The 288358-nt window shown below is 42.9% G+C and overlaps 1 protein-coding gene across 1 annotated transcript; it reads right to left on the bottom strand.

Moving 5' to 3' along the window:
* Positions 1-71239: 71239 nt before the first annotated feature.
* On the bottom strand, positions 71240-172969 carry LOC144493941 (ATP-binding cassette sub-family C member 10-like). Its single transcript, XM_078213517.1, has 13 exons — positions 172777-172969; positions 169517-170897; positions 163367-163594; positions 157047-157203; positions 153305-153459; positions 131378-131457; positions 120948-121119; positions 117019-117117; positions 104229-104418; positions 97660-97737; positions 87802-87990; positions 74427-74550; positions 71240-71312 (listed from the first exon to the last, which is right to left on the bottom strand). The coding sequence occupies exons 1-13, from the start codon at positions 172935-172937 to the stop codon at positions 71240-71242; spliced, it is 3087 nt and encodes a 1028-aa protein (XP_078069643.1). The 5' UTR covers positions 172938-172969.
* Between the last annotated feature and the right edge of the window lie 115389 nt (positions 172970-288358).

Below are 288358 nucleotides of genomic sequence, written 5' to 3'. Positions count from 1 at the left end.
ATTCCCCACTCTGTATTAATCCCCACACTGAGAATACATTCCCCACTCTGTATTAATCCACACACTGAGGATACATTCCCCACTCTGTATTAATTCCACACACTGAGAATACATTCCCCACTCTGTATTAATCCCCACACTGAGAATACATTCCCCACTCTGTATTAATCCACACACTGAGAATACATTCCCCACTCTGTATTAATCCCCACACTGAGAATACATTCCCCACTCTGTATTAATCCCACGCTGAGGATACATTCCCCACTCTGTATTAATTCCACACACTGAGGATACATTCCCCACTCTGTATTAATCCCCACACTGAGAATACATTCCCCACTCTGTATTAATCCACTCAGAGGATACATTCCCCACTCTGTATTAATCCCCACACTGAGAATACATTCCCCACTCTGTATTAATCCACACACTGAGGATACATTCCCCACTCTGTATTAATCCCCACACTGAGAATACATTCCCCACTCTGTATTAATCCACACACTGAGAATACATTCCCCACTCTGTATTAATCCCCACACTGAGAATACATTCCCCACTCTGTATTAATCCAACACTGAGGATACATTCCCCACTCTGTATTAATCCCCACACTGAGAATACATTCCCCACTCTGTATTAATCCCACACTGAGAATACATTCCCCACTCTGTATTAATCCCCACACTGAGAATACATTCCCCACTCTGTATTAATCCGCACACTGAGAATACATTCCCCACTCTGTATTAATCCCCACACTGAGGATACATTCCCCACTCTGTATTAATCCCCACACAGAGGATACATTCCCCACTCTGTATTAATCCACACACTGAGAATACATTCCCCACTCTGTATTAATCCCCACACTGAGAATACATTCCCCACTCTGTATTAATCCACACACTGAGAATACATTCCCCACTCTGTATAAATCCCCACACTGAGAATACATTCCCCACTCTGTATTAATCCCCACACTGAGGATACATTCCCCACTCTGTATTAATCCACACACTGAGAATACATTAACCACTCTGTATTAATCCCACACTGAGAATACATTCCCCACTCTGTATTAATCCCCACACTGAGGATACATTCCCCACTCTGTATTAATCCACACACTGAGAATACATTAACCACTCTGTATTAATCCCACACTGAGAATACATTCCCCACTCTGTAACTGAGAATACATTCCCCACTCTGTATTAATCCCCACACTGAGAATACATTCCCCACTCTGTATTAATCCCCACACAGAGGATACATTCCCCACGCTGTATTAATCCCCACACTGAGGATACATTCCCCACTCTGTATTAATCCCCACACCGAGGATACATTCCCCACTCTGTATTAATCCCCACACTGAGAATACATTCCCCACTCTGTATTAATCCACACACAGAGGATACATTCCCCACTCTGTATTAATCCCCACACTGAGAATACATTCCCCACTCTGTATTAATCCCACACTGAGAATACATTCCCCACTCTGTATTAATCCACACACTGAGGATACATTCCCCACTCTGGATTAATCCCCACACTGAGAATACATTCCCCACTCTGTATTAATCCCACACACTGAGAATACATTCCCCACTCTGTATTAATCCCACACTGAGAATACATTCCCCACTCTGTATTAATCCCCACACTGAGAATACATTCCCCACTCTGTATTAATCCAACACTGAGGATACATTCCCCACTCTGTATTAATCCCCACACTGAGAATACATTCCCCACTCTGTATTAATCCCACACTGAGAATACATTCCCCACTCTGTATTAATCCACACACTGAGAAAACATTCCCCACTCTGTATTAATCCCACACTGAGAATACATTCCCCACTCTGTATTAATCCCCACACTGAGAATACATTCCCCCACTCTGTATTAATCCACACACTGAGGATACATTCCCCACTCTGTATTAATCCCACGCTCAGGATACATTCCCCACTCTGTATTAATTCCACACACTGAGAATACATTCCCCACTCTGTATTAATCCCCACACTGAGAATACATTCCCCACTCTGTATTAATCCACACACTGAGGATACATTCCCCACTCTGTATTAATCCCACGCTGAGGATACATTCCCCACTCTGTATTAATTCCACACACTGAGAATACATTCCCCACTCTGTATTAATCCCCACACTGAGGATACATTCCCCACTCTGTATTAATCCCCACACTGAGGATACATTCCCCACTCTGTATTAATCCCCACACTGAGAATACATTCCCCACTCTGTATTAATCCCCACACTGAGAATACATTCCCCACTCTGTATTAATCCCCACACTGAGAATACATTCCCCACTCTGTATTAATCCCACACTGAGAATACATTCCCCACTCTGTATTAATCCCACGCTGAGGATACATTCCCCACTCTGTATTAATTCCACACACTGAGAATACATTCCCCACTCTGTATTAATCCCCACACTGAGGATACATTCCCCACTCTGTATTAATCCCACACACTGAGAATACATTCCCCACTCTGTATTAATCCCCACACTGAGGATACATTCCCCACTCTGTATTAATCCCCACACTGAGAATACATTCCCCACTCTGGATTAATCCACACACAGAGGATACATTCCCCACTCTGTATTAATCCCCACACTGAGAATACATTCCCCACTCTGTATTAATCCACACACTGAGGATACATTCCCGACTCTGTATTAATCCCCACACTGAGAATACATTCCCCACTCTGTATTAATCCACACACTGAGAATACATTCCCCACTCTGTATTAATCCCCACACTGAGAATACATTCCCCACTCTGAATTAATCCCCACACAGAGAATACATTCCCCACTCTGTATTAATCCACACACTGAGGATACATTCCCCACTCTGTATTAATCCACACACAGAGGATACATTCCCCACTCTGTATTAATCCCCACACTGAGGATACATTCCCCACTCTGTATTAATCCCCACACTTCCCACACTGAGAATACATTCCCCACTCTGTATTAATCCACACACTGAGAATACATTCCCCACTCTGTATTAATCCCCACACTGAGAATACATTCCCCACTCTGTATTAATCCCCACACTGAGAATACATTCCCCACTCTGTATTAATCCCCACACTGAGGATACATTCCCCACTCTGTATTAATTCCCACACTGAGGATACATTCCCCACTCTGTATTAATCCCCACACTGAGGATACATTCCCCACTCTGTATTAATCCCCACACTGAGAATACATTCCCCGCTCTGTATTAATCCCCACACTGAGGATACATTCCCCACTCTGTATTAATCCCCACACTGAGGATACATTCCCCACTCTGTATTAATCCCCACACAGAGGATACATTCCCCACTCTGTATTAATCCCCACACTGAGGATACATTCCCCACTCTGTATTAATCCCCACACTGAGAATACATTCCCCACTCTGTATTAATCCCCACACTGAGAATACATTCCCCACTCTGTATTAATCCCACACACTGAGAATACATTCCCCACTCTGTATTAATCCCACACACTGAGAATACATTCCCCACTCTGTATTAATCCCACACACTGAGAATACATTCCCCACTCTGTATTAATCCCCACACTGAGGATACATTCCCCACTCTGTATTAATCCCCACACTGAGAATACATTCCCCACTCTGTATTAATCCCCACACTGAGGATACATTCCCCACTCTGTATTAATCCCACACACGGAGGATACATTCCCCACTCTGTATTAATCCCACACTGAGAATACATTCCCCATTCTGTATTAATCCACACACTGAGAATACATTCCCCACTCTGTATTAATCCCCACACTGAGGATACATTCCCCACTCTGTATTAATCCCCACACTGAGAATACATTCCCCACTCTGTATTAATCCCCACACTGAGAATACATTCCCCACTCTGTATTAATCCACACACTGAGAATACATTCCCCACTCTGTATTAATCCACACACTGAGAATACATTCCCCACTCTGTATTAATCCACACACTGAGAATACATTCCCCACTCTGAATTAATCCACACACTGAGAATACATTCCCCACTCTGTATTAATCCCCACACTGAGAATACATTCCCCACTCTGTATTAATCCACACACTGAGAATACATTCCCCACTCTGTATTAATCCACACACTGAGGATACATTCCCCACTCTGTATTAATCCCCACACTGAGAATACATTCCCCACTCTGTATTAATCCCCACACTGAGGATACATTCCCCACTCTGTATTAATCCACACACAGAGGATACATTCCCCACTCTGTATTAATCCCCACACTGAGAATACATTCCCCACTCTGTATTAATCCCCACACTGAGAATACATTCCCCACTCTGTATTAATCCACACACTGAGGATACATTCCCCACTCTGTATTAATCCCCACACTGAGAATACATTCCCCACTCTGTATTAATCCCCACACTGAGGATACATTCCCCACTCTGTATTAATCCACACACTGAGAATACATTCCCCACTCTGTATTAATCCCCACACTGAGAATACATTCCCCACTCCGTATTAATCCACACACTGAGGATACATTCCCCACTCTGTATTAATCCCCACACTGAGAATACATTCCCCACTCTGTATTAATCTCCACACTGAGGATACATTCCCCACTCTGTATTAATCCCCACACTGAGAATACATTCCCCACTCTGTATTAATCCACACACTGAGGATACATTCCCCACTCTGTATTAATCCACACACTGAGAATACATTCCCCACTCTGTATTAATCCCCACACTGAGGATACATTCCCCACTCTGTATTAATCCCCACACTGAGAATACATTCCCCACTCTGTATTAATCCACACACTGAGGATACATTCCCCACTCTGTATTAATCCACACACTGAGGATACATTCCCCACTCTGTATTAATCCCCACACTGAGAATACATTCCCCACTCTGTATTAATCCCAACACTGAGAATACATTCCCCACTCTGTATTAATCCCCACACTGAGGATACATTCCCCACTCTGTATTAATCCCCACACTGAGGATATATTCCCCACTCTGTATTAATCCCCACACTGAGGATACATTCCCCACTCTGTATTAATTCCACGCTGAGGATACATTCCCCACTCTGTATTAATCCCCACACTGAGGATACATTCCCCACTCTGTATTAATCCCCACACTGAGGAAACATTCCCCACTCTGTATTAATCCCCACACTGAGGATACATTCCCCACTCTGTATTAATTCCACGCTGAGGATACATTCCCCACTCTGTATTAATCCCCACACTGAGAATACATTCCCCACTCTGTATTAATCCACACACTGAGAATACATTCCCCACTCTGTATTAATCCCCACACTGAGGATACATTCGCCACTCTGTATTAATCCCCACACTGAGAATACATTCCCCACTCTGTATTAATCCCCACACTGAGAATACATTCCCCACTCTGTATTAATCCCCACACTGAGAATACATTCCCCACTCTGTATTAATCCCCACACTGAGAATACATTCCCCACTCTGTATTAATCCCACACTGAGAATACATTCCCCACTCTGTATTAATCCCCACACTGAGAATACATTCCCCACTCTGTATTAATCCAACACTGAGGATACATTCCCCACTCTGTATTAATCCCCACACTGAGAATACATTCCCCACTCTGTATTAATCCCACACTGAGAATACATTCCCCACTCTGTATTAATCCACACACTGAGAAAACATTCCCCACTCTGTATTAATCCCACACTGAGAATACATTCCCCACTCTGTATTAATCCCCACACTGAGAATACATTCCCCACTCTGTATTAATCCACACACTGAGGATACATTCCCCACTCTGTATTAATCCCACGCTCAGGATACATTCCCCACTCTGTATTAATTCCACACACTGAGAATACATTCCCCACTCTGTATTAATCCCCACACTGAGAATACATTCCCCACTCTGTATTAATCCACACACTGAGGATACATTCCCCACTCTGTATTAATCCCACGCTGAGGATACATTCCCCACTCTGTATTAATTCCACACACTGAGAATACATTCCCCACTCTGTATTAATCCCCACACTGAGGATACATTCCCCACTCTGTATTAATCCCCACACTGAGGATACATTCCCCACTCTGTATTAATCCCCACACTGAGAATACATTCCCCACTCTGTATTAATCCCCACACTGAGAATACATTCCCCACTCTGTATTAATCCCCACACTGAGAATACATTCCCCACTCTGTATTAATCCCACACTGAGAATACATTCCCCACTCTGTATTAATCCCACGCTGAGGATACATTCCCCACTCTGTATTAATTCCACACACTGAGAATACATTCCCCACTCTGTATTAATCCCCACACTGAGGATACATTCCCCACTCTGTATTAATCCCACACACTGAGAATACATTCCCCACTCTGTATTAATCCCCACACTGAGGATACATTCCCCACTCTGTATTAATCCCCACACTGAGGATACATTCCCCACTCTGTATTAATTCCCACACTGAGGATACATTCCCCACTCTGTATTAATCCCCACACTGAGGATACATTCCCCACTCTGTATTAATCCCCACACTGAGAATACATTCCCCACTCTGTATTAATCCCCACACTGAGGATACATTCCCCACTCTGTATTAATCCCCACACTGAGGATACATTCCCCACTCTGTATTAATCCCCACACAGAGGATACATTCCCCACTCTGTATTAATCCCCACACTGAGGATACATTCCCCACTCTGTATTAATCCCCACACTGAGAATACATTCCCCACTCTGTATTAATCCCCACACTGAGAATACATTCCCCACTCTGTATTAATCCCACACACTGAGAATACATTCCCCACTCTGTATTAATCCCACACACTGAGAATACATTCCCCACTCTGTATTAATCCCACACACTGAGAATACATTCCCCACTCTGTATTAATCCCCACACTGAGGATACATTCCCCACTCTGTATTAATCCCCACACTGAGAATACATTCCCCACTCTGTATTAATCCCCACACTGAGGATACATTCCCCACTCTGTATTAATCCCACACACGGAGGATACATTCCCCACTCTGTATTAATCCCACACTGAGAATACATTCCCCACTCTGTATTAATCCACACACTGAGAATACATTCCCCACTCTGTATTAATCCCCACACTGAGGATACATTCCCCACTCTGTATTAATCCCCACACTGAGAATACATTCCCCACTCTGTATTAATCCCCACACTGAGAATACATTCCCCACTCTGTATTAATCCACACACTGAGAATACATTCCCCACTCTGTATTAATCCACACACTGAGAATACATTCCCCACTCTGTATTAATCCACACACTGAGAATACATTCCCCACTCTGTATTAATCCACACACTGAGAATACATTCCCCACTCTGTATTAATCCCCACACTGAGAATACATTCCCCACTCTGTATTAATCCACACACTGAGAATACATTCCCCACTCTGTATTAATCCACACACTGAGGATACATTCCCCACTCTGTATTAATCCCCACACTGAGAATACATTCCCCACTCTGTATTAATCCCCACACTGAGGATACATTCCCCACTCTGTATTAATCCACACACAGAGGATACATTCCCCACTCTGTATTAATCCCCACACTGAGAATACATTCCCCACTCTGTATTAATCCCCACACTGAGAATACATTCCCCACTCTGTATTAATCCACACACTGAGGATACATTCCCCACTCTGTATTAATCCCCACACTGAGAATACATTCCCCACTCTGTATTAATCCCCACACTGAGGATGCATTCCCCACTTTGTATTAATCCACACACTGAGAATACATTCCCCACTCTGTATTAATCCCCACACTGAGAATACATTCCCCACTCCGTATTAATCCACACACTGAGGATACATTCCCCACTCTGTATTAATCCCCACACTGAGAATACATTCCCCACTCTGTATTAATCTCCACACTGAGGATACATTCCCCACTCTGTATTAATCCCCACACTGAGAATACATTCCCCACTCTGTATTAATCCACACACTGAGGATACATTCCCCACTCTGTATTAATCCACACACTGAGAATACATTCCCCACTCTGTATTAATCCCCACACTGAGGATACATTCCCCACTCTGTATTAATCCCCACACTGAGAATACATTCCCCACTCTGTATTAATCCACACACTGAGGATACATTCCCCACTCTGTATTAATCCACACACTGAGGATACATTCCCCACTCTGTATTAATCCCCACACTGAGAATACATTCCCCACTCTGTATTAATCCCAACACTGAGAATACATTCCCCACTCTGTATTAATCCCCACACTGAGGATACATTCCCCACTCTGTATTAATCCCCACACTGAGGATATATTCCCCACTCTGTATTAATCCCCACACTGAGGATACATTCCCCACTCTGTATTAATTCCACGCTGAGGATACATTCCCCACTCTGTATTAATCCCCACACTGAGGATACATTCCCCACTCTGTATTAATCCCCACACTGAGGAAACATTCCCCACTCTGTATTAATCCCCACACTGAGGATACATTCCCCACTCTGTATTAATTCCACGCTGAGGATACATTCCCCACTCTGTATTAATCCCCACACTGAGAATACATTCCCCACTCTGTATTAATCCACACACTGAGAATACATTCCCCACTCTGTATTAATCCCCACACTGAGGATACATTCCCCACTCTGTATTAATCCCCACACTGAGAATACATTCCCCACTCTGTATTAATCCCCACACTGAGAATACATTCCCCACTCTGTATTAATCCCCACACTGAGAATACATTCCCCACTCTGTATTAATCCCACACTGAGGATACATTCCCCACTCTGTATTAATCCCCACACTGAGAATACATTCCCCACTCTGTATTAATCCCCACACTGAGGATACATTCCCCACTCTGTATTAATCCCCACACAGAGGATACATTCCCCACTCTGTATTAATCCACACACTGAGGATACATTCCCCACTCTGTATTAATCCCCACACTGAGGATACATTCCCCACTCTGTATTAATCCCCACACAGAGGATACATTCCCCACTCTGTATTAATCCCCACACTGAGAATACATTCCCCACTCTGTATTAATCCCCACACTGAGGATACATTCCCCACTCTGTATTAATCCCACACACGGAGGATACATTCCCCACTCTGTATTAATCCCACACTGAGAATACATTCCCCACTCTGTATTAATCCACACACTGAGAATACATTCCCCACTCTGTATTAATCCCCACACTGAGGATACATTCCCCACTCTGTATTAATCCCCACACTGAGGATACATTCCCCACTCTGTATTAATCCCCACACTGAGAATACATTCCCCACTCTGTATTAATCCACACACTGAGAATACATTCCCCACTCTGTGTTAATCCACACACTGAGAATACATTCCCCACTCTGTATTAATCCACACACTGAGAATACATTCCCCACTCTGTATTAATCCACACACTGAGAATACATTCCCCACTCTGTATTAATCCCCACACTGAGAATACATTCCCCACTCTGTATTAATCCACACACTGAGAATACATTCCCCACTCTGTATTAATCCACACACTGAGGATACATTCCCCACTCTGAATTAATCCCCACACTGAGAATACATTCCCCACTCTGTATTAATCCCCACACTGAGAATACATTCCCCACTCTGTATTAATCCCCACACTGAGGATACATTCCCCACTCTGTGTTAATCCACACACAGAGGATACATTCCCCACTCTGTATTAATCCCCACACTGAGAATACATTCCCCACTCTGTATTAATCCCCACACTGAGGATACATTCCCCACTCTGTATTAATCCCCACACTGAGGATACATTCCCCACTCTGTATTAATCCCCACACTGAGGATACATTCCCCACTCTGTATTAATTCCACGCTGAGGATACATTCCCCATTCTGTATTAATCCCCACACTGAGGAAACATTCCCCACTCTGTATTAATCCCCACACTGAGGAAACATTCCCCACTCTGTATTAATCCACACACTGAGGATACATTCCCAACTCTGTATTAATCCCCACACTGAGAATACATTCCCCACTCTGTATTAATCCCCACACTGAGAATACATTCCCCACTCTGTGTTAATCCACACACAGAGGATACATTCCCCACTCTGTATTAATCCCCACACTGAGAATACATTCCCCACTCTGTATTAATCCCCACACTGAGGATACATTCCCCACTCTGTATTAATCCCCACACTGAGGATACATTCCCCACTCTGTATTAATCCACACACTGAGGATACATTCCCCACTCTGTATTAATCCACACACTGAGGATACATTCCCCACTCTGTATTAATTCCACGCTGAGGATACATTCCCCACTCTGTATTAATCCCCACACTGAGGATACATTCCCCACTCTGTATTAATCCCCACACTGAGAATACATTCCCCACTCTGTATTAATCCCCACACTGAGGATACATTCCCCACTCTGTATTAATCCCCACACAGAGGATACATTCCCCACTCTGTATTAATCCCCACACTGAGGATACATTCCCCACTCTGTATTAATCCCCACACTGAGAATACATTCCCCACTCTGTATTAATCCCCACACTGAGAATACATTCCCCACTCTGTATTAATCCCACACACTGAGAATACATTCCCCACTCTGTATTAATCCCACACACTGAGAATACATTCCCCACTCTGTATTAATCCCACACACTGAGAATACATTCCCCACTCTGTATTAATCCCCACACTGAGGATACATTCCCCACTCTGTATTAATCCCCACACTGAGAATACATTCCCCACTCTGTATTAATCCCCACACTGAGGATACATTCCCCACTCTGTATTAATCCCACACACGGAGGATACATTCCCCACTCTGTATTAATCCCACACTGAGAATACATTCCCCACTCTGTATTAATCCACACACTGAGAATACATTCCCCACTCTGTATTAATCCCCACACTGAGGATACATTCCCCACTCTGTATTAATCCCCACACTGAGAATACATTCCCCACTCTGTATTAATCCCCACACTGAGAATACATTCCCCACTCTGTATTAATCCACACACTGAGAATACATTCCCCACTCTGTATTAATCCACACACTGAGAATACATTCCCCACTCTGTATTAATCCACACACTGAGAATACATTCCCCACTCTGTATTAATCCACACACTGAGAATACATTCCCCACTCTGTATTAATCCCCACACTGAGAATACATTCCCCACTCTGTATTAATCCACACACTGAGAATACATTCCCCACTCTGTATTAATCCACACACTGAGGATACATTCCCCACTCTGTATTAATCCCCACACTGAGAATACATTCCCCACTCTGTATTAATCCCCACACTGAGGATACATTCCCCACTCTGTATTAATCCACACACAGAGGATACATTCCCCACTCTGTATTAATCCCCACACTGAGAATACATTCCCCACTCTGTATTAATCCCCACACTGAGAATACATTCCCCACTCTGTATTAATCCACACACTGAGGATACATTCCCCACTCTGTATTAATCCCCACACTGAGAATACATTCCCCACTCTGTATTAATCCCCACACTGAGGATACATTCCCCACTCTGTATTAATCCACACACTGAGAATACATTCCCCACTCTGTATTAATCCCCACACTGAGAATACATTCCCCACTCCGTATTAATCCACACACTGAGGATACATTCCCCACTCTGTATTAATCCCCACACTGAGAATACATTCCCCACTCTGTATTAATCTCCACACTGAGGATACATTCCCCACTCTGTATTAATCCCCACACTGAGAATACATTCCCCACTCTGTATTAATCCACACACTGAGGATACATTCCCCACTCTGTATTAATCCACACACTGAGAATACATTCCCCACTCTGTATTAATCCCCACACTGAGGATACATTCCCCACTCTGTATTAATCCCCACACTGAGAATATATTCCCCACTCTGTATTAATCCACACACTGAGGATACATTCCCCACTCTGTATTAATCCACACACTGAGGATACATTCCCCACTCTGTATTAATCCCCACACTGAGAATACATTCCCCACTCTGTATTAATCCCAACACTGAGAATACATTCCCCACTCTGTATTAATCCCCACACTGAGGATACATTCCCCACTCTGTATTAATCCCCACACTGAGGATACATTCCCCACTCTGTATTAATCCCCACACTGAGGATACATTCCCCACTCTGTATTAATTCCACGCTGAGGATACATTCCCCACTCTGTATTAATCCCCACACTGAGGATACATTCCCCACTCTGTATTAATCCCCACACTGAGGAAACATTCCCCACTCTGTATTAATCCCCACACTGAGGATACATTCCCCACTCTGTATTAATTCCACGCTGAGGATACATTCCCCACTCTGTATTAATCCCCACACTGAGAATACATTCCCCACTCTGTATTAATCCACACACTGAGAATACATTCCCCACTCTGTATTAATCCCCACACTGAGGATACATTCCCCACTCTGTATTAATCCCCACACTGAGAATACATTCCCCACTCTGTATTAATCCCCACACTGAGAATACATTCCCCACTCTGAATTAATCCCCACACTGAGAATACATTCCCCACTCTGTATTAATCCCCACACTGAGAATACATTCCCCACTCTGTATTAATCCCACACTGAGGATACATTCCCCACTCTGTATTAATCCCCACACTGAGAATACATTCCCCACTCTGTATTAATCCCCACACTGAGGATACATTCCCCACTCTGTATTAATCCCCACACAGAGGATACATTCCCCACTCTGTATTAATCCCCACACTGAGGATACATTCCCCACTCTGTATTAATCCCCACACTGAGGATACATTCCCCACTCTGTATTAATCCCCACACTGAGGATACATTCCCCACTCTGTATTAATTCCACGCTGAGGATACATTCCCCACTCTGTATTAATCCCCACACTGAGGAAACATTCCCCACTCTGTATTAATCCACACACTGAGGATACATTCCCCACTCTGTATTAATCCCCACACTGAGAATACATTCCCCACTCTGTATTAATCCCAACACTGAGAATACATTCCCCACTCTGTATTAATCCCCACACTGAGGATACATTCCCCACTCTGTATTAATCCCCACACTGAGGATACATTCCCCACTCTGTATTAATCCCCACACTGAGGATACATTCCCCACTCTGTATTAATTCCACGCTGAGGATACATTCCCCACTCTGTATTAATCCCCACACTGAGGATACATTCCCCACTCTGTATTAATCCCCACACTGAGGAAACATTCCCCACTCTGTATTAATCCCCACACTGAGGATACATTCCCCACTCTGTATTAATTCCACGCTGAGGATACATTCCCCACTCTGTATTAATCCCCACACTGAGAATACATTCCCCACTCTGTATTAATCCACACACTGAGAATACATTCCCCACTCTGTATTAATCCCCACACTGAGGATACATTCCCCACTCTGTATTAATCCCCACACTGAGAATACATTCCCCACTCTGTATTAATCCCCACACTGAGAATACATTCCCCACTCTGTATTAATCCCCACACTGAGAATACATTCCCCACTCTGTATTAATCCCCACACTGAGAATACATTCCCCACTCTGTATTAATCCCACACTGAGGATACATTCCCCACTATGTATTAATCCCCACACTGAGAATACATTCCCCACTCTGTATTAATCCCCACACTGAGGATACATTCCCCACTCTGTATTAATCCCCACACAGAGGATACATTCCCCACTCTGTATTAATCCACACACTGAGGATACATTCCCCACTCTGTATTAATCCCCACACTGAGGATACATTCCCCACTCTGTATTAATCCCCACACAGAGGATACATTCCCCACTCTGTATTAATCCCCACACTGAGAATACATTCCCCACTCTGTATTAATCCCCACACTGAGGATACATTCCCCACTCTGTATTAATCCCACACATTGAGGATACATTCCCCACTCTGTATTAATCCCCACACTGAGAATACATTCCCCACTCTGTATTAATCCCCACACTGAGGATACATTCCCCACTCTGTATTAATCCCCACACTGAGGATACATTCCCCACTCTGTATTAATCCCCACACTGAGAATACATTCCCCACTCTGTATTAATCCACACACTGAGAATACATTCCCCACTCTGTATTAATCCACACACTGAGAATACATTCCCCACTCTGTATTAATCCACACACTGAGAATACATTCCCCACTCTGTATTAATCCACACACTGAGAATACATTCCCCACTCTGTATTAATCCCCACACTGAGAATACATTCCCCACTCTGTATTAATCCACACACTGAGAATACATTCCCCACTCTGTATTAATCCACACACTGAGGATACATTCCCCACTCTGTATTAATCCCCACACTGAGAATACATTCCCCACTCTGTATTAATCCCCACACTGAGAATACATTCCCCACTCTGTATTAATCCCCACACTGAGGATACATTCCCCACTCTGTGTTAATCCACACACAGAGGATACATTCCCCACTCTGTATTAATCCCCACACTGAGAATACATTCCCCACTCTGTATTAATCCCCACACTGAGGATACATTCCCCACTCTGTATTAATCCCCACACTGAGGATACATTCCCCACTCTGTATTAATCCCCACACTGAGGATACATTCCCCACTCTGTATTAATTCCACGCTGAGGATACATTCCCCACTCTGTATTAATCCCCACACTGAGGAAACATTCCCCACTCTGTATTAATCCCCACACTGAGGAAACATTCCCCACTCTGTATTAATCCACACACTGAGGATACATTCCCAACTCTGTATTAATCCCCACACTGAGAATACATTCCCCACTCTGTATTAATCCCCACACTGAGAATACATTCCCCACTCTGTATTAATCCCCACACTGAGGATACATTCCCCACTCTGTATTAATCCCCACACTGAGGATACATTCCCCACTCTGTATTAATCCACACACTGAGGATACATTCCCCACTCCGTATTAATCCACACACTGAGGATACATTCCCCACTCTGTATTAATTCCACGCTGAGGATACATTCCCCACTCTGTATTAATCCCCACACTGAGGAAACATTCCCCACTCTGTATTAATCCCCACACTGAGGATACATTCCCCACTCTGTATTAATTCCACGCTGAGGATACATTCCCCACTCTGTATTAATCCCCACACTGAGAATACATTCCCCACTCTGTATTAATCCCCACACTGAGAATACATTCCCCACTCTGTATGAATCCCACACTGAGGATACATTCCCCACTCTGTATTAATCCCACACTGAGAATACATTCCCCACTCTGTATTAATCCCCACACTGAGAATACATTCCCCACTCTGTATTAATCCCACACTGAGAATACATTCCCCACTCTGTATTAATCCCCACACTGAGAATACATTCCCACTCTGTATTAATCCCCACACTGAGAATACATTCCCCACTCTGTATTAATCCCCACACTGAGGATACATTCCCCACTCTGTATTAATCCACACACTGAGAATACATTCCCCACTCTGTATTAATCCACACACTGAGAATACATTCCCCACTCTGTATTAATTCCCACACTGAGGATACATTCCCCACTCTGTATTAATCCCCACACTGAGGATACATTCCCCACTCTGTATTAATCCCCACACTGAGAATACATTCCCCACTCTGTATTAATCCACACACTGAGAATACATTCCCCACTCTGAATTAATCCCCACACTGAGGATACATTCCCCACTCTGTATTAATCCCACACACTGAGAATACATTCCCCACTCTGTATTAATCCCCACACTGAGGATACATTCCCCACTCTGTATTAATCCCCACACTGAGAATACATTCCCCACTCTGTATGAATCCACACACAGAGGATACATTCCCCACTCTGTATTAATCCCCACACTGAGAATACATTCCTCACTCTGTATTAATCCACACACTGAGAATACATTCCCCACTCTGTATTAATCCCCACACTGAGAATACATTCCCCACTCTGTATTAATCCACACACAGAGGATACATTCCCCACTCTGTATTCATCCCCACACACAGAATACATTCCCCACTCTGTATTAATCCCCACACTGAGAATACATTCCCCACTCTGTATTAATCCACACACTGAGGATACATTCCCCACTCTGTATTAATCCCCACACTGAGAATACATTCCCCACTCTGTATTAATCCCCACACTGAGGATACATTCCCCACTCTGTATTAATCCACACACTGAGAATACATTCCCCACTCTGTATTAATCCCCACACTGAGAATACATTCCCCACTCCGTATTAATCCACACACTGAGGATACATTCCCCACTCTGTATTAATCCCCACACTGAGAATACATTCCCCACTCTGTATTAATCCCCACACTGAGGATACATTCCCCACTCTGTATTAATCCCCACACTGAGAATACATTCCCCACTCTGTATTAATCCCCACACTGAGAATACATTCCCCACTCTGTATTAATCCCACACACTGAGAATACATTCCCCACTCTGTATTAATCCCACACACTGAGAATACATTCCCCACTCTGTATTAATCCACACACTGAGAATACATTCCCCACTCTGTATTAATCCCCACACTGAGAATACATTCCCCACTCTGTATTAATCCCCACACTGAGGATACATTCCCCACTCTGTATTAATCCCACACACGGAGGATACATTCCCCACTCTGTATTAATCCCACACTGAGAAAACATTCCCCACTCTGTATTAATCCACACACTGAGAATACATTCCCCACTCTGTATTAATCCCCACACTGAGGATACATTCCCCACTCTGTATTAATCCCCACACTGAGGATACATTCCCCACTCTGTATTAATCCCCACACTGAGAATACATTCCCCACTCTGTATTAATCCACACACTGAGAATACATTCCCCACTCTGTATTAATCCACACACTGAGAATACATTCCCCACTCTGTATTAATCCACACACTGAGAATACATTCCCCACTCTGTATTAATCCACACACTGAGAATACATTCCCCACTCTGTATTAATCCCCACACTGAGAATACATTCCCCACTCTGTATTAATCCACACACTGAGAATACATTCCCCACTCTGTATTAATCCACACACTGAGGATACATTCCCCACTCTGTATTAATCCCCACACTGAGAATACATTCCCCACTCTGTATTAATCCCCACACTGAGAATACATTCCCCACTCTGTATTAATCCCCACACTGAGGATACATTCCCCACTCTGTGTTAATCCACACACAGAGGATACATTCCCCACTCTGTATTAATCCCCACACTGAGAATACATTCCCCACTCTGTATTAATCCCCACACTGAGGATACATTCCCCACTCTGTATTAATCCCCACACTGAGGATACATTCCCCACTCTGTATTAATCCCCACACTGAGGATACATTCCCCACTCTGTATTAATCCCCACACTGAGAATACATTCCCTACTCTGTATTAATCCACACACTGAGAATACATTCCCCACTCTGTATTAATCCACACACTGAGGATACATTCCCCACTCTGTATTAATCCACACACTGAGGATACATTCCCCACTCTGTATTAATTCCACGCTGAGGATACATTCCCCACTCTGTATTAATACCCACACTGAGGAAACATTCCCCACTCTGTATTAATCCCCACACTGAGGATACATTCCCCACTCTGTATTAATTCCACGCTGAGGATACATTCCCCACTCTGTATTAATCCCCACACTGAGAATACATTCCCCACTCTGTATTAATCCCCACACTGAGAATACATTCCCCACTCTGTATGAATCCCACACTGAGGATACATTCCCCACTCTGTATTAATCCCGCACAGAGAATACATTCCCCACTCTGTATTAATCCCCACACTGAGAATACATTCCCCACTCTGTATTAATCCCACACTGAGAATACATTCCCCACTCTGTATTAATCCCCACACTGAGAATACATTCCCACTCTGTATTAATCCCCACACTGAGAATACATTCCCCACTCTGTATTAATCCCCACACTGAGGATACATTCCCCACTCTGTATTAATCCACACACTGAGAATACATTCCCCACTCTGTATTAATCCACACACTGAGAATACATTCCCCACTCTGTATTAATTCCCACACTGAGAATACATTCCCCACTCTGTATTAATTCCCACACTGAGAATACATTCCTCACTCTGTATTAATCCACACACTGAGAATACATTCCCCACTCTGTATTAATCCCCACACTGAGAATACATTCCCCACTCTGTATTAATCCCACACTGAGAATACATTCCCCACTCTGTATTAATCCACACACTGAGGATACATTCCCCAATCTGTATTAATCCACACACAGAGGATACATTCCCCACTCTGTATTAATCCCCACACTGAGGATACATTCCCCACTCTGTATTAATCCCCACACTGAAGATACATTCCCCACTCTGTATTAATCCCACACTGAGAATACATTCCCCACTCTGTATTAATCCCCACACTGAGAATACATTCCCCACTCTGTATTAATCCCCACACTGAGGATACATTCCCCACTCTGTATTAATCCCCACACAGAGGATACATTCCCCACTCTGTATTAATCCCCACACTGAGGATACATTCCCCACTCTGTATTAATCCCCACACTGAGGATACATTCCCCACTCTGTATTAATCCCCACACTGAGAATACATTCCCCACTCTGTATTAATCCCCACACTGAGGATACATTCCCCACTCTGTATTAATCCCCACACTGAGGATACATTCGCCGCTCTGTATTAATCCCCACACAGAGGATACATTCCCCACTCTGTATTAGTCCCCACACTGAGGATACATTCCCCACTCTGTATTAATCCCCACACTGAGAATACATTCCCCACTCTGTATTAATCCCCACACTGAGAATACATTCCCCACTCTGTATTAATCCCACACACTGAGAATACATTCCCCACTCTGTATTAATCCAACACACTGAGAATACATTCCACACTCTGTATTAATCCCACACACTGAGAATACATTCCCCACTCTGTATTAATCCACACACTGAGAATACATTCCCCACTCTGTATTAATCCCCACACTGAGAATATATTCCCCACTCTGTATTAATCCCCACACTGAGGATACATTCCCCACTCTGTATTAATCCCACACACGGAGGATACATTCCCCACGCTGTATTAATCCCACACTGAGAATACATTCCCCACTCTGTATTAATCCACACACTGAGAATACATTCCCCACTCTGTATTAATCCCCACACTGAGGATACATTCCCCACTCTGTATTAATCCCCACACTGAGGATACATTCCCCACTCTGTATTAATCCCCACACTGAGAATACATTCCCCACTCTGTATTAATCCACACACTGAGAATACATTCCCCACTCTGTATTAATCCACACACTGAGAATACATTCCCCACTCTGTATTAATCCACACACTGAGAATACATTCCCCACTCTGTATTAATCCACACACTGAGAATACATTCCCCACTCTGTATTAATCCCCACACTGAGAATACATTCCCCACTCTGTATTAATCCACACACTGAGAATACATTCCCCACTCTGTATTAATCCACACACTGAGGCGACATTCCCCACTCTGTATTAATCCCCACACTGAGAATACATTCCCCACTCTGTATTAATCCCCACACTGAGGATACATTCCCCACTCTGTGTTAATCCACACACAGAGGATACATTCCCCACTCTGTATTAATCCCCACACTGAGAATACATTCCCCACTCTGTATTAATCCCCACACTGAGAATACATTCCCCACTCTGTATTAATCCACACACTGAGGATACATTCCCCACTCTGTATTAATCCCCACACTGAGAATACATTCCCCACTCTGTATTAATCCCCACACTGAGGATACATTCCCCACTCTGTATTAATCCACACACTGAGAATACATTCCCCACTCTGTATTAATCCCCACACTGAGAATACATTCCCCACTCTGTATTAATCCACACACTGAGGATACATTCCCCACTCTGTATTAATCCACACACTGAGAATACATTCCCCACTCTGTATTAATCCCCACACTGAGAATACATTCCCCACTCTGTATTAATCCACACACTGAGAATACATTCCCCACTCTGTATTAATCCACACACTGAGGCGACATTCCCCACTCTGTATTAATCCCCACACTGAGAATACATTCCCCACTCTGTATTAATCCCCACACTGAGGATACATTCCCCACTCTGTGTTAATCCACACACAGAGGATACATTCCCCACTCTGTATTAATCCCCACACTGAGAATACATTCCCCACTCTGTATTAATCCCCACACTGAGAATACATTCCCCACTCTGTATTAATCCACACACTGAGGATACATTCCCCACTCTGTATTAATCCCCACACTGAGAATACATTCCCCACTCTGTATTAATCCCCACACTGAGGATACATTCCCCACTCTGTATTAATCCACACACTGAGAATACATTCCCCACTCTGTATTAATCCCCACACTGAGAATACATTCCCCACTCTGTATTAATCCACACACTGAGGATACATTCCCCACTCTGTATTAATCCCCACACTGAGAATACATTCCCCACTCTGTATTAATCCCCACACTGAGGATACATTCCCCACTCTGTATTAATCCCCACACTGAGAATACATTCCCCACTCTGTATTAATCCACACACTGAGGATACATTCCCCACTCTGTATTAATCCACACACTGAGAATACATTCCCCACTCTGTATTAATCCCCACACTGAGGATACATTCCCCACTCTGTATTAATCCCCACACTGAGAATACATTCCCCACTCTGTATTAATCCACACACTGAGGATACATTCCCCACTCTGTATTAATCCCCACACTGAGGATACATTCCCCACTCTGTATTAATCCCCACACTGAGGATACATTCCCCACTCTGTATTAATCCCCACACTGAGAATACATTCCCCACTCTGTATTAATCCCCACACTGAGAATACATTCCCCACTCTGTATTAATCCCCACACTGAGGATACATTCCCCACTCTGTATTAATGCACACACTGAGAATACATTCCCCACTCTGTATTAATCCCCACACTGAGGATACATTCCCCACTCTGTATTAATCCCCACACTGAGAATACATTCCCCACTCTGTATTAATCCACACACTGAGGATACATTCCCCACTCTGTATTAATCCCCACACTGAGAATACATTCCCCACTCTGTATTAATTCCCACACTGAGAATACATTCCCCACTCTGTATTAATCCCCACACTGAGGATACATTTCCCACTCTGTATTAATCCACACACTGAGAATACATTCCCCACTCTGTATTAATTCCCACACTGAGAATACATTCCCCACTCTGTATTAATCCCCACACTGAGGATTCATTCCCCACTCTGTATTAATCCACACACTGAGAATACATTCCCCACTCTGTATTAATCCCCACACTGAGGATACATTCCCCACTCTGTATTAATCCCCACACTGAGGATACATTCCCCACTCTGTATTATCCACACACTGAGAATACATTCCCCACTCTGTATTAATCCCACACTGAGAATACATTCCCCACTCTGTATTAATCCACACACTGAGAATACATTCCCCACTCTGTATTAATCCCCACACTGAGGATACATTCCCCACTCTGAATTAATTCCACGCTGAGGATACATTCCCCACTCTGTATTAATCCCCACACTGAGAATACATTCCCCACTCTGTATTAATCCCCACACTGAGAATACATTCCCCAGTCTGAATTAATTCCATGCTGAGGATGCATTCCCCACTCTGTATTAATCCACACACTGAGGATACATTCCCCACTCTGTATTAATCCCACACTGAAGATACATTCCCCACTCTGTATGAATCCACACACTGAGAATACATTCCCCACTCTGTATTAATCCACACACTGAGAATACATTCCCCACTCTGTATTAATCCACACACTGAGAATACATTCCCCACTCTGTATTAATCCCCACACTGAGAATACATTCCCCACTCTGTATTAATCCCCACACTGAGGATACATTCCCCACTCTGTATTAATCCCCACACTGAGAATACATTCCCCACTCTGTATTAATCCACACACTGAGGATACATTCCCCACTCTGTATTAATCCACACACTGAGAATACATTCCCCACTCTGTATTAATCCCCACACTGAGGATACATTCCCCACTCTGTATTAATCCCCACGCTGAGAATACATTCCCCACTCTGTATTAATCCACACACTGAGGATACATTCCCCACTCTGTATTAATCCACACACTGAGGATACATTCCCCACTCTGTATTAATCCACACACTGAGAATACATGCCCCACTCTGTATTAATCCCCACACTGAGAATACATTCCCCACTCTGTATTAATCCCCACACTGAGGATACATTCCCCACTCTGTATTAATCCCCACACTGAGGATACATTCCCCACTCTGTATTAATCCCCACACTGAGGATACATTCCCCACTCTGTATTAATTCCACGCTGAGGATACATTCCCCACTCTGTATTAATCCCCACACTGAGGATACATTCCCCACTCTGTATTAATCCCCACACTGAGGATACATTCCCCACTCTGTATTAATCCCCACACTGAGGATACATTCCCCACTCTGTATTAATTCCACGCTGAGGATACATTCCCCACTCTGTATTAATCCCCACACTGAGAATACATTCCCCACTCTGTATTAATCCCCACACTGAGAATACATTCCCCACTCTGTATTAATCCCACACTGAGGATACATTCCCCACTCTGTATTAATCCCACACTGAGAATACATTCCCCACTCTGTATTAATCCCCACACTGAGAATACATTCCCCACTCTGTATTAATCCCCACACTGAGAATACATTCCCCACTCTGTATTAATCACCACACTGAGGATACATTCCCCACTCTGTATTAATCCACACACTGAGAATACATTCCCCACTCTGTATTAATCCCCACACTGAGAATACATTCCCCACTGTGTATTAATCCACACACTGAGAATACATTCCCCACTCTGTATTAATCCACACACTGAGAATACATTCCTCACTCTGTATTAATCCACACACTGAGAATACATTCCCCACTCTGTATTAATACCCACACTGAGAATACATTCCCCACTCTGTATTAATCCCCACACTGAGGATACATTCCCCACTCTGTATTAATACCACACTGAGAATACATTCCCCACTTTGTATTAATCCCACACTGGGAATACATTCCCCACTCTGTATTAATCCCACACTGAGAATACATTCCCCACTCTGTATTAATCCCCACACTGAGAATACATTCCCCACTCTGTATTAATCCCCACACTGAGAATACATTCCCCACTCTGTATTAATCCCCACACTGAGAATACATTCCCCACTCTGTATTAATCCCCACACTGAGAATACATTCCCCACTCTATTAATCCCCACACTGAGGATACATTGCCCACTCTGTATTAATCCCCACACTGAGAATACATTCCCCACTCTGTATTAATCCCCACACTGAGAATACATTCCCCACTCTGTATTAATCCCCACACTGAGGATACATTCCCCACTCTGTATTAATCCCCACACTGAGAATACATTCCCCACTCTGTATTAATCCACACACTGAGAATACATTCCCCACTCTGTATTAATCCCCACACTGAGAATACATTCCCCACTCTGTATTAATCCCCACACTGAGGATACATTCCCCACTCTGTATTAAGCCCCACACTGAGGATACATTCCACACTCTGTATTAATCCCCACACTGAGGATACATTCCCCACTCTGTATTAATCCCCACACTGAGGATACATTCCCCACTCTGTATTAATCCACACACTGAGAATACATTCCCCACTCTGTATGAATCCCCACACTGGGGATACATTCCTCACTCTGTATTAATCCACACACTGAGAATACATTCCCCACTCTGTATTAATCCCCACACAGAGGATACATTCCCCACTCTGTATTAATCCACACACTGAGAATACATTCCCCACTCTGTACTAATCCCCACACAGAGGATACATTCCCCACTCTGTATTAATCCACACACTGAGAATACATTCCCCACTCTGTATTAATCCCCACACTGAGAATACATTCCCCACTCTGTATTAATCCACACACTGAGAATACATTCCCCACTCTGTATTTATCCCCACACTGAGAATACATTCCCCACTCTGTATTAATCCACACACTGAGGATACATTCCCCACTCTGTATTAATCCCCACACTGAGAATACATTCCCCACTCTGTATTAATCCCCACACTGAGAATATATTCCCCACTCTGTATTAATCCCCACACAGAGAATACATTCCCCACTCTGTATTAATCCACACACTGAGGATACATTCCCCACTCTGTATTAATCCACACACAGAGGATACATTCCCCACTCTGTATTAATCCCCACACTGAGGATACATTCCCCACTCTGTATTAATCCCCACACTGAGAATACATTCCCCACTCTGTATTAATCCACACACTGAGAATACATTCCCCACTCTGTATTAATCCCCACACTGAGAATATATTCCCCACTCTGTATTAATCCCCACACAGAGAATACATTCCCCACTCTGTATTAATCCACACACTGAGGATACATTCCCCACTCTGTATTAATCCACACACAGAGGATACATTCCCCACTCTGTATTAATCCCCACACTGAGGATACATTCCCCACTCTGTATTAATCCCCACACTGAGGATACATTCCCCACTCTGTATTAATCCCACACTGAGAATACATTCCCCACTCTGTATTAATCCACACACTGAGAATACATTCCCCACTCTGTATTAATCCCCACACTGAGGATACATTCCCCACTCTGTATTAATCCCCACACTGAGAATACATTCCCCACTCTGTATTAATCCCCACACTGAGGATACATTCCCCACTCTGTATTAATCCACACACTGAGGATACATTCCGCACTCTGTATTAATCCCCACACTGAGGATACATTCCCCACTCTGTATTAATCCCCACACTGAGGATACATTCCCCACTCTGTATTAATCCCCACACTGAGAATACATTCCCCACTCTGTATTAATCCCCACACTGAGGATACATTCCCCACTCTGTATTAATCCCCACACTGAGGATACATTCCCCACTCTGTATTAATCCCCACACAGAGGATACATTCCCCACTCTGTATTAATCCCCACACTGAGGATACATTCCCCACTCTGTATTAATCCCCACACTGAGAATACATTCCCCACTCTGTATTAATCCCCACACTGAGGATACATTCCCCACTCTGTATTAATCCCACACACTGAGAATACATTCCCAACTCTGTATTAATCCCACACACTGAGAATACATTCCCCACTCTGTATTAATCCCACACACTGAGAATACATTCCCCACTCTGTATTAATCCCCACACTGAGGATACATTCCCCACTCTGTATTAATCCCCACACTGAGGATACATTCCCCACTCTGTATTAATCCCCACACTGAGGAAACATTCCCCACTCTGTATTAATCCCCACACTGAGGATACATTCCCCACTCTGTATTAATTCCACGCTGAGGATACATTCCCCACTCTGTATTAATCCCCACACTGAGAATACATTCCCCACTCTGTATTAATCCCCACACTGAGAATACATTCCCCACTCTGTATTAATCCCACATTGAGGATGCATTCCCCACTCTGTATTAATCCACACTGAGAATACATTCCCCACTCTGTATTAATCCCCACACTGAGAATACATTCCCCACTCTGTATTAATCCCACACTGAGAATACATTCCCCACTCTGTATTAATCCCCACACTGAGAATACATTCCCCACTCTGTATTAATCCCCACACTGAGAATACATTCCCCACTCTGTATTAATCCCCACACTGAGGTTACATTCCCCACTCTGTATTTATCCACACACTGAGAATACATTCCCCACTCTGTATTAATCCACACACTGAGAATACATTCCCCACTCTGTATTAATTCCCACACTGAGAATACATTCCCCACTCTGTATTAATTCCCACACTGAGGATACATTCCCCACTCTGTATTAATCCCCACACTGAGGATACATTCCCCACTCTGTATTAATCCCCACACTGAGAATACATTCCCCACTCTGTATTAATCCACTCAGAGGATACATTCCCCACTCTGTATTAATCCCCACACTGAGAATACATTCCCCACTCTGTATTAATCCACACACTGAGGATACATTCCCCACTCTGTATTAATCCCCACACTGAGAATACATTCCCCACTCTGTATTAATCCACACACTGAGAATACATTCCCCACTCTGTATTAATCCCCACACTGAGAATACATTCCCCACTCTGTATTAATCCACACACTGAGAATACATTCCCCACTCTGTATTAATCCCCACACTGAGAATACATTCCCCACTCTGTATTAATCCGCACACTGAGAATACATTCCCCACTCTGTATTAATCCCCACACTGAGGATACATTCCCCACTCTGTATTAATCCCCACACTGAGGATACATTCCCCACTCTGTATTAATCCACACACTGAGGATACATTCCCCACTCTGTATTAATCCCACACTGAAGATACATTCCTCACTCTGTATTAATCCCCACACTGAGAATACATTCCCCACTCTGTATTAATCCCCACACTGAGGATACATTCCCCACTCTGTATTAATCCACACACTGAGGATACATTCCCCACTCTGTATTAATCCCACACTGAAGATACATTCCCCACTCTGTATTAATCCCCACACTGAGGATACATTCCCCACTCTGTATGAATTCCACGCTGAGGATCCATTCCCCACTCTGTATTAATCCCCACACTGAGAATACATTCCCCACTCTGTATTAATCCACACACTGAGAATACATTCCCCACTCTGTATTAATCCCCACACTGAGAATACATTCCCCACTCTGTATTAATCCACACACTGAGAATACATTCCCCACTCTGTATTAATCCACACACTGAGGCTACATTCCCCACTCTGTATTAATCCCCACACTGAGAATACATTCCCCACTCTGTATTAATCCCCACACTGAGGATACATTCCCCACTCTGTGTTAATCCACACACAGAGGATACATTCCCCACTCTGTATTAATCCCCACACTGAGAATACATTCCCCACTCTGTATTAATCCCCACACTGAGAATACATTCCCCACTCTGTATTAATCCACACACTGAAGATACATTCCCCACTCTGTATTAATCCCCACACTGAGAATACATTCCCCACTCTGTATTAATCCCCACACTGAGGATACATTCCCCACTCTGTATTAATCCACACACTGAGAATACATTCCCCACTCTGTATTAATCCCCACACTGAGAATACATTCCCCACTCTGTATTAATCCACACACTGAGGATACATTCCCCACTCTGTATTAATCCCCACACTGAGAATACATTCCCCACTCTGTATTAATCCCCACACTGAGGATACATTCCCCACTCTGTATTAATCCCCACACTGAGAATACATTCCCCACTCTGTATTAATCCACACACTGAGGATACATTCCCCACTCAGTATTAATCCCCACACTGAGGATACATTCCCCAATCTGTATTAATCCACACACAGAGGATACATTCCCCACTCGGTATTAATCCCCACACTGAGGATACATTCCCCACTCTGTATTAATCCCCACACTGAGAATACATTCCCCACTCTGTATTAATCCACACACTGAGGATACATTCCCCACTCTGTATTAATCCCCACACTGAGGATACATTCCCCAATCTGTATTAATCCACACACAGAGGATACATTCCCCACTCTGTATTAATCCACACACTGAGGATACATTCCCCACTCTGTATTAATCCACACACTGAGGATACATTCCCCAATCTGTATTAATCCACACACAGAGGATACATTCCCCACTCTGTATTAATCCCCACACTGAGGATACATTCCCCACTCTGTATTAATCCCCACACTGAAGATACATTCCCCACTCTGTATTAATCCCACACTGAGAATACATTCCCCACTCTGTATTAATCCACACACTGAGGATACATTCCCCACTCTGTATAAATCCCCACACTGAGGATACATTCCCCACTCTGTATTAATCCCCACACTGAAAATACATTCCCCACTCTGTATTAATCCCCACACTGAGGATACATTCCCCACTCTGTATTAATCCCCACACAGAGGATACATTCCCCACTCTGTATTAATCCCCACACTGAGGATACATTCCCCACTCTGTATTAATCCCCACACTGAGGATACATTCCCCACTCTGTATTAATCCCCACACTGAGAATACATTCCCCACTCTGTATTAATCCCCACACTGAGGATACATTCCCCACTCTGTATTAATCCCCACACTGAGGATACATTCCCCACTCTGTATTAATCCCCACACAGAGGATACATTCCCCACTCTGTATTAATCCCCACACTGAGGATACATTCCCCACTCTGTATTAATCCCCACACTGAGAATACATTCCCCACTCTGTATTAATCCCCACACTGAGAATACATTCCCCACTCTGTATTAATCCCACACACTGAGAATACATTCCCCACTCTGTATTAATCCAACACACTGAGAATACATTCCACACTCTGTATTAATCCCACACACTGAGAATACATTCCCCACTCTGTGTTAATCCACACACTGAGAATACATTCCCCACTCTGTATTAATCCCCACACTGAGGATACATTCCCCACTCTGTATTAATCCCACACACGGAGGATACATTCCCCACTCTGTATTAATCCCACACTGAGAATACATTCCCCACTCTGTATTAATCCACACACTGAGGATACATTCCCCACTCTGTATTAATCCCCACACTGAGGATACATTCCCCACTCTGTATTAATCCCCACACTGAGGATACATTCCCCACTCTGTATTAATCCCCACACTGAGAATACATTCCCCACTCTGTATTAATCCACACACTGAGAATACATTCCCCACTCTGTATGAATCCACACACTGAGAATACATTCCCCACTCTGTATTAATCCACACACTGAGAATACATTCCCCACTCTGTATTAATCCACACACTGAGAATACATTCCCCACTCTGTATTCATCCACACACTGAGGCTACATTCCCCACTCTGTATTAATCCCCACACTGAGAATACATTCCCCACTCTGTATTAATCCCCACACTGAGGATACATTCCCCACTCTGTGTTAATCCACACACAGAGGATACATTCCCCACTCTGTATTAATCCCCACACTGAGAATACATTCCCCACTCTGTATTAATCCCCACACTGAGAATACATTCCCCACTCTGTATTAATCCACACACTGAGGATACATTCCCCACTCTGTATTAATCCCCACACTGAGAATACATTCCCCACTCTGTATTAATCCCCACACTGAGGATACATTCCCCACTCTGTATTAATCCACACACTGAGAATACATTCCCCACTCTGTATTAATCCCCACACTGAGAATACATTCCCCACTCTGTATTAATCCACACACTGAGAATACATTCCCCACTCTGTATTAATTCCCACACTGAGAATACATTCCTCACTCTGTATTAATCCACACACTGAGAATACATTCCCCACTCTGTATTAATCCCCACACTGAGAATACATTCCCCACTCTGTATTAATCCCACACTGAGAATACATTCCCCACTCTGTATTAATCCACACACTGAGGATACATTCCCCAATCTGTATTAATCCACACACAGAGGATACATTCCCCACTCTGTATTAATCCCCACACTGAGGATACATTCCCCACTCTGTATTAATCCCCACACTGAAGATACATTCCCCACTCTGTATTAATCCCACACTGAGAATACATTCCCCACTCTGTATTAATCCCCACACTGAGAATACATTCCCCACTCTGTATTAATCCCCACACTGAGGATACATTCCCCACTCTGTATTAATCCCCACACAGAGGATACATTCCCCACTCTGTATTAATCCCCACACTGAGGATACATTCCCCACTCTGTATTAATCCCCACACTGAGGATACATTCCCCACTCTGTATTAATCCCCACACTGAGAATACATTCCCCACTCTGTATTAATCCCCACACTGAGGATACATTCCCCACTCTGTATTAATCCCCACACTGAGGATACATTCGCCGCTCTGTATTAATCCCCACACAGAGGATACATTCCCCACTCTGTATTAATCCCCACACTGAGGATACATTCCCCACTCTGTATTAATCCCCACACTGAGAATACATTCCCCACTCTGTATTAATCCCCACACTGAGAATACATTCCCCACTCTGTATTAATCCCACACACTGAGAATACATTCCCCACTCTGTATTAATCCAACACACTGAGAATACATTCCACACTCTGTATTAATCCCACACACTGAGAATACATTCCCCACTCTGTATTAATCCACACACTGAGAATACATTCCCCACTCTGTATTAATCCCCACACTGAGAATACATTCCCCACTCTGTATTAATCCCCACACTGAGGATACATTCCCCACTCTGTATTAATCCCACACACGGAGGATACATTCCCCACGCTGTATTAATCCCACACTGAGAATACATTCCCCACTCTGTATTAATCCACACACTGAGAATACATTCCCCACTCTGTATTAATCCCCACACTGAGGATACATTCCCCACTCTGTATTAATCCCCACACTGAGGATACATTCCCCACTCTGTATTAATCCCCACACTGAGAATACATTCCCCACTCTGTATTAATCCACACACTGAGAATACATTCCCCACTCTGTATTAATCCACACACTGAGAATACATTCCCCACTCTGTATTAATCCACACACTGAGAATACATTCCCCACTCTGTATTAATCCACACACTGAGAATACATTCCCCACTCTGTATTAATCCCCACACTGAGAATACATTCCCCACTCTGTATTAATCCACACACTGAGAATACATTCCCCACTCTGTATTAATCCACACACTGAGGCGACATTCCCCACTCTGTATTAATCCCCACACTGAGAATACATTCCCCACTCTGTATTAATCGCCACACTGAGGATACATTCCCCACTCTGTGTTAATCCACACACAGGGGATACATTCCCCACTCTGTATTAATCCCCACACTGAGAATACATTCCCCACTCTGTATTAATCCCCACACTGCGAATACATTCCCCACTCTGTATTAATCCACACACTGAGGATACATTCCCCACTCTGTATTAATCCCCACACTGAGAATACATTCCCCACTCTGTATTAATCCCCACACTGAGGATACATTCCCCACTCTGTATTAATCCACACACTGAGAATACATTCCCCACTCTGTATTAATCCCCACACTGAGAATACATTCCCCACTCTGTATTAATCCACACACTGAGGATACATTCCCCACTCTGTATTAATCCCCACACTGAGAATACATTCCCCACTCTGTATTAATCCCCACACTGAGGATACATTCCCCACTCTGTATTAATCCCCACACTGAGAATACATTCCCCACTCTGTATTAATCCACACACTGAGGATACATTCCCCACTCTGTATTAATCCACACACTGAGAATACATTCCCCACTCTGTATTAATCCCCACACTGAGGATACATTCCCCACTCTGTATTAATCCCCACACTGAGAATACATTCCCCACTCTGTATTAATCCACACACTGAGGATACATTCCCCACTCTGGATTAATCCACACACTGAGGATACATTCCCCACTCTGTATTAATCCACACACTGAGAATACATTCCCCACTCTGTATTAATCCCCACACTGAGAATACATTCCCCACTCTGTATTAATCCCCACACTGAGGATACATTCCCCACTCTGTATTAATCCCCACACTGAGGATACATTCCCCACTCTGTATTAATCCCCACACTGAGGATACATTCCCCACTCTGTATTAATTCCACGCTGAGGATACATTCCCCACTCTGTATTAATCCCCACACTGAGGATACATTCCCCACTCTGTATTAATCCCCACACTGAGGATACATTCCCCACTCTGTATTAATCCCCACACTGAGGATACATTCCCCACTCTGTATTAATTCCACGCTGAGGATACATTCCCCACTCTGTATTAATCCCCACACTGAGAATACATTCCCCACTCTGTATTAATCCCCACACTGAGAATACATTCCCCACTCTGTATTAATCCCACACTGAGGATACATTCCCCACTCTGTATTAATCCCACACTGAGAATACATTCCCCACTCTGTATTAATCCCCACACTGAGAATACATTCCCCACTCTGTATTAATCCCCACACTGAGAATACATTCCCCACTCTGTATTAATCCCCACACTGAGGATACATTCCCCACTCTGTATTAATGCACACACTGAGAATACATTCCCCACTCTGTATTAATCCCCACACTGAGGATACATTCCCCACTCTGTATTAATCCCCACACTGAGAATACATTCCCCACTCTGTATTAATCCACACACTGAGGATACATTCCCCACTCTGTATTAATCCCCACACTGAGAATACATTCCCCACTCTGAATTAATTCCACGCTGAGGATACATTCCCCACTCTGTATTAATCCCCACACTGAGAATACATTCCCCAGTCTGAATTAATTCCATGCTGAGGATGCATTCCCCACTCTGTATTAATCCACACACTGAGGATACATTCCCCACTCTGTATTAATCCCACACTGAAGATACATTCCCCACTCTGTATGAATCCACACACTGAGAATACATTCCCCACTCTGTATTAATCCACACACTGAGAATACATTCCCCACTCTGTATTAATCCACACACTGAGAATACATTCCCCACTCTGTATTAATCCACACACTGAGAATACATTCCCCACTCTGTATTAATCCCCACACTGAGAATACATTCCCCACTCTGTATTAATCCACACACTGAGAATACATTCCCCACTCTGTATTAATCCACACACTGAGGCTACATTCCCCACTCTGTATTAATCCCCACACTGAGAATACATTCCCCACTCTGTATTAATCCCCACACTGAGGATACATTCCCCACTCTGTGTTAATCCACAGACAGAGGATACATTCCCCACTCTGTATTAATCCCCACACTGAGAATACATTCCCCACTCTGTATTAATCCCCACACTGAGAATACATTCCCCACTCTGTATTAATCCACACACTGAGGATACATTCCCCACTCTGTATTAATCCCCACACTGAGAATACATTCCCCACTCTGTATTAATCCCCACACTGAGGATACATTCCCCACTCTGTATTAATCCACACACTGAGAATACATTCCCCACTCTGTATTAATCCCCACACTGAGAATACATTCCCCACTCTGTATTAATCCACACACTGAGGATACATTCCCCACTCTGTATTAATCCCCACACTGAGAATACATTCCCCACTCTGTATTAATCCCCACACTGAGGATACATTCCCCACTCTGTATTAATCCCCACACTGAGAATACATTCCCCACTCTGTATTAATCCACACACTGAGGATACATTCCCCACTCTGTATTAATCCACACACTGAGAATACATTCCCCACTCTGTATTAATCCCCACACTGAGGATACATTCCCCACTCTGTATTAATCCCCACGCTGAGAATACATTCCCCACTCTGTATTAATCCACACACTGAGGATACATTCCCCACTCTGTATTAATCCACACACTGAGGATACATTCCCCACTCTGTATTAATCCACACACTGAGAATACATGCCCCACTCTGTATTAATCCCCACACTGAGAATACATTCCCCACTCTGTATTAATCCCCACACTGAGGATACATTCCCCACTCTGTATTAATCCACACACTGAGGATACATTCCCCACTCTGTATTAATCCCCACACTGAGGATACATTCCCCACTCTGTATTAATTCCACGCTGAGGATACATTCCCCACTCTGTATTAATCCCCACACTGAGGATACATTCCCCACTCTGTATTAATCCCCACACTGAGGATACATTCCCCACTCTGTATTAATCCCCACACTGAGGATACATTCCCCACTCTGTATTAATTCCACGCTGAGGATACATTCCCCACTCTGTATTAATCCCCACACTGAGAATACATTCCCCACTCTGTATTAATCCCCACACTGAGAATACATTCCCCACTCTGTATTAATCCCACACTGAGGATACATTCCCCACTCTGTATTAATCCCACACTGAGAATACATTCCCCACTCTGTATTAATCCCCACACTGAGAATACATTCCCCACTCTGTATTAATCCCCACACTGAGAATACATTCCCCACTCTGTATTAATCACCACACTGAGGATACATTCCCCACTCTGTATTAATGCACACACTGAGAATACATTCCCCACTCTGTATTAATCCCCACACTGAGGATACATTCCCCACTCTGTATTAATCCCCACACTGAGAATACATTCCCCACTCTGTATGAATCCACACACTGAGGATACATTCCCCACTCTGTATTAATCCCCACACTGAGAATACATTCCCCACTCTGTATTAATTCCCACACTGAGAATACATTCCCCACTCTGTATTAATCCCCACACTGAGGATACATTCCCCACTCTGTATTAATCCCCACGCTGAGAATACATTCCCCAGTCTGTATTAATTCCCACACTGAGAATACATTCCCCACTCTGTATTAACCCCACACTGAGGATACATTCCCCACTCTGTATTAATCCACACACTGAGAATACATTCCCAACTCTGTATTAATCCCCACACTGAGGATACATTCCCCACTCTGTATTAATCCCCACACTGAGGATACATTCCCCACTCTGTATTAATCCACACACTGAGAATACATTCCCCACTCTGTATTAATCCCACACTGAGAATACATTCCCCACTCTGTATTAATCCACACACTGAGAATACATTCCCCACTCTGTATTAATCCCCACACTGAGGATACATTCCCCACTCTGAATTAATTCCACGCTGAGGATACATTCCCCACTCTGTATTAATCCCCACACTGAGAATACATTCCCCACTCTGTATTAATCCCCACACTGAGGATACATTCCCCACTCTGTATTAATCCACACACTGAGGATACATTCCCCACTCTGTATTAATCCCACACTGAAGATACATTCCCCACTCTGTATTAATCCCCACACTGAGGATACATTCCCCACTCTGTATTAATCCCCACACTGAGAATACATTCCCCACTCTGTATTAATCCCCACACTGAGGATACATTCCCCACTCTGTATTAATCCCACACTGAAGATACATTCCTCACTCTGTATTAATCCCCACACTGAGAATACATTCCCCACTCTGTATTAATCCCCACACTGAGGATACATTCCCCACTCTGTATTAATCCACACACTGAGGATACATTCCCCACTCTGTATTAATCCCACACTGAAGATACATTCCCCACTCTGTATTAATCCCCACACTGAGGATACATTCCCCACTCTGTATGAATTCCACGCTGAGGATCCATTCCCCACTCTGTATTAATCCCCACACTGAGAATACATTCCCCACTCTGTATTAATCCACACACTGAGAATACATTCCCCACTCTGTATTAATCCCCACACTGAGAATACATTCCCCACTCTGTATTAATCCACACACTGAGAATACATTCCCCACTCTGTATTAATCCACACACTGAGGCTACATTCCCCACTCTGTATTAATCCCCACACTGAGAATACATTCCCCACTCTGTATTAATCCCCACACTGAGGATACATTCCCCACTCTGTGTTAATCCACACACAGAGGATACATTCCCCACTCTGTATTAATCCCCACACTGAGAATACATTCCCCACTCTGTATTAATCCCCACACTGAGAATACATTCCCCACTCTGTATTAATCCACACACTGAAGATACATTCCCCACTCTGTATTAATCCCCACACTGAGAATACATTCCCCACTCTGTATTAATCCCCACACTGAGGATACATTCCCCACTCTGAATTAATTCCACGCTGAGGATACATTCCCCACTCTGTATTAATCCCCACACTGAGAATACATTCCCCAGTCTGAATTAATTCCATGCTGAGGATGCATTCCCCACTCTGTATTAATCCACACACTGAGGATACATTCCCCACTCTGTATTAATCCCACACTGAAGATACATTCCCCACTCTGTATGAATCCACACACTGAGAATACATTCCCCACTCTGTATTAATCCACACACTGAGAATACATTCCCCACTCTGTATTAATCCACACACTGAGAATACATTCCCCACTCTGTATTAATCCACACACTGAGAATACATTCCCCACTCTGTATTAATCCCCACACTGAGAATACATTCCCCACTCTGTATTAATCCACACACTGAGAATACATTCCCCACTCTGTATTAATCCACACACTGAGGCTACATTCCCCACTCTGTATTAATCCCCACACTGAGAATACATTCCCCACTCTGTATTTATCCCCACACTGAGGATACATTCCCCACTCTGTGTTAATCCACACACAGAGGATACATTCCCCACTCTGTATTAATCCCCACACTGAGAATACATTCCCCACTCTGTATTAATCCCCACACTGAGAATACATTCCCCACTCTGTATTAATCCACACACTGAGGATACATTCCCCACTCTGTATTAATCCCCACACTGAGAATACATTCCCCACTCTGTATTAATCCCCACACTGAGGATACATTCCCCACTCTGTATTAATCCACACACTGAGAATACATTCCCCACTCTGTATTAATCCCCACACTGAGAATACATTCCCCACTCTGTATTAATCCACACACTGAGGATACATTCCCCACTCTGTATTAATCCCCACACTGAGAATACATTCCCCACTCTGTATTAATCCCCACACTGAGGATACATTCCCCACTCTGTATTAATCCCCACACTGAGAATACATTCCCCACTCTGTATTAATCCACACACTGAGGATACATTCCCCACTCTGTATTAATCCACACACTGAGAATACATTCCCCACTCTGTATTAATCCCCACACTGAGGATACATTCCCCACTCTGTATTAATCCCCACGCTGAGAATACATTCCCCACTCTGTATTAATCCACACACTGAGGATACATTCCCCACTCTGTATTAATCCACACACTGAGGATACATTCCCCACTCTGTATTAATCCACACACTGAGAATACATGCCCCACTCTGTATTAATCCCCACACTGAGAATACATTCCCCACTCTGTATTAATCCCCACACTGAGGATACATTCCCCACTCTGTATTAATCCACACACTGAGGATACATTCCCCACTCTGTATTAATCCCCACACTGAGGATACATTCCCCACTCTGTATTAATTCCACGCTGAGGATACATTCCCCACTCTGTATTAATCCCCACACTGAGGATACATTCCCCACTCTGTATTAATCCCCACACTGAGGATACATTCCCCACTCTGTATTAATCCCCACACTGAGGATACATTCCCCACTCTGTATTAATTCCACGCTGAGGATACATTCCCCACTCTGTATTAATCCCCACACTGAGAATACATTCCCCACTCTGTATTAATCCCCACACTGAAAATACATTCCCCACTCTGTATTAATCCCACACTGAGGATACATTCCCCACTCTGTATTAATCCCACACTGAGAATACATTCCCCACTCTGTATTAATCCCCACACTGAGAATACATTCCCCACTCTGTATTAATCCCCACACTGAGAATACATTCCCCACTCTGTATTAATCACCACACTGAGGATACATTCCCCACTCTGTATTAATGCACACACTGAGAATACATTCCCCACTCTGTATTAATCCCCACACTGAGGATACATTCCCCACTCTGTATTAATCCCCACACTGAGAATACATTCCCCACTCTGTATGAATCCACACACTGAGGGTACATTCCCCACTCTGTATTAATCCCCACACTGAGAATACATTCCCCACTCTGTATTAATTCCCACACTGAGAATACATTCCCCACTCTGTATTAATCCCCACACTGAGGATACATTCCCCACTCTGTATTAATCCCCACGCTGAGAATACATTCCCCAGTCTGTATTAATTCCCACACTGAGAATACATTCCCCACTCTGTATTAACCCCACACTGAGGATACATTCCCCACTCTGTATTAATCCACACACTGAGAATACATTCCCAACTCTGTATTAATCCCCACACTGAGGATACATTCCCCACTCTGTATTAATCCCCACACTGAGGATACATTCCCCACTCTGTATTAATCCACACACTGAGAATACATTCCCCACTCTGTATTAATCCCACACTGAGAATACATTCCCCACTCTGTATTAATCCACACACTGAGAATACATTCCCCACTCTGTATTAATCCCCACACTGAGGATACATTCCCCACTCTGAATTAATTCCACGCTGAGGATACATTCCCCACTCTGTATTAATCCCCACACTGAGAATACATTCCCCACTCTGTATTAATCCCCACACTGAGGATACATTCCCCACTCTGTATTAATCCACACACTGAGGATACATTCCCCACTCTGTATTAATCCCACACTGAAGATACATTCCCCACTCTGTATTAATCCCCACACTGAGGATACATTCCCCACTCTGTATTAATCCCCACACTGAGAATACATTCCCCACTCTGTATTAATCCCCACACTGAGGATACATTCCCCACTCTGTATTAATCCACACACTGAGGATACATTCCCCACTCTGTATTAATCCCACACTGAAGATACATTCCTCACTCTGTATTAATCCCCACACTGAGAATACATTCCCCACTCTGTATTAATCCCCACACTGAGGATACATTCCCCACTCTGTATTAATCCACACACTGAGGATACATTCCCCACTCTGTATTAATCCCACACTGAAGATACATTCCCCACTCTGTATTAATCCCCACACTGAGGATACATTCCCCACTCTGTATGAATTCCACGCTGAGGATCCATTCCCCACTCTGTATTAATCCCCACACTGAGAATACATTCCCCACTCTGTATTAATCCACACACTGAGAATACATTCCCCACTCTGTATTAATCCCCACACTGAGAATACATTCCCCACTCTGTATTAATCCACACACTGAGAATACATTCCCCACTCTGTATTAATCCACACACTGAGGCTACATTCCCCACTCTGTATTAATCCCCACACTGAGAATACATTCCCCACTCTGTATTAATCCCCACACTGAGGATACATTCCCCACTCTGTGTTAATCCACACACAGAGGATACATTCCCCACTCTGTATTAATCCCCACACTGAGAATACATTCCCCACTCTGTATTAATCCCCACACTGAGAATACATTCCCCACTCTGTATTAATCCACACACTGAAGATACATTCCCCACTCTGTATTAATCCCCACACTGAGAATACATTCCCCACTCTGTATTAATCCCCACACTGAGGATACATTCCCCACTCTGTATTAATCCACACACTGAGAATACATTCCCCACTCTGTATTAATCCCCACACTGAGAATACATTCCCCACTCTGTATTAATCCACACACTGAGGATACATTCCCCACTCTGTATTAATCCCCACACTGAGAATACATTCCCCACTCTGTATTAATCCCCACACTGAGGATACATTCCCCACTCTGTATTAATCCCCACACTGAGAATCCATTCCCCACTCTGTATTAATCCACACACTGAGGATACATTCCCCACTCTGTATTAATCCCCACACTGAGGATACATTCCCCAATCTGTATTAATCCACACACAGAGGATACATTCCCCACTCTGTATTAATCCCCACACTGAGGATACATTCCCCACTCTGTATTAATCCCCACACTGAGAATACATTCCCCACTCTGTATTAATCCCCACACTGAGGATACATTCCCCACTCTGTATTAATCCCCACACTGAGGATACATTCCCCAATCTGTATTAATCCACACACAGAGGATACATTCCCCACTCTGTATTAATCCACACACTGAGGATACATTCCCCACTCTGTATTAATCCACACACTGAGGATACATTCCCCACTCTGTATTAATCCCCACACTGAGGATACATTCCCCACTCTGTATTAATCCACACACTGAGAATACATTCCCCACTCTGTATTAATCCCACACTGAGAATACATTCCCCACTCTGTATTAATCCACACACTGAGAATACATTCCCCACTCTGTATTAATCCCCACACTGAGGATACATTCCCCACTCTGAATTAATTCCACGCTGAGGATACATTCCCCACTCTGTATTAATCCCCACACTGAGAATACATTCCCCACTCTGTATTAATCCCCACACTGAGGATACATTCCCCACTCTGTATTAATCCCCACACTGAGGATACATTCCCCACTCTGTATTAATCCCCACACTGAGGATACATTCCCCACTCTGTATTAATCCCCACACTGAGAATACATTCCCCACTCTGTATTAATCCCCACACTGAGGATACATTCCCCAGTCTGAATTAATTCCATGCTGAGGATACATTCCCCACTCTGTATTAATCCACACACTGAGGATACATTCCCCACTCTGTATTAATCCCACACTGAAGATACATTCCCCACTCTGTATTAATCCCCACACTGAGAATACATTCCCCACTCTGTATTAATCCCCACACTGAGGATACATTCCCCACTCTGTATTAATCCACACACTGAGGATACATTCCCCACTCTGTATTAATCCCACACTGAAGATACATTCCCCACTCTGTATTAATCCCCACACTGAGGATACATTCCCCACTCTGTATGAATTCCACACACTGAGGATACATTCCCCAATCTGTATTAATCCACACACAGAGGATACATTCCCCACTCTGTATTAATCCCCACACTGAGGATACATTCCCCACTCTGTATTAATCCCCACACTGAAGATACATTCCCCACTCTGTATTAATCCCACACTGAGAATACATTCCCCACTCTGTATTAATCCACACACTGAGGATACATTCCCCACTCTGTATAAATCCCCACACTGAGGATACATTCCCCACTCTGTATTAATCCCCACACTGAAAATACATTCCCCACTCTGTATTAATCCCCACACTGAGGATACATTCCCCACTCTGTATTAATCCCCACACAGAGGATACATTCCCCACTCTGTATTAATCCCCACACTGAGGATACATTCCCCACTCTGTATTAATCCCCACACTGAGGATACATTCCCCACTCTGTATTAATCCCCACACTGAGAATACATTCCCCACTCTGTATTAATCCCCACACTGAGGATACATTCCCCACTCTGTATTAATCCCCACACTGAGGATACATTCCCCACTCTGTATTAATCCCCACACAGAGGATACATTCCCCACTCTGTATTAATCCCCACACTGAGGATACATTCCCCACTCTGTATTAATCCCCACACTGAGAATACATTCCCCACTCTGTATTAATCCCCACACTGAGAATGCATTCCCCACTCTGTATTAATCCCACACACTGAGAATACATTCCCCACTCTGTATTAATCCAACACACTGAGAATACATTCCACACTCTGTATTAATCCCACACACTGAGAATACATTCCCCACTCTGTGTTAATCCACACACTGAGAATACATTCCCCACTCTGTATTAATCCCCACACTGAGAATACATTCCCCACTCTGTATTAATCCCCACACTGAGGATACATTCCCCACTCTGTATTAATCCCACACACGGAGGATACATTCCCCACTCTGTATTAATCCCACACTGAGAATACATTCCCCACTCTGTATTAATCCACACACTGAGGATACATTCCCCACTCTGTATTAATCCCCACACTGAGGATACATTCCCCACTCTGTATTAATCCCCACACTGAGGATACATTCCCCACTCTGTATTAATCCCCACACTGAGAATACATTCCCCACTCTGTATGAATCCACACACTGAGAATACATTCCCCACTCTGTATTAATCCACACACTGAGAATACATTCCCCACTCTGTATTAATCCACACACTGAGAATACATTCCCCACTCTGTATTCATCCACACACTGAGGCTACATTCTCCACTCTGTATTAATCCCCACACTGAGAATACATTCCCCACTCTGTATTAATCCCCACACTGAGGATACATTCCCCACTCTGTGTTAATCCACACACAGAGGATACATTCCCCACTCTGTATTAATCCCCACACTGAGAATACATTCCCCACTCTGTATTAATCCCCACACTGAGAATACATTCCCCACTCTGTATTAATCCACACACTGAGGATACATTCCCCACTCTGTATTAATCCCCACACTGAGAATACATTCCCCACTCTGTATTAATCCCCACACTGAGGATACATTCCCCACTCTGTATTAATCCACACACTGAGAATACATTCCCCACTCTGTATTAATCCCCACACTGAGAATACATACCCCACTCTGTATTAATCCCCACACTGAGGACACATTCCCCACTCTGTATTAATCCCCACACTGAGAATACATTCCCCACTCTGTATTAATCCACACACTGAGGATACATTCCCCACTCTGTATTAATTCCCACACTGAGAATACATTCCCCACTCTGTATTAATCCCCACACTGAGGATACATTCCCCACTCTGTATTAATCCACACACTGAGAATACATTCCCCACTCTGTATTAATCCCCACACTGAGGATACATTCCCCACTCTGTATTATTCCCTACACTGAGGATACATTCCCCACTCTGTATTAATCCACACACTGAGAATACATTCCCCACTCTGTATTAATCCCACACTGAGAATACATTCCCCACTCTGTATTAATCCACACACTGAGAATACATTCCCCACTCTGTATTAATCCCCACACTGAGGATACATTCCCCACTCTGAATTAATCCACACACTGAGGATACATTCCCCACTCTGTATTAATCCCCACACTGAGAATACATTCCCCACTCTGTATTAATCCCCACACTGAGGATACATTCCCCACTCTGTATTAATCCCCACACTGAGAATACATTCCCCACTCTGTATTAATCCACACACTGAGGATACATTCCCCACTCTGTATTAATCCCCACACTGAGAATACATTCCCCACTCTGTATTAATCCCCACACTGAGGATACATTCCCCACTCTGTATTAATCCCCACGCTGAGAATACATTCCCCACTCTGTATTAATCCACACACTGAGGATACATTCCCCACTCTGTATTAATCCACACACTGAGGATACATTCCCCACTCTGTATTAATCCACACACTGAGAATACATTCCCCACTCTGTATTAATCCCCACACTGAGAATACATTCCCCACTCTGTATTAATCCCCACACTGAGGATACATTCCCCACTCTGTATTAATCCCCACACTGAGGATACATTCCCCACTCTGTATTAATCCCCACACTGAGGATACATTCCCCACTCTGTATTAATTCCACGCTGAGGATACATTCCCCACTCTGTATTAATCCCCACACTGAGAATACATTCCCCACTCTGTATTAATCCCCACACTGAGAATACATTCCCCACTCTGTATTAATCCCACACTGAGGATACATTCCCCACTCTGTATTAATCCCACACTGAGAATACATTCCCCACTCTGTATTAATCCCCACACTGAGAATACATTCCCCACTCTGTATTAATCCCCACACTGAGAATACATTCCCCACTCTGTATTAATCCCCACACTGAGGATACATTCCCCACTCTGAATTAATTCCACGCTGAGGATACATTCCCCACTCTGTATTAATCCCCACACTGAGAATACATTCCCCACTCTGTATTAATCCCCACACTGAGGATACATTCCCCAGTCTGAATTAATTCCATGCTGAGGATACATTCCCCACTCTGTATTAATCCACACACTGAGGATACATTCCCCACTCTGTATTAATCCCACACTGAAGATACATTCCCCACTCTGTATTAATCCCCACACTGAGAATACATTCCCCACTCTGTATTAATCCCCACACTGAGGATACATTCCCCACTCTGTATTAATCCACACACTGAGGATACATTCCCCACTCTGTATTAATCCCACACTGAAGATACATTCCCCACTCTGTATTAATCCCCACACTGAGGATACATTCCCCACTCTGTATGAATTCCACGCTGAGGATCCATTCCCCACTCTGTATTAATCCCCACACTGAGAATACATTCCCCACTCTGTATTAATCCCCACACTGAGGATACATTCCCCACTCTGTATTAATCCACACACTGAGAATACATTCCCCACTCTGTATTAATCCCCACACTGAGAATACATTCCCCACTCTGTATTAATCCACACACTGAGAATACATTCCCCACTCTGTATTAATCCACACACTGAGGCTACATTCCCCACTCTGTATTAATCCCCACACTGAGAATACATTCCCCACTCTGTATTAATCCCCACACTGAGGAAACATTCCCCACTCTGTGTTAATCCACACACAGAGGATACATTCCCCACTCTGTATTAATCCCCACACTGAGAATACATTCCCCACTCTGTATTAATCCCCACACTGAGAATACATTCCCCACTCTGTATTAATCCACACACTGAGGATACATTCCCCACTCTGTATTAATCCCCACACTGAGAATACATTCCCCACTCTGTATTAATCCCCACACTGAGAATACATTCCCCACTCTGTATTAATCCCCACACTGAGGATACATTCCCCACTCTGTATTAATCCCCACACTGAGGATACATTCCCCACTCTGTATTAATCCCCACACTGAGAATACATTCCCCACTCTGTATTAATCCCCACACTGAGAATACATTCCCCACTCTGTATTAATCCCACACACTGAGAATACATTCCCCACTCTGTGTTAATCCACACACTGAGAATACATTCCCCACTCTGTATTAATCCCCACACTGAGAATACATTCCCCACTCTGTATTAATCCCCACACTGAGGATACATTCCCCACTCTGTATTAATCCCACACACGGAGGATACATTCCCCACTCTGTATTAATCCCACACTGAGAATACATTCCCCACTCTGTATTAATCCACACACTGAGGATACATTCCCCACTCTGTATTAATCCCCACACTGAGGATACATTCCCCACTCTGTATTAATCCCCACACTGAGGATACATTCCCCACTCTGTATTAATCCCCACACTGAGAATACATTCCCCACTCTGTATGAATCCACACACTGAGAATACATTCCCCACTCTGTATTAATCCACACACTGAGAATACATTCCCCACTCTGTATTAATCCACACACTGAGAATACATTCCCCACTCTGTATTCATCCACACACTGAGGCTACATTCTCCACTCTGTATTAATCCCCACACTGAGAATACATTCCCCACTCTGTATTAATCCCCACACTGAGGATACATTCCCCACTCTGTGTTAATCCACACACAGAGGATACATTCCCCACTCTGTATTAATCCCCACACTGAGAATACATTCCCCACTCTGTATTAATCCCCACACTGAGAATACATTCCCCACTCTGTATTAATCCACACACTGAGGATACATTCCCCACTCTGTATTAATCCCCACACTGAGAATACATTCCCCACTCTGTATTAATCCCCACACTGAGGATACATTCCCCACTCTGTATTAATCCACACACTGAGAATACATTCCCCACTCTGTATTAATCCCCACACTGAGAATACATACCCCACTCTGTATTAATCCCCACACTGAGGACACATTCCCCACTCTGTATTAATCCCCACACTGAGAATACATTCCCCACTCTGTATTAATCCACACACTGAGGATACATTCCCCACTCTGTATTAATTCCCACACTGAGAATACATTCCCCACTCTGTATTAATCCCCACACTGAGGATACATTCCCCACTCTGTATTAATCCACACACTGAGAATACATTCCCCACTCTGTATTAATCCCCACACTGAGGATACATTCCCCACTCTGTATTATTCCCTACACTGAGGATACATTCCCCACTCTGTATTAATCCACACACTGAGAATACATTCCCCACTCTGTATTAATCCCACACTGAGAATACATTCCCCACTCTGTATTAATCCACACACTGAGAATACATTCCCCACTCTGTATTAATCCCCACACTGAGGATACATTCCCCACTCTGAATTAATCCACACACTGAGGATACATTCCCCACTCTGTATTAATCCCCACACTGAGAATACATTCCCCACTCTGTATTAATCCCCACACTGAGGATACATTCCCCACTCTGTATTAATCCCCACACTGAGAATACATTCCCCACTCTGTATTAATCCACACACTGAGGATACATTCCCCACTCTGTATTAATCCACACACTGAGAATACATTCCCCACTCTGTATTAATCCCCACACTGAGGATACATTCCCCACTCTGTATTAATCCCCACGCTGAGAATACATTCCCCACTCTGTATTAATCCACACACTGAGGATACATTCCCCACTCTGTATTAATCCACACACTGAGGATACATTCCCCACTCTGTATTAATCCACACACTGAGAATACATTCCCCACTCTGTATTAATCCCCACACTGAGAATACATTCCCCACTCTGTATTAATCCCCACACTGAGGATACATTCCCCACTCTGTATTAATCCCCACACTGAGGATACATTCCCCACTCTGTATTAATCCCCACACTGAGGATACATTCCCCACTCTGTATTAATTCCACGCTGAGGATACATTCCCCACTCTGTATTAATCCCCACACTGAGAATACATTCCCCACTCTGTATTAATCCCCACACTGAGAATACATTCCCCACTCTGTATTAATCCCACACTGAGGATACATTCCCCACTCTGTATTAATCCCACACTGAGAATACATTCCCCACTCTGTATTAATCCCCACACTGAGAATACATTCCCCACTCTGTATTAATCCCCACACTGAGAATACATTCCCCACTCTGTATTAATCCCCACACTGAGGATACATTCCCCACTCTGAATTAATTCCACGCTGAGGATACATTCCCCACTCTGTATTAATCCCCACACTGAGAATACATTCCCCACTCTGTATTAATCCCCACACTGAGGATACATTCCCCAGTCTGAATTAATTCCATGCTGAGGATACATTCCCCACTCTGTATTAATCCACACACTGAGGATACATTCCCCACTCTGTATTAATCCCACACTGAAGATACATTCCCCACTCTGTATTAATCCCCACACTGAGAATACATTCCCCACTCTGTATTAATCCCCACACTGAGGATACATTCCCCACTCTGTATTAATCCACACACTGAGGATACATTCCCCACTCTGTATTAATCCCACACTGAAGATACATTCCCCACTCTGTATTAATCCCCACACTGAGGATACATTCCCCACTCTGTATGAATTCCACGCTGAGGATCCATTCCCCACTCTGTATTAATCCCCACACTGAGAATACATTCCCCACTCTGTATTAATCCCCACACTGAGGATACATTCCCCACTCTGTATTAATCCACACACTGAGAATACATTCCCCACTCTGTATTAATCCCCACACTGAGAATACATTCCCCACTCTGTATTAATCCACACACTGAGAATACATTCCCCACTCTGTATTAATCCACACACTGAGGCTACATTCCCCACTCTGTATTAATCCCCACACTGAGAATACATTCCCCACTCTGTATTAATCCCCACACTGAGGAAACATTCCCCACTCTGTGTTAATCCACACACAGAGGATACATTCCCCACTCTGTATTAATCCCCACACTGAGAATACATTCCCCACTCTGTATTAATCCCCACACTGAGAATACATTCCCCACTCTGTATTAATCCACACACTGAGGATACATTCCCCACTCTGTATTAATCCCCACACTGAGAATACATTCCCCACTCTGTATTAATCCCCACACTGAGAATACATTCCCCACTCTGTATTAATCCCCACACTGAGGATACATTCCCCACTCTGTATTAATTCCCACACTGAGAATACATTCCCCACTCTGTATTAATCCCCACACTGAGGATACATTCCCCACTCTGTATTAATCCACACACTGAGAATACATTCCCCACTCTGTATTAATCCCCACACTGAGAATACATTCCCCACTCTGTATTAATCCCCACACTGAGGATACATTCCCCACTCTGTATTAATCCACACACTGAGAATACATTCCCCACTCTGTATTAATCCCCACACTGAGAATACATTCCCCACTCTGTATTAATCCCCACACTGAGGATACATTCCCCACTCTGTATTAATCCACACACTGAGAATACATTCCCCACTCTGTATTAATCCCCACACTGAGAATACATTCCCCACTCTGTATTAATCCACACACTGAGGATACATTCCCCACTCTGTATTAATCCCCACACTGAGAATACATTCCCCACTCTGTATTAATCCCCACACTGAGGATACATTCCCCACTCTGTATTAATCCCCACACTGAGAATACATTCCCCACTCTGTATTAATCCACACACTGAGGATACATTCCCCACTCTGTATTAATCCACACACTGAGAATACATTCCCCACTCTGTATTAATCCCCACACTGAGGATACATTCCCCACTCTGTATTAATCCCCACGCTGAGAATACATTCCCCACTCTGTATTAATCCACACACTGAGGATACATTCCCCACTCTGTATTAATCCACACACTGAGGATACATTCCCCACTCTGTATTAATCCCCACACTGAGAATACATTCCCCACTCTGTATTAATCCCCACACTGAGAATACATTCCCCACTCTGTATTAATCCCCACACTGAGGATACATTCCCCACTCTGTATTAATCCCCACACTGAGGATACATTCCCCACTCTGTATTAATCCCCACACTGAGGATACATTCCCCACTCTGTATTAATTCCACGCTGAGGATACATTCCCCACTCTGTATTAATCCCCACACTGAGGATACATTCCCCACTCTGTATTAATCCCCACACTGAGGATACATTCCCCACTCTGTATTAATCCCCACACTGAGGATACATTCCCCACTCTGTATTAATTCCACGCTGAGGATACATTCCCCACTCTGTATTAATCCCCACACTGAGAATACATTCTCCACTCTATATTAATCCCCACACTGAGAATACATTCCCCACTCTGTATTAATCCACACACTGAGGATACATTCCCCACTCTGTATTAATCCCCACACTGAGAATACATTCCCCACTCTGTATTAATTCCCACACTGAGAATACATTCCCCACTCTGTATTAATCCCCACACTGAGGATACATTCCCCACTCTGTATTAATCCCCACGCTGAGAATACATTCCCCACTCTGTATTAATTCCCACACTGAGAATACATTCCCCACTCTGTATTAACCCCACACTGAGGTTACATTCCCCACTCTGTATTAATCCACACACTGAGAATACATTCCCCACTCTGTATTAATCCCCACACTGAGGATACATTCCCCACTCTGTATTAATCCCCACACTGAGGATACATTCCCCACTCTGTATTAATCCACACACTGAGAATACATTCCCCACTCTGTATTAATCCCACACTGAGGATACATTCCCCACTCTGTATTATTCCCCACACTGAGGATACATTCCCCAAACTGTATTAATCCACACACTGAGAATACATTCCCCACTCTGTATTAATCCCACACTGAGAATACATTCCCCACTCTGTATTAATCCACACACTGAGAATACATTCCCCACTCTGTATTAATCCCCACACTGAGGATACATTCCCCACTCTGAATTAATTCCACGCTGAGGATACATTCCCCTCTCTGTATTAATCCCACACTGAAGATACATTCCCCACTCTGTATTAATCCACACACTGAGAATACATTCCCCACTCTGTATTAATCCACACACTGAGAATACATTCCCCACTCTGTATTAATCCACACACTGAGAATACATTCCCCACTCTGTATTAATCCACACACTGAGAATACATTCCCCACTCTGTATTAATCCCCACACTGAGAATACATTCCCCACTCTGTATTAATCCACACACTGAGAATACATTCCCCACTCTGTGTTAATCCACACACTGAGGCTACATTCCCCACTCTGTATTAATCCCCACACTGAGAATACATTCCCCACTCTGTATTAATCCCCACACTGAGGATACATTCCCCACTCTGTGTTAATCCACACACAGAGGATACATTCCCCACTCTGTATTAATCCCCACACTGAGAATACATTCCCCACTCTGTATTAATCCCCACACTGAGAATACATTCCCCACTCTGTATTAATCCACACACTGAGGATACATTCCCCACACTGTATTAATCCCCACACTGAGAATACATTCCCCACTCTGTATTAATCCCCACACTGAGGATACATTCCCCACTCTGTATTAATCCACACACTGAGAATACATTCCCCACTCTGTATTAATCCCCACACTGAGAATACATTCCCCACTCTGTATTAATCCACACACTGAGGATACATTCCCCACTCTGTATTAATCCCCACACTGAGAATACATTCCCCACTCTGTATTAATCCCCACACTGAGGATACATTCCCCACTCTGTATTAATCCCCACACTGAGAATACATTCCCCACTCTGTATTAATCCACACACTGAGGATACATTCCCCACTCTGTATTAATCCACACACTGAGAATACATTCCCCACTCTGTATTAATCCCCACACTGAGGATACATTCCCCACTCTGTATTAATCCCCACGCTGAGAATCCATTCCCCACTCTGTATTAATGCACACACTGAGGATACATTCCCCACTCTGTATTAATCCACACACTGAGGATACATTCCCCACTCTGTATTAATCCACACACTGAGAATACATTCCCCACTCTGTATTAATCCCCACACTGAGAATACATTCCCCACTCTGTATTAATCCCCACACTGAGGATACATTCCCCACTCTGTATTAATCCCCACACTGAGGATACATTCCCCACTCTGTATTAATCCCCACACTGAGGATACATTCCCCACTCTTTATTAATTCCACGCTGAGGATACATTCCCCACTCTGTATTAATCCCCACACTGAGGATACATTCCCCACTCTGTATTAATCCCCACACTGAGGATACATTCCCCACTCTGTATTAATCCCCACACTGAGGATACATTCCCCACTCTGTATTAATTCCACGCTGAGGATACATTCCCCACTCTGTATTAATCCCCACACTGAGAATACATTCCCCACTCTGTATTAATCCCCACACTGAGAATACATTCCCCACTCTGTATTAATCCCACACTGAGGATACATTCCCCACTCTGTATTAATCCCACACTGAGAATACATTCCCCACTCTGTATTAATCCCCACACTGAGAATACATTCCCCACTCTGTATTAATCCCCACACTGAGAATACATTCCCCACTCTGTATTAATCCCCACACTGAGGATACATTCCCCACTCTGTATTCATGCACACACTGAGAATACATTCCCCACTCTGTATTAATCCCCACACTGAGGATACATTCCCCACTCTGTATTAATCCCCACACTGAGAATACATTCCCCACTCTGTATTAATCCACACACTGAGGATACATTCCCCACTCTGTATTAATCCCCACACTGAGAATACATTCCCCACTCTGTATTAATTCCCACACTGAGAATACATTCCCCACTCTGTATTAATCCCCACACTGAGGATACATTCCCCACTCTGTATTAATCCCCACGCTGAGAATACATTCCCCACTCTGTATTAATTCCCACACTGAGAATACATTCCCCACTCTGTATTAACCCCACACTGAGGATACATTCCCCACGCTGTATTAATCCACACACTGAGAATACATTCCCCACTCTGTATTAATCCCCACACTGAGGATACATTCCCCACTCTGTATTAATCCCCACACTGAGGATACATTCCCCACTCTGTATTAATCCACACACTGAGAATACATTCCCCACTCTGTATTAATCCCACACTGAGAATACATTCCCCACTCTGTATTAATCCACACACTGAGAATACATTCCCCACTCTGTATTAATCCCCACACTGAGGATACATTCCCCACTCTGAATTAATTCCACGCTGAGGATACATTCCCCACTCTGTATTAATCCCCACACTGAGAATACATTCCCCACTCTAGTATTAATCCCCACACTGAGGATACATTCCCCAGTCTGAATTAATTCCATGCTGAGGATACATTCCCCACTCTGTATTAATCCACACACTGAGGATACATTCCCCACTCTGTATTAATCCCACACTGAAGATACATTCCCCACTCTGTATTAATCCCCACACTGAGAATACATTCCCCACTCTGTATTAATCCCCACACTGAGGATACATTCCCCACTCTGTATTAATCCACACACTGAGGATACATTCCCCACTCTGTATTAATCCCACACTGAAGATACATTCCCCACTCTGTATTAATCCCCACACTGAGGATACATTCCCCACTCTGTATGAATTCCACGCTGAGGATCCATTCCCCACTCTGTATTAATCCCCACACTGAGAATACATTCCCCACTCTGTATTAATCCCCACACTGAGGATACATTCCCCACTCTGTATTAATCCACACACTGAGAATACATTCCCCACTCTGTATTAATCCCCACACTGAGGATACATTCCCCACTCTGTATTAATCCCCACACTGAGAATACATTCCCCACTCTGTATTAATCCACACACTGAGGCTACATTCCCCACTCTGTATTAATCCCCACACTGAGAATACATTCCCACTCTGTATTAATCCCCACACTGAGGAAACATTCCCCACTCTGTGTTAATCCACACACAGAGGATACATTCCCCACTCTGTATTAATCCCCACACTGAGAATACATTCCCCACTCTGTATTAATCCCCACACTGAGAATACATTCCCCACTCTGTATTAATCCACACACTGAGGATACATTCCCCACTCTGTATTAATCCCCACACTGAGAATACATTCCCCACTCTGTATTAATCCCCACACTGAGAATACATTCCCCACTCTGTATTAATCCCCACACTGAGGATACATTCCCCACTCTGTATTAATTCCCACACTGAGAATACATTCCCCACTCTGTATTAATCCCCACACTGAGGATACATTCCCCACTCTGTATTAATCCACACACTGAGAATACATTCCCCACTCTGTATTAATCCCCACACTGAGAATACATTCCCCACTCTGTATTAATCCCCACACTGAGGATACATTCCCCACTCTGTATTAATCCACACACTGAGAATACATTCCCCACTCTGTATTAATCCCCACACTGAGAATACATTCCCCACTCTGTATTAATCCCCACACTGAGGATACATTCCCCACTCTGTATTAATCCACACACTGAGAATACATTCCCCACTCTGTATTAATCCCCACACTGAGGATACATTCCCCACTCTGTATTAATCCACACACTGAGGATACATTCCCCACTCTGTATTAATCCCCACACTGAGAATACATTCCCCACTCTGTATTAATCCCCACACTGAGGATACATTCCCCACTCTGTATTAATTCCCACACTGAGAATACATTCCCCACTCTGTATTAATCCCCACACTGAGGATACATTCCCCACTCTGTATTAATCCCCACGCTGAGAATACATTCCCCACTCTGTATTAATTCCCACACTGAGAATACATTCCCCACTCTGTATTAACCCCACACTGAGGATACATTCCCCACTCTGTATTAATCCACACACTGAGAATACATTCCCCACTCTGTATTAATCCCCACACTGAGGATACATTCCCCACTCTGTATTAATCCACACACTGAGGATACATTCCCCACTCTGTATTAATCCACACACTGAGGATACATTCCCCACTCTGTATTAATCCCACACTGAGAATACATTCCCCACTCTGTATTAATCCCACACTGAGAATACATTCCCCACTCTGTATTAATCCACACACTGAGAATACATTCCCCACTCTGTATTAATCCCCACACTGAGGATACATTCCCCACTCTGAATTAATTCCACGCTGAGGATACATTCCCCACTCTGTATTAATCCCCACACTGAGAATACATTCCCCACTCTGTATTAATCCCCACACTGAGGATACATTCCCCAGTCTGAATTAATTCCATGCTGAGGATACATTCCCCACTCTGTATTAATCCACACACTGAGGATACATTCCCCACTCTGTATTAATCCCACACTGAAGATACATTCCCCACTCTGTATTAATCCCCACACTGAGAATACATTCCCCACTCTGTATTAATCCCCACACTGAGGATACATTCCCCACTCTGTATTAATCCACACACTGAGGATACATTCCCCACTCTGTATTAATCCCACACTGAAGATACATTCCCCACTCTGTATTAATCCCCACACTGAGGATACATTCCCCACTCTGTATGAATTCCACGCTGAGGATCCATTCCCCACTCTGTATTAATCCCCAGACTGAGAATACATTCCCCACTCTGTATTAATCCCCACACTGAGGATACATTCCCCACTCTGTATTAATTCCACGCTGAGGATACATTCCCCACTCTGTATTAATCCCCACACTGAGAATACATTCCCCACTCTGTATTAATCCCCACACTGAGAATACATTCCCCACTCTGTATTAATCCCCACACTGAGAATACATTCCCCACTCTGTATTAATCCCACACTGAGAATACATTCCCCACTCTGTATTAATCCACACACTGAGAATACATTCCCCACTCTGTATTAATCCCACACACTGAGAATACATTCCCCACTCTGTATTAATCCACACACTGAGAATACATTCCCCACTCTGTATTAATCCACACACTGAGGATACATTCCCCACTCTGTATTAATCCCACACTGAGGATACATTCCCCACTCTGTATTAATCCCCACACTGAGAATACATTCCCCACTCTGTATTAATCCCACACTGAGAATACATTCCCCACTCTGTATTAATCCCCACACTGAGAATACACAACCCACTCTGTATTAATCCCACACTGAGAATACATTCCCCACTCTGTATTAATCCCCACACTGAGAATACATTCCCCACTCTGTATTAATCCCACACAGAGGATACATTCCCCACTCTGTATTAATCCACACACTGAGGATACATTCCCCACTCTGTATTAATCCCCACACTGAGGATACATTCCCCACTCTGTATTAATCCCCACACTGAGAATACATTCCCCACTCTGTATTAATCCCCACACTGAGAATACATTCCCCACTCTGTATTAATCCCACACTGAGAATACATTCCCCACTCTGTATTAATCCCCACACTGAGGATACATTCCCCACTCTGTATTAATCCCCACACTGAGGATATATTCCCCACTCTGTATTAATCCACACACTGAGAATACATTCCCCACTCTGTATTAATCCACACACTGAGAATACATTCCCCACTCTGTATTAATCCCCACACTGAGAATACATTCCCCACTCTGTATTAATCCACACACTGAGGATACATTCCCCACTCTGTATTAATCCACACACTGAGGATACATTCCTCACTCTGTATTAATCCACACACTGAGAATACATTCCCCACTCTGTATTAATCCCCACACTGAGAATACATTCCCCACTCTGTATTAATCCCCACACAGAGGATACATTCCCCACTCTGTATTAATCCCCACACAGAGGATACATTCCCCACTCTGTATTAATCCAACACAGAGAATACATTCCCCACTCTGTATTAATCCCCACAGAGAATACATTCCCCACTCTGTATTAACCAACACACTGAGGATACATTCCCCACTCTGTATTAATCCCCACACTGAGAATACATTCCCCACTCTGTATTAATCCCAACACTGAGAATACATTCCCCACTCTGTATTAATCCCCAAACAGAGGATACATTCCCCACTCTGTATTAATCCTCACACTGAGAATTCATTCCCCACTCTGTATTAATCCCCACACTGAGAATACATTCCCCACTCTGTATTAATCCCCACACTGAGGATACATTCCCCACTCTGTATTAATCCCCACACAGAGGATACATTCCCCACTCTGTATTAATCCACACACTGAGAAGACATTCCCCACTCTGTATTAATCCCCACACTGAGAATACATTCCCCACTCTGTATTAATCCACACACTGAGAATACATTCCCCACTCTGTATTAATCCCCACACTGAGAATACATTCCCCACTCTGTATTAATCCCCACACTGAGGATACATTCCCCAATCTGTATTAATCCACACACTGAGAATACATTCCCCACTCTGTATTAATCCCACACCGAGAATACATTCCCCACTCTGTATTAATCCACACACTGAGAATACATTCCCCACTCTGTATTAATCCCCACACAGAGGATACATTCCCCACGCTGTATTAATCTCCACACTGAGAATACATTCCCCACTCTGTATTAATTCCCACACTGAGAATACATTCCCCACTCTGTATTAATCCCCACACTGAGAATACATTCCCCACTCTGTATTAATCCACACACAGAGGATACATTCCCCACTCTGTATTAATCCCCACACTGAGAATACATTCCCCACTCTGTATTAATCCCACACTGAGAATACATTCCCCACTCTGTATTAATCCCACACAGAGGATACATTCCCCACTCTGTATTAATCCCCACACTGAGAATACATTCCCCACTCTGTATTAATCCCCACACTGAGAATACATTCCTCACTCTGTATTAATCCACACACTGAGAATACATTCCCCACTCTGTATTAATCCCACACTGAGGATACATTCCCCACTCTGTATTAATCCCCACACTGAGAATACATTCCCCACTCTGTATTAATCCCCACACTGAGAATACATTCCCCACTCTGTATTAATCCACACACAGAGGATACATTCCCCACTCTGTATTAATCCCCACACTGAGGATACATTCCCCACTCTGTATTAATCCCCACACTGAGAATACATTCCTCACTCTGTATTAATCCACACACTGAGAATACATTCCCCACTCTGTATTAATCCCCACACTGAGGATACATTCCCCACTCTGTATTAATCCACACACTGAGGATACATTCCCCACTCTGTATTAATCCACACACTGAGGATACATTCCCCACTCTGTATTAATCCACACACTGAGGATACATTCCCCACTCTGTATTAATCCCACACTGGGAATACATTCCCCACTCTGTATTAATCCACACACTGAGAATACATTCCCCACTCTGTATTAATCCCCACACTGAGGATACATTCCCCACTCTGTATTAATCCCACACTGAGAATACATTCCCCACTCTGTATTAATCCCCACACTGAGAATACATTCCTCACTCTGTATTAATCCCCACACTGAGAATACATTCCTCACTCTGTATTAATCCCACACTGAGAATACATTCCCCACTCTGTATTAATCCCACACTGAGAATACATTCCCCACTCTGTATTAATCCACACACTGAGAATACATTCCCCACTCTGTATTAATCCCACACTGAGAATACATTCCCCACTCTGTATTCATCCACACACTGAGAATACATTCCCCACTCGGTATTAATCCACACACTGAGGATACATTCCCCACTCTGTATTAATCCCCACACTGAGGATACATTCCCCACTCTGTATTAATCCCCACACTGAGAATACATTCCCCACTCTGTATTAATCCCCACACTGAGAATACATTCCCCACTCTGTATTAATCCCCACACTGAGAATACATTCCCCACTCTGTATTAATCCACACACTGAGAATACATTCCCCACTCTGTATTAATCCACACACTGAGAATACATTCCCCACTCTGTATTAATCCCCACACTGAGAATACATTCCCCACTCTGTATTAATCCACACACTGAGAATACATTCCCCACTCTGTATTAATCCCCACACTGAGGATACAATCCCCACTCTGTATTAATCCCCACACTGAGAATACATTCCCCACTCTGTATTAATCCCCACACTGAGAATACATTCCCCACTCTGTATTAATCCCACACTGAGAATACATTCCCCACTCTGTATTAATCCCCACACTGAGAATACATTCCCCACTCTGTATTAATCCCCACACTGAGAATACATTCCCCACTCTGTATTAATCCACACACTGAGAATACATTCCCCACTCTGTATTAATCCCCACACTGAGAATACATTCCCCACTCTGTATTAATCCCCACACTGAGGATACATTCCCCACTCTGTATTAATCCACACACTGAGAATACATTCCCCACTCTGTATGAATCCCCACACTGAGAATACATTCCCCACTCTGTATTAATCCCCACACTGAGAATACATTCCCCACTCTGTATTAATCCACACACTGAGAATACATTCCCCACTCTGTATTAATCCCCACGCTGAGGATACATTCCCCACTCTGTATTAATTCCCACACTGAGAATACATTCCCCACTCTGTATTAATCCCCACACTGAGGATACATTCCCCACTCTGTGTTCTATAAGTAGTGAATTCGACAGATGAACAGATTAAGGCTTGCTTGGAAGAATATCAGACGCCGTGGAGTAACTGATGCAGCTAATCAACTTGTTGCTGCTGTAGTCTTGCTCAGTCCTGCACTCCATCGCATTAGCCATGAGTATGCTTTCGCACTGTCTACATGACATGTTGGCAGTTGATCTCAGCATGCCTCCAAGTGCTCTTTCTCCTCGAGCAATCAATGCGGGGCCCTCGGATGCCAGGTTGGAGGCGATGAATAAGGCGGATCACCCCGTGGCATCCATGCAGGAATCTCCTACAATATGAAGGTCTTCCCAACATCCCCTGCCTGTGACCACATCAGCTCCAGCCATTGAGACGAAGGAAGATGCACCTGTCCCTTAGCCGTACAACCAAAGCAGGCCAGGTCACACCAGAAGATACCTGCTGCAGTCATCACAGAGAACAGGCCATGATAGTCTGCACCTTATCTCTAGCTCTGCTGCACGTGTCAGAAAAACACCTGGACATAGCAGTAGAGGAGGAATTTCCTTTTTAATTCATTCTTCTGATGTGAACATCACTGGCTAGGCCAGTATTTATTGCCAATTATAGAATCCAACAGTGCAGAAGGAGGCCATTCGGCCCATCGAGTCTGCACCGACCACAATCCCACCCTGGCCTTGCCTCATAACCCCATGCATTTACCCTAGCTAGGCCCCCTGACACTAAGCGGCAATTTAGCATGGCCAATCCACCTAAACTGCACATCCTTGGAGCATGGGAGGAAACCGGAGCACCTGGAGGAAACCCATGCAGACATTGGAGAATGTGCAAACTCCAAACAGACAGTTTGGAGTTTGTCAACAAAATGAAGGGTATAGTCATCGACTTCAGAAAGCATAATGGAGAACATGCCCCTGTCTACAACAACGGGGACGAAGTGGAGAGGGTTGAGAGCTTCAAGTTTTTAGGTATCCAGATCACCAACAACCTGTCCTGGTCCCCCCATGCTGACACTATAGTTAAGAAAGCCCATCAACGCCTCTACTTTCTCAGAAGACTAAGGAAATTTGGCATGTCAGCTACGACTCTCACCAACTTTTACAGATGCACCATAGAAAGCATTCTTTCTGGTTGTATCACAGCTTGGTATGGCTCCTGATCTGCCCAAGACCGCAAGGAACTACAAAAGGTCGTGAATGTAGCCCAATCCATCACACAAACCAGCCTCCCATCCATTGACTCTGCCTACACTTCCCGCTGCCTTGGCAAAGCAACCGGCATAATTATAAATATAACAAGAGAGTGCAGAATATAGTGTTGCAGTCATAGCTAGGGTGTAGAGAAAGATCAACTTAATATGAGGTAGATCCATTCAAAAGTCTGACAGCAGCAGGGAAGAAGCTGTTCTTGAGTCGGTTGGTACGTGACCTCAGACTATTGTATCTTTTTCCCGAAGGAAGAAGGTGGAAGAAAGAATGTCTGGGGTGTGTGGGGTCTTTAATTATGCTGGCTGCTTTGCCGAGGCAGCAGGAAGTGTAGACAGAGTCAGTGAATGGGAGGCTGGTTTACGTGATGGATTGGGCTACATTCACGACCTATTGTAGTTTCTTGGGATCTTGGGCAGAGCAGGAGCCATACCAAGCTGTGATACAACCAGAAAGAATGCTTTCTTTGGTGCATCTGTAAAAGTTGGTGAGAGTCATAGCAGACATGCCAAATTTCCTTAGTCTTCTGAGAAAGTAGAGATGTTGGTGGGCTCTCTTAAATGTGTCTGCATGGGGGGACAGGACAGGTTGTTGATTCCCTGTTTTCTCTCTCGCTCCCGTTTCGAATATTGGAGTGACATTAGCTATCCAGAGTCTATAGAATCCTGGAAGATGACCACCAATCATCCGCTATTTCTGGAGCCATTTCCTTAAGTACTTTGGGATGTAGATTATCAGGCCCTGGAGATTTATCCACCTTCAATCCCATCAATTTTCCCAGCGCCATTTCTCTACTAATATTGGTCTCCTCAGTTCTTCCCTCTCACTAAATCTTGCATTCTCCAACATTTCTGGTATCTGATTTGTGTCCTCTTTTGTGGAGACAGAACCAAAGTATGTATTCAGTTGCGCAGCCATTTCTTTGTCCCCGATTAGACATTCCCCCATTTCTGTCTGTAGGGGACCTACATTTGTCTTTACCAACCTCTTTCTCTTCACGTATCAATAGAAACTCTTAGTGTCAGTCTTTATGTTCCCTGCAAGCTGACTTTCGTACTGTACTTTCCCCTTCTTAATCAATCCCTTGGTCCTTCTTTGCTGAATTCTAAACTACTCCCAATCCTCCAAACTATTTTTTTCTTGGCCAATCTGTATGCTTCTTCCTTGGATCGGATACTCTATTTTCCTTTGTAAGCTATGGATTGGCTCTCTTACCCATTTTGCTTTTGTGCCAGACAGGAATAAACAGTTGTTGCAGTTTCCACTGCGTTCCTTGAATGTTTCCCATTGTCTATCCACTGTCATCCCTTTAAGTAACTCTCCCCAATCTATCAAGGCCAACTGATGCCTCAGATCTTCATAGTTTCCTTTATTAAGAATCAGGACTCTCGTCTCCAAATCAACTACTTCACCCTCCACCTTGATAAAAAATTCTATCATGTTATGGTTGTTCATTCTCAAGGGGTCAAACAGCTAGATTGGCAATGATTCCTTCTCATTACACAATACCCAGTGTAAGATTGCCTGCTCTCTAGTTGGTTCCTCCACATATTGGTCTAGAAAACCATCCCGTAAACACTCCAAGAATTCCCTCTACGGCATTGTGGCTAATTTGATTTGCCTAATCTATGTGCAGATTAAAATCACCCATGATCACCGATATTCCCTGATCACGTGCATCTCTAATTTTGTGTTTAATGCCATTCCCAACATCATCACTGCAGTTTGGGGGTCTATATAAGACACCCACACACCCACCTGTATGAATAATATCACACTGTAATCACAAGCTGATCTTCTGCTGTTAATGTTTATACCAAGTCTCATGTACAATTGTTTGTGCCACATTGGAAAAGGGCAGTTTCCATTCAATAAGTTGGATTTCACCTAGCGCCAGTATCACTAATGGTGCCAGGAACTTTCAAGCTCCAGACCAGCCGTTGGCAGTCTCCAACAGGCAGAAGGGCATGAGACTCATTGCTTATATTTATCTTGTACTGTTACTCTTCTGCAATCAAGTGTATAATGTTTAGGGATTGTAATTTCAGGCTCTGATAGAATGTTTAAGAGAAAGGATAAGCCTGAAGCATCTGAGACATTCCAAATACCAGATGGACCAGCAATGTCGAAGGCTTTGTGTAGGCAGCAAATTTGTTCACCACCCTGGGATCTCCTCAGAATTGGGATACTCCCTGGAAAGAGAAACAGTAAGCTCTCCCTTGCACTGTGAAGGAGTGTTTGGTGAAAGCAAGCTTCCCCAAACAGAAGTTTCATTTACCACAGGTGGGTTGGATCTCATTAGCTGCTCTGAAGGATGCACGTATAGCATTAGAAAAATGCGAACAAGAAAAACAGAGGGTTACGGCTGCTCTGGCCCTCTCTGAACAACACAATTTAACAGTAACTGAAGCTGCTGAAGGGAGGGCTGATAAAGCCAAACAAGAACAAACACAAATTGCATGCAGGTTAGCGACAGTACAATATAAGATAATTAGGTCTGATTAGAATCCTCACAACTCTCCTGAAAAACAGAGGGAGTGGTGGAAAAAGGATGATAAAGCCTGGGTTCTAATTCTCTGAGCCCATGTAGAATTAACAAAACAGTGAACCATTCCTAACAAAAAATTGATAAAATGAAAATAATTAGGTTGAGAAACTTCCCTAGAACAGAAAGTCCCACCCGGGGTCAATGTCTGCATGGTCCGTGTCCTGCCTGCTATGATTCCCATGGCTGGCAGGATGGGAAAATTGCACCCCAAGAGTCTACGCTTAAAATCAAGTTTGTTTTATGTGGTTGGATGAGTTTAAAGTGACCCAATTGTGTGCAAAGTTTCTCTGTTCACTCCCCACCCCTTTAGGTTGTGTAGAGAAGCTAGCCTTTTCAGCAGACAGCTGATGCATGTTTAACAAGCTCAGAAACTTACCTGTCTGTGATTTCAATTCATTGTTTGGAATTTACAAGCTATGAAAACATGCGTGTTTCATTTGTTTTATGTGGATGTTCACAGATGGGTTATCATTGTTTGGGCTACATTTGTTACAGTTTATCTTTCTGGGGAATTAACCTTGAGTTTTAATTACAGGAATTTGAAAATTTTAAAACAGGACCACAAGGAAAGCTTACGGAATTCTTGTTTTGTTTGAAGTTTTCATGTTTTCGCGCTAACATTGTGATTTTGTGATCATAGTTCAAGTGATTTAAGTCAGATTAAATAAAGCTTTGTTTTGATAGGTTATGGGCCTGGATTCATGTTGTGTTGGATTTATGTTGGGTTCAACATCTTGTCAGGTTGAAAGATTTATCCCTGACACAATTGGCACAACTAAAAGGAAGATTTGGGATTTGGATTCTGGGGGAGAGTTTAAGAGGAGAGATTGTAAAATAGAAATGATTCCTGGACCGTGAGTGATGACATAATGGTGTCCATTTAAAAACTCTCCTCCACACTTTTTCACATTAACAGAGAATTAACTGTTAGAACATAGAACATAGAACAGTACAGCACAGAACAGGCCCTTTGGCCCACGATGTTGTGCCGAGCTTTATCTGAAACCAAGATCAAGCTATCTCACTCCCTATCATCCTGGTGTGCTCCATGTGCCTATCCAATAACCGCTTAAATGTTCCTAAAGTGTCTGACTCCACTATCACTGCAGGCAGTCCATTCCACACCCCAACCACTCTCTGAGTAAAGAACCTACCTCGGACATCCTTCCTATATCTCCCACCATGAACCCTATAGTTATGCCCCCTTGTAATAGCTCCATCCACCCGAGGAAATAGTCTTTGAATGTTCACTCTATCTATCCCCTTCATCATTTTATAAACCTCTATTAAGTCTCCCCTCAACCTCCTCCGCTCCAGAGAGAACAGCCCTAGCTCCCTCAACCTTTCCTCATAAGACCTACCCTCCAAACCAGGCAGCATCCTGGTAAATCTCCTTTGCACTCTTTCCAGCGCTTCCACATCCTTCTTATAGTGAGGTGACCAGAACTGCACACAATATTCCAAATGTGGTCTCACCAAGGTCCTGTACAGTTGCAGCATAACCCCACAGCTCTTAAACTCCAACCCCCTGTTAATAAAAGCTAACACACTATAGGCCTTCTTCACAGCTCTATCCACTTGAGTGGCAACCTTCAGAGATCTGTGGATATGGACCCCAAGATCTCTCTGTTCCTCCACAGTCTTCAGAGCCCTACCTTTGACCCTGTAATCCACATTTAAATTTGTCCTACCAAAATGAATCACCTCACATTTATCAGGGTTAAACTCCATCTGCCATTTTTCAGCCCAGCTTTGCATCCTATCTATGTCTCTTTGCAGCCTACAACAGCCCTCCACCTCATCCACTACTCCACTAATCTTGGTGTCATCAGCAAATTTACTGATCCACCCTTCAGCCCCCTCCTCTAAGTCATTAATAAAAATCACAAAGAGCAGAGGACCAAGCACTGATCCCTGCGGCACTCCGCTAGCAACCTGCCTCCAATCCGAAAATTTTCCATCCACCACCACCCTCTGTCTTCGATCAGATAGCCAGTTACCTATCCAATCGGCCAACTTTCCCTCTATCCCACACCTCCTCACTTTCATCATAAGCCGACCATGGGGGACCTTATCAAATGCCTTACTAAAATCCATGTATATGACATCAACTGCCCTACCTTCATCAACACACTTAGTTACCTTCTCAAAAAATTCTATCAAATTTGTGAGGCACGACTTGCCCTTCACGAATCCGAGCTGACTATCCCGGATTAATCCGCATCTTTCTAAATGGTCGTAAATCCCATCTCTAAGGACCTTTTCCATCAACTTACCAACCACCGAAGTAAGACTAACCGGCCTATAATTACCAGGGTCATTTCTATTCCCTTTCTTAAACAGAGGAACAACATTCGCCACTCTCCAGTCCTCTGGCACCAACCCCGTGGACAGTGAGGACCCAAAGATCAAAGCCAAAGGCTCTGCAATCTCATCCCTTGCCTCCCAAAGAATCCTAGGATATATTTCATCAGGCCCAGGGGACTTATCGACCTTCAGTTTATTCAAAACTGCCAGTACATCCTCCCTCCAAACATCTACCTCCTCCAGCCTATTTGCCTGTAACACCTTCTCTTCCTCAAAAACATGGCCCCTCTCCTTGGTGAACACTGAAGAAAAGTATTCATTCATCACCTCTCCTATCTCTACTGACTCCATACACAAGTTCCCACTACTGTCCTTGACCGGCCCTAACCTCACCCTGGTCATTCTTTTATTCCTCACATAAGAGTAAAAAGCCTTGGGGTTTTCCTTGATCCGACCCGCCAAGGACTTCTCATGCCCCGTTAGAGAAAATCTCCATTACAAGAGAGGAAGTGTTAGGTTTTTTAGGGAACATTAAAACTGACAAAGCCCCAGGGCCTGATGGCATCTATCCTCGACTGCTCAGGGAGACGAGAGATTAAATTGCTGGGCCTCTGACGGAAATCTTTGTCGCTTCTTTGGACACGGGTGAGGTCCCTGAGGATTGGAGGATAGCGAATGTGGTCCCGTTGTTTAAGAAGGGTAGCAGGGATAACCCAGGAAATTATAGGCCGGTGAGCTTGACGTCCGTGGTAGGGAAGTTGTTGGAGAGGACTCTTAGAGACAGGATGTATGTGCATTTAGAACGGAACAATCTCATTAGTGACAGACAGCATGGTTTTGTAAGAGGGAGGTCGTGCTTTACAAATTTGGTGGAGTTTTTTGAGGAAGTGACAAAAACGGTTGATGAAGGAAGGGCCGTGGATGTCGTCTATATGGATTTCAGTAAGGCATTTGACAAAGTCCCACATGGCAGGTTGGTTAAGAAGGTTAAGGCTCATGGGATACAAGGAGAAGTGGCTAGATGGGTGGAGAACTGGCTTGGCCATAGGAGACAGAGGGTAGTGGTCGAAGGGTCTTTTTCCGGCTGGAGGTCTGTGACCAGTGGTGTTCCACAGGGCTCTGTACTGGGACCTCTGCTATTTGTGATATATATAAATGATTTGGAAGAAGGTGTAACTGGTGTAATCAGCAAGTTTGCGGATGACACGAAGATGGCTGGACTTGCGGATAGCGAAGAGCATTGTCGGGCAGTACAGCAGGATATAGATAGGCTGGAAAATTGGGCGGAGAGGTAGCAGATGGAGTTTAATCCAGATAAATGCGAAGTGATGCATTTTGGAAGAAATAAAGTAGGGAGGAGTTATACAATAAATGGCAGAGTCATCAGGAGTATAGAAACACAGAGGGACCTAGGTGTGCAAGTCCACAAATCCTTGAAGGTGGCAACACAGGTGGAGAAGGTGGTGAAGAAGGCATATGGTATGCTTGCCTTTATAGGACGGGGTATAGAGTATAAAAGCTGGAGTCTGATGATGCAGCTGTATAGAACGCTGGTTAGGCCACATTTGGAGTACTGCGCCCAGTTCTGGTCGCCGCACTACCAGAAGGACGTGGAGGCGTTAGAGAGAGTGCAGAGAAGGTTTACCAGGATGTTGCCTGGTATGGAGGGTCTTAGCTATGAGGAGAGATTGGGTAGACTGGGGTTGTTCTCCTTGGAAAGACGGAGAATGAGAGGAGATCTAATAGAGGTGTACAAGATTATGAAGGGTATAGATAGGGTGAACAGTGGGAAGCTTTTTCCCATGTCGGAGGTGACGATCACGAGGGGTCACGTGCTCAAGCTGAGAGGGGCGAAGTATAACTCGGATATCAGAGGGACGTTTTTTTACACAGAGGGTGGTGGGGGCCTGGAATGCGCTGCCAAGTAGGGTGGTGGAGGCAGGCACGCTGACATCGTTTAAGACTTACCTGGATAGTCACATGAGCAGCCTGGGAATGGAGGGATACAAACGATTGGTCTAGTTGGACCAAGGAGCGGCACAGGCTTGGAGGGCCGAAGGGCCTGTTTCCTGTGCTGTACTGTTCTTTGTCCCCTCCTAGCTCTCCTAAGCCCCTTTTTCAGCTCATTCCTTGCTAACTTATAACCCTCAATCGAGCCGTCTGAACCTTGTTTCCTCATCCCTACATAAGCTTCCCTCTTCCTTTTTACAAGACATTCCACCTCTTTTGTGAACCATGGTTCCCTCACTCGGCCATTTCCTCCCTGCCTGACAGGAACATACCGTATTTGTTCCTTGAAAAAGTTCCACTTTTCATGAGTGCCTTTCCCTGACAGTTTCTGTTCCCATCTTATGCCCCCTAATTCTTGCCTAATCGCATCATAATTACCTCTCCATTGCAATAACAAAAGACACTGAACTGTGGTAACTATCTCCAAAGTGCTCTCCCACAACCAAATCTAACACTAGGCCCGGTTCATTTCCCAGTACCAAATCCAATGTGGCCCCACCTCTTGTCGGCCTATCCACATATTGTGTCAGGAAACCCTCCTGCACACACTGCACAAAAACTGCCCCATCCGAACTATTCGACCTACAAAGGTTCCAATCAATATTTGGAAAGTTAAAGTCCCCCATGACAACTACCCTGTGACCCCCACACCTATCCATAATCTGCTTAGCAATTTCTTCCTCCACATCTCTATTACTATTTGGGGGCCTATAGTAAACTCCTAACAACGTGACCGCTCCTTTCCTATTTCTAACGTCAGCCCATATTACCTCAGTGTGCAGATCCCCCTCGAAGTGCCTTTCCGCAGCCGTTAAACTATCCTTGATTAACAATGCTACTCCTCCACCTCTTTTACCAGCTTCCCTACACTTACTGAAACATCTATACCCCGGAACGTCCAACAACCATTCCTGTCCCTGTTCTACCCATGTCTCCGTAATGACCATTACATCGTAGTCCCAAGTTCCAAATCACGCCCCAAGTTCATCTACCTTGTTCCGGATGCTCCTTGCATTGAAGTAGACACACTTCAACCCACCTTCCTGTCTACCGGTACCCACCCTTGACACCTTCCCCAATACCTCACCACCCTCAACACTGACTTCCGGACTACTGTTGTCTGTTAACAGCTGAAGCTCATCATGGCTAAAGTTTTGTTTGCAGGAACAATTACAAAATTTTAAAATTTTGAATTGTCAGACATGTTTGGATTAATTAACCCATTCTGCCCCAAGCAGGGTGGATCTTTTATGTTTTTTTTGTTTTACGGGTAACTGGAAAGGCAGCAGGATTTGCAGTAGCTTCAACACATTCAAGAACTTATTTATCGACTTTCAATATAGCAGCAATCGTCAGCCTGAATCAAAATCTGGCAAAAGCGGGGAGAGCATCCAGTGAGGAGTTACAAAAGACAGAATGGGCGGGGGAATTTTTGGGCAGCACGGTGGCACAGTGGTTAGCACTGCTGCCTCACAGCACCAGAGATCCAGTTCAATTCCGGCCTCAGGTCACTGTCTGTGTGGACTTTGCACATTCTCCCCGTGTCTGCGTGGGTTTCCTCCGGGTGCTCCGGTTTCCTCCCACAGTTCAAAAATGTGCAGGTTAGGTGGATTGGCCATGCTAAATTGAGCCTATTGTCAGGAGGATTAACAGGGTAAATATGTGGGGTTATGGGGATAGAGCCTGGGTGGGATTGTGGTCGGTGCAGATTCGATGGGCCGGATGGCCTCCTTCTGCATTGTAGGGATTCTATGATTCTATGAATGCAAGGTTATATTCACCACTATTGAACAATTATAGCAACAGCACCAGCTTTACGGCTATCAGATAATAATGGGAATTATTACACTGCTGGATTGTGAGGTGTGGGTGGTCAAAGTTAGTAAACTGATCACAATGCTGGGAGAAGTGATTGTACACACAGAGCACACCTAGAACAAACTTAAATATGGGAAGGTTGAAGACAGTGTCTGATGCCAGAAGGGTTCAGTGGCAGAGTTTACTGCTCCCCCAATAGCAAGGACAAAAGTCAAGGTGGAATCTATTCAATGAAGAACGAGAACAATGATGATGAAAAAAATGACATTAAGAGGGATTCTAAGAGGAAAAAAGATATGCACACAGTTTCTGTCTGTGGATATAAGAACAATGTTTCTTTTGAAGCAGGAATGAAGCAGACATTCATGGACATTTGGAAGCCAACAACACGATTGTTTGAATTTGGGATAATTCTGAGATGTGCAATGTGCTCTGTGATTTAGCAAGCTGCTTTTAAAACTGATGTCATCGAAGATAAAGCAATCAAAACATGTTAATGTCTGGAATCAAATAGAAATTGGACTGCAGAATTTCTCCAGGGCTCATAACTGGGATAGGATAATAACTAGTGGGGTGCATCAAACTAGATAGAATTAATTGAGGGTGCAAAATAGAGACTGGAAATCAAAAACAGTAAATCGGATATCGGGTCAATTCAATATTCAATCTGGCATTGATATACATTCGAGCAATTTGAAACTATAAAGGAGGCTAGTAAATAGATAGCTTTCTCTTGGTGATATTTGTGTCATTTTCTATGTTTTTTTTAAGAGAACAAAATTTGATAATCTGGCCACCACCCGAGGCATCTCGACCATACATGGATAGATGAGCAAAGACTTCAAGTATGTTTGATAAGATCACCAGAGTCAAGAAAGTATTGGCATGATATTGAGATACTACATATATGAGTTACACGTGAAGTAACTAACATGCAGGAAGCCAGTTCAAAATGGACGCATTCAAGGGTTTAGAATTGCAATGATACACTGAAGAGCAGGTCTCAGACATGCTCACTACTTGACAAACAAGCTGGTGTGAAATGGTTAATGGGGCAATAGAGTCAAACAGCACCATGAAACAATCAAGATATTCACGTAGACTCCGGAGAGAAACTGATTTTAAAACAATTAGGATAGAATTAAACATCACAGTACTTGTCAGAAAAAGTAAAATTAAAGTGAAAAGATAAATAATATGGATTGAAACAATTTAACGGTCTGGTAGCAAGTAAACCTAAGGAGGAATATCCATTAGATGGATACAGATAAATGGAAAGCTGGAGAAGATTTTAAGTCTACGCATGATGTTCCTTTGATTGATAGATATCGAGTGAGGGGAGTATCAGGGAGAAAAGAGCATCAATCTAATTATTCAGACATTAATGGAATTTATCACAAATTATGGAAAGAGGGAATCGGAATCTCAAGAGAATGAGATTTACTTGTTGCACAGATCACCCTATTCAACGGCTAAAGAAAGAAGGTGATCAAGGTCATTATACCTGTGCTGGAAGCCAAAAATGTGTCTTTTACAATATAACTGTTAATTGTTCATTCTTTTACTTGTATTATGGTATAGAGTGCATGCACTGTTAACACGGATCACTGCGAAGGAAGTTATATGGGTACAGATCGGCTGTGTTGCCGAATCAAAGGATGGAATGGATAGAGAGTAAAGAGTTAACATGTTCACCAGCCACCTCAGCAATACTCATGCAGTGGGAACCTAAGGATGCAGCTGTGTTTGTTACACATTTGGCACCAAATGAAGAATATCACACTGTAATCACAAGCTGACCATCTACTGGTAATGTTTACACCAACACTGCTACTCTGTAAAAAGGCAGTTTCCATCCAAGTAAGTTCAACTTTACTTAGGACCGGGATTGCAAATGGTGCTAGGACCTTGCGAGCTCCAGACCAGCCATCATTGCCAGAGTCCCCGACGGGCAGAAGGGCATGAGGCTCGTTGCTGATATTTATCTTGTATGGTTTACTCTTTTGTAATAAAGTGTATAATATTTCAAGATTGTAATTCCAGCCTGTCTCTTTAACATTCTCCCAGATCATTAAAAGAACAAAACAGTGAAGCAGTTGGGTTTTTAACGACAATGCTTTCATGTTCATCATTAGACTTTTAATTCCAGAATTTTATTGAATTGACGTGGTGGGATTCGAACCCAAGTCCCAGAACACCACCCTGGGTCTCTGGATTACTCATCCAAGGCCACTACCTTCCTCTTATTGTTGTGAGAATCCTCTTGGCCAGACCTGCTGCCATGTGGCCTTCAACATATAGTGAGGAATATCAAATGAGAAAACTCTCATATGTTCTCCACATTGTTGTTAGGGTTTGCCTTTAGTTGTCCAGTTGTGCTAACCTTCACCTCCATGAACGGACTGGGTTTGGATTTGGCTCTGCTTCAAGATAGTGCATGTTTCATTTCAAACTGTCCCCACCACCATTTACCCCCCGAGTCACGAACTAACGTACCCCCATCACCAATGATATCCCGATAAAAACTTCACTCTCCCTTCAGTTCACCCTGGACCCTATCACCCCAGCTTTGGTATCCCCGCTGAGCCCACTTCCGTCACCATTCCTATGCCAACCCACTCCTGTAATCCGTACCACCATCCATGTCCCCCTCAATGAGTCCCTGGGTCAGAACTCTGTAATGTGGAAATGCCGGCGTTGGACTGGGGTAAGCACAGTAAGTAGTCTCACAACACCAGGTTAAAGTCCAACAGGTTTATTTGGCAGCATGAGCTTTCGGAGTCTCAAGCTCCTTCATCAGGTGAGTGAGGATTTGTGTCAGAACTCTACCCAGCACATGTGGACTCTAATGCGAAGGTATCCCACATACCCTTCTCACGGTTACCATTTCCTCACATCACCAGCACCTCCAGTTCTGCCCCAGTATCCCAACGCTGGCTCAACAAACACCTCCCTCTGAAGCCCTCTGACCACATCCCACCTCGCGTCCCTCCCTCTGTCTTCATCCTGCTGCCCACCATCCTCTTGTTTTACTCTGGACCCAGTCTTCTACGCATCCGGGTGAACTCCCCTCCTCTCCCCTAGCCCCAGCCCTTCTCCTCTGCCCCCCTTCTACTCTTCTCCACCCCTTTCTACTCTTCTCCCCCCTTCAACTCTCTCCCCCCCTACTCTTCTCCCCCCTTCTACTCTTCTCCCCCCTTCTACTCTTCTCCCCCTTCTACTCTTCTCCCCCCTTCTACTCTTCTCCCCCTTCTACTCTTCCCCCCCTTCTACTCTTCTCCCCCCTTCTACTCTTCACCCCCATTCTACTCTCTTCCCCCCAATTCTACTCTTCTCCCCCCTTCTACTCTTCTCCCCCCTTCTACTCTTCTCCCCCTTCTACTATTCTCCCCCCTTCTACTATTCTCCCCCCTTCTACTATTCTCCCCCCTTCTACTATTCTCCCCCCTTCTACTATTCTCCCCCCTTCTACTATTCTCCCCCCTTCTACTATTCTCCCCCCTTCTACTATTCTCCCCCCTTCTACTATTCTCCCCCCTTCTACTATTCTCCCCCCTTCTACTATTCTCCCCCCTTCTACTATTCTCCCCCCTTCTACTATTCTCCCCCCTTCTACTATTCTCCCCCCTTCTACTATTCTCCCCCCTTCTACTATTCTCCCCCCTTCTACTATTCTCCCCCCTTCTACTATTCTCCCCCCTTCTACTATTCTCCCCCCTTCTACTATTCTCCCCCCTTCTACTATTCTCCCCCCTTCTACTATTCTCCCCCCTTCTACTATTCTCCCCCCTTCTACTATTCTCCCCCCTTCTACTATTCTCCCCCCTTCTACTATTCTCCCCCCTTCTACTATTCTCCCCCCTTCTACTATTCTCCCCCCTTCTACTATTCTCCCCCCTTCTACTCTTCTCCCCCCTTCTACTCTTCTCCCCCCTTCTACTCTTCTCCCCCCTTCTACTCTTCTCCCCCCTTCTACTCTTCTCCCCCCTTCTACTCTTCTCCCCCCTTCTACTATTCTCCCCCCTTCTACTATTCTCCCCCCTTCTACTATTCTCCCCCCTTCTACTATTCTCCCCCCTTCTACTATTCTCCCCCCTTCTACTATTCTCCCCCCTTCTACTATTCTCCCCCCTTCTACTATTCTCCCCCCTTCTACTATTCTCCCCCCTTCTACTATTCTCCCCCCTTCTACTATTCTCCCCCCTTCTACTCTTCTCCCCCATTCTACTCTTCTCCCCCATTCTACTATTCTCCCCCCTTCTACTATTCTCCCCCCTTCTACTCTTCTCCCCCCTTCTACTCTTCTCCCCCCTTCTACTCTTCTCCCCCCTTCTACTCTTCTCCCCCCTTCTACTCTTCTCCCCCCTTCTACTCTTCTCCCCCCTTCTACTCTTCTCCCCCCTTCTACTCTTCTCCCCCCTTCTACTCTTCTCCCCCCTTCTACTCTTCTCCCCCATTCTACACTTCTGCCCCATTCTACTCTTCTGCCCCATTCTACTCTTCTCCCCCATTCTACTCTTCTCCCCCATTCTACTCTTCTCCCCCATTCTACTCTTCTCCCCCTTTCTACTCTTCTGCCCCCTTCTACTCTTCTGCCCCCTTCTACTCTTCTCCCCCTCTTCTACTCTTCTCCCCCATTCTACTCTTCTGCCCCTCCTTCTACTTTTCTGCCCCCCTTTTTCTCCTCTGGCCCCTTCTTCCCCTTTGCACCCTTCTTCCACTCTGTTCCCTTTTCCCCTCTACCGTTCTTCTTCCCCTTTGCTCTCCTTTCTTCCCCTCTGCCCCCTTCTCTGTTTCCTGCATCTTCCCATCTGTCCTCTTCCTCTTCTGCTCCCATCTTCTCCTTTGCTACCCCTTCTTCTCCTTTTCCCCTCTTCTTCTCCTCTGTTTCTCTTCTGCCTCCGTTGTTCTACTCTGCCCTTCCCCTTCCTCTCTTCTGCGTCTTAGTCTCCTCTGCCCACTACACCTCCTTCCCCACCTTCTTCCCTTCTCCCACTTACTTCTCTTCTGCCCCACTTTTGTTCCACTGGTGCGCCTCTTTCGTCTCCAGGTAAATTCTCCCCTTGGGTCATGCCAAGCTCCAGTATGGCGTACATTCCCGCTGATGGGCGGAAGATTTGATGGGTGATTCCTGTATGAGGACTTTGATGAGCATGCATGAGATGCAAAGTGGATTCCCTCCAAGCCTCAGTGGGACACCTGACTCGCTATGACAGGCCATGAATCTCAGGTAGGGACAATGCTGATCTGGCTTCCTGTACCGAGGGTAAATTCCCCACTCTGTAATAATCCACATACAGGGTATTTTCCTGCTCCTCCAAACTGGAAAATGTAGATACTATGTTTTAGAAAAACATTAAAGGTTGCCCATATACACATCCTATTGTCACAAAGGTACTTACCGAATGAAGCGCATTAATTGACGTGTATAGAATGCTGTATAATGTGTGCTTTGTCCAGTCCCATTCTTATGTTCCACTTGAGATATCCAGTATGAGAGCCACCAGTCAGACAAATTACGGGATACTGTGAAAGGAGGAAATCTGAGACATTACATCTTTAAGTACCTCGGACAAATCAGATTTTTGTGCGTCATACCTTGGCTATAGCATAGTACCCCTATGTAGGAACAGAAGAAAACTTTGTGTTCATTATAAAGACTTGGCAATCCATCCAATTCCATGCAGGGAATTTATGGTATGCTTTTTGAAAATCCAGATACATTACAGTCATCGTACTAGATATATCCTGAAAAAGCTTAGATTTGTTAAACATGTTTCCCTTTTCATAAATCCATGCTGACTCTGATTAATCATTTTACAAGGGGAAGTGGTGCCGTAGTGATAATGTCAAGAGGCCCAGGCTATTATTCTGGGGAAACAGGTTCAAATCCCATAATGCCTTGTGGAATTTAAATTCAATTAAACAATTAATCACAAATTAAAAGCTCCTCTCAGTAATTGTGACTGTGAAACTATTGCTGATTGTTGTATAAACACATCTGATTCACCATTGTATTTCAAGGAGGGAAATCTGACAACTTTACCAGGTCCGGCCTACATGTGACTCCAGATCCACAGCATTGTGGCTGACTCTTAAATGCCATGAAATGACCTAGCAAGTCAAACCACTACTAAGTCAAAAAGGAATGAAATTAGACAGGCCACTCATCATTAACCTAGGCACCAGAGACAACAGCTACCCATGCAAATCAGTTTCCAATGCAAAGTCTCCTTATTAACCTCTAGGGGCTTGTTCCAAAATTGAGAGAGCTGTCTCACATCCGAGCCAAACAACAACATGACGCAGTCATGATCATAAAATCATACCTTAATGACAAAGTTCCAGACACCACCATCACCACCCTTGGATATACCCTGTCCCACCAACAGAGATGATGGCACAATGTTGTACAGGCAGAAGGTAGTGGCCCTGGGAATCCTCACCATTGATTCCAGACCCTATGAAGTCTCATGGCATCAGGTCAAACATGGACAAGGAAGTCTCCTATCGCTCCCACTCAACTGCTGAATCAATCCTCCTCAATGTTGAACATCAAGTGGAAGAAGTATTGGGGGTGGCAAGGGCACAGAATATACTCAGAGTGGGAAACTGCAATGTCCATCTCCAAGAGTGGCTTGGCAGCGCCACTACTGACCAAGCTGGCCAAGTCCTGAAGGCCGTAGCTCCTGGACTGGATCTGCGACAGGTGGTGAAAGAACCAACAAGAGGGAAGAATCTGCATAAAGTTGGCCTCACCAAACCACCTGTCACATGGCAATATTGGTGGAAGAGTTCAATGCACAGTCCGTGTGGGGATGAAATCTCATCTTCTCACTGAAGATATCCGCCATCATGTTGGATTGTAGCATGCTGAATAGGATAGATTTAGCACAGATCTTGCAACTCAAAACTGGCATCCATGAGGCACTATGGCCATCAGCAGTAGCAGAATGGTACTCAACCACAATCTCATCTCATGGCCTAGCATATCCCCCCCCCTCTACCATTACCATCAAGCCAGGGAATCAAATCTGCTTCAATGAGAAGTGAAAGACGGTGTGCTAGGACCAATACCGAGCATACTTGTACACCCAGGTCCCTCTGTGTGTCTATACTCCTGATGGTTCTGCCATTTATTGTATAGCTCCCCCTTACATTACATCTACCGAAATGCATCACTTCGCATTTATCTGGATTAAATTCCATCTGCCATTTCTCCGCCCAATGTTCCAGCCTATCTATATCCTGCTGTATTCTCTGACAATGTTCATCACTATCCGCAACTCCAGCAATATTTGTGTCGTCCGCAAACTTACTGATCACACCAGCTGCATCTTCCTCCAAATCATTTATATATATCACAAACAGCAGAGGTCCCAGTACAGAGCCCTGTGGAACACCACTAATCACAGACCTCCAACCGGAAAAAGACCCCTCCACTGTTACCCTCTGTCTTCTATGGCTAAGCCAGTTCTCCAGCCATCCAGCTAGCTCACCTTTTATCCCATGAGATTTAACCTTTTGCACCAGCCTGCCATGAGGGACCTTGTCAAATGCTTTCCTAAAATCCATATAGAAACCATCCATACAGACGCCATCCATGGCCTTTCCCTCGTCAATCGTTTTTGTCACCTCCTCAAAAAACTCAACCAAATTTGTGAGGCATGACCTCCCTCGTACAAAACCATGCTGTCTATCGCGAATGAGATTATTCAGTTCTAAATGCGCATATATCCTATCTCTAAGAATCTTCTCCAACAATTTCCACAGACGTCAAGCTCACCGGCCTATAATTACCCGGATTATCCTTGCTACCCTTCTTAAATAACGGGACCACATTTGCTATCCTCCAATCCTTTGGAACCTCACCTGTGTCCAGTGAAGAGACAAAGATTTCTGTTAGAGGCCCAGCAATTTCATCTCTCGCCTCCCTGAGGAGTCTAGGATAGATGCCATCTGGCCCTGGGGATTTGTCTGTCTTAATGTTTTCTAAAAAACCTAACACTTCCTCCCTTGTAATTGAGATTTTTTCTATCGGGTCAACACATCTCTCTGAGACAATACCAGTCAACATGTCCATCTCCTTTGTGAATACTGATGCAAAGTATTCGTTTAAGATCTCTCCTACTCCCTTTGGTTCTAAGCATAATTCCCCTCCTTTGTCCCTGAGAGGTCCAATTCTTTCCCCAACAACCCTCTTGTTCCTAACGTATGTATAAAATGCCTTAGGATTCTCCTTAATCCTGTCTGCCAAGGACATTTCGTGACCCCTTTTTGCCCTTCCAACTCCCTGTTTGAGTTCTTTTCTACTTTCTCTGTATTCCTCCAGTGCTCCATCTGTTTTTAGCTGCCTGGACCTCATGTATGCCTCTTTTTTCTTTTTGATTAGACCCACAATTTCACTGGTTATCCACGGCTCCCGAATCCTACCTTTCCTATCCTTCCTCTTTACAGGCACATGCCTGTCCTGCAGTCCTATCAACTGCTCCTTAAAAGACTCCCACATGCCAGATGTGGATTTACCCTCGAACAGCCTCTCCCAATCAACAGCCACCAAATCCTGCCTAATCCGGCTGTAGTTATCCTTCCCCCAATTCAGCACCTTACCCATAGGACAACTCTCATCTTTTTCCATTACTATCCTAAAGTTTACAGAATTGTGGTCACTATTTGCTACATGTTCCCCTACTGAAACTTTGATGACCTGACCGGGCTCATTCCCCAGTACTAGGTCCAGTATAGCCCCCTCTCTAGTTGGACTGTCAACATATTGTTCCAAAGAACCTTCCTGTACGCATTTTATAAATTCTTCCGAGTCCAGGCCCCCAGCCCTAAGCGATTTCCAGTCTACACAAGGGAAATTAAAGTCTCCCACGACAACAACTCTATTTTTTCTGTACCTGTCCAGAATCTCCTTACATATCCGTTCCTCAACTTCCCGTGGGCTGTTGGGAGGCCTGTAGTATACCCCCAGCATACTGACTGCGCCCTTCCTGTTTCTGAGCAGGTGACTCGTTACCTGACCCTTCCAAATTGTCCACCCTCTGTACCGCTGTAATATGCTCCCTAACCAGCATTGCTACTCCCCCACCTCTCCTAGCCCTTCTCTGTCTCGCCTAAAACACTTATACCCCAGAATATTCAGCTGCCAGTCCTGTCCTTCTTTTAACCAAGTCTCCGTCACTGCAACCACATCCAAGTTCCGCGCAAGCATTAAGGCTCTAAGCTCGTCTGTCTTGCCCGTGACACTCCTTGCATTGAAGCAGATGCACTCCAGACCTTCAGGCCCACTGAGGTCATCCTCCCCCAGAATGCTCTTCCTCTTAAGAACAAATAACAAAGAACAATACAGCACATGAACAGGCCCTTCGGCCCTCCAAGCCCATGCCGCTCCCTGGTCCAAACTAGACCATTCTATTGTATCCCTCCATTCCCACTCCATTCATGCGGCTATCTAGATAAGTCTTAAACGTTCCCAGTGTGTCCGCCTCCACCACCTTGCCCGGCAGCGCATTCCAGGCCCCCACCACCCTCTGTGTAAAATACGTCCTTCTGATATCCGTGTTAAACCTCCCCCCCTCTCCTTGAACCTATGACCCCTCGTGAACGTCACCACCGATCTGGGGAAAAGCTTCCCACCATTCACCCTACCTATGCCTTTCATAATTTTATACACCTCTATTAGGTCACCCCTCATCCTCCGTCTTTCCAGTGAGAACAACCCCAGTTTACCCAATCTCTCCTCATAACTAAGCCCTTCCATATCAGGCAACATCCTGGTAAACCTCCTCTGCACTCCCTCTAAAGCCTCCACATCCTTCTGGTAGTGTGGCGACCAGAACTGGGCGCAGTATTCCAAATGCGGCCGAACCAACGTTCTATACAACTGCAACATCAGACCCCAACTTTTATACTCTATGCCCCGTCCTATAAAGGCTAGCATGCCATATGCCTTATTCACTACCTTCTCCACCTGTGACGTCACCTTCAAGGATCTGTGGACTTGCACACCCAGGTCCCTCTGCTTATCTACACCTTTTATGGTTCTGCCATTTATCGTATAGCTCCCCCGACATTAGTTCTACCAAAATGCATCACTTCGCATTTATCAGCATTGAACTCCGTCTGCCATTTCTTTGCCCAAATTTCCAGCCTATCTATATCCTTCTGTAGTCTCTGACAATGTTCCTCACTATCTGCAAGTCCAGCCATTTTCGTGTCGTCCGCAAACTTACTGATCACCCCAGTTACACCTTCTTCCAGATCGTTTATATAAATCACAAACAGCAAAGGTCCCAATACAGAGCCCTGCGGAACACCACTGGTCACAGGCATCCAGCCGGAAAAAGACCCTTCCACTACCACCCTCTGTCTTCTGTGACCAAGTTCTCCACCCATCTAGCCACCTCCCCCTTTATCCCATGAGATCCAACCTTTTGCACCAACCTACCATGAGGTACTTTGTCAAACGCTTTACTAAAGTCCATATAGACGACATCCTTCCCTCGTCAACCATTCTAGTCACTTCTTCAAAAAACTCCACCAAGTTAGGCATGACCTCCCTCTCACAAAACCATGCTGACTATCGTTAATGAGTTTATTCCTTTCCAAATGCGCATACATCCTATCTCTAAGAATCCTCTCCAACAACTTCCCTACCACGGACGTCAAGCTCACCGACCTATAATTGCCCGGGTTATCCTTCCTACCCTTCTTAAATAACAGGACCACATTAGCTATCCTCCAATCCTCTGGGACCTCACCTGTGTCCAGTGATGAGACAAAGATTTGCGTCAGAGGCCCAGCGATTTCATCTCTCGTCTCCCTGAGCAGCCTTGGATAGATTCCATCAGGCCCTGGGGATTTGTCAGTCTTTATATTCCCTAAAAAACCTAACACTTCCTCCCTTGTAATGGAGATTTTCTCTAACGGGTCAACACTCCCCTCCGAGACACTCCCAGTCAACACATCCCTCTCCTTTGTGAATATCGACGCAAAGTATTCATTTCGGATCTCCCCTACTACTTTGGGCTCTAAGTATAATTCCCCACTTTTGTCCCTGAGAGGTCCAATTTTTTCCCTGACAACCCTTTTGTTCCTAACGTATGAATAAAATGCCTTGGGATTCTCCTTAATCCTGTCTGCCAAGGACATTTCGTGACCCCTTAGATAGCCTTGTCTTAGCCCCAACCACGTCCCCAGACTCTGTGCTTATTGGCCTATTGTTCTGATCCCCACCCCCCTGCCACATTAGTTTAAACCCATCCAAACCACAAGCAAAACTCCCAACTAGGATATTCGTGCCCCTCCAGTTTAGGTGTAACCGTCCTTCTTGTACAGGTGCCATCCTCTCTTGAAGACTTCCCAGTGATCCACGAATTTGAAACCCTCCGTCCTGCACCAGTCCTTTAGCCACGCGTTCAGCTGTGCAGTCTCCCTGTTCCTAGCCTCACTAGCTTGTGGCACTGGGAGTAGTCCTGAGATCGCTACCCTAGAGGCCCTGCTTTTTAGCCTACTACCCAACTCCCTGAATTGCTCTTGCAGGACCTCCCTGCTCTTTCTGCCTACGTCATTTGCACCAATGTGGACAATGACGTCTGTCTGGTTACCCGCCCCTTTTAGGATGCTTCCTACCCGCTCAGAGACATCCAGGACCCCGGCACCAGGGAGGCAGACTACCATCCTGGAGTCTCGTTCACGCCCACAGAACTGCCTGTCTGTGCCTCTAACTGTTGCATCCCCCACTACTATTGCTCTCATATTCCCCCTCTTTCCCTTCTGAGCCACAGAGCCCGATTCCGTGCCAGTGACCTGGTCATCGTGGCTTACCCCTGGAGGGTCATCCCCCCACCACAGTATCCAAAACGGTATACTTATTTTGGAGGGGGACAACCACAGGGGATCCCATCACTGACTGCTCTCTCCCCTCTCTCCTGTCTGACACCCATCCCTTATTGTTAAAGGGGACAACCACCGGGGTACTCCCTGGTACGTGACCTTTACCCTTCCTAACCGTGACCCACGTGTCTTCCTCTCGTGGCCCTGGTGTGACGACCTGCCTGTAACTTCTCTTTATTAACCTCTCATTTTCCCTGACTAGACTAAGGTCATCGAGCCGCAGCTCCAGTTCCCTAACGCGGTCTCTCAGGAGCTGCAGTTCGACACACCTGGCGCAGATATGGACTTCCGGGAGGCTAGGCGACTCCATGAACTCCCACATCCGACACCGACAGCAACAAACTGGCCTCCCACTCATCATTACCCCTTTCTTTAAATTACTGGGAGAACGAAGAACAGAACCTACCCTGCCTCTGCCTGTTTACGCCGAAGCCCGTTGAACCAAAGCCCTTTAGCTCTCACTCTGCTCCCTGCTCACTCCGCTGCCCGCTACAACGCTGCCTGTTGAACAGTGCGGTCTGCTTTTAAACCTCCCGCGCGCTCTCAGAGACAGCTCTCAGATGGAGAGAGACAGACAGCAGCTGCTCTCTGACACAGCTAATAGCTTTTGCTCAAAGCCTCATCTGAATAGAAAAGGTACCACAATAAAACAGAGATTCCAGACAGAAGAAAGAAGACAGAAGATTCCAGAAGCTAAAACCTGGTGGTATTTTGAGAGTGACGAAAACATTCTATTTTTTGTTAATAAGTGGGAATTGTATTTATCTAAACAGCATTCTATTAGAATGGTGTTTGATTGGGTTTGTTAATAGTTTAGTTAACCTGTTCACTGTTAGTTAGATAAATAAAGTGTTACTTTAAATTGAAATGTGGATTACAGGGTCAAAGGTAGGGTTCTGAAGACTGTGGAGGAACAGAGAGATCTTGGGGTCCATATCCACAGATCTCTGAAGGTTGCCACTCAAGTGGATAGAGCTGTGAAGAAGGCCTATAGTGTGTTAGCTTTTATTAAGAGGGGGTTGGAGTTTAAGAGCCGTGGGGTTATGCTGCAACTGTACAGGACCTTGGTGAGACCACATTTGGAATATTGTGTGCAGTTCTGGTCACCTCACTATAAGAAGGATGTGGAAGCGCTGGAAAGAGTGCAGAGGAGATTTACCAGGATGCTGCCTGGTTTGGAGGGTAGGTCTTATGAGGAAAGGTTGAGGGAGCTAGGGCTGTTCTCTCTGGAGCGGAGGAGGCTGAGGGGAGACTTAATAGAGGTTTATAAAATGATGAAGGGGATAGATAGAGTGAACGTTCAAAGACTATTTCCACGGGTGGATGGAGCTATTACAAGGGGGCATAACTATAGGGTTCATGGTGGGAGATATAGGAAGGATATCAGAGGTAGATTCTTTACGCAGAGAGTGGTTGGGGTGTGGAATGGACTGCCTGCAGTATAGTGGAGTCAGACACTTTAGGAACATTTAAGCGGTTATTGGATAGGCACATGGAGCACACCAGGATGATAGGGAGTGGGATAGCTTGATCTTGGTTTCGGATAAAGCTCAGCACAACATCGTGGGCCGAAGGGCCTGTTCTGTGCTGTACTGTTCTATGTTCTATGTTACTTGCTGATTTTAGAGAGAGTTTCAGGGAGTTATTTTGATTTAACCACTAAAAGTTGCTGAAGAGCAGATCGTACTATTTCTCACAGACTTTGAACAGATTGTAGGGTGAGGTATTCCTCTTTGAGTGGTTAAGTGTTAGCTCTCAGAGAGGGGATCAAGCTCCTCTTTATAACACTGGCAAATAGGAAGATGGTTGTGGAGAATCAGTCATTTCAGCTCCAGGACATCTCTGCAGGAGTCCCTCAGGGTTGTGTTTCAGGCCCAACAATCTTCAGCTGCCTCATGAATGACCTTCCCTCTGACATATTTGTGGAAGGATATATTGGCCTTGGAGGGAGTGCAGAGAAGGTTCACCAGGTTGATACCAGAGATGAGGGGTGTTGATTATGAGGAGAGACTGAGCAGACTGGGTTTGTACATGTTGGAATTTAGAAGGCTGAGGGGGGATCTTATAGAGACCTATAAGATAATGAAGGGGCTGGATAGGGTAGAGGTGGAGTGATTCTTTCCACTTAGAAAGGAAGCTAGAACTAGAGGGCACAGCCTCAAAATAAAGGGGGGTCAGTTTAGGACAGAGTTGAGGAGGAACTTCTTCTCTCAGAGGGTGGTGAATCTCTGGAATTCTCTGCCCACTGAAGTGGTGGAGGCTACCTCGTTGAATATGTTTAAATCACGGATAGATGGATTCCTGATCGGTAAGGGAATTAGGGGCTATAGGGATCAGGCAGGTAAGTGGAACTGATCCACTTCAGATCAGCCATGATCTTCTTGAATGGCGGGGCAGGCTCGAGGGGCTAGGTGGCCTACTCCTGCTCCTATTTCTTATGTTCTTATCAGTTCAGAAGTGGGGATGTTTGCCAATTATTGCATAATGTTCAGCACTATTCACAATTCCTCAGACGCTGAAGCAGTCCATGTTCAAATGCAACAAGATCTGGACAATATCCAGGCTTGGGCTGACAAGTGGCAAATAACATTCGCGCCACACAAATGCCAGGCAATGACCATCACCAATAAGAGACACTCTAACCATCGCCCCTTGACATTCAATGGTGGCAATGAATCCCCCACTGTCAACATCCTTGGGGTTGCCATTGACCAGAAACTCAACTGCACTCGCCACATAAACACAGTGGCTACAACAGCTGGTCCGAGGCTAGGAATACTGTGGCGAGTAACTCATCAACTGACTCCCCAAATCCTATCCACCTACAAGGCACAAGTCAGGAGTGTGATGGAATATTCCCCACTTGCCTGGATGGGTGCAGCTCCAACAACACTCAAGAAGGTTGACACCATTCTGGACAAAGCAGCATGCTTGATTGGCACCACATCTACAAACACCCACTCCCTCCACTACCAACGCTCATGAGCAGCAGTGTGTGCTATCTCCAAGATGCACTGCAACAATTCACTAAAGATCCTTAGACCGCACCTTCCAAACAATAACAACCTCCATCTCGAAGGACAAGGGCAGCAGATACATGGGAACAATACTACCGGCAAGTTCCCCTTCCAAAGAAGTAGGGGAGATCCTAAATGAATACTTTGCGTCGGTATTCACAAAGGAGAGGGATGTGTTGACTGGGAGTGTCTCGGAGGGGAGTGTTGAGCCCGTTAGAGAAAATCTCCATTACAAAAGAGGAAGTGTTAGGTTTGTTAGAGAATATAAAGACTGACAAATCCCCCGGGCCTGATGGAATCTAGTAAGAAGTTTAACAACACCAGGTTAAAGTCCAACAGGTTTATTTGGTAGCAAAAGCCACACAAGCTTTCGAGGCTCTGAGCCCCTTCTTCAGGTGAGTGGGAATTCTGTTCACAAACAGAACTTATAAGACACAGACTCAATTTACATGAATAATGGTTGGAATGCGAAGTATTCGCATTCCAACCATTATTCATGTAAATTGAGTCTGTGTCTTATAAGTTCTGTTTGTGAACAGAATTCCCACTCACCTGAAGAAGGGGCTCAGAGCCTCGAAAGCTTGTGTGGCTTTTGCTACCAAATAAACCTGTTGGACTTTAACCTGGTGTTGTTAAACTTCTTACTGTGTTTACCCCAGTCCAACGCCGGCATCTCCACATCATGACTACTGATGGAATCTATCCAAGGCTGCTCAGGGAGACGAGAGATGAAATCGCTGGGCCTCTGATGCAAATCTTTGTCTCGTCACTGGACACAGGTGAGGTCCCAGAGGATTGGAGGATAGCTAATGTGGTCCTGTTATTTAAGAAGGGTAGGAAGGATAACCCGGGCAATTATAGGCCGGTGAGCTTGACGTCCATGGTAGGGAAGTTGTTGGAGAGGATTCTTAGAGATAGGATGTATGCGCATTTAGAAAGGAATAAACTCATTAATGATAGTCAGCATGGTTTTGTGAGAGGGAGGTCATGCCTCACTAACCTGGTGGAGTTTTTTGAAGAAGTGACTAGAATGGTTGACGAGGGAAGGGCCGTGGATGTCGTCTATATGGACTTTAGTAAAGCGTTTGACAAAGTCCCTCATGGTAGGTTGGTGCAAAAGGTTGGATCTCATGGGATAAAGGGGGAGGTGGCTAGATAGGTGGAGAACTTGGTCACAGAAGACAGAGGGTGGTAGTGGAAGGGTCCTTTTCCGGCTGGATGCCTGTGACTAGTGGTGTTCCGCAGGGCTCTGTATTGGGACCTCTGCTGTTTGTGATTTATATAAACGATCTGGAAGAAGGTGTAACTGGGGTGATCAGTAAGTTTGCGGACGACACGAAAATGGCTGGACTTGCAGATAGTGAGGAACATTGTCAGAGGCTACAGAAGGATATAGATAGACTGGACATTTGGGCGAAGAAATGGCAGATGGAGTTCAATCCAGATAAATGCGAAGTGATGCATTTTGGTAGAACTAACGTAGGGGGGAGCTATACGATAAATGGCAGTACCATAAAGGGTGTAGATACGCAGAGGGACCTGGGTGTGCAAGTCCACAGATCCTTGAAGGTGACGTCACAGGTGGAGAAGGTAGTGAATAAGGCATATGGCATGCTTGCCTTTATAGGACGGGGCATAGAGTATAAAAGTTGGGGTCTGATGTTGCGGTTGTATAGAACGTTGGTTCGGCCGCATTTGGAATACTGCGCCCAGTTCTGGTCACCACACTACCAGAAGGACGTGGAGGCTTCAGAGAGAGTGCAGAGGAGGTTTACCAGGATGTTGCCTGATATGGAAGGACTTAGTTATGAGGAGAGATTGGGTAAACTGGGGTTGTTCTCACTGGAAAGACGGAGGATGAGGGGTGTTCTAATAGAGGTGTATAAAATTATGGAAGGCATAGATAGGGTGAACGGTGGGAAGCTTTTTCCCAGGTCGGTGGTGACGTTCACGAGGGGTCATAGGTTCAAGGTGAGGGGGGGAAGGTTTAACACGGATATCAGAAGGACGTATTTTACACAGAGGGTGGTGGGGGCCTGGAATGCGCTGCCGGGCAAGGTGGTGGAGGCGGACGCACTGGGAACGTTTAAGACTTATCTAGATAGCCACATGAACGGAGTGGGAACGGAGGGATACAAAAGAATGGTCTAGTTTGGACCAGGAAGCGGCGCGGGCTTGGAGGGCCGAAGGGCCTGTTCCTGTGCTGTATTGTTCTTTGTTCTTGTTCTTTGTTCAAGCCACTTACTTGGAAATATATCGCTGTTTCTTCACAGTCCCTGGGTTCAAATTCTGGAATTCCCTCCCTAATGGCATTGCGGGTCAACCCATAGCAAAATGACTGCAGCGATTCAACATTGGCTGGGTGGTTAACAGTGAGGTTGAGTGTCTTGGGTTACAGGAAGATATAGACGGAATGGTCAAATGGGCGGATAAGTGGCAGATGGAATTTAACCCTGAAAAGTGTGAGGTGATGCACTTTGGAAGAGTAATTTGACAGGGATGTTACTATGAAAGGTCTGACACTGGGAAGTTCCGTAGAACAAAGGGACCTTGGCGGGTTTGTCCACAGATCTCTGAAGGTGGAAAGGCAGGTAAATAGGGGGATGAAAAAGGCAGGTGGCACACTCACCTTTATCAATCGGGGTATAGATTACAAAAGCAGAGAGGTCATGATGGAGTTGTACAAAACTTTGGTAAGATCACAGCTAGAGTACTGAGTGCAGTTCTGGTCGCCACATTATAGGAAGGACGTGAATGCACAGGAGCGGGTGCAGAGGAGATTCACCAGGGTGCTGCCTGGGATGGAACATTTCAGTTATGAAGAGAGGTTGGATAGGTTTGGGTTGTTTTCTCTGGAGCAGAGAAGACTGAGGAACGACTTGATTGAGATGTTCAAGATTATGAGGGGCGTGTACAGGGTGGATAGGGAGCAGCTGTTCCTCTTAGTTGAAGGGTCAGTTACGAGGGGACACAAGTTAAAAGTGAGGGGTGGGAGGTTTGGGGGGGATTTGAGGAAAAACCTTTTTACTCAGATGGTGATGATGGTCTGGAATGAACTGCCTGGGAGGGTGGTGGCGGCGGGATGCCTCACATCCTTTAAAAAGTACCTAAGGGGAACAGCTGCTCCCTAAAGTACCCGGAGGAGTACTTGGCACGCCATAACATTCAAGGCTATGGGTCAAGTGCTGGCAAGTGAGATTACATGGGCAGGTCAGAGCCATCCATATGTTGGTGCAGACTCGATGGGTCGAAGGGCCTCTTCTGCACTGTAGTATTCTGTGATTCTGTGAAGTGGGTCATCACCACCTTCTCAATGGCAACTAGGGATGGGCAATAAATGCTGTGATGTGGAGATGCCAGCTGGGGTAAACACAGTAAGAAGTCTCACAACACCAGGTTAAAGTCCAACAGGTTTATTTGGTAGCAAAAGCCACACTAGCTTTCGAAGCGTTGCCCCTTCATCAGGTGAGTGGGATCCCACTCACCTGACGAAGGAGCAGCGAGCGCTCCGAAAGCTAGTGGCTTTTGCTACCAAATAAACCTGTTGGACTTTAACCTGGTGTTGTGAGACTTCTTACAATAAATGCTGGCCAGCCAGTGACACCCATGTCCCACGAATGAATGAATAAAAAAAGCAGCTTACAATCATAAATTTTTGAACTTGGTGTTGAGTCTGTAAAGTGGAACACTGAAATATGTTTAGGTTCTCAATGCTGAGGCCATATCATGAGTAGTGAATACAGCATAGTAAGCTGAAAGTACAAGTAAACTGATATTTCATATAGAAAATGCTGTAAATATGCCGGAATGAACATGACCGTTTTACACTTTCGACAGCACAACTCCATAAGGTCCTTACCTTGCATTAAGAATAGACATACAAGCACGGAAAATGCCAGCCATTTGCCAACTGACAGCCAGTACGACCAGTACACTTGCAGCGACACTGCTCCCACCTTCTTCACCTCCTCAGACCCAATGTTGACCTGCATTTGGTCTTGTTCCACTGGCATCGCTTCCACCTTCTCCTCAGGGCTCTTTACTTCCGCTGGGTTTAAAGAGAACAGACATTGTGAGTGCAAGCAGTTAAAATATAGATAGCATATCTTGACTGCTAATTAAAGATCGAAATCCAAGCAAGTCACAAGCTCCACCCATTGCCACCTCCAAAAACGTCCCTTCACTGTCATGTAAGTTTTTAGTTGCACATTGTTCTTGGAGATTAAATTTATTTGCTCAGTTTTCAGACCAACCTAACCTGTGTCTGGGAGAGAGTTAGGGGAAGGAGAGAGCAACAAGCAAAATCCTGCAGAAATAAAAACAGAAAACATTGCAAACATTTTGCAGATTTAGCAAAATCTGTCGGGAGGGGAAGAGTTCATGGGTGGAATTTTCCATTCTGGAGATTAAGCGCAGAGACAGGCAGCAAGGTTGGGGCCGTTTGTGGCAAGCAGGTTGTACTTGTCCATCCACAGTACTTCATTGAGTCACATTTCCTGTTGGCTTATTTAAACAAAATCTTTTCACATATTCATTCACTGCAGCTGGGGACTTGGCATGGCAAACCCCAGAGAGGTCCCGAGAAGAGATAAACCCCATGTGCGCCAAAGTTCAGTAACAAAAGACTGGCGACATTCCTCCAGGCACTCAAGGACCAGCGAGAGGTCTTTCACCCCACTGATGGGAGGTTGAGGTCTAACAACCTCACCACCAAGATTTGGAAGGAGGTCTCCAAGGTGGTCAGTGTCTGCTCTTCAGTGCAGAAAAATAATGAATGATCTCATCACTAAAAGGTACAGCAAATAATCAGGAGAGGAAATAGGATGTTAATATTTATTGCAAGTGGAATTGAATACAAAAGTAGGGAGGTTATACTTCAGTTATGTAGGACATGAGTGAGACCACATCTGGAGTACTGTGTTCAGTACTAGTCTCCTTATTTAAGGAAGGTTGCAAGGTTGGAATTAATTCAGAGAAAGTTCACTAGACTAATACCTGGAATGGGTCGGTTGTCTTATGCGGAAAGGTTGGATACGAAGAGGTGACTTATTGAAACATAAAATCCTGAGATGGTCTTGACAGGGTGAATGTGGAGAGGATGTTTTCTCTTATCGGAGAATGTAGAACCAGATGTGTCACTGTTTAAAATCTCTTCAAACATCTTATACATGTGGTGTCTTCAGCCCTAACATAGGCACACTCAGCACACACAGCAGGCAGCTATGCTTATCATGTGCTTTGACATCCAACCTGCTTCCAGTCTGCCCATCTGTCTTTATGATGTGGAGATGCCAGCGTTGGACTGGGGTAAGCACAGTAAGAAGTCTCACAACACCAGGTTAAAGTCCAACAGCTTTATTTGGTAGCAAATACCATAAGCTTTCGGAGCACAGCTCCTTCGTCAGATGGAGTGGATATCTGTTCTCAAACAGTGCAAACAGACACAGAAATCAAATTACAGAATACTGATTAGAATGCAAATCTCTACAGCCAGACAGGTCTTAAATGTACAGACAATGTACATTTAAGACCTGGCTGGCTGTAGAGATTTGCATTCTAATCAGTATTCTGTAATTTGATTTCTGTGTCTGTTTGCACTGTTTGAGAACAGATATCCACTCCATCTGACGAAGGAGCTGTGCTCCGAAAGCTTATGGTATTTGCTACCAAATAAAGCTGTTGGACTTTAACCTGGTGTTGTGAGACTTCTTACATCTGTCTTTACGCAAGACAAGATCGGCCACAAAAACAGGGAGAGATCCCAGACAGGAGGTCTGGGTAGCTAAAAGGAGATTATGCAGCGCTGTGTGAGATACCCTCGCATGACTCTTACATTTTGAGTTACTCACAGGTGCCACAGATCTTTGAGAAGCCTCAGCACTGTCAGGATTGGCTTATCAGTGATAAAGGCGACCTACAAAAGACATGGCTAATATCACCCGTTCAGCTGACCAGTACGCTTAATTGGAGAGGTATAACATGGCTCATTCTGCAGCTCGCTCCATGATTGAGAAGACTACTGGCTTGTTGAAGATGCATTTCGGATGTCTGGACTAGGTAGGTGGCGTTCTCCAGTAATGTCCCCAGACAGTATCCCACATAATCATGGTTTTCTGCGCTCGACACATCTTGGCACTCCAAAAGGGAAATCAATTGCCAGATGGAGGATGCCGTAAGAGGAATGAGCTCAATGAAGGTGAGGATATGAGGGTGAAGGGTAGTATTGGGGAATGAGCCCAGCCAGGTGGTCGATGTTTCAGTAGAGGAGCAGTTTGGGAACAGTGACCACAATTCAGTAAGCTTTGCGGTACTGATGGATAAAGATAAGTGTAGTCCTCAAGTTAAGGTGCTAAATTGGGGGAAGGCTAATTACAACAACATTAGGCAGGAACTGAAGAATGTAAATTGGGGCAGATGTTTGAGGGCAAATCAACATCTGGCATGTGGAAGGCTTTCAAGTGTAAGTTGACAGGGATTCAGGACTGACACATTCCTGTAAGGATGAAGGATAAGTATGACAAGTTTTGGGAATCTTGGATAACGAGAGATATTGTGAGCCTCGTCAAAGAGAAAAAGGAAACATCTAGGAGGCTGGGAACACATGAAGCAAGTGTGGAATACAAGAAACGTAGAAAGAAACTTAAGCAAGGAGTAAGGAGGGCTAAAGGGGGTCACAAAAAAGCAATGGCCAGCAGGATTAAGAAAAATCCCAAGGCTTTTTATAAAGAGCAAGAGGGTAGCCAGGGAGAGGGTTGGCCCACTCATGGACAAGGGAGGGAATCTATGCGTGGAGCCAGAGGAAATGGGCGAGATTGAGTACTTTGCGTCAGTATTCACCAAAGAGAAGGAGTTGGTGGATGATGAGTCTGGGAAAGGGTGTGTAGATAGTTTGAGCCATGTTGAGATCAAAAAGGAGGCGGCATTGGGGTTCTTGAGAAACATCAAGGTAGACAAGTCCCCAGGGCCTGATGGGATATACCCCAGATTACTGAGAGAGGCAAGGGAGGAAATTGCTGGGGCCTTGAGAGAAATCTTTGTATCCTCACTGGCTACAGGGGAGGTCCCAGAGGATTGGAGAATAGCCAATGTTGTTCCTTTGTTTAAGAAGGGTAGCAAGAATAATCCAGGTGATTACAGGCTGGTGAGCCTTACATCAGTGATAGGGAAATTATTGGAGAGGATTCTTCGAGGCAGGATTTATTCCCACTTGGAAATAAGTGGACGTATTAGTGAGAGGCAACATGGTTTTGTGAAGGGGAGGTCGTGTCTCACAAACTTGATCGAGTTTTTCAAGGAAGTGACGAAGATGATTGATGAGGGTAGGGCAGTGGATGCTGTCTATATGGACTTCAGTAAGGCCTTTGACAAGGTCCCTCATGGCAGACTGGTGCAGAAGGTGAAGTCGCATGGGATCAGAGGTGAGCTGGCAAGGTGGATACAAAACTGGCTCGGTCAAAGAAGACAGAGGGTAGCAGTGGAAGGGTGCGTTTCTGAATGGAGGGCTGTGACAAGTGGCGTTCCTCAGGGATCAGTGCTGGGACCGTTGCTGTTTGTAATATATATAAATGATGTAACTGGTTTGATTAATAAGTTTGCGGACGACACAAAGATTGGTGGATTTGCGGATAGCGATGAGGAACAAGAGAGGATACAGCAGGATATAGATCGGTTGGAGACTTGGACGGAGAGATGGGAGATGGAGTTTAATCCGGACAAATGTGAGGTAATGCATTTTGGAAGGTCTAATACAGATAGGAAATATATAGTCAATGGCAGAACCCTTAAGAGTATTGATAGGCAAAGGGATCTGGGTGTACAGGTACACAGGTCACTGAAGGTGGCAATGCAGGTGGAGAAGATAGTCAAGAAGGCATACGGCATGCTTGCCTTCATTGGCCGGGGCATTGAGTTTAAAAATTAGCAAGTCATGTTGCAGCTTTATAGAACCTTAGTTAGGCTGCACTTGGAATATAGTGTTCAATTCTGGCCGCCACACTACCAGAAGGATGTGGAGGCTTTGGAGAGGGTACAGAAAAGATTTACCAGGATGTTGCCTGGTATGGAGGGCATTAACTATGAGGAGAGGTTGGAGAAACTTGGTTTGTTCTCACTGGAACGACGGAGGTTGAGGGGAGACCTGATAGAAGTCTACAAGATTATGAGAGGCATGGACAGAGTGGATAGTCAGAAGCTTTTTCTCAGGGTGGAAGAGTCAATTACTAGGGGGCACAGGTTTAAGGTGCGAGGCTCAAAGGAGGTATACGAAGCAGATTTTTTACAGACAGTAGTGGGTGCCGGGAACCCGTTGCCGGGGGAGGTAGTGGAAGCAGATACGATAGTGACTTTTAAGGGGCATCTTGACAAATACATGAATAGGATGGGAATAGAGGGATATGGTCCCCGAAGGGTAGGGTTAAGTCGGGCAGCATGGTCGGTGCAAGCTTGGAGGGCCGAAGGGCTGTTCCTGTGTTTAATTTTCTTTGTTCTTTCTTTGTTCTTATCTGGAATTAAGAACCGACTGATGACCATGAAGCCATTGTCGATTGTTGGAAAAACGTAACTGGTTCACTAATGTCCTTTCATGAAGGAAAACTGCCGTCCTTACCTTGTCTGGCCTACATGTGACTCCAGAGCCACAGCAATGTGGCTGACTCTCAACTGTCCTCTGAAATGGCCAAGCAAGCCACTCAGTTCGAGGGCAACTAGGGATGAGCAATAAATGATGGCCAGCGAGTGATGCCCATCCCATTAATGAATAAAAAGAGATTAGATTAGTTGGCTCCCTGACAGCCAGAGGGAACAAAACAGTGACCAGCGGTCTGCCTCAGGGATCAGTGCTGGGTCCCCTGTTATTTGTCATTTATATTAATGATTTGAATGAGAATATAGGAGGCATGGTTAGTAAGTTTGTAGATGACACCAAGATTGGTGGCATAGTGGACAGTGAAAAAAGTTATCTCCGATTGCATTGGGGTTTTGATCAATTGGGCCAGTGGGCTGACAAATGGCAGATGGAGTTCAATTTAGATAAATGCAAAGTAATGGTAGATTGAACCAGGGCAGGACTTACTCAGTTAATGGTAGGGTGTTGGGGAGAGTTACAGAACAAAGAGATCGAGGGGTACATGTTCATAGCTCCTTGAAAGTGGAGTCACAGGTGGACAGAATGGTGAAGATGGCATTCGGCATGCTTGGTTTCATCGGTCAGAACATTGAATACAGGAGTTGGGACATCTTGTTGAAGTTGTACAAGACGCTGATAAGGCCACACTTGGAATATTGTGTACAGTTCTGGTCACCCTATTATAAAAAAGATATTATTAAACTAAAAAGAGTGCAGAAAAGATTTACTAGGATGCTACCGAGACTTGATAGTTTGAGTTATAAGGAGAGGCTGGATAGACTGGGACTTTTTTCTCTGGAACGTAGGAGGCTGAGGGGTGAACTTATAGAGGTCTATAAAATAATGAGGGGCATAGATCAGCTGGATAGTCAATATCTTTTCCCAAAGGTAGAGGGCGCAGTTTAAGGTGAGAGCGTAGAGATACAAAAGGATCCAGAGGGGCAATTTTTTCACACAGAGGGTGATGAGTGCCTGGAACAAGCTGCCAGAGGTAGTAGTAGAGGTGGGTACAATTTTGTCTTTTAAAAAGCATTTAGACAGTTACATGACAGTTACATAGACAGTTAAGATGGCTATCGAGGGATATGGGCCAAATGCAGGCAATTGGGATGAGCTTAAGGGTTTGAAAAAAAATGGCGATATGGACAAGTTGGGCCAAAGGACCTGTTTCCATGCTGTAAACCTCTATGACTCTATGAACAACTGCTGTCTTTTCATGTAGCAAATTTCTATGATTACTATAATGATTTATCTTTCCTGTCCCATGTATTTGCATAAAAGAGAGGCACTGGCATGGGGGTGGTATTGTCATTGGACTAATAATCCAGAGAGCCAGGGTTCAAATCTTACCACGGTATCTGGTGAAATTGGAATTCAATAAATTTGAATGAAACATCCAATGATGACCATGAAACCATTGTCAATTGTCGTAATGTCCCATCTGGTTCACTAATGTCCTTTAGGGAAGAAAACCTGCCATCCTTACCTGGTCAGGCCTTTCTGTGACTCCAGATCCAGACCAATGTGGTTGATTCTTAAATGCTCTCAACTGAAGGGTAAGTGGGATAGCCCCGCCAGGGAGGCTCCCATTCCATGAGATGTTTGAGGAGGGAGTACTAGACCTTGAGATCTAGTCAGCTGAAAAAGCAGTCGCCAAAGGTAGCTGATTAAAATTGTAGATGCTCAAGAGGTCAAAGTTATATGAAGGTAGATATCTCGGAGAGACATAGGGCTGGAGGAGATTACAGATAAAAAGGTGTTATCCTTGAAAAGAAGAGTGAGAATCCTAAAACCCATTCATTCCTTAACTAGGAGCAGTGTAGATGAGCAAGAACAGTCTGGCGCAGAACAGCAGCAATGTGAAGTGATTAACAGAAGAACCAAAGGAAACATGAGAAAGAATCTTTTTTGCACAGTGAGTGATTAGGATCTGGAATATACTGCCTGAGAGTCTGATGGATGCACATTCAATCGTGGCCTTCCAAAGGGAGTTGGATACTTATTTGAAGAGAAAAGGTCTACAGGGCTACATGGAAAATTCTTGGGACCAGCTAAGTTGCTTTCAGAGAGCTGGCACAGCCACGATCGGTCAAATTGCCTCCTTCAGTGTCATAATTTTATAATTCTAATTCTTTTTTTTGAGAAGGCACAACTGAGCTGAAGCTCTCAATATAGTGTAATGGCCTATTGCCCAAAAGCAGTAATAGTAAGCTAAATACTTAATTACTTTAAAATGTTTGTGGAACCTGTCATTGATTATAAAATATTTGCAAAGGACTTTTAAGAATTTGTCTCAATGGTAAAAGGATCAATTATAATTTTTCAATAATAAGAAATATTGTTCCATGTGATCTGGCAACCTTTGACCTGAAGACTGTACCAACAGGAAGGAAATGAAAATGCTGAGGTTGTGTGGCAGACAGACAATGATGAATTGAATTTGATTTATTATCGTCACATGTATTAGTATACAGTGAAAAGTATTGTTTCTTGTGCACTATACAGACAAAGCATACCATTCATAGAGAAGGAAAGGTGAGTGTGCAGAATAAAGACGAGAGCTGGATTCTTGAGCAGTCGGAAAGCACATTTAGGACGACTGCTACATGATTGAATGCCCAGAGTCAGCCATACTGTGCAATAGCAAAGGCAGTTCCTGCTGAGTCAAGCTGCCACAAGCAACAGGAGCTGAAAGTTGAGAAGTGTCCTCAAAGAAGTGTGTCACTCTGTAGAAGATTGCAGTTCAAAAACCTGTCGACATGGACACTGATGCCTGTGGAAAAATACCTAAGTCCTTGAAGGAAAAGTTTAAAGTTTATTTACGAGTGTCAAAGGTAGGCTTACATTAACACTGCAATGAGGTTACTGTTGTGAAGTTAGTGTTTGTAAAATTATAAAAATTGTGAAACATTTGTAAAAATGCTAAGAGTAATAAAATTGTTTAAAAGATGGTTTAGTTTTTTTCCTGTGCGGAGGAGTTGCAGCTGCACCCAGAACCCAGGGTAAAACAATGTAGAAGAGAAAAACAACAGGGATGCTTTGGTAACAGGCTTTAGGCATTTGAATCAGAACATGTTTTTGAATTTTAACCAATCAATTTGAACTAGGCATTTGAATAGCAGCGGCCTATCAAATTTGAATTTGGTGTTTTGAGAACCTGTAAACTAATCCTATTGTGGGGTTTCTGATCTGTCACAAGGGGTATAAAACAGCTCCCAGCTCCAGAAAACTGCCAGAAAGACTTCCACTGCCTCCGCCAGCAGCCTGCCAGAGCTCACAGCTGGACAGACAGACAACTCTCTGCCAGTGTAACAGCCACAATAAGTCTTAAGACAAAGCGTCATCTCATCTCAGAAGAAGACTAACGGAACACAGGAGAAATCAGCAAAAGATTCCGGAAGACTACAAACCTGATGGACATTTGAGGGCCACCATAAAAATTCTATTCTTTTATTAATAAATGGGAATTGTATTTATCTAAACAGCATTCCATTAGAATGGTGTTTTATTGGGTTTGTTAATAGTTTAGTAAACCTGTTCACTGTTAGATAAATAAAGTGTTACTTGTTTTTTTTACAGAGAATCTTAGGTAGTTATTTTGATTTAGTCACTAAAAATTGCTGAAGGTAGATGGTACTATTTCTCACTCACTATTTAATAGATTATGAAGGGGGGTATTTCTCTTTGAGTGGTTGAGTGTTAGTTCTCTGACAGGAGATCATCCTCCCCTTCATACCATTACTGTGAAAATCCCCTAGTCGCCACACTCCAGCGCCTATTTGGGTACACTGAGGGAGAATTTAGCATGGCCAATGCATCTTTTGGACTGTGGGAGGAAACCGGAGCACCCGGAGGAAACCCACGCAGACACGGGGAGTATGTGCAGACTCCTCAGACAGTGACCCAAGCCGGGAATCAAGCCCAGGTTCCGGGTGCTGGGAGGCCGCAGTGCCAGTCATCATGCTGCCTAAATTCAGCCCAAGGGAGATCTGAGCTTGGAAGAAGTTTGTGACTGAAATCAGAATGCATTGTTCGTAATTCGGGGAAATATCTTTGCATTTCATACGAAATTTATAGTTTGTAGCAACCACAGAAACATAGAAAATAAGTGGAGTAGGCCATTTGGCCCTTCAAGCCTACACCACCATTCAATTCAATATGATCATGTACATTCAGTATCCCACTCCCACTTTCTCTCCATACCCCTTGATCCCTTTCGCCACAAGGGCCACGTCCAGCTCCCTCTCAATCACATCCAATGAACCGGCCCCAACAGCTTTCTGTGGTAGAGAATTCCACAGGTTCACAATTCTGAGTGAAGAAGTTCTTCCTCATCTCAGTCCTGAATGGCTTTCCCCTTATTCTTAGACTGTAGTCCTGGACTTCCCCAAAATCAGGAACATTCTTCCCAAATTTAGCCTGTCCAGTCCCATCAGGATTTTATATGTTTCTATGAAATCCTCTCTCATCCTTCTAAATTCCAGTGAGTACCAGCCCAGTCGATCCAGTCTCTCTTCATATGTTGGTCCTGCCATTCTGGGAATCAGTCTGGTGAACCTTCGCTGGACTCTCTCAATAGCAGGAATGTCCTTCCTCAGACTAGGAAACCAAAACTGCACACAATACTCAAGGTGTGGCCTAACTGCAGCAAGACATCCTTACTCCTATACTCAAATCCTCTCGCTATGGAGGTCAGTATGCCACTAGCTTTCCTCACTGCCTGCTGTACCTGCATGCCAACTTCAGCGACTGTTCCACCATGACACCCAGGTCATGTTTCACTTCCCCTTTTCCTAAACAGCCAACATTCAGATAATAATCTTCCTTCCTGTTGTCCAGTAATTTCTTCATTTGGGGTTCGTTTGTAAATTTGGTTCTTTAGGTTTACAAATCCCCAGGTGGATCGTAACAACAGCAGGAAGTGTAGAATATGTACTTAACATTTCAAGTTCCTGTCTATGTTGTAAATATTCACAATGTAATTGGAGTACTATTATGTCCTTTTATCTCTCTGACTGGAGAGATTTCCCTTGGACGATTTGTTTTGCTGGCAGGGTTTGTACTCTCTAATGTTTGGCAGTAGGGTACACTTACCCGCAGCTTGCTTTTTTGAAGTTTTTTTTTGTGCACTTGGTTGAGCTTCCTCCGTGGACAGGATTTGAGCAGGGGTACCTATACAAAAAAGAAAATAAGTCAACAAGCGAAACCTGGGGCCAACGAGTGAAACTTAAGTGTCTTGGAGCCAACTTTCTGTCTCAATGCGAGTCTGACTCCATCAATAGGAAGGAGACAAATGCAGCTCAATGATATCTCTTAGCCTCCTCCAACCACCTCTTCGGCAGCATTTGACCTTTGTTGTCTCCTTACAAAACAGTAGAATAGAATCTTCCTTATTAGATGCTCCCAGTCAGCCTCCCAAGTGCTGTGTGAGAGTTTTGCATTTCAAGAGGTTGCCACGTGAGGAGAGGACCTTTCGACTGGCCCATCAAGTAGTTATAGTCCACTTGTAAAGGACACTTGCTTGCTTTGCTTCCTTCATAAAATCAAACAGTGAAGAAAGCCATTCGGCCCATCGAGTCTGCACCAACCACAATCCCACCCAGGCCCTATCCCCATAAAGCCCTGTATTTACCCTAGCTAGACCCCCTGATGCTAAGGGGCAATTTAGCATGGCTAATCCACCTAAGCCGCACATCTTTGGGCTGTGGGAGGAAACCGGAGCACCTGGAGGAAACCCACGCAGACATGGAGACAATGTGCAAACTCCACACAGACAATGACAGTCAGTTTCCCTCAATCTGTCTTACACTAAACTGAAGACAGTGTGGCAATTTCATTGATAATGCATGTCCTCTGATACCTTATCAAAATAGTTAGCATTCTTGTGTGAATCTGGACAGGAAAGATTCTGGATGGAGCGTAGAGATCTCCAACGCAAAAGAATCAAATTGGATCCCTCCAGAAGGCTGCTGCCCTAGACTCGACATGTATGCTCAAGTTGTCAGGAGATGCGTCAATGCCAGATTCATCAGCCGCACTCACAAGACAGCCCCGAACATTACCCAAGCACAACGCAATGCCATCGGCACTCTCAAGAACAACCACAGCATTGTCATCAAACCAGCAGAAAAGGAGGCGCCACCGTCATACTGAACAGAATGGGTTACTGCAAAGAAGTGTCCCGACAACTGAACAACCAGGAACACCACTGTTAACCGCAAATTCGATCAAAGAACACATCCGCCAATTCAACAGAATGATCAAGGGCTATGATCCAGACCTTCAGAGTGCCTTATATACTCCCCGCATTGGAGATCTCTACTGCCTCCCGAAGATACACAAGGCCAACACACCTGGCCGTCCCATCGTATCAGGCAATGGGACCCTGTGTGAGAACCTCTCCGGTTATGTCGAGGGCATCCCGAAACCCATCGTACAAAGAACCCCCAGCTTCAGTCACGACACTCAGGACTTCCTACAGAAACTCAGCACCCATGGAGCAGTTGAACCAGGAACACTCCTCGTCACAATGGACATCTCAGCACTCTACACCAGCATCCCCTACGACGACGGCATTGCTTCAACAACCTCAGTACTCAACATCGACAACTACCAAACTCCAGACGCAATTCTACAACTCATCCGCTTCATCCTGGACCACAACATCTTCACCTTCAACAACCAGTTCTTCATCCAGACACACGGAACAGCCAAAGTGACCAAATTTGCACCTCAATATGCCAACATCTTCCTGCACAAGTTCGAATAAGACTTCTTCACCGCACAGGACCTTCAACCGATGCTATACACCAGATATATCGATAACATTTTCTTCCTTTGAACTCATTGCAAAGAATCACTGAAACAACTATATGATTACATCAACAAGTTCATCCTACCATCAGACTCATGGACTACTCTCCAGAATCAGTTGCACTCTTGAATATACGCATCTCCATCAAGTTCGGTCACCTCAGACTCTACCGCAGGCCCACGGATAACCTCACGATGCTCCACCTCTCCAACGTCCACCATAAACACATTAAAGAAGCCATCCCCTATGTACAAGCCTTCCATATACACAGGATCTGCTCAGACGAGGAGGATCGCAACAGACACTTATAAGAACAGGATATTGTGCTCGACTCATCGATCGACAGTTCCGATGCACCACAGTGAAAAGCCGCATCGACCTCCTCAGAAGACAAACACAGGACACAACCAACAGAGTACCCTTCGTCCTCCAGTACTTGTCCGGAGCGGAGAAACTATGACATCTTCTTCGGAGCCTTCAACATTTCATCGATGAAGATGAACATGTCGCCAAGGCCATCCCCACAGCCCCACACCCCCACTACTTGCCTTCAAACAACCGCGCAACCTCAAACAGACCATTGTTCACAGCAAACTACCCAGCCTTCGGGAGAACTGTGATCACGACACTACACATCGACACGGATGCCAACATCTGACGTGAGAACTCCATCCACAAGGTACACGGTACATACTCATGCGACTCGGTCAACGTTGTCTACCTGATACGCTGCAGGAAAGGATTGGCGAGACCATGCAGACTCTACAACAACGGATGAATGGACATCGTTCGACAATCACCAGGCAGGCATGTTCTCTTCCTGTGGGGGAGCACTTCAGCAGTCAAGGGCATTCAGCCTCTGATCTTCGGGTAAGCGTTCTCAAAGGCAGCCTTCAAGACACACAACAACGCAGAATCGCCGAGCAGAAACTGATAGCCAAGTTCTGCACACATGAGGACAGCCTAAACCGGGATGTTGGGTTCATGTCACACTATGTGTAACCCCCACGACTTGCCTGGGCTTGCAAAATCTCACTAAGTGTCCCGGCTTTAAACAATTCACACCTCTTTAACCTGTGATTATCCCTCTTTCCAGTTGCATTGTCTGTACCTGTAAAGAGTTGATTACCTGAAAACACTCACATTCCAAGCATTATCTTGCAATTTTGTCTGTGTCTATACATGCCCTGTTTGTGAACCCAACTCTCCATTCACCTGAGGAAGGAGCAGTGCTCCAAAAGTTTGTGATTCCAAATAAACCTGTTGGACTTTAACTTGGTGTTGTGAGACTTCTTACTGTCCCCACCCCAGTTTAACGCTGGCATCGCCACATCATGGTTATCACAAGCAAAACTGGATATGGCTCAATCACAGGGCAGATCCTTGCAAGGGTTGTATTAAACCATCTATTAAAAACATTATAGATGATGTTCTCCCAGAATCACAGTCTGGTTTTAATGCTAACCATGGGAATTTTGATATGATGTTATAGCAAGGCCACTACAAGCGCAGAGTGCACTATCAGTTTTTTTGTTATTCATTCATGGGACATGGGCGTCACTGGCTGGCCAGCATTTATTGCCCATCCCTAATTGCCCTTGAGAAGGTGGTGGTGAGCTGCCTTCTTGAATCGCTGCGGTCCATGTTCGGTGGGTTGACCCACAATGCCGTTAGGGAGGGAATTCCAGGGTTTTGACCCAGCGGCTGCAAAGGAACGGCGATATATTTCCAAGTCAGGATGGTGAGTGGCTTGGAGAGGAAATTGCAGGTGGTGGGGATACCATTTATCTGCTCCCCTTGTCCTTCTAGATGGAAGTGGTCGTGGGTTTGGAAGGTGCGGTCTAAGGATCTTTGGTGAATTGTTGCAGTGCATCTTGTAGATAGAACACACGCTGCTACTGAGCCTCGGTGGTGGAGGGAGTGGGTGTTTGTAGATGTGGTGCCAATCAGGCGGGGCTGCTTTGTCCTGGATGGTGTCAAGCTTCTTGAGTGTTGTTGGAGCTGCACCCATCCAGGCAAGTGGGGAATATTCCATCACACTCCTGATTTGAGCTTTGTAGATGGTGGAGAGGCTCTGGGGAATCAGGAGGAGAGTTACTTGCCGCAGTATTCCTAGCCTCTGACCTGCTCTTGTAGCCACTGTGTTTATGTGGTGAGTCCAGTTGAGTTTCTGGTCAATGGTAACCCCAAGGATGTTGACAGTGGGGGATTCAGGTGATGGTCATTACCTGGCATTTGTGTGGCGTGAATGTTATTTGCCACTTGTCAGCCCAAGCCTGGATATTGTCCAGATCTTGTTGCATTTGAACATGGACTGCTTCAGTGTCTGAGGAGTCGGAATGGTGCTGAACATTGTGCAATCAATGGTGAACATCCCCACTTCTGATCTTATGACAGAGGGGTAGATCATTGATGAAGCAGTTGAAGATTGTTGGGCCTCGGACACTACCCTGAGGGACTCCCGCAGAGGCATCCTGGAGCTGAGATGACTGACCCTCCACAACCACAACCATCTTCCTATTTGCCAGGTATGACTCCAACCAGCAGAGAGTTTGTCCCCGATACCCGTTGATTCCAGTTTTGCTAGGGCTTCTTGATGCCACACTCGGTCGAATGTGGCCTTGATCTCAAGGGCTGTCACTCTCGCCTCACCTCTGGAATTCAGTTCTTTTGTCCATGTTTGAACCAAGGCTGTAATGAGGTCAGGAGCTGAGTGACCCTGGCAAAACTCAAACTGGGCGTCACTGAGCAGGTTATTGCTGAGCAGGTGCTGCTTGATAGCACTTTGATGACCCCTTCCATCACTTTACTGATGATCGAGAGTAGACTTAATGGGCGGTAATTGGTCGGGTTGGATTTGTCCTGCTTTTTGTGTATGTGGGCAATTTTCCACATTGTTGGGTAACTTGCTGGAAGAGCTTGGCTGGGGAAGCAGCAAGTTCTGGAGCACTTCCCAGGAAGTACTATTGCCGGAATGTTATCAGGGCCCATTGCTTTGCAGTATCCAGTGCCTCCAACTGTTTCTTGATATGACATGGAGTGATATCCTGATTTCCTTCCCGAGCCGTGAGCAAGATGGGTTTTTCTGACAATCGACAATGGCTTCATGGTCATCAGTAGATTCTTAATTCCAGATTTTTTTTATTGAATTCAAATTCCACCATTTGCTGTGGCGGGATTCGAACCCAGGTCCCCAGAACAGTAGCTGAGTTTCTGGATTAATAGTCCAGCGATAATACCACTAGGCCATCGTCTCCCATCAGGATCTATATATACTGCTCATAAGCCTAACTAAACCTTGTGAAAGTTAGAGTTGATCTGTTCTATTGTACTTGTTCTTTGAGCTCGGATGGCCTAGCTCAAAATCTTGTGCCCACTGCACGATAGCACAGCTGGACATGTTAGTGTCCATGGTGAGATGCCCAATGCCATTGCATTAAAAAGTGACATAAAGCAAGGATGTATCAAAGAACCCCAACACTTCAACCTCTTCTTTCCTACAATGCTGAAAGAAGTCACCAAAGACATGATTGCAGGCATCATCATTAGGTTCCATACAGGGAAGCTCTTCAATCTGTGTGCCTCCTGCAAAGTCACAGAGCTTTCGTATGTGGATGATTGTGCCCGAACTGCCCACAAAAAAGACATCCAGACTATGGCAAACAAAATCTCGAGTGCTGTCAAACATTTTGGTTTCCAAATCTCCAAGATCAAGGTTATGTCCCAGCCAGTAATAGACACATGCTATGAAGCATCAGACATAATTATTGATGGTGCCAGGCTAAAGGTTGTAAAGAAAATTCTCACAACTTTATATTGTGGTTTGCAGGGATGCTACTATTGATGAAGAAAGCATCCAGAAAGCAAGGTCTGCCTACAGCCAAGTCCATGATTGTGTCTGGAAGCTGCCTGACATTAAGCTGAAGACCAAAGTCAAACTCTAACAGACCATTGTCCTGACCACCCTGCTGTAAAATGCAGAATTCTGGATCTGCTACAGGAGCCACATCAAAGCTTTAGAACACTTTTACCAGAGATACCTGAGGTCCATCATGAAAGTTTGATGGCAAAACAAAAACCACAACAAAGAGGTCCCTTAGCAATCTAGGCTCAACAACATGGAGGCCATGCTCCAAAAATTCAACCTCAATTGGCTGGTCAAATCTCCCACACCAATGACTACAAGAATCCTCAAGCAGATTTTCTTTGGGAAAATTTATCAGGATAAACATCAAGGCAACCAGGAGAAATGATGCAAAGACACCATGAGAGAGAACAGCCTTATAAATCGCTCTTGGGAAAAACTGTCTGTGGAAGTCAGCACTGAAACTTGGTTCATCGCATTTCAAGGAATATCCCAAAGGAAGGATAGAGGTAGCACAGCTGCATAAGTTCCCCATGCACCAACAATAACAACTGCCAGTTTTGTGGGTGTCCATGCTGATCCTCATTTGTACTCTTCAGTCTTGAGAGGATTCAGAAGACAATGACAATGACGATAATGGTACCATTACTGAGACAAGCTTTCAATTCCAGATTTTTTCATTAATTACATGTATTAACTGAATTTAAATTCCATCAGCTGTCATGGTGGGATTTCCCCTATGGCCCCAGAGAATTAGCCTGGATCTCAGAATTACTAGCCCAGTGACATTATCACAATGCTATCATCTTCCAATGCTTGAACAACGGTTCGAGCACTATCTCAAGTTGATATATTCCCCTCACTGACAGAGCCCTGAGTGCAATCGGCTAATGCAAGACAGACCAGAAAGTTACCTTGGAATTCTACAGGCCCTTACAGCTCAGTACCACAGAAGTGTACTTACACACCAACTCATTTACTCACCTGTTTCCACAATCTTTCCATTTTCCACTAACACGACCATATCAGCCTTTTCCAGAAACTCTGTCCGATGTGTACAAAGGATCACCGTCTTATCTTTCAAAATTCCCAAAATACAATTTGCTAAAAGGTGACTGGCCACATCTTTATCCACCGCAGCGAGTGGGTCATCAAGAAGATACAGTTCTTTTTTCTGTGGGAGACAATTATGCAGTTTCTGAATTCATAGAGTCATAGAATCCCTACAGTGCAGGAGGAGGCCATTCAGTACCGACCCAGGCCCTATCCCCATAATCCCATGTATTTACCCTACTAATCCCCTAACACTAAGGGGCAATTTAGCACGGCCAATCAACCTAACCCACACATCTTTGGACTGTGGAAGGAAATCGGAGCACCCGGAGGAAACCCACACAGACATGGGGAGAGCATGCAAACACAGACAGTGATCTGAGGCCTGAATTGAACCCGGGTCCCTGGTGCTGGAGGCAGCAGTGTTGACCACTATGCCACCCGCAATTAAAATTCTTCACCATATCCCCCCCTTACACAGACTCAAGTCTCACTTTCAGCAAGGCTGAGTATTGGGATCAGACATCTGTGTTTCAATCGCACTTTACATATCAGTTTGATGCCAACACTATGGGTGGAATTTTCCACTCCCCCCAGTGGCAGGAATCATGGTGGGTAATGGAAATAAATTTTGCATGATGGAAAAAGTCAGTTTTCCAGCAGAAGAAAAGTAACTTAGTAAGATAGAGGGTTATAGGTAAGCCTAGTAATCGCTAAGGTAGGGACATGTTCGGCACAACTTTGTGGGCTGAAGGGCCTGTATTGTGCTGTAGTTTTTCTATGTTTCTAAGGAAAGTGGTTTGGAATTCTGCTCTCCAATTTTGATGGCAAGTTAAGGGTGAGATGAGTTATCCACTTATCTATGTCAGGAATTATATTTGTATTTGCATTAATTTGCATCACATGAGATCTCATTAAAAGGTAATTTTGCAGGAATTACATTCCCCCTCCAAATTAAGTGCCCTGCCAGTGTGAATTTAGAACAGTCAGTTAGAGGCATGCGGTCAGGTGTCAGGTCCAGGGTGAGAATCTGTTTGGAAACAGTCTCATCAACAGGGACACAGAGGGAGACAAGACTGGTGGTTCAGGTAATGAGAGGGAGCAAGGTGGGCATGGACGCAGTAACAGGACTCCGCTCTCAGGGTAGAAAGGCATGTGGAGATCAATGATGATAAGGTCCAGGGTAATGGAGGGAGGTTCAAGGGTGACAGAGGGGAGAGCAATCTTGACATTGGGTAAGTCTATGGGAATCTTTAAAAAATTCATTTACATGCTCATCACTGGCTAGGCAGCATTTATGGCCATCCCTAACTACCCTAATAAAGGTGGTGGTGAACTGCCTTCTTGAACCACGATAGTTCCTGTGGTGTGAGTATACCTGCAGTGTTGTCAGGGAAGGAGTTCCAGCATTTTGATCCAGCAACAGTGAAGGAATGGCCATACATTTACATAGGAACATACATAGAAAATAAAAGCAGGAGTAGATGATGGGGAGTCTATAGCCTAGTGGTGTTATTGCTAGATTATTAATCTAGAATCTCAGCTAATGTTCTGGGAAAATGGGTTCGAATCCTGCCAGAGCAGGTGGGGAAATTTGAATTCAATGAAAAATATCCGAAAAAAGAATCTACTGATGACATGAAACCATGACCATGAAATTGTCGGAAAAACCCATCTGGTTCACTAATATCCCTTAGGGAAGGAAATCTACCGTCCTTATCTAGTCTGGCCTACATGTGACTCCAGAGCCATGGTAATATGGTTGAATCTCAACAGCCGTCTGGCAATTAGGAATGGGCAATAAATGCTGGCCAGCCAGCAGCACACATGAATGAATTTTTAATAAGACCATTCGGCCCTTCGAGCCTGCTCCACCATTTATTATGATCATGACTGATCATCAAATTCTTTTTTTTATATAGAATCGCTGAAGTGCAGAAGGTCCATTGAGTCTGCACCAATTCTCTGAAGGATCATCTTACCCAGCCCACACCCCCCACCCTGCCTATCCCATAACCTTATGCATTTCCCATGGTTAATCCACCTAACCTACACATCTTTGGACTGGGGAAGGAAAGAGAAGCACCGGAGGAAAGGCATGCAGACGACAGGAGAAGCGCAATCACCACACAGATGGGGCAATCGAACCAAAACAATTCTAAGTGCCGAACTAATGTGAAAACTGGAGAGAATTGCGCCCATTTTTTGGGCGAGCTCGCAGAGACAATCATACTTAGAAAACAATTCAAATGCGATTCTCGCCAGCAGGGTGACTGGGCTGAGCCTATTCTTGATGGAAAGCCTTTGCTGAGCTCCAGGCGCCCCAATCTCCCAGTGCACTGCGGACAGTGTGTACGCAGCTTTACAGCATGTAACAGGCACTTTGGCCAAATTTGTCCATGCTGCCCAGATTTTACTACTAAGCTGGTCCCAATTGCCCGCATTTGGCCCATGCCCGACACCCCCCAAACATCACCCTTCCCCCCATCCCCCCGAACTGCGCCATGGACATCACCACCCCCACCCCCGCGATCACTGCCCTGGCCGATCACCGCCACCATCTCCCAATTGCTGCACAGGCCAATTCCCCACCCCCTCCCATCAATGCAGCATACCCCCACTTCCCTTAACCCCCACCCCTTCAGGCCCCACCACCTTGGCACTGCCTGGTTCCTGGTGGGCAGTACCAGGTCCTGATAGGCACTGCCAGGATGCCAGCCTGGCAATGCCTAAGGGGCACTGCCTGACCCTGTCCCTAACCACCCGGGGGCTTCAATTGCTTCCGGCCCCACCAGCAAGGCCATCATGTCAGGTGAGGACCTCGAGCAACAAGCAGGTAAAGACAATAGAATCATAGAATCCCTACAGTGCAGAAGGAAGCCATTTGGCCCATCGAGTCTGTACTGACCACAATCCCACCCAAGCCTATCCCCGTGACCCCACATATTTACCCTGCTAATCCCCTGATGCGAAGGTCAAATTAGCATGGCCAAATCCACCTAATCCGCACATCTTTGAACTGTGGGAGGAAACCCACGCAGATGTGGGGAGAACATGCAAATTTCACACAGTGCCATGTGAGTGTACCTTTAAGAAAGTTTTGTTTTAAATCACGCAGCTCACAGCTTCAGCGATGTTATGGGGGAGTGGAGCTAAGCTGGAACAGTCAGGTGATAGGGGTTTCCGTTTCATTTGTGACAGTCAGGTGATAGGGGTTTCAGTTTCATTTGTGGCAGTCAGGTGATGGGGTTTCAGTTTCATTTGTAGCAGTCAGGTGATAGGGCTTTCAGTTTCATTTGTGGCAGTCAGGTGATAGGGGTTTCAGTTTCATTTCTGGCAGTCAGGTGATAGGGCTTTCAGTTTCATTTGTGGCAGTCAGGTGATAGGGGTTTCAGTTTCATTTCTGGCAGTCAGGTGATAGGGCTTTCAGTTTCATTTGTGACAGTCAGGTGATAGGGGTTTCAGTTGCGCTTCCGACAGTCAGGTGATAGGGCTTTCAGTTTCATTTGTGACGGTCAGGTGATAGGGGTTTCAGTTTCATTTGTAGCAGTCAGGTGATAGGGTTTCAGTTTAGTTTCTGACAGTCAGGCGACCGGGGTTTCAGTTTCATTTGTGACAGTCAGGTGATAGGGGTTTCAGTTTCATTAGTGGCAGTCAGGTGATAGGGGTTTCAGGTTTGTTTGTGAGAGTCAGGCGATCGGGGTTTCAGTTTCATTTCTAGCAGTCAGGTGATAGGGGTTTCAGTTTCATTTGTTACAGTCAGGAGATGGGGGTTTCAGTTTCATTTGTAGCAGTCAGGTGGGAGGGGTTTCAGTTTCATTTGTGACAGTCAGGTGATAGGGGTTTCAGTTTTGTTTCTGACAGACAGCTGATAGGGGTTTCAGTTTCATTTGTGACAGTGAGGTGATAGGGGTTTGAATTTCGTTTGTGACAGTCAGGTGACGGGTTTCAGTCTCATTTGCGACAGTCAGGTGATAGGGGTTTCAGTTTCATTTGTGGCCGTCAGGTGATAGGGGTTTCATTATCATTTGTGACACTCAGGTGATCGGGGTTTCAGTTTCATTTGTGACAGTCAGGTGATAGGGGTTTCAGTTTTGTTTCTGGCAGTCAGGTGATCGGAGTTTCAGTTTCATTTGTGGCAGTCAGGTTATAGGGGTTTCAGTTTCATTTGTGGCAGTCAGGTGATAGGGGTTTCAGTCTCATTAGTGGCAGTCAGGTGATAGGGGTTTCAGGTTTGTTTGTGACAGTCAGGTGATAGGGGTTTCTGTTTCATTTGTGGCTGTCAGGTGATAGGGGTTTCAGTATCCTTTTTCACAGTCAGGTGATGGGGGTTTCAGTTTCATTTGTGACAGTCAGGAGATGGTGTTTCAGTTTCACTTGTGACAGTCAGGTGATAGGGGTTTCCGTTTCATTTGTGACAGTCAGGCGATAGGGGTTTCCGTTTCGTTTGTGAAAGTGAGGTGATAGGGGTTTCAGTTTCATTTGTGACAGTCAGGCGATAGGGGTTTCAGTTTCATTTGTGACAGTCAGGCGATAGGGGTTTCCGTTTCGTTTGTGAAAGTGAGGTGATAGGGGTTTCAGTCTCATTTGAGACAGTCAGGTGATCGGGGTTTCAGTTTCATTTGTGACAGTCAGGAGATGGGGGTTTCAGTTTCATTTGTAGCAGTCAGGTGGGAGGGGTTTCAGTTTCATTTGTGACAGTCAGGTGACAGGGGTTTCAGTTTTGTTTCCGACAGTCAGCTGATAGGGGTTTCAGTTTCATTTGTGGCAGTCAGGTGATAGGGGTTTCAGTTTCATTTGTGGCAGTCAGGTGATAGGGCTTTCAGTTTCATTTGAGTCAGGTGATAGGGGTTTCAGTTTGATTTGTGAGTCAGGCGATAGGGTTTTCCGTTTCGTTTGTGAAAGTCGGGTGATGGGGGTTTCAGTCTCATTTGTGGCAGTCAACTGATAGGGCCTTCAGTTTCATTTGTGACAGTCAGGTGATCGGGGTTTCAGTTTCATTTGAGACAGTCAGGTGCTCGTGGTTTCAGTTTCATTTGTAGCAGTCAGGTGATAGGGCTTTCAGTTTCATTTGTGGAAGTCAGGTGATAGTGGTTTCAGGTTTGTTTGTGACAGTCAGGCGATAGGGGTTTCAGTTTCGTTTGTGACAGTCAGGTGATAGGGGTTTCAGTTTCGTTTGTGACAGTCAGGTGATAGGGGTTTCGGTCTCATTTGTGGCAGTCAACTGATAGGGCTTTCAGTTTCATTTGTGACAGTCAGGTGATAGGGGTTTCAGTTTCATTTGTGGCAGTCAGCTGATAAGGGTTTCAGTTTCATTTGTGGCAGTCAGGTGATAGGGGTTTCAGGTTTGTTTGTGACAGTCAGGCGATAGGGGTTTCAGTTTCGTTTGTGGCAGTCAGGTGATAGGGGTTTCAATTTCATTTGTGACAGTCAGGTGATAGTGGTTTCAGTTTTGATTCTGACAGTCAGGTGATAGGGGTTTCAGTTTTGTTTCTGACAGTCAGGTGATAGGGGTTTCTGATTCATTTGTGGCAGTCAACTGATAGGGCCTTCAATTTCGTTTGTGACAGTCAGTGTGTGTGATAGGGTTTTCAGTTTCATTTGTAGCAGTCAGGTGATAAGGGTTTCAGTTTCATTTGTGACAGTCAGGTGATAGGGGTTTCAGTTTCATTTGTGACAGTTAGGAGATAGGGTTTCAGTCACATTTGTGGCAGTCAGGTGATAGGGGTTTCACTTTTGTTTCTGACAGTCAGCTGATAGGGATTTCAGTTACATTTGTGTCAGTCTGGCCATAGGGGTTTCAGTCTCATTAGTGGCAGTCAAGTGATAGGGGTTTCAGTTTTGTTTGTGACAGTCAGGCGACCGGGGTTTCAGCTTCATTTGTGACAGTCAGGTTATAGGGCTTTCAGTTTCATTTGAGTCAGGTGATAGGGGTTTCAGTTTCATTTGTGGCAGTCAGGTGATAGGGCTTTCAGTTTCATTTGAGTCAGGTGATAGGGGTTTCAGTTTGATTTGTGAGTCAGGCGATAGGGTTTTCCGTTTCGTTTGTGAAAGTCGGGTGATGGGGGTTTCAGTCTCATTTGTGGCAGTCAACTGATAGGGCCTTCAGTTTCATTTGTGACAGTCAGGTGATCGGGGTTTCAGTTTCATTTGAGACAGTCAGGTGCTCGTGGTTTCAGTTTCATTTGTAGCAGTCAGGTGATAGGGCTTTCAGTTTCATTTGTGGAAGTCAGGTGATAGTGGTTTCAGGTTTGTTTGTGACAGTCAGGCGATAGGGGTTTCAGTTTCGTTTGTGACAGTCAGGTGATAGGGGTTTCAGTTTCGTTTGTGACAGTCAGGTGATAGGGGTTTCGGTCTCATTTGTGGCAGTCAACTGATAGGGCTTTCAGTTTCATTTGTGACAGTCAGGTGATAGGGGTTTCAGTTTCATTTGTGGCAGTCAGCTGATAAGGGTTTCAGTTTCATTTGTGGCAGTCAGGTGATAGGGGTTTCAGGTTTGTTTGTGACAGTCAGGCGATAGGGGTTTCAGTTTCGTTTGTGGCAGTCAGGTGATAGGGGTTTCAATTTCATTTGTGACAGTCAGGTGATAGTGGTTTCAGTTTTGATTCTGACAGTCAGGTGATAGGGGTTTCAGTTTTGTTTCTGACAGTCAGGTGATAGGGGTTTCTGATTCATTTGTGGCAGTCAACTGATAGGGCCTTCAATTTCGTTTGTGACAGTCAGTGTGTGTGATAGGGTTTTCAGTTTCATTTGTAGCAGTCAGGTGATAAGGGTTTCAGTTTCATTTGTGACAGTCAGGTGATAGGGGTTTCAGTTTCATTTGTGACAGTTAGGAGATAGGGTTTCAGTCACATTTGTGGCAGTCAGGTGATAGGGGTTTCACTTTTGTTTCTGACAGTCAGCTGATAGGGATTTCAGTTACATTTGTGTCAGTCTGGCCATAGGGGTTTCAGTCTCATTAGTGGCAGTCAAGTGATAGGGGTTTCAGTTTTGTTTGTGACAGTCAGGCGACCGGGGTTTCAGCTTCATTTGTGACAGTCAGGTTATAGGGGTTTAAGTTTCATTTGTGACAGTCAGGTGATAGGGGTTTCAGGTTTGTTTGTGAGAGTCAGGCGATAGGGGTTTCAGTTTCATTTGTGGCAGTCAGGTGATAGGGGTTTCAGTTTCATTTGTGACAGTCAGGTGATAGGGGTTTCAGTTTTGTTTGTGACAGTTAGGAGATAGGGGTTTCAGTCACATTTGTGGCAGTCAGGTGATAGGGGTTTGAATTTTGTTTGTGACAGTCAGGTGACGGGTTTCAGTCTCATTTATGACAGTCAGGTGATAGGGGTTTCAGTTTCATTTGTGAGTCAGGTGATAGGGGTTTCAGTTTCATTTGTGGCCGTCAGGTGATAGTGGTTTGTTTCATTTGTGACAGTCAGGTGATAGGGGTTTCAGTTTCATTTGTCGCAGTCAGGTGATTGTGGTTTCAGTTTCATTTGTAGCAGTCAGGTGATAGGGGTTTCAGTTTCATTTGTCGCAGTCAGCTAATAGCGGTTTCAGTTTCATTTGTAGCAGTCAGGCGATAGGGGTTTCAGTTTCATTTGTGGCAGTCAGGTGATAGGGGTTTCAGTTTCATTTGTGGCAGTCAGGTGATAGGGGTTTCAGTTTCATTTGTGGCAGTCAGGTGATAGGGGTTTCAGTTTCATTTGTGGCAGTCAGGTGATAGGGCTTTCTGTTTTGTTTGTGACAGTCAGGTGATAGGGGTTTTTTTTCTTTGGGCTTTTTGTTTCTTTTTGGTCTGTGTGTTGGGAAGCAGTTTAGCAGCAAGTTGAGAAGCAGTCTCTCTCTCTGTTCTCTTTGTTTGGTTCTGCCTTGAAGAAGCTGTGTTTTGGGAAACAGATTCAACTGCAACCTCTTCTGAGTTTCTTCATGAGAGATTTTCAGCATTCAACCCAGGAGGCCGGATTCTTGTAACAAGTGGGCATTAACCTATGCTGTATTGTGTTTATTTGGAGGGTTTTGTGTGTTGGATGCTGGCTTTGGTTGGAACACATTAGAGATATTTCCTTAAGAGTTATACATTATCGTGGTTGTTGTGTTTCTTGTTTGTAATTGTTAAAAGTTCTTGCTAATTGTCTAACTATACATGTCAACAATATTCTTAATTAAACTTTGTTTTTGAAAGAAACTCCCCGTGGGTCGGTCGAATCACACCTGAAGTGAAACCCCTCATGCTCGTCCTAGCCAAATTCAATGTAAAACATCACAGGTCAGGCAAGCTTCATAGAACACTTTGAACTATCCAACGTGACTTGTAACAACAGACAGTGACCCGGGGCTGGAACTGAACTGGGGTCCCTGGCACTGTGAGGCAACAGTGCTAACCACTGTGCCACCATGCCGCCAATGAGTGTCCAGGACTCACCAATGATACTTACATTAGCTACTGAATATAAATGATGTGAAGCCGATTTTGCCAGCCAGCAAAACAGACCAGTAACATCGCTAGAGGCAAAAAGCCAGGCACAAACCCGATTATACACCTGTTGCCCTATATTACTGGCTCATCACACCGATCAACCGGCATGAAGAGCCAGTAAGATCACCCCTGATCACTTGCACGTCCTTCTGGTAGAGTGGCGACCAGAACTGCACGCAATACTCCAAATGCAGCACGGTGGCACAGTGGTTAGCTGTGCTGCCTCACAGCGCCAGGGACACAGTTTTGATTCCTGACTTGGGTCGCTGTCTGTGTGGAGTTTGCACATTCTCCCCGTGTCTGCATGGGTTTCCTCCAGGTGTTCTGGTTTCCTCCCACAGTCTGAAAGACATGCTGGTTAGGTACATTGGCTATGCTAAATTTTCCCTCTGTGTACCCGAACAGGTGCCCGAGTGCAGCAACTGGGGGATTTTCACAGTAACTTCATTGCAGTGTTAATGTAAGCCTACTTGTGACACTAATAAATAAACTGAAAAAACCAATGTTTTATACAGCTGCAATATGATTTCCCAACTCTTGTACTCAGTACTCCAGCTGACGAAGTCAAGTATGTCATATCAACCCAGGTTGATAGGGTTGTTAAGAAGGCGTACGGTGTGTTAGCTTTTATTGGTAGAGGGATTGAGTTTCGGAGCCAGGAGGTCATGCTGCAACTGTACAAAACTCTGGTGCAGCCGCACTTGGAGTATTGCGTACAGTTCTGGTCACCGCATTATAGGAAGGATGTGGAAGCATTGGAAAGGGTGCAGAGGAGATTTACCAGGATGTTGCCTGGTATGGTGGGAAAATCGTATGAGGAAAGGCTGAGGGACTTGAGGTTGTTTTCATTAGAGAGAAGAAGGTTAAGAGGTGACTTAATAGAGGCATGTAAGATGATCAGAGGATTAGATAGGATGGACAGTGAGAGCCTTTTTACTCGGATGGTGATGGCTAGCACGAGGGGACATAGCTTTAAATTGAGGGGTGATAGATATAGGACAGATGTCAGAGGTAGGTTCTTTACTCAGTAGTAAGGGTGTGGAATGCCCTGCCTGCAGCAGTAGTGGACTCGCCAACATTAAGGGCATTTAAATGGTTATTGGATAAACATATGGATGATATTGGAATAGTGTAGGTTAGATGGGCTTTAGATTGGTTTCACAGGTCGGCGCAACATCGAGGGCCGAAGGGCCTGTACTGTGCTGTAATGTTCTATGTTCTATATGCCTTTTTAATCGCCTTGGCCACCTGCGTTGCCACTCTTAGGGAACTGTGGACCCACAGCCAGAATCGGCTCCCAGGAGCTGTGTCAAAGAACAAAGAAAAGTACAGCACAGGAACAGGCCCTTTGGCCCTCCAAGCCTGTGCCGATCATGAAGCCCTAACTGAACTTTTAAAAACCTTCTGCCCTTACTACCTTCATATCCCTCGATTCCATCCCTCTTCATGTACCCACCTAGATGTCTTAAATGTAGCTAAAGTGCCTGCTTTCAATCACCTTCTTTGACAACCTTAAACTTTGTGCCTCTCACCTTGAGCCCCTTGTAATTAACACCTCCAGTCTGGGAAAAAGCCTCTGACTATCCGCCCTGCCTATGCCTCTCATAATTTTGTAGTTTCTCCTCAGCCTCCATCTTCCCAGTGAAAATAATCCTAGTTTATCCAACCTCTTCTCATAGCCAACACCCTCCAGACCAAGAAACATCCTGGTGAACCTTCTTTGCACTTTCTCCAAAGCTTCCATGTCCTTCTGGCAGTGTGGTGACCAGAACTGCATGCAATGCTCCAAATGTGGCCTAACCAAGGTTTTATATCGCTGCAACATGATTTCCCAACTCTTGTACTCAATGCTCCAGCTGATGAAGGCAAGCATGCCATATGTTTTCCTAATTAGCTTGACCATCTATGTTGCCACTTTTAGGGAACTGTGGACCTGCACGCCCAGATCCCTCTGTATATTAATGTTCCTAAAGGTTCTGCCATTTACAGTATAATTCACACCTAAATTTGATTCTCCAAAATGCATCACTTTGCATATGTCCGGATTAAACCCCATCTGCCATTTCTGTGCCCAAGTCTCCAATCTATCTATATCCTCTTGTATACCTGGCACCATCACCAACTGCACCAATCTTCATATCATCCGCACACTTACTAATCAGACCACCCACAGTTTCTTTCCGATCATTTATATATACTACAAACAACAGAGGTCCCAGCACTGATCCCAGCGGAACATCACGAGCTACAGATCTCCATTCTGAATAACACTTCCACCGCTATTCTGTCTTCTATGACCAAGCCAGTTCTGTATCCATCTAGCCAGCCCACCCCGAATCTCACCTTCTAGATAATGTCTCATCCTCCCAGATGAATGGCCATGGTTGACAATGGATCATGCTGTCAGTCTTTCTATGATGCCAAGGCAACATTCTCTATATAGAGTCTTGACAGTACTTGAGGCAAACAACAAAGTGTCACAGTGAGGTTTCCTGCACACTGCTGTTTGACTAGGCAGATGTGAGGTGGGAATGCCATGTCCAGATGGAGGCCAGGTGAAGGGCTTAGCACTTGCCTGCTGGCTTTGAAATGGAGCAAAACCTCTAAAGGACATGTTCACGAATTGTATTAGTTCAATTAGTTCATACATCTACTGAGGCATTGATGAGGCAAGCTGCAGGCAACGCTGTCTGGGAAATAGTTCCCTTCCAAATGAGGAGAAGGAGGGCCCATCACAAGTTGCCATAGGCCCTTGAGGAGCAAGGGGCTAAGCAGAAAGAGGTTGTGTGAGGCCTCTACAAGAGCAGAAGGCAGGAGAACATAGACCACTGCAACAGTGAGCATTGAGCAAAGGGCTCAATGCCCTACTCTGTTCCTACTACTTGTGAGTGCATTCATCTGTTATCGCATGATAGATTGTTGCATAAGATTAAATCTTACAGGATCCAGGGTGAGGTATCTAAATGGATACAACATCGGCTGGATGACAGGAGCCAGGTGGTTGTGGAGGGTTGTTTTTCAAATTGGAGGCCTGTGACCAGCGGTGTGCCTCAGGGATTGGTGCTGGGTCCAGTGTTATTTGTCATTTATATTAATAGTTTGGATGAGAATATAGGAAGCATGATTAGTAAGTTTGCAGATGACACCAAGATTGGTGGCATAGTGGACAGTGAAGAAGGTTATCTCGGATTGCAACGGAATCTTGATCAATTGGGCCAGTGGGCTGACGAATGGCAGATGGAGTTTAATTTAGATAAATGTGAGGTGATGCATTTTGGTAGATCGAACCAGGGCAGGACTTACTCAGTTAATGGTAGGGCATTAAGGAGAGTTATAGAACAAAGAGATCTATGAGTACAGGTTCATAGCTCCTTGAAAGTGGACTCACAGGTGGACAGAGTGGTGAAGAAGGCATTCGGCATGCTTGGTTTCATTGGTTAGAATATTGAATACAGAGGATGGGATATCTTGTTGAAGTTGTACAAGACATTGGTAAGGCCACACTTGGAATACTGTGTACAGTTCTGGTCACCCTGTTATAGAAAGAACATTATTAAATTAGAAAGAATGCAGAAAGGATTTACTAGGATGCTACCAGGACTTGATGGTTTGAGTTATGAGAGGCTGGATAGACTGGGACTTTTTTCACTTGAGTGTTGGAGGCTTAAGTATGATCTCATAGAGGTCTATAAAATAATGAGGGAATTAGATCAGCTAGTCAGCATCTTTTCCCAAAGGTAGGGCAGTCTAAAACTAGAGGGCATAGGTTTAAGGTGAGAGGGGAGAGATCCAGAAGTGTCCAGAAGGGCAATTTTTTCACACAGAGGGTGGTGAGTGTCTGGAACAAGCTGCCAGAGGTAGTAGTAGAGGCGGGTACAATTTTGTCTTTTAAAAAGCATTTAGACAGTTACATGGGTAAGATGGGTATAGAGAGATGTAGGCCAAACGCGGGCAATTGGGAGCAGCTTAGTGGTTAAAAAAAAAAGGGGCGGCATGGACAAGTTGTGCCAAAGGGCCTGTTTCCATGCTGTAAACCTCTATGACTCTCTGACTTATGTGAAGTCCTCCAATCTTTGCCTCCCCAACCAATCTCCTTCTCCCAAACACTCTCAGGTATGCAAGCAAAGTGTCCCATCCCCTCAAGGCTCCACAATGTGCAATAGCTAGAAATTCCAGTCCATTAGCAACCTCAGTACAATCCCTGATCTTCCCTCCCTATGGCTATAAATCCTTGAAACCTTAGAGAATAATCAAAATTACCATGTAAACAGCTCTGGCTAAGGCAACACGGGCTTTCTGTCCACCACTGAGGGTCACTCCACTCTCTCCAACTTCTGTCTGGTCACCATTCGGCAGAACCTGGATCCAGGGAATAATCAGAATTGAAATTTCTGTTGTCAGTTTTAGATCACAATGATTCACATCTTTAATAAAGTCAACATTTGCTGATTCAACAGCATCTGCCACACCTGCAACCTCCATGATCGAGAAGAACAGGGCAGCAGAAGCATCGGAACTGCAAATTTCCATCCAAGTCACACATTATCCAGACACAAAAGCAATATACTGCAGATGTTGGAAATCTGAAATAAAATTAGAAAATGCTGGGAATACTGAGTAGGTCTCGGAGAGAGAAACAAAGAAATGTTTCATCCTGATCTGGAATATATTGCTGTTACTTCATTGTCCAATTAAAAATCCTAAAGCTCGCTCTCTCATGGCACTGTGGTTTTAGAAGGCAGCTCACAATAATCTTCAAGAACAATTAGGGATGGGCAATGAATCCTGGTGTTGCCAGTGACACCCAGATCTCAAGACTGAATAAAAATGCAATTAAATTTGATGGGGGCACAATGACATTCTAGGATCATAGATTCTAAGGGCCAGAAATCAGATCCTTTTCTGAGAAATCCTTTTCCACCTCAATCCCAGCCCCTTCTCTTCAGTTGCCTTTTGACCTCTTAATAATGTGCAGACAAATAGTAGTGGAGACAAACAGCAAAGTGTCAGTGAGGCTTCCTGTATACTGCTGTTTGACTAGGCTGATGTGAGGTGGGAATGCCTTGTCTAGATGGAGGCCAGGTGGCCTCTTATACCAAATTGTTTCAAAATGCTTGTCAGAACTTCAGAAGGGCTGGATTAGCTGGTGATCAACTTATTGTGAACATCTAGAAACCTGATTTGTATGGTTACCAAAGTGTAATATCATGAAGTATTCGGGTTCTTGAGTACCCACCTACAAGCATCCAAACACATGCTGGAGAGATGGTGTAACCAGGAGGGATTCAGTCCTAGGGAAGGTGGGACCTTATAGCCAAGTTCCGCACACACGAGGACAGCCTCAACCGGGATCTTGGGTTCATGTCACACTATCTGTAACCCCCACAACTTGCCTGGGCTTGCAAAATCTCACTAACTGTCCTGGCTGGAGACAATACACACCTCTTTAACCTGTGCTTAACCCTCTCTCCACTCACATTGTCTGTACCTTTAAGACTTGATTACCTGTAAAGATTCGCATTCCAACCATTATTTTGTAAATTGAGTTTGTGTCTTTATATGCTCTGTTTGTGAACACGACTCCCACTCACCTGATGAAGGAGCAGCGCTCCGAAAGCTAGTGGCTTGTGCTACCAAATAAACCTGTTGGACTTTAACCTGGTATTGTGAGAATTCTAGAACCAGAGGAGATAGATTCAAGATAAGTGGCAGTAGATGTGGAGGGGACATGAAGAAGACCTTTTTTACGCAAAGGTGGTGAGTGTCTGAAATTTGCTGCCCAAGTTGATGATGGAGGCACTTTTAAAAAGTACCTGTATCTGCACCTTAGGTGCTGTAAGGTACAAGTCTATGGACCAGGTGCAGGAAGGCGGGCTTAAAAAGGGCACCTGGGTGTCCTCAGGCTGGCATGGACAATGTGAACTGAGTGTCCTCCTGCTGTGCTGTAACTTTTAGAACAAAGAAAAGTACAGCACAGGAACAGGCCCTTCGGCTCTCCAAGCCTGTGCCAATCATGATGCCCTAAACTACAAAAAAGACTTCTGTCCGTATCCCTCTATTCCCTCCCTATTCATGAACCCATCCAGATGCCTCTTAAATGTTGCTAATGTGCCTCCTTCCACCACCTCCTCTGGCACCCACCACTGTCTCTGTAAAAAAACTTCACCCACACATCTCCCTGAAACTTTTCTCCCCTCACCTTGGACTGTGCCCCCTTGTAATTGACACTTCCACCCTGGGAAAGAGCCTCTGACTATCCACCCTGTCTATGCCTCTTGTTATTTTGTAGACCTCTATCAGGTCTCCTCTCAGCCTCTGTCTTTCCAGTGAAAACAATCCGAGCTTATTCAACCTCTCCTCATAGTAAACACACTCCAGATCAGGCAACATCCTGGTGAACCATCTTTGCACTCCCTCCAAAGCTTCCATGTCCTTCTGGCAGGGTGGCGATCAGAACTGCATGCAAATGCAGTCTAACCAAGGTTTTATATCGCTGCAATGATTTGCCAACTCTTGTACTCAAACGCTTGTACATCATCTTGTATTTGTCCGGATTAAACTCCATCCGTCATTTCTTGGCCCAAGTCTCCAAATCTATCTATATCCTGTTGTATCCTCTGACAATCCCCGGCACTAACGGCAACTACAGCAACCTTCGTGTCATCCGCAAACCTACTAATCAGACCCCCTAGATTTTCCTCCGGATCATTTATATTTACTACAAACAACAGAGGTCCCAGCACTGATCCCTGAGAAACACCAACTACAGATCTCCATTCTGAAAAACATCCTTCCACCCTACTTTCTGTCTCCAATGATGAAGCCAGTTCTGTATCCATCTAGCCATGATGTGGAGATGCCGGCGTTGGACTGTGTTTACCCCAGTCCAACGCCGGCATCTCCACATCATGACTACCATCGACACCGCAAACTGCCGGCTCCAAGTGGAGAGGATCTCCAACAAGATCGTGCATATCGACACAGACATCAAGTTTCTACAAACATGCAAGAAAGAATCAGTATTCTGTAACTTGATTTTGTGTCTCTGTGCCCTGTTTGAGAGCAGGTTTCCACTCCATCTGATGAAGGAGCAGCGCTCCAAAAGCTAATGGTATTTGCTACCAAATAAACCCGTTGGACTTTAACCTGTTGTTGTTAAAACTGTTACTCCATCTAGCCAGCCCCCCTGAACCCCATGTGATTTTAGTTTTTGTACCAGTCTGCCATGTGGGACCTTGTCAAATGCCTGACTAAAGTTCATATAAACTGCATCCACAGCCCTTCCCTCATCAATTATCTTTGTCACCACTTCAAAAAACTCAATCAAGTTGGTGAGACATGACCTTCCCTGTACAAAACCGTGCTGCCTGTTACTAACTAGTCCATTTTCTTCCAAATTTGTATATATCCTGTCCCTCAGTATCTTCTCCAAAAGCTAAATGTGAAATTATCCACTTTGATAGAGGAAAAAGAGCATTTTTTAAAAGGTGAGAGGTTAGGAAGTGTTGCTGTTCCTTTCCATGTCAACCCTGTCAGGACTCCTCAGCGGGTCATTGTATGTTTCAATCAAGTTGCCTCTTACTGTTCTGAAATCCAGTTGACACAAGCCTAGCCTGTCCAACCTTTCATCATAAGACAACCCTTATATAAGCTATTCCTGCTCCTATGTATGCATGCATGTACCATCCAGGACAAAGCAGCCAACCTAATTGGCAACCCATCCACCACCTCCAACATTTACTCCCTCCTCCACTAATGGAGAGTAGCAGCAGTGTGTAGCATCTCCAAGATGCACTGCAGCAACTCACCAAAGATTCTTCAACAACTTCTTCCTAACCATGACCTTGACCACCTGGAATGACAAAGACTGCAAATATATGGGAACACCACCACCTGAAAGATCCCCTTCAAGACACTCACCACCCTGACTTGGAAATATATCACCATTGTTTCACTGTCACTGGGTCAAAATCCTGGAACTCCCCCTACCAAAACCCCCAAAAGCATTGTGGGTGAACCTACACCATGTGGACTGCAACAGTTCAAGAAGGCAGTGACGCCCACATCCCATAAATGAATTTTTAAAAATTGAAATCACTCCAATTCCATCAGCAACATGCCCATGTCATTACATTTCAAATTACTCTTTGATGTGAATACATTATAAATATATATTATTGACTCCGTACATTAAAATCCTCCAAGAGTGCACAAGCCTCGATCACTTCTCGGTAGTATTTGGCATCATATTTATTTCCAAAAAGTATGTTCTCCCGGATAGTAGTAAACTGAATCCAGGGCTCTTGAGCTGCCAGACCAAAGCCTTCCTTTTGTGTTGAGACATATACTTCTCCAGCACGCCTAGATAAAGCAGGATAAGACAAAAACAAAACACAAATAAATTATATTGCTTCAAAAAATCTCATGCAGCATGCAAACCTGACAAAGTACTCCTGATTCCCCCTTTCCTGATAAAGGTACCCTCAGAGAATGAGTCCATATCAACCTTACTGAAAAGAAAGAGCCAGGGGTGAATTTCAATCAGGAAAGCAGTGGGGAAAATAATTGGCATCGGCTGCCAATTTGAGAGTGAGGTGAGGGTGAGGGAAGGTTTTTCACACACCAAATGCTGTCCTGCTGTTTTAAAATGAGAAGTGAAGGTAGGATTGGGTTCAGTTGTGATGCACCTTATGGTTGAATGACCTGCCAACACTCCCTGATTTGAATGACGTTTAAAAATGGATCTTTTACTGAGTTACTGGAGAGTGACAGGATCAGGAAAGTCTACTTCAGGTGAAAATCTGCATGGAAAATTGGTTCAGATTAGAAACATTTCTTAAAGGAGTCCAGAAGACCAACTGTACTGCTTCCACTTTGCTGAGATTCACACAGCTGGAACAAGTCAATGGATGGATGAGTAATCCTTAATGCCTTTTGCAAAAGTTTCTCAATAACACAACATACTTTCCCTCCCATGGTCGAGAGCTTCAAGTTTCAAGTGCCAACCTGTCCTGGCACCCCCTTCTCCCCACCAACGCCTCTACTTTCTCAGAAGACTAAGGAAATTTGGCATGTCGGCTACGACTCTCTCCAACTTTTACAGATGCACCATAGAAAGCATTCTTTCTGGTTGTATCACAGCTTGGTATGGCTCCTGATCTGCCCAAGACCGCAAGGAACTACAAAAGGTCATGAGTGTAGCCCAATCCATCACACAAACCAGCCTCCCATCCATTGACTGTCTACACTTCCCGCTGTCTCGGAAAAGCAGCCAGCATAATTAAGGACCCCACGCACCCCGGACATTCTCTCTTTCACCTTCTTCCATTGGGAAAAAGATACAAAAGTCTGAGGTCACGTACCAACCAATTCAAGAATAGCTGCTTCTTCCCTTTCACAAAACCATGTTGACTCTACCTTGAATTTTGCCCAAGTGTCCCGTTTTGGCATCTTTAATAATGGCTTCTATCATTTTCTCTTTGACAGATGTTTGATTAACTGGCCTGTAGTTTCCTGCATTCTGTCTCCCTCCCTTTTTAATTAATACATTTGTTATCTTCTAGTCTGTGATGCCTTCCCTGAATCTAGGGAACTTTTGAAAATTAAACCAATGCATCAATTATCTCATTAGCCACTTTTTTCAAGACTTTAAGGTGAAGTCCATCTAGATCCAGGGATTTGTCAGCCCACAGCACTAAAATGTTGCTTAATACCTTTGGACAGATTATTAAATGTAATATAATTTATATAGGTTTAGATATATATGCACATATATTTATTTTGAGCATAAAAACCACTCTTGCTAAACAAAGGACACCGGACTGCAGCAGTTACAGTGTTTCATTTGTGAAGGACAGAAGTTGCTTAACAGAGACACTCTGAAACAGTGGCACAGATAAGCCAAGATTGAAAGCAGATAGCAGTCAGGTGATTGAGCTGGATTTGAGAAAACGGAGTGTTACGATGGCCACGAGGGATCATCAGTAGATCTCCCTGTGGGACTTGTTGAATATGAGCTCCCCTAATAAGTGAGTGGAGGCTCGTCCAATAGGGAAGGAATAGTGTGGAGGGGTTAAAAGCAGCTGGCTCCACTCAGGCCGACAGTCAAAGGGTTCAGGACAGATCAGCATTTTGTTGCTGTTGAACCTTCCAGCTATCACTGTAAATAAACGGTGATTAGTAATGGAAGATCGGCCTCGGTAAGATTATTTACACAGAGAGCCAGCCAAAGGTGCTGACTACAAAAAGTTGTGAACGTAGCCCCGTCCATCACGCAAACCAGCCTCCCATCCATTGACTCTGTCTACACTTCCCGCTGCCTCGGGGAAAAGCAGCCAGCATCATTAAGGACCCCACGCACCCCAGACATTCTCTCTTCCACCTTCTTCCATTAGGAGAAAAATACAAAGGTCTGAGTCACGTACCAACCGACTCAAGAACAGCTTCTTCCCTGCTGCCGTCAGACTTTTGAATGGACCTACTTCATATTAAGTTGATCTTTCTCTGCACCCTGGGATCCTTTGACTGGATCCGAATACATGTAATAATAATAAATCAAATCAAACCATCATCTCCTTTTTAAATTCAAACAATGTGGGACAAAGAGAGAAGTCAGTTCACTCCTCATAACTTGGCCATAACAGACAGAAAATATTAATCCAGCCTTTTGCGGACAGGCATACCTGGGCCATTTCCCACACTGTTGGGTAGATGCCAATATTGTAGCTTGACTAGAACAGCTTGGCTTGGGGCACAGCTTTTTCTGGAACACATTTTCAGTCAGAATGTTCTTGAGGTCTACGGCCTTCAATGCTTTCAGCCATTCCTTGACATAATGTGGAATGAATCAAATTGGCTGATGATTGGCAGGGAGCAGGAATCATAGAATTGCCATGGTACTGAAGGAGGCCATTTGGCCCATCGTGTCTGCACTGACTCTCCAACACAGCACCCTACCTAGACCCCATCCCAGTCCCACATGACAGACTGGTACAAAAACTAAAGTCACATGAGATTCGGGGTGGGCTGGCTGGATGAATACAGAACTGGCTTGGTTATAGAAGACAGAGATTAGCGGTGGAAGGGTGTTTTTCAGAATGGAGATCTGTAGCTAGTGGTGTTCCGCAGGGATCAGTGCTGGGACCTCTGTTTGTCGTATATATGAATGATCTGGAGGAAAATGTAGGGGGTCTGATTAGTAAGTTTACAGATGACATGAAGATTGGTGGAGTTGCTGATAGTACTGGGGATTGTCAGAGGCTACAACAGGATATAGATAGATTGGAGAGTTGGGCACAGAAATGGCAGATGGAGTTTAATCCAGATAAATTCGAGCTATGCATTTTGGAGGAACAAATTTAGGTGCGAATTATATTGTAAATGGTGGAACCCTTAGGAACATTAACATCCAGAGGGATCTGGACGTGCAGGTCCACAGTTCCCTAAAAGTGGCAACACAGGTGGCCAAGGTGATTAAGAAAGCATATGGCATGCTTGCCTTCATCAGCCAGGGCACTGAGTACAAGTGTTGGGAAATCATGTTGTAGCTATATAAAACCTTGGTTAGGCCGCATTTGGAGCATTGCGTGCAGTTCTGGTCACCACACTACCAGAATGTGGAATTGTATGAACTAAAGAATAGCATGATGGGAAAATTGGTACAATATAAGAAAGACTGACTCCGCATAACTTAAAACATGGCTAACCTCCGTGTAAACCTGATAAAGCTGACTTTGCATAACTTATGACGTGAATGAGATCAGAGAAGGTCAAGCTATTCCAATTGCCTGACCTCTAAGGCTTGATAAGATTGATTCCTCATAGCCTAAGGCTATAGGAGTAAATAAAACAAGGTAAAGTCAGGGATGCCGGAAATCACCGACCTTCTTCTGTTACATCAATGGGCAAGAATGATGCGACCAAAGGTTCCAGGAGGTCAACAGGTTATAACATGATTAATGGTATTGCTTATACTTCTATTAATGATCAAATTCCTGAATAAGCTCTGGTCACGCTAACTGATAATGATTATGTATAAATACTGAACTGTTTCTTCCTCTTGGGGAGGAATTAGCATGTTGTAATAACTGCTCTCTGAACCCAAGTTGCAGCCAAAACTGCATGCAGTCTTTTTGTAAATAAAGGCTTGTTATTTTGTCTGAACGGACTTTGTTGAGTTTTTCTATCACAGTCAAGAAGCAGGAAAGTTTCCACTTCAACATTTGGCGCTTTGAGCAGAAACCAATACCCTGAGTGAATTCCGTGGGGGACTGAAGAAGTGATTGAGCCACGACCCGGAGGGAAGAGACGGACGCCGGCACAGGGTAAGATTCACCTTGGTCTCTCTCTCTCTCTCGGATCGATGCTACGACCCCTCGTCCCTGGCGGAGGACACTAACAGGTGACGGTATTCGAACCTAAATTGGACTGTGAGTAGAGTGTTTAGGGTCAGGGACCTGATTGTGTCTCTAGCCTAAGGTCAGGGACCCCTTGATCTTGTGTTATATCTGGATCAGGGTTACACAGGCTTAGTTTGGGTCAGGGACCCTGTGATTCGAATTTGGTACCAGGAATTCTATTTATCAACGTTTTTGCCAGGGCAGAGTATACTGACGTTATGGGACAGAGTTTAGACAAAACAGGGGGAAATTCTCCATTGCTTTTTATGTGTTCTGAGTCCCCCGCTCAAAAACGTAATTTACGGCAATTAAGTGCTGCCTTAAACAGTAAGGTAGGTAACGATATTTGGCCACTAGGTGGCACATGGAACTTGGATAATTGTGCTTCGGCAGAAAAAGCTATTTGGACAAAAAACTGAAAAATTTGATTTCAAAATGGAAAAAAGAGTCGACCAGGCGCCACGAACAATCGCTATTAATGAGTTGGAGGGATAATGCCCGCAAAAAAGAGATTGATGAATGTGTGGACGGGAAATCTAAGGATTGGGAAACTTTGTTTGACCGGAGCAAGGAGGAGAGGAGCGATTGGTGTTTAAAGTAAAAAGGGTCAGAGAATCACTGTATTTACTTACTTTTTCGCGGGGTTTCTTTTTTCAGAGTGTAAGGGAAAAACGGAAGTAAGTCGGGTAGGGGGTGCCCTGGGAAGGGATTGTGTAGTTTTTTTTTCAATAAGCGCGCGGGAGGTTTAAAAGCAGGCCGCACTGTTCAACGGGCAGCGTTGTAGCGGGCAGCGGAGTGAGCAGGGAGCAGAGTGGGAGCTGAAGGGCTTTGGTTCAACGGGCTTCGGCGTAAACAGGCAGAGGCAGGGTAGGTTCTGTTCTTCGTTCTTCCAGTAATTTAAAGAAAGGGGTAATGATTAGTGGGAGGCCAGTTTGTTGCTGTCGGTGTCGGATGTGGGAGTTCATGGAGTCGCCTGGCCTCCCGGAAGTCCATATCTGCGCCAGGTGCGTCGAACTGCAGCTCCTGAGAGACCGCGTTAGGGAACTGGAGCTGCGGCTCGATGACCTTAGTCTAGTCAGGGAAAATGAGAGGTTAATAATGCCTTATATAACCTTACCATAACACTCCAACTTTTATACTCGATACTCCGATTTATAAAGGCCAATGTACCAAAGGCACTCTTTACGACCCTATCCACCTGTGACGACACTTTTAGGGAATTCTGAACCTGTATTCCCAGATCCCTCTGTTCAACTGCACTCTTCAGAGTCCTACCATTTACCCTGTACGTTCTACTTTGCATCTATCCTAAACTCCTCAGGGAGACAAGAGATGAAATTGCTGGGCCTCTAACAGAAATCTTTGTCTCTTCACTGGACACAGGTGAGGTCCCAGAGGATTGGAGGATAGCAAATGTGGTCCCATTATTTAAGAAGGGTAGCAAGGATAACCTGGGTAATTATAGGCCGGTGAGCTTGACGTCCGTGGTAGGGAAATTGTTGGAAAAGATTCTTAGAGATAGGATATATGCGCATTTAGAACTGAATAATCTCATTCGCGATAGACAGCATGGTTTTGTACGAGGGAGGTCATGCCTCACAAATTTGGTTGAGTTTTTTGAGGTGGTGACAAAAACGATTGACGAGGGAAGGGCCGTGGATGTCATCTATATGGATTTTAGTAAAGCGTTTGACAAGGTCCCTCATGGCAGGCTGGTGCAAAAGGTTAAATCTCACGGGATAAAAGGTGAGCTCGCTGGATGGGTGGAGAACTGGCTTAGCCATAGAAGACAGAGGGTAACAGTGGAGGGGTCTTTTTCCGGTTGGAGGTCTGTGACTAGTGGTGTTCCACAGGGCTCTGTACTGGGACCTCTGCTGTTTGTGATATATATAAATGATTTGGAGGAAGATGTAGCTGGTGTGATCAGTAAGTTTGCGGATGACACGAAGATTGCTGGAGTTGCGGATAGTGATGAACATTGTCAGAGAATACAGCAGGATATAGATAGGCTGGAACATTGGGCGGAGAAATGGCAGATGGAATTTAATCCAGATAAACGCGAAGTGATGCATTTCGGTAGATGTAATGTAAGGGGGAGCTATACAATAAATGGCAGAACCATCAGGAGTATAGACACACAGAGGGGCCTGGGTGTACAAGTCCACAGATCCTTAAAGGTGGCAGCACAGGTGGAGATGGTGGTCAAGAAGGCAAATGGCATGCTTGCCTTTATTGGATGGGGCATAGAATCACTTGCAAGGTGATTGAGGCGAACACGCTGGGATCGTTTAAGACTTATCTAGATAGCCACATGAACAGACTGGGAATAGAGGGATACAAAAGAATGGTCTAGTTGGGGACATGAGCGGCGCAGGCTTGGGGGGGGCCAAAGGGCCTGTTCCTGTGCTGTATTGTTCTTTGTTCTTTAAAATTAGAATGTGGACTTTGGGATAGGAAGCATCAGGGGACAAAACGACAGGGTGGGGGTACAAAATCATCGGGTGATAGGCAGGTTGGGCTAGCCCATCAGGTTAAACAACAGGAGGACCCTCCCAGGTGCTCTGGCATGCTGCTGTTTCCCTATTCAGGCGATACGGAGGAAGAGGAGGAGTTAAAAATCTCCTCGATGCTGTTCAGCTTCCTCGTCAATTGGCTGTTATTAAATGTGCTGCACACACGAAGGGGGACACTCCTGTGCAATGAGGGAATGCCCGTGCTGATTCAGCTGCTAAGGAGGCAGCTGTATCGGCCTCTGTGATTGCTCCCACTGGGGGTAATCAGGCTCTAAATCGGGGACCTGCATTAGGGACGAAGGGCATGCCAGAGATAACTGAGGTTCAACATTTACAGAGGGACGCCTCTGATTCTGAGCGCACGCTATGGAAGTCAATGGGGTGTTCGCACTCCTTGACACGGGACCTCTGGCTTACTCCAGTTGGTCAAGTGTGTATTCCAGATTCTTTATTGCCACTCCTTATTGACTATTTGCATTCTTGTACCCATCTCGGCAAGGAGGGAATGGTACAGCTACTTCTAAAGACTTGGTGACACCCAGATTTGAATACAGCAGAGCAAACGTGGCTGGATCGATGCCTCATTTGCATGAGAAATAATAAGGGTAAAGGCATTAAGTGCCCTCCCGGAACCACTCCCTTGCCGGACGGTCCTTTTGCCTGTTTACTTTTGGTAATTCAATAAAATCGAGCTGTAAATTGCTATAAATATTGTTTAGTAATAATCGATGTGTTTAGTAATTGGATTGAAGCCTTCCCCACCACGAATTGTCCTGCACATACGGTGGTGAAGTTATTATTGACAGAGGTTATTCCCCGTTTTGGGGTACCCAAAATGGTGAGCTCAGATAATGGACCACAGTTTGTGGCTCGGATCAACACTGAATTGTGCGAAGCATTCGTAATTAAACAACAACTGCACTGCGCGTATCACCCGCAGGCAGCAGGAAGTGTGGAAAGAGCCAACCGGACTTTAAAAGAAAAATGATCGTGGACCGGACTGTCAGCTGCAGAGATCGTCTACGGTCGGCCAATGAGGACTCCCTGGGATGCCCATGAAAAACCCCTGGAGGGAGTAGACCTCCATGTGATGGGGAAACAGATGCAGAATTATTTGAAGCAATTAACACTTTCTCTGAAGTTTCTCCACTCACAGGTGAAACGAGCCCATCTCCCAGTGACAGCAGGGACAGCCACCCCTCGATATCCAGTGATCGAACCCGGAGACTACGTATTGGTGAAGAACTGGGACAGAAAGAAGTTGGGGCACCGCTGGAGCGGACCTTTTCAAGTGCTACTGACCACACCGACTTCCATCAAGCTTGAAGGACGTTTCAAGTCACCTGTCAGACTGCAAGAAGATTGTCTCCAACCCGGATACAAACACAGGATGAAGATCTTCATTATATTTTTTGGACTTTCTGGACTATTTGGCCTTAATGGCCACTCGGTAGTGAAAAAGCGAACTACCCGGGGACTGCATGCCAATACCTATTTATATATGTCATATATCTATGCTGAAAAATTGAATATAAGCAAGTGTTGGGTTTGTACCCACATCCCCATCTATTCGAGGGAAGGAATACTTCTCCATTCTGGCGCTTTTATCTGCAGGGCAGGGCAGCCAACGAACTGATTCTTATGGCCTCAGTATTGGAACAACTGGCAAACAGAACAGCGGCAGAAGCCAGGGCAACTGGACAGGCACTGGCCGAGGTCTCGGCTGAGCTGGTGGCTGTCCAGACCGTGGCATTACAAAATCGAATGGCTTTGGATTATCTGTTAGCCTCACAGGGAGGAACGTGCGCCATTGTAGGTCAGGAATGCTGTACTTATATCCCAGACGCCTCTGAAAATATCACCAACCTGGCCGACCATATTAAGAGACAGGCTGATCAAATTCAAAAGATTGGCCGTGAATTTCATGATTATGCCCCACCGGGTTGGTTAGGATGGCTGGGTCACGGATTATTTTATTGGATCTTTAAGGCCTTCATGTTACTATTACTACTGCTACTGGGGATAGGATTGCTTGGCTGCTGGTGCGAATGCATTTTTAATCGGGTCATGGATATACCTATTTAATTAGTTGTCATGATATGACAAAAGGAGGGAATGTGGAATTGTACGAACTAAAGAATAGCATGATGGGAAAATTGGTACAATATAAGAAAGACTGACTCCGCATAACTTAAAACATGGCTAACCTCCGTGTAAACCTGATAAAGCTGACTTCGTATAACTTATGATGTGAATGAGATCAGAGAAGGTCAAGCTATTCCAATTGCCTGACCTCTAAGGCTTGATAAGATTGATTCCTCATAGCCTAAGGCTATAGGAGTAAATAAAACAAGATAAGGTCAGGGATGACGGAAATCACCGACCTTCTTCTGTTACATCAATGGGCAAGATAAGGGTATGAATGATGCGACAAAAGATTCTAGGAGGTCAACAGGTTATAACATGATTAATGGTATTGCTTATACTTCAATTAATGATCAAATTCCTGAATAAGCTCTGGTCACGCTAACTGATAATGATTATGTATAAATACTGAACTGTTTCTTTCTGTAAGTGGGAACTTGGGGAGGAATTAGCATGTTGTAATAACTGCTCTCTGAACCCAAGTTGCAGCCAAAACTGCATGCAGTCTTTTTGTAAATAAAGGCTTGTTATTTTGTCTGAACAAACTTTGTTGAGTTTTTCTATCACAGTCAAGAAGCAGGAAAGTTTCCACTTCAACAAGAAGGGTGTGGTACTTTGGAGAGAGTGCAAAGAAGATTCACCAGGATGTTGGTCTGGTCTCGAGAGTGTTGGCTATGAGGAGAGGTTGAATAATTCACTGGATAGATGGAGGCTGAGGGGAGACCTGATAGAGGTTTACAAAATTATGAGAGGTATAGGCAGGGTGGATAGTCAGAGGCTTTTTCCAAGGGTGGAAAGGTCAATTACATGGGGACACAGGTTCAAGGTGAGGGGGGGGGAAGTTTAAAGTAGATGTGCATGGGAAGTTTTTTTACGCAGAGGGTGGTGGGTGCCTGGAACGCACTGCAAGAGGAGGTGCAGAAAGCAGGCACTTTAGCAACATTTAAGAGGCATCTGGATGGGTGCACGAATAGGGAGGGAATAGAGAGATATGGACCGAGTAAGGGCAGAAGGTTTTTTTTTTAGTTAAGTTAGAGCATCATGATTGGACAGGCTTGGAGAGCTGAAGGGCTTGTTCCTGTGCTGTACTTTTCTTTGTTCTTTACCCCCGCAACCCCACGCATCCAGCTCACTAATCCCCCTAAGCTACACATCTTGGGACAATACGGGCTAATTTAGCATGAGCAATTAACCCAACTAGCACAACTTTGGACTGTGAGAAGAGTGCAGAGCACCCAGAGGAAACCCACGCAGACAAGGGGAGAATGTGCAAACTCCGCACAGACAGTAACCCAAGCCGGGAATTGAACCCAGGTCCCTGGCACTGTGAGGCAGCAGTGCTAACCACTGTACTGCCATAAACATTTGTCACTTCTGGTTGAAGATTATTGCAAATGCTTCAGCTTTGTCTTCCACACTGACATGCTCAGGCTCCTTCTTTATTCAGGATGAGGACATCATCAGAGGGGAAGAGATTGGGGAAATGCACTTGTGAGAGTAAGTCAATACAATTGGTCCATGAATTGTTTCCATGCTACAATCAATGTATTTTTCTAAAATTACCTGTTGAGTTCCCCCAATATCGCTGCTAATAGTGAGCTCTTGCCAGAACCAACCTTTCCAACAACTCCGATCAGATCCCCCTAAAGATCGAATGAAACAGAAATCTGTCAGTTTGGGAACTGTATCCATTTAACATCATTCCAGATCAGAAGAGAAAGAGCTAGGCAGAAGATGTAAAGTTCTTGCCTGGATCACAAACAACAGCAAATCAAAGCTTTGCTTCCTGATCTCTGCTGAGGTGACAATGGCAGCGGCTCACAACAGCAAAGGAGATGGTTAGAAATAGCAGTAAGTTTCTCTAATGGAAACTGTGCTGTTCTCTTTAGTAAAACAGTCTGTACTTCCTGGCCTGGCCAATTGCACCACAAAGAATACCATCACACAAGGGCTGTACCTCAGGAGAGAAGAGGAAAATAGAAAGAATTCCAAATATGCTGCTCAATAGCTGAATGATGGGGAATGAATGAAAAACATTGTGTTTAGTCCTGCTGCCTCACAGCGCAGTGACCCGGGTTCGATTCCCAGCTTGTGTCACTGTCTGTGCAGAGTCTGCACATTCTCCCCGTGTCTGCATGGGTTTCCTCCAGGTGCTCCAGTTTCCTCCCACATTCTAAAAGACGCCCTGGTTAGGCGCCGGACTGTGGCGACTAGGGGAATTTCACAGTAACTTAATTGCAGTGTTAATGTAAGCCTTACTTGTGACTAATAAATAAACTTTAAATTCTATTCATATCTGATATTTAATATTTCGCGATTGAAAGCGGATATCTAAACCAGTTCTTACAAAAAAAGGTAAGTGCCTGAACTGCTTGCAGTTATCTGTGAGTAACAGTGCGATATGTGTTTTCATGTCAGAGTGGCAAACCTGGCCTGTTACAGATCACCAAACACATCATTTTTGCCAAAACAAGTCATTTATCAAAACTCAGAGCACAGAAGAGCCGTTGCATCTGTGCCTACACCTGTCACTGCAGATTATAGAGTGACTTGCCAAAGCAAACAGCTTCTCCCTACTTCAGCTTAGAAGTTTGAGTGTCTCTATTAGGTGGTGACAACAGGCACATTCGCAACATTTAAGAGGCATCTTTGTGTCATCTGCAAACTTAGTAATTAGACCCTCTACATTTTCCTCCAGATCATTTATATATACTACAAACAGCAGAGGTCCCAGCGCTGATCCCTGCGGAACACCACTAGCTACTGATCTCCATTCTGAAAAACATCCTTCCACCACTATTCTGTCTCCTATAGCCAAGATGTGGAGGTGCCGGCATTGGACTGGGGTAAACACAGTAAGAAGTCTCACGTCACCAGGTTAAAGTCCAGCAGGTTTATTTGGTAGCAAAAGCCACCAACTTTCGGAGCGCTGCTCCTTCGTCAGGTAAGTGGGAGTTCTGTTCACAAACAGGGCATATAAATTGAGTTTATGTCTTTATATGTCCTGTTTGTGAACTGAACTCCCCCTTACCTGACGAAGGAGCAGTGCTCCAAAAGCTAGTGGCTTTTGCTACCAAATAAACCTGTTGGACTTTAACCTGGTGTTGTGAGACTTCTTCCTATAGCCAAGCCAGTTCTGTATCCAACAAACCAGCCCACCTCTAATCCTATGTGATTTTAGTTTTCGTTCCAGTCTGCCATGTGCAACCTTGTCAAGCGCCTTACTAAAGTCCATACAAACTACATCCACAGCCCTTCCCTCATCAATTATCTTTATCACCACTTCAAATAACACAATCATGTTGGTGAGACATGACCTTCCACATACATTCCCCTGTCACTATCTCATCCATTTTCTTCCAAATGTGCATATATCCTGTCCCTCAGTAGCTTCTCCAAAACCAGGGTACATAAATAGGGAGGGAACAGAGGGATACGGATCGAGTAAGGGCAGAGATTTTTACTTTAGTTCGGGCATTATGATTGGCACAGGTTTGGAGGGCCAAAAGGTCTGTTCCTGTGCTGTACTTTTCTTTGTTTCTATGTTTCTTGGAACAGTACACAGTGGAACCAACTGGGGACAAAGCTATCTTAGATCTAATATTATGTAATGAAGCAGAGTTATTTAGTAAAGTGACAGTGAAAGATCCACTGGAAAGAGCAATCATAATTAAGTGAATTCAATGTTGTTTGAAATGACATATTCCAACCACAAGCAAAAATCTCAAATTCACATTCAACCTATGTGAGGTTCCAGAGGACTGGAGAATGGTCAAGGTTGTTCCTTTGTTTAAGAAGAGAAACAAAGATAATCCAGGTAGTTACAGGCCGTTGTCCCTGACGCCAGAGGTGGGGAAACTGTTGGAGAAGATTCTGAGAGACAGGATTTATTGGCATTTGGAAGTGAATGAACTTGTTAGTGATAGGCAGCATGGTTTTGTGCGGGGAGGTCATGTTTTTGAGGAGGTGACAAGAATAATTCATGAGGGAAATGCAGTGGATGTTGTACATGGACTTTAGTAAAGCATTTGACAAGGTCCCTCCTGGCAGGCTGGTACAAAAGGTAAAGTCTCATGGGATACAGGGTGTGCTGGCTAGATAGATACAGAACTGGCTTGGTCAGAGAAGTCAGGGAATAGCGGTGGAAGGGTGCTTTTCAGAATGGAGATCAGTAACTCATGGTGTCCCATAGGGATCAGTGCTGGGACCTTTGTTGTTTGTCATATTAATGATCTGGAGAAAAATGTCTCACAGCTCCAGGGAGCTGGGTTCGTTTCCCAGCATGGATCACTGTCTGTGTGGAGTTTGCACGTTCTCCCCTGTCTGCGTGGGTTTCCTCCAGGTGCTCCGGTTTCCTCCCGCAGTCCAAAGATGTGCGGATTAGATAGATTGGTTATGCTAAATTGCCCCTTAGTCATAGAATCATAGAATTCGTCTTTGTTCATCCGCCCGAGCATCCTACTCTTCCCTAAGTAAGCAACACAAGCAACAAATGCGACAGGTGTTTATTTGCCCCTGCAGATCATACCCACTTGTTCTGGTCGTGCCAAGGCTGGCTGGTTTCTAGTCATCCTTCTTTGATATTCTTTCTCAAACTCTAAATATTGACTTGCAACCTTGCCCTTTGTGGTCCCATCTGAACTGACTAGTTTCACTCACATTAAACATGGTTTTGTGAGAGGGAGGTCATGCCTCACGAACCTGGTGGTGTTTTTTGAAGAAGTGACCAAAATGGTTGACGAAGGAAGGGCCGTGGATGTTGTCTATATGGACTTTAGTAAAGCATTTGACAAAGTCCCTCATGGTAGGCTAGTGAAAAAGGTTGGATCCCATGGGATAAAGGGGGAGGTGGCTAGATGGGTGGAGAACTGGCTTGGTCATAGAAGACAGAGGGTGGTAGTGGAAGGGTCTTTTTCCGGCTGGAGGCCTGTGACTAGTGGTGTACCGCAGGGCTCTGTATTGGGACCTCTGCTGTTTGTGATTTATATAAATGATCTGGAGGAAGGAGTAACTGGGGTGATCAGTAAGTTTGCGGACGACACAAAACTGGCAGGACTTGCAGATAGTGAGGACATTGTCAGAGGCTACAGAAGGATATAGATAGGCTGGAAATTTGGGCAAGGAAATGGCAGATGGAGTTCAATCCTGATAAATGCGAAGTGATGCATTTTGGTGGGAATAATGTAGGGAGGAGCTACACGATAAATGGAAGAACCATAAAGGGTGTAGAGACGCAGAGGGACCTGGGTGTGCAAGTCCACAGATCCTTGAAGGTGACGTCACAGGTGGAGAAGGTGGTGAAGAAGGCATATGGCATGCTTGCCTTTATAGGACGGGGCATAGAGTATAAAAGTTGGGGTCTGATGTTGCAGATGTATAGAACGTTGGTTCGGCCGCATTTGGAATACTGCGTCCAGTTCTGGTCGCCACACTACCAGAAGGACGTGGAGGCTTTGGAGAGAGTACAGAGGAGGTTTACCAGGATGTTGCCTGGTATGGAGGGGCTTGGTTATGAGGAGAGATTGGGGAAACTGGGGTTGTTCTCCTTGGAAAGACGGAGGATGAGGGGAGACTTAATAGAGGTGTATAAAATTATGAAAGGCATAGATAGGGTGAACGGTGGGAAGCTTTTCCCCGGGTCGGTGGTGACGTTCACGAGGGGTCATAGGTTCAAGGTGAAGGGGGGGGAGGTTTAACACGGATATCAGAAGGACATATTTCACACAGAGGGTCGTGGGGGCCTGGAATGTGTTGCCGGGCAAGGTGGTGGAGGCGGACACACTGGGAACGTTTAAGACTTATCTAGACAGCTATATGAACGGAGTGGGAATGGAGGGATACAAAAGAGTGGTCTAGTTTGGACCAGGGAGCGGCGCGGGCTAATTGTTCCTGGTTTCTCGTTTCAAGGCTTCATTCTATGATCATCTTGCTGGTGCCAGTACAGAGTGAGACTGCGGATAGTTGGGAACCTGTCTCGGGGGCAGGGAATTCATATGGTGTTCGTGGAAGTGGAAATGACTAGGGTTGGGAAGCATTTTCCGATCAGGGCCAGTGTGATCTCCTGGACTCGTTTCGATCACCTCAGGGGGTCGGAGAGGAATTTCCCAGATTTTCTTTCCCCATATTGGCCCTGGGGTTTTTCACTCTGGGTTTTCGCCTCTCCCTGGAGATCACATGGTCTGGAATGGGGGGGTGGGGGTGAGTTAATAGGTTGTGATGAACAAAGCATCGTAGCTGTGAGGGACAGCTCGGTGGATAGGATATTGGTATGTAGATAGGCTGGAAAATTGGGCGGGGATCCTGGATTCAGGATTCAATCCTGGACCGGGGAGCGGCGCGGGCTTGGGGGGCCGAAGGGCCTGTTCCTGTGCTGTATTGTTCTTTGTTCTTTATTAAGGTGAATGTTTGCTTCATTCATGGCCTGCTAGCAGATTCTATTAAAATGGAGGGCCCCCAAGCCATCCACTGCCATAACCTAGTTAAAAGACTCAATGGGCAGGATTTTACGGCCTTGCTCGGCCCGAAGCGGTAAAATCTCGCCCGAGGTCAACAGACCTTTCCATGCTCTGCCCCTCGTCCGCTCCGATTCCCATGGCAGGTGGGACGGTAAAATTCCAGCCAATACCTTTTTTGCATTTGGAGAGGGTGAAGTCGACCATAAGAGGATCAACTGAGAAATATTTTTGTAGATGGCAGCTTTTTGTTTCTTTCTTGAAATAATTAATTACTATTGACTAGCTCGTTTTGAACCTTTTTTCCTCTTTTGCAAAGTTTTTGTTTGTTGGTTTGTTTGCTGAAGGGGAAGGGGGCTTTTTCAGTGTATTGTATCGTCCTTTGTTTGTTCCTATCTTTTTGTGAAAATCACTACAAAGAATTGAAAAGCTAAATGAGCTTTCTGCAGAACTGACGGAAGGTAGAAATGTAAAGAATAGTTGGAAAGGAGGCAGTGGAGGTGGGGCAGAATTGAAGAACAGCGATAGGTCAGGACAGAGAGATTGACAAATTTGTCATAGACATAAGTCAAAGGGGGCTGTTAATGGTGCCAGGGAGGAATGAAGAGTGCTTCAAAAGTGAGATAGCAGAATGTGTTAATGACAGCAACTGAACAGCCAAGGACAGGTGGCCATGTGAGGGAGGGGTGCGGTTGTGGTGGGGCCAGCCAGTGAACTGAAAATCAACAACATATTACAAAAGTTGGTGAGGGGTGGTTACGATGGAGGGGAAGTTTTTTTTACTCATTCATGGGACATGGCTGTCACTGGCTGGCTAACATTTATTGCCCATCCCTGGTTGCCCAAGAAAGGCTAAGAGTCAACCACATTGCTGTGAATCTGGAGTCACATGTAGGCCAGATCAGGGAAGGACGGCAGATTTCCTTTCCTAAAGGACAAGAACCAGATGGGTTTTTCTGACAATCAACAATAGTTTCATGGATATAACGAGGGATATTGTGAGACTAGTCAAAGAGAAAAATGAAGCATTTGTCAAAGCTAGGAGGCTGGGAACACACAAAGCAAGCGTCGAATACAAGGAAAGTAGAAAGAAACTTAAGCAAGGAGTAAGAAGAGCTAAAAGAGGTCATGAAAAAGCATTGGCCAGCAGGATTAAGGAAAATCCCAAGGCTTTTTATACATATATAAAGAGCAAGAGGGTAGCCAGGGAGAGGGTTGGCCCAATCAAACACAAGGGAGGGAATCTATGCATGGAGCCAGAGGAAATGGGCGAGGTATTAAATGAGTACTTTGCTTCAGTATTCACCAAAGAGAAGGTCTTGATGGATGATGAGTCTGGGGAAGGGTGTGTAGATAGTTTGAGTCATGTTGAGATCAAAAACGAGGAGGTATTGGAGTTCTTGAGAAATATTAAGGTAGACAAGTCTCCAGGGCCTGATGGGATATACCCCAGAATACTGAGGCAAGGGAGGAAATTGCTGGGGCCTTGAGAGAAATCTTTGTGTCCTCACTGGCTACAGGGGAGGTCCCAGAGGATTGGAGAATAGCCAATGTTGTTCCTTTGTTTAAGAAGGGTAGCAAGAATAATCCAGGTAGTTACAGGCCGGTGAGCATTACATCAGTGGTAGGGAAATTATTGGAGAGGATTCTTCGAGACAGGATTTATTCCCACTTGGAAATAAGTGGACGTATTAGTGAAAGGCAACATGGTTTTATGAAGGGGAGGTCGTGTCACACTAACTTGATCGGGTTTTTCGGGGAAGTGACGAAGATGATTGATGAGGGTAGGGCAGTGGATGTTGTCTACATGGACTTCAGTAAGCCCTTGACAAGGTCCCTCATGGCAGACTGGTGCAGAAGGTGAAGTCGCATGGGATCAGGGGTGAGCTGGCAAGGTGGATACAAAACTGGCTTGATCAAGAAGACAGAGGGTAGCAATGGAAGGATGCATTTCTGAATGGAGGGCTGTGACAAGTGGCGCTTCTCAGGGATCAGTGCTGGGATCTTTGCTGTTTGTAATATATAGAAATAATTTGGAGGAAAATGTAACTGCATTGATTAGCAAGTTTGCAGACGACACAAAGGTTGGTGGATTTGTGGATAGCGATGAGGACCATCAGAGGATACAGCAGGATATAGATCTCTTGGAGACTTGAGCGGAGAACAAAGAACAAAGAACAATACAGCACAGGAACAGGCCCTTCGGCCCTCCAAGCCCGCGCCGCTCCCTGGTCCAAACTAGACCACTCTTTTGTATCCCTCCATTCCCACTCCGTTCATATGGCTGTCTAGTTAAGTCTTAAACGTTCCCAGTGTGTCCGCCTCCACCACCTTGCCTGGCAGCGCATTCCAGGCCCCCACCACCCTCTGTGTAAAATATGTCCGTCTGATATCTGTGTTAAACCTCCCCCCCTTCACCTTGAACCTATGACCCCTCGTGAACGTCACCACCGACCCGGGGAAAAGTTTCCCACCGTTCACCCTATCTATGCCTTTCATAATTTTATACACCTCTATTAAGTCTCCCCTCATCCTCCGTCTTTCCAGGGAGAACAACCCCAGTTTACCCAATCTCTCCTCATAACTAAGCCCCTCCATACCAGGTAACATCCTGGTAAACCTCCTCTGCACTCTCTCCGAAGCCTCCACGTCCTTCTGGTAGTGTGGCGACCAGAACTGGACGCAGTATTCCAGATGCGGCCGAACCAACGTTCTATACATCTGCAACATCAGACCCCAACTTTTATACTCTATGCCCCGTCCTATAAAGGCAAGCATGCCATATGCCTTCTTCACCACCTTCTCCACCTGTGACGTCACTTTCAAGGATCTGTGGACTTGCACACCCAGGTCCCTCTGCGTATCTACACCCTTTATGGTTCTGCCATTTATCGTATAGCTCCTCCCTACATTATTTCTACCAAAATGCATCACTTCGCATTTATCAGAGAGATGGCAGATGGAGTTTAATCCGGACAAATGTGAGGTAATGCATTTGGAAGGTCTAATACAGATAGGAAATATACAGTAAATGGCAGAACCCTGAAGAGTATTGATAGGCAGAGGGATCTGGGTGTACAGGTACACAGGTCACTGCATGTGGCAATGCAGGTGGAGAAGGTAGTCAAGAAGGCATACGGCATGCTTGCCTTCATCGGCTGGGGCATTGAGTTTAAAAATTGGCAAGTCATGTTGCAGCTTTATAGAACCTTAGTGAGGCCACTCTTGGAATATAGTGTTCAATTCTGGTCGCCACACTACCAGAAGGATGTGGAGGCTTTGGAGAGGGTACAGAAAAGATTGACCAGGATGTTGCCTGGTATCGAGGGCATCAGCTATGAGGAGAGGTTGGAGAAACTTGGTTTGTTCTCATTGGAGCGACGGAGGTTGGGGGGCAACCTGATAGAAGTCTACAAGATTATGAGAGGCATGGACAGAGTGGATAATCAGAAGCTTTTTCCCAGGGTAGAAGAGTCAATTACTAGGGTGCATAAGTTTAAGGTGCGAGGGGCAAGGTTTAAAGGAGATTTATGAGGCAGATATTTTTTACACAGAGGGTGGTGGGTGCCTGGAACTCGATGCCGGGGGAGGTAGTGGAAGCAGATATGGTCGTGTCTTTTAGGGGGCGTCTTGACAAATACATGAATAGGATGGGAATAGAAGGATATGGTCCCCGGAATGGTCGGGGGTTTTAGTTCAGTCGGGCAGCATGGTCGGTGCAGGCTTGGAGGGCCGAAGGACCTATTCCTGTGCTGTAATTTTCTTGGTTCTTTGTTATTAGTAGATTCCTGATTTCAGATTTATTTTATTGAATTCAATTCCACCAACTGCCATGGTGGGATTCGAACCCGATCCCCAGAACATTCACTAAGTTTCTGGATTAATAGTCTAACGATAATACTACTAGACCATTACCTCACCGGTGAAGTTTTGCACAGAATTCACTTCACCAAGGCCAGAATTAGCAAGTTTTTTTCCAACACAAACAACAAACAAGTTTACAGTCTAAAGTTGTTGAACTCAATGTTGAGTCCAGAAGGTTGTAATGTGCCTAATCAGAAGATGAGGTATTGTTTCTCCAGTTTGTTTTTGGCTTCACTGGAGCATGGCAACAGACCTGGTCACAGGCTCAGACTCCGCAGGCAGGAAGGGAATGGGTGACCACCAGACAGATCAAGAGAGATAGGCAGGTAGTGCAGGAATCTCCTGTGGCCATTCTCCTGCAGAACAGATATACGGCTTTGGATACTGTTGAGGGGAATGACCTCTCTGGGGAAAGCAGCAGCAGCCAAACTCGTTGCTGCATGGTTGGTTCTGCTGCAGAGGGGAGGGGTAAAAAGTGTGGCAATGCAATAGTTATAGGGGATTCAATCCCAAGGGGAATAGACAGGCGTTTCTGTGGATGCAAACAAGACTCCAGGATGGTATGTTGCTTCCCTGGTGCTAGGGTCAAGGATGTCTCAGAGCGGGTACAGGACATTCTGGAGGGGGAGGGTGAACACCAGTGACTGTGGTACACATCGGTACAAACGACATAGGTAAAAAAGGATGAGGTCCTAAAAGCAGAATACAGGGAGCTAAGAAGAAAGCTAAGAAATCAGACCTCAAAAGTAGTGATCTCAGGATTACTACCGGAGCCACGTGCCAGTCAGAGTAGAAACAAGAGGATATATCGGATAAATACGTGGCTGAAGAGATGGTGTCAGAGGGAGGGTTTCAGATTCCTGGGGCATTGGGACCGGTTCTGGGGGAGGTGGGACCTGTACAAATTGAACGGGTTACACCTTGGGCAGAACTGGAACTGATGTCCCAGGGTGAGTGTTTGCTAAAGCCGTTGGGGAGGGTTTAAACTAATATGCCAGGGGGATGGGAACCTATGTAAGGAGTTAGAGAAGGAGGGAGCAAGGACAAAAACAAAAGGTAGAAAAGGGAATGAGAAAAGTAATAGGCAGAGAAACCAAGGACAAAGTTCAAACAGAGCTATAGAGAAAAATACTGGGAGCAAGACAAACAATGTTAAAAAGACAAGCTTAAAGGCTTTGTGCCTTAATGTGTGGAGCATTTGCAATAAAGTGGATGGACTAATTGCGCAGATAGATATAAACGGGTTCGATATAACTGGGATTACGGAGACATGGCTGCAGGGTGACCAGGGCTGGGAATTGAATGTCCCAGGATATTCAATATTTAGGAAGGACAGGCATAAAGGAAAAGGTGGTGGAGTGGCACTGCTGGTTAAAGAGGAAATTAACACAATAGTGAGAAAGAATATTAGCTCTGACAACGTGGAGTCTGTATGGATGGAGTTGAGAAATACCAAGGAGCAAAAAACATTAGTGGGTGTCATATATAGACCCCCAAACTGCAGTGGTGATGTTGGGAATGGCATAAACACAAAATTAGAGATGCACGTGATAAGGGAATATCGGTGACTTTAATCTGCACATAGATTGGGCAAATCAAATTAGCCACAATGTCGTAGAGGAGGAATTCCTGGAGTGTTTACGGGATGGTTTACTTGACCAATATGTGAAGGAACCAACTAGAGAGTATTGTGTAATGAGAAGGAATCATTGCCAATCTAGCTGTTTGACCCCTTGAGGATGAGCGACCATAACATGATAGAATTTTTTATCAAGATGGAGAGTGAAGTAGTTGATTCGGAGACTAGGGTGCTGAATCTTAATAAAGGAAACTATGAGGATATGAAGCGTGGTTTGGCCTTGATAGATTGGGGAGAGTTACTTAAAGGAATGACAGTGGATAGACAGTGGCAAACATTCAAGGAATGCATGGAGGAACTGCAGCAACTGTTTATTCCTGTCTGGAACAAAAGCAAAATGGGTAAGAGGACCAAATCCATGGCTTACAAAGGAAAATAGAGAGTGTATCCGATCTAAGGAAGAAGCATACAGATTGGCCAAGAAAAATAATAGGTCTGAGGATTGGAAGCAGTTTAGAATTCAGCAAAGAAGGACCAAGGGATTGATTAAGAAGGGGAAAGTACAGTATGAAAGTCAGCTTGCAGGGAATATAAAGACTGACACTAAGAGTTTCTATAGCTACGTGAAGAGAAAGAGATTGGTGAAGACAAACAAGGTCCCCTACAGACAGGAAAGGGGGAATGTATAGTAGGGGACAAAGAAGTGGCCGAGCAACTACATACGTACTTTGATTCTGTATTCACAAAGGAGGACAAAATCAGATGTCAGAAATGTTGGAGAATGCAAGATTTAGTGAGAGGAAAGAACTGAGGGAGATCAATATTAGAGAAATGGTGCTGGGAAAATTGATGGGATTGAAGGCGGATAAATCCCCAGGGCCTGATAATCTATATCCCAGAGTACTTAACAAAGTGGCTCTGGAAATAGTGGATGCATTAGTGGTCATCTTCCAGGATTCTATATCTCTGGAACAGTCCCTGAAAATTGGAGGGTAGTTAATGTCACTCCAATATTCAAAAAGGGAGGTAAAGAGAAAACAGGGAATTATAGACCAGTAAGCTTAACGTCGGTAGTGGAGAAAATTCTCAAATCCATTATCAAGGACTTTATAGCAGATCATTTAGAAAGCAGTGGCAGGATCAGACAGAGTCAGCATGGATTTATGAAGGGGAAATCGTGCTTGACAAATCTGTTGGAATTCTTTGAAGATGTAACTAGTGGTCGAGTTGACAAGGGGGAGCCAGTCAATGTGGTATATTTGGACTTTCAGAAAGTGTTTGACAAATTCCCGCATAAGAGATTATCGTGCAAGATTAAAGCGCATGGGATTGGAGGACGTGTATTGAGATGGATAGAAAACTGGTTGGAAGAGAGGAAACAAAGAGTAGGAATTAATGAGTGCTTTTCAAATTGGCAGGCAGTAACTAGTGGGGTGCCACAGGGATTGGTGCTGGGACCCCAGCTATTCACAATATATATTAATGATTTGGATGAGAGAACAAAATGTAACATCTCAAAGATGATACCAAGTTGGGTGGGAGGGTGAACTGTGACGAGGATGCAAAACAGGAAGGCAGATTACTACCTGAATGGTTGTAAATTGGGAGAGGGGAGTGTGCAGCGGGACCTGGGTGTCCTTGTGCACCAGTCACTGAAGATAAGCATGCAGGTGCATCAGGCGGTAAAGAAGGCCAATGGCATGTTGCCCTTCATTGCGAGAGGTTTCGAGTACAGGAGCAGGGATGTGTTGCTGCAATTATACAGGGCCTTGGTGAGGCCACACCTAGAGTATTGTGTGCAGTTTTGGTCTCCTTTCCTGAGGAAGAATGTTCTTGATCTTGAGGGAGTGCAGCGAAGGTTTACCAGGCTGATTCCAGGGATGGCGGGACTGATGCATGAGGAGAGATTGACTAGGTTAGGATTGTTTTCACTGGAGTTCAGAAGAATGAGGGGGGATCTCATAGAGACTTATAAAATTCTAACAGGACTAGACAGGGTAGATGCAGGGAGGATATTCCCGATGGTGGGAGAATCCAGAACCAGGGGTCACAATCTGAGGATTCAGGGTAGACAATTTGGAACAAAGGTGAAGAGACATTTCTTCACACAAAGAGTGGTGAGCCTGTGGAATTCACTACCACAGGAAGTAATTAATGCCAAAGCATTGAATATATTCAAGAGGTGGCTGGATATAGCACTTGAGACAAATGGAATTAAAGGTTATGGGGAAAAACCATAGAAATCCTACAGTGCAGAAAGAGGCCATTCGGCCCATCGAGTCTGCACCGACAACAATCCCACCCAGGCCCTATCCCCGTATCCCTACATATTTTACCCCACGGGCGGCACGGTAGCAGGAAAAAGCAGGATTAGGCTACTGAATTGGACGATCAGCCATGATCGTAATGAATGGGGGCGGAGCAGGCACGAAGGGCCAAATGGCCTCCTCCTGCTCCTACCTTCTATGTTTCTATGTCCTAAGGCAGATATGTGGGCATGATAGCAAGATGCTGGGTTGAAATGTCAAGTGACCAGAAGGTTGGTGTCATGCGTGTGGACGGAGTGAAGGTGTTCCACACAGCAGTCACCCAGCCTGCGTTTAATCTCGCCGGTAAAGAGACTGCATTGGAAGCAGCAAATACAAATGACCAAGTAGAAGGAGCTGCTTCAAAAGGAGCGTTTGGGCCCTCGGACTGTGAAGAGGGAGGAGGTAAAGGGGCAGGTGTTGCACCTTCGGTGACTGCATGGGAAGGTACTTTGGGAAGGGGGAGGAATGAATTAGGGTGTCACAAAGGGAGGGAGTGGTCCCTGTGGAATGCTGATGGGATGGGACGGGATAGGGGGTGGGGGGTGATTGGAAGATGTGTTTAGTGGGTGGCATTATGTTGGAGTTGGCGGGGATGCGAAGGATGATCTGTTGTGTAGATGTGTAGGCTGGTGAGGTGAAAATACACTTTCATGGTTCTGGATGGCAGGGGAAAGGGTGAAGGTGGAGGTGCGTGAGGTGGAACATCTAGAAAACAAACACACCTGTGTCAGACTCCTATTTATTGATTATAGCTCAGCCTTCAACACCATTATTCCCACGAAACCCAGCTCCAAACTCTGTGGCCTGGGATCTCAGCTCCTGCCTCTGCGACTGAATCCTGAACTTCCGAACCGACAGACCACAATCAGTAAGGATAGGCAACAACACCTCCTCCATGATCATCCTCAACACCGGTGTCCCACAAGGCTGTGTTCTCAGCCCCCTACTATACTCCTTATACACCTATGACTGTGTGGCCAAATTCCCCTCCAATTCAATTTTCAAGTTTGCTGATGACACCACCGTAGTGGGTCAGATCTCAAACAATGACGAGACAGAGTACAGGAAAGAGATAGAGAATCTGGTGAACTGGTGCAGTAACAATAATCTCTCCCTCAATGTCAACAAAACGAAGGAGATTGTCATCGACTTCAGGAAGCGTAAAGGAGAACGTGCCCCTTTCTACATCAATGGGGACGAAGTAGAAAGGGTCAAGAGCTTCAAGTTTTTAGGTGTCCAGATCACCAACAACCTGTCCTGGTCCCTCCATGCCAACACTACAGTTAAGAAAGCCCACCAACGCCTCTACTTTCTCAGAAGACGAAGGAAATTTGGCATGTCAGCTACGACTCTCACCAACTTTTACAGATGCACCATAGAAAGCATTCTTTCTGGTTGTATCACAGCTTGGTATGGCTCCTGCTCTGCCCAAGACCGCAAGGAACTACAAAAGGTCATGGATGTAGCCCAATCCATCACACAAACCAGCCTCCCATCCATTGACTCTGTCTACACTTCCTGTTGCCTCAGCAAAGCGGCCAGCAGAATTAAGGACCCCATGCATCCCGGACATTCTGTTTTCCACCTTCTTCTGTCGGGAAAAAGATACAAAAGTCCAACCGACTCAAGAACAGCTTCTTCCCTGCTGCCATCAGACTTTTGAATGGACCTAACTTGCATTAAGTTGATCTTTCTCTACACCCTAGCTATGACTGTAACACTACATTCTGCACTTTCTAGTTTCCTTGTCTATGAACGGTATGCTTTGTATAGCGTGCAAGAAACAATACTTTTCACTGTATGCTAATACATGTGACAATAAATCAAATCAAAATCAAATCAAATCAAATGAGTCAGACACAGTTGAGTGCCTTGTCAATCACAGTGGGGGAATCCTCAGCTCAGGATTACATTTCTACCTTCAGTTCTAAAGTGTCATTTAGACCCGAAACATTAACTGTTTCTCTTTCCACAGATGCTGCCGGACCTCTGCGTTTATCCAGCTTTCTCGGTTTTTATTTCAGATTTCCAGCATCTGCAGTATTTTGCTTTTACTTAGAGCTGAATCTGTCAGTTTAGCTGAGGAATTCAAACATGCTCCAGTTCTGAACTCAGACCTTAATAAAACCATGACAAATAACTTGTTTTTTATACATTTTTCATACTCCCTCTATGATTATTATGTATTATATAACCATAAAGAGTGTATGGCAATTATATGTTAAAGACACCTGGTTGGGAATGACTTTTGGAGAGAATTCAGCTTTGAAAGATGAGTCTCATTAAAACCACTCCTTCAGACAAGCACTCATTTTCCTTGCATAATAAGGAAATTCCACCAGCTGTACAATATCATAGAAACCCTACAGTGCAGAAGGAGGCCATTCGGCCCATCGAGTCTGCACCGACCACAATCCCACCCAGGCCCTACCCCCACATATTTTACCATCTAATCCCTCTAACCTACACATCCCAGGACTCTAAGGGGCAATTTTTCAACCTGGCCAATCAACCTAACCCGCACATCTTTGGACTGTGGGAGGAAACCGGAGCACCCGGAGGAAACCCACGCAGACACGAGGAGAATGTGCAAACTCCACACAGACAGTGACCCGAGCCGGGAATCGAACCCGGGACCCTGGAGCTGTGAAGCAGCAGTGCTAACCACTGTGCTACCGTGCCGCCCCAGCCTGGGGCCGGATTCAATGTCCTGAGGTGAAGCTGGGAATCTGTTATAGAATGTTATACAAAGAACAAAGAAAATTACAGCACAGGAACAGGCCCTCCAAGCCTGCCCCAACCATGCTGCCCGACTGAACTAAAACCCCCGACCGTTCCGGGGACCATATCCCTCTATCCCCATCCTATTCATGTACTTGTCCAGACGCCCCTTAAAGTCACTATCGTATCCGCTTCCACTACCGCCCCCGGCAACGGGTTCCAGGCACCCACCACCCTCTGTGTAAAACATCTGCCTCGGACATCTCCTTTAAATCTGGCCCTTCACACCTTAAACCTATGCCCCCTAGTAATTGACTCTTCCACCCTGGGAAAAAGCTTCTGACTATCTACTCTATCCATGCCTCTCATAATCTTGTAGACTTCTATCAGGTCGCCCCTCAACCTCCGTCATTCCAGTGAGAACAAACCAAGTTTCTCCAACCTCTCCTCATAGCTAATGCCCTCCATACCAGGCAACATCCTGGTAAATCTTTTCTGTACCCTCGCCAAAGCCTCCACATCCTTCTGGTAGTGTGGCGACCAGGATTGAACACTATATTCCAAGTGCGGCCTAACTAAGGTTCGATAAAGCTACAACATGACTTGCCAATTTTTAAACTCAATGCCCTGGCCGATGAAGGCAAGCATGCCGTATGCCTTCTTGACTACCTCCTCCACCTGCATTGCCCACTTTCAGTGACCTGTGTGCCTGTACACCCAGATCCCTCTGCCAATCAATACTCCTAAGGGTTCTGCCATTCACTGTATATTTCCTATCTGTATTAGATCTTCCAAAATGCATTACCTCACATTTGTCCGGATTAAACTCCATCTGCCATCTCTCCGCTCAAGTCTCCAACTGATCTATATCCTGCTGTATCCTCTGATGGTCCTCATCACTATCCGCAAATCCACCAACCTTTGTGTGATCCGCAAACTTACTAACCAAACCAGTTACATTTTCCTCCAAATCATTTATATATATTACAAACAGCAAAGGTCCCAGCACTGATCCCTGAGGAACACCACTTGTCACAGCCCTCCATTCAGAAACACACCCTTCCACTGCTACCCTCTGTCTTCTTTGACTGAGCCAGTTTTGTATCCACCTTGCCAGCTCACCTCTGATCCCATGTGACTTCACCTTCTGCACCAGTCTGCCATGAGGGACCTTGTCAAAGGCCTTACTGAAGTCCACTTAAACATCATCCACCGCCCTACCCTCATCAATCATCTTCGTCACTTCCTCGAAAAACTCGATCAAGTTTGTGAGACACGACCTCCCCTTCACAAAACCATGTTGCCTCTCACTAATACGTCCACTTATTTCCAAGTGGGAATAAATCCTGTGTCGAAGAATCCTCTCCAATAATTTCCCTACCATTGATGTAAGGCTCACCGGCCTGTAATTACCTGAATTATTCTTGCAACCCTTCTTAAACAAAAAAACAACATTGGCTATTCTCCAATCCTCTGGGACCTCCCCTGTAGCCAGTGAGGACACAAAGATTTCTCTCAAGACCCCAGCAATTTCCTCCCTTGCCTCTCTCAGTATCGTAAATGTCTTCCTATTTGGATGTTTATACTGATGTCTTCAGCGGATATGAGCATGTGAGAATGACATCATAGGTAGCATGGGCTTTGGTGGGTTTAGTCTCACCAAGAGGGTCTTGTGTAACGTGTTGCTTCCAGTTCTGAGTTCATGCTGTACTGAATTTCAATATTTTTACAAGAAGATTGAATATCATAACGCATTCAACTACCTTTTTGTGGCCAAGTTGCTGCAGAATCCCCATGAGACAGAGGGTGGAATTAACCCCAGTATCAGCAAAGCTTGATGTTAGGGGGGAAAAGGGCCAATGAACCTGCCAACAGCAACAGCAGCTTTTTCCACCATATTGTACGGCACTTTGTCAAAACATTTAGCGCACGTTGCTTCCAAGTCGTATCGCTGACAAGCAATCTCGGATTTGTCCACCCCACCATTACATCCACACTTCAATGATTGGGGCACCACATTTAAAGGCAGCCCCTTCGTGCATCAACCACACTGGGAAGTCATGGCTGCCAGACCCAGGAAATACTCTGCACCCAAATTCTCCAACGCCTCCTGGAATGACTGCTAGGTACAGTGGAGGCCCGCTGTGATGCAATATATCCACGCTCTGCCAGCAAGATAACCAATCCAGCATGGGAGGGGGTGGACAGCAGTAGTCAGTGCACACCATTCGGCAGAGAAAAGCCATCCAGTGCTGGAAGAGGATAAATGATCTCCTCTGTTCCACCAGGACAAGTCACCCTTCTCATCACTTTCAACTCATACATTCAGAGACCCATCACACATCCACTCAATGCCAGCTCAAGGGACGCCACCACTCAGTATCCCACTGTCATCGCCCCTGCAGGTCTTGTCCCTATTCCACCCATGGCCCCCACTACCACCCACAAGTACCAGGCATCCTTATCATTTTTCCTCGCAGGTGCCCTGCTTACATCCTCTCCATCTCTTTTCAAGTGGGACAAGCTGGCACATAACAAGAGAGACAAGTCCCAGACTGGTGAAGGGATGATTGAACTGAAGGTACTCATAGAGAGCACTGTGTGTAGTTCTAGTCATTACACTATAGGAAGGATGTGATTGCACTAGAAAGGGTTCAGAGGAGATTCACCAGGATGTTGTCTGGGCTGGAATGGCTGGGATTGTTTTCCTTAGAAAAGAGAAGGCTGAGGGGACACCTGATCCCCTAAGTAGAGAGCTCAATAACCACGGGCATAGATTTAAGCTAAGCTTCCAGACACAATTACTTTTAACATCAGTAATGGACAAACTTCAAGAAACAATTATTCAGGCTAGCTATAAAAGTCACATGGAAAAATGTTGACTTATTAGGTAGAGCCAGCATGGATTTTTAACTTGCTGGAGTTTTTTTGAGGAGACAACAAAAAGGGTGGATGAGAGTAATAATGTTGATGTGGTGTACAAGGACTTTCAGAAAGCTTTCAATACAATGTCATACAACAGACTTGTGAGAAAGGTTATAGCTCATGAAATAAAAGGGACAAAGCAATGTGGTTAGAAAATTGGCTAAATAATAGGAAGCAGAGAAGATCAATGGATATTTTTCAGGCTGGAGGAAGGTTTGTAGTGATATTCCCCAGGGGTCATGTGTACGGAGAAAGAACAGCTACAACAATGATTTAACAACAATAATGGCAATCGTAGCTTTCAAATGGCTATTCCGGCTGAGAGCTAAGCATGCTGGAATTTTTGGTCAACTTATAATTCAAACCAGATGCAGGTAGTAAAGTTACTCTGGTCTGGGACTGTGGTCTGCTGCTTTCTGTGTTGGCTAAATAAGGGAAGTTGTTTACATTTGAACAGACATTGTGGCATTGAATTTTATTGCCGTTACATGTGGTACATGTCATGTAAAGTAAGCATAATGGTGTTGTTCACAAGTAATTTCATTGAATGTTCGAGCCATGTGATCGGTTTCTGGTTTTACAGTTGGCTGGATGACAGAGAATCTTCAGGAAGCAAGTGGAGCATTTATGGATAAAAGTCACAGCAGTCTTTTGTTTGCCAACAACAACTCTACAGAGACGAACCATCATAAGAAGCCTGTGCCCTGACAGAACTTTCCTCAAAGAAGGGGATAGATTCTACATCAGGGATATTTCTTGGCCAAGGTTTTTCCAAAACTCAGTAGTATCTATTTTCAGTTAAATAATTAAAGTTAATGTTCAGTTAAAGTTAATGTGCCGTTAAGAGTTAAAGTTCAGTTGAGAGTTGATGTTCAGTTAAGAGTTAAAGTTCAGTAAAAGAGTCAAAGTGTTGTAACTGTTTAAGTTTGAGCTGGGACCAGAAGTGTTAAATGAAGAAATAAATAGTTAAATGAAATAAAGAGTCAATTACTGTTCTGGTTTGTCTCACTAAACTGAAATGCTTGCAAGGTGTTTAAATTAAAAGCCGGATAACAATGGTATTGGAGCCCTGGCTTTTCATAAGAACATAAGAACATAAGAAATAGGAGCAGGAGTAGGCCATCTAGCCCCTCGAGCCTGCCCCGCCATTCAATAAGATCATGGCTGATCTGACGTGGATCAGTACCACTTACCCGCCTGATCCCCATAACCCTTAATTCCCTTGCCGATCAGGAATCCATCCATCCGCGCTTTAAACATATTCAGCGAGGTAGCCTCCACCACCTCAGTGGGCAGAGAATTCCAGAGATTCACCACCCTCTGGGAGAAGAAGTTCCTCCTCAACTCTGTCTTAAACCGACCCCCCTTTATTTTGAGGCTGTGTCCTCTAGTTTTAACTTCCTTACTAAGTGGAAAGAATCTCTCCGCCTCCACCCTATCCAGCCCCCGCATTATCTTATAAGTCTCCATAAGATCCCCCCTCATCCTTCTAAACTCCAACGAGTACAAACCCAATCTCCTCAGCCTCTCCTCATAATCCAAACCCCTCATCTCCGGTATCAACCTGGTGAACCTTCTCTGCACGCCCTCCAATGCCAATATATCCTTCCTCATATAAGGGGACCAATACTGCACACAGTATTCCAGCTGCGGCCTCACCAATGCCCTGTATAGGTGCATCAAGACATCCCTGCTTTTATATTCTATCCCCCTCGCGATATAGGCCAACATCCCATTTGCCTTCTTGATCACCTGTTGTACCGGCAGACTGGGCTTTTGCGTCTCATGCACAAGGGCCCCCAGGTCCCTTTGCACGGTAGCATGTTTTAATTTGTTTCCATTGAGATAGTAATCCCATTTGTTATTATTTCCTCCAAAGTGTTCCTGATATATATTAATGATCTAGATCTTGGTGTATAGATGATAATGTGGAGATGCCGGTGTTGGACTGGGGTGGGTACAGTAAGAAGTCTCACAACACCAGGTTAAAGTCCAACAGGTTTATTTAGAATCACGAGCTTTCGGAGCACTGCTCCTTCATCAGGTGAGTGGAGAGGTAGGTTTCACAAACACAGCATGTATAGACAAAGGCACAGTTGCAAGATAATGGTTGGAATGCGAGTCCTTACAGGTACAGACAGTGCATGTGGACAGAGGTATAATCACAGGTTAAAGAGGTGTCAATTGTCTCAATTGGTGTACAGGGGACAGTTTCAAAGTTTGCGGATGATACAAAGATGCAAATATTGTGAAGAAGACAGTTCAGAAATTCAAATGGGCATTAGACAAGTGGGTGCAGTGGGCAGATAGGTGGAAATGAAGTTCAATGTGGAGAAATGTGAGGTGATGCATTTTGGTAGGAAGAACTTGGAGGGACAATATAAAATAAAAGGTAAAATTCTTAAAGGGAGTGCAGGAGCAGAGGGAGCTGGGTGTATATGTGATAAATCATTGAAGGTGACAGGACAGGTGGAAGGAGCAGTTAAAGCAGACAGTATCCTAGACTTTATTAAAAGGAGCAGAAAGGAGGAGGTTATGTTGAACTTATACAGGGCACTTAGACATCAGCTTGGAATATTGTGTATGGTTCTGGGTGCCACATTATAGTAAAGATTTGAACACATTACAGAGCGCGCAGAAGAACTTTACAAGAATGATTCCAGGGTTGAGAAATTTCAGGTCTGAGGATAGATTGGAGAGGTTAGAACTGTTCTCCTTGGAGAAAAGAAAGCTGAGAGGAGATTTGATAGAGATGTTCAAATCATGAGGAGGCTGGACAGGGTAGATAAGAAAAAACTGTTCCCCCTTGTAAAAGGATCAATAAAGAGAGGGCACAGATTTAAAGCAATTTGTAAAAGAAGCAAATGTGATGTGAGAGAAAGCTTTTTCACATAATGAGTGGTTTGGCTCTGTAGGCAGTGCCTGGAAGTGTGGTGGAGGCAGATTCAAGGATGGCATTCAAGAGGGCATTAGATGGTTATTTGAATAGAAACAATATGCAGAGGTGTGGGGAAAATGCAGGAGAATGACACTAAGTCACAATGCTTGGAGTGCCAGTGCCTCCTTCTGCATGGTAAGAATTCTATGATTCTTTAATTAAACTGACCATTGCTGTTAGCCCAGCCTTAACCCAACAGCTAAGTGATACTTTCAACTGACTTGAGGTTGAAGATCAACAATCCTAGAATCTACAGAGTAATAAATAGTGGTATAAATTTAGTAGACTTCTGACTAACCCTTTCCTTATAAGCATAAGAAGAACATTGAATCCCTATAGGGCAGAAGGAGGCCACTCAGCCCATCGAGTCCGCACCGACTACAATCCCACCCAGGCCTCATCCCCACAACCCCATGCATTTTATTTTTCTGTTTTTTTTAAGTTTTACCCTAGTTAGTCGCCCTGATACCACGGGGCAATTTAGCATGGCCGATCCACCTAACCCACACACCTTTGGACTGTGGGAGGAAACCGGAGCACTCGGAGAAAACCCATGCTGACATGGGGAGAACGTGCAAACTCCACACAGACAGTGACCCAAGGCCGGAATTGAACCTGGGTCCCTGGCGCTGTGAGGCAGCAGTGCCAACCACTGTGCCACGGTACCGCCCACATAACCAACAATTTTAGCAGTGTGCTTACCTGCTTCACCATTAGATTCAGGTTGAGGAGTTCCAGATTGCCATCAGGCCTGCTCTCATTTTGATTGTTACTACGGTCATCAGACGCCTGTCTGGGTATCCAAGAGAAGGAGGCATCATGCAGCTCAACTGCTGAGTCAGGGTCATCCGGTTCCCCTATGCACAGTTACACCAAGTGAGATTAGAGCAGGACATCGCCACACAGGTTTAAACCAATAAAAGGTTTTTTTAAAATTGCATTTATATCGTGCTTGCCATGACCACTAGACATCGCTTTTATTTGTTTCCTTTTAACGTTAATTCACATAATGTGGGAATTGCTGGCTGGGCGAGCATTTGATGGCCAATTTTAATTGCAGTTGCTCAGCCCCTTGCTGTGTAGGTACATCCACAGTGCTGCTAATTCCTTTCTGGTTTGGTAGCAGTTTGACACAAGAGTGGCTTGCTAGGTCATTTCTAAGGGCACTTAAGAGTCAACCACATTGCAATGGGTCTGTGTAGGTCAGACCAGGTAAGAATTGCAGGTTTTCTTCTCTAAGGGACATTAGTCAATCCAGATGAGTTTTTAAAGACAATCAAAATGGGTTCCATGGTCACCATTACTGAGGCTAGCTTTCAATTCCAAATGAATTAAATTTAAATTCCACCAGCTGCCAAGGTGAGATTTGAGCCGGTATCCTTTGAGCATTTGCCTGGGCCTCAGGATTGCGAGCCCAGTGATATTACTACATTCCCAAAGCATCTCAAAGCACTTTACAGTCAATTACTAATATGAACAAGTGCATCTTGATAATGTGATTGCATGGAAGGCAAAGATCTTGAAATCAATTTAAACTAGTGAGACGATTGGGAAATTTAAACATTCTAGATATTAACTAAGATACCTTCATCATCTGTAATTATCTTATAGAACATAGAAAGCCACAGCACAAACAGGCCCTTCGGCCCACAAGTTGCGCCGATCACATCCCCACCTCTAGGCCTATCTATAGCCCTCAATCCCATTAAATCCCATGTACTCATCCAGAAGTCTCTTAAAAGACCCCAACGAGTTTGCCTCCACCACCACCGACGTCAGCCGATTCCACTCACCCACCACCCTCTGAGTGAAAAACTTACCCCTGACATCTCCTCTGTACCTACCCCCCAGCACCTTAAACCTGTGTCCTCTCATAGCAACCATTTCAGCCCTTGGAAATAGCCTCTGAGAGTCTACCCTATCCAGACCTCTCAACATCTTGTAAACCTCTATCAGGTCACCTCTCATCCTTCGTCTCTCCAGGGAGAAGAGACCAAGCTCCCTCAACCTATCCTCATAAGGCATGCCCCCCAATCCAGGCAACATCCTTGTAAATCTCCTCTGCACCCTTTCAATGGCTTCAACATCTTTCCTGTAATGAGGTGACCAGAACTGCGCGCAGTACTCCAAGTGGGGTCTAACCAGGGTCCTATAAAGCTGCAGCATTATCTCCCGACTCCTAAACTCAATCCCTCGATTAATGAAGGCCAGTACGCCGTACGCCTTCTTGACCGCATCCTCCACCTGCGAGGCCGATTTAAGAGTCCTATGGACCCGGACCCCAAGGTCCTTCTGATCCTCTACACTGCTAAGAATGGTACCCTTCATATTATACTGCTGCTTCATCCCATTGGATCTGCCAAAATGGATCACTACACACTTATCCGGGTTGAAGTCCATCTGCCACTTCTCCGCCCAGTCTTGCATTCTATCTATGTCTCGCTGCAACTTCTGACATCCCTCCAAACTATCCACAACACCACCTACCTTGGTGTCGTCAGCAAACTTACCAACCCATCCCTCCACTTCCTCATCCAGGTCATTTATGAAAATGACAAACAGCAAGGGTCCCAGAACAGATCCCTGGGGCACTCCACTGGTCACTGACCTCCATGCAGAGAAAGACCCCTCCACAGCCACTCTCTGCCTTCTGCAGGCAAGCCAATTCTGGATCCACAAGGCAACAGCCCCTTGGATCCCATGCCCTCTCACTTTCTCAAGAAGTCTTGCATGGGGGACCTTATCGAACGCTTTGCTGAAGTCCATATAGACCACATCCACCGCTCTTCCTTCGTCAATGTGTTTGGTCACATTTTCAAAGAACTCAACCAGGCTCGTAAGGCACGACCTGCCCTTGACAAAGCCGTGCTGACTACTTTTGATCATACTAAACTTCTCTAGATGATCATAAATCCTGTCTCTCAGGATCCTCTCCATCAACTTACCAACCACTGAGGTTAGACTCACCGGTCGGTAATTTCCCGGGCTGTCCCTGTTCCCTTTCTTGAATATAGGGACCACATCTGCAATCCTCCAATCCTCCGGAACCTCTCCCGTCTCCATCGACGATGCAAAGATCATCGCCAAAGGCTCCGCAATCTCCTCCCTCGCCTCCCACAGTAACCTGGGGTACATCCCATCCGGTCCCGGCGACTTACCAACCTTGATGCCATTCAATAGTTCCAACACATCCTCTTTCTTTATGTCCACATGCTCGATCCTTTCTGTCCACCGCAAACCAGCAGTACAACCACCCAGATCCCTTTCCACCGTGAATACCGAGGTAAAGTATTCATTAAGCAGCTCCGCCATTTCTAACGGTTCCGCACAAACTTTTCCCCCTTCACCTTTTAAGGGTCCTATGCCTTCACATCTCATCCTTTTACTCTTGACATAGTTGTAGAAGGCCTTGGGATTCTCCTTAATCTTACCCGCCAAGGCCTTCTCATGACCCCTTCTCGCTCTCCTAATTTCCTTCTTAAGCTCCTTCCTACATCCCGTATACTCCTCTAAATCCTTAACACCTCCTAGCTCTCTGAACCTTCTGTACGCCTCTCTTTTCTTATTCACCAGGTTCATCACAACCTTCGTGCACCACGGTTCCCGTACCCTACCAACACCCCACTGTCTCATCGGAACGTTGTCATGCAGAGCTCCAGACAAACATTCCTTGAAAATCCTCCACTTTCCTTCGGTACTTTTCCCCAAGAATGCCTCCTTCCAATTTACCCGTCTAATTTCCTCCCTGATGACACTGTATTTCCCTTTACTCCAGAGAAACACTTTCCTAGCCTGCCTGATCCTATCTCTTTCCAATGCTATCGTGAAGGAGATAGAATTATGATCGCTATCCCCAAGATGCTCACCCACCGAGAGATCCTCCACCTGTCCAGGTTCATTAGCCAGCACCAGATCAAGTACAGCCTCTCCTCTAGTAGGCTTATCCACATACTGTGTCAGGAAACTCTCCTGGACACACCTAACAAACTCCTCTCCATCCAAACCCCTAGCCCTAGGGATATTCCAATCTATGTTTGGGAAATTAAAATCTCCCATCACGACAACTCTGTTATTCCTACATCTCTCCAGGATCTGTTTCCCCATCTGCTCCTCAACATCTCTGTTACTATTGGGCGGCCTATAGAAAACACCCAGCAACGTTACCGACCCCTTCCTGTTCCTAACCTCCACCCACAGAGACTCCGTAGTCAATCCCTCCACGGCGTCCACCTTCTCTACAGCCGTGACACTATCCCTGATCAACAGTGCCACTCCCCCCCCTCTCTTGCCTCCCTCCCTGTCCTTCCTGAAACATCTAAAACCCGGCACCTGAAGCACCCAGTCCTGTCCCTGAGACATCCAAGTCTCCGTAATGGCCACCACATCACAATTCGAAGCAGCAATTATGATCATTTCTCTTTCGAGATGGGTCTTACTGACTTACGTGCCATGTAGTAGGTGCTGAGATCCTGGTCAGAAAGCTGTAGGAAGCGCTGGATTCGGTCCACGGACACCTTTGCTTGTACTATTCCATTTACCACCCAAGGAAAGTTATTCAGGGGCTGAATCAGCATTACCACCAAAGCCAGGGCTGTGAACACCTGCGTGTGGCCAAAAAGAATGCTGAGTGAGACAGTGAGACAGAGGGAACAAGACAGCGGGTGACAGAGGATGCAAAAGTGAGGTGGGTTGCTCAGCCTGATGGCCTTGCTCTCTTCCATGGCTATGTTTGCACTTGTGTGTTCTTGTAGAGATAATATGCAGTGTTCAGTTAGAGGCCTTCATGACGTGACAGCAAGGAAAAGACTGCATCATTGATACAAAAAATCAAATTTTTATTTAATTTGATAAGGTTCCTTTAAATTTAATTTACAATTAAATGCTTGTTCCCCCTTTAAAAAAGTGAGATCTGCAAACTGATAGTCGGTGAAATGGTCATCCTGATGGAATGAGAAAAGAGGAGATTTTAGGATTATATAATGATTACAACACAGGAGAAGGCTATTTGACCCAGGTGTGCTAAAGGAGCTACTCACCTGATGCCATTCCCCTGCCTTCTCCCTGTGAGCCTGAATGTTCTTTCCTTTCAGATTGCCTCTTGAATGTTTCAATTGAACCTGCCACCACCACAGCACTCCCAACATGTCTTCCCTTTTCCTCAACTATTCTCTCAGGTCTAACCCAGACTTTCTAGTCAAACCTGCTGACAAAGGTGGTGCTCCTGTTGTCGGGCATACCAACCTCTACCTTGCAGAGGCTGAGCACCAACTCTCAAACACTTCTTCCTACCTCCCCCAGAAAATGACACCATTGAACATTAAGCCATTTATTCCAGGACTGTCACTGACCTTATCTCATGTGGAGACATTCCCTCCACAGCTTCCCACCTCACAGTCCCCAACCCCATATTCTCCTGGTATCTGACCTGCTCTTGTAGCTATGGTTTTAAGTGACCAGTCCAATTCAATTTCTGGTCAATGCTAACCCCCAGGATTTTGATAGTGGAGGATTCAGCGATGATAATGTTATGGGGAGTTGGTTAGATTATCTCTTGTTGGAGATGGTCATTGACTAGCACTTGTGTTACATGGTCCTGTGTATCGACACAGACTGCTTCAGTATCTGAAGAGCTGCAAATGATGGTTAACATTGTATAATCATCAGCAAACATCCTTACTTCTGACTTGATGACGGAGGGAAGATCACTGATCAAGCTGGTTTGGCCTAGAACACTACCCTGAGGAACTCCCTGCATCGATGTGTCTGAGTTGGATAGATTTTTGATCCAGAAGGGAATCAAGAGTTATGGGCTACAAGCAGGAAAGTGGAGTTAAGGGCATAATCAAATTAGCTATGATCTTATTAAATGGTAGAGCAGTCCTGAGGCTGAATAAAAGCCTTTTAGCTTTGACAAAGGGTCATCTGGACTCGAAATGTCAGCTCTTTTCTCTCCTTTCAGATGCTGCCAGACCTGCTGAGATTTTCCAGCCTTTTCTCTCTTGAGGCTGAATAGTCTACTCCTTATAATCTCACATACCTTACTTTGTCTTTCTAATGCTACATCTTCATTCCTCAGCATCTTTACATCTTGTATTTTTAATTTATTTACAGGATGTGAGCCTTCATTGTGCACCACGAAATGTCTTTGAGAAGGTGGCGGTAAGCTATCTTCTTGAATATAGCTGAGTAATTTAAAATGCCATTTCAGAGAGAAGCAAAGTCAATTAATGGAGTCGCATCTCATCTAGTTCTATAAAATAGCACTTAGTCACCAATTAGTGGCTCTTCATTTATCTTCCGTGATGTTATGCTGTCTAGTCATCAGGTAAAAAATATTTGTTTCTAACCCATTTTAATTGACAACTGTCTCTGTAAATGAAGAGTACGTATTTCTACAAAAGGAAAGCAGAGTAATGTTTGATGGGTATGATTTACATCTGGATACCAGTTAAATGCATTATTGATTTCTTGTGCTAGGCCACCTACTTTACAAAGAACAAAGAACAGTACAGCACAGGAAACAGGCCCTTCGGCCCTCCAAGCCTGTGCCGCTCCTTGGTCCAACTAGACCAATCGTTTGTATCCCTCCATTCCCAGGCTGCTTATGTGACTATCCAGGTAAGTCTTAAATGATGTCAGCGTGCCTGCCTCCACCACCCTACTTGGCAGCGCATTCCAGGCCCCCACCACCCTCTGTGTAAAAAACGTCCCTCTGATGTCTGAGTTATACTTCGCCCCTCTCAGCTTGAGCCCGTGACCCCTCGTGATCGTCACCTCCGACCTGGGAAAAAGCTTCCCACTGTTCACCCTATCTATACCCTTCATAATCTTGTATACCTCTATTAGATCTCCCCTCATTCTCCGTCTTTCCAAGGAGAACAACCCCAGTCTACCCAATCTCTCCTCATAGCTAAGACCCTCCATACCAGGCAACATCCTGGTAAACCTTCTCTGCACCCTCTCTAACGCCTCCACGTCCTTCTGGTAGTGCGGCGACCAGAACTGGACGCAGTACTCCAAATGTGGCCTAACCAGCGTTCTATACAGCTGCATCATCAGACTCCAGCTTTTATACTCTATACCCCGTCCTATAAAGGCAAGCATACCATATGCCTTCTTCACCACCTTCTCCACCTGTGTTGCCACCTTCAAGGATTTGTGGACTTGCACACCTAGATCCCTCTGTGTTTCTATACTCCTGATGACTCTGCCATTTATTGTATAACTCCTCCCTACATTATTTCTTCCAAAATGCATCACTTCGCATTTATCCGGATTAAACTCCATCTGCCACCTCTCCGCCCAATTTTCCAGCCTATTTATATCCTGCTGTATTGCCCGACAATGCTCTTCGCTATCCGCAAGTCCAGCCATCTTCGTGTCATCCGCAAACTTGCTGATTACACCAGTTACACCTTCTTCCAAATCATTTATATATATCACAAATAGCAGAGGTCCCAGTACAGAGCACTGCGGAACACCACTGGTCACAGACCTCCAGCCGGAAAAAGACCCTTCGACCACTACCCTCTGTCTCCTGTGGCCAAGCCAGTTCTCCACCCATCTAGCCACTTCTCCTTGTATCCCATGAGCCTTAACCTTCTTAACCAACCTGCCATGTGGGACATTGTCAAATGCCTTACTGAAATCCATATAGACGACATCCACGGCCCTTCCTTCATCAACCGTTTTTGTCACTTCCTCAAAAAACTCCACCAAATTTGTAAAGCACGACCTCCCTCTTACAAAACCATGCTGTCTGTCACTAATGAGATTGTTCTAAATGCACATACATCCTGTCTCTAAGAATCCTCTCCAACAACTTCCCTACCACGGACGTCAAGCTCACCGGCCTATAATTTCCTGGGTTATCCCTGCCACCCTTCTTAAACAATGGGACCACATTCGCTATCCTCCAATCCTCAGGGACCTCACCCGTGTCCAAAGAGGCGACAAAGATTTCCGTCAGAGGCCCAGCAATTTCATCTCTCGTCTCCCTGAGCAGTCGAGGATAGATGCCATCAGGCCCTGGGGCTTTGTCAGTTTTAATGTTCCCTAAAAAAACCTAACACTTCCTCTCTTGTAATGGAGATTTACTCTAACGGGTCAACACCTCCCTCCGAGACACTCCCGGTTAACACGCCCCTCTCCTTCGTGAATACCGATGCAAAGTATTCATTTAGGATCTCCCCTATTCCCTTGGGTTCTAAGCATAATTCCCCTCCTTTGTCCCTGAGAGGTCCGATTTTCTCCCTGACAACTCTTTTGTTCCTAACATATGAATAGAATGCCTTAGGATTCTCCTTAATCCTGCCTGCCAAGAACATCTCGTGACCTCTTTTTGCCCTTCTAACTCCCCGTTTGAGTTCTTTCCTACTCTCTCTGTATTCCTCCAGAGCTCCATCTGTTTTCAGTTGCCTAGACTTAACGTACGTACGCCTCCCTTTTCATTTTAATCAGATCCTCAATTTCCCTGGTTATCCACGGCTCTTGAATCCTACCTTTCCTATCTTTCCTTTTTACAGGCACATGCCTATCCTGCAGCCTTATCAATAGTTCCTTAAAAGACTCCCACACGCCAGACGCGGACTTACCCTCGAACATCCTCTCCCAATCAACATCCACCAATTCCTGCCTAATCCGGCTATAGTCAGCCTTCCCCCAATTTAGCACCCTGCCCGTAGGACAGCACTCATCCTTGTCCATTACTATCCTAAAGTTAACAGAGTTGTGGTCACTATTTGCCACATGTTCCCCTACCGAAACTTTGATGACCTGACCGGGCTCATTTCCCAGAACTAGGTCCAGTATAGCCCCCTCTCTAGTCGGGCTATCTACATACTGTTCCAAAGAACCTTCCAGTACGCATTTTACAAATTCCTCCCCGTCCAGACCCCCAGCTCTAAGCACTTTCCAGTCTGTGCCAGGGAAATTAAAGTCCCCCACTACAACAACCCTATGTTTTCTGCACCTATCCAGAATCTCCTGACATATCCTTTCCTCCACTTCTCGTGGGCTGTTGGGTGGTCTGTAGTACACCCCCAGCATAGTGACTGCGCCCTTCCTGTTTCTGAGTTCCACCCACAGCGACTCAGTACATGACCCCTCTAAGTTGTCTACCCTCTGCACCGCGGTAATATGCTCCTTAACTAATATCGCTACTCCCCCACCTTTTTTAGCCCCTCCTCTGTCTCGCCTAAAACACTTATACCCCGGAATATTCAGCTGCCAGTCCTGTCCTTCTTTTAACCAAGTTTCCGTCACCGCAACCACATCCAAATTCCGCATAAGCATTAAGGCCCTAAGTTCGTCTGTTTTACCCGTTACGCTCCTCGCATTGAAGCAGATGCACTCCAGACCTCCAGGCCCACTCAGGTCATCCTCCTCCAGAGTGCTCCTCTTCTTAGCTAGCCTTGCCCTGGCCCCCAGCTCAACCCCAGCCTCAGTATTTACTGACCTCCTGTTTTGTTCCCCACCCCCCTGCCACACTAGTTTAAATCCTGCCGAAACACTCAAGCAAAACTCCCAGCCAGGATATTTGCTCCCTTCCAGTTGAGGTGTAACCCATCCTTTCTGTACAGTTGCCATCCTGACTTGAAGATTTCCCAGTTATCTATGAATTTAAAACCCTCCCTCTTGCACCAGTCCTTTAGCCACGCGTTCAACTGTAGAATCTCCCTGTTCCGAGCCTCACTTGCACTAGACACCAGGAGCAGTCCAGAGATTGCTACCCTGGAGGCCTTACTTTTTAGCCTAGCACCCAACTCCCTGAATTTCTCTCGTATGACCCCCCTGCTCTTCCTACCTACATCATTTCCCCCAATGTGTACAATCACATCCGTTTGACTACCTTCCTTTTTAAATATGCTTCCTACCCTCTCGGAGACATCCAGTACCCCGGCACCAGGGAGGCAGATTCTCGTTCACTCCCACAGAACCGCCTGTCCGTGCCTCTAACCATTGCGTCTCCCACAACTATCGCTCTCCTAAACCCCTTCTTTCCCTTCCGGACCCCTGAGCCTGTCTCTGTGGAGGCGATCTGGTCCTCGTGGCTTACCCCTGGAGGGTCATCCCCCTCCACAGAATCCAAAACAATATACCTATTTTGGAGGGGGACAACCACAGGGGATCCCTCGACAGACTGCTCACTCCCTTCCCTTCTCCCATCTGTTGCCCATCCCTTTCTTGTATGGGAGACTGCCACTGGGGTACTTTCTGGCACATCACCCTTCTGACTATTACCCCTCCTAACTGTGACCCATGTGTCTTCCTTCCGAGACCCTGGTGTCACTACCTGACTATAACTTTTATCTATTACTCTCTCATTTTCCCTAACTAAACTGAGTTCATCGAGCCTCAGCTCCAGCTCCCTTACACGATCCTTCAGGAGATGCAGTTCCACACATCTGGCACAGATATGGACTTCCGGGAGGCAAGTCGTCTCCAGGAACTCCCACATCCCACACCGAATGCAGTATACTGGCCTCCCACTATAACTGTAACTGAAATAGGCTAACAACACCAGGTTAAAGTCCAACAGGTTTATTTGGTAGCAAACGCCACTAGCTCCGAAAGCTAGTGGCGTTTGCTACCAAATAAACCTGTTGGACTTTAACCTGGTGTTGTTAGACTTCTTACTGTGTTTACCCCAGTCCAACACCGGCATTTCCACATCATGACTGAAATAGGCCCCAGCATTAGGAACAAAGGTGGGAGAAAGCGTCAAATAAAATCAAAGAGTTACCCAAGAAATAAATCACTGACCTTGGCAGCAGTTAGCTGGTGCCCGAGCAAAGCGTACGTGACAAAGGTAAGAATGGAGATCACTACAGGAAGTGCAGCCCACATGTAAACACAAACTGCATCAAGATACTTGATGACTCTAAGGCGGCCCAGCTCCTTTTCCCTGTAGTTAGCAACCTTATTGATGAAATGGTTCTCCCAGGTGTAGAACTTTATTACTCGCATTCCAGAAAGAATCTCAGACACCAGCTGGAAGATTAATGAAAGATTGAAGTTAGCAGGTAAAGCAGAAAATGGGACCAAGCCCCAGGGAACATTTACCAGGTAAATCAAGGAATAGACTCATCACTTCATGTTAGCAGCATAAAAGAGAAGCTCCCCTTTCCTCATTTGCCAACAGCATAGCAACAGGATTTCATTACAAGGTCTCACGTCCCACAGTGCACAGGGAACACAGAGCTTAACATAGAAGCTCCTCGCTTAGTGTGTCATGAATCTAGCTTTGTTGATGATACAAAGTGAGGTGGGAAGGTAAGCTGTGCGGAGGATACCAAGAGGCTGCAAAGCGATGTAGTCAGGTTAAGTGAGTGAGCAAGAAGATGGCAGGTGGGTTATAATGTAAGGAGATGTGAAGTTATTAATTTTGGTTGAAAGAATAGAAGAATGTATAAAATGATGAAGGGCATAGGTTGAGTGGTCAGGAAAAAGCTTTTCCCCTTGGGAGAGAGATCAATGATCAGAAGGCATAGATTTAAGGTAAGGGGCAGGAGGTTTCGAGGGACTGTGAGGAAAACCTTTATCAGCCAAAGGGTGGTGGGAGTCTGGAATTCACTGCCTGACAGAGTGGTATTCCACACATTTATCCTGCTAATCCCCCTGACACTAGGGTCAATTTAGCATGGCCAATCAACCTAACCCGCACATCTTTGGACTGTGGGAGGAAACCGGAGCACCCGGAGGAAACCCACACAGACACGGGAAGAATGTGCAAACTCCACACAGACAGTGACCCGAGGCCAGAATTGAACCCGGGTCCCTGGTGCTGTGAGGCAACAGTGCTAACCACTGTGCCACCGTGCCGCCCCGTGGTGGAGGCAGAGACCCTCACAACATTTAAGAAGTAATTTGATGTGCACTTGTGATGTCAAGGCATATAAGGCTATGGGTCAAGTGCTGGAAAATGGTATTAGAATAGTTGGGTAGTTTGTCTTCGACCAGTGCAGATGCAATGGGCTGAAGTGCCTTTTTCTGTTCTGTACACTTTTATGACTCTATGATTCTAATATTTTTAAACATAAGAAACTTGTAAGTGTGGATGTTCAAAGAGAATTGGGTATGCTCATATAAGGAACACAAGATAAGCATGCAAGTACAACAAGCAATTAGGGAGACCAATGGCATGTTGGCAGAGAATTAGAATAAAGAATTCTTACCACAGGGCTTTGGTGACGCCACATCTGGAGTAGATTGTACGGTAATCAGCTCCAAATTTAAGGGAGGCGGTGGTATACAAGTAATCCAGAGACCCAGAGTAACCTGGCAACTCAGGTACAAATCTCTCACGGCAAGAAGGAGGGATTCAAATTCCTGGACATTGGAACTGGTTCTGGGGGAGGTGGGAACTGTACAAATCGGATGATTTGCACCTGGGCAGGACTGGAACCAATGTCCTACGGGGAATGTTTGCTAATGCTGTTGGGGAGGGTTTAAGCTAATATGGCAGGGGGATGGGAACTGATGCAGGAGTCAGAAGGAAGTAAAGTGGGGATAGAAACAAAAGGCAGGAAGGGGAAGAGTGGAAGGTAGAGAAACCAAAGACAAAAATGAAAAAGGAGCACAGTATAGAGACTGCGGGGAACTCAGTGAATGGGTCCAGTAAGGCTAAGGGGGAAAATGAAACACAGGGAGAGTGTCCAAAACATAACAGGACAGATAGTCTGAGGTGTGATTGCTTTAACACAAAGGAGTATGACAGGGAAGGTGGATGAATTTAAATCTTGGATTACCACATGGAACTATGATGTTGTGGCAATTACGGAGACTTGGATGAAAGAAGGGCAGGACTGGCAGCTTAGCATTCCAGGATTTTGATGCTTCAGGTGAGATAGAGAGGGTGACAATAGAGGTGGGGGTGTTGCTTTACTGATTAGGGAGAATGTCACAGCTATACAGAGAGAGAACACGTTGGTGGGATCATGCAGTGAGGCCATATGGGTAGAGCTCAGGAACAGGAGCGGTGCAATCACACTGCTGGGGTTGTACTACAGACCTCCCAACAGCCAGCATGAAGTGGAGGAACTGATATGTCAGCAGATTATGGGAAGATGTAAAAACAAAAGGGATGTTGTAATGGGCGATTTTAACTTCCCCAACATAGACTGGGATTTCTTTAATGCCAGAGCAGAGTTTGTTCAGTGTGTCTAAGGTTGCTTCTTGAGGCAATATGTAGATAGTCCAACTCGAGAAGGGGCTATTTGAGACCTGGTTCTGGGAAACGAACCCGGGACAGGTGATTGGTGTCTCAGTGGGGGACCATTTTGGGAACAGTTATCACAATTCTATAAGTTTCAAGATATTTGTAGACAAGGATAGAAATAGTCCCAGAATGAAAGTACTAAACTAGGGGAAGGCTAACGACAGTATTAGGCAGGAGCGAGGGAATGTAGATTGGGGGCGACTGTTGGAGGGTAAATCCACATCCAATATGTGGGAGTCTTTTAAAAGTCAGTTGTTAGCAATTCAAACAAGTATGTCCCTGTAAAAATGAAGGATAAAGATGGCAAGATTCGGAAACCCTGGATGACAAGAGATTGTGAGCTTAGTGAAAAAGAAAAAGGAGGCATAGATAAATTTCAGGAAATTGAAAATAGATAAGGCTCTTGAGGAATACAAAGAAAGCAGGAAAGAGCTTAAACAGGGACTTAGGAGGGCAAAATGGGGCCATGAAATGTCCTTGGCAGGCAGGATTAAAGAGAATCCCAACGCTTTTTATGTGGACATAAGGAGGAAGAGGGTAGCTAGGGAAAGGGTAGGTCCACTCAAGAACAGTGGAGGGAATTTGTGCGTGGAGCCAGATCAGGCCAGTGAAGTATTCACAAAAGAGAAGGATGAGGTGGATGGTGAGTGTAGAAAGGAGGGTAGTTACTGGGGTGGCACACTGGTTAGCACTGTTGCCTCAACGCCAGGGACCGGGTTCAATTCCCGGCTTGGGTCACTGTCTGTGTGAAGTTTGCACGTTCTCCCCATATCTGTGTGGGTTTCCTCCGAGTGCTCCGGTTTCCTCCCACAGTCCAAAGATAAGAAAGTTAAGTGAATTGGCCATGCTAAATTCTCCCTCGGTGTACCCGAACAGGCGACGAAGGGGTTTTCACAGTAACTTCATTACAGTGTGAATGTAAGCCTACTTGTGACTAATACACAAAACTTTGCTAAAGGAAAGGATAGGTTCAATTAAGGACAGTGCAGGGAATGTGTGTGTGGAGCCAGATGAAGTGAGCGAGGTCCTTAACGAGTACTTTGTATCAGTATTCACAAAGGAGGAAGATGTGGTGGATGGAGAGTGTAGAAAGGAGGATGCTGACATTCTAGGACATGGTGAGATAAAAAGGGAGGAGGTATTGGAAAAACATTAAGGTGGACAAGTCCCCAGGGCCAGTTAGGGTCTATCCCAGGATACTGAGAGGCGAGGGAAGAAATTGCTAAGGCCTTGGTCAAAATCTTTGTATTCTCCTTAGCCACGGGAGAGGTACCAGAGGATTGGAGAGTAGCTAGCATTGTTCCTCTGTTTAAGAAGGGCAAAAGGGACAATCCAGGGAATTACAGGCCTGTGAGCCTTACATCAGTGGTGGGGAAATTATTGGAGAAGATTCTTAGGGACAGGATGTACTCACATCTGGAAGAGAATAGGTTGATTAGCGATAGGCAGCATGGTTTTGTGAAGGGGAGGTCGTGTCTCACAAACTTGATTGAGTTCTTTGAGAAAGTGACAAGAAAAATTGACCAGGGCAGGGCAGTGGATGTTGTGTACATGGACTTTAGTAAAGCCTTCAATAAGATTCCTCATGGCAGGCTGATACAGAAGGTGAAGTCAAATGGGATCCGAGGTGAGCTGGTAAGATGGATACAAAACTGGCTGGGGCATAGAAATCAGAGAGTAGCATTGGAAGGGTACTTTTTTAACTGGAGGTCTGTGATGAGTGTGGCTTTTGCTACCAAATAAACCTGTTGGACTTTAACCTGGTGTTGTTAAACTTCTTACTGTGTTTACCCCAGTCCAACGCCGGCATCTCCACATCATGAGCAATGTTCCACAGGGATCAGTGCTGGGGCCTCTGTTGTTTGTAATATATAAATGATTTGAAGACAAATGTCAGTGGTCTGATTCGTAAATTTCCAGGTGATACAAAAATTGGGGGAATAGCGGATAGTGAGGAGGATAGTCAGAGGATACAGCAGGATGTAAAGCAGCTGGAGATCTGGGCCGAAAAATGGCAGATGGAATTTAATCCGGACAAATGTGAGGTGATGCGTTTTGGAAGGTCTACTGCAGAAGGAAAGTATAAAGCTGCCAGAGGTAGTAGTAGTGGTGTGTACAATTTTGTCTTTTAAAAAGCATTTAGATAGTTACATGGGTACGATGGGTATAGAGAGATATGGGCCAAATGCGGGCAATTGGGATTAGCTTAGGGGTTTAAAAAAAAGGGCGGCATGGACAAGTTGAGCCGAAGGGCCTGTTTCCATGCTGTAAACCTCTATGACTCTATACAGTAAATGGTAGAGCCTTAGAAATATTAGCATACAGAGGGATCTAGGCGTACAGATCCACAGTTCCCTGAAGGTGGCAGCTCAGGTGGACAAGGTGGTCAAGAAGGCGTATGGCATGCTGGACCAGTAATCCAGAGACCCAGACTAATGTTTGGGGACATGGGTTCAAATAATGGCATGCTGGCCTTCATTGGTCGGGGTGAAGGAATTGAGTATAGGAATTGTTGGAAATGGTCATTGCCTGACACTTGTGTGGCGCGAATATTACTTGTCACTTGTCAGCCCGAGCCTGGATATTGTCCAGGTCTTGCTGCATTTGATACAGTTATTGTGAGACTTTGAAGAAGAAAAGATAAGGGGAATGCAGAATATGTAACACACAGAGGTTTTCAAATGGCCACTGATGAGGTAGCACACAGTAGGCTTATGGCTAAGGTCAGAACATTCAGACACAGAAAACAAGTCCCTGGATAGCAAGCTAGTTGCCAAGCAGAAATCAGAGAACTAGGTTTAGGGGTAGTTATTTAGACAGGCAGAAGAAGATTCGGCTCATTGTTGTTCATTATTTATACGAATGATCTCGACTTCAGAATCAGAACTACAATTTCAAAACTTGCGGAAGATATCAAATTGGGGGATATAGTTAATATGAGGAAAACGCAAAAAAGTACAAGTTGTTCATAAACTTAAAGAAAGAACAAGTTATTGGCAAATTAATTTCAACATCGATAAATGTGCAGTGATGCATTTTGGTGGGTAAAACAAGATGGCCATTAACTCCTTTCTACGTAAGATTCTAAATGGGATCGAGGAGCAAAGGATTTAGAGGTATAGATTTGCAAATCACGAAAAGAAGCAATATGAGTCAACGAGGCCTAAAACGCTAAGTTCTGGAGTTCATTTCTAGAGGAATAAAATTGAGAACAAAGAGGTTATGTGAAACTTGAAATGGAACTTTGGTTAGAGCACACATAGGAGTAATGGTTTCCATATCACAAGATATTAGTGGGACATTGAAGAAGTTGCAAAAGTGACTTCCAAGAACAATATCAGAACTGAGAGGCCATATACAGTAGGAGAGACTGAACAGTTTGAAAAGAGAGTACCAGGAGCTTTGTCAGGGGTGAGGCAGAGGAAATGTTTGGTATTTGTGGAAAAGTCAAAAATTAGAAAAGAGAAGATAGTCATCAAGAAATCGAACAGGGAATTCATATTCAGTTAGAGTGCGGAACCCAGTACCAAATAAAATAGCATAAGATACATGTAAAGAGAAGTTAAAGAAACAAAAGAGAAAGAAATAGAATGATATGCTAAAAGAGTTAGGTGATGTTGGGTTGACATAAAGTAGTTGGACATAATGGCCTGCTTCTCTGCTATGAATTCAATGTAATTATATTTAATGCTTACCCTGACTCTGGAGTCCTTGTGTCCTAGCAGTTTCCTGTTATTTTCCATGATTATGTTGGCGATGACCTTGTTTAATGGCACTAGCAGTAACCCTACCACAAGGCCCCCTAGGAAAGTCACACCAATCTGCTGGTACAGAAGGTAGAGAGTGATACTAAACTGAAAGGGTAGGCTCCACACCTCATGGAAACTGGGAAAGAAGTTCACTATCCGGTCTGTGTCAACGCTCATGAAGTTGACAATTTCACCCACAGAAAACTTGGATAGAGTGGTAATGTTGACATGTAGAGCTTTGCGGTAAATGGCAGATATTATAGCTGACCGGACCATCAGACCGACCATCATGACTCGGTAGTTGAACTGGTTGAGAAGGATGGCACCCACAAAAGCACTCAGAAAGAGGCCCAGTGTGTACCAGATGCCCTTGGTTATTTGCTGAGTGCCAGACTCCATGAAAGAGACCATCAAGTTTAAAAGCAGAGGCCCCGAAAAACCCAACATGCTGCCTACAAATTTTAACAGCCCAAGGCAGTAATAACGACAGCCAAAGGCTTTATGCAAAACGGAGAGAATATGCACTTCCTTGTCCATGTTTGTAGACGTGGCCTCTTTCTGGGTCTCCTCGGATTTCTGTTGGCCACCCCACAAATTTCTGCGGATTCTCTGACTACTGTCAGATTCTGGTTTGTGCTGTTTCTTTTCCTCTCTCAATGCCTTCTCCATCACACACTTCCGCAAGCATTTCTGAAAATGTTCTTCTATGTTGTGGGTCCTAAGTTTTGGTGGCAGCTGGTAGACATCATTGGGCTGGGTAATCTGCAAATTGTAGCCACGTTTCATGATGGGGTTCATCCAGAAGTAGAAGAGGTGAGAGACCCAGCTTGCCCCATCTTCAGCCACAATCTCTCCTTCAAGTCCTGCAGTCCCACCCTGCAACAATGGCTCCTGTTCGGGGTTTATTTCATCTCTTCCAGGTTGGGAGGCAACTAGCACAACCAGATAAGCAAGAAGCAAAGTTAATCCTGCACAAGTCAAAATGAATCTCAGCCAACTCGAAAAGTAATCTGAAGATGTGACCTGCCCAATCTGGCAATCAGCTATCAGATTGATAATGAATGCTGGGGCAGGCAGGACTGCAAAGAAAGGCAGTATTACTGGACCCACCGAGCGTCCATACTGAGACTTGCTGAGCGCACTCACTGCCAATCCATGTACTAGCCAGGCTATCACAGCAACACAGTCCACCAACACCTCCAACCACACAGTTTGCAAATTCGGAAAAAAGATGATTGCTACCACATCAATGAGGAAAAGAGCCACCTGAACAAAAGAGATGATAATCCTGCATTCCCAGCTCCAGGTGAAAGTCTGCCAGCGGGATCTGCAAGAAAAAGTCAAATTTAAGAAAATTTTAATTATTTTATTTTTGTGATGAAAGCGATATTAGTACTTAGGAAAGTTTTGGACATCAACGTCAGTAACGAGCACTCCAAATTCAGGTATAGCATTCAGGTGCCACAAAGCATCTTTTACACTACCCCCAAAATGCAAATAAGCTATAGAATCTCATCCGACCCATCGGGTCTGCACCAACTCTCGGACAAAGCATCCCATTCAGGCCTTCCCTCTGCCCTATCCCTATAACCCTATGCATGGCTAATCCACCTAACCTACACATCTTTGAACACTAAGGGGAAATTTAACATGGCCAATGCACCTAACCTGCTCATCTTTGGACTGCGGGAGGAAACTGGAGCACTTGGAGGAAACAGGAAGAACATGCAAACTCCGCATAATCACCCAAGGCCGGAATTGAACCCGGGTCCCTGGGGCTGTGAGACAGCAATGCTAGCCACTGTGCCACCATGCCGATTGGGTGACTGGGTGAAAACCTGGCAAATGGAGTATAATGTGGCAAAGTGTGAAGTCATGCACTTCGATAGGAGGAATTACAAGGCAGATTATTATCTAAATGGAGAGAGACTGCAGGTGAGTGAAGTACAGAGGGATCTAGGTGTTCTAGTGCATGAATCACAAGAAGTTAGCAGGTAGGTCCAACATGTAATTCTGAAGGCAAACAGCATTTTGGCCTTTTTTGCAAAGGCGTTGGAGTTTAAAATAGGGAGGTTTTGTTGCAATTGTACAGGGTGTTGGTGAGGCCTCACCTGGAATACTGTGTACAGTTTTTGTCCCCTTACCTAAAAAAGGATATAGTAACATTGGAGGCAGTCCAAAGGAGATTCACCAGGCTAATTCCTGGGATAAGAGGGTTCTTCTATAAAGAGAGACTAAATAGTCTGGGTCTGTATTCCTTGAAGTTTAGAAGAGTGAGGAGTGATCTTATTCAAACATATAAGATCCTGAGGGCGCTTGACAGGGTAGATGATGAGATGTTTTCACTTGTGGGAGAGTCTTGAACAAGGGGACATCGCTACAAGGTAAAGGGCCGGTCATTTAAAACTGAGGTGCACAGAAATTTATTCTCGCAGAGGGTGGTGAATCTCTGGAATTCTCTGCCCCAATGGGTAGTGGAGGCTGGATCATTAGAAATATTCAAAGTGGAGGTGGATAAATATTTGATAGATTGAGGAATAGCGGGCTAAGGGAACATGGCACAGAAAAGGAGTTGAGGCCGGCTTAGATCAACCACGATCGTATTGAATGGCTTGGTGGCCTACTTCTGCTTCTATTTCTTGTGTGTGTAATCTTATATCTACGGTCCTTAAAAGATAAATGCACAGTGTTGTAAGAGTTATGCAGAAATCATCTACAGCTCTTGATTAATGAGCAACAATTGCCTCACTGGAACATGTGTTGATGTGGTCAGCAAGTGAGGGAAGGATGGGATTCAAATGTGAAACTCCTCCCACACGTGAATACCCTGTTAGCACAGTGCCAGGTTTCACACAAATAATGGCCACCTAACCGAGGTATCATAGACAGAGAGAACCAGTGCTCATGAAGCCTAAGAAGTGTCTTTGTTCCTCACCCAAGTGAGAGCAGTGGATGGAAAAAACAGAGGCAAAGATCAAAGTATAGGGTTTTAGTGTGACGTCAGCCTTACTTATAACCTCAAAATTAATGCTCACACTTGCTAGTTCTATCCAGGCAACAATTCTATATTTCAGCACCAGGCACCCTGGCCCCTGAATTTACCCTGAGATTCTCTGAACATTAACAAGCTCATCAAATCAGTACAAAGATCTCCATACTTGGAGGTTGTAACTTGATATAATAGCATAGGTGTGGGACTCACATACCGAGGGGTGTTAAGGTAGCAGGCACTGGCAAAAGCCAGAGCAATGTGTGGTACCACATTAAGGACTAGTTGAGTGAAGCAATACCCAACATGACCATTGTCCCACACTGGAAATGGGTTAGAAGGGTTGGTGTCACATAATTCAGCCAGGAAGTCAGCCATATCAAGACAGAAGCCACAGCATCAAGGAACACCTGGGAAAGAAGAAATAATACATGAGCTAAATAAGGCAACAAGCACACCATCGGAACAGTCTTTATAAAGTGGACACAACAAGCACAACAACAAGTTTAATAAAGGCACCGTCTTCGTTCAAAAGTTAGAATTGTTTTGAAGATGTTCTTTTAAAATAGGCTAACGTTTTTCAATTTTTTTTCTTTAAAAATGTCATATTTCATTGATGGATCCTTGAGAAAAATAGCCCTAGTGTGGCCCCGAAAAGTACCAATATTCATCGCACTTGGTCCAGTTAGTTGAGCTCAGCTAAGGTACTGTTACAATTAATACTAATATCGAGTGGTTAGTGATCATAAAAATCAGCCAGGGTTTTGGTCGTCCCTGTTGGAAATGGACTAAATACCAAGCCTTACAACTGCCTCATGCTCAGTGAGAGATTAATTTGCAACCAAGAATGGACAGATCAGGCGAATGTCTGTGCACAGAATGTGACTCAAATGTAGACTGCCGTGTCGGTCTGAAATTACACTGGAAAGTGACAGTGGATGAAGCAGAGAATAGGCACTAATCATTCCTGGACAGTGAAAGTTTGGTTTCTCTGGCACTCAGGAAGTTCGGATTCTTGCGGTACATTTCTCCAGACATGATTTGGAGTTGATTGGCAGCCTTCACCAATAGCAAAATAATTAAAATGATGATTCTGGCCATGGAAAGGGCCGGGTTTTAAATATAGGGTGCTCCAATATCGATCCTTCCCTCCTTAACAATTCTTCACAGTTTTAACATGACTGACACTGAAATAATTAAAAGCAAAAACAATGCTGGAAATACTCAGGCAACATCTGGTGAGCCAGGCTGAGTGAAAGTTTCAGGTGGAGATGCGCTTTAATTGTTTTATTTTTATTTCAGATTTCAGACATTAGCCGCATTTTGTATTGTTGAAAGGCTGTAAATTAAACCTTACATTAAAGACCAAGCCGGTAACTGAAGTAAACTCCCCCTTCCCTCGACAACAATGTGTGTTTGAAACAAGATGATAGCTTCTCAATGCCTGGCAGAGTTGTGAGAGCACCCCCTTAGACCTGGAGGCTACAAGCCAAGTTCCACTCGTCTTCAGCATGTCCGTGCAGGAGCCAGTCTTCATGTATCAATCTTGACAGCAAAGCCTTCCATAACACTTGTTGTTTTAATATTGATGTTAATCCGCTTACTTCAATCAAAGTTCATGTCAATCTTGCCGATCAGAGATTCGGGAGCACTTTCTCACCTCCTCCATGCCTGTTCCTCAGTTACTCCTCATACAGCTGGTGGCAAGGGGAGTGCCCTCATGATCTTGGGGATATGCAGCATCAAAAATTACCATAAATCTTGACACTTGCTGTACTCTACTGAGTAATGTGGGGGTCCTCAAGCAGTCCAGGCAGATGGCACTATTGTTTCAGCACTCCTGTGCTATGCTCTGTCACATTTCATGTGGCTTCTTGACATGCATATGCACGTGTGGGTTTTTTAAAAAATTAATATGTGGAACATAGGCGTCGTTGGCTGGCCAGCATTTATTGTAAGAAGTCTCACAACACCAGGTTAAAGTCCAACAGGTTTATTTGGTAGCAAATAGCATAAGCTTTCGGAGCACTGCTCCTTCGTCAGATGGAGTGGAAATGTGCTCTCAAACAGTGCAAACAGACAAAATCAAGTTGCAGAATACTGATTAGAATGCGAATCCTACAACCAGCCAGGTCTTAAAGGTACAGACAATGTGGGTGGAGAGAACATTAAACACAGGTTAAAGAGAGGTGTATTGTCTCCAGACAGAACAGCTAGTGAGATTCGACAAGCCCAGGAGGCAAGCTGTTCGGATTACTGATAATGTGACATAAATCCAACATCCCGGTTTAGGCCGTCCTCATGTGTGCGGAACTTGGCTATCAGTTTCTGCTCAGCGACTCTGCGCTGTCGTGTGTCGTGAAGGCCGCCTTGGAGAACGTTTACCTGAAGATCCAAGGCTGAATGCCCGTGACTGCTGAAGTGCTCCCCCACAGGAAGAGAACAGTCTTGCCTGGTGATTGTCGAGCGGTGTTCATTCATCCGTTGTCGTAGCATCTGCATGGTTTCCCCAATGTACCATGCCTCGGGACATCCTTTCCTGCAGCGTATCAGGTAGACAATGTTGGCCGAGTTGCAAGAGTAGGTACCGTGTACCTGGTAGATGGTGTTCTCACGTGAGATGATGGCATCCGTGTCGATGATCCGGCACGTCTTGCAGAGGTTGCTGTGGCAGGGTTGTGTGGTGTCGTGGTCACTGTTCTCCTGAAGGCTGGGTAGTTTGCTGCGGACAATGGGCTGTTTGAGGTTGCGTGGTTGTTTGAAGGCAAGAAGTGGGGGTGTGGGGATGGCCTTGGCGAGATATTCGTCTTCATCAATGACATGTTGAAGGCTCTGGAGGAGATGCCGTAGCTTCTCCGCTCCAGAGAAGTACTGGACGACGAAGGGTACTCTGTCCACCGTATCCCGTGTTTGTCTTCTGAGGAGGTCGGTGCGGTTTTTCGCTGTGGCGCATCGGAACTGTTGATCGATGAGTCGAGCGCCATATCCTGTTCTTATGAGGGCATCTTTCAGCGTCTGGAGGTGTCTGTTGCGATCCTCCTCATCTGTGCAGATCCTGTGTATTCGGAGGGCTTGTCCGTAGGGGATGGCTTCTTTAGTGGGAAATGAGGATATGGCTGAGTCTTTAAATAAGTTTTTTGTGTCGGTCTTCACGGTGGAGGACACAAATAGTTTGCCAAATATTAACGATAGAGGGTTGGCAGCAGGAGAAATACTTAATACCATTAATGTTACCAGAGAGGCAGTGCTGGGTAGACTAATGGGACTGAAGGTGGATAAGTCCCCGGGTCCGGATGGAATGCATCCCAGGGTATTGAAAGAAATGTCAGAGGTAATAGTGGATGCGTTAGTGATTATTTATCAAAACTCGTTGCATTCTGGGGTAGTGCCGGTTGATTGGAAAACGGCTAATGTTACGCCGCTGTTTAAAAAAGGAAGGAGACAAAAGGCGGGTAACTATAGGCCGGTCAGCTTAACGTCTGTAGTAGGGAAAATGCTGGAATCCATTATTAAAGAGGAGATAGCAGGGCATCTGGATAGAAATGGTTCGATCAATCAGACGCAGCATGGATTCATGAGGGGAAAGTCGTGCTTGACGAACATGTTGGATTTTTATGAAGATGTGACTAGGGCGGTTGATGGAGGAGAACCGGTGGATGCGGTGTTTTTGGATTTCCAAAAGGCGTTTGATAAGGTGCCCCATAAAAGGCTACTGAAGAAGATTAGGGCACACGGAGTTGGGGGTAGTGTGTTAAAGTGGATTGGGGACTGGCTATCCGACAGGAAGCAAAGAGTCGGAATAAATGGGTGTTTTTCCGGTTGGAGGAAGGTAACTAGTGGCGTGCCGCAGGGATCGGTACTCGGGCCGCAACTATTTACCATTTATATAGATGATCTGGAGGAGGGGACGGAGTGTAGGGTAACGAAGTTTGCAGACGACACAAAGATAAGTGGAAAAGTGAATCGTGTGGAGGACGGAGAAGATCTGCAGAGAGATTTGGACAGGCTGAGTGAGTGGGCGAGGATATGGCAAATGGAGTATAACGTTGATAAATGCGAGGTTATACACTTTGGAGGAAATAATAACAAATGGGATTACTATCTCAATGGAAACAAATTAAAACATGCTACCGTGCAAAGGGACCTGGGGGTCCTTGTGCATGAGACGCAAAAGCCCAGTCTGCAGGTACAACAGGTGATCAAGAAGGCAAATGGGATGTTGGCCTATATCGCGAGGGGGATAGAATATAAAAGCAGGGATGTCTTGATGCACCTGTACAGGGCATTGGTGAGGCCGCAGCTGGAATACTGTGTGCAGTATTGGTCCCCTTATATGAGGAAGGATATATTGGCATTGGAGGGAGTGCAGAGAAGGTTCACCAGGTTGATACCGGAGATGAGGGGTTTGGATTATGAGGAGAGGCTGAGGAGATTGGGTTTGTACTCGTTGGAGTTTAGAAGGATGAGGGGGGATCTTATGGAGACTTATAAGATAATGCGGGGGCTGGATAGGGTGGAGGCGGAGAGATTCTTTCCACTTAGTAAGGAAGTTAAAACTAGAGGACACAGCCTCAAAATAAAGGGGGGTCGGTTTAAGACAGAGTTGAGGAGGAACTTCTTCTCCCAGAGGGTGGTGAATCTCTGGAATTCTCTGCCCACTGAGGTGGTGGAGGCTACCTCGCTGAATATGTTTAAAGCGCGGATGGATGGATTCCTGATCGGTAAGGGAATTAAGGGTTATGGGGATCAGGCGGGTAAGTGGTACTGATCCACGTCAGATCAGCCATGATCTTATTGAATGGCGGGGCAGGCTCGAGGGGCTAGATGGCCTACTCCTGCTCCTATTTCTTATGTTCTTATGTTCTTATTAACGTGTTTAGGGTGGAAGCTGGAGAAGTGGAGCATCATGAGGTTATCCGTGGGCTTGCGGTACAGTGAGGTGCTGAGGTGACCGTCCTTAATGGAGATGCGTGTGTCCAAGAATGCAACCGATTCCGGAGAGTAGTCCATGGTGAGTCTGATGGTGGGATGGAACTTGTTGATGTCATCATATAGTTGTTTCAGTGATTGCTCACCATGACTCCAAAGGAAGAAAATGTCATCGATGTATCTAGTGTATAGCATCGGCTGAAGGTCCTGTGCGGTGAAGAAGTCTTGTTCGAACCTGTGCATGAAGATGTTGGCATATTGAGGTGCGAATTTGGTCCCCATGGCTGTTCCGTGTGTCTGGATGAAGAACTGGTTGTTGAAGGTGAAGACATTGTGGTCCAGGATGAAGCGGATGAGTTGTAAAATTGCATCTGGAAACTGGCAGTTGACGGCATTGAGTACTGAGGCCGTTGCAGCAATGCCATCATCGTGGGGGATGCTGGTGTAGAGTGCCGAGACATCCATTGTGACGAGGAGTGCTCCTGGTTCAACTGCTCCATGTGTGCCGAGTTTCTGTAGGAAGTCTGTAGTGTCGCGACAAAAGCTGGGGGTCCTTTGTACAATGGGTTTCAAGATGCCCTTGACATAGCCGGAGAGGTTCTCGCACAGGGTTCCATTGCCTGAAACGATGGGATGGCCGGGTGTGTTTGCCTTGTGTATCTTTGGGAGGCAGTAGAGATCTCCAACGCAGGGAGTACGTGGGATGAGAGCACGGAGGGTGTTTTGAAGGTCCGGATCAAAGGTTTTGATCAGAGTGTTGAGTTGACGGGTGTGTTCTTTGGTCGGATCTGCGGGTAACTGTCTGTAGTGTTCTTCGTTGTTCAGTTGTCGGTACACTTCTTTGCAGTAATCCGTTCTGTTCTTCTTACCGTGTTCACCCCAGTCCAACGCCGGCATCTCCACATCAGCATTTATTGGCCATTCCTAGTTGCCCTTGAGAAGGTGATGGTGATCTGCCTTCTTGAAACGCTGCAGTCCATGTGCTGTGGGTTGACCCACAGTGTCAGAATGGTGACTGGCTTGGAGGGGAACTTGAAGTGGTGCTGTTTCCATGTTTGTGCTGCCCTCTGTCCTTCTAGATGGAAGTGGTTGTGGATTTGGAAGGCACTGTCTAAGGATGTTTGGTGAATTACTGCAATGTATCTTGTAGATGGATGTGGAGTTGCTGGCGTTGGACTGGGGTAGGCACAGTAAGTAGTCTCACAACACCAGGTTAAAGTCCAACACGTTTATTTGGTAGCATGAGCTTTCGGAGCATTGCCCCTTCATCAGGTGAGTGAAGAGTTCGGTTCACAAACAGGGCATATTCACAGACTCAATTACAAGATAATGGTTGGAATGCGAGTCTTAACAGGTAATCAAGTCTTTACAGGTACAGACAATGCGAGTGGAGAGAGGGTTAAGCACGGGTTAAAGAGGTGTGAATTGTCTCCAGCCAGGACAGTGAGTGAGATTTTGCAAGCCCAGGCAAATCGTGGGGATTACAGGTAGTGTGACATGAACCCAAGATCCTGGTTGGGGCCGTCCTCATGTGTGCGGAACTTGGTTATCAGTCTCTGCTCAGCGATTCTGCGTTGTGTATTGTGAAGGCCGCCTTGGAGAATGCTTACCCAAAGATCAGGGGCTGAATGCCCTTGACTGCTGAAGTGTCCACCGACAAGAAGGGAACATTCCTGCCTGGTGATTGTCGAGCGGTGTCCATTCATCCGTTATCGTAGCGTCTGCATGGTCTCGCCAATGTACCATACCTCGGGACATCCTTTCCTGCAGCGTATCAGGTAGACAACGTTGGCCGAGTCGCAAGAGTACGTACCATGTACCTGGTGGATGGTGTTCTCACGTGAGATGGTGGCATCCATGTCGATGATCCGGCACGTCTTGCAGAGATTTCTGTGGCAGGGTTGTGTGGTGTCGTGATCACTGTTCTCCTGAAGGCTGGGTAGTTTGCTGCGGACAATGGTCTGTTTGAGGTTGCGCGGTTGTTTGAAGGCAAGAAGTGGGGGTGTGGGGATGGCCTTGGCGAGATGTTCGTCTTCATCGATGACATGTTGTAGATAGTACACACGGTGGCACAGATGTTAGCACTGCTGCCTCACAGCTCCAGGGACTGTGAGGAGTCTGCATGTTCTCCCCATGTCTGCATGGGTTTCCTTTGGGTGCTCCGGTGCTCCCACAGTCCAAAAGACATGTAAGTTAGGTGCATTGGCCATGCTAAATTTTCCCTCCGTACACCTGAACAGGTGCTGGAATGTGGCAACTAGGGGATTTTCACAGTAACTTCATTGCAGTGTTAATATAAGCCTACTTGTGACACTAATAAATAAACTTAACTGCTGCTACTGTTGGTGGTGGAGGGAGTGGATGTTTGTGGATGTGGTGCCAATCAAGCTGGTTGATTTCTCCTGGATGATGTCAAGCTTTTTGAATGTTGTTGGAGCTGCACCCATTCAGGCAGGTGGGGAGTATTTCATTACACTCCTGACTTGTGCCTTGTAGATAGTGGACAAGCTTTATAACCCCAAGTCATCAGCTATGTCATCAGTGGATAGTCCTTGTCACTCAGTCACCATATTTTGGTTTGTTGTGGTATATGCAGTTGACATAGTAGATTGCTAGAACAAAGGCATTATAACATCTACCAAGATACCAGATGTTAACCTCCGTTATGTTCTGCCTTCTGATTCTCTTGAAATCAGCAAAATCTCCTTCAGTATCACACCAAGTAGATCTTTGCAACTTATTTATTGTAGTTGCAAAATTGTAGAATTTAGTAGTTGCTATTATAGAAAGTACCAAACACTTGTAGAATTGAAGCAACTAAATAAGCCAGCAAATAGTTCTTGATCCTTTTGAATACTGCCACTGGGAGATTCTTGCTGCTAGTAAATGTGTGAGGTGAAGAGAAGATGTTAGCTGGAGCATTGAGCTTCAAAATTGCAGAGCTTGCATCAAATCAATGTTGCATGCTGCTTGACGTCATTGTCTACCGTGTATATGGTCCAAGGCCATTCAAGCGTAGTGGAGAACGTTCCCCTGTCTACATCAATGGGGACTAAGTAGAAATGGTCGAGAGCTTCAAGTTTTTAGGTGTCTAGATCACCAATAACCTGTGCTGGTTCCACCACCCCACCCCCCCACCCCCCCCACCTCTGCCCTTCCGCTCCATGCCAACACTATAGTTAAGGAAGCCCACTAATGCCTCTACTTTCTCAGACTAAGAAAATTTGGCAAGTCAGCTACGACTCTCACCAACTTTTACCGATGCACCATAAAAAGCATTCTTTTTGATTGTATCACAGCTTGGTATGGCCCCTGCTCTGCCCAATACTGCAAGAAACTACAAAAGGTCGTGAATGTAGCCCAATCCATCACTCAAACCAGCCTCCCATCCATTGACTCTGTCTACACTTCCCGCTGCCTCGGCAAAGCAGCCAGCAGAATTAAGGACCCCACGTACCCCGGACATTCTGTCTTCCACCTTCTTCCGTTGGGAAAAAGATACAAAAGTCTGAGGTCACGCACCAACCAACTCAAGAACAGCTTCTTCCCTGCTGCCATCAGACTTTTGAATGGACCTACCTTGCATTAACTTGATCTTTCTCTATAACCTAGCCATGACTGTAACACTACATTCTGCACACTCTTCTTTGCTTCTCTATGAACGGCTATGCTTTGTCTGTATAGTGCACAAGAAACAATAATTTTCACTGTATGTGTTCTCTTAAATTATTTTCACTTACATGTGACAATAATAAATCAAATCAAAAATTCTTTTTCCCTTTCCTCTCTTCTTTTGCTCTGCTGGGGCTATCCTTTCTCTTTCTTTTTCCCTGAACTGTAATTCAAGCATAGAACATAGAACAGTACAGCACAGTACAGGCCCTTTGGCCCTCAATGTTGTGCCAAGCTTTGTCCGAAACCAAGATCAAGCTATCCCATTCCCTATCACTATGGTGTGCTCCATGTGCCTATCCAATAACCGCTTGAAAGTTCCTAAAGTGTCCGACTCCACGATCAAATTAGGCAGTCCATTCCACACCCCAACCACTCTCTGAGTAAAGAACCTTCCTCAGACATCCTTCCTATATCTCCCACCATGAACCTTATAGTTATGCCCCCTAGAAACAGCTACATCCAATCGAGGAAATAGTCTCTGAACGTCCACTCTATCTATCCCCCTCATCATCTTATAAACCTCTATTAAGTCGCCTCTCATCCTCTTCCGCTCTAAAGAGAACAGCCCTAGCTCCCTCAACCTTTCCTCATAAGACCTACCCTCCAAACCAGGCAACATCCTGGTAAATCTCCTTTGCACTCTTTCCGATGCTTCCACATCCTTCTTATAGTGAGGTGACCAGAACTGCACACAATATTCCAAATGTGGTCTCACCAAGGTCCTGTACAGTTGCAGCATAACCCCACGGCTCTAAAGCTCAAACCAGTTTCATCAAACAGTTTAAAGCAGTTTCATTTCTTGTGCTTTTTGTTCCTTTCTTTCCTTTATTTCAAATTCAAGCTGCTTTCATTCTTTTTCATGTTGAAGCTGTTTTATTTGTAATTGAACTCTAGTCATTTCCAATGATTCTGACTGCGTTTCTGGCAATTTTAAATGCTGAGCTATCGCCACATTTACCCCTCCACCCCCACCCCGCCCTGCTCCCCATTCCTTACACTGTCAGGTAATGTCAACTGCAACATTTATGCCAATTCCAAAAGCTTTGTTTTGGTCACCTTTTTTAAACCACCCTACATGACTTCTTCCACTCCCAGGAACTTCTTAGCCTCTGAAAGAGCCACTATTCCACAAGGCACTCCCTATTTAAACCTGAATACAACACCCGAACAGAAAACACAAATATGCTCACTACTCACTGTCTTTGAGTCCAATAATCCTAAATCAATCAAGAAAAATAGATTTTAATTCTGCAAAGAGCCTCCAATTGTTATAATTCAGGTCAGAAACTCCAAAGTGTTTTATGAAATACGCCTGGATCATAAGTTCTGCAATTTGAATTTGGCTCGGGTAAGCATGAGATGTTTCACTTCAGGTATGATTCAAATGACCCACTAGGGAGCTTCTATCAAACTATGCAGCTATATAAGACCCTCGTCAGACCCCACTTGGAGTACTGTGCTCAGTTCTGGTCGCCTCATTACAGGAAGGATGTGGAAAAGATTGAAAGGGTGCAGAGGAGATTTACAAGGATGTTGCCTGGATTGAGTGGCATGCCTTATGAGGATAGGCTGAGGGAGCTCGGTCTTTTCTCCTTGGAGAGACGTAGGATGAGAGGAGAGCTAATAGAGGTATATAAGATGTTGAGAGGCATAGATCAAGTGGACTCTCAGAGGCTTTTTCCCAGGGTGGAAATGGCTGCTACGAGAGGACACATGTTTAAGGTGCTGGGGGGTAGGTACAAGGGAAATGTTAGGGGGAAGTTTTTCACACAGAGGGTGGTGGGCGAGTGGAATCGGCTGCCGTCAGTGGTGGTGGAGGCAAACTCAATAGGGTCTTTTAAGAGACTCCTGGATGAGTACATGGGACTTAATAGGATGGAGGGTTATAGGTAGGCCTAAAAGGTAGGGATATGTTCGGCACAACTTTTGGGGCCGAAGGGCCTGTTTTCTGCTGTAGTTTTTCTATGTTTCTTCTATGTTTCTAAGCAAAGTTGATTTAAGAATACAGTTAACATTCTGCAAAACTTTTACCAACTACAAAAAAAGAAAAAAACAACCATGATATTGTATAAACCTCAACAACTCTACCAAATAAACCTGTTGGACTTTAACCTGCGGTTGTGAGACTTCTTACTGTGTTTACCCCAGTCCAACGCCGGCATCTCCACATCATGACACACACACAGACAAGCTGGAAGTCAGAACAACTTCCCAAAACACTTGGGAGAGACAGACTCTCGTTGCTAGCTAGCGAACCACGAACAGCAGAATTTTCACTTCAGGAAGGCAAGAAGACCTGCTTCCAACTCGCCAGCAGAATTTACAATACCAGGGAGAGAGAAAGAAACACTTCTTTTCAGTCTGATATCCAAACACCTTCTAAACTAACACAGCAGCCAGCAATCTAAAACTGAAAATGAAATAACTCCTGTCACCTGACTTGTCAATCATTCTTCCTCCAGCAATACAAAAGGTCATAATATCCCAGACACTGCATGGAGTCCTGATCAACAAATAAACAAAACCCCATTTAATAATATCCCAGACACTGCATGGAGCCCAGAGCAAAAATAAACAAAACCCCATTTAATAATATCCTCGACACTGCATGGAGCCCAGAGCAAAAATAAACAAAACCCCATTTAATAATATCCTCGACACTGCATGGAGCCCAGAGCAAAAATAAACAAAACCCCATTTAATAATATCCTCGACACTGCATGGAGTCCTGATCAAAAATAAACAAAACCCCATTTAATAATATCCCAGACACTGCATGGAGTCCTGAGCAAAAATAAACAAAACCCCATTTAATAATATCCTCGACACTGCATGGAGTCCTGATCAAAAATAAACAAAACCCCATTTAATAATATCCTCGACACTGCATGGAGCCCAGAGCAAAAATAAACAAAACCCCATTTAATAATATCCTCGACACTGCATGGAGCCCAGAGCAAAAATAAACAAAACCCCATTTAATAATATCCTCGACACTGCATGGAGCCCAGAGCAAAAATAAACAAAACCCCATTTAATAATATCCTCGACACTGCATGGAGCCCAGAGCAAAAATAAACAAAACCCCATTTAATAATATCCTCGACACTGCATGGAGTCCTGATCAAAAATAAACAAAACCCCATTTAATAATATCCCAGACACTGCATGGAGTCCTGAGCAAAAATAAACAAAACCCCATTTAATAATATCCTCGACACTGCATGGAGTCCTGATCAAAAATAAACAAAACCCCATTTAATAATATCCTCGACACTGCATGGAGCCCAGAGCAAAAATAAACAAAACCCCATTTAATAATATCCTCGACACTGCATGGAGCCCAGAGCAAAAATAAACAAAACCCCATTTAATAATATCCCAGACACTGCATGGAGCCCAGAGCAAAAATAAACAAAACCCCATTTAATAATATCCTCGACACTGCATGGAGCCCAGAGCAAAAATAAACAAAACCCCATTTAATAATATCCTCGACACTGCATGGAGTCCTGATCAAAAATAAACAAAACCCCATTTAATAATATCCTCGACACTGCATGGAGCCCAGAGCAAAAATAAACAAAACCCCATTTTAAACCTTTTAAGCAGCAATAAAAGGACTTCTAAGCAGACAGCTCGGCCACAATGAAAAAAAATCAAGGCTGCTTAACTGCAGAGAACATGATTGAAAAGACACACTAGCGTCAGTTTACCCCAGTCCATCGCCGGCATCTCCACATCACACTAGCGTCACACAGTGAACATTGGAAGTCACGACTTTGCTCATGAGATTCACGACTTCTGGGTTTCACAGGATATAATCCCCTGTGCCGCTGATCCTGTGGACAGCAAATGCAGGCTCAAAGTCCCACCCTATATCTGTATTTCCAAACACAGGCTGCCCAACCACAATCTATTAGTCTGCTACGACAAAGAGCACTGCAATCTTAAGAGCTGACACGTCACAATCCCAGGTGAGGAATCCACGTCACTTGTCAAAGCCACTATTGAGAGATGGGAGTCCTGTGACATAGAACATAGAACAGTACAGCGCAGAACAGGCCCTTCGGCCCTCGATGTTGTGCCGAGCTTTGTCCGAAACCAAGATCAAGCTATCCCACTCCCTATCATCCTGGTGTGCTCCATGTGCCTATCCAATAACCGCTTGAAAGTTCCTAAATTGTCCAACTCCACTGTCACAGCAGGCAGTCCATTCCACACCCCAACCACTCTGAGTAAAGAACCTACCTCGGACATCACTCCTATATCTCCCACCATGAACCTTATAGTTATGCCCCCTAGTAACAGCTACATCCACCCGAGGAAATAGTCTCTGAACGTACACTCTATCTAACCCCTCATCATCTTATAAACCTCTATTAAGTTGCCTCTCATCCTCCTCCGCTCTAAAGAGAAAAGCCCTAGCTCCCTCAACCTTTCCTCATAAGACCTACCCTCCAAACCAGCATCCTGGTAAATCTCCTCTGCACTCTCTCCAATGCTTCCACATCCTTCTTATAGTGAGGTGACCAGAACTGCACACAATATTCCAAATGTGGTCTCACCAAGGTCCTGTACAGTTGCAGCATAATCCCACAGTTCTTAAACTCAAACCCCCTGTTAATAAACGCTAACACACTATAGGCCTTCTTCACAGCTCTATCCACTTGAGTGGCAACCTTTAGAGATCTCTCTGTTCCTCCACATTCCTCAGAACCCTGCTGTTGACCCTTTAATCCGCATTCAAATTTGTCCTTCCAAAACGAATCACCTCGCACTTATCAGGGTTAAACTCCATCTGCCATTTTTCGGCCCAGCTCTGCATCTTATCTATGTCTCTTTGCAGCCTACAACAGCCCTCCACCTCATCTACTACTCCACCAATCTTGGTGTCATCAGCAAATTTACTGATCCACCCTTCAGCTCCCTCCTCCAAGTCATTGATAAAAATCACAAATAGCAGAGGACCCAGCACTGATCCCTGTGGTACACTGCTGGTAACTAGTCTCCAGTCTGAAAATTTTCCATCCACCACCACCCTCTGTCTTCTATGAGACAGCCAGTTACTTATCCAATGGGCCAAATTTCCCTCTATCCCACACCTCCTTACTTTCTTCATGAGCCGACCATGGGGAACCTTATCAAACGCCTTACTAAAATCCATGTATACGACATCGACTGCTCGACCTTCATCTACACACTTAGTTACCTCCTCAAAGAATTCAATCAAATTTGTGAGGCAAGACTTACCCTTCACGAATCCATGTTGACTATCCCGGATTAAGCTGCATCTTTCCAAATGGTCATAAATCCTATCCCTCCGGACCTTTTCCATTAACTTACCGACCTCCGAAGTAAGACTAACTGGCCTATAATTACCAGAGCCATTTCTATTCCCTTTCTTGAACAGAGGAACAACATTCGCCATTCTCCAGTCCTCTGTCACTATCCCCGTGGACAGTGAGGACCCAAAGATCAAAGCCAAAAGCTCTGCAATCTCATCCTTTGCCTCCCAAAGAATCCTAGGATATATCCCATCTGGCCCAGGGGACTTATCGACCCTCCAGTTTTTCAAAATTGCTAATACATCTTCCCTCAGAACATCTACCTCCTCCACCTTATCAGTCTGTATCACACTCTCATCTTCACAAACATGGCCCCTCTCCTTGGTGAACACTGAAGAAAAGTATTCATTCATCGCCTCTCCTATCTCTTCTGACCCCATGCACAAGTTTCCACTACTATCCTTGACCAGCCCTAACCTCACCCTGGTCATTCTTTTATTTCTCACATAAGAGTAAAAAGCCTTGGGGTTTTCCTTGCTCTGACCCGCCAAGGACTTCTCATGCCCCCTCCTGGCTCTCCTAAGCCCTTTTTTTAGTTCATTCCTTGCTACCTTGTACCCCTCAAGCGACCCAACTGAACCTTGCTTTCTCATAAGAACATAAGAACATAAGATACAGGAGCAGGAGTAGGCCATCTAGCCCCTCAAGCCTGCTCCGCCATTCAATAAGATCATGGCTGATCTGATAGTGGGTTCAGTTCCACTTACCCACCCGCTCCCCATAACCCTTAATTCCCTTAATGGTTAAAAATCTATCTGTGACTTAAACACATTTAACGAGGTAGCCTCTACTGCTTCATTGGGCAGAGAATTCCAAAGATTCACTACCCTCTGGGAGAAGAAGTTCCTCCTCAACTCTGTTCTAAATTGACTCCCCCGTATTTTGAGGCTATGCCCCCTAGTTCTTGTTTCTATTGTAAGTGGAAATAACCTCGCTGCTTCTACTCTGTCTAGCCCCTTCATTATCTTATATGTCTCTATAAGATCTCCCCTCAACCTTCTAAACTCCAATGAATACAGGCCCAGTCTACTCAATTTCTCCTCATAAGCCAAGCCCCTCATCTCTGGAATCAACCTGGTAAACCTTCTCTGTACCCCCTCCAAAGCTAATATACCCTTTCTTAAATAAGGGGACCAAAATTGCACGCAGTACTCCAGTTGCGGCCTCACCAGTACCCTGTACAATTGCAGCATGACCTCCCTGCTTTTATACTCCATCCCTTTCGTGATAAAGGCCAACATTCCATTTGCCTTCTTGATCACCTGCTGCACCTGCAAACTGAGTTTTTGTGATTCATGCACAAGGACCCCCAGGTCCCTCCGCACAGTAGCATGTTGTAATTTTTCACTGTTTAAATAATAGTCCATTTTACTATTATTCCTTCCAAAGTGGATAACCTCACACTTGTCAACGTTATACTCCATCTGCCAGATCCTTGCCCATTCACTTAACCTATCCAAATCTCTCTGTAGACTCTCTGTGTCCTCCACGCAATTTGCTTTCCCACTCATCTTTGTGTCATCTGCAAACTTTGTTACCCTACACTCGGTCCCCTCCTCCAGATCGTCTATGTATATGGTAAATAGTTGAGGCCCCAGCACCGATCCCTGCGGCACGCCACTAGTCACTGATTGCCAACCGGAAAAGCACCCATTTATTCCGACTCTCTGCTTTCTGTTAGATAGCCAATCCTCAATCCACGCTAACACTTTACCCCCAACTCCGTGTACCTTTATCTTATGCAGTAACCTTTATGCAACCTTATGCAACCAGCAACCTTATGCAGCAACCTATCATCCTTACATACGCTTCCTTTTTCCTCTTGACAAGACATTCCACCTCTTTTGTGAACCATGGTTCCCTCACTCGGCCATTTCCTCCCTGCCTGACAGGGACATACCTATCAAGGACACGCAGTATTTGTTCCTTGAACAAGCTCCACTTTTCATTTGTGCCTTTCCCTGACAGTTTCTGTTCCCATCTTATGCTCCCTAATTCTTGCCTAATCGCATCATAATTACCCCTCCCCCAATTATAAACCTTGCCCTGCCATATAGAACATAGAACATAGAACATTACAGCGCAGAACAGGCCCTTCGGCCCACGATGTTGCACCGACCAGTTAAAAAAAAAACTGTGACCCTCCAACCTAAACCAATTTCTTTTCGTCCATGAACCTATCTACGGATCTCTTAAACGCCCCCAAACTAGGCGCATTTACTACTGATGCTGGCAGGGCATTCCAATCCCTCACCACCCTCTGGGTAAAGAACCTACCCCTGACATCGGTTCTATAACTACCCCCCCTCAATTTAAAGCCATGCCCCCTCGTGCTGGATTTCTCCATCAGAGGAAAAAGGCTATATGGCCCTATCCCTCTCCATTGCAATAATGAAAGACACCAAATTGTGGTCACTATCTCCAAAGTGCTCTCCCACAAACAAATCTAACACTTGGTCCGGTTCATTTCCCAGTACCAAGTCCAATGTGGCCCCACCTCTTGTTGGCCTATCCACATATTGTGTCAGGAAACCCTCCTGCACACACTGTACAAAAACTGCCCCATCCGAACTATTCGACCTATAAAGGTTCCAATCAATATTTGGAAAGTTGAAGTCACCCATGACAACTACCCTGTGACCTCCACACCTATCCATAATCTGCTTTGCAATTTCTTTCTCCACACGTCTATTACTATTTGGGGGCCTATAGACAACTCCTAACAACGTGACTGCTCCTTTCCTATTTCTAACTTCAGCCCATATTACCTCAGTAGGCAGATCCCCCTTGAACTGCCTTTCTGCAGCCGTTAAACTATCCTTGATTAACAATGCTACTCCTCCACCTCTTTTACCACCTTCCCTGCTCTTACTGAAACATCTATACCCCGGAACGTCCAACAACCATTCCTGTCCCTGTTCTAACCATGTCTCCGTAATGGCCACAACATCGTAGTCCCATGTACCTATCCACACTCCAAGTTCACCTACCTTATTCCGGATGCTCCTTGCATTGAAGTAGACACACTTCAACCCACCTTCCTGTCTGCCGGTACACTCCTGCGACCTTGATTCCCTCCTCAGTACCTCACTACCCTCAACACTGGCTTCTGGACTACAGCTCGTTTTCCCACCCCCCTGACAAATTAGTTTAAACCCTCCTGAAGAGCCGTAGCAAATTTCCCTCCCAGGATATTGGTGCCCCTCTGGTTCAGGTGCAAACCGCCCTGTTTGTACAGGTCCCACGTTCCCCAGAATGTGCTCCAATTATCCACGTAACTGAAACCCTCCCTCCTACACCATCCCTGCAGCCACGTGTTTATCTGCACTCTCTCCCTGTTCCTCAACTCGCTAGCACGTGACACCGGCAACAAACCAGGTTTGTCCTGGCTCTCAGCTTCCACCCTAGCTCCCTAAATTCCTGTTTTAAATCCCCGTCCCTTCTCTTACCTATGTCATTGGTACCGATGTGAACCACAACTTGTGATTGTTCCTCCTCCCCCTTAAGGATCCTGAAAACACGGTCTGAGACGTCACGGACCCTGGCACCCGAGAGGCAACATACCATCTGGGAGTCTCTTTCACTGCCACAGAACCTCCTATCGAGTCCCCAAGAACTATTGATCTCCTGCTCTCCCCCCTTCCCTTCTGAGCCACAGGGACGGAAGTGCTGGAGATCCGGTCACCGTGGCTTACCACTGGTAGGTCGTCCCCTCAACAGTATCCAAAGCAGTATACTTGTTGCCGAGGGGAACGACCACAGGGGATCCTTGCACTGACTGCTTCCTCCCAGCCCCTCTCACTGTCACCCATCTATCTTCATTCTTCGGAGTAACTACATCCCCGAAGCTTCTATCTGTGGCCATCTCTGCCTCCAGAATGATTCAAAGTTCATCCATCTCCAGCTCCAATTCCCTAATGGGGTTTTTGAGGAGATGGAGATGGGTGCACTTCCCACAGGTGTAATCAGCAGGGACACTGACGGCGTCCCTCACCTCAAACATCCTGCAGGAGGAACATTGCACTGTCTTCACACCCATCCCCTCTAGATAACTTGCGGATAAAACAAGAAAAAGAAAGAAAGAGCTTACCTGATATTCACTCACCCCCATGAACCTCTAGCTGGGAGAACAAGTTATACGGTCTTGCTGTACTGCAAACCTCAATCTGTCATTTTTCCACCTCCCTGGCAGCTGCACAAGGGTGCTCTGCCAGACTGAACACCCGGCCCCACCTACAATGTTTCCACTGGACCGTGTGTGCCTCTGCCTACAAGACTGATTTACCTCTGTGTACCTATCTAATTGTAGAAGTTCACTGTACTGGAAAGTGAGTTATCCAGCATTAGTCCAGCCGAACAATCTCTCTGAAGGAAATACAGCTCAAGACTTTGATTCTGGACTCTAGACACCCATGAAAGAATAATTATTTTCTCTGTGATCTTTGCCCTGCAAATCTTTCTCTATCCAACTTTTACTTTATATGAGTGAAAAGGAAGCTACGGGACTATATTTGAGTGTGTGCAAATAAACTGACCCTCTGAGTTCACCCTATATCTAGTTTGCTATTAGAAAATTGGATCACACGTTGGGAAACACGCCATCACTTATAAAGGGGGAAGCAAACATTCTGTTTACACAAGGGTGGTGAGACGAGAAATGAAGCCTGTTTAAATAAGCCCTCTCGTGGCCGTAACAGGATATAAAGCACATTGGGACTTTGCATGGTTGTAAAAAATGTTATCTAAATCAAAGTCTTTCTATTTCTTTTTCTGCTGCCCTGACAATCTAGCTGAATAATAACATTATGAATGGCAGCATTCATTGTTTTCACTTTTCACTGCAGAATGTCAGGAATTGGGTAACAGACCTTCCAATTAAGTCCTAATTTGATGTCAATTATTCAGTAGAAGTCACTGATATATATAAGGGGCCACAAGTGGCACTATTTGGTGGTGGAGAATTGTGTGTGGAATTGGATCAAAGAAATAAAGGTATTTTACCAAGAAGCAGAACTTCCCTTACCCTGCACAGCAACCGAGAGGATCAAACACAGAATCACACTTCAACTTATATATATTGCACTGATAACTGGAAACATTCTGGGTGGGGTTTTCCGGCTGTACTCGCCTCAAAACCGGAAAATTCCACCCAAGGTAATCGGACCTTTTCATGGTTCTCCCTGCCGCCCGGTATGATTTCTGTCGTGGGCGGGACAGGAAAATTCCCCCCCCCCAACCCCTTTTTATCACAAGTTGAATTCCTGCTATAAAATGTACAAAGATGTTGAATAGAAATATTATTCTGGACCACATTGTTCTTCTCAAGCATGTCCTGGCAGCCAGTTTCACAGCACTGCTGGAAGATATGAGAAATCAGTCCCTCCACCTACTTTTTCATTTAGGAAACAGAGAGGATGAAAGATAGAAAAATATAACCTTGGAAACGTACAGCACAGCAAAAGTTCATTTGGCTGATCATACCTGTGCCAAATCATTGAAAGAACTATCCAATTAATCCCACTCCCCTACTCTTTCCACATCACCTTATGAACTTTGTTCCCGAGCAGTAGCAATATCCTTTTGAAAGTTACTATTCTATTTGTTTCCACCATTCTTTAAGGCAGCGCTTCCCAGATAATAGCAACTCAGGGTGTTAAAAAAAACCTTATAAATAAGCAATGTCATCTTGCAAAACCAACAGAGTTACACTTGCTATAAGAGTTAGTTTTTCTTATTTCCTTTGCTTTGAGTTTCTTTCCCAGGTCTAGGGAAATCTTTGTCTCTTTGAGCTTCACCATTCACTCTATACAAACTGAAAGAAGCACAGTGCATGGAAATGTAGCATTTACCTGACATCGAACAGCCAACTTCCCTGGAAAGCTTGTGAGACCTTTTACCTTCAAAGCATTCTTAATAAACTCTTGCTGCTGCACATTGACCTTTGATTGGTGAGAAACTGATAACTGCCATTGATGAATCGTATTCAGGCACATAATTGCACATTAATGATTAATTATTTGAAGTTAATATCCGAATCTTTCAGTTTTAAAAAATGCATGGACCTGTTCATATGAAATTGAATGTCTCAAGTTCAAGCCCCGTCTGTGCTGAATTCAGTTACTTAAGCAGAAACAGCAAGTGATAAGGGGAAACCATAACTGGTCACAGCACCTCTAGGCCAGGGAGGTAACCAACAATCAGCTGGAGTTCCCAGCCTGATCACACATCAGTGACCCCACTGGAAATTGTATGTGTGAGTGGGTGGCATTGAGGGAAAATTAAGGTGGGCTCAATCATGAGCCACTTGAAGTCAACATTTGTTCGTACTCAGTGATCAAGAATAACTGTTTAACAAGTTGCCAAACTTGTGCTGCCCACAGAACTATAAGCCAGCAGAGAAGCATGGGTTAGTACAGACAGTAAACTAGCATAGATTTGTGAAAAGGAAATTCTGTATGTCCAATCTGACCAAGTTCTTTGACAGAGTGAGAGAGGATTCATTCCATTGAATAATATTGCACTTTCTTTAAAGTTTATTTATTAGTCACAAGTCAGGCTTACATTAACACTGCAATGAAGTTACTGTGAAATTCCCCCAGTCGCCACACTCCGGCACCTGTTCAGGACAATGCACCTAACCAGCACGTCTTTCAGAATGTGGGAGGAAACCAGAGCGCCCGGAGGAAACCCATGCAGACACGGGGAGAACGTGCAAACTCCACACAGTCAGTGACCCAAGCCAGGAATCAAACCCAGGTCCCTGGCCCTGTGAAGCAGCAGTGCTAACCACTGTGCTACCATGCTTGTTGGGCATCTCTTTATTGCAGTTGGCGAGTTGTAAGTGTTGAGGGATGATGTGGGTTTCAGTGTTGTCCTGAGCTACAGTGAAAAGTATTGTTTCTTGCGCACTATCCAGACAAAGCATACCGTACATAAAGTACATAGGAGAGAAGAAAAGGAGTGCAGAAGAGAGTGTTACAGTCATAGCTAGGATGTAGAGAAAGATCAACTTAATATAAGGTAGGTCCATTCAAAAGTCTAATGGCAGCAGGGAAGAAGCTGTCCGGTTGGTACGTGATCTCAGACTTCTGTATCTTTTTCCTGCTGGAAGACGGTGGATCCTTGATTGTGCTGGCTGCTTTTCCGAGGCAGCGGGTGATGGTGTTCCGATACATATGTCCCCTGTCCTTCTAGGAAATGGAGGTTGTGGGTTTCAAAGGTATTTTGAAACAGCATGCAGTGTCGCTTGTAGCTGTCACTGTGTGCAGTGCTTCTTTTTTCTGATCTTGTCATTTTACCTTGCTGTCGTTGCCAGATTTCTTGCAGCATGGCCGGGATGTTGGGCAGAATACAGTACTGGGCTAAGGCAAGTATTTCCAGCAGCTTGTTGAGCACCTCATTATTGCAGATGGGTGGTGAGGGATGATTATGAGTTTTCTTGTTATCCTGAGCTACATTGCCAGCCAGCTCTTGGAGTTCAACAGTGGTCAGGTAGGTGGGGAAAAAAGTGAATCAAATGGTGAAAATCTAGTATTCTTAAACATCCAGTCCTACAATTTCAATGCTAAACCAACAAATCCAACCCAAAGCATCTGTGATGATAATGTGCCTTTAAGAAATGTATTTTAATTATGTTCCTTTGTAGGATGTTTCAAGCAGGCCCTGGCATTGTATTGGTGCCGTGTTGTCTGTAAACAGTGTCCTTTATTGCAGCTGAGGTTGTATCATTGATATCATGTTGATTTTAATTTCAGCTAATACATTGTTCTGGGGTTTTCTGGCCATTTGGGGATTGCAGTGTGGAGTTTGATTTGGGGATGATTGATAGGTGAGGTGATATGCCTGGGGACAGATTTTTTCCACAGAAAAATTCAAGTTGTAGTTTCATTTTTCAGTTGTTATTAGAGGCCGGTGGAAGAAGGCAGTGTCTCTGTCTCTTTCTCTCTCTCTCCAGAGGCCTGATGAAAGTTCCAGGACTCGGAAACCTCAGAGAATCCGACATTCAAAGGACCAATTTACAGCAGGTGTCAAAACCTGTGTCAAGTTTATTTAATTTGATTTGATTTATTATTGTCACATGTATTAGTATACAGTGAAAAGTATTGTTTGTTGTGCGCTATACAGACAAAGAGAAGGAGAGAGTGCAGAATGTAGTATTAGAGTCATTGTTTGGATGTAGAGAAAGGTCAACTTAGTGCAAGGTAGGTCCATTCAGGAGTCTGATGGCAGCAGGAAAGAAGCTGTTCTTGAGTCAGTTGGCACATGACCTCAGGCTTTTGTCTCTTTTTCCCGATGGAAGAAGGTGGAAGAGAGAATGTCCGGGGTGCATGGGGTCCTTAATTATGCTGGCTGCTTTGCCGAGGCAGTGGGAAGTGTAGACAGAGTCAATGGATGGGAGGCTGCTTTGCGTGATGATCTGGGCAGCTTCAATGAGTGAAAAAAGTGAATCAAATGGAGAAAATCTAAATGTATTTTAATCATGTTCCTTTGCAGGATGTTTCAAGCAGGCCGTGGCATTGTATTGGTGCCATGTTGTCTGTGATGAACTGGGCTTAATTCTGGATCCTTTTTGTTTCTTGCAGTCTTGGGCACAGCAGGAGCCATACCAAGCTGTGATGCAATCAGAAAGAATGCTTTCTATGGTGCATCTATAAAAGTTGGCGAGAGTCGTAGCTGACATGCCAAATTTCCTTAGTCTTCTGAGAAAGCAGAGGTGTTGGTGGGCTTGCTTAACTATAGTGTCGGCATGGGGGTACCAGGACAGGTTGTTGGTGATCTGGACACCTAAAAACATGAAGCTCTCGACCATTTCTACTTTGTTCCCATTAATGTAGACAGGGGCATGTTCTCTACTATAGTCGATGACAATCTCCTTCGTTTTGTTGACATTGAGGGAGAGATTAGTCGTCGAGATTTTCTATCTCGTTCCTCTACTCCGTCTCGTCATTGTTTGAGATCCAACCCACTACGCTGGTGTCGTCAGCAAACTTGAAAATCGAGTTGGAGGGGAATTTGGCCACACAGAGATAGGTTGGGAAACATGCAGATTTGCTTCTTTGGCACACAGTCTTCTACACACTTACACATTTTGGTAGATCTAATGCAGGTGGGAGCTATACAATAAATGGCAGGACCATCAGGAGTATAGACACACAGAGGGATCTGGGTGTACAAGTCCACAGATCTTTAAAGGTGGCAGCCAGGTGGAAAAGGTGGTGACGAAGGCATATGGCATGTTTGCCTTTATTGGACGGGGCATAGAGTATAAAAGTTGGCATATGGTGTTGCTTTTATATATAATGTTGGTTAGGCCACATTTGAAATACTGCGTCCAGTTCTGGTCGCCACACTACCAGAAGGATGTGGAGGCTTTGGAGAGAGTGCAGAAAAGGTTTACCAGGATGTTGCCTGGTATGGAAGGTATTAGCTATGAGGTGAGATTGAGTAAACTAGGGTTGTTCGCCCTGGAAAGACGGAGGTTGAGGGGCGACCTAATAGAAGTTTATAAAATTATGAAGGGCATAGATAGGGTGAACAGTTGGAAGCTTTTCCCCAGGTCAGAAAGGACAAACACAAGGGGTCACAAGTTCAAGGTAAGGGGGGCAAGGTTCAATACAGATATGCGGGGGACGTATTTTACACAGAGGGTGGTGGGGGCCTGGAATGCACTGCCAAGCAAGGTGGTTGAGGCAGACACGCTAGGATCATTTAAGACTTATCTAGATAGCCACATGAACAGACTGGGAATAGAGGGATACAAACGGATGGTCTAGTTAGGAACACATGATCAGTGCAGGCTTGGAGGGCCGAGGGGCCTGTTCCTGTGCTGTATTGTTCTTTGTTCTTTAATGAAGTCAGTTACTGTTGTGGTGTACTCATTCAGGTTGGTTGCAGAGTTTTTATAAACTGACCAGTCCACTGACTTTAAGCAGTCCCATAGGAGATCATCCGATTCCTCAGACCAACATTGCACAACTTTCTTTGATGGATTCTCCCGCTTCAGTTTTTGCTTGTAAGCTGGGAGCAGAAGCACAGCCTTGTGGTCTGATTTGCCAAATGTGGGCGGGCGATAGAGCGGTAGGCATGTTTGATATTTGTGTAGCAGTGTCTAGGATGTTTGGGCCTCTGGTGGAACAGGAGACGTGTTGGTGGTAATTTGGTCAGATGCTCTTGAGCTTGGCCTGATTGAAGTCCCCGGCCACGATGAACAAGGCCCCGAGATGTTTCATCTCAAGGCTATTTGTGGTGGTGTATATTTCGTCCAGTGTGGTCTTCACATCCGCATGGGATGGGATGTAAACTGCCATCAGGATAACGGAGGTGAACTCCTGCGGAAGGTAGTAGGGGCAGTATTTGAAGTCCAGGGAGCAGAAACTTGCCAGTGTTGCTACGTTTAGGCACCATGAGGTGTTGATTAGGAAGTAGACCTCACCTCTCCTCGCCTCGCCTGAGGCCGCTGTCCAGGACATTGAGGGTAGATCACAGCTGTGATGTGCTCCCTAATCAGCAATGCAGCTCCCCGACCCAATCTGCCCTGTCTACAACAATGATATCCCGGTATGTTAGGCTGCCAGTCCTTTCCCTCCTTTAAACAAATCTCTGTAATTGCAATTGCGTCATAATTCCATGCAGTAATCCAGGCTCTCAGTTCATCTGTCTTACCTGTTATACTTCTTGCATTGAAGCAAATGGACTCCAGACCTCCAGTCCAGCCAAGCCCCGTGGCCTCCCTCTGCCTGCTCTTACTCTGTGCTATGTTTATCTCAGTCTCACTTTCTTCCCCAGTCCCTACACTTACTGGCCTGCTATTCCGGTTCCCACCCCCTGCCACACTAGTTTAAACCCTCCCGAACATCACTAGCAAACCTCCCGCCCAGGATATTGGTGCCCCTCCAGTTCAGGTGTAACCTGTCCTTCTTGTACAGGTCCTATCTTCCCCAGAAGACATTCCAGCAATCCATGTATCTAAACTGCTCCCTCCTACACCAGCCACATGTTCAACTGTACTATCTTGCTGTTCCAAGTCTCACTAGCACCTGGCATGAGTAGTAATCCTGAGATTACTACCCGAGAGGTTCTGGTTTTTAGCTCCCTACAGACCTGCTGCATTGGCCATGCGAAATTCACCCTCAGTGTACCCAAACAAGTACCAGAGTGTGGAGACTAGGGGATTTTAACAGTAACTTCATTGCAGTATGAATGTAAGCCTATTTGTGACACTAATAAATAAACTTTAATTTTCCCATCTCGTTCGTATTCCTGGCAGGTAAAGGTGTGGTGTGGAAGGTGATGAAGCCTGCTAAAGATTCAAGTGTTGTTCAAGTTCATGTGCCTGCTGCCATCTCGGCAGTGTCTCCATGATATGACCCTATCCTCAGAGCTAATGTGCACTGCTCTCAGCCAGACAGGTGTCAGATGTTCCCATACGCAATGTGAACATCTCAGGAGTGTTTTCATTGCATCTCGTCATCATCCTCCTAGAATCTTGTGTCAATGAGGGTGGCAGAAGCATTCCTGTCTCATCTAGCCAGTGCAATGACATCATTGCCTGCATCCTTGCCTTCCAAGCCCACATCATCCATCTCCTCATCTTCCAGGTGCTCCTCATTTTGCATCACCAGGTTGCATAGCATGCAGTAAGCCACGATGTTGTGTGTCTCCTGCGGGGTGTGCTGGAGTGCCCTGCCAGATTCTGCTCCTCCCTTTCACAAGCCTCCATCACATTCTTCTCCTATCCTGCCTATAAGAATGAGGCAGGCCCTAAGATCACCAGGCTCCATCCTGATGGTCTCCTCACTGCAGTATCAGAGAGAGATGCAAGAGTCAGCAATAGTCTCCTAAGGGCCGCTCTTTGTCAAGTCACCACCTTCAGCTGCTTCGCAAGGCTCCTTTACGCATTCCAGAGAAACCTGGCCACCACATGGATGTCCAGCGCTTCGTGCACCTGATGGTTGACCAAAACACCACTCACCACCACCCACACCACATGACCAAATGGCGACAGCTTTGTCCATTCAACTGTATCCTGAACTCTCATCTCAGGTGCAGGCACATTCCTAACCTGCACTCCAACTGCAGTTTGCTTCGATCATGAGGGTGACATCTCAATGTCTACTGAAATATAATGCAAGGGATTAGGAGTGCACACCTCTAACAGTACTCCATAGCTACTTTTCCCAAGGGGATCCTCAGCTTGCCCAGTTGTCTAATAGTTCTGCAGCACCAAAGCACTCATTTGAATTTGAAATCTGCATTTCCTGTTAGCCAACCAAATAAATTTGAAATCTGAAAAGGGTTCAAAGTCAAGGAGCAATTATTGGCACTCACGGGTATTAGTGGGCACAATTGCTTAATTAGCCTGTCAACAAGTATATCGATTAAGCTCAAGCTAAGTCCCAGCTGAGAAGAGTGCTAATCTTTTTTCCATTTCCCTGGCCATTGACTTCCCTTTCCACTGATAATATCAAATGTCAGGATATGATGGATGAATAATGTAGCAGCTTGTCTTTTACCATCATCAAGTTTATTGTGCATCCAACTTGTCAGAGATACAACCTCCATATAAAATCCACACAGCAACTGTTCCAACTGTGGCTGAAATATCTCCACCTAGGCTGGTGTCCTTTCACCAAACTTAGATTTATTTACAACAGTTAGTAATACTCAGATAGGTTGTTCCCAGTGCAGAGTATACACCGTGAGTGTGGGTAACCCCAACACTCCACATTATATACCGCTGCAGGGCACCCGGATTGGACAGCATAAACTGCCTCAATCAGGGAGCTCATATTCTGACAGGTCCACCTCTTGAACCTTGTTAAAGTCACGACAGAGACCATTTATACTCTTTTGGAGGTTCAGCCAATAACATTTACCTGTCTTTAATAAGGCAATTAGCATAACAATGTATTTGACATCGCTTGCACTTGCTGATACATTGACAGATTTCCCCTCTCTTTCATTTAAATGGAAGCTTTGAAGAAATTCAAGAACACATTTTTAAAAATCTAAATGGAAACATGTGCTTCAAGATTTGGACACCACCTTCCCTTTGCCTTAATTATATATACATAATTGCAAAGGTTAGTTTTCTTTTGTTATTATAACACAAGATGACTCTCTTCCAATACATTAAGTAATTTCTTGGAGCAGGCAATTCTTTTCGAAAAGCAATCTGATAATTGGTGATGTGTTAACCCATCATATCTTCGAAATCTCTCTTCTTTCTAATATTTCTTTTCTACTAGCTATGTCAATTCTTAACCTTTTTTTTAGTGACACTTTCCTTGGAATGGACATTGTCTCACAGGAATCGATTATCAAGTAGCAATCTATGTGCAAACTTGTCTCACCTTGCCTCTTGTCCTGTCAGTTTACTGGACACACAAACCACCATATCTTTGGCTTCAATGAATGACAGAGGGCCCGATTTTACCATTTTCATTCTAAGTGCTGAATCTGGGCGTAATGCAGATCCGACTTGGAGATCTGCTTTCAGGAGCCTCCATAAGCACACAGCCTGAAAAAAACATCTCCAGTCCCATTCGCGCTGTGGGCGGGGCTTAGCGCGGCTGAAACGATCGGAGCTCTGAACTGCGCATGCGCAGTTAGAAAAAAATTTGAAAAAGCGCGCCCATGTCAGATCGCTCCCGGGCCGGAGAAAGCGGCCTCGGAGCGAACATCGGGAGCGATGGCCCCCACAAACATCACTGTCACCCTTATCCACCCCCCCCACTACCCACACACATCACTGTCCCCCATATCCACCCCCCCCACTACCCACACACATCACTGTCCCCCATATCCACCCCCCCCACTACCCACACACATCACTGTCCCCATATCCACCCCCCCCCACACATCACTGTCCCCCATATCCACCCCCCCCCACTACCCACACACATCACTGTCCCCCATATCCACCCCCCCCCCACTACCCACACACATCACTGTCCCCCATATCCACCCCCCCCACTACCCACACACATCACTGTCCCCCATATCCACCCCCCCCACTCCCCACACACATCACTGTCCCCCATATCCACCCCCCCCACTACCCACACACATCACTGTCCCCCATATCCACCCGCCCCCATTACCCACACACTTCACTGTCCCCCATATCCACCCCCCCCACCACCCACACACATCACTGTCCCCCATATCCACCCGCCCCCACTACCCACACACATCACTGTCCCCCATATCCACCCCCCCCACTACCCACACACATCACTGTCCCCCATATCCAGCCCCCCCCACTACCCACACACATCACTGTCCCCCATATCCACCCCCCCCCACTACCCACACACATCACTGTCCCCCATATCCAGCCCCCCCACTACCCACACACATCACTGTCCCCCATATCCACCCCCCCCCCACTACCCACACACATCACTGTCCCCCTTATCCACCACCCCCACTACCCACACACATCACTGTCCCCCATATCCACCCCCCCCACTACCCACACACATCACTGTCCCCCATATCCACCCGCCCCCACTACCCACACACTTCACTGTCCCCCATATCCACCCCCCCCCACCACCCACACACATCACTGTCCCCCATATCCACCCGCCCCCACTACCCACACACCTCACTGTCCCCCATATCCACCCCCCCCACTACCCACACACATCACTGTCCCCCATATCCACCCCCCCCCCATAACCCACACACATCACTGTCCCCCTTATCCACCCCCCCCACTACCCACACACATCACTGTCCCCCATATCCACCCGCCCCCACTACCCACACACTTCACTGTCCCCCATATCCACCCCCCCCACCACCCACACACATCACTGTCCCCCATATCCACCCGCCCCCACTACCCACACACTTCACTGTCCCCCATATCCACCCCCCTCCCACTACCCACACACATCACTGTCCCCCATATCCACCTCCCCCACTACCCACACACATCACTGTCCCCCATATCCACCCCCCCCACTACCCACACACATCACTGTCCCCCTTATCCACCCCCCCCCACTACCCACACACATCACTGTCCCCCATATCCACCCCCCCCACTACCCACACACATCACTGTCCCCCATATCCATCCCCCCCACTACCCACACACTTCACTGTCCCCCATATCCACCCCCCCCCACTACCCACACACATCACTGTCCCCCATATCCATCCCCCCCACTACCCACACACATCACTGTCCCCCATATCTACCCCCCCCACTACCCACACACATCACTGTCCCCCATATCCACCCCCCCCACTACCCACACACTTCACTGTCCCCCATATCCATCCCCCCCACTACCCACACACATCACTGTCCCGCATATCCACCCCCCCACTACCTACACACATCACTGTCCCGCATATCCACCCGCCCCCACTACCCACACACATCACTGTCCCCCATATCCACCCCCCCCACTACCCACACACATCACTGTCCCCCATATCTACCCCCCCCCCACTACCCACACACATCACTGTCCCCCATATCCACCTCCCCCACTACCCACACACATCACTGTCCCCCATATCCACCCCCACCACTACCCACACACTTCACTGTCCCCCATATCCACCCCCCCCACTACCCACACACTTCACTGTCCCCCATATCCATCCCCCCCACTACCCACACACATCACTGTCCAGCATATCCACCCCCCCCACTACCCACACACATCACTGTCCCGCATATCCACCCCCCCCACTACCCACACACATCACTGTCCCCCTTATCCACCCCCCCCACTACCCACACACATCACTGTCCCCCATATCCACCCCCCCCCACTACCCACACACATCACTGTCCCCATATCTACCCCCCCCCACTACCCACACACATCACTGTCCCCCATATCCACCCCCCCCACTACCCACACACATCACTGTCCCCATATCTACCCCCCCCACTACCCACACACATCACTGTCCCCCATATCCACCCCCCCCACTACCCACACACATCACTGTCCCCCATATCCACCCCCACCACTACCCACACACATCACTGTCCCCCTTATCCAACGCCCCCACTACCCACACACATCACTGTCCCCCTTATCCACCCCCCACTACCCACACACATCACTGTCCCCCTTATCCACCCCCCACTACCCACACACATCACTGCCCCCTTATCCACCCCCCCCAGCTACCCACACACATCACTGTCCCCCTTATCCACCCCCCACTACCCACACACATCACTGTCCCCCTTATCCACCCCCCCAGCTACCCACACACATCACTGTCCCCCTTATCCACCTCCCCAGCTACCCACACACATCACTGTCCCCCTTATCCACCCCCCACTACCCACACACATCACTGTCCCCCTTATCCACCCCCCCAGCTACCCACACACGTCACTGTCCCCCTTATCCACCCCCCAGCTACCCACACACATCACTGTCCCCCTTATCCACCCCCCCCAGCTACCCACACACATCACTGTCCCGAGCTTTGTCTGAAACCCAGATCAAGCTATTTCCTCCCTATCATCCCGAAGTGCTCCATGTGCCTATCCAATAGCTTCTTAAATGTTCCTAAAGTTTCTGACTCCACTATCCCTGCAGGCAGTCCATTCCACACCACAACCACTCTCTGAGTAAAAAACCCACCTCGGACATCCTTCCTATATCTCCCACCATGAACCCTATAGTTATGCCCCCTAGTTACCGCTCCATTCACCCGAGGAAATAGTCTTTGAACGTTCACTCTATCTATCCCCCTCATCATCTTATAAACCTCTATCAAGTCTCCTCTCAACCTCCTCCGCTCCAAAGAGAAAAGCCCAAGTTCCCTCAACCTTTCCTCATAAGACCTACCCTCCAAACCAGGCAGCATCCTGGTAAATCTCCTTTGCACTCTTTCCAGTGTCTCCACATCCTTCTTGTAGTGAGGTGACCAGAACTGCACACAATATTCCAAATGTGGTCTCACCAAGGTCCTATACAGTTGCAGCATAACCCCACAGCTCTTAAACTCAAACCCCCTGTTAATGAACACCAACACACTATAGGCCTTCTTCACGGCTCTATCCACTTAAGTGGCAACCTTCAGAGATCTATGGATATGAACCCCAAGATCTCTCTGTTCCTCCACATTCTTCAGAACCCTACTTTTGACCCTGTAATCCACATTTAAATTTGTCCTACCAAAACGAATCACCTCACATTTATCAGGGTGAAACTCCATTTGCCATTTTTCAGCCCAGCTCTGCATCCTATCTATATCTCTTTGCAGCCTACAACAGCCCTCCACCTCATCCACTACTCCACCAATCTTGGTGTCATCAGCAAATTTAATGATCCACCCTTCAGCCCCCTCCTCCAAGTCATTTATAAAAATTTCAAATAGCAGAGGACCAAGCACTGATCCCTGTGGCACTCTGCTGGTAACCGGTTTCCAGTCCGAAAATTTTCCATCCACCACCACCCTCTGTCTTCTGTTAGATAACCAGTTACCTATCCAATCGGCCAAACTTCCCTCGATCCCACACATCCTTACTTTCTTCATAAGCCGACCGTGGGGGACTTTATCAAACGCCTTAATAAAATCCATGCATATGACATCATGTATATGGTCCCTCCATGCTGATGCTATAGTTAAGAAAGCCCACCAACGCCTCTACTTTCTCAGGAGGTGAAGGAAATTCGGCATGTCCGCTTTGACTCTCACCAATTTTTACAGATACACCATAGAAAGTAATCTATCCATATCCTGTTGTATCCTCTGACAGTGCCTGGCACTATCAGCCATTCCACCAATCTTCGTTTCATCTGCAAACATACTAATCAGACCACTCACATTTTCCTCCAGTTCATTTGTATATATTACAAACAATAGAGGTCTCAGCACTGATCCCTGCGGAACACCACTAGCTACAGATCTCCATTCTGAAAAACACCTTCCACTGCTACTCTCTGTCTTCTATGACCAACGCAAGAGTTTTAACAACACCAGGTTAAAGTCCAACAGGTTTATTTGGTAGCAAATACCTTAAGCTTTAGGAGCGCTGCTCCTTCGTCAGATGGAGTGGAAATGTGCTCTCAAACAGAGCACAGAGACACAAAATCAAGTTACAGAATACTGATATATATAAATGATTTGGAAGAAGGTGTAACTGGTGTAAGCAGCAAGTTTGCGGATGACACGAAGATGGCTGGACTTGCGGATAGCGAAGAGCATTGTCGGGCAATACAGCAGGATATAGATAGGCTGGAAAATTGGGCGGAGAGGTGGCAGACGGAGTTTAATCCGGATAAATGCGAAGTGATGCATTTTGGAAGAAATAATGTAGGGAGGAGTTATACAATAAATGGCAGAGTCATCAGGAGTATAGAAACACAGAGGGACCTAGGTGTGCAAGTCCACAAATCCTTGAAGGTGGCAACACAGGTGGAGAAGGTGGTGAAGAAGGCATATGGTATGCTTGCCTTTATGGGACGGGGCATAGAGTATAAAAGCTGGAGTCTGATGATGCAGCTGTATAGAACGCTGGTTTGGCCACACTTGGGAGTACTGTGTCCAGTTCTGGTCGCCGCACTACCAGAAGGACGTGGAGGCGTTAGAGAGAGTGCAGAGAAGGTTTACCAGGATGTTGCCTGGTATGGAGGGTCTTAGCTATGAGGAGAGATTGGGTAAACAGGGGTTGTTCTCCCTGGAAAGACGGAGAATGAGGGGAGATCTAATAAAGGTGTACAAGATTATGAAGGGGATAGATAGGGTGAACGGTGGGAAGCTTTTTCCCAGATCAGAAGTGACGTTCACGAGGGGTCACGGGCTCAAGGTGAGAGGGGCGAAGTATAACTCAGATATCGAGGGATGTTTTTTACACAGAGGGTGGTCGGGGCCTGGAATACGCTGCCAAGTAGGGTGGTGGAGGCAGGCACGCTGACATCGTTTAAGATTTACCTGGATAGTCACATGAGTAGCCTGGGAATGGAGGGATACAAACGATTGGTCTAGTTGGACCAAGGAGCGGCACAGGCTTGGAGGGCCGAAGGGCCTGTTTCCTGTGCTGTACTGTTCTTTGTTCTTTGATTAGATTAGAATACTGATTAGATCTATGACCAAGCCAGTTCTCTATCCATATAGCCAGTCCGCCCCGAATCCCATGTGATTTTAGCTTTAGCCTTGTATGTGCCATTAGGGAGCACCTTTTCAGTGCATATCCACCTATGTGACAAGGCTGGCCGTCCCCTATCTGGAACTTCAATATATACTCCAAATTCTTTCAAATTTTCCAGCTCCTTGTGTTTGGCTTCTTTTATTAGTTCATTTTCCACATTGTTGGCAGCTTATAAATTTCTCAATCATTGGGGTTCCTACTTCTAGTAACATTTCTAGTTTGTTCTATAGTTCTTTTTCTGGGCCAGCTACAATCTTTACTTGTTCCCTTCTCTCTTCATGATCTTTCCTGCATGTGATCAGAATCCTTTCTGCAAGTCCAAGATCTTTTCCTGGTGTCACAACCCCTTTCTAGTTCAGTCAAAACTAACAGTGCACTTTCTCAACTTCTACATTTTTTACTTTTTTTTGCTAATGCACAGCTCTGATTTTCTGATTGACATCTTGCACATTTAACAAATGTTTATATTTACTAGTGGCCTTTCCTGCTCTTCCTATGAAGGTGGCATCCCTCTGCACATTGGCCCCTTCTGGCATGTATGTTCCCTTTGTTCCTACTTTGTATCCAAAATTTTAACTGAAGGTCCGATCTCTCTTCATTGTCCATTCACATTCACTGCAATTTCTGAAAACACTTCACTGCTAATCCTACTTTTTCCCGATAATGACAAAGCCAAAGCCTTGCTTCTTCTGGTGCAAAGCTGTAACCCATGTCTGCATTTCCACTTTGTTTTTGTATGGTTCAGTCTCACAGAAATCGGTGGATGATGTTGCCTTTTCCTTTTGCCATCCCATAACTTACATTTGTGAGCAGCAATATACTTCTTTTCCTTCAGAGGGTGGAGGCAAAATAATTTATTTTGCAGTGACCAACACTCAGGTTTAATGTTCAGCTTCTGCTACCATGATAATATCAAATGTTCGAATATGATGGAAGAATAATACAGCAGCTTTTCTTTTACTTTCAGCAACTTTATTGTGCATCTAACTCGTCAAGAGATACAAATTCCATATACAATCTCCAAACCAACTGCTCCAGCTGTGTCCATTTTTACCCTTTTCGAGATTCAGCCAATAATCGTTACTTGTTTTTAATAAGCCAATCAGCTGAATAATGTAATGTCGCATTGACATTGCTCCCCTATCATGACTATATTGACGGCAGGGTGTCCCAAGAGAGGGAGCACGCGGTGTCCGCTGGCACCATCGAGGCCTTCCATGCCCATTGGGCCCCAGAGGGACTGAGGTGTATTACTGACCTCTTTAATCACATTTTGATTTCCTTTATGCTTTGTCTTTTAGAAACATAGAAACATAGAAGATAGGAGCAGGAGGAGGCCATTTGGCCGTTCGAGCCTGCTCTGCCATTCATTATGATTGTGGCTGATCATCCAACTCTTAATCCTTTCTCCCCATACCTTTGATAACATTTGCCCCAAGTGCTATATCCAGCCGCCTCTTGAGTACATTCAATGTTTTGGCATCAACTACTTCAAAGAACAAAGAACAAAGAACAATACAGCACAGGAACAGGCCCTTCGGCCCTCCAAGCCCACGCCGCTCCCTGGTCCAAACTAGACCATTCTTTTGTATCCCTCCATTCCCACTCCGTTCATGTGGCTATCTCGATAAGTCTTAAATGTTCCCAGTGTGCCCGCCTCCACCACCTTGCCTGGCAGCGCATTCCAGGCCCCCGCCACCCTCTGTGTAAAATATGTCCTTCTGATATCCGTGTTAAACCTCCCTCCCTTCACCTTGAACCTATGACCCCTCGTGAACGTCACCACTGACCTGGGAAAAAGCTTCCCACCGTTCACCCTATCTATACCCTTCATAATTTTATACACCTCGATTAGGTCTCCCCTCATCCTCTGTCTTTCCAGTGAGAACAACCCCAGTTTACCCAATCTCTCCTCATAACTAAGCTCCTCCATACCAGGCAACATCCTGGTAAACCTCCTCTGCACTCTCTCCAAAGCCTCCACGTCCTTCTGGTAGTGTGGCGACCAGAACTGGACGCAGTATTCCAAATGCGGCTGAACCAACGTTCTATACATCTGCAACATCAGACCCCAACTTTTATACTCTATGCCCCGTCCTATAAAGGCAAGCATGCCATATGCCTTCTTCACCACCTTCTCCACCTGTGACGTCACCTTCAAGGATCTGTGGACTTGCACACCCAGGTCCCTCTGCATATCTACACCCTTTATGGTTCTGCCATTTATCGTATAGCTCCTCCCTACATTAGCTCTACCAAAATGCATCACTTCGCATTTATCAGGATTGAACTCCATCTGCCATTTCTTTGCCCAAATTTCCAGCCTATCTATATCCTTCTGTAGCCTCTGACAATGTTCCTCACTATCCACAAGTCCAGCCAATTTCGTGTCGTCTGCAAACTTACTGATCACCCCAGTTATACCTTCTTCCAGATCGTTTATATAAATCACAAATAGCAGAGGTCCCAATACAGAGCCCTGCGGAACACCACTAGTCACAGGCCTCCAGCCGGAAAAAGACCCTTCCACTACTGTCTTCTGTGACTGAGCCAGTTCTCCACCCATCTAGCCACCTCCCCCTTTATCCCATGAAATCCAACCTTTTGCACCTACCATGAGGGACTTTGTCAAACGCTTTACTAAAGTCCATATAGACGACATCCACGGCCCTTCCCTCATCAACCATTCTAGTCACTTCTTCAAAAAACTCCACCAGGTTAGTGAGGCATGACCTCCCTCTCACAAAACCATGCTGACTATCGTTAATGAGTTTATTCCTTTCTAAATGCGCATACATCCTATCTCTAAGAATCCTCTCCAACAACTTCCCGACCACGGACGTCAAGCTCACCGGCCTATAATTACCCAGGTTATCCTTCCTACCCTTCTTAAATAACGGGACCACATTAGCTATCCTCCAATCCTCTGGGACCTCACCTGTGTACTACTTCCTGTGCTAATGAATTCCACAGGCTCACCACTCTTTGGATGAAGAAATGTCTCCTCACCTTTGTCCTAAATGGTCTACCCTGAATCCTCAGACCCCTGGTTCTGGACTCCCCCACCATCGGGAACATCCTCCCTGCATCTACCCTGTCTAGTCCTGTTAGAATTTTATCAGTCTCTATGAGATCCCTCCCCTCATTCATCTGAACTCCAGCAAAAACAATCCTAACCTAGTCAATCTCCTCATACATCAGTCCCACCATCCCCGGAATCAGCCTGGTAAACTTTCGCTGCACTCCCTCGAGAGCAAGAACATTCTTCCTCAGAAAAGGAGACCAAAACTGCACACAATACTCTAGGTGTGGCCTCGCCAAGGCCCTGTATAATTGCAACAACACATCCCTGCTCCTGTACTCAAAACCTCTCGCAATGAAGGCCGACATACCATTTGCCTTTCTTACCGCCTGCTGGACCGACATGCTTACCTTTTGGTTTGGACGGTTCCCTTCTTTTTTAGGGAACCTTTTTAAGCACCCTTCTTGCTTTGTCCTTGAGTTTGACTGATTTAGTTAATTTGGTTGGCATAAAGAGTATTGACATTGCTCCCCGATCATGAATATGGCTAGAGCAGGGTGTCCCAGGAGAAGGAGCATGTGGTGCCTGCTCGCACCATCGAGGCCTTCCAAGTACCACGGGGGCAGGTATTTTATTCAAGCTGTCAATCACATTTTGGTTACTGTTTTAAGTTTCCTTTCAAATCTGTTTTTGTTCAATGCAGTTTCCTTTCAAATCTGTTTTTGTTCAATGCAGTTTCCTTTCAAATCTGTTTTTGTTCAATGCAGTTTCCTTTCAAGAGCTGCCTCTTGATTTGTCCCTTTGTTTGTTTAATATGATGTGGAGATGCCGACGTTGGACTGGGGTGGGCACAGTAAGAAGTCTCACAACACCAGGTTAAAGTCCAACAGGTTTATTTGGCAGCATGAGCTTTCAAAGAACAAAGAAAATTATAGCACAGGAACAGGCCCTTCGGCCCTCCAAGCCTGCACCGACCATGCTGCCCGACTGAACTAAAACCCAGGGATATGGTCCAGGGACCATATCCCTCTATTCCCATCCTATTCATGTATTTGTCAAGACGCCCCTTAAAAGTCACTATCGAATCCGCTTCCACTACCTCCCTTGGCAACGAGTTCCAGGCACCCACCACCCTCTGTGTAAGAAATCTGCCTCATACATCTCCTTCAAACCTTGCCCCTCGCACCTTAAACCTGTGCCCCGAGTAATTGACTCTTCAACCCTGGGGAAAAGCTTCTGACTATCCACTCTGTCCATGCCTCTCATAATCTTGTAGACTTCGATCAGGTCACCCCTCAACCTCCATCATTCCAGTGAGAACAAACCAAGTTTCTCCAACCTCTCCTCATAGCTAATGCCCTCCATACCAGGCAACATCCTGGTAAATCTTTTCTGCACCCTCTCCAAAGCCTCCACATCCTTCTGGTAGTGTGACGACCAGAATTGAACACAATATTCCAAGTGCGGCCTAACTAAGGTTCTATAAAGCTGCAACATGACTTGCCAATTTTTAAACTCAATGCCCCGGCCGATGAAGACAAGCATGCCGTATGCCTTCTTGACTAACTTCTCCACCTGCATTGCCACTTTCAGTGACCTGTCTACTTGTACACCCAAGTCCCTTTGCCTATCAATGCTCTTAAGGGTTCTGCCATTTACTGTATATTTCCTATCTGTATTAGACCTTTGAAAATTCATTACCTCACATTTGTCCAGATTAAACTCCATCTGCCACCTCTTCGCCCAAGTCTCCAACTGATCTATATCCTGCTGTATCTTCTGATGGTCCTCATCGCTATCCGCAAATCCACCAACCTTTGTGTCGTCCGCAAACTTACTAATCAATCATAGAAACATAGAAACACAGAAAACTACAGCACAAAACAGGCCCTTCGGCCCCACAAGTTGTGCCGAACATATCCTTACCTTTTAGGCCTACCTATAACCCTCCATCCTATTAAGTCCCATGTACTCATCCAGGAGTCTCTTAAAAGACCCTATTGAGTTTGCCTCCACCACCACTGACGGCAGCCGATTCCACTCGCCCACCACCCTCTGTGTGAAAAACTTCCCCCCAACATTTCCCCTGTACCTACACCCCAGCACCTTAAACCTGTGTCCTCTCGTAGCAGCCATTTCCACCCTGGGAAAAAGCCTCTGAGAGTCCACCCGATCTATGCCTCTCAACATCTTATACACCTCTATTAGGTCTCCTCTCATCCTTTGTCTCTCCAAGGAGAAAAGACTGAGCTCCCTCAGCCTATCCTCATAAGGCATGCCACTCAATCCAGGCCACATGCTTGTAAATCGTCTCTGCACCCTTTCAATCTTTTCCACATCCTTCCTGTAGTGAGGCGACCAGAACTGAGCACAGTACTCCAAGTGGGGTCTGACGAGGGTCTTATATAGCTGCATCATTATCCCCGGACTCCTAAACTCAATCCCTCGATTGATAAAGGCCAGCACACCATTCGCCTTCTTAACCACCTCCTCCACCAACGGGGCCGATTTTAGAGTCCTATGGACCCGGACCCCAAGGTCCCTCTGATCCTCTACAGTACTAAGAGCCTTTCCCTTCATATTGTACTCCTTCATCCCATTTGACCTGCCAAAATGGACCACTACGCATTTATCTGGGTTGAAGTCCATCTGCCACTTCTCCGACCAGTCTTGCATCCTATCTATGTCCCTCTGTAACTTCTGACATCCCTCCAGACTACCCACAACCCCACCAACCTTTGTGTCGTCGGCAAACTTACCAACCCATCCCGCCACTTCCTCATCCAGGTCATTTATGAAAATGACAAACAGCAAGGGTCCCAGAACAGATCCCTGGGGCACACCACTGGTGACCGACCTCCATTTAGAAAAAGACCCATCTATACACACTCTCTGCCTCCTTTGGGCAAGCCAGTTCTGGATCCACAGGGCAGCAGCCCCTTGGATCCCATGCCCTCTCACTTTTTCGAGAAGCCTTGCATGGGGGACCTTATCGAACGCCTTGCTAAAATCCATATAAACCACATCTACCGCTTTCCCTTCGTCAATGTGTTTAGTCACATTTTCGAAGAACTCCACCAGGCTCGTAAGGCACGATCTGCCCTTGGCAAAGCCATGCTGAGTATTCTTGAGCATACTAAACCTCTCGAAATGCTCATAAATCTTATCCCTCAGGATCTTCTCTATCAGCTTACCAACCACTGAGGTTAGACTCACCGGTCGGTAATTTCCTGGGCTATCCATATTCCCCTTCTTGAAAATAGGAACCACATCCGCAATCCTCCAATCCTCCGGCACCTCTCCCGTCTCCATCGACGACGCAAAGATCATCGCCAGAGGCTCTGCAATCTCTTCCCTCGCCTCCCACAGGAACCCAGTGTAATCCAGTTACATTTTCCTCCAAATCATTTATATATATTACAAACAGCAAAGGTCCCAGCACTGATCCCTGAGGAACACTACTTGTCACAGCCTCCATTCAGAAACGCACCCTTCCATTGCTACCCTCCGTCTTCTTTGACCGAGCCAGTTTTGTATCCACCTTGCCAGCTCACCTCTGATCACATGCGACTTCGCCTTCTGCACCAGTCTGCCATGAGGGACCTTGTCAAAGGCCTTACTGAAATCCATGTAGACAACATCCACTGCTCAACCCTCATCGATCATCTTCGTCACTTCCTCGAAAAGCGTTCAGAACACTACTCACCTGATGAAGGGGCAGCACTCCAAAAGCTTGTGCTACCAAATAAACCTGTTGGATTTTAACCTGGTGTTGTGAGACTTCTTATATTGTTTAATGTGGTTTAATTATTTCAACCACAAATAGTGTTGACACACTGACATCCACCAGCCCACCATTGGTTTGTGTGCAACCTTCAGACTGTGTGGCAATCATCACCAGGTCATCCCCTGACCAGCACAGGGTTACTGCAACCCTTTCCCCGAGATTCTCTTCTCTCCGGCACTGTAACCCTATCCCAGAGATTCCCTTCTCTCCGGCACTGTAACCCTTTCCCCGAGATTCCCTTCTCTCCGGCACTGTAACCCTATCCCAGAGATTCCCTTCTCTCCGGCACTGTAACCCTATCCCAGAGATTCCCTTCTCTCCGGCACTGTAACCCTATCCCAGAGATTCCCTTCTCTCCGGCACTGTAACCCTTTCCCGAGATTCCCTTCTCTCCGGCACTGTAACTCTTTCCCGAGATTCCCTTCTCTCCGGCACTGTAACCCTTTCCCGAGATTCCCTTCTCTCCGGCACTGTAACCCTTTCCAGAGATTCTCTTCTCTCCGGCACTGTAACCCTTTCCCGAGATTCCCTTCTCTCCGGCACTGTAACCCTTTCCCGAGATTCCCTTCTCTCCGGCACTGTAACCCTTTCCCGAGATTCCCTTCTCTCCGGCACTGTAACCCTGTCCCCGAGATTCCCTTCTCTCCGGCACTGTAACCCTATCCCCGAGATTCCCTTCTCTCCGGCACTGTAACCCTTTCCCAGAGATTCCCTTCTCTCCGGCACTGTAACCCTTTCCCAGAGATTCCCTTCCCTCCGGCACTGTAACCCGTTCCCCGAGATTCCCTTCTCTCCGGCACTGTAACCCTGTCCCCGAGATTCCCTTCTCTCCGGCACTGTAACCCTTTCCCGAGATTCCCTTCTCTCCGGCACTGTAACTCTTCCCCGAGATTCCCTTCTCTCCGGCACTGTAACTCTATCCCAGAGATTCCCTTCTCTCCGGCACTGTAACCCGTTCCCCGAGATTCCCTTCTCTCCGGCACTGTAACCCTGTCCCCGAGATTCCCTTCTCTCCGGCACTGTAACCCGTTCCCGAGATTCCCTTCTCTCCGGCACTGTAACCCTTTCCCGAGATTCCCTTCTCTCCGGCACTGTAACCCTTTCCCGAGATTCCCTTCTCTCCGGCACTGTAACCCTGTCCCCGAGATTCCCTTCTCTCCGGCACTGTAACCCTGTCCCCGAGATTCCCTTCTCTCCGGCACTGTAACCCTTTCCCGAGATTCCCTTCTCTCCGGCACTGTAACCCTGTCCCCGAGATTCCCTTCTCTCCGACACTGTAACCCTTTCCCCGAGATTCCCTTCTCTCCGACACTGTAACCCTGTCCCCGAGATTCCCTTCTCTCCGACACTGTAACCCTGTCCCCGAGATTCCCTTCTCTCCGGCACTGTAACCCTGTCCCCGAGATTCCCTTCTCTCCGGCACTGTAACCCTTTCCCGAGATTCCCTTCTCTCCGGCACTGTAACTCTTTCCCGAGATTCCCTTCTCTCCGGCACTGTAACCCTTTCCCGAGATTCCCTTCTCTCCGGCACTGTAACCCTATCCCCGAGATTCCCTTCTCTCCGGCACTGTAACCCTGTCCCCGAGATTCCCTTCTCTCCGGCACTGTAACCCTGTCCCCGAGATTCCCTTCTCTCCGGCACTGTAACCCTGTCCCCGAGATTCCCTTCCCTCCGGCACTGTAACCCTTTCCCGAGATTCCCTTCTCTCCGGCACTGTAACCCTGTCCCCGAGATTCCCTTCTCTCCGGCACTGTAACCCTATCCCCGAGATTCCCTTCTCTCCGGCACTGTAACCCTTTCCCGAGTTTCCCTTCTCTCCGGCACTGTAACCCTGTCCCCGAGATTCCCTTCTCTCCGGCACTGTAACTCTTCCCCGAGATTCCCTTCTCTCCGGCACTGTAACTCTTTCCCGAGATTCCCTTCTCTCCGGCACTGTAACTCTTCCCCGAGATTCCCTTCTCTCCGGCACTGTAACTCTTCCCCGAGATTCCCTTCTCTCCGGCACTGTAACTCTTTCCCGAGATTCCCTTCTCTCCGACACTGTAACCCTGTCCCCGAGATTCCCTTCTCTCCGGCACTGTAACCCTTTCCCGAGATTCCCTTCTCTCCGACACTGTAACCCTTTCCCCGAGATTCCCTTCTCTCCGGCACTGTAACTCTTCCCCGAGATTCCCTTCTCTCCGGCACTGTAACCCTTTCCCGAGATTCCCTTCTCTCCGACACTGTAACTCTTTCCCGAGATTCCCTTCTCTCCGGCACTGTAAACCTATCCCCGAGATTCCCTTCTCTCCGGCACTGTAACTCTTTCCCCGAGATTCCCTTCTCTCCGGCACTGTAACTCTTTCCCCGAGATTCCCTTCTCTCCGGCACTGTAACCCTTTCCCCGAGATTCCCTTCTCTCCGGCACTGTAACCCTTTCCCCGAGATTCCCTTCTCTCCGGCACTCTAACCCTTTCCCGAGATTCCCTTCTCTCCGGCACTGTAACCCTTTCCCCGAGATTCCCTTCTCTCCAGCACTGTAACCCTTTCCCCGAGATTCCCTTCTCTCCGGCACTGTAACTCTTTCCCCGAGATTCCCTTCTCTCCGGCACTGTAACCCTATCCCAGAGATTCCCTTCTCTCCGGCACTGTAACTCTTTCCCCGAGATTCCCTTCTCTCCGGCACTGCAACCCTTCCCCGAGATTCCCTTCTCTCCGACACTGTAACTCTTTCCCCGAGATTCCCTTCTCTCCGGCACTGTAACCCTATCCCAGAGATTCCCTTCTCTCCGGCACTGTAACCCTGTCCCCGAGATTCCCTTCTCTCCGGCACTGTAACCCTTTCCCCGAGATTCCCTTCTCTCCGGCACTGTAACCCTTTCCCGAGATTCCCTTCTCTCCGGCACTGTAACCCTGTCCCCGAGATTCCCTTCTCTCCGGCACTGTAACCCTGTCCCCGAGATTCCCTTCTCTCCGACACTGTAACTCTTTCCCGAGATTCCCTTCTCTCCGACACTGTAACCCTTTCCCAGAGATTCCCTTCTCTCCGGCACTGTAACCCTGTCCCCGAGATTCCCTTCTCTCCGGCACTGTAACCCTGTCCCCGAGATTCCCTTCTCTCCGGCACTGTAACCCTGTCCCCGAGATTCCCTTCTCTCCGACACTGTAACCCTGTCCCCGAGATTCCCTTCTCTCCGGCACTGTAACCCTGTCCCCGAGATTCCCTTCTCTCCGGCACTGTAACCCTGTCCCCGAGATTCCCTTCTCTCCGGCACTGTAACCCTGTCCCCGAGATTCCCTTCTCTCCGACACTGTAACTCTTTCCCGAGATTCCCTTCTCTCCGACACTGTAACCCTTTCCCAGAGATTCCCTTCTCTCCGGCACTGTAACCCTGTCCCCGAGATTCCCTTCTCTCCGGCACTGTAACCCTGTCCCCGAGATTCCCTTCTCTCCGGCACTGTAACCCTGTCCCCGAGATTCCCTTCTCTCCGGCACTGTAACCCTGTCCCCGAGATTCCCTTCTCTCCGACACTGTAACCCTGTCCCCGAGATTCCCTTCTCTCCGGCACTGTAACCCTGTCCCCGAGATTCCCTTCTCTCCGGCACTGTAACCCTTTCCCCGAGATTCCCTTCTCTCCGGCACTGTAACCCTGTCCCCGAGATTCCCTTCTCTCCGGCACTGTAACCCTGTCCCCGAGATTCCCTTCTCTCCGGCACTGTAACCCTTTCCCCGAGATTCCCTTCTCTCCGACACTGTAACCCTGTCCCAGAGGTTCCCTTCTCTCCGGCACTGTAACCCTTTCCCGAGATTCCCTTCTCTCCGGCACTGCAACCCTTCCCCGAGATTCCCTTCTCTCCGACACTGTAACTCTTTCCCCGAGATTCCCTTCTCTCCGGCACTGTAACCCTTTCCCGAGATTCCCTTCTCTCCGGCACTGTAACTCTTTCCCCGAGATTCCCTTCTCTCCGGCACTGTAACCCTTTCCCCGAGATTCCCTTCTCTCCGGCACTGTAACCCTTTCCCCGAGATTCCCTTCTCTCCGGCACTCTAACCCTTTCCCGAGATTCCCTTCTCTCCGGCACTGTAACCCTTTCCCCGAGATTCCCTTCTCTCCAGCACTGTAACCCTTTCCCCGAGATTCCCTTCTCTCCGGCACTGTAACTCTTTCCCCGAGATTCCCTTCTCTCCGGCACTGTAACCCTATCCCAGAGATTCCCTTCTCTCCGGCACTGTAACTCTTTCCCCGAGATTCCCTTCTCTCCGGCACTGCAACCCTTCCCCGAGATTCCCTTCTCTCCGACACTGTAACTCTTTCCCCGAGATTCCCTTCTCTCCGGCACTGTAACCCTATCCCAGAGATTCCCTTCTCTCCGGCACTGTAACCCTGTCCCCGAGATTCCCTTCTCTCCGGCACTGTAACCCTTTCCCCGAGATTCCCTTCTCTCCGGCACTGTAACCCTTTCCCGAGATTCCCTTCTCTCCGGCACTGTAACCCTGTCCCCGAGATTCCCTTCTCTCCGGCACTGTAACCCTGTCCCCGAGATTCCCTTCTCTCCGACACTGTAACTCTTTCCCGAGATTCCCTTCTCTCCGACACTGTAACCCTTTCCCAGAGATTCCCTTCTCTCCGGCACTGTAACCCTGTCCCCGAGATTCCCTTCTCTCCGGCACTGTAACCCTGTCCCCGAGATTCCCTTCTCTCCGGCACTGTAACCCTGTCCCCGAGATTCCCTTCTCTCCGACACTGTAACCCTGTCCCCGAGATTCCCTTCTCTCCGGCACTGTAACCCTGTCCCCGAGATTCCCTTCTCTCCGGCACTGTAACCCTGTCCCCGAGATTCCCTTCTCTCCGGCACTGTAACCCTGTCCCCGAGATTCCCTTCTCTCCGACACTGTAACTCTTTCCCGAGATTCCCTTCTCTCCGACACTGTAACCCTTTCCCAGAGATTCCCTTCTCTCCGGCACTGTAACCCTGTCCCCGAGATTCCCTTCTCTCCGGCACTGTAACCCTGTCCCCGAGATTCCCTTCTCTCCGGCACTGTAACCCTGTCCCCGAGATTCCCTTCTCTCCGGCACTGTAACCCTGTCCCCGAGATTCCCTTCTCTCCGACACTGTAACCCTGTCCCCGAGATTCCCTTCTCTCCGGCACTGTAACCCTGTCCCCGAGATTCCCTTCTCTCCGGCACTGTAACCCTTTCCCCGAGATTCCCTTCTCTCCGGCACTGTAACCCTGTCCCCGAGATTCCCTTCTCTCCGGCACTGTAACCCTGTCCCCGAGATTCCCTTCTCTCCGGCACTGTAACCCTTTCCCCGAGATTCCCTTCTCTCCGACACTGTAACCCTGTCCCAGAGGTTCCCTTCTCTCCGGCACTGTAACCCTTTCCCGAGATTCCCTTCTCTCCGGCACTGCAACCCTTCCCCGAGATTCCCTTCTCTCCGACACTGTAACTCTTTCCCCGAGATTCCCTTCTCTCCGGCACTGTAACCCTATCCCAGAGATTCCCTTCTCTCCGGCACTGTAACCCTGTCCCCGAGATTCCCTTCTCTCCGGCACTGTAACCCTTTCCCCGAGATTCCCTTCTCTCCGACACTGTAACCCTGTCCCCGAGATTCCCTTCTCTCCGGCACTGTAACCCTGTCCCCGAGATTCCCTTCTCTCCGGCACTGTAACTCTTTCCCGAGATTCCCTTCTCTCCGGCACTGTAACTCTTTCCCGAGATTCCCTTCTCTCCGGCACTGTAACTCTTTCCCGAGATTCCCTTCTCTCCGGCACTGTAACCCTGTCCCCGAGATTCCCTTCTCTCCGGCACTGTAACCCTATCCCAGAGATTCCCTTCTCTCCGGCACTGTAACCCTGTCCCCGAGATTCCCTTCTCTCCGGCACTGTAACCCTTTCCCCGAGATTCCCTTCTCTCCGACACTGTAACCCTGTCCCCGAGATTCCCTTCTCTCCGGCACTGTAACCCTTTCCCGAGATTCCCTTCTCTCCGGCACTGTAACCCTGTCCCCGAGATTCCCTTCTCTCCGGCACTGTAACCCTGTCCCCGAGATTCCCTTCTCTCCGACACTGTAACTCTTTCCCGAGATTCCCTTCTCTCCGACACTGTAACCCTTTCCCAGAGATTCCCTTCTCTCCGGCACTGTAACCCTGTCCCCGAGATTCCCTTCTCTCCGGCACTGTAACCCTGTCCCCGAGATTCCCTTCTCTCCGGCACTGTAACCCTGTCCCCGAGATTCCCTTCTCTCCGGCACTGTAACCCTGTCCCCGAGATTCCCTTCTCTCCGGCACTGTAACCCTGTCCCCGAGATTCCCTTCTCTCCGGCACTGTAACCCTGTCCCCGAGATTCCCTTCTCTCCGACACTGTAACCCTGTCCCCGAGATTCCCTTCTCTCCGGCACTGTAACCCTATCCCCGAGATTCCCTTCTCTCCCGCACTGTAACCCTATCCCCGAGATTCCCTTCTCTCCGGCACTGTAACCCTTTCCCGAGATTCCCTTCTCTCCGGCACTGTAACCCTGTCCCCGATATTCCCTTCTCTCCGGCACTCTAACCCTTTCCCCGAGATTTCCTTCTCTCCGACACTGTAACCCTGTCCCCGAGATTCCCTTCTTTCCGGCACTGTAACCCTTTCCCGAGATTCCCTTCTCTCCGGCACTGTAACCCTGTCCCCGAGATTCCCTTCTCTCCCGCACTGTAACCCTGTCCCCGAGATTCCCTTCTCTCCGGCACTGTAACCCTTTCCCGAGATTCCCTTCTCTCCGGCACTGTAACCCTGTCCCCGAGATTCCCTTCTCTCCGGCACTGTAACCCTGTCCCCGAGATTCCCTTCTCTCCGGCACTGTAACCCTTTCCCGAGATTCCCTTCTCTCCGGCACTGTAACCCTGTCCCCGAGATTCCCTTCTCTCCCGCACTGTAACCCTGTCCCCGAGATTCCCTTCTCTCCGGCACTGTAACCCTGTCCCCGAGATTCCCTTCTCTCCGGCACTGTAACCCTTTCCCCGAGATTCCCTTCTCTCCGGCACTGTAACCCTGTCCCCGAGATTCCCTTCTCTCCGGCACTGTAACCCTTTCCCCGAGATTCCCTTCTCTCCGACACTGTAACCCTGTCCCAGAGGTTCCCTTCTCTCCGGCACTGTAACCCTTTCCCGAGATTCCCTTCTCTCCGGCACTGTAACCCTATCCCCGAGATTCCCTTCTCTCCGGCACTGTAACCCTATCCCAGAGATTCCCTTCTCTCCGGCACTGTAACCCTTTCCCGAGATTCCCTTCTCTCCGACACTGTAACCCTATCCCAGAGATTCCCTTCTCTCGGACACTGTAACCCTTTCCCGAGATTCCCTTCTCTCCGGCACTGTAACCCTATCCCAGAGATTCCCTTCTCTCGGACACTGTAACCCTGTCCCCGAGATTCCCTTCTCTCCGGCACTGTAACCCTTTCCCGAGATTCCCTTCTCTCCGGCACTGTAACCCTTTCCCGAGATTCCCTTCTCTCGGACACTGTAACCCTTTCCCAGAGATTCCCTTCTCTCCGGCACTGTGTGGAATTCGCTTTCGGAAGTCGGATCAAAAACTGAAGAGACACGGGTTTCTCCGAAAACCTTCTTTATTGCATCGGAGGAGAGATCGCTAGACCAGGCGCATCAAGCATGGGTTCGTGAGTCTCTGTCTGGCTTACAAAACAGTTTCAGTTATACACGACGGAGATACATCCACATACTTCTGTTAGACAATAAGGGCATAACTGTATTGTTACACTTTGATTAGATTACTTTCAAGAACAAAAGGCGATAGCCACGTAAGGACATGGCTATTAAAGTTCCTGATTAGATTACTTTCAAGAACAAAAGGCCAATCTCTCCAAATCCAGAACCACAATTACCTATTAGCAGTTTCTTTAACGTGATCATTAGTTTCGGTGAGCCTTGTTGTCCTCACCTCAGGCCCTTTCCATAACCAGTTTATCCCTCAACTGATTCCTAGTTACGCATCCCAATTTTAACCCTTTCCTCTTCTCAAACTACATTATACACATTCTCAACTGCACCCCTTTCCCCAAGATTTCCTTCCTTCCGACACTGTAACTCTTTCCCCAATATTCCCTTCCCTCCGGCACTGTAACTCTTTCCTGAGATTCCCTTCTCTCCGGCACTGTAACCCTGTCCCCGAGATTCCCTTCTCTCCGGCACTGTAATTCTTTCCCGAGATTCCCTTCTCTCCGGCACTGTAACTCTTTCCCCGAGATTCCCTTCTCTCCGGCACTGTAACTCTTTCCCCGAGATTCCCTTCTCTCCGGCACTGTAACTCTTTCCCCGAGATTCCCTTCTCTCCGGCACTGTAACCCTGTCCCCGAGATTCCCTTCTCTCCGGCACTGTAACTCTTTCCCGAGATTCCCTTCTCTCCGACACTGTAACTCTTTCCCGAGATTCCCTTCTCTCCGGCACTGTAACCCTTTCCAGAGATTCCCTTCTCTCCGGCACTGTAACTCTTTCCCCGAGATTCCCTTCTCTCCGACACTGTAACCCTGTCCCCGAGATTCCCTTCTCTCCGACACTGTAACCCTGTCCCCGAGATTCCCTTCTCTCCGGCACTGTAACTCTTTCCCGAGATTCCCTTCTCTCCGGCACTGTAACTCTTTCCCGAGATTCCCTTCTCTCCGGCACTGTAACCCTTTCCCGAGATTCCCTTCTCTCCGGCACTGTAACCCTTTCCTGAGATTCCCTTCTCTCCGGCACTGTAACTCTTTCCCGAGATTCCCTTCTCTCCGGCACTGTAACCCTTTCCCAGAGATTCCCTTCTCTCCTTTCTCTCTGACACTGTTGCCCTTCCCTTGGCACCACAAACTAGTCACAAAGAAGTTGCTGTACAGGCTTGCCTCTAACACCCTCTGAATCTGTGGAGCCACTTCCTTGCATTGGGATCCTCAGGAGCACTGCGCTAAGTTATGTGCACTCACCTCTGAGTTCCACCCCAAGTTCAGGTCGCCAGGTGCACGCCGATGAAAGACAGTTGTAAATCACACTGTTCTAAAATTACGCCGGCGTGGGGTTTAAATATGGAGTGGGGGATATATCTGGCATGTTGATACAATAATGAGATACAAATGAAGTCAAATTATTTCCCCAATGTTCGATGGTGGGAAACAAGGCCTGTCAGTGATGGGGGAGGGCACAAGAGCTTTGTGGTCTTACGCCACCTCGGGCATTCTTGTGAGATTTTCCAATTGCACCACCGAACGTGCTCGTCCTGATCAGGTGTGGAAAATCCCAGTTGGAATATTTGCAATAAGACCATTGTGCAGAGAAATAATGAACAAATGTAGGTTTGTTCACCAAAGAACCAGCAAAGTCACAGACTAACATTTAATACAAATGATAGTTGACACATTCATCTGTGTGTGGATCGGTGGTGTAAATATTATAGTTAAGGTTGTTCTTGCTCTCGAGGGAGTGCAGCGAAGGTTTACCAGGCTGATTCCGGGGATGGCGGGATTGATGTATGAGGAGAGATTGACTAGGTTAGGATTGTTTTCACTGGAGTTCAGAAGAATGAGGGGGAATCTCATAGAGACTTATAAAATTCTAACAGGACTAGACAGGGTAGATGCAGGGAGGGTGTTCCCGATGGTGGGGGAGTCCAGAACCAGGGGTCACAGTCTGGGGATTCAGGGCAGACCATTTACGATGGAGGGGAGGAGACATTTCTTCACCCAGAGAGTGGTGAGCCTGTGGAATTCATTACCACAGGAAGTAGTTGATGCCAAAACATTGACGATATTCGAGAGGCAGCTGGATATAGCACTTGGGGCGAATGGAATTAAAGGTTATGGAGAGAAAGCAGGATGAGACGATTGAGTTGGATGATCAGCCATGATGATAATGAATCAAATAGCCTCCTCCGGCTCCTACCTTCTATGTTAATCCCCACTCTGGTTAGAAGATAGTTTCTTCTGTACCTGACCTCAAGCAATACTATGGGTGATCTGTTATTTAGACAGTGCACGAGTTGTACCTTATCTTCAGCAATGTTGCTAGTGATCTGGCTGTTTAGACATTGCACCTTTCATATCTATGCTGTAGTTATTGCTGATCTGTTACACAGGCATTGCACCTTTTTTTATCTTTGCTGACTAGTTAAATACACACTGCACCTTTGATAACAGTGCTGTTCAAAGTTCAAAATAATCAGGGCAGATTGATTGTCCTGGGAGCCTCTCAAATTGCCTCCAAAAACTCAACGACGAGGGCAAAAAAATCAAGAAAGGTTGCCCTGGTGTATTTTCATTGATGTGGAGGTTCATTGATTTCATTCCCACACCCCCACTTCTCGCCTTCAAACAACTGCACAACCTCAAACAGACCATTGTCCACAGCAAACTACCCAGCCTTCAGGAGAACAGTCACCACGACACCACACAACCCTGCCACAGCAACCTCTGCAAGACATGCCGGATCATCGACACAGATGACATCATCTCACGTGAGAGCACCGTCTACCAAGTACACGGTACCTACTCTTGCAACTCGGCCAACATTGTCTCCCTGATACGCTACAGGAAAGGATGTCCCGAGGCATGGTACATTGGGGAAACCATGCAGACGCTACGACAACGGATGAATGAACACCGCTCGACAATCACCAGGCAAGACTGTTCTCTTCCTGTGGGGGAGCACTTTAGCGGTCACGGGCATTCAGCCTCTGATCTTCGGGTAAGCGTTCTCCAAGGCGGCCTTCACGACACACGACAGCGCAGAGTCGCTGAGCAGAGACTGATAGCCAAGTTCCGCACACATGAGGACGGCCTAAACCGGGATGTTGGGTTTATGTCACACTATCAGTAACCCCCACAGCTTGCCTCCTGGACTTGCAGAATCTCACTGGTTGTCCTGTCTGGAGACAATACACATCTCTTTAACCTGTGCTTAATGCTCCCTCCACTCACATTGTCTGTATCTTTAAGATCTGGTTGGCTGTAGAGATTCGCTTTCTAATCAGTATTCTGTAACTTGATTTTGTGTCTCTGTGCCCTGTTTGAGAGCACGTTTCCACTCCATCTGACGAAGGAGCAGCGCTCCAAAAGCAAATGGCGTTTACTACCAAATAAACCTGTTGGACTTTAACCTGGTGTTAGAACATAGAACATAGAACATAGAAAGTCACAGCACAAACAGGCCCTTCAGCCCACAAGTTGCGCCGATCACATCCCCACCTCTAGGCCTATCTATAGCCCTCAATCCCATTAAATCCCATGTACTCATCCAGAAGTCTCTTAAAAGACCCCAACGAGTTTGCCTCCACCACCACCGACGTCAGCCGATTCCACTCACCCACCACCCTCTGAGTGAAAAACTTACCCCTGACATCCCCCCTGTACCTACCCCCCAGCACCTTAAACCTGTGTCCTCTCGTAGCAACCATTTCAGCCCTTGGAAATAGCCTCTGAGAGTCCACCCTATCCAGACCCCTCAACATCTTGTAAACCTCTATCAGGTCACCTCTCATCCTTCGTCTCTCCAGGGAGAAGAGACCAAGCTCCCTCAACCTATCCTCATAAGGCATGCCCCCCAATCCAGGCAACATCCTTGTAAATCTCCTCTGCACCCTTTCAATGGCTTCAACATCTTTCCTGTAATGAGGTGACCAGAACTGCGCGCAGTACTCCAAGTGGGGTCTAACCAGGGTCCTATAAAGCTGCAGCATTATCTCCCGACTCCTAAACTCAATCCCTCGATTAATGAAGGCTAGTACGCCATACGCCTTCTTGACCGCATCCTCCACCTGCGAGGCCGATTTAAGAGTCCTATGGACCCGGACCCCAAGGTCCTTCTGATCCTCTACACTGCTAAGAATGGTACCCTTCATTTTATACTGCTGCTCCATCCCATTGGATCTGCCAAAATGGATCACTACACACTTATCCGGGTTGAAGTCCATCTGCCACTTCTCCGCCCAGTCTTGCATTCTATCTATGTCTCGCTGCAACTTCTGACATCCCTCCAAACTATCCACAACACCACCTACCTTGGTGTCGTCAGCAAACTTACCAACCCATCCCTCCACTTCCTCATCCAGGTCATTTATGAAAATGACAAACAGCAAGGGTCCCAGAACAGATCCCTGGGGCACTCCACTGGTCACTGACCTCCATGCAGAGAAAGACCCCTCCACAGCCACTCTCTGCCTTCTGCAGGCAAGCCAGTTCTGGATCCACAAGGCAACAGCCCCTTGGATCCCATGCCCTCTCACTTTCTCAAGAAGTCTTGCATGGGGGACCTTATCGAACGCTTTGCTGAAGTCCATATAGACCACATCCACCGCTCTTCCTTCGTCAATGTGCTTGGTCACATGTTGTTAAAACTCTGACTGTATTTTCATTGATGCAGCATCAAGTGCAGAAGACAGAATTTGTGAGGAGATGCTCCTCCGATCACAGATTCTGGCCAGAATTTTACCGCACTCCCCACCACGGGAAGCGGGTTGAGTGAGGGACAGGCAATGGAAAGGTCCATTGACCTCAGGCAAGATTTTACGGTTTCAGAATGAACGAGGCCATAAAATCCCACCCTCTGTCTCTCCATGTTTCGGCCCAACTCATCCAATCACAGGTATCCTCCATCCCTCTCTTTTTTTCTGCCTTAGTCCTTTTCCCTTATTGGGATGTCCAGTTTTCTTGGGCAGCACCAGAGCCTGGATGTAACCTTTTATATCTGTGTTGTTTTATTGGGGATGTTATTTACACACTGCACCGTTAATATCTGTGTTGTTTTATTGGGGATGTTATTTACACACTGCACCTTTTATATCTGTGTTGTTTTATTGGGGATGTTATTTACACACTGCACCTTTTATATCTGTGTTGTTTTATTGGGGATGTTATTTACACACTGTACCTTTTATATCTGTGTTGTTTTATTGGGGATGTTATTTACACACTGCACCTTTTATATCTGTGTTGTTTTATTGGGGATGTTATTTACACACTGCACCTTTTATATCTGTGTTGTTTCATTGGGGATGTTATTTACACACTGCACCTTTTATATCAGTGTTGTTTTATTGGGGATGTTATTTACACACTGTACCTTTTATATCTGTGTTGTTTTATTGGTGATGTTATTTACACACTGCACCGTTTAGCTGTGTTGTTTTATTGGTGATGTTATTTACACACTGCTCCTTTTATATCTGTGTTGTTTTATTGGGGATGTTATTTACACACTGCACCTTTTATATCTGTGTTGTTTTATTGGTGATGTTATTTACACACTGTACCTTTTATATCTGTATTGTTTCATTGGGGATGTTATTTACACACTGCACCTTTTATATCTGTGTTGTTTTATTGGGGATGTTATTTACACACTGCGCCTTTTATATCTGTGTTGTTTTATTGGTGATGTTATTTACACACTGCACCTTTTATATCTGTGTTGTTTTATTGGGGATGTTATTTACACACTGCGCCTTTTATATCTGTGTTGTTTTATTGGTGATGTTATTTACACACTGTACCTTTTATATCTGTGTTGTTTCATTGGGGATGTTATTTACACACTGTACCTTTTATATCTGTGTTGTTTTATTGGGGATGTTATTTACACACTGCACCTTTTATATCTGTGTTGTTTTATTGGGGATGTTATTTACACACTGCACCGTTTAGCTCTCTGCTGTTTTATTGGTGATGTTATTTACACACTGCACCTTTTATATCTGTGTTGTTTTATTGGTGATGTTATTTACACACTGTACCTTTTATATCTGTGTTGTTTCATTGGGGATGTTATTTACACACTGTACCTTTTATATCAGTGTTGTTTTATTGGGGATGTTATTTACACACTGCACCTTTTATATCTGTGTTGTTTTATTGGTGATGTTATTTACACACTGCACCTTTTATATCTGTGTTGTTTTATTGGGGATGTTATTTACACACTGTACCTTTTATATCTCTGTTGTTTTATTGGGGATGTTATTTACACACTGCACCGTTTATATCTGTGTTGTTTTATTGGGGATGTTATTTACACACTGTACCTTTTATATCTGTGTTGTTTTATTGGGGATGTTATTTACACACTGCACCGTTTATATCTGTGTTGTTTTATTGGGGATGTTATTTACACACTGTACCTTTTATATCTGTGTTGTTTTATTGGGGATGTTATTTACACACTGCACCTTTTATACCTGTGTTGTTTTATTGGGGATGTTATTTACACACTGCACCTTTTATATCTGTGTTGTTTTATTGGGGATGTTATTTACACACTGCACCGTTTATATCTGTGTTGTTTTATTGGTGATGTTATTTACACACTGCACCTTTTATATCTGTGTTGTTTTATTGGTGATGTTATTTACACACTGTACCTTTTATATCTGTGTTGTTTTATTGGGGATGTTATTTACACACTGCACCTTTTATATCTGTGTTGTTTTATTGGGGATGTTATTTACACACTGCACCGTTAATATCTGTGTTGTTTTATTGGGGATGTTATTTACACACTGCACCTTTTATATCGGTGTTGTTTTATTGGGGATGTTATTTACACACTGCACCTTTTATATCTGTGTTGTTTTATTGGGGATGTTATTTACACACTGTACCTTTTATATCTGTGTTGTTTTATTGGGGATGTTATTTACACACTGCACCTTTTATATCTGTGTTGTTTTATTGGGGATGTTATTTACACACTGCACCTTTTATATCTGTGTTGTTTCATTGGGGATGTTATTTACACACTGCACCTTTTATATCAGTGTTGTTTTATTGGGGATGTTATTTACACACTGTACCTTTTATATCTGTGTTGTTTTATTGGTGATGTTATTTACACACTGCACCGTTTAGCTGTGTTGTTTTATTGGTGATGTTATTTACACACTGCTCCTTTTATATCTGTGTTGTTTTATTGGGGATGTTATTTACACACTGCACCTTTTATATCTGTGTTGTTTTATTGGTGATGTTATTTACACACTGTACCTTTTATATCTGTATTGTTTCATTGGGGATGTTATTTACACACTGCACCTTTTATATCTGTGTTGTTTTATTGGGGATGTTATTTACACACTGCGCCTTTTATATCTGTGTTGTTTTATTGGTGATGTTATTTACACACTGCACCTTTTATATCTGTGTTGTTTTATTGGGGATGTTATTTACACACTGCGCCTTTTATATCTGTGTTGTTTTATTGGTGATGTTATTTACACACTGTACCTTTTATATCTGTGTTGTTTCATTGGGGATGTTATTTACACACTGTACCTTTTATATCTGTGTTGTTTTATTGGGGATGTTATTTACACACTGCACCTTTTATATCTGTGTTGTTTTATTGGGGATGTTATTTACACACTGCACCGTTTAGCTCTCTGCTGTTTTATTGGTGATGTTATTTACACACTGCACCTTTTATATCTGTGTTGTTTTATTGGTGATGTTATTTACACACTGTACCTTTTATATCTGTGTTGTTTCATTGGGGATGTTATTTACACACTGTACCTTTTATATCTGTGTTGTTTTATTGGGGATGTTATTTACACACTGCACCTTTTATATCTGTGTTGTTTTATTGGTGATGTTATTTACACACTGCACCTTTTATATCTGTGTTGTTTTATTGGGGATGTTATTTACACACTGTACCTTTTATATCTCTGTTGTTTTATTGGGGATGTTATTTACACACTGCACCGTTTATATCTGTGTTGTTTTATTGGGGATGTTATTTACACACTGTACCTTTTATATCTGTGTTGTTTTATTGGGGATGTTATTTACACACTGCACCTTTTATATCTGTGTTGTTTTATTGGGGATGTTATTTACACACTGTACCTTTTATATCTGTGTTGTTTAATTGGTGATGTTATTTACACACTGCACCTTTTATATCTGTGTTGTTTTATTGGGGTTGTTATTTACACACTGCACCTTTTATATCTGTGTTGTTTTATTGGGGATGTTATTTACACACTGCACCGTTTATATCTGTGTTGTTTTATTGGTGATGTTATTTACACACTGCACCTTTTATATCTGTGTTGTTTTATTGGGGTTGTTATTTACACACTGCACCTTTTATATCTGTGTTTTTTTATTGGGGATGTTATTTACACACTGCACCTTTTATATCTGTGTTGATTTATTGGTGATGTTATTTACACACTGTACCTTTTATATGTGTTGTTTCATTGGGGATGTTATTTACACACTGTACCTTTTATATCTGTGTTGTTTTATTGGTGATGTTATTTACACACTGTACCTTTTATATCTATGTTGTTTAATTGGTGATGTTATTTACACACTGCGCCATTTATATCTGTGTTGTTTCATTGGGGATGTTATTTACACACTGTACCTTTTATATCTGTGTTGTTTTATTGGGGATGTTATTTACACACTGTACCTTTTATATCTGTGTTGTTTCATTGGGGATGTTATTTACACACTGTACCTTTTATATCTGTGTTGTTTTATTGGTGATGTTATTTACACACTGTACCTTTTATATCTGTGTTGTTTCATTGGGGATGTTATTTACACACTGTACCTTTTATATCTGTGTTGTTTTATTGGTGATGTTATTTACACACTGTACCTTTTATATCTGTGTTGTTTTATTGGTGATGTTATTTACACACTGTACCTTTTATATCTGTGTTGTTTCATTGGGGATGTTATTTACACACTGTACCTTTTATATCTGTGTTGTTTTATTGGTGATGTTATTTACACACTGTACCTTTTATATCTGTGTTGTTTCATTGGGGATGTTATTTACACACTGTACCTTTTATATCTGTGTTGTTTTATTGGTGATGTTATTTACACACTGCACCTTTTATATCTGTGTTGTTTTATTGGGGATGTTATTTACACACTGCGCCTTTTATATCTGTGTTGTTTTATTGGTGATGTTATTTACACACTGTACCTTTTATATCTGTTTTGTTTTATTGGTGATGTTATTTACACACTGTACCTTTTATATCTGTTTTGTTTTATTGGGGATGTTATTTACACACTGCGCCTTTTATATCTGTGTTGATTTATTGGTGATGTTATTTACACACTGTACCTTTTAGCTCTGTGTTGTTTTATTGGGGATGTTATTTACACACTGCGCCTTTTATATCTGTGTTGATTTATTGGTGATGTTATTTACACACTGTACCTTTTATATCTGTGTTGTTTCATTGGGGATGTTATTTACACACTGTACCTTTTATATCTGTGTTGTTTTATTGGTGATGTTATTTACACACTACCTTTTATATCTGTTTTGTTTTATTGGGGATGTTATTTACACACTGTACCTTTTATATCTGTGTTGTTTTATTGGTGATGTTATTTACACACTGTACCTTTTATATCTGTGTTGTTTCATTGGGGATGTTATTTACACACTGTACCTTTTATATCTGTGTTGTTTTATTGGGGATGTTATTTACACACTGCACCTTTTATATCTGTGTTGTTTTATTGGTGATGTTATTTACACACTGCACCTTTTATATCTGTGTTGTTTCATTGGGGATGTTATTTACACACTGCACCTTTTATATCGTGTTGTTTTATTGGTGATGTTATTTACACACTGCACCTTTTATATCTGTGTTGTTTTATTGGGGATGTTATTTACACACTGCACCTTTTATATCTGTGTTGTTTTATTGGTGATGTTATTTACACACTGCACCTTTTATATCTGTGTTGTTTTATTGGGGATGTTATTTACACACTGTACCTTTTATATCTGTGTTGTTTTATTGGGGATGTTATTTATACACTGCACCTTTTATATCTGTGTTGTTTTATTGGGGATGTTATTTACACACTGCACCTTTTATATCTGTGTTGTTTTATTGGGGATGTTATTTACACACTGCACCTTTTATATCTGTGTTGTTTTATTGGTGATGTTATTTACACACTGTACCTTTTATATCTGTGTTGTTTTATTGGGGATGTTATTTACACACTGCACCTTTTATATCTGTGTTGTTTTATTGGTGATGTTATTTACACACTGCACCTTTTATATCTGTGTTGTTTTATTGGGGATGTTATTTACACACTGTACCTTTTATATCTGTGTTGTTTTATTGGGGATGTTATTTACACACTGCACCTTTTATATCTGTGTTGTTTTATTGGGGATGTTATTTACACACTGCACCGTTTATATCTGTGTTGTTTTATTGGGGATGTTATTTACACACTGTACCTTTTATATCTGTGTTGTTTTATTGGGGATGTTATTTACACACTGTACCTTTTATATCTGTGTTGTTTTATTGGGGATGTTATTTACACACTGCACCTTTTATACCTGTGTTGTTTTATTGGGGATGTTATTTACACACTGCACCTTTTATATCTGTGTTGTTTCATTGGGGATGTTATTTACACACTGCACCTTTTATATCGTGTTGTTTTATTGGTGATGTTATTTACACACTGCACCTTTTATATCTGTGTTGTTTTATTGGGGATGTTATTTACACACTGCACCTTTTATATCTGTGTTGTTTTATTGGTGATGTTATTTACACACTGCACCTTTTATATCTGTGTTGTTTTATTGGGGATGTTATTTACACACTGTACCTTTTATATCTGTGTTGTTTTATTGGGGATGTTATTTACACACTGCACCGTTTATATCTGTGTTGTTTTACTGGGGATGTTATTTACACACTGTACCTTTTATATCTGTGTTGTTTTATTGGGGATGTTATTTACACACTGCACCTTTTATACCTGTGTTGTTTTATTGGGGATGTTATTTACACACTGTGCCTTTTATATCTGTGTTGTTTTATTGGGGATGTTATTTACACACTGTACCTTTTATATCTGTGTTCTTTTATTGGGGATGATATTTACACACTGTGCCTTTTATATCTGTGTTGTTTTATTGGGGATGTTATTTACACACTGCGCCTTTTATATCTGTGTTGTTTTATTGGGGATGTTATTTAAACACTGCGCCTTTTATATCTGTGTTGTTTTATTGGTGATGTTATTTACACACTGTACCTTTTATATCTGTGTTGTTTTATTGGTGATGTTATTTACACACTGTACCTTTTATATCTCTGTTGTTTTATTGGGGATGTTATTTACACACTGTACCTTTTATATCTGTGTTGTTTTATTGGGGATGTTATTTACACACTGCGCCTTTTATATCTGTGTTGTTTTATTGGGGATGTTATTTACACACTGCACCGTTTAGCTCTGTGTTGTTTTATTGGTGATGTTATTTACACACTGTACCTTTTATATCTGTGTTGTTTTATTGGTGATGTTATTTACACACTGCATCTTTTATATCTGTGTTGTTTTATTGGGGTTGTTATTTACACACTGCACCTTTTATATCTGTGTTGTTTTATTGGGGATGTTATTTACACACTGCACCGTTCATATCTGTGTTGTTTTATTGGTGATGTTATTTACACACTGCACCTTTTATATCTGTGTTGTTTTATTGGGGTTGTTATTTACACACTGCACCTTTTATATCTGTGTTGTTTTATTGGGGATGTTATTTACACACTGCACCTTTTATATCTGTGTTGTTTTATTGGGGTTGTTATTTACACACTGCACCTTTTATATCTGTGTTGTTTTATTGGGGATGTTATATACACACTGTACCTTTTATATCTGTGTTGTTTTATTGGGGATGTTATTTACACACTGCACCGTTTAGCTCTGTGTTGTTTTATTGGTGATGTTATTTACACACTGCGCCTTTTATATCTGTGTTGTTTTATTGGTGATGTTATTTACACACTGCAGCTTTTCTATCTGTGTTGTTTTATTGGTGATGTTATTTACACACTGTACCTTTTATATCTGTGTTGTTTTATTGGGGATGTTATTTACACACTGTACCTTTTATATCTGTGTTGTTTTATTGGGGATGTTATTTACACACTGTACCTTTTATATCTGTGTTGTTTTATTGGGGATGTTATTTACACACTGCGCCTTTTATATCTGTGTTGTTTTATTGGTGATGTTATTTACACACTGCACCTTTTATATCTGTGTTGTTTTATTGGTGATGTTATTTACACACTGCACCGTTTATATCTGTGTTGTTTTATTGGGGATGTTATTTACACACTGCGCCTTTTATATCTGTGTTGTTTTATTGGGGTTGTTATTTACACACTGCGCCTTTTATATCTATGTTGTTTTATTGGGGATGTTATTTACACACTGCACCTTTTATATCTGTGTTCTTTTATTGGTGATGTTATTTACACACTGTACCTTTTATATCTGTGTTGTTTTATTGGGGATGTTATTTACACACTGCACCTTTTATATCTGTGTTGTTTTATTGGGGATGTTATTTACTCACTGCGCCTTTTATATCTGTGTTGTTTTATTGGGGATGTTACTTACACACTGCACCGTTTAGCTCTGTGTTATTTTATTGGTGATGTTATTTACACCCTGCACCTTTTATATCTGTTTTGTTTTATTGGGGTTGTTATTTACACACTGCGCCTTTTATATCTGTGTTGTTTTATTGGGGATGTTATTTACACACTGCACCGTTTATATCTGTGTTTTTTTATTGGGGATGTTATTTACACACTGCACCTTTTATATCTGTGTTGTTTTATTGGGGATGTTATTTACACACTGCACCGTTTTGCTCTGTGTTGTTTTATTGGTGATGTTATTTACACTCTGCGCCTTTTATATCTGTGTTGTTTTATTGGTGATGTTATTTACACACTGCACCTTTTATATCTGTGTTGTTTTATTGGTGATGTTATTTACACACTGTACCTTTTATATCTGTGTCGTTTTATTGGGGATGTTATTTACACACTGCGCCTTTTATATCTGTGTTGTTTTATTGGGGATGTTATTTACACACTGCGTCTTTTATATCTGTGTTGTTTTATTGGGGATGTTATTTACACACTGCGCCTTTTATATCTGTGTTGTTTTATTGGGGATGTTATTTACACACTGCGCCTTTTATATCTGTGTTGTTTTATTGGTGATGTTATTTATACACTGTACCTTTTATATCTGTGTTATTTTATTGGGGTTGTTATTTACACACTGCACCTTTTATATCTGTGTTGTTTTATTGGTGATGTTATTTACACACTACCTTTTATATCTGTTTTGTTTTATTGGGGACGTTATTTACACACTGTACCTTTTATATCTGTGTTGTTTTATTGGTGATGTTATTTACACACTGTACCTTTTATATCTGTGTTGTTTCATTGGGGATGTTATTTACACACTGTACCTTTTATATCTGTGTTGTTTTATTGGGGATGTTATTTACACACTGCACCTTTTATATCTGTGTTGTTTTATTGGTGATGTTATTTACACACTGCACCTTTTATATCTGTGTTGTTTCATTGGGGATGTTATTTACACACTGCACCTTTTATATCGTGTTGTTTTATTGGTGATGTTATTTACACACTGCACCTTTTATATCTGTGTTGTTTTATTGGGGATGTTATTTACACACTGCACCTTTTATATCTGTGTTGTTTTATTGGTGATGTTATTTACACACTGCACCTTTTATATCTGTGTTGTTTTATTGGGGATGTTATTTACACACTGTACCTTTTATATCTGTGTTGTTTTATTGGGGATGTTATTTACACACTGCACCTTTTATATCTGTGTTGTTTTATTGGGGATGTTATTTACACACTGCACCTTTTATATCTGTGTTGTTTTATTGGGGATGTTATTTACACACTGCACCTTTTATATCTGTGTTGTTTTATTGGTGATGTTATTTACACACTGTACCTTTTATATCTGTGTTGTTTTATTGGGGATGTTATTTACACACTGTACCTTTTATATCTGTGTTGTGTTATTGGTGATGTTATTTACACACTGCACCTTTTATATCTGTGTTGTTTTATTGGGGATGTTATTTACACACTGTACCTTTTATATCTGTGTTGTTTTATTGGGGATGTTATTTACACACTGCACCTTTTATATCTGTGTTGTTTTATTGGGGATGTTATTTACACACTGCACCGTTTATATCTGTGTTGTTTTATTGGGGATGTTATTTACACACTGTACCTTTTATATCTGTGTTGTGTTATTGGGGATGTTATTTACACACTGTACCTTTTATATCTGTGTTGTTTTATTGGGGATGTTATTTACACACTGCACCTTTTATACCTGTGTTGTTTTATTGGGGATGTTATTTACACACTGCACCTTTTATATCTGTGTTGTTTCATTCGGGATGTTATTTACACACTGCACCTTTTATATCGTGTTGTTTTATTGGTGATGTTATTTACACACTGCACCTTTTATATCTGTGTTGTTTTATTGGGGATGTTATTTACACACTGCACCTTTTATATCTGTGTTGTTTTATTGGTGATGTTATTTACACACTGCACCTTTTATATCTGTGTTGTTTTATTGGGGATGTTATTTACACACTGTACCTTTTGTATCTGTGTTGTTTTATTGGGGATGTTATTTACACACTGCACCGTTTATATCTGTGTTGTTTTATTGGGGATGTTATTTACACACTGTACCTTTTATATCTGTGTTGTTTTATTGGGGATGTTATTTACACACTGCACCTTTTATACCTGTGTTGTTTTATTGGGGATGTTATTTACACACTGTGCCTTTTATATCTGTGTTGTTTTATTGGGGATGTTATTTACACACTGTACCTTTTATATCTGTGTTCTTTTATTGGGGATGATATTTACACACTGTGCCTTTTATATCTGTGTTGTTTTATTGGGGATGTTATTTACACACTGCGCCTTTTATATCTGTGTTGTTTTATTGGGGATGTTATTTAAACACTGCGCCTTTTATATCTGTGTTGTTTTATTGGTGATGTTATTTACACACTGTACCTTTTATATCTGTGTTGTTTTATTGGTGATGTTATTTACACACTGTACCTTTTATATCTGTGTTGTTTTATTGGGGATGTTATTTACACACTGCACCGTTTAGCTCTGTGTTGTTTTATTGGTGATGTTATTTACACACTGCGCCTTTTATATCTGTGTTGTTTTATTGGTGATGTTATTTACACACTGCAGCTTTTATATCTGTGTTGTTTTATTGGGGATGTTATTTACACACTGCACCATTTATATCTGTGTTGTTTAATTGGTGATGTTATTTACACACTGTACCTTTTATATCTGTGTTGTTTCATTGGGGATGTTATTTATGCACTGTACCTTTTATATCTGTGTTGTTTTATTGGGGTTGTTATTTACACACTGCGCCTTTTATATCTGTGTTGTTTTATTGGGGATGTTATTTACTCACTGCACCTTTTATATCTGTGTTGTTTTATTGGTGATGTTATTTACACCCTGCACCTTTTATATCTGTTTTGTTTTATTGGGGTTGTTATTTACACACTGCGCCTTTTATATCTGTGTTGTTTTATTGGGGATGTTATTTACTCACTGCACCTTTTATATCTGTGTTGTTTTATTGGTGATGTTATTTACACCCTGCACCTTTTATATCTGTGTTGTTTTATTGGGGATGTTATTTACTCACTGCACCTTTTATATCTGTGTTGTTTTATTGGTGATGTTATTTACACACTGCACCTTTTATATCTGTTTTGTTTTATTGGGGTTGTTATTTACACACTGCGCCTTTTATATCTGTGTTGTTTTATTGGGGATGTTATTTACACACTGCACCGTTTATATCTGTGTTGTTTTATTGGGGATGTTATTTACACACTGTACCTTTTATATCTGTGTTGTTTTATTGGGGATGTTATTTACACACTGTACCTTTTATATCTGTGTTGTTTTATTGGGGATGTTATTTACACACTGTACCTTTTATATCTGTGTTGTTTTATTGGGGATGTTATTTACACACTGTACCTTTTATAGCTGTGTTGTTTTATTGGGGATGTTATTTACACACTGTACCTTTTATATCTGTGTTGTTTTATTGGGGATGTTATTTACACACTGTACCTTTTATATCTGTGTTGTTTTATTGGGGATGTTATTTACACACTGCACCTTTTATATCTGTGTTGTTTCATTGGGGATGTTATTTACACACTGCACCTTTTATATCGTGTTGTTTTGTTGGTGATGTTATTTACACACTGCACCTTTTATATCTGTGTTGTTTTATTGGGGATGTTATTTACACACTGCACCTTTTATATCTGTGTTGTTTTATTGGTGATGTTATTTACACCCTGCACCTTTTATATCTGTGTTGTTTTATTGGGGATGTTGTTTACACACTGTACCTTTTATATCTGTGTTGTTTTATTGGGGATGTTATTTACACACTGCACCGTTTATATCTGTGTTGTTTTATTGGGGATGTTATTTACACACTGTACCTTTTATATCTGTGTTGTTTTATTGGGGATGTTATTTACACACTGCACCTTTTATACCTGTGTTGTTTTATTGGGGATGTTATTTACACACTGCACCGTTTATATCTGTGTTGTTTTATTGGTGATGTTATTTACACACTGCACCTTTTATATCTGTGTTGTTTTATTGGTGATGTTATTTACACACTGTACCTTTTATATCTGTGTTGTTTTATTGGGGATGTTATTTACACACTGTACCTTTTATATCTGTGTTGTTTTATTGGGGATGTTATTTACACACTGCACCTTTTATATCTGTGTTGTTTTATTGGGGTTGTTATTTACACACTGCACCTTTTATATCTGTGTTGTTTTATTGGGGATGTTATTGACACACTGCACCGTTTATATCTGTGTTGTTTTATTGGTGATCTTATTTACACACTGCACCTTTTATATCTGTGTTGTTTTATTGGTGATGTTATTTACACACTGTACCTTTTATATCTGTGTTGTTTAATTGGTGATGTTATTTACACACTGCACCTTTTATATCTGTGTTGTTTTATTGGGGTTGTTATTTACACACTGCACCTTTTATATCTGTGTTGTTTTATTGGGGATGTTATTTACACACTGCACCGTTTATATCTGTGTTGTTTTATTGGTGATGTTATTTACACACTGCACCTTTTATATCTGTGTTGTTTTATTGGGGATGTTATTTACACACTGCACCTTTTATATCTGTGTTTTTTTATTGGGGATGTTATTTACACACTGCACCTTTTATATCTGTGTTGTTTTATTGGGGTTGTTATTTACACACTGCACCTTTTATATCTGTGTTGTTTTATTGGGGATGTTATTTACACACTGTACCTTTTATATCTGTGTTGTTTTATTGGGGATGTTATTTACACACTGCACCGTTTAGCTCTGTGTTGTTTTATTGGTGATGTTATTTACACACTGCGCCTTTTATATCTGTGTTGTTTTATTGGTGATGTTATTTACACACTGCAGCTTTTATATCTGTGTTGTTTTATTGGTGATGTTATTTACACACTGTACCTTTTATATCTGTGTTGTTTTATTGGGGATGTTATTTACACACTGTACCTTTTATATCTGTGTTGTTTTATTGGGGATGTTATTTACACACTGTACCTTTTATATCTGTGTTGTTTTATTGGGGATGTTATTTACACACTGTACCTTTTATATCTGTGTTGTTTTATTGGGGATGTTATTTACACACTGCGCCTTTTATATCTGTGTTGTTTTATTGGTGATGTTATTTACACACTGCACCTTTTATATCTGTGTTGTTTTATTGGTGATGTTATTTACACACTGCACCGTTTATATCTGTGTTGTTTTATTGGGGATGTTATTTACACACTGCGCCTTTTATATCTGTGTTGTTTTATTGGGGTTGTTATTTACACACTGCGCCTTTTATATCTATGTTGTTTTATTGGGGATGTTATTTACACACTGCACCTTTTATATCTGTGTTCTTTTATTGGGGATGTTATTTACACACTGCACCTTTTATATCTGTGTTGTATTATTGGGGATGTTATTTACACACTGCACCTTTTATATCTGTGTTGTTTTATTGGGGATGTTATTTACACACTGTACCTTTTATATCTGTGTTGTTTCATTGGGGATGTTATTAACACACTGCGCCTTTTATATCTGTGTTGTTTTATTGGTGATGTTATTTACACACTGCACCTTTTATATCTGTGTTATTTTATTGGGGTTGTTATTTACACACTGCACCTTTTATATCTGTGTTGTGTTATTGGTGATGTTATTTACACACTGTACCTTTTATATCTGTGTTGTTTTATTGGGGATGTTATTTACACACTGCACCTTTTATATCTGTGTTGTTTTATTGGGGATGTTATTTACTCACTGCGCCTTTTATATCTGTGTTGTTTTATTGGGGATGTTACTTACACACTGCACCGTTTAGCTCTGTGTTATTTTATTGGTGATGTTATTTACACCCTGCACCTTTTATATCTGTTTTGTTTTATTGGGGTTGTTATTTACACACTGCGCCTTTTATATCTGTGTTGTTTTATTGGGGATGTTATTTACACACTGCACCGTTTATATCTGTGTTTTTTTATTGGGGATGTTATTTACACACTGCACCTTTTATATCTGTGTTGTTTTATTGGGGATGTTATTTACACACTGCACCGTTTTGCTCTGTGTTGTTTTATTGGTGATGTTATTTACACTCTGCGCCTTTTATATCTGTGTTGTTTTATTGGTGATGTTATTTACACACTGCACCTTTTATATCTGTGTTGTTTTATTGGTGATGTTATTTACACACTGTACCTTTTATATCTGTGTTGTTTTATTGGGGATGTTATTTACACACTGCGCCTTTTATATCTGTGTTGTTTTATTGGGGATGTTATTTACACACTGCGTCTTTTATATCTGTGTTGTTTTATTGGGGATGTTATTTACACACTGCGCCTTTTATATCTGTGTTGTTTTATTGGGGATGTTATTTACACACTGCGCCTTTTATATCTGTGTTGTTTTATTGGTGATGTTATTTATACACTGTACCTTTTATATCTGTGTTATTTTATTGGGGTTGTTATTGACACACTGCACCTTTTATATCTGTGTTGTTTTATTGGTGATGTTATTTACACACTACCTTTTATATCTGTTTTGTTTTATTGGGGATGTTATTTACACACTGTACCTTTTATATCTGTGTTGTTTTATTGGTGATGTTATTTACACACTGTACCTTTTATATCTGTGTTGTTTCATTGGGGATGTTATTTACACACTGTACCTTTTATATCTGTGTTGTTTTATTGGGGATGTTATTTACACACTGCACCTTTTATATCTGTGTTGTTTTATTGGTGATGTTGTTTACACACTGCACCTTTTATATCTGTGTTGTTTCATTGGGGATGTTATTTACACACTGCACCTTTTATATCGTGTTGTTTTATTGGTGATGTTATTTACACACTGCACCTTTTATATCTGTGTTGTTTTATTGGGGATGTTATTTACACACTGCACCTTTTATATCTGTGTTGTTTTATTGGTGATGTTATTTACACACTGCACCTTTTATATCTGTGTTGTTTTATTGGGGATGTTATTTACACACTGTACCTTTTATATCTGTGTTGTTTTATTGGGGATGTTATTTACACACTGCACCTTTTATATCTGTGTTGTTTTATTGGGGATGTTATTTACACACTGCACCTTTTATATCTGTGTTGTTTTATTGGGGATGTTATTTACACACTGCACCTTTTATATCTGTGTTGTTTTATTGGTGATGTTATTTACACACTGTACCTTTTATATCTGTGTTGTTTTATTGGGGATGTTATTTACACACTGCACCTTTTATATCTGTGTTGTTTTATTGGTGATGTTATTTACACACTGCACCTTTTATATCTGTGTTGTTTTATTGGGGATGTTATTTACACACTGTACCTTTTATATCTGTGTTGTTTTATTGGGGATGTTATTTACACACTGCACCTTTTATATCTGTGTTGTTTTATTGGGGATGTTATTTACACACTGCACCGTTTATATCTGTGTTGTTTTATTGGGGATGTTATTTACACACTGTACCTTTTATATCTGTGTTGTTTTATTGGGGATGTTATTTACACACTGTACCTTTTATATCTGTGTTGTTTTATTGGGGATGTTATTTACACACTGCACCTTTTATACCTGTGTTGTTTTATTGGGGATGTTATTTACACACTGCACCTTTTATATCGTGTTGTTTTATTGGGGATGTTATTTACACACTGCACCTTTTATATCTGTGTTGTTTTATTGGGGATGTTATTTACACACTGCACCTTTTATATCTGTGTTGTTTTATTGGGGATGTTATTTACACACTGCGCCTTTTATATCTGTGTTGTTTTATTGGGGATGTTACTTACACACTGCACCGTTTAGCTCTGTGTTATTTTATTGGTGATGTTATTTACACCCTGCACCTTTTATATCTGTTTTGTTTTATTGGGGTTGTTATTTACACACTGCGCCTTTTATATCTGTGTTGTTTTATTGGGGATGTTATTTACACACTGCACCGTTTATATCTGTGTTTTTTTATTGGGGATGTTATTTACACACTGCACCTTTTATATCTGTGTTGTTTTATTGGGGATGTTATTTACACACTGCACCGTTTTGCTCTGTGTTGTTTTATTGGTGATGTTATTTACACTCTGCGCCTTTTATATCTGTGTTGTTTTATTGGTGATGTTATTTACACACTGCACCTTTTATATCTGTGTTGTTTTATTGGTGATGTTATTTACACACTGTACCTTTTATATCTGTGTTGTTTTATTGGGGATGTTATTTACACACTGCGCCTTTTATATCTGTGTTGTTTTATTGGGGATGTTATTTACACACTGCGTCTTTTATATCTGTGTTGTTTTATTGGGGATGTTATTTACACACTGCGCCTTTTATATCTGTGTTGTTTTATTGGGGATGTTATTTACACACTGCGCCTTTTATATCTGTGTTGTTTTATTGGTGATGTTATTTATACACTGTACCTTTTATATCTGTGTTATTTTATTGGGGTTGTTATTGACACACTGCATCTTTTATATCTGTGTTGTTTTATTGGTGATGTTATTTACACACTACCTTTTATATCTGTTTTGTTTTATTGGGGATGTTATTTACACACTGTACCTTTTATATCTGTGTTGTTTTATTGGTGATGTTATTTACACACTGTACCTTTTATATCTGTGTTGTTTCATTGGGGATGTTATTTACACACTGTACCTTTTATATCTGTGTTGTTTTATTGGGGATGTTATTTACACACTGCACCTTTTATATCTGTGTTGTTTTATTGGTGATGTTGTTTACACACTGCACCTTTTATATCTGTGTTGTTTCATTGGGGATGTTATTTACACACTGCACCTTTTATATCGTGTTGTTTTATTGGTGATGTTATTTACACACTGCACCTTTTATATCTGTGTTGTTTTATTGGGGATGTTATTTACACACTGCACCTTTTATATCTGTGTTGTTTTATTGGTGATGTTATTTACACACTGCACCTTTTATATCTGTGTTGTTTTATTGGGGATGTTATTTACACACTGTACCTTTTATATCTGTGTTGTTTTATTGGGGATGTTATTTACACACTGCACCTTTTATATCTGTGTTGTTTTATTGGGGATGTTATTTACACACTGCACCTTTTATATCTGTGTTGTTTTATTGGGGATGTTATTTACACACTGCACCTTTTATATCTGTGTTGTTTTATTGGTGATGTTATTTACACACTGTACCTTTTATATCTGTGTTGTTTTATTGGGGATGTTATTTACACACTGCACCTTTTATATCTGTGTTGTTTTATTGGTGATGTTATTTACACACTGCACCTTTTATATCTGTGTTGTTTTATTGGGGATGTTATTTACACACTGTACCTTTTATATCTGTGTTGTTTTATTGGGGATGTTATTTACACACTGCACCTTTTATATCTGTGTTGTTTTATTGGGGATGTTATTTACACACTGCACCGTTTATATCTGTGTTGTTTTATTGGGGATGTTATTTACACACTGTACCTTTTATATCTGTGTTGTTTTATTGGGGATGTTATTTACACACTGTACCTTTTATATCTGTGTTGTTTTATTGGGGATGTTATTTACACACTGCACCTTTTATACCTGTGTTGTTTTATTGGGGATGTTATTTACACACTGCACCTTTTATATCGTGTTGTTTTATTGGGGATGTTATTTACACACTGCACCTTTTATATCTGTGTTGTTTTATTGGGGATGTTATTTACACACTGCACCTTTTATATCTGTGTTGTTTTATTGGGGATGTTATTTACACACTGCACCTTTTATATCTGTGTTGTTTTATTGGTGATGTTATTTACACACTGCACCTTTTATATCTGTGTTGTTTTATTGGGGATGTTATTTACACACTGCACCTTTTATATCTGTGTTGTTTTATTGGTGATGTTATTTACACACTGCACCTTTTATATCTGTGTTGTTTTATTGGGGATGTTATTTACACACTGTACCTTTTATATCTGTGTTGTTTTATTGGGGATGTTATTTACACACTGCACCGTTTATATCTGTGTTGTTTTATTGGGGATGTTATTTACACACTGTACCTTTTATATCTGTGTTGTTTTATTGGGGATGTTATTTACACACTGCACCTTTTATACCTGTGTTGTTTTATTGGGGATGTTATTTACACACTGTGCCTTTTATATCTGTGTTGTTTTATTGGGGATGTTATTTACACACTGTACCTTTTATATCTGTGTTCTTTTATTGGGGATGATATTTACACACTGTGCCTTTTATATCTGTGTTGTTTTATTGGGGATGTTATTTACACACTGCGCCTTTTATATCTGTGTTGTTTTATTGGGGATGTTATTTAAACACTGCGCCTTTTATATCTGTGTTGTTTTATTGGTGATGTTATTTACACACTGTACCTTTTATATCTGTGTTGTTTTATTGGTGATGTTATTTACACACTGTACCTTTTATATCTGTGTTGTTTTATTGGGGATGTTATTTACACACTGTACCTTTTATATCTGTGTTGTTTTATTGGGGATGTTATTTACACACTGCGCCTTTTATATCTGTGTTGTTTTATTGGGGATGTTATTAACACACTGCACCGTTTAGCTCTGTGTTGTTTTATTGGTGATGTTATTTACACACTGTACCTTTTATATCTGTGTTGTTTTATTGGTGATGTTATTTACACACTGCATCTTTTATATCTGTGTTGTTTTATTGGGGTTGTTATTTACACACTGCACCTTTTATATCTGTGTTGTTTTATTGGGGATGTTATTTACACACTGCACCGTTTATATCTGTGTTGTTTTATTGGTGATGTTATTTACACACTGCACCTTTTATATCTGTGTTGTTTTATTGGGGTTGTTATTTACACACTGCACCTTTTATATCTGTGTTGTTTTATTGGGGATGTTATTTACACACTGCACCTTTTATATCTGTGTTGTTTTATTGGGGTTGTTATTTACACACTGCACCTTTTATATCTGTGTTGTTTTATTGGGGATGTTATATACACACTGTACCTTTTATATCTGTGTTGTTTTATTGGGGATGTTATTTACACACTGCACCGTTTAGCTCTGTGTTGTTTTATTGGTGATGTTATTTGCACACTGCGCCTTTTATATCTGTGTTGTTTTATTGGTGATGTTATTTACACACTGCAGCTTTTATATCTGTGTTGTTTTATTGGGGATGTTATTTACACACTGCACCATTTATATCTGTGTTGTTTAATTGGTGATGTTATTTACACACTGTACCTTTTATATCTGTGTTGTTTCATTGGGGATGTTATTTATGCACTGTACCTTTTATATCTGTGTTGTTTTATTGGGGTTGTTATTTACACACTGTACCTTTTATATCTCTGTTGTTTTATTGGGGATGTTATTTACACACTGCACCGTTTATATCTGTGTTGTTTTATTGGGGATGTTATTTACACACTGTACCTTTTATATCTGTGTTGTTTTATTGGGGATGTTATTTACACACTGCACCGTTTATATCTGTGTTGTTTTATTGGGGATGTTATTTACACACTGTACCTTTTATATCTGTGTTGTTTAATTGGTGATGTTATTTACACACTGCACCTTTTATATCTGTGTTGTTTTATTGGGGTTGTTATTTACACACTGCACCTTTTATATCTGTGTTGTTTTATTGGGGATGTTATTTACACACTGCACCGTTTATATCTGTGTTGTTTTATTGGTGATGTTATTTACACACTGCACCTTTTATATCTGTGTTGTTTTATTGGTGATGTTATTTACACACTGTACCTTTTATATCTGTGTTGTTTAATTGGTGATGTCATTTACACACTGCACCTTTTATATCTGTGTTGTTTTATTGGGGTTGTTATTTACACACTGCACCTTTTATATCTGTGTTGTTTTATTGGGGATGTTATTTACACACTGCACCGTTTATATCTGTGTTGTTTTATTGGTGATGTTATTTACACACTGCACCTTTTATATCTGTGTTGTTTTATTGGGGTTGTTATTTACACACTGCACCTTTTATATCTGTGTTTTTTTATTGGGGATGTTATTTACACACTGCACCTTTTATATCTGTGTTGTTTTATTGGGGTTGTTATTTACACACTGCACCTTTTATATCTGTGTTGTTTTATTGGGGATGTTATTTACACACTGTACCTTTTATATCTGTGTTGTTTTATTGGGGATGTTATTTACACACTGCACCGTTTAGCTCTGTGTTGTTTTATTGGTGATGTTATTTACACACTGCGCCTTTTATATCTGTGTTGTTTTATTGGTGATGTTATTTACACACTGCAGCTTTTATATCTGTGTTGTTTTATTGGTGATGTTATTTACACACTGTACCTTTTATATCTGTGTTGTTTTATTGGGGATGTTATTTACACACTGTACCTTTTATATCTGTGTTGTTTTATTGGGGATGTTATTTACACACTGTACCTTTTATATCTGTGTTGTTTTATTGGGGATGTTATTTACACACTGCGCCTTTTATATCTGTGTTGTTTTATTGGTGATGTTATTTACACACTGCACCTTTTATATCTGTGTTGTTTTATTGGTGATGTTATTTACACACTGCACCGTTTATATCTGTGTTGTTTTATTGGGGATGTTATTTACACACTGCGCCTTTTATAGCTGTGTTGTTTTATTGGGGTTGTTATTTACACACTGCGCCTTTTATATCTATGTTGTTTTATTGGGGATGTTATTTACACACTGCACCTTTTATATCTGTGTTCTTTTATTGGGGATGTTATTTACACACTGCGCCTTTTATATCTGTGTTGTTTTATTAGGGATGTTATTTACACACTGCGCCTTTTATATCTGTGTTGTTTTATTGGGGATGTTATTTACACACTGCACCTTTTATATCTGTGTTGTATGATTGGGGATGTTATTTACACACTGCACCTTTTATATCTGTGTTGTTTTATTGGGGATGTTATTTACACACTGCGCCTTTTATATCTGTGTTGTTTTATTGGGGATGTTATTTACACACTGCACCTTTTATATCTGTGTTGTTTTATTGGGGATGTTATTTACACACTGCACCTTTTATATCTGTGTTGTATGATTGGGGATGTTATTTACACACTGCACCTTTTATATCTGTGTTGTTTTATTGGGGATGTTATTTACACACTGCGCCTTTTATATCTGTGTTGTTTTATTGGGGATGTTATTTACACACTGCACCGTTTATATCTGTGTTGTTTTATTGGTGATGTTATTTACACACTGCACCTTTTATATCTGTGTTGTTTTATTGGTGATGTTATTTACACACTGTACCTTTTATATCTGTGTTGTTTTATTGGGGATGTTATTTACACACTGTACCTTTTATATCTGTGTTGTTTTATTGGGGATGTTATTTACACACTGCACCTTTTATATCTGTGTTGTTTTATTGGGGTTGTTATTTACACACTGCGCCTTTTATATCTGTGTTGTTTTATTGGGGATGTTATTTACACACTGTACCTTTTATATCTGTGTTGTTTTATTGGGGATGTTATTTACACACTGTACCTTTTATATCTGTGTTGTTTCATTGGGGATGTTATTAACACACTGCGCCTTTTATATCTGTGTTGTTTTATTGGTGATGTTATTTACACACTGCACCTTTTATATCTGTGTTATTTTATTGGGGTTGTTATTTACACACTGCACCTTTTATATCTGTGTTGTTTTATTGGTGATGTTATTTACACACTGTACCTTTTATATCTGTGTTGTTTCATTGGGGATGTGATTTATACACTGTACCTTTTATATCTGTGTTGTTTTATTGGGGATGTTATTTACACACTGCACCTTTTATATCTGTGTTGTTTTATTGGGGATGTTATTTACTCACTGCGCCTTTTATATCTGTGTTGTTTTATTGGGGATGTTACTTACACACTGCACCGTTTAGCTCTGTGTTATTTTATTGGTGATGTTATTTACACCCTGCACCTTTTATATCTGTTTTGTTTTATTGGGGTTGTTATTTACACACTGCGCCTTTTATATCTGTGTTGTTTTATTGGGGATGTTATTTACACACTGCACCGTTTATATCTGTGTTTTTTTATTGGGGATGTTATTTACACACTGCACCTTTTATATCTGTGTTGTTTTATTGGGGATGTTATTTACACACTGCACCGTTTAGCTCTGTGTTGTTTTATTGGTGATGTTATTTACACTCTGCGCCTTTTATATCTGTGTTGTTTTATTGGTGATGTTATTTACACACTGCACATTTTATATCTGTGTTGTTTTATTGGTGATGTTATTTACACACTGTACCTTTTATATCTGTGTTGTTTTATTGGGGATGTTATTTACACACTGCGCCTTTTATATCTGTGTTGTTTTATTGGGGATGTTATTTACACACTGCGTCTTTTATATCTGTGTTGTTTTATTGGGGATGTTATTTACACACTGCGCCTTTTATATCTGTGTTGTTTTATTGGGGATGTTATTTACACACTGCGCCTTTTATATCTGTGTTGTTTTATTGGGGATGTTAGTTACACACTGCGCCTTTTATATCTGTGTTGTTTTATTGGGGATGTTACTTACACACTGCGCCTTTATATCTGTGTTGTTTTATTGGGGATGTTATTTACACACTGCACCTTTTATATCTGTGTTGTTTTATTGGGGATGTTATTTACACACTGCGCCTTTTATATCTGTGTTGTTTTATTGGTGATGTTATTTATACACTGTACCTTTTATATCTGTGTTATTTTATTGGGGTTGTTATTTACACACTGCACCTTTTATATCTGTGTTGTTTTATTGGTGATGTTATTTACACACTGTACCTTTTATATCTGTGTTGTTTCATTGGGGATGTTATTTATACACTGTACCTTTTATATCTGTGTTGTTTTATTGGGGATGTTATTTACACACTGCACCTTTTATATCTGTGTTGTTTAATTGGTGATGTTATTTACACACTGTACCTTTTATATCTGTGTTGTTTCATTGGGGATGTTATTTATACACTGTACCTTTTATATCTGTGTTGTTTTATTGGGGTTGTTATTTACACACTGCGCCTCTTATATCTGTGTTGTTTTATTGGGGATGTTATTTACTCACTGCACCTTTTATATGTGTTGTTTTATTGGTGATGTTATTTACACCCTGCACCTTTTATATCTGGTTTGTTTTATTGGGGTGGTTATTGACACACTGCGCCTTTTATATCTGTGTTGTTTTATTGGGGATGTTATTTACTCACTGCATCTTTTATATCTGTTTTGTTTTATTGGGGTTGTTATTTACACACTGCGCCTTTTATATCTGTGTTGTTTTATTGGGGATGTTATTTACTCACTGCACCTTTTATATCTGTGTTGTTTTATTGGTGATGTTATTTACACCCTGCACCTTTTATATCTGTGTTGTTTTATTGGGGATGTTATTTACTCACTGCACCTTTTATATCTGTGTTGTTTTATTGGTGATGTTATTTACACACTGCACCTTTTTTTCTGTGTTGTTTTATTGGTGATGTTATTTACACACTGCACCTTTTATATCTGTGTTGTTTTATTGGGGATGTTATTTACACACTGTACCTTTTATATCTGTGTTGTTTTATTGGGGATGTTATTTACACACTGCACCGTTTATATCTGTGTTGTTTTATTGGGGATGTTATTTACACACTGTACCTTTTATATCTGTGTTGTTTTATTGGGGATGTTATTGACACACTGCACCTTTTATACCTGTGTTGTTTTATTGGGGATGTTATTTACACACTGTACCTTTTATATCTGTGTTGTTTTATTGGGGATGTTATTTACACACTGTGCCTTTTATATCTGTGTTGTTTTATTGGGGATGTTATTTACACACTGCGCCTTTTATATCTGTGTTGTTTTATTGGGGATGTTATTTAAACACTGCGCCTTTTATATCTGTGTTGTTTTATTGGTGATGTTATTTACACACTGTACCTTTTATATCTGTGTTGTTTTATTGGTGATGTTATTTACACACTGTACCTTTTCTATCTGTGTTGTTTTATTGGGGATGTTATTTACACACTGTACCTTTTATATCTGTGTTGTTTTATTGGGGTTGTTATTTACACACTGCACCTTTTATATCTGTGTTGTTTTATTGGGGATGTTATTTACACACTGCACCGTTTATATCTGTGTTGTTTTATTGGCGATGTTATTTACACACTGTACCTTTTATATCTGTGTTGTTTTATTGGTGATGTTATTTACACACTGCACCTTTTATATCTGTGTTGTTTTATTGGGGTTGTTATTTACACACTGCACCTTTTATATCTGTGTTGTTTTATTGGGGATGTTATTTACACACTGCACCTTTTATATCTGTGTTGTTTTATTGGGGTTGTAATTTACACACTGCACCTTTTATATCTGTGTTGTTTTATTGGTGATGTTATTTACACACTGTACCTTTTATATCTGTGTTGTTTTATTGGGGATGTTATTTATACACTGTACCTTTGAAATCTGTGTTGTTTTATTGGGGATGTTATTTACACCCTGCACCTTTTATATCTGTTTTGTTTTATTGGGGTTGTTATTTACACACTGCGCCTTTTATATCTGTGTTGTTTTATTGGGGATGTTATTTACACACTGCACCGTTTATATCTGTGTTTTTTTATTGGGGATGTTATTTACACACTGCACCTTTTATATCTGTGTTGTTTTATTGGGGATGTTATTTACACACTGCACCGTTTAGCTCTGTGTTGTTTTATTGGTGATGTTATTTACACTCTGCGCCTTTTATATCTGTGTTGTTTTATTGGTGATGTTATTTACACACTGCACCTTTTATATCTGTGTTGTTTTATTGGTGATGTTATTTACACACTGTACCTTTTATATCTGTGTTGTTTTATTGGGGATGTTATTTACACACTGCGCCTTTTATATCTGTGTTGTTTTATTGGGGATGTTATTTACACACTGCGTCTTTTATATCTGTGTTGTTTTATTGGGGATGTTATTTACACACTGCGCCTTTTATATCTGTGTTGTTTTATTGGGGATGTTATTTACACACTGCGCCTTTTATATCTGTGTTGTTTTATTGGGGATGTTATTTACACACTGCGCCTTTTATATCTGTGTTGTTTTATTGGGGATGTTATTTACACACTGCGCCTTTATATCTGTGTTGTTTTATTGGGGATGTTATTTACACACTGCACCTTTTATATCTGTGTTGTTTTATTGGGGATGTTATTTACACACTGCGCCTTTTATATCTGTGTTGTTTTATTGGTGATGTTATTTATACACTGTACCTTTTATATCTGTGTTATTTTATTGGGGTTGTTATTTACACACTGCACCTTTTATATCTGTGTTGTTTTATTGGTGATGTTATTTACACACTGTACCTTTTATATCTGTGTTGTTTCATTGGGGATGTTATTTATACACTGTACCTTTTATATCTGTGTTGTTTTATTGGGGATGTTATTTACACACTGCACCTTTTATATCTGTGTTGTTTAATTGGTGATGTTATTTACACACTGTACCTTTTATATCTGTGTTGTTTCATTGGGGATGTAATTTATACACTGCACCTTTTATATCTGTGTTGTTTTATTGGGGTTGTTATTTACACACTGCGCCTTTTATATATGTGTTGTTTTATTGGGGATGTTATTTACTCACTGCACCTTTTATATCTGTGTTGTTTTATTGGTGATGTTATTTACACCCTGCACCTTTTATATCTGTTGTGTTTTATTGGGGTTGTTATTTACACACTGCGCCTTTTATATCTGTGTTGTTTTATTGGTGATGTTATTTACACACTGCACCTTTTATATCTGTGTTGTTTTATTGGTGATGTTATTTACACCCTGCACCTTTTATATCTGTGTTGTTTTATTGGGGATGTTATTTACTCACTGCACCTTTTATATCTGTGTTGTTTTATTGGTGATGTTATTTACACCCTGCACCTTTTATATCTGTGTTGTTTTATTGGGGATGTTATTTACTCACTGCACCTTTTATATCTGTGTTGTTTTATTGGTGATGTTATTTACACACTGCACCTTTTATATCTGTGTTGTTTTATTGGGGTTGTTATTTACACACTGCGCCTTTTATATCTGTGTTGTTTTATTGGGGTTGTTATTTACACACCGCGCCTTTTATATCTGTGTTGTTTTATTGGGGATGTTATTTACACACTGCACCGTTTATATCTGTTTTGTTTTATTGGGGTTGTTATTTACACACTGCGCCTTTTATATCTGTGTTGTTTTATTGGGGTTGTTATTTACACACTGCACCTTTTATATCTGTTTTGTTTTATTGGGGTTGTTATTTACACACTGCGCCTTTTATATCTGTGTTGTTTTATTGGGGATGTTATTTACACACTGCACCGTTTATATCTGTGTTTTCTTATTGGGGATGTTATTTACACACTGCACCTTTTATATCTATGTTGTTTTATTGGGGATGTTATTTACACACTGCACCGTTTAGCTCTGTGTTGTTTTATTGGTGATGTTATTTACACACTGCGCCTTTTATATCTGTGTTGTTTTATTGGTGATGTTATTTACACACTGTACCTTTTATATCTGTGTTGTTTTATTGGGGATGTTATTTACACACTGCGCCTTTTATATCTGTGTTGTTTTATTGGGGATGTTATTTACACACTGCGTCTTTTATATCTGTGTTGTTTTATTGGGGATGTTATTTACACACTGCGCCTTTTATATCTGTGTTGTTTTATTGGGGATGTTATTTACACACTGCGCCTTTTATATCTGTGTTGTTTTATTGGTGATGTTATTTACACACTGGACCTTTTATATCTGTGTTGTTTTATTGGTGATGTTATTTACACACTGTACCTTTTATATCTGTGTTGTTTTATTGGGGATGTTATTTACACACTGTACCTTTTATATCTGTGTTGTTTTATTGGGGATGTTATTTACACACTGCACCTTTTATATCTGTGTTGTTTTATTGGGGATGTTACTTACACACTGCACCATTTAGCTCTGTGTTGTTTTATTGGTGATGTTATTTACACACTGCACATTTTATATCTGTGTTGTTTTCTTGGGGTTGTTATTTACACACTGCACCGTTTATATCTGTGTTGTTTTATTGGGGATGTTATTTACACACTGTACCTTTTATATCTGTGTTGTTTTATTGGGGATGTTATTTACACACTGCACCGTTTAGCTCTCTGTTGTTTTATTGGGGATGTTATTTACACACTGCACCGTTTAGCTCTCTGTTGTTTTATTTGGGACGTTATTTACACACTGCACCGTTTCGCTCTGTGTTGATTTATTGGGGATGTTATTTACACACTGCTCCTTTTATATCTGTGTTGTTTTATTGGTGATGTTATTTACACACTGCACCTTTTATATCTGTGTTGTTTTATTGGGGATGTTATTTACACACTGCACCTTTTATATCTGTGTTGTTTTATTGGGGATGTTATTTACACACTGTACCTTTTATATCTGTGTTGTTTTATTGGGGTTGTTATTTACACACTGCACCTTTTATATCTGTGTTGTTTTATTGGGGATGTTATTTACACACTGCACCTTTTATATCTGTGTTGTTTTATTGGGGATGTTATTTACACACTGCACATTTTATATCTGTGTTGTTTTACTGGGGATGTTATTTACACACTGTACCTTTTATATCTGTGTTGTTTCATTGGGGTTGTTATTTACACAGTGCACCTTTTATATCTGTGTTGTTTTATTGGGGATGTTATTTACACACTGCACATTTTATATCTGTGTTGTTTTACTGGGGATGTTATTTACACAGTGCACCTTTTATATCTGTGTTGTTTTATTGGGGATGTTATTTACACACTGCACCTTTTAGATCTGTGTTGTTTTATTGGGGATGTTATTTACACACTGCACCTTTTATATCTGTGTTGTTTTATTGGGGATGTTATTTACACACTGCACCGTTTAGCTCTGTGTTGTTTTATTGGGGATGTTATTTACACACTGCACATTTTATATCTGTGTTGTTTTACTGGGGATGTTATTTACACAGTGCACCTTTTATATCTGTGTTGTTTTATTGGGGATGTTATTTACACACTGCACCTTTTATATCTGTGTTGTTTTATTGGGGATGTTATTTACACACTGCACATTTTATATCTGTGTTGTTTTATTGGGGATGTTATTTACACACTGCACCTTTTATTTCTGTGTTGTTTTATTGGGGATGTTATTTACACACTGCACCTTTTATATCTGTGTTGTTTTATTGGGGATGTTATTTACACAGTGCACCTTTTATATCTGTGTTGTTTTATTGGGGATGTTATTTACACACTGCACCGTTTAGCTCTGTGTTCTTTTATTGGGGATGTTATTTACACACTGCACATTTTATATCTGTGTTGTTTTACTGGGGATGTTATTTACACACTGTACCTTTTATATCGGTGTTGTTTTATTGGGGATGTTATTTACACACTGCACCGTTTAGCTCTGTGTTGTTTTATTGGGGATGTTTTTTACACACTGCACCTTTTATATCTGTGTTGTTTTATTGGGGATGTTATTTACACACTGCACCTTTTATATCTGTGTTGTTTTATTGGTGATGTTATTTACACACTGCACCGTTTATATCTGTGTTGTTTTATTGGTGATGTTATTTACACACTGCACCGTTTATATCTGTGTTGTTTTATTGGGGTTGTTATTTACACACTGCACCTTTTGTATCTGTGTTCTTTTATTGGGGATGTTATTTACACACTGCACCTTTAATACCTGTGTTGTTTTATTGGGGATGTTATTTGCACACTGTACCTTTTATATCTGTGTTGTTTTATTGGGGATGTTATTTACACACTGCACCTTTTATATCTGTGTTGTTTTATTGGGGATGTTATTTACACACTGCACCTTTTATATCTGTGTTTTTTTATTGGGGATGTTATTTACACACTGCACCTTTTATATCTGTGTTGTTTTATTGGGGATGTTATTTACACACTGCACCGTTTAGCTCTGTGTTGTTTTATTGGTGATGTTATTTACACTCTGCGCCTTTTATATCTGTGTTGTTTTATTGGTGATGTTATTTACACACTGCACCTTTTATATCTGTGTTGTTTTATTGGTGATGTTATTTACACACTGTACCTTTTATATCTGTGTTGTTTTATTGGGGATGTTATTGACACACTGCGCCTTTTATATCTGTGTTGTTTTATTGGGGATGTTATTTACACACTGCGTCTTTTATATCTGTGTTGTTTTATTGGGGATGTTATTTACACACTGCGCCTTTTATATCTGTGTTGTTTTATTGGGGATGTTATTTACACACTGCGCCTTTTATATCTGAGTTGTTTTATTGGGGATGTTATTTACACACTGCGCCTTTTATATGTGTGTTGTTTTATTGGGGATGTTATTTACACACTGCGCCTTTATATCTGTGTTGTTTTATTGGGGATGTTATTTACACACTGCACCTTTTATATCTGTGTTCTTTTATTGGGGATGTTATTTACACACTGCGCCTTTTATATCTGTGTTGTTTTATTGGTGATGTTATTTCTACACTGTATCTTTTATATCTGTGTTGTTTCATTGGGGATGTTATTTATGCACTGTACCTTTTATATCTGTGTTGTTTTATTGGGGATGTTATTTACACACTGCACCTTTTATATCTGTGTTGTTTAATTGGTGATGTTATTTACACACTGTACCTTTTATATCTGTGTTGTTTCATTGGGGATGTTATTTATACACTGTACCTTTTATATCTGTGTTGTTTTATTGGGGTTGTTATTTACACACTGCGCCTTTTATATCTGTGTTGTTTTATTGGGGATGTTATTTACTCACTGCACCTTTTATATCTGTGTTGTTTTATTGGTGATGTTATTTACACCCTGCACCTTTTATATCTGTTTTGTTTTATTGGGGTTGTTATTTACACACTGCGCCTTTTATATCTGTGTTGTTTTATTGGGGATGTTATTTACTCACTGCACCTTTTATATCTGTGTTGTTTTATTGGTGATGTTATTTACACCCTGCACCTTTTATATCTGTGTTGTTTTATTGGGGATGTTATTTACTCACTGCACCTTTTATATCTGTGTTGTTTTATTGGTGATGTTATTTACACACTGCACCTTTTATATCTGTTTTGTTTTATTGGGGTTGTTATTTACACACTGCGCCTTTTATATCTGTGTTGTTTTATTGGGGATGTTTTTTACACACTGCACCGTTTATATCTGTTTTGTTTTATTGGGGTTGTTATTTACACACTGCGCCTTTTATATCTGTGTTGTTTTATTGGGGATGTTATTTACACACTGCACCGTTTATATCTGTGTTGTTTTATTGGTGATGTTATTTACACCCTGCACCTTTTATATCTGTGTTGTTTTATTGGGGATGTTATTTACTCACTGCACCTTTTATATCTGTGTTGTTTTATTGGTGATGTTATTTACACACTGCACCTTTTATATCTGTTTTGTTTTATTGGGGTTGTTATTTACACACTGCGCCTTTTATATCTGTGTTGTTTTATTGGGGTTGTTATTTACACACCGCGCCTTTTATATCTGTGTTGTTTTATTGGGGATGTTATTTACACACTGCACCGTTTATATCTGTTTTGTTTTATTGGGGTTGTTATTTACACACTGCGCCTTTTATATCTGTGTTGTTTTATTGGGGTTGTTATTTACACACTGCACCTTTTATATCTGTTTTGTTTTATTGGGGTTGTTATTTACACACTGCGCCTTTTATATCTGTGTTTTTTTATTGGGGATGTTATTTACACACTGCACCGTTTATATCTGTGTTTTTTTATTGGGGATGTTATTTACACACTGCACCTTTTATATCTATGTTGTTTTATTGGGGATGTTATTTACACACTGCACCGTTTCGCTCTGTGTTGTTTTATTGGTGATGTTATTTACACACTGCGCCTTTTATATCTGTGTTGTTTTATTGGTGATGTTATTTACACACTGTACCTTTTATATCTGTGTTGTTTTATTGGGGATGTTATTTACACACTGCGCCTTTTATATCTGTGTTGTTTTATTGGGGATGTTATTTACACACTGCGTCTTTTATATCTGTGTTGTTTTATTGGGGATGTTATTTACACACTGCGCCTTTTATATCTGTGTTGTTTTATTGGGGATGTTATTTACACACTGCGCCTTTTATATCTGTGTTGTTTTATTGGTGATGTTATTTACACACTGGACCTTTTATATCTGTGTTGTTTTATTGGTGATGTTATTTACACACTGTACCTTTTATATCTGTGTTGTTTTATTGGGGATGTTATTTACACACTGTACCTTTTATATCTGTGTTGTTTTATTGGGGATGTTATTTACACACTGCACCTTTTATATCTGTGTTGTTTTATTGGGGATGTTACTTACACACTGCACCATTTAGCTCTGTGTTGTTTTATTGGTGATGTTATTTACACACTGCACATTTTATATCTGTGTTGTTTTATTGGGGTTGTTATTTACACACTGCACCGTTTATATCTGTGTTGTTTTATTGGGGATGTTATTTACACACTGTACCTTTTATATCTGTGTTGTTTTATTGGGGATGTTATTTACACACTGCACCGTTTAGCTCTCTGTTGTTTTATTGGGGATGTTATTTACACACTGCACCGTTTAGCTCTCTGTTGTTTTATTTGGGACGTTATTTACACACTGCACCGTTTCGCTCTGTGTTGATTTATTGGGGATGTTATTTACACACTGCTCCTTTTATATCTGTGTTGTTTTATTGGTGATGTTATTTACACACTGCACCTTTTATATCTGTGTTGTTTTATTGGGGATGTTATTTACACACTGCACCTTTTATATCTGTGTTGTTTTATTGGGGATGTTATTTACACACTGTACCTTTTATATCTGTGTTGTTTTATTGGGGTTGTTATTTACACACTGCACCTTTTATATCTGTGTTGTTTTATTGGGGATGTTATTTACACACTGCACCTTTTATATCTGTGTTGTTTTATTGGGGATGTTATTTACACACTGCACATTTTATATCTGTGTTGTTTTACTGGGGATGTTATTTACACACTGTACCTTTTATATCTGTGTTGTTTCATTGGGGTTGTTATTTACACAGTGCACCTTTTATATCTGTGTTGTTTTATTGGGGATGTTATTTACACACTGCACATTTTATATCTGTGTTGTTTTACTGGGGATGTTATTTACACAGTGCACCTTTTATATCTGTGTTGTTTTATTGGGGATGTTATTTACACACTGCACCTTTTAGATCTGTGTTGTTTTATTGGGGATGTTATTTACACACTGCAACTTTTATATCTGTGTTGTTTTATTGGGGATGTTATTTACACACTGCACCGTTTAGCTCTGTGTTGTTTTATTGGGGATGTTATTTACACACTGCACATTTTATATCTGTGTTGTTTTACTGGGGATGTTATTTACACAGTGCACCTTTTATATCTGTGTTGTTTTATTGGGGATGTTATTTACACACTGCACCTTTTATATCTGTGTTGTTTTATTGGGGATGTTATTTACACACTGCACATTTTATATCTGTGTTGTTTTATTGGGGATGTTATTTACACACTGCACCTTTTATTTCTGTGTTGTTTTATTGGGGATGTTATTTACACACTGCACCTTTTATATCTGTGTTGTTTTATTGGGGATGTTACTTACACAGTGCACCTTTTATATCTGTGTTGTTTTATTGGGGATGTTATTTACACACTGCACCGTTTAGCTCTGTGTTCTTTTATTGGGGATGTTATTTACACACTGCACATTTTATATCTGTGTTGTTTTACTGGGGATGTTATTTACACACTGTACCTTTTATATCGGTGTTGTTTTATTGGGGATGTTATTTACACACTGCACCGTTTAGCTCTGTGTTGTTTTATTGGGGATGTTTTTTACACACTGCACCTTTTATATCTGTGTTGTTTTATTGGGGATGTTATTTACACACTGCACCTTTTATATCTGTGTTGTTTTATTGGTGATGTTATTTACACACTGCACCGTTTATATCTGTGTTGTTTTATTGGTGATGTTATTTACACACTGCACCGTTTATATCTGTGTTGTTTTATTGGGGTTGTTATTTACACACTGCACCTTTTGTATCTGTGTTCTTTTATTGGGGATGTTATTTACACACTGCACCTTTAATACCTGTGTTGTTTTATTGGGGATGTTATTTGCACACTGTACCTTTTATATCTGTGTTGTTTTATTGGGGATGTTATTTACACACTGCACCTTTTATATCTGTGTTGTTTTATTGGGGATGTTATTTACACACTGCACCTTTTATATCTGTGTTTTTTTATTGGGGATGTTATTTACACACTGCACCTTTTATATCTGTGTTGTTTTATTGGGGATGTTATTTACACACTGCACCGTTTAGCTCTGTGTTGTTTTATTGGTGATGTTATTTACACTCTGCGCCTTTTATATCTGTGTTGTTTTATTGGTGATGTTATTTACACACTGCACCTTTTATATCTGTGTTGTTTTATTGGTGATGTTATTTACACACTGTACCTTTTATATCTGTGTTGTTTTATTGGGGATGTTATTGACACACTGCGCCTTTTATATCTGTGTTGTTTTATTGGGGATGTTATTTACACACTGCGTCTTTTATATCTGTGTTGTTTTATTGGGGATGTTATTTACACACTGCGCCTTTTATATCTGTGTTGTTTTATTGGGGATGTTATTTACACACTGCGCCTTTTATATCTGAGTTGTTTTATTGGGGATGTTATTTACACACTGCGCCTTTTATATCTGTGTTGTTTTATTGGGGATGTTATTTACACACTGCGCCTTTATATCTGTGTTGTTTTATTGGGGATGTTATTTACACACTGCACCTTTTATATCTGTGTTCTTTTATTGGGGATGTTATTTACACACTGCGCCTTTTATATCTGTGTTGTTTTATTGGTGATGTTATTTCTACACTGTATCTTTTATATCTGTGTTGTTTCATTGGGGATGTTATTTATGCACTGTACCTTTTATATCTGTGTTGTTTTATTGGGGATGTTATTTACACACTGCACCTTTTATATCTGTGTTGTTTAATTGGTGATGTTATTTACACACTGTACCTTTTATATCTGTGTTGTTTCATTGGGGATGTTATTTATACACTGTACCTTTTATATCTGTGTTGTTTTATTGGGGTTGTTATTTACACACTGCGCCTTTTATATCTGTGTTGTTTTATTGGGGATGTTATTTACTCACTGCACCTTTTATATCTGTGTTGTTTTATTGGTGATGTTATTTACACCCTGCACCTTTTATATCTGTTTTGTTTTATTGGGGATGTTATTTACACACTGCGCCTTTTATATCTGTGTTGTTTTATTGGGGATGTTATTTACACACTGCGCCTTTATATCTGTGTTGTTTTATTGGGGATGTTATTTACACACTGCACCTTTTATATCTGTGTTGTTTTATTGGGGATGTTATTTACACACTGCACCTTTTATATCTGTTTTGTTTTATTGGGGTTGTTATTTACACACTGCGCCTTTTATATCTGTGTTGTTTTATTGGGGATGTTATTTACACACTGCACCGTTTATATCTGTTTTGTTTTATTGGGGTTGTTATTTACACACTGCGCCTTTTATATCTGTGTTGTTTTATTGGGGTTGTTATTTACACACTGCACCTTTTATATCTGTTTTGTTTTATTGGGGTTGTTATTTACACACTGCGCCTTTTATATCTGTGTTGTTTTATTGGGGATGTTATTTACACACTGCACCGTTTATATCTGTGTTTTTTTATTGGGGATGTTATTTACACACTGCACCTTTTATATCTGTGTTGTTTTATTGGGGATGTTATTTACACACTGCACCGTTTAGCTCTGTGTTGTTTTATTGGTGATGTTATTTACACACTGTACCTTTTATATCTGTGTTGTTTTATTGGGGATGTTATTTACACACTGCGCCTTTTATATCTGTGTTGTTTTATTGGGGATGTTATTTACACACTGCGTCTTTTATATCTGTGTTGTTTTATTGGGGATGTTATTTACACACTGCGACTTTTATATCTGTGTTGTTTTATTGGGGATGTTATTTACACACTGCGCCTTTATATCTGTGTTGTTTTATTGGGGATGTTATTTACACACTGCACCTTTTATATCTGTGTTGTTTTATTGGGGATGTTATTTACACACTGCGCCTTTTATATCTGTGTTGTTTTATTGGGGATGTTATTTACACACTGCGCCTTTTATATCTGTGTTGTTTTATTGGTGATGTTATTTACACACTGGACCTTTTATATCTGTGTTGTTTTATTGGTGATGTTATTTACACACTGTACCTTTTATATCTGTGTTGTTTTATTGGGGATGTTATTTACACACTGTACCTTTTATATCTGTGTTGTTTTATTGGGGATGTTATTTACACACTGCACCTTTTATATCTGTGTTGTTTTATTGGGGATGTTACTTACACACTGCACCATTTAGCTCTGTGTTGTTTTATTGGTGATGTTATTTACACACTGCACATTTTATATCTGTGTTGTTTTATTGGGGTTGTTATTTACACACTGCACCGTTAATATCTGTGTTGTTTTATTGGGGATGTTATTTACACACTGTACCTTTAATATCTGTGTTGTTTTATTGGGGATGTTATTTACACACTGCACCGTTTAGCTCTCTGTTGTTTTATTGGGGATGTTATTTACACACTGCTCCTTTTATATCTGTGTTGTTTTATTGGTGATGTTATTTACACACTGCACCTTTTATATCTGTGTTGTTTTATTGGGGATGTTATTTACACACTGCACCGTTTAGCTCTGTGTTGTTTTATTGGGGATGTTATTTACACACTGCACATTTTATATCTGTGTTGTTTTACTGGGGATGTTATTTACACAGTGCACCTTTTATATCTGTGTTGTTTTATTGGGGATGTTATTTACACACTGCACCTTTTATATCTGTGTTGTTTTATTGGGGATGTTATTTACACACTGCACATTTTATATCTGTGTTGTTTTATTGGGGATGTTATTTACACACTGCGCCTTTTATATCTGTGTTGTTTTATTGGGGATGTTATTTACACACTGCGCCTTTTATATCTGTGTTGTTTTATTGGGGATGTTAGTTACACACTGCGCCTTTTATATCTGTGTTGTTTTATTGGGGATGTTACTTACACACTGCGCCTTTATATCTGTGTTGTTTTATTGGGGATGTTATTTACACACTGCACCTTTCATATCTGTGTTGTTTTATTGGTGATGTTATTTACACACTGCGCCTTTTATATCTGTGTTGTTTTATTGGTGATGTTATTTATACACTGTACCTTTTATATCTGTGTTATTTTATTGGGGTTGTTATTTACACACTGCACCTTTTATATCTGTGTTGTTTTATTGGTGATGTTATTTACACACTGTACCTTTTATATCTGTGTTGTTTCATTGGGGATGTTATTTATACACTGTACCTTTTATATCTGTGTTGTTTTATTGGGGATGTTATTTACACACTGCACCTTTTATATCTGTGTTGTTTAATTGGTGATGTTATTTACACACTGTACCTTTTATATCTGTGTTGTTTCATTGGGGATGTTATTTATACACTGTACCTTTTATATCTGTGTCGTTTTATTGGGGTTGTTATTTACACACTGCGCCTCTTATATCTGTGTTGTTTTATTGGGGATGTTATTTACTCACTGCACCTTTTATATCTGTGTTGTTTTATTGGTGATGTTATTTACACCCTGCACCTTTTATATCTGGTTTGTTTTATTGGGGTGGTTATTGACACACTGCGCCTTTTATATCTGTGTTGTTTTATTGGGGATGTTATTTACTCACTGCATCTTTTATATCTGTGTTGTTTTATTGGTGATGTTATTTACACCCTGCACCTTTTATATCTGTTTTGTTTTATTGGGGTTGTTATTTACACACTGCGCCATTTATATCTGTGTTGTTTTATTGGGGATGTTATTTACTCACTGCACCTTTTATATCTGTGTTGTTTTATTGGTGATGTTATTTACACCCTGCACCTTTTATATCTGTGTTGTTTTATTGGGGATGTTATTTACTCACTGCACCTTTTATATCTGTGTTGTTTTATTGGTGATGTTATTTACACACTGCACCTTTTATATCTGTGTTGTTTTATTGGTGATGTTATTTACACACTGCACCTTTTATATCTGTGTTGTTTTATTGGGGATGTTATTTACACACTGTACCTTTTATATCTGTGTTGTTTTATTGGGGATGTTATTTACACACTGCACCGTTTATATCTGTGTTGTTTTATTGGGGATGTTATTTACACACTGTACCTTTTATATCTGTGTTGTTTTATTGGGGATGTTATTTACACACTGCACCTTTTATACCTGTGTTGTTTTATTGGGGATGTTATTTACACACTGTACCTTTTATATCTGTGTTGTTTTATTGGGGATGTTATTTACACACTGTGCCTTTTATATCTGTGTTGTTTTATTGGGGATGTTATTTACACACTGCACCTTTTATATCTGTGTTGTTTTATTGGGGATGTTATTTACACACTGCGCCTTTTATATCTGTGTTGTTTTATTGGGGATGTTATTTAAACACTGCGCCTTTTATATCTGTGTTGTTTTATTGGTGATGTTATTTACACACTGTACCTTTTATATCTGTGTTGTTTTATTGGTGATGTTATTTACACACTGTACCTTTTATATCTGTGTTGTTTTATTGGGGATGTTATTTACGCACTGTACCTTTTATATCTGTGTTGTTTTATTGGGGTTGTTATTTACACACTGCACCTTTTATATCTGTGTTGTTTTATTGCGGATGTTATTTACACACTGCACCGTTTATATCTGTGTTGTTTTATTGGTGATGTTATTTACACACTGCACCTTTTATTTCTGTGTTGTTTTATTGGGGTTGTTATTTACACACTGCACCTTTTATATCTGTGTTGTTTTATTGGGGATGTTATTTACACACTGCACCTTTTATATCTGTGTTGTTTTATTGGGGTTGTTATTTACACACTGCACCTTTTATATCTGTGTTGTTTTATTGGGGATGTTATTTACACACTGTACCTTTTATATCTGTGTTGTTTTATTGGGGATGTTATTTACACACTGCACCGTTTAGCTCTGTGTTGTTTTATTGGTGATGTTATTTACACACTGCGCCTTTTATATCTGTGTTGTTTTATTGGTGATGTTATTTACACACTGCAGCTTTTATATCTGTGTTGTTTTATTGGTGATGTTATTTACACACTGTACCTTTTATATCTGTGTTGTTTTATTGGGGATGTTATTTACACACTGCGCCTTTTATATCTGTGTTGTTTTATTGGGGTTGTTATTTACACACTGCGCCTTTTATATCTATGTTCTTTTATTGGGGATGTTATTTACACACTGCACCTTTTATATCTGTGTTCTTTTATTGGGGATGTTATTTACACACTGCGCCTTTTATATCTGTGTTGTTTTATTAGGGATGTTATTTACACACTGCGCCTTTTATATCTGTGTTGTTTTATTGGGGATGTTATTTACACACTGCACCTTTTATATCTGTGTTGTATTATTGGGGATGTTATTTACACACTGCACCTTTTATATCTGTGTTGTTTTATTGGGGATGTTATTTACACACTGTACCTTTTATATCTGTGTTGTTTCATTGGGGATGTTATTAACACACTGCGCCTTTTATATCTGTGTTGCTTTATTGGTGATGTTATTTACACACTGCACCTTTCATATCTGTGTTATTTTATTGGGGTTGTTATTTACACACTGCACCTTTTATATCTGTGTTGTTTTATTGGTGATGTTATTTACACACTGTACCTTTTATATCTGTGTTGTTTCATTGGGGATGTGATTTATACACTGTACCTTTTATATCTGTGTTCTTTTATTGGGGATGTGATTTACACCCTGCACCTTTTATATCTGTTTTGTTTTATTGGGGTTGTTATTTACACACTGCGCCTTTTATATCTGTGTTGTTTTATTGGGGATGTTATTTACACACTGCACCGTTTATATCTGTGTTTTTTTATTGGGGATGTTATTTACACACTGCACCTTTTATATCTGTGTTGTTTTATTGGGGATGTTATTTACACACTGCACCGTTTAGCTCTGTGTTGTTTTATTGGTGATGTTATTTACACTCTGCGCCTTTTATATCTGTGTTGTTTTATTGGTGATGTTATTTACACACTGCACCTTTTATATCTGTGTTGTTTTATTGTTGATGTTATTTACACACTGTACCTTTTATATCTGTGTTGTTTTATTGGGGATGTTATTTACACACTGCGCCTTTTATATCTGTGTTGTTTTATTGGGGATGTTATTTACACACTGCGTCTTTTATATCTGTGTTGTTTTATTGGGGATGTTATTTACACACTGCGCCTTTTATATCTGTGTTGTTTTATTGGGGATGTTATGAACACACTGCGCCTTTTATATCTGTGTTGTTTTATTGGGGATGTTATTTACACACTGCGCCTTTTATATCTGTGTTGTTTTATTGGGGATGTTATTTACACACTGCGCCTTTATATCTGTGTTGTTTTATTGGGGATGTTATTTACACACTGCACCTTTTACATCTGTGTTGTTTTATTGGGGATGTTATTTACACACTGCGCCTTTTATATCTGTGTTGTTTTATTGGTGATGTTATTTATACACTGTACCTTTTATATCTGTGTTATTTTATTGGGGTTGTTATTGACACACTGCACCTTTTATATCTGTGTTGTTTTATTGGTGATGTTATTTACACACTGTACCTTTTATATCTGTGTTGTTTCATTGGGGATGTTATTTATACACTGTACCTTTTATATCTGTGTTGTTTTATTGGGGATGTTATTTACACACTGCACCTTTTATATCTGTGTTGTTTAATTGGTGATGTTATTTACACACTGTACCTTTTATATCTGTGTTGTTTCATTGGGGATGTAATTTATACACTGCACCTTTTATATCTGTGTTGTTTTATTGGGGTTGTTATTTACACACTGCGCCTTTTATATCTGTGTTATTTTATTGGGGATCTTATTTACTCACTGCACCTTTTATATCTGTGTTGTTTTATTGGTGATGTTATTTACACCCTGCACCTTTTATATCTGTTGTGTTTTATTGGGGTTGTTATTTACACACTGCGCCTTTTATATCTGTGTTGTTTTATTGGGGATGTTATTTACTCACTGCACCTTTTATATCTGTGTTGTTTTATTGGTGATGTTATTTACACCCTGCACCTTTTATATCTGTGTTGTTTTATTGGGGATGTTATTTACTCACTGCACCTTTTATATCTGTGTTGTTTTATTGGTGATGTTATTTACACACTGCACCTTTTATATCTGTTTTGTTTTATTGGGGTTGTTATTTACACACTGCGCCTTTTATATCTGTTTTGTTTTATTGGGGTTGTTATTTACACACTGCGCCTTTTATATCTGTGTTGTTTTATTGGGGTTGTTATTTACACACTGCACCTTTTATATCTGTTTTGTTTTATTGGGGTTGTTATTTACACACTGCGCCTTTTATATCTGTGTTGTTTTATTGGGGATGTTATTTACACACTGCACCGTTTATATCTGTGTTTTTTTATTGGGGATGTTATTTACACACTGCACCTTTTATATCTATGTTGTTTTATTGGGGATGTTATTTACACACTGCACCGTTTAGCTCTGTGTTGTTTTATTGGTGATGTTATTTACACACTGCGCCTTTTATATCTGTGTTGTTTTATTGGTGATGTTATTTACACACTGTACCTTTTATATCTGTGTTGTTTTATTGGGGATGTTATTTACACACTGCGCCTTTTATATCTGTGTTGTTTTATTGGGGATGTTATTTACACACTGCGTCTTTTATATCTGTGTTGTTTTATTGGGGATGTTATTTACACACTGCGCCTTTTATATCTGTGTTGTTTTATTGGGGATGTTATTTACACACTGCGCCTTTTATATCTGTGTTGTTTTATTGGTGATGTTATTTACACACTGGACCTTTTATATCTGTGTTGTTTTATTGGTGATGTTATTTACACACTGTACCTTTTATATGTGTGTTGTTTTATTGGGGATGTTATTTACACACTGTACCTTTTATATCTGTGTTGTTTTATTGGGGATGTTATTTACACACTGCGCCTTTTATATCTGTGTTGTTTTATTGGGGTTGTTATTTACACACTGCGCCTTTTATATCTATGTTCTTTTATTGGGGATGTTATTTACACACTGCACCTTTTATATCTGTGTTCTTTTATTGGGGATGTTATTTACACACTGCGCCTTTTATATCTGTGTTGTTTTATTAGGGATGTTATTTACACACTGCGCCTTTTATATCTGTGTTGTTTTATTGGGGATGTTATTTACACACTGCACCTTTTATATCTGTGTTGTATTATTGGGGATGTTATTTACACACTGCACCTTTTATATCTGTGTTGTTTTATTGGGGATGTTATTTACACACTGTACCTTTTATATCTGTGTTGTTTCATTGGGGATGTTATTAACACACTGCGCCTTTTATATCTGTGTTGCTTTATTGGTGATGTTATTTACACACTGCACCTTTCATATCTGTGTTATTTTATTGGGGTTGTTATTTACACACTGCACCTTTTATATCTGTGTTGTTTTATTGGTGATGTTATTTACACACTGTACCTTTTATATCTGTGTTGTTTCATTGGGGATGTGATTTATACACTGTACCTTTTATATCTGTGTTCTTTTATTGGGGATGTGATTTACACCCTGCACCTTTTATATCTGTTTTGTTTTATTGGGGTTGTTATTTACACACTGCGCCTTTTATATCTGTGTTGTTTTATTGGGGATGTTATTTACACACTGCACCGTTTATATCTGTGTTTTTTTATTGGGGATGTTATTTACACACTGCACCTTTTATATCTGTGTTGTTTTATTGGGGATGTTATTTACACACTGCACCGTTTAGCTCTGTGTTGTTTTATTGGTGATGTTATTTACACTCTGCGCCTTTTATATCTGTGTTGTTTTATTGGTGATGTTATTTACACACTGCACCTTTTATATCTGTGTTGTTTTATTGTTGATGTTATTTACACACTGTACCTTTTATATCTGTGTTGTTTTATTGGGGATGTTATTTACACACTGCGCCTTTTATATCTGTGTTGTTTTATTGGGGATGTTATTTACACACTGCGTCTTTTATATCTGTGTTGTTTTATTGGGGATGTTATTTACACACTGCGCCTTTTATATCTGTGTTGTTTTATTGGGGATGTTATGAACACACTGCGCCTTTTATATCTGTGTTGTTTTATTGGGGATGTTATTTACACACTGCGCCTTTTATATCTGTGTTGTTTTATTGGGGATGTTATTTACACACTGCGCCTTTATATCTGTGTTGTTTTATTGGGGATGTTATTTACACACTGCACCTTTTATATCTGTGTTGTTTTATTGGGGATGTTATTTACACACTGCGCCTTTTATATCTGTGTTGTTTTATTGGTGATGTTATTTATACACTGTACCTTTTATATCTGTGTTATTTTATTGGGGTTGTTATTGACACACTGCACCTTTTATATCTGTGTTGTTTTATTGGTGATGTTATTTACACACTGTACCTTTTATATCTGTGTTGTTTCATTGGGGATGTTATTTATACACTGTACCTTTTATATCTGTGTTGTTTTATTGGGGATGTTATTTACACACTGCACCTTTTATATCTGTGTTGTTTAATTGGTGATGTTATTTACACACTGTACCTTTTATATCTGTGTTGTTTCATTGGGGATGTAATTTATACACTGCACCTTTTATATCTGTGTTGTTTTATTGGGGTTGTTATTTACACACTGCGCCTTTTATATCTGTGTTATTTTATTGGGGATCTTATTTACTCACTGCACCTTTTATATCTGTGTTGTTTTATTGGTGATGTTATTTACACCCTGCACCTTTTATATCTGTTGTGTTTTATTGGGGTTGTTATTTACACACTGCGCCTTTTATATCTGTGTTGTTTTATTGGGGATGTTATTTACTCACTGCACCTTTTATATCTGTGTTGTTTTATTGGTGATGTTATTTACACCCTGCACCTTTTATATCTGTGTTGTTTTATTGGGGATGTTATTTACTCACTGCACCTTTTATATCTGTGTTGTTTTATTGGTGATGTTATTTACACACTGCACCTTTTATATCTGTTTTGTTTTATTGGGGTTGTTATTTACACACTGCGCCTTTTATATCTGTTTTGTTTTATTGGGGTTGTTATTTACACACTGCGCCTTTTATATCTGTGTTGTTTTATTGGGGTTGTTATTTACACACTGCACCTTTTATATCTGTTTTGTTTTATTGGGGTTGTTATTTACACACTGCGCCTTTTATATCTGTGTTGTTTTATTGGGGATGTTATTTACACACTGCACCGTTTATATCTGTGTTTTTTTATTGGGGATGTTATTTACACACTGCACCTTTTATATCTATGTTGTTTTATTGGGGATGTTATTTACACACTGCACCGTTTAGCTCTGTGTTGTTTTATTGGTGATGTTATTTACACACTGCGCCTTTTATATCTGTGTTGTTTTATTGGTGATGTTATTTACACACTGTACCTTTTATATCTGTGTTGTTTTATTGGGGATGTTATTTACACACTGCGCCTTTTATATCTGTGTTGTTTTATTGGGGATGTTATTTACACACTGCGTCTTTTATATCTGTGTTGTTTTATTGGGGATGTTATTTACACACTGCGCCTTTTATATCTGTGTTGTTTTATTGGGGATGTTATTTACACACTGCGCCTTTTATATCTGTGTTGTTTTATTGGTGATGTTATTTACACACTGGACCTTTTATATCTGTGTTGTTTTATTGGTGATGTTATTTACACACTGTACCTTTTATATGTGTGTTGTTTTATTGGGGATGTTATTTACACACTGTACCTTTTATATCTGTGTTGTTTTATTGGGGATGTTATTTACACACTGCACCTTTTATATCTGTGTTGTTTTATTGGGGATGTTACTTACACACTGCACCATTTAGCTCTGTGTTGTTTTATTGGTGATGTTATTTACACACTGCACATTTTATATCTGTGTTGTTTTATTGGGGTTGTTATTTACACACTGCACCGTTTATATCTGTGTTGTTTTATTGGGGATGTTATTTACACACTGTACCTTTTATATCTGTGTTGTTTTATTGGGGATGTTATTTACACACTGCACCGTTTAGCTCTCTGTTGTTTTATTGGGGATGTTATTTACACACTGCACCGTTTAGCTCTCTGTTGTTTTATTTGGGACGTTATTTACACACTGCACCGTTTCACTCTGTGTTGATTTATTGGGGATGTTATTTACACACTGCTCCTTTTATATCTGTGTTGTTTTATTGGTGATGTTATTTACACACTGCACCTTTTATATCTGTGTTGTTTTATTGGGGATGTTATTTACACACTGCACCTTTTATATCTGTGTTGTTTTATTGGGGATGTTATTTACACACTGCACCTTTCATATCTGTGTTGTTTTCTTGGGGATGTTATTTACACAGTGCACCTTTTATATCTGTGTTGTTTTATTGGGGATGTTATTTACACACTGCACATTTTATATCTGTGTTGTTTTACTGGGGATGTTATTTACACAGTGCACCTTTTATATCTGTGTTGTTTTATTGGGGATGTTATTTACACACTGCACCTTTTATATCTGTGTTGTTTTATTGGGGATGTTATTTACACACTGCACCTTTTATATCTGTGTTGTTTTATTGGGGATGTTATTTACACACTGCACCGTTTAGCTCTGTGTTGTTTTATTGGGGATGTTATTTACACACTGCACATTTTATATCTGTGTTGTTTTACTGGGGATGTTATTTACACAGTGCACCTTTTATATCTGTGTTGTTTTATTGGGGATGTTATTTACACACTGCACCTTTTATATCTGTGTTGTTTTATTGGGGATGTTATTTACACACTGCACATTTTATATCTGTGTTGTTTTATTGGGGATGTTATTTACACACTGCACCTTTTATATCTGTGTTGTTTTATTGGGGATGTTATTTACACACTGCACCTTTTATATCTGTGTTGTTTTATTGGGGATGTTATTTACACAGTGCACCTTTTATATCTGTGTTGTTTTATTGGGGATGTTATTTACACACTGCACCGTTTAGCTCTGTGTTCTTTTATTGGGGATGTTATTTACACACTGCACATTTTATATCTGTGTTGTTTTACTGGGGATGTTATTTACACACTGTACCTTTTATATCGGTGTTGTTTTATTGGGGATGTTATTTACACACTGCACCGTTTAGCTCTGTGTTGTTTTATTGGGGATGTTTTTTACACACTGCACCTTTTATATCTGTGTTGTTTTATTGGGGATGTTATTTACACACTGCACCTTTTATATCTGTGTTGTTTTATTGGGGATGTTATTTACACACTGCACCGTTTAGCTCTGTGTTGTTTTATTGGTGATGTTATTTACACTCTGCGCCTTTTATATCTGTGTTGTTTTATTGGTGATGTTATTTACACACTGCACCTTTTATATCTGTGTTGTTTTATTGGTGATGTTATTTACACACTGTACCTTTTATATCTGTGTTGTTTTATTGGGGATGTTATTGACACACTGCGCCTTTTATATCTGTGTTGTTTTATTGGGGATGTTATTTACACACTGCGTCTTTTATATCTGTGTTGTTTTATTGGGGATGTTATTTACACACTGCGCCTTTTATATCTGTGTTGTTTTATTGGGGATGTTATTTACACACTGCGCTTTTATATCTGTGTTGTTTTATTGGGGATGTTATTTACACACTGCGCCTTTTATATCTGTGTTGTTTTATTGGGGATGTTATTTACACACTGCGCCTTTATATCTGTGTTGTTTTATTGGGGATGTTATTTACACACTGCACCTTTTATATCTGTGTTGTTTTATTGGGGATGTTATTTACACACTGCGCCTTTTATATCTGTGTTGTTTTATTGGTGATGTTATTTATACACTGTATCTTTTATATCTGTGTTGTTTCATTGGGGATGTTATTTATGCACTGTACCTTTTATATCTGTGTTGTTTTATTGGGGATGTTATTTACACACTGCACCTTTTATATCTGTGTTGTTTAATTGGTGATGTTATTTACACACTGTACCTTTTATATCTGTGTTGTTTCATTGGGGATGTTATTTATACACTGTACCTTTTATATCTGTGTTGTTTTATTGGGGTTGTTATTTACACACTGCGCCTTTTATATCTGTGTTGTTTTATTGGGGATGTTATTTACTCACTGCACCTTTTATATCTGTGTTGTTTTATTGGTGATGTTATTTACACCCTGCACCTTTTATATCTGTTTTGTTTTATTGGGGTTGTTATTTACACACTGCGCCTTTTATATCTGTGTTGTTTTATTGGGGATGTTATTTACTCACTGCACCTTTTATATCTGTGTTGTTTTATTGGTGATGTTATTTACACCCTGCACCTTTTATATCTGTGTTGTTTTATTGGGGATGTTATTTACTCACTGCACCTTTTATATCTGGGTTGTTTTATTGGTGATGTTATTTACACACTGCACCTTTTATATCTGTTTTGTTTTATTGGGGTTGTTATTTACACACTGCGCCTTTTATATCTGTGTTGTTTTATTGGGGATGTTATTTACACACTGCACCGTTTATATCTGTTTTGTTTTATTGGGGTTGTTATTTACACACTGCGCCTTTTATATCTGTGTTGTTTTATTGGGGTTGTTATTTACACACTGCACCTTTTATATCTGTTTTGTTTTATTGGGGTTGTTATTTACACACTGCGCCTTTTATATCTGTGTTGTTTTATTGGGGATGTTATTTACACACTGCACCGTTTATATCTGTGTTTTTTTACTGGGGATGTTATTTACACAGTGCACCTTTTATATCTGTGTTGTTTTATTGGGGATGTTATTTACACACTGCACATTTTATATCTGTGTTGTTTTATTGGGGATGTTATTTACACACTGCACCTTTTATATCTGTGTTGTTTTATTGGGGATGTTATTTACACACTGCACCTTTTATATCTGTGTTGTTTTATTGGGGATGTTATTTACACAGTGCACCTTTTATATCTGTGTTGTTTTATTGGGGATGTTATTTACACACTGCACCGTTTAGCTCTGTGTTGTTTTATTGGGGATGTTATTTACACACTGCACATTTTATATCTGTGTTGTTTTACTGGGGATGTTATTTACACACTGTACCTTTTATATCGGTGTTGTTTTATTGGGGATGTTATTTACACACTGCACCGTTTAGCTCTGTGTTGTTTTATTGGGGATGTTTTTTACACACTGCACCTTTTATATCTGTGTTGTTTTATTGGGGATGTTATTTACACACTGCACCTTTTATATCTGTGTTGTTTTATTGGTGATGTTATTTACACACTGCACCGTTTATATCTGTGTTGTTTTATTGGTGATGTTATTTACACACTGCACCGTTTATATCTGTGTTGTTTTATTGGGGTTGTTATTTACACACTGCACCTTTTGTATCTGTGTTGTTTTATTGGGGATGTTATTTACACACTGCACCTTTTATACCTGTGTTGTTTTATTGGGGATGTTATTTGCACACTGTACCTTTTATATCTGTGTTGTTTTATTGGGGATGTTATTTACACACTGCACCTTTTATATCTGTGTTGTTTTATTGGGGATGTTATTTACACACTGCATCTTTTATATCTGTGTTGATTTATTGGGGATGTTATTTACACACTGCACCTTTTATATCTGTGTTGTTTTATTGGGGATGTTATTTACACACTGCATCTTTTATATCTGTGTTGTTTTATTGGGGATGTTATTTACACACTGCACCTTTTATATCTGTGTTGTTTTATTGGGGATGTTATTTACACACTGCACCTTTTATATCTGTGTTGTTTTATTGGGGATGTTATTTACACACTGCACCTTTTATATCTGTTTTGTTTTAATGGTGATGTTATTTACACACTGCACCGTTTAGCTGTGTGTTGTTTTATTGGGGTTGTTATTAACACACTGTACCTTTTATATCTGTGTTGTTTTATTGGGGATGTTATTTACACACTGCCCCTTTAATATCTGTGTTGTTTTATTGGGGGTGTTATTTACACACTGCACCGTTTAGCTCTGTGTTGTTTTATTGGGGATGTTATTTACACACTGCATCTTTTATATCTGTGTTGTTTTATTGGTGATGTTATTTACACACTGCACCTTTTATATCTGTGTTGTTTTATTGGGGGTGTTATTTACACACTGTACCTTTTATATCTGTGTTGTTTTATTGGGGATGTTATTTACACACTGCACCGTTTATATCTGTGTTGTTTTATTGGGGATGTTATTTACACACTGCACCTTTTATATCTGTTGTTTTATTGGGGATGTTATTTACACACTGCACCTTTTATATCTGTGTTGTTTTATTGGGGATGTTATTTACACACTGTACCTTTTATATCTGTGTTGTTTTATTGGTGATGTTATTTACACACTGTACCTTTTATATCTGTGTTGTTTTATTGGGGGTGTTATTTACACACTGCACCGTTTAGCTCTGTGTTGTTTTATTGGGGATGTTATTTACACACTGCATCTATTATATCTGTGTTGTTTTATTGGTGATGTTATTTACACACTGCACCTTTTATATCTGTGTTGTTTTATTGGGGGTGTTATTTACACACTGCACCGTTTATATCTGTGTTGTTTTATTGGGGATGTTATTTACACACTGCACCTTTTATATCTGTGTTGTTTTATTGGGGATGTTATTTACACACTGCACCTTTTATATCTGTGTTGTTTTAGTGGGGGTGTTATTTACACACTGCACCGTTTATATCTGTGTTGTTTTATTGGGGATGTTATTTACACACTGCACCTTTTATATCTGTGTTGTTTTATTGGGGATGTTATTTACACACTGCACCTTTTATATCTGTGTTGTTTTATTGGGGATGTTATTTACACACTGTACCTTTTATATCTGTGTTGTTTTATTGGGGATGTTATTTACACACTGTACCTTTTATGTCTGTGTTGTTTTATTGGGGATGTTATTTACACACTGTACCTTTTATATCTGTGTTGTTTTATTGGGGATGTTATTTACACACTGCGCCTTTTATATCTGTGTTGTTTTATTGGGGATGTTATTTACACACTGTACCTTTTATACCTGTGTTGTTTTATTGGTGATGTTATTTACACACTGCGCCTTTTATATCTGTGTTGTTTTATTGGTGATGTTATTTACACACTGCGCCTTTTATATCTGTGTTGTTTTATTGGGGATGTTATTTACACACTGCACCGTTTAGCTCTGTGTTGATTTATTGGGGATGTTATTTACACACTGCTCCTTTTATATCTGTGTCGTTGTATTGGTGATGTTATTTTCACACTGCACCTTTTATATCTGTTGTTTTATTGGGGATGTTATTTACACACTGCACCGTTTATATCTGTGTTGTTTTATTGGTGATGTTATTTACACACTGCGCCTTTTATATCTGTGTTGTTTTATTGGGGATGTTATTTACACACTGCACCTTTTATATCTGTGTTGTTTTATTGGGGATGTTATTTACACACTGCACCTTTTATATCTGTGTTGTTTTATTGGTGATGTTATTTACACACTGCACCGTTTATATCTGTGTTGTTTTATTGGTGATGTTATTTACACACTGCACCTTTTATATCTGTGTTGTTTTATTGGGGATGTTATTTACACAGTGCACCTTTTATACCTGTGTTGTTTTATTGGGGATGTTATTTACACACTGCACCGTTTAGCTCTGTGTTGTTTTATTGGGGATGTTATTTACACACTGCACATTTTATATCTGTGTTGTTTTACTGGGGATGTTATTTACACACTGTACCTTTTATATCGGTGTTGTTTTATTGGGGATGTTATTTACACACTGCACCGTTTAGCTCTGTGTTGTTTTATTGGGGATGTTATTTGCACACTGCACCTTTTATATCTGTGTTGTTTTATTGGGGATGTTATTTACACACTGTACCTTTTATATCTGTGTTATTTTATTGGTGATGTTATTTACACACTGTACCTTTTATATCTGTGTTGTTTTATTGGGGATGTTATTTACACACTGCGCCTTTTATATCTGTGTTGTTTTATTGGGGATGTTATTTACACACTGCATCTTTTATACCTGTGTTGTTTTATTGGGGATGTTATTTACACACTGTACCTTTTATATCTGTGTTGTTTTATTGGGGTTGTTATTTACACACTGCACCTTTTATATCTGTGTTGTTTTCTTGGTGATGTTATTTACACACTGCACCTTTTATATCTGTGTTGTTTTATTGGTGATGTTATTTATACACTGCACCTTTTATATCTGTGTTGTTTTATTGGGGATGTTATTTACACACTGCATCTTTTATACCTGTGTTGTTTTATTGGGGATGTTATTTACACACTGCACCTTTTATATCTGTGTTGTTTTATTGGGGATGTTATTTACACACTGCACCTTTTATATCTGTGTTGTTTTATTGGGGATGATATTTACACACTGCACCTTTTCTATCTGTGTTGTTTTATTGGGGATGTTATTTACACACTGCACATTTTATATCTGTGTTGTTTTATTGGGGATGTTATTTACACACTGCACCTTTTATATCTGTGTTGTTTTATTGGGGATGTTATTTACACACTGCACCTTTTACATCTGTGTTGTTTTATTGGTGATGTTATTTACACACTGTACCTTTTATATCTGTGTTGTTTTATTGGGGATGTTATTTACACACTGCACCGTTTATATCTGTGTTGTTTTATTGGGGTTGTTATTTACACACTGCACCGTTTATATCTGTGTTTTTTTATTGGTGATGTTATTTACACACTGCACCGTTTATATCTGTGTTGTTTTATTGGGGATGTTATTTACACACTGCACCTTTTATATCTGTGTTGTTTTATTGGGGATGTTATTTACACACTGCACCTTTTATATCTGTGTTGTTTTATTGGGGATGTTATTTACACACTGCACCTTTTATATCTGTGTTGTTTTATTGGGGATGTTATTTACACACTGTACCTTTTATATCTGTGTTGTTTTATTGGGGATGTTATTTACACACTGTACCTTTTATATCTGTGTTGTTTTATTGGGGATGTTATTTACACACTGTACCTTTTATATCTGTGTTGTTTTATTGGGGATGTTATTTACACACTGCGCCTTTTATATCTGTGTTGTTTTATTGGGGATGTTATTTACACACTGTACCTTTTATACCTGTGTTGTTTTATTGGTGATGTTATTTACACACTGCGCCTTTTGTATCTGTGTTGTTTTATTGGTGATGTTATTTACACACTGCGCCTTTGAGATCTGTGTTGTTTTATTGGGGATGTTATTTACACACTGCACCGTATGGCTCTGTGTTGATTTATTGGGGATGTTATTTACACACTGCTCCTTTTATATCTGTGTCGTTGTATTGGTGATGTTATTTTCACACTGCACCTTTTATATCTGTTGTTTTATTGGGGATGTTATTTACACACTGCACCGTTTATATCTGTGTTATTTTATTGGTGATGTTATTTACACACTGCGCCTTTTATATCTGTGTTGTTTTATTGGGGATGTTATTTACACACTGCACCTTTTATATCTGTGTTGTTTTATTGGGGATGTTATTTACACACTGCACCTTTTATATCTGTGTTGTTTTATTGGTGATGTTATTTATACACTGCACCTTTTATATCTGTGTTGTTTTATTGGGGATGTTATTTACACACTGCATCTTTTATACCTGTGTTGTTTTATTGGGGATGTCATTTACACACTGCACCTTTTATATCTGTGTTGTTTTATTGGGGATGTTATTTACACACTGCACCTTTTATATCTGTGTTGTTTTATTGGGGATGATATTTACACACTGCACCTTTTATATCTGTGTTGTTTTATTGGGGATGTTATTTACACACTGCACATTTTATATCTGTGTTGTTTTATTGGGGATGTTATTTACACACTGCACCTTTTATATCTGTGTTGTTTTATTGGGGATGTTATTTACACACTGCACCTTTTACATCTGTGTTGTTTTATTGGTGATGTTATTTACACACTGTACCTTTTATATCTGTGTTGTTTTATTGGGGATGTTATTTACACACTGCACCTTTTATATCTGTGTTGTTTTATTGGGGATGATATTTACACACTGCACCTTTTATATCTGTGTTGTTTTATTGGGGATGTTATTTACACACTGCACATTTTATATCTGTGTTGTTTTATTGGGGATGTTATTTACACACTGCACCTTTTATATCTGTGTTGTTTTATTGGGGATGTTATTTACACACTGCACCTTTTACATCTGTGTTGTTTTATTGGTGATGTTATTTACACACTGTACCTTTTATATCTGTGTTGTTTTATTGGGGATGTTATTTACACACTGCACCGTTTATATCTGTGTTGTTTTATTGGGGTTGTTATTTACACACTGCACCGTTTATATCTGTGTTTTTTTATTGGTGATGTTATTTACACACTGCACCGTTTATATCTGTGTTGTTTTATTGGGGATGTTATTTACACACTGCACCTTTTATATCTGTGTTGTTTTATTGGGGATGTTATTTACACACTGCACCTTTTATATCTGTGTTGTTTTATTGGGGATGTTATTTACACACTGCACCTTTTATATCTGTGTTGTTTTATTGGGGATGTTATTTACACACTGTACCTTTTATATCTGTGTTGTTTTATTGGGGATGTTATTTACACACTGTACCTTTTATATCTGTGTTGTTTTATTGGGGATGTTATTTACACACTGTACCTTTTATATCTGTGTTGTTTTATTGGGGATGTTATTTACACACTGCGCCTTTTATATCTGTGTTGTTTTATTGGGGATGTTATTTACACACTGTACCTTTTATACCTGTGTTGTTTTATTGGTGATGTTATTTACACACTGCGCCTTTTGTATCTGTGTTGTTTTATTGGTGATGTTATTTACACACTGCGCCTTTGAGATCTGTGTTGTTTTATTGGGGATGTTATTTACACACTGCACCGTATGGCTCTGTGTTGATTTATTGGGGATGTTATTTACACACTGCTCCTTTTATATCTGTGTCGTTGTATTGGTGATGTTATTTTCACACTGCACCTTTTATATCTGTTGTTTTATTGGGGATGTTATTTACACACTGCACCGTTTATATCTGTGTTATTTTATTGGTGATGTTATTTACACACTGCGCCTTTTATATCTGTGTTGTTTTATTGGGGATGTTATTTACACACTGCACCTTTTATATCTGTGTTGTTTTATTGGGGATGTTATTTACACACTGCACCTTTTATATCTGTGTTGTTTTATTGGTGATGTTATGTACACACTGCACCGTTTATATCTGTGTTGTTTTATTGGTGATGTTATTTACACACTGCACCTTTTATATCTGTGTTGTTTTATTGGGGATGTTATTTACACACTGCACCTTTTATATCTGTGTTGTTTTATTGGGGATGTTATTTACACAGTGCACCTTTTATACCTGTGTTGTTTTATTGGGGATGTTATTTACACACTGCACCGTTTAGCTCTGTGTTGTTTTATTGGGGATGTTATTTACACACTGCACATTTTATATCTGTGTTGTTTTACTGGGGATGTTATTTACACACTGTACCTTTTATATCGGTGTTGTTTTATTGGGGATGTTATTTACACACTGCACCGTTTAGCTCTGTGTTGTTTTATTGGGGATGTTATTTGCACACTGCACCTTTTATATCTGTGTTGTTTTATTGGGGATGTTATTTACACACTGTACCTTTTATATCTGTGTTGTTTTATTGGTGATGTTATTTACACACTGTACCTTTTATATCTGTGTTGTTTTATTGGGGATGTTATTTACACACTGCGCCTTTTATATCTGTGTTGTTTTATTGGGGATGTTATTTACACACTGCATCTTTTATACCTGTGTTGTTTTATTGGGGATGTTATTTACACACTGTACCTTTTATATCTGTGTTGTTTTATTGGGGTTGTTATTTACACACTGCACCTTTTATATCTGTGTTGTTTTCTTGGTGATGTTATTTACACACTGCACCTTTTATATCTGTGTTGTTTTATTGGTGATGTTATTTATACACTGCACCTTTTATATCTGTGTTGTTTTATTGGGGATGTTATTTACACACTGCATCTTTTATACCTGTGTTGTTTTATTGGGGATGTTATTTACACACTGCACCTTTTATATCTGTGTTGTTTTATTGGGGATGTTATTTACACACTGCACCTTTTATATCTGTGTTGTTTTATTGGGGATGTTATTTACACACTGCACCTTTTATATCTGTGTTGTTTTATTGGGGATGTTATTTACACACTGCACATTTTATATCTGTGTTGTTTTATTGGGGATGTTATTTCCACACTGCACCTTTTATATCTGTGTTGTTTTATTGGGGATGTTATTTACACACTGCACCTTTTACATCTGTGTTGTTTTATTGGTGATGTTATTTACACACTGTTCCTTTTATATCTGTGTTGCTTTATTGGGGATGTTATTTACACACTGCACCGTTTATATCTGTGTTGTTTTATTGGTGATGTTATTTACACACTGCACCGTTGAGCTGTGTGTTGTTTTATTGGGGTTGTTATTTACACACTGTACCTTTTATATCTGTGTTGTTTTATTGGGGATGTTATTTACACACTGCACCTTTTATATCTGTGTTGTTTTATTGGGGGTGTTATTTACACACTGCACCGTTTAGCTCTGTGTTGTTTTATTGGGGATGTTATTTACACACTGCACCGTTTAGCTGTGTTGTTTTATTGGGGTTGTTATTTACACACTGCACATTTTATATCTGTGTTGTTTTATTGGTGATGTTATTTACACACTGCACCATTTAGCTCTGTGTTGTTTTATTGGGGATGTTATTTACACACTGCACCGTTTAGCTGTGTTGTTTTATTGGGGTTGTTATTTACACACTGCACATTTTATATCTGTGTTGTTTTATTGGTGATGTTATTTACACACTGCACCTTTTATCTGTGTTGTTTTATTGGGGATGTTATTTACACACTGCACCTCTTATATCTGTGTTGATTTATTGGGGATGTTATTTACACACTGTACCTTTTATATCTGTGTTGTTTCATTGGGGATGTTATTTACACACTGCACATTTTATATCTGTGTTGTTTTATTGGGGATGTTATTTACACAGTGCACCTTTTATATCTGTGTTGTTTTATTGGGGATGTTATTTACACACTGCACCGTTTAGCTCTGTGTTGTTTTATTGGGGATGTTATTTACACACTGCGCCTTTTATATCTGTGTTGATTTATTGGGGATGTTATTTACACACTGCGCCTTTTATATCTGTGTTGTTTTATTGGGGATGTTATTTACACACTGCACCTTTTATATCTGTGTTGTTTTATTGGTGATGTTATTTATACACTGCACCTTTTCTATCTGTGTTGTTTTATTGGGGATGTTATTTACACACTGCACCTTTTATATCTGTGTTGATTTATTGGGGATGTTATGTACACACTGCACCTTTTATATCTGTGTTGTTTTATTGGGTATGTTATTTACACACTGCACCTTTTATATCTGTGTTGATTTATTGGGGATGTTATTTACACACTGCACCTTTTATATCTGTGTTGTTTTATTGGGGATGTTATTTACACACTGCACCTTTTATATCTGTGTTGATTTATTGGGGATGTTATGTACACACTGCACCTTTTATATCTGTGTTGTTTTATTGGGTATGTTATTTACACACTGCACCTTTTATATCTGTGTTGATTTATTGGGGATGTTATTTACACACTGCACCTTTTATATCTGTGTTGTTTTATTGGGGATGTTATTTACACACTGCACCTTTTATATCTGTGTTGTTTTATTGGGGATGTTATTTACACATTGCACCTTTTATATCTGTGTTGTTTTATTGGGGTTGTTATTTACACACTGCACCTTTTATATCTGTGTTGTTTTATTGGGGATGTTATTTACACACTGCACCGTTTATATCTGTGTTGTTTTATTGGGGTTGTTATTTACACACTGCACCGTTTATATCTGTGTTTTTTTATTGGTGATGTTATTTACACACTGCACCGTTTATATCTGTGTTGTTTTATTGGGGATGTTATTTACACACTGCACCTTTTATATCTGTGTTGTTTTATTGGGGATGTTATTTACACACTGCACCTTTTATATCTGTGTTGTTTTATTGGTGATGTTATTTACACACTGTACCTTTTATATCTGTGTTGTTTTATTGGGGATGTTATTTACACACTGCACCTTTTATATCTGTGTTGATTTATTGGGGATGTTATTTACACACTGCACCTTTTATATCTGTGTTGTTTTATTGGAGTTGTTATTTACACACTGCACCTTTTATATCTGTGTTGATTTATTGGGGATGTTATTTACACACTGCACCTTTTATATCTGTGTTGTTTTATTGGTGATGTTATTTACACACTGCACCTTTTATATCTGTGTTGTTTTATTGGGGATGTTATTTACACACTGCACCTTTTATATCTGTGTTGTTTTATTGGTGATGTTATTTACACACTGTACCTTTTATATCTGTGTTGTTTTATTGGGGATGTTATTTACACACTGTACCTTTTATATCTGTGTTGTTTTATTGGGGATGTTATTTACACACTGTACCTTTTATATCTGTGTTGTTTTATTGGTGATGTTATTTACACACTGTACCTTTTATATCTGTGTTGTTTTATTGGGGATGTTATTTACACACTGCACCTTTAATCTCTGTGTTGTTTTATTGGTGATGTTATTTACACACTGCACCTTTTATATCTGTGTTGTTTTATTGGGGATGTTATTTACACACTGCACCTTTTATATCTGTGTTGTTTTATTGGGGATGTTATTTACACACTGCACCTTTTATATCTGTGTTGTTTTATTGGTGATGTTATTTACACACTGCACCTTTTATATCGTGTTGTTTTATTGGGGATGTTATTTCCACACTGCACCTTTTATATCTGTGTTGTTTTATTGGGGGTGTTATTTACACACAGCACCGTTTAGCTGTGTTGTTTTATTGGGGATGTTATTTACACACTGCACCTTTTATATCTGTGTTGTTTTATTGGTGATGTTATTTACACACTGCACCTTTTATATCTGTGTTGTTTCATTGGGGATGTTATTTACACACTGCACCTTTTATATCGTGTTGTTTTATTGGTGATGTTATTTACACACTGCACCTTTTATATCTGTGTTGTTTTATTGGGGATGTTATTTACACACTGCACCTTTTATATCTGTGTTGTTTTATTGGTGATGTTATTTACACACTGCACCTTTTATATCTGTGTTGTTTTATTGGGGATGTTATTTACACACTGTACCTTTTATATCTGTGTTGTTTTATTGGGGATGTTATTTACACACTGCACCTTTTATATCTGTGTTGTTTTATTGGGGATGTTATTTACACACTGCACCTTTTATATCTGTGTTGTTTTATTGGGGATGTTATTTACACACTGCACCTTTTATATCTGTGTTGTTTTATTGGTGATGTTATTTACACACTGTACCTTTTATATCTGTGTTGTTTTATTGGGGATGTTATTTACACACTGCACCTTTGATATCTGTGTTGTTTTATTGGTGATGTTATTTACACACTGCACCTTTTATATCTGTGTTGTTTTATTGGGGATGTTATTTACACACTGTACCTTTTATATCTGTGTTGTTTTATTGGGGATGTTATTTACACACTGCACCTTTTATATCTGTGTTGTTTTATTGGGGATGTTATTTACACACTGCACCGTTTATATCTGTGTTGTTTTATTGGGGATGTTATTTACACACTGTACCTTTTATATCTGTGTTGTTTTATTGGGGTGTTATTTACACACTGTACCTTTTATATCAGTGTTGTTTTATTGGGGATGTTATTTACACACTGCACCTTTTATACCTGTGTTGTTTTATTGGGGATGTTATTTACACACTGCACCTTTTATATCTGTCTTGTTTCATTGGGGATGTTATTTACACACTGCACCTTTTATATCTGTGTTGTTTTATTGGGGATGTTATTTACACACTGCACCTTTTATATCTGTGTTGTTTTATTGGTGATGTTATTTACACACTGTACCTTTTATATCGTGTTGTTTTATTGGGGATGTTATTTCCACACTGCACCTTTTATATCTGTGTTGTTTTATTGGGGGTGTTATTTACACACAGCACCGTTTAGCTGTGTTGTTTTATTGGGGATGTTATTTACACACTGCACCTTTTATATCTGTGTTGTTTTATTGGTGATGTTATTTACACACTGCACCTTTTATATCTGTGTTGTTTCATTGGGGATGTTATTTACACACTGCACCTTTTATATCGTGTTGTTTTATTGGTGATGTTATTTACACACTGCACCTTTTATATCTGTGTTGTTTTATTGGGGATGTTATTTACACACTGCACCTTTTATATCTGTGTTGTTTTATTGGTGATGTTATTTACACACTGCACCTTTTATATCTGTGTTGTTTTATTGGGGATGTTATTTACACACTGTACCTTTTATATCTGTGTTGTTTTATTGGGGATGTTATTTACACACTGCACCTTTTATATCTGTGTTGTTTTATTGGGGATGTTATTTACACACTGCACCTTTTATATCTGTGTTGTTTTATTGGGGATGTTATTTACACACTGCACCTTTTATATCTGTGTTGTTTTATTGGTGATGTTATTTACACACTGTACCTTTTATATCTGTGTTGTTTTATTGGGGATGTTATTTACACACTGCACCTTTGATATCTGTGTTGTTTTATTGGTGATGTTATTTACACACTGCACCTTTTATATCTGTGTTGTTTTATTGGGGATGTTATTTACACACTGTACCTTTTATATCTGTGTTGTTTTATTGGGGATGTTATTTACACACTGCACCTTTTATATCTGTGTTGTTTTATTGGGGATGTTATTTACACACTGCACCGTTTATATCTGTGTTGTTTTATTGGGGATGTTATTTACACACTGTACCTTTTATATCTGTGTTGTTTTATTGGGGTGTTATTTACACACTGTACCTTTTATATCAGTGTTGTTTTATTGGGGATGTTATTTACACACTGCACCTTTTATACCTGTGTTGTTTTATTGGGGATGTTATTTACACACTGCACCTTTTATATCTGTGTTGTTTCATTGGGGATGTTATTTACACACTGCACCTTTCATATCGTGTTGTTTTATTGGTGATGTTATTTACACACTGCACCTTTTATATCTGTGTTGTTTTATTGGGGATGTTATTTACACACTGCACCTTTTATATCTGTGTTGTTTTATTGGTGATGTTATTTACACACTGCACCTTTTATATCTGTGTTGTTTTATTGGGGATGTTATTTACACACTGTACCTTTTATATCTGTGTTGTTTTATTGGGGATGTTATTTACACACTGCACCGTTTATATCTGTGTTGTTTTATTGGGGATGTTATTTACACACTGTACCTTTTATATCTGTGTTGTTTTATTGGGGATGTTATTTACACACTGCATCTTTTATACCTGTGTTGTTTTATTGGGGATGTTATTTACACACTGTACCTTTTATATCTGTGTTGTTTTATTGGGGTTGTTATTTACACACTGCACCTTTTATATCTGTGTTGTTTTCTTGGTGATGTTATTTACACACTGCACCTTTTATATCTGTGTTGTTTTATTGGTGATGTTATTTATACACTGCACCTTTTATATCTGTGTTGTTTTATTGGGGATGTTATTTACACACTGCATCTTTTATACCTGTGTTGTTTTATTGGGGATGTTATTTACACACTGCACCTTTTATATCTGTGTTGTTTTATTGGGGATGTTATTTACACACTGCACCTTTTATATCTGTGTTGTTTTATTGGGGATGTTATTTACACACTGCACCTTTTATATCTGTGTTGTTTTATTGGGGATGTTATTTACACACTGCACATTTTATATCTGTGTTGTTTTATTGGGGATGTTATTTACACACTGCACCTTTTATATCTGTGTTGTTTTATTGGGGATGTTATTTACACACTGCACCTTTTACATCTGTGTTGTTTTATTGGTGATGTTATTTACACACTGTACCTTTTATATCTGTGTTGCTTTATTGGGGATGTTATTTACACACTGCACCGTTTGTATCTGTGTTGTTTTATTGGTGATGTTATTTACACACTGCACCGTTTAGCTGTGTGTTGTTTTATTGGGGTTGTTATTTACACACTGTACCTTTTATATCTGTGTTGTTTTATTGGGGATGTTATTTACACACTGCACCTTTTATATCTGTGTTGTTTTATTGGGGGTGTTATTTACACACTGCACCGTTTAGCTCTGTGTTGTTTTATTGGGGATGTTATTTACACACTGCACCGTTTAGCTGTGTTGTTTTATTGGGGTTGTTATTTACACACTGCACATTTTATATCTGTGTTGTTTTATTGGTGATGTTATTTACACACTGCACCATTTAGCTCTGTGTTGTTTTATTGGGGATGTTATTTACACACTGCACCGTTTAGCTGTGTTGTTTTATTGGGGTTGTTATTTACACACTGCACATTTTATATCTGTGTTGTTTTATTGGGGTTGTTATTTACACACTGCACCTTTTATCTGTGTTGTTTTATTGGGGATGTTATTTACACACTGCACCTCTTATATCTGTGTTGATTTAGTGGGGATGTTATTTACACACTGTACCTTTTATATCTGTGTTGTTTCATTGGGGATGTTATTTACACACTGCACATTTTATATCTGTGTTGTTTTATTGGGGATGTTATTTACACACTGCACCGTTTAGCTCTGTGTTGTTTTATTGGGGATGTTATTTACACACTGTACCTTTTATATCTGTGTTGTTTTATTGGGGATGTTATTTACACACTGCGCCTTTTATATCTGTGTTGATTTATTGGGGATGTTATTTACACACTGCGCCTTTTATATCTGTGTTGTTTTATTGGGGATGTTATTTACACACTGCACCTTTTATATCTGTGTTGTTTTATTGGTGATGTTATTTATACACTGCACCTTTTCTATCTGTGTTGTTTTATTGGGGATGTTATGTACACACTGCACCTTTTATATCTGTGTTGTTTTATTGGGTATGTTATTTACACACTGCGCCTTTTATATCTGTGTTGATTTATTGGGGATGTTATTTACACACTGCACCGTTTATATCTGTGTTGATTTACTGGGGATGTTATTTACACACTGCACCTCTTATATCTGTGTTGATTTAGTGGGGATGTTATTTACACACTGCACCTCTTATATCTGTGTTGATTTAGTGGGGATGTTATTTACACACTGTACCTTTTATATCTGTGTTGTTTTATTGGGGATGTTATTTACACACTGCACCTCTTATATCTGTGTTGATTTAGTGGGGATGTTATTTACACACTGTACCTTTTATATCTGTGTTGTTTTATTGGGGATGTTATTTACACACTGCACCTTTTATATCTGTGTTGATTTATTGGGGATGTTATTTACACACTGCACCTTTTATATCTGTGTTGTTTTATTGGGGATGTTATTTACACACTGCACCTTTTATCTCTGTGTTGTTTTATTGGTGATGTTATTTATACACTGCACCTTTTATATCTGTGTTGTTTTATTGGGGATGTTATTTACACATTGCACCTTTTATATCTGTGTTGTTTTATTGGGGTTGTTATTTACACACTGCACCTTTTATATCTGTGTTGTTTTATTGGGGATGTTATTTACACACTGCACCGTTTATATCTGTGTTGTTTTATTGGGGTTGTTATTTACACACTGCACCGTTTATATCTGTGTTTTTTTATTGGTGATGTTATTGACACACTGCACCGTTTATATCTGTGTTGTTTTATTGGGGATGTTATTTACACACTGCACCTTTTATATCTGTGTTGTTTTATTGGGGATGTTATTTACACACTGCACCTTTTATACCTGTGTTGTTTTATTGGGGATGTTATTTACACACTGCACCTTTTATATCTGTGTTGATTTATTGGGGATGTTATTTACACACTGCGCCTTTTATATCTGTGTTGTTTTATTGGTGATGTTATTTACACACTGCACCTTTTATATCTGTGTTGTTTTATTGGGGATGTTATTTACACACTGCACCTTTTATATCTGTGTTGTTTTATTGGTGATGTTATTTACACACTGTACCTTTTATATCTGTGTTGTTTTATTGGGGATGTTATTTACACACTGTACCTTTTATATCTGTGTTGTTTTATTGGGGATGTTATTTACACACTGTACCTTTTATATCTGTGTTGTTTTATTGGTGATGTTATTTACACACTGTACCTTTTATATCTGTGTTGTTTTATTGGGGATGTTATTTACACACTGCACCTTTTATCTCTGTGTTGTTTTGTTGGTGATGTTATTTACACACTGCACCTTTTATATCTGTGTTGTTTTATTGGGGATGTTATTTACACACTGCACCTTTTATATCTGTGTTGTTTTATTGGGGATGTTATTTACACACTGCACCTTTTATATCTGTGTTGTTTTATTGGGGATGTTATTTACACACTGCACCTTTTATATCGTGTTGTTTTATTGGGGGTGTTATTTACACACTGTACCTTTTATATCTGTGTTGTTTTACTGGGGATGTTATTTACACACTGCACCTTTTATACCTGTGTT

This window comes from Mustelus asterias, chromosome 5 (assembly GCF_964213995.1).
Source record: "Mustelus asterias chromosome 5, sMusAst1.hap1.1, whole genome shotgun sequence".
Taxonomy (NCBI): Eukaryota; Metazoa; Chordata; class Chondrichthyes; order Carcharhiniformes; family Triakidae; genus Mustelus; species Mustelus asterias.
The sequence above is the reverse complement of the archived record's forward strand: the minus strand, read 5'-3'. Positions and strand labels throughout refer to the sequence as shown.

Excerpts from the sequence above, each read along its gene's own strand:
- LOC144493941 (XM_078213517.1), bottom strand. The coding sequence starts at position 172,937 with ATGGCTGACTTCCTGGCTGAATTATGTGACACCAACCCTTCTAACCCA. Across the intron at positions 170,898-172,776 it reads TGCTACCTTAACACCCCTCG|ATCCCGCTGGCAGACTTTCA; the intron begins GTATGTGAGTCC and ends TTTTTCTTGCAG. Across the intron at positions 74,551-87,801 it reads ATGTCTATTCTTAATGCAAG|TATCCCGTAATTTGTCTGAC; the intron begins GTAAGGACCTTA and ends CTCCTTTCACAG.